The sequence below is a fragment of the Cricetulus griseus genome (assembly GCF_003668045.3).
Source record: "Cricetulus griseus strain 17A/GY chromosome 1 unlocalized genomic scaffold, alternate assembly CriGri-PICRH-1.0 chr1_1, whole genome shotgun sequence".
Lineage (NCBI taxonomy): Eukaryota > Metazoa > Chordata > Mammalia > Rodentia > Cricetidae > Cricetulus > Cricetulus griseus.
The window spans coordinates 129,670,729-129,909,842 of record NW_023276807.1 but is presented as its reverse complement, the minus strand read 5'-3'; the positions used below and the strand labels follow the sequence as shown (position 1 = coordinate 129,909,842).

At 37.7% G+C, this 239,114-nt stretch overlaps 1 protein-coding gene and 1 pseudogene across 2 annotated transcripts; one reads left to right on the top strand and one right to left on the bottom strand.

The window, feature by feature from the left end:
• Positions 1-6,346: 6,346 nt before the first annotated feature.
• LOC103162582 lies at positions 6,347-6,937 on the bottom strand (annotated as a pseudogene).
• Positions 6,938-54,770: 47,833 nt separating this feature from the next.
• Arap2 (ArfGAP with RhoGAP domain, ankyrin repeat and PH domain 2) lies at positions 54,771-200,036 on the top strand. 2 transcript variants are annotated; one of them, XM_035453443.1, is made up of 32 exons: positions 54,771-55,648; positions 64,186-64,244; positions 65,289-65,365; positions 66,225-66,316; positions 68,688-69,038; positions 83,218-83,287; positions 91,989-92,109; positions 100,881-101,059; positions 113,712-113,827; positions 115,833-116,032; positions 119,356-119,441; positions 120,112-120,294; positions 120,714-120,888; positions 121,314-121,448; positions 129,696-129,840; positions 130,748-130,850; positions 131,497-131,695; positions 131,870-131,933; positions 143,121-143,284; positions 147,370-147,582; positions 151,838-151,943; positions 155,095-155,242; positions 158,362-158,430; positions 160,797-160,871; positions 164,813-164,930; positions 170,643-170,771; positions 182,134-182,261; positions 187,810-187,892; positions 188,818-188,853; positions 190,137-190,200; positions 194,606-194,740; positions 199,521-200,036. In XM_035453443.1, exons 1-32 carry the CDS (start codon positions 54,771-54,773, stop codon positions 199,902-199,904), a joined length of 5,085 nt encoding a protein of 1,694 aa, XP_035309334.1. In that variant the 3' UTR covers positions 199,905-200,036. The 2 variants fall into 2 exon arrangements, with proteins under 2 accessions (XP_035309334.1, XP_035309333.1); XM_035453442.1 differs by having other exon boundaries at positions 170,643-170,799; positions 182,141-182,261.
• Positions 200,037-239,114: the final 39,078 nt, after the last annotated feature.

Sequence of the window (239,114 nt, the reverse complement as noted above, 5' to 3'; positions counted from 1 at the left end):
AGACCTGTAGAAAGATCAAAGAAAAAAGCAGAGATTGACAGTATAGGTTAGAGAATTTAAGATTTAAAGAAGTAGTCCACTTAATATGAATTCCAGAAAGAGAAAACAAATATAACAGTGTTCCAGAATAATTATTTATTGGTAACCTCACATGTAATATAAAACAACGATGAAGCCAGGATAAAGTTAACTTTTGAGGAGGATGTGTACTTAAAGTCTACTGTGTAGCATGCTGTGACTAACATTTACAAAGTCAAAGTAATTAAAAGATTTATCATTGTTTCAAATAAATATTAAAAATCTGTTATTAAAATGGGTCCACGATGTGTATACCTGCTGAATAGGGGAGTATATGTGAGATCAAAAGAGTTTATTACTCAAAGAAGAAACTGCTTATTTTATAAAATTATAAATATGACAAAACACAAAAATTAATATTTAAGAATCTAGAGAGATTCTTAAATGAGCAAATGGCACAACAGTTACACTATGAGAACCAGAGTTAGGACCCCCAGGACCTACATAAATTCTAGGTGGGTTGATGGGACCCATAAGTGGGATTCCATTCCATCTTGCCAGGAGGTTAGAGAGCTCAAATCACTCCTACTGTCCTTAAGACATTAGCTTAATGGTTGCAGGCTGTCCTGGCCTTAGTGGTAAATGTCTCCTATCTAAATAACAATAGACAGGCCCAGGCAAGTTTACTCTCACCCTGAAGGCCAGGTGGTACCTGAAGGATTAAGGGAAGTATTGACTCTTTGCCCTTATAATACATGATAATAGAAGTCTTCTGCCTTTTATCATTCACTGTTGGTTGAATACATAAGATGGTGTATGAATAAAGTAAAGCCACATTGAGTATGGACTGAATCTGTCCTCCTGACAGTTATTCTGTGTCTCTGATTCTTAACTCTTTTTTTTTTTTTTTAACTTTATTTAAACCAGATCCCCTGGTACTGGAGTTACAGACAGGTGTGAGTTGCCATGTGGGTGCTGGGAATAGAACCCCGGTCCTCTGGAAGAGCAGTCACTGCTCTTAACCACTGAGCTCTTTTAGCTAGCCTTTCCCTAATCCACACCCCCACACACACTAAGGAATGGACCCAGGGCTGCTGGCTGGTCCTGACCACAGCCCCCAAAACACAACTCACAACAGTGGGTGTGTCAGCATGCCTGTGAATTCAGAATTTGGAAAATAAAGATGGAGATCTCTTGAGCAATCTGAATAATCAGACTGCCTGAATCATCCAGCTCTAAGTTTAATTGAGAGATCCTGCCTCTATGAATGAGGTGGAGAGCAATCAAGGAAGACACATGGGTTCAGTCTTGAGCCTCTATGCAAGTATGAACACACACACACACACACACACACACACACACACACACACAAACATACAACCACACATTCACTTTGGCTAACACACATGCAAACATACAAGCATCTCACATTCTTTAAAAAGGACTCTTCAATGTGATGGTCTCTCGAAAGAAAGCCACAGACAGAAAAGCAACTCCTGACTTCTTGAAACTGGTCTGGTGTTGCCTTGGTGTTTGCTAGGGATTGCTCTGGCCTTCACAGCTAGAAGTTGGCATTCTCACGTTGAAAATAAAAATTTTTATAGAACCTCAATATCATGTAGGAACAAGAGAAAATGGAGATTCCGAATATAATCACATGTAAACACAAGTAATATGTGATCATTGTCTAATCCATGAAATAGTACATATACCCTTCTCCAGCCTTTATGCTAGTTGCTTACAAACCATTGCATCTTCAGTCTTGCAGTCTGACCTTGCTACAGAGATTCAATGAGTAAAAGCATTCATCTAGCTTGCATCAGGCATTGGGTTCCATTCTTAGCACCCCATCCCCCCAAAAAATATTGAGATACTGATACATCTAGTAAAAAAAATTATCCCTTATTTTGCGCATCCCCCCATTAAAATTCAGAGTGGAACATAGTCTCAAAAGCATCCAATCAAAGTAGAAATCAGATCACCAGATGAGGTACTTCACAGCTCTCCATGGCAGGTTTTCCCTCACTGAAACATAGAATTGGTTAGTCTTACTTGATCAATTTCAGGTATTCATGGTAGTCTTTGGCAGGAAGACATTTATAGTGGGAAATTACCAATAGGAAGTCAGGTAGAAATATAAGGGTATTTAATAGGGAAAAGCCTTACTTACAGAGCGACCTAGCCAGCCGGTGGGTCAGCAGCCTATACCGCAAGTACCAAAGAGAAACCGAAACCGAAAACACAGTCACACTATGTCACTCTGACCATGCCCTCACAAGCCTGGTCAGGCACACCTGTAGCCAGCCCCTAAGAAGGCGGGGCTACAGCTTCCCCTACAGACATTGATAAATGTTTGGGGTAGAAGGAGCACAAGGTTGAGTGACCTATTGTTTTTCTTTAGAATTATTATACCATATGACTCTTAAAACAATGTGGCTATATTCCCTTTGCATAAGGTATATGCCTACATTATAGAAGAGCTTTACTCAAGTGTCATCATCCCTACAGATCTCTTGGCAATGTATTAAAGCCATCATAGTATATCAAATATGTGGATTTACTTCAAAGGAGTTAACATAGACTCTGGAGACTTTATAAAGAAAAAATTATCATCTGGAATTTAGTGTCACATGTTTAATAATAAGCAAAAAACTAATTAGCTGGACAAGACTTTCAGAGGTGGTGTGATCTCCAACTGAATGTGACCTGAAGTCAAGCACTTCATCTGAACAGGGTTCTAGGCACAGCCAAAGTCATCAGTTGTTTGGTGAGTCAGACAAAGAAGAACTCTCATAAACATCCCACATATTCTTTTAAAAATATTACCAACCTTTTATCCATCTTAAGAACAAAACAAAGTGTCTTTTAATGTCATAAATATCAGCAAATATTTTGAATTATTTCATAAATGTCACAGTCTTCTTATATGATTCCTAAAATTATATGCTAAGGTTTTTGAAGGTGATGAACTCCTTGTTAGTAGTTTCAAAACAACAGAAAACTCATGCCAAAAGAAATGGTAATGGAGCAGTTTAATGATAGATTTCAAATATCTTTCATTTTTTCATTCTGTACATGTTAATGAGGAACAGAAGTGAAAGAATTTGTTCAAACCAAGTCACCAGATTTGGAAATTAATAGCAGACATGTCAACAGAGATGCTTTCATTCCTTTGTATATAATCAAATCCATGAGTGTTTACCATGCAATTAAACAAATTCAGGAACATTTGCCATTCAATTATAACTGTGAGTGATTCTGAGATGGTTTCTTACATATAGAAGTTTAGTATTGAAACTTCATTGTTCTTGGGCGAGTTCTCAGTCATAACAAAAAGCAAATGGTTTATTCTATTCTACATGTCAGGAGCTATCCTTGACTTGACAAGCAATTATGTGTTCAAGGATTTGACTGGTAAATCTCCTTTTCAATAGCATTTGGCCTCCAAAGTGAATGCCAGTGCCTCACAGTATAGCCTTGCAACACTTCTCTGTTGAGTCATTGTTGTGTTTGTAAAGATTCTGACTCTTCATACAGTCATGGGCCTATCACATGAAACTAGTGGAGTAACTTTCCTGTGAACTAAAGACTAGACAGCTCTCCTCTCTGCCTAAGTTTTCTGAAATAATTTTTTACATGAGGGTGTGCCCAATGAATATCTTTTGCTGTCTCAGTGTTTCAAGTGCTTGCTTTGCCTTTCCTGTGGCTTGAAGTTTGTCAGGCTGTGATTATAGATTGAAGCAATAGACCCAGGAAAAGAAAGGCACAAATGAGTGAATAAAGGATATTTTCTCTGCCTTGAGGTAAACAGGAAAGCAATAGGATGCCCAATACCATGCTTGTCAGACATATTTGAACTTATTCAACTCTATTTGAATGAGCAGGGATCACTTCAATACCCCACAGTATTCATCACAATCAGGAGAGTCATGCTGAACATTCCTCAGTGCCCTTGTCTTTCAGAAACAAAGTTCATTGAGGGTGGAAAAATCTTAGGCTCCTCAGAGCTGCAATATATCCCCTGTTAAATGGGTGTTATCATCACATCTTTGGTCTGTCAGCTACTATCTTATTGTAATCTATATCTAATTATTGGCCATATTCAAAATAAAAAAGAACATGCTGTTAATCTTGGTTTTCATGTCACTCTTTTCCCTTGTTCTCACTACTTTGCTCAGTAGTAGTAGTAGGACCAGTTTGAAGATCTCAGTGAGGGGAGGATGAGCCATTTTGACCTTAGGCAAGACTTTTCTTACCCAAACTTATCATCACTGGTGTATCCTTTCCGGCCCTGCTTTCTACTTGCTTTTCCATTTCAACACATTTTCCATGTTGTTCTTTCCCTCATAGTCTGGCATCACCTGCCAAAATCACCTGCATAAACCTATTTGTACTAGAACCTTGGCAGGTCCACGATTCCTCAAAGGAATTATTTGAATTTAAGGAATGAACAGGTAAAGGCATCTCCTGAGGTTTCTATGGTATGCCTACCCTGGTACCTGTCACCCTGGGTTTTAGGTCTGCACAGTGATGTAGTATCCTAAGATAGTTCTCTTTTTGTGTGTGTGTGTGTGTGTGTGTGTATGTGTGTGTGTGTGTGTGTGTGTGTGTGTGTGTGTGTGTGTGTGTGTTTGAGAACTTTTAGAAATAACACAATTGCTTATCTACTGACTTCATATTTCTGAATTAGCTATAAAAATTTTAAGGAAACTACATTTAATTTAAATAATTCCTCTTTTAACTCCTCAGGATGAAAATGAGAACAAGAGTGAATTAATTTTATTCTCTGGAAGAAATGACTGTTTGGACATAGACAATACAGGACTTTTTAATGATATCTTTGCATTTAATGGTAGGCCCAGATAAAATTACCAGTGTAATCCCAGACTCCCATATTGAATTAAATCTGTTCTGGGTTATTTGGGTTGCAGACTGAAGAGTGTCCTCTCACTGTCATTTCTCTGTAAATAGTGGGTGGCTTTAGCTCTCCTCTATAATGTGCATTTATTTTTGGAACTCATTAAAGAGGTTAGTTAGTTTAAGTAGGTCTAGTGAGTAGACAGCAGCAGAAGCTAAGGTTGAAAATACTCTGTAGTATTATCTAACCACATAAGATGGGGTCGTTTTTAATTCCTGGATGTTATCTTCAAAAGATCAAAGAGACTCATTTGAAATTCAGGCCTTCAAATTAGGTCTACACTTCACATGGAAAAACTTTTCATTTATTTTCATGCATTCATTTCTAAATGGCAATAATTCTGCTTTAAAAGTAATCTCTGAAATGCTTCGTGAGCTTTATAAGAGCTGTGTCATTCAGATGTGAGTGAGAGTATGAAAATGTTTAAATCCTACAGTTCAATATCTCTTCTTCAGCTGATTTTTAGTCTTCCAATATCTAAAACTAATCCCAGAGAATTAGCAAGGTGTTTGTGAATTAATGATTAAACTACATTTCAGTAATGTGGGCATTAATATCCATTCAGTTCTACAGATTGGTATACAAGTTGGTACCTGTGTATAGGAAGTGGCTTTCTAAATCTTTGAAAGCCTTAATTCCTCATTTTTTCTGTAAGAGGGACCAATGGTACTAAGATACACATATGTACATACATACATACAGGCATACATACATATGTACATATGTGTGTCCATATGGGTGTGTGCATGTGAGTATGAATGTACGTGCACGTGTGTGCTCATGTATGTGTGTACACTTGAGTGCATCATATGTGTGTGCTTGTGTGTGTGTGTTCATGTGTATTTCTGGAAGAGAGAGTATGTGTGCATACACACCTGTGTGTATGAAGATTCAGTTCTAGAACCCTGTTGTTTATTTCTAATGCTCAGGAGAATTGTTATATTCACCCTTGGGGAAAACTGTCTCCTATGTTTCTTTACTTTTAAAATCACAATTGAGTTTAAGTCTTCTGAATTTGAATGACATAGTTTAACATTGTCCAACAGAATAATTTCTAAATAATTGATAATTACTAACCAATGAGTTAAAAAGTGTTGTGATATATTGTTTATTTCCTGAAGATGAGAATGCAAAGCTAGCCACAGCCATAGAAGCTGGACAGTGGTGGCTCACACCTTTAATCCCAGGATTCAGGAGACAGAGGAAGATGGATCTCTGTGAGTTCAAGGACACCCAGGGTTACATGAGAGTGAATCAGTCTAAAAGGGAAACAGAGCTCATGCCTTTAATCCCAGCACTGCAGTGGTAAATAAGATAGGAGTAGGGCATTCACTATCCAGTATTATGGCAGTTAGTCTCCAGTCACATTGAAGTCAGGTTCTCCACAACCCTGGTGGAGGTAAGAGCACTCTAGTAGCTTGACTGCTTTGCTTGTCTGATCTTCACTGTGTATATTAGATCATCAACCACAGTGGTGAAAACCTGGAGGGCTGGGTTAATGGAGAACTCCAGCTTGGTCTTCTTTTCATAATCAACAGAGAGCCCCTCCATCACCAGGGAGGTGAAAGCCAGTTCCCCTGCCAAAGCTGTATGAAACCAAGAAGTCCTGAAGACCTGTGCACTGGACAGCCAGTTTGCTAGTCCAAGACACTATCAATGATCTCTTTCACAATGGTGAAGTGGTCACCGGCCTTTATTGGCCACACCATCTTCCTTGCCTGTGATGAGCTGCTCAGGGTAGAAGAGCTGGCAGTTGGTACCAGTGCAAACTTCATCAATAACTGTCAGTTCCAGGTCTACAAACATTGCCCGGGGCAAATGCTCGGCAGTGCCTGTCTCACTGAAGAAAGTGTTGAAGGAGTTATCTCCTACCTCAATGGTCTTGTCACTTAGCATCTGGCCATCAAACTGGTTGCCATGTTCCAGGCAGTAGAACTCCCAGCAGACATTGCCGATCTGGACACCAACCTGGCCAACGTGGATGGAGATGCATTCGTGCATGGTAGCCACAAGTTAGAAGGTGAGGGTGATAGAGTCAGACACTGGTTCAGGAAAGCTTTATTAGATCATAAACAATATATCACCACAATAAAGTGCTATTGAATTTTTTTAAAGATACATTTGACATATTCACAATATTTTCATTAAGAAGATTGTTTTTAATTAATTTTATTTAAATTAAAAATAATCTTATCTTACATACCAATCCCAGTTCCCTCTCTCTCCAGTCTTCCCATTCCCCCTACCAACCTCCCATCCCCGCCCCCATCCATTTCCCAGGGAGGGTGAGGTCTCCCATGAGGGATCATCAAAGTCTGTCACAACATTTGGGGCAGGACCTTCTCCATGTATCTAGGCTGAGAGAATATCCCTCCCTAGGGAATGTGCTCCCAAAGCCCATTCGTGAATGAGGGATAAGTACTGGTTCCACTGCCAGAGGCCCCATAGACTGCCCAAGCCCCCCATCTGACACCTATGTTCAGGGGCCTTGTTCAGTCTTATGCTGTTTCCCCAACTGAGGACAGACTGGGTCCCTTATGGAATTAACTAAAAACCTGGCACTAAAAAATTGATATTTAAAGGGGGAAAATATATTCTGAAATACTCTGTGGCACTTCACACATTCTCACTTAAACAACACGTTCTAAACTTAATATCTGGAAAACAGTTTCAGCATTCATAGGGATTGATAGAGTGAAACACAAGAATATATATCAAGGAAAATGCCTGAGATGCAAAGTACATGTACTGAAATAGCTGATAAGCTTTTCTGAGAATCAATGACCCATGGGGAAGATCTTAAAATGGGAGTTGGAATCTTTATCTTTGTGCAAGGAAACAGAGTATGTTTCCATGACCTTGAAGACAGATACTTAAGAGTTACTACTTGATCCAACAGCTGTGTCAATGCCTCTTTGTATGATATACAAAGAAACAACACAGAATCAGACCAATGAGTTCCATGTGTCAGAGTGTGCTCCTCAGTCTCCTAACATGAGAGTCTCTTTGTTAGGACAATGGTGAGAATTCCCTGCAGTTTAGCTGTGAGATCTGGGCCAATGACAGATATTATAACTCATCTGAGAACAACTCAAAGCGGCATCATCTAAGAGCCCAAACAGGAAGATAAGATTATTGAGAATCATCAAGCCCAGAGAAAACAGGTGCTATCACCAAATTTCTGCTGTCAAAAACTAAGGAAACTGCCATGTACACCTATACATTTATATATATAAAAAAAAACAGGCCTCCTGAAGTGGGACATTTTGAGTGACTAAAATTGCAATATTTAAAGAAAAGAAGAAACCAAAATATTGGCATTCAAGAACAAAGAAATTAGTTTCATATTAGAGTTTTGAAGCAATATCTCTACTAGGTAAAGCAGGGACAGTAAAGGGGCACACTGATTGATAGGGACAACTGAGTACAGAAACAGATGTTGAAAATCAACAATCTAATGCATCCTCACAAGAACTTCAACCTGTGGCAAATTCCCAAAGGTATGGAAAGATCAGAGAAGCCACAGATGAAGCAACTATGTAACTCTGAGTAAAAGTCCTACAGTAAATCAGCTCCCACCCCCCTCCAACCCCTGGGATTCATCCACCATGAATGAACTGAGAAGGAACTGTGTCCCTCCTAATACATTACAGCTTGCCGGGCATTGGTGGCTCACGCCTTAAATCCCAGCACTCGGGAGGCAGAGGCAGGTGGATCTTAGAGAGTTTGAGGCCAGCCTGGTCTCCAGAGTGAGTGCCAGGATAGGCTCCAAAGCTACACAGAGAAACCCTGTCTCGAAAAACATATATATATATGTGTGTGTGTGTGTGTGTGTGTGTGTGTGTGTGTGTGTGTGTGTGTGTATGTTACAGCTTGTACTAAGCAAGCCCTGTTTTCATGGAAATCATAGCTGTGAGGCAGCCTCGTCTTAAACTTAAGAGAGAAAAGTCCTCCAGGTTATCTACCAATTTATTTTATGTTAATATTCTTCTGCTTGATCCTGAATCTCAGCTTGTTAGACATCATTCAGTTTTCTTGGTCCAGAAAAGGTTTCCTGGATATGAGTATGGACAAAATTCTCTTTCTTTGGGGGGGGGTGTGGTTCCAGACAGGGTTTCTCTGTGACTTTGGAGGCTGTCCTGTAACTAGCTCTTGTAGACCAGGCTGGTCTCAAACTCCCAGAGATCTGCCTTCCTCTGCCTTTGCCTCCCCAGTGCTGGGACTAAAGGTGTCCGCCACCACTGCCCAGCTAGACAAAATTCTTATCACATTTTCTGTGCTCTACAACATGTCAGAGACTGAGAGGGTTTTCCTTACTCATAACTGCTCCATCTGTTCAATCTACTAGAATTTCTATTCTCTCATATGTTAAGTTCCTATGTAACTTTTCTTCCAACTTTCACCCTTTGGTGATTTGGGGCTATACAGAATGCAAAACCAATATAATCAGATAATCACCTGCTTATCTTTTGAGACAAATTTTGAATCTCAAAGTATTGGGATATCTCATAAGCCTTCAGACAGGTACTGTGATTGTTTCGGTTACATAAACAGGTCTGGCGACTATATCTTTTATAAAAACTAAGCATCAAGGTACAATAGTTCATAACACTTCATAAGAGAGACCACCCCACCTCTGCCCATAACTGGAGGGACAGGTAAGTGTCTAAGATCCGGGCTGGAGAGCCCTGTTGTCTAGCCCCTAGCCCCCACTTCTCCCCCACTCATGATACCCTGAGTGACCAGGCAGCAGCACCTACTCCACCAACCATCCAGTGTCATCTCACCAGCCACACTGCTCCTCTGCCCCCACTTGAAAGTACGGTGACCACGAGAGCCATAGGCCCCACTGACCATCAGAACTACAGGCCCCCTGTGCTGACTGGAGGAAGAGATAGGTAGACAGCAGTGTAAAATTACATTCAGTAACACAAAGAGCAGTATGGTACCATCAGAAACTAGTGATCCTACATCAGCAAGTCCTGAACAGTCCAACACAAATAAAGCAAAAGGAAACAATCTTAAAAATAACTTTATGAAGATGAAAGGCACCCTTAAAGAAGAAATAAAAGGTTCCCTTAAAGAAATGGAGGGAAGGACAAACAAAAAATTGGAAGAAATCAATAAATCCCTTAAAGAAACCATGAGAAAACCAAGAAAAAAAAAAAAAAACGAACAATCAAACAAGTCTAAGATTTGAAAAATGAGGCAATAAAGAAAACACAAACCAAGGGAATTCTGGAAATGAAAAAGCTGGGTAAACAAAAAGAAATTACAGATGCAATCATAGCCAAAAGAATGCAAGAGATGGAAGAGAAAATCTCAGGTGTTGAAGATAAGATAGATAATGAAGATAAGATAGATAAAAGAAAGAGATTCATAGATCAAAGGAAATGTTCTAACACTTCATAAGTTCAGACACAATGAATTTCCCACAAGTAGAGCATTCCCTTTATAAAGCTTCAGATAAAGCATCAGTAACCACATCAAACAGTTGTACAGTACACCAGAAAAAGGAATTAAAATCCATGATCTAAATATGTGTGCATGTTTATGCAACATGCTCACGTGTACTCCATGTATTGTGGAAAGCCATCCTACTTTGATGAGTGCTGATAAATCTAACTTTTGACACTAAACTGCACAAAAGAACATAAGGCATTTTTATTCCTTTAACACACTTTACTGTGCGTTTGTCTTTTGTTTACATTGATTTAATTGTTTAGGCACTGGATAAAACCCCCATCCCTCATGTGTACTTCATTACGTGTGTCACGTATCCTGTTTGTGTTTAGTCTACAAGGAAGAGCCAGAGAGCTAACAATGAAAGACTGACTTAAACAGATTTCAAATGTTATATAAGCTTCCTGTGTGTGTGTGTGTGTGTGTGTGTGTGTGTGTGTGTGTGTGTGTGTGTGTGTGTGTTTACATACTTGACTTTAGAGTTCTTTTCATACTACTGGCAAATGGGTAGTTCTCAGCCTGTAGGGGCATGTATAAAGATAATCCCATATTTCACAACAAAGTTAATAGTGAATTCTTTCATCATGTGTAGTAGTTTTGTTTATCTTGACTGTTAGAATAGTCATTAACAATTATGCTTGAAACAGTGTAAATTACTATACAGTAACTCTTGTTAAATAGTTACTAAGACTGTTTTCTATTGTTATCAAGCTTACTATGGGTTTTCTACAGGACACAACAAAAAGCATAATTTTAAACTAGTAGAAGTGTCACTAAATTATTGTGATAATGAAGAAATAGTAGATATTCTTGGTCATGTTCTCCCATAATGAATTAGTTCTTTTAACTGCTTGAGAATTTATTTTCATAATACCAGATACTTGAGTGGAATTTGGGGTTCTTAGAACTCAAATTTTATTTTGTGAAATAATATTCTAATTTATTTTTAGAAGAAAATGCTTTAGTCCAGTCTATTTCCTGAGAATGACTTTGCAAATACATAGGATTTTTGAAACTCCCACATGACAAGGCCATCTCTTTTTGCCCTTCCTGACTATGTTCTCCTGGGATAATTGGGTGTTTAAATGACAAGATAAAAAAGCCTAAATTTAGAAGGAATTGCACAGTTTTAAAACTAGAAGTCCTTTATGGCTCCCTAGTGCAACTCCCTCCCTTGTTTTATGAATGATGGTGCTGAAGAAAAAATATTGTCTTATCTCAATGAGGACTTAGTACAGATCTCATCTTAGCCCACCAGTTTCATGTGTCTGTTCTAGTCAAAGAGGGGGTATAAATTGTTTAAAAAAAAAAACAAAAAACCTGTAATATAAACTCACAAGGTTAGTTAAACTAAAACTGTTGACTTCCAACTCCCTTGAGTTGTTTCCCTACATTTATATATTTGTTTATGGTGCTTAAGCTGGAACTCAGGACCTTATGATGACTGCTAGGAAGGGCTCTACCAATGAGCTCCAATCTCAGACAAGTGTTAAATATTTCTATAACATTTTTTAGTGGTGCATAATTGTGGTTTGTACAGAATAAACATTATTATAATGCACACATGTGATTTCCTTAAAAGTTTATAGCCTATCTCTTACCCTGCATTTCAAAACAGTCCAAACACTTAAGTATGCTTAAACTCACAAACATTCTGATTATTACAAATGAAATGACCAAGATCAGAAATCATTCAGAAAAAGAGAAGGAAAATACTGGGATTGAGATAGTGACACTTTCAGGCATGGAAACTGACCCTGAGATTTTGGCCAGTAAGGCAGAAGTTGTTAGTTTTTTTATGATAGTGATAATTTTACCTTCTAGATCTTTATCTAAAAATATTGATATAATGCAGGTCACCAACAGAAGGTACGAAAAGTATCACAATTTTTTTTTGTGTTCCTTGTATTGATTTAAGTGAAAATATTTGAGCTTTAAATTGTATTCCTGGGAAGAGAATTTCTAATCAAAAAACTAATAATTGAGATTACAATAATGTCAACTAATGCAGGGGCAGGGGTAATACAATTGAAAAATGAACATTAACTGATTCTCTACAGTCTTACTTAAATATTAGAAGATCTATGCCTGAAACCAGAATAGAACAGTTCTGGTCCATTCAATGTTCCCTTGAAAATAGTGAGTTGAGGTAATTTCTACCAAATTGAAATTTATTTTATTGAATTATTTATTTTATTATATTATTTATTTTATTAATTTATTTAGTTAAACATATTCAATTTAACTCACTTGAATATGGTTAATTTGACATGCCTCCCAGTAATATCATCACCCCAGAGATCCAGTGTGATGAGGAAGCTTGGAGGAGTTTTCTACAGGGCTCTATCAGCATAGGTTCCAAATAGCAGGATGTTCCTCTCCTAAGTATAGAACTCGCTGGCTAGACTGGCACCTGTGAGGGAGAACAGGATGTGTGAGCTATAAGTGTAAAATGCATTTTCAAAAGAAACATAATTTAAATTCTGCATAAAGAATGAAGGCTACAAACAAGAATTCTTTGTTGGTAGACTAAGGGTAATTTTATTAGTTTCATGTTTATTAAATTTCCCTTTAATAGTATTTTGCTTCTAGCCTTTGTATCTGGCCTTCTTTCCTTTTTCCTTTTTAGTTGGTTTTGTTTTTGAGATAAGATCTCAATTAGCCCAGGGTGACTTCTAATTATCTATGTAGCCAACGCTATCCTTGAAGTACTAATCCACTTGCCTCTACTTTTCACATGCTAGACTTAGAATTGTGTTCCACTGCCTCCTACTCTATCTTATTTTTTTATATGATGACAATTTCTTTAAGAATGCATTTATCTGTATACTTCTAGAAACAAATAACTATGTCAAATTAAATATATGAGTAAAACTACTGTTGGAGAATGGGAAGGGAGTGGGAAGAGCGCTGGCCTGACATTGGATGAAGGATACATGAGAAAATAGGAGGTTAAGGAACAAAGGCATAGAATCATGATATGCAGGTGATGCCAGAAATGTCTTCCTGAGGAGGACTAGTCAAAGTCTACACACCTCCCTTTAAGGTCATAATGACAAACCAAAGTTCAATTCCACCATTTTCACCCTGGGGAGTCAAAGAGTTTATTAGGCTGGCTTACAGAGCTTGGGTGACCCCAAAGCAGCCACAGTGAATAATTTTTATTCAGCATGGATGCTGATTCCTCAACGGCTGTATAAAATGAGCCCTCTTCTCAGATAATTTTCTCTAGTCTATGCACTGCAGTATCTCCTAGAAACTAAACAACCACATATAGTGAGGGCAGAATGGCATGCTATTGTTTGGGAATGAACTGGCTTGATACTCAAAGGGAGATCCAATTATACTCACTCCCCATTCGTTTATAAGAGAATATCAGCAGTCAAGATGCCTAGTTGTGATTTTTATAAGTAAACATTGCTGTTCTTTGCAAGAAGGCCATTGTTTGGCTTAGAGGTTAGTGCTATACAATAGTAGACCTTTTGATTTTAAGGAAATTTCCACATGACTATTTGTATTCAGGAATACATCCCTAATTTTCACCACTGTACCCAGACCTTGGCCTGAGGGCCATGTTGCAAAAAGGGTTCTGACACAATTAAGGCAGTTGGTTCCAGAGCTTAGGGACTGGGACCATTGGTTACTTTTTCTCCCAGCAATTAGAACTCTTAAGAGGTAACTTCTTGTGGCATGCACAGCAATGTACATATTATAGCCTTGATTTATCTTGAGCAGAATTAATCATGAAATTTCCCCCTTTAATGTGATATATATGCATACACATGCATATATTCTGTATAGCATACACTGTTCAAAAGCTTTACAAATATTTTATTATCTCATTCTGCCACTACTCCATTATTATCCACATCTTAAGTTTTACTTAGTCTAATTTCTCTCACAGTCTGTGACAGGCTACTAATTCAGCTAAGAATGGTAGTTTCTTTACATGTGGTTCATAGAAAAAAAAGAATGTCTGAGGCATTTGAAAATTGCAAATTTTATTAGTTATTTTTCTGTTGCTGTGAAAAACTGTGCTGACAAAAGCAACTTAATGAAGAAAGGGTTATCCTTATCATCAGAAAGGGATAGAGTCCATCATGGCAACAAAGGCATGGAAACAGTCAGGGAAAGCATAGCTTCAGGAGTGGAAAGCTGGCTGATCACATTTTCATACACACACACACACACATAGGAAACAACAAGTGATAAAACAAGAAGTTCAGCAAAGCTGAACCCATAGTCTACCCAAAGTGTTGTACTTCCTGCATCAAGGCTCTATCTTCTAAGGTTCTATAACTTTCCCAAACAGTACCACCAATTGGGGATCATGTGTTCAAATACATGTAGTTATCAGGAACATATCTCATCCAAAGTACCACCAAAGTGATGCTGCTGATAGTTATCTCTAAAAGTTGATTGGCAAGCACATGAAGTGATGGAAAGATGAAGTGTTACTCACTTGATTTCCACAATAACTTCATTCTCCCTCACTTGCATGTCAGCTCTTCTTCCAATCTATTGGTTATCATGGTCAATGGTAGTCTCAGAACTTCATCAAATATTTGACTCTACAAAGGGAACAAGTGCCCATGACTTCTTCTTTATGGACCCAATCTGGCACCTGGATTACTGTTTCTCTTAGATTAACTACTTTCTAACTTTTATGTATCCTCTCAAAGGTGTCCTTTTCCACTTGTGAGTCCTGTCTGTTCTGTTGTCTAAAGCACATAGTGACTCTTCTCCCCTGCCTAGTCTCTGACTGGGTACAATTATCTGGTGAATCAGACCAGTGTAGGTTGACTTCAGAGTTGAAAACCCCATTGTTTGCATTGAACCAAGCACAAAACTTAATATCAATTATGAGAAGAAAAACTTGCCAGTTGTTACTAAAATTTCAACCCTCTTTGATGTATAAAATGTCTCACTCATAATTTCTCAACAGATTGTTCTTTTTGCCATTTCATAGTGCATGATGCACACCAGAATTTGTCAAAAGACCATCATTCTATGTGTTGTAACTCTATGTTTTCATGCAAAGAAATGGGATGGCATCTTATTCTCAGTAAATTGTAGGAGTAAAGTCTATCAGTCAAGCATAACACTTCTGGATTTTTAGTGTAGATACTTAATATGTTAGTATATAAAACCAAGTATTGAAAAATATTTTCTTAAAAGATGGAATGGTTATCATTTGTGTAAATATTTTGAGAGTAATTGTATAACACATTTAAATCTTCTACTTTTATATTTAAATTTTGAATACATAAATATTATTTATGGTAGAAAAATATTACTATTGGCACCTGAGTGAAAAATTTTAGGGCCATCCTGGAGTTCATACACATAACTTATCTGTGACAACTCACTCTGTTTATATTTGAAGCCTTAGAACCATCCTCTGCGTGCCTCTGTGTGGTATGTTTGGTCATCTGATGTCCCATTGGGATTTCTATAAGGATACTGAAGAGTCTAGAGGATAGAGAAGGCATAAAAGTGATGTCCCAACTGATCTGTACTACACAGCACTGATTTTTTTCCCATTTTTTAATTTGAATTAGAAACAAGATTGTTTTGCATGTCAATCCCAGTTCTATCTCCTTCCCTTCTCCCCTGCCACCCCCCCCCCAACTAAAACGCTACCTATTGCATACCCTTTCTGCTCCCCAGGGAGGGTGAGGCCTTCCAAAGGGGGTCTTCAGAGTGTGTCATATCCTTTAGGATAGGGCCTAGGCCCACACCCATGTGTCTTGGCTCAGGGAGTATCCCTCTAGGTGGAATGGGCTCCCAAAGTGCATACCTGTGCTAGGGATAAGTACTGATTTACTACAAGAAGCCCCATGGATTTCCAAGGTTTCCTCACTGCGTGCGGAACTCACAAGGTTTATTACAGAAACCCATGTTCATGGGGTCTGGATCAGTCACATTCTGGTTTCCCAGTGATCAGTCTGGGAACCAAGAGCTTCCCCTTGTTCAGATCAGCTGTTTCACCAGTTTGGTCTGGAAGACTTTGCTCATCATTCCTTCTCTGCAACTGGATTCCAGTTCAGTTCAGTGTTTAGCTGTGGGTGGCTGCTTCTACTTTCACCATCTGCTGGATGAAGGCTATAAAATGCCATATAAGTCAGTCATCAATCTCATCATCAGGGAAGGGCATTTAAGGTAGCCTCTCCTCTGTTGCTTAGATTGTTATTTGGTATCATCTTTGTAGATCTCCAGACATTTCCCTGTGCCTGATTTCCCTTTAAACCTACAACGTCTCCCTCTATTATTGTATCTCTTATCTTGCTCTCCTCTATTCTCCCCCAACTCAACCTTCCTGCTCCCTCTTGTCCTCCTCACACCTCCTCTTCTCCCCTTCTCATTCTCCTAGCTCCCTCTCCCCTTCCCCCATGCTCCCAATTTGCTCAGGAGATCTTGTCCCTTACTCTTCTCCAGGGGACCATGTATGTCTCTCTTAGGGCCCTCCTTGTTTCCTAGCTTCTCTGGTGGTGTCGATTATAGGCTGGTAATCCTTTGCTCTATGTCTAAAATCCACATGAGTACATGCCATGTATGTCTTTTTGTGACCGGGTTACAGAATGGTTTCTTCTATTTCGATCCATTTGCCTGCGCATTTCAAGATTCCATTGTTTTTTTTTTTCCCCCACTGAGTATAATGTGTAAATGTACTGCATTTTCTCTATCCATTCTTCAGTTGAGGGCATCTAGGTTGCTTCCAGGTTCTGGCTATTACAAATAATGCCACAGCACTGATTTTTTTCCCCCACATCTTGAAAACGCTGTTTTTTGACTTAGTATGCATATTATTGCTATCATTTATTACAGAGAAGTGTCCTGTAGTAATTGAAATAGAGCATGATGCCATTAATCATGCAAAAAAAATGTTAAATTTAACCTGGACACACTGAGTTAAATACTCCTCAAACAATAAAGCAATTTGATTTTCACATTTGCAAAAGGCTAGATTTTTTCCCAGATTTTTTAAATTTGAATTAGAAACAAGATTGTTTTACATAACAATCCCAGTTCCCTTTTCCCTCCAGGCCTCCCCTACCACCCCACCTAACTAAAACCCTACCTATCCTTTCTGCTTCCCCTGGATGGTGAGGCCTTCCATAGGGTGTCATCAGAGTCTATCGTATTGCAAAAGGCTAGATCTTAAGATTGGGTGTAAGCAGCACTGAAAACACAAAAATGAGTTAAGTGTCTCTATAGCCAACTTTAGGTAAGGTGGGTTGCATTGTTTTATGGGCTGGATTTCCCCTCCCGTTGTGCACATACTGGGTGAAATGATTCTGAAATCATTCTCAGGCAGCCAGGAAAGAACCCACTCTCCCATTTGTCTGTTTCTCTATTCACCCTGAGAACTACTTAAAAATCTTTTATTTCCTCAGTTTTTCCTTCTTTTTTTATTGAAAATAGACTTTTTTCCTCATACACTCTCCTGATAACAGTTTCCCCTCCCTCTACTCCTCCCAGTTCCTCCTTCATGTTATTATATTTTATTTTGTCATGACTGGTTATTAGCTCTTAGAAGCCTGCTTTGTTTATAATGGAAGACAGAAAGGGAGTAGGACTAGAGGGGAAGCAAAGGGTGATGGCACTTTTACTCTAAGATTGCCTATTTATCCTCATTCACTATGTTATCTGCAGAACACATGAATTAGACAGCACTGAACACTCAAGCACCAGGAGGTGGGATGACACCTTTCCTTCCAGCTGCCCCTCTGGCAAGAGATGGCATCTCTTAATTTTTGTCTCCGCAGTCCTGGGGGAAAGTGGTGCTGCTCTTAGTCACTCTGTCTTTACTTGATTTTCACTCAGAGCCTCCAATACCTATTTCTCCATTTCTTCCATAAACTCTTCTCTGTTAAAGACCTCACTAGGGTAGTTTTCCTCTATACACCCTGTCCAATAGATTCAGCACCTTACAATTCTAGCACATGAAAAGAGTCTTAGATCTCTTTACACAATGCATCCTTTTTAGTGTTTCTGTGATGTGTTTAAATTGTCCTCAAGAAGCTTCCTTTCAGCTGTCAAGACCTAAAAAACCATGGAACTTCTGTGTGTGGCTTCTTCCTGCTGACTCTGCAGGTACTGTCGGAATTTCCTGGCGCTAGACATCAAAGATAATCCAGATGTTTCTATTGCTCATTTTGCTCTCCTCACTGTGCTCTGAAAGTACCCTATATGATACGATCTCTCCATCCTGGGCTGTTTTATTAGATATACCTTGAAAATTATGTTTCTGTTGAGATTTTGTATCATTCAGGCATGCAGAGAACATATTTCTCCTTTGAAATTCACTTAATTGATGGTCTTATTCTATTACAGAGACTGAGTCATGGGGCTAGCTAACCTAAAGATCAAACTAACCAATAGACCTAAGTGTTTTGTGTTACTCACACTACAAGAAGGGGATGGTCCCCAGTCTACTGTGTTCCAGTTCTGCTAGATTATCAATTTTATTTCATTTTCATTTTACCTGAAGACTTCATTTGAACAAAGAACCCTTCTGACACAAAATGTTTTCAAAACTATTAGCATGAATTCTCTTCCATATGTACATAGGTTTCCTCTGAATCCAAAGACAAAATATCTGCATTTTTAAGAAGTGACATTCTTTAAAAATATTTAAGATATTATATGACCTGTAACTCAGAATTCAGTACACTATTTTATTTGAGGTGTTATAATATTTTGAAAAGAAAATTATTTTCCCTCTATTTGTTTAAGAATATTGCTAGTTGCCTATAAAGTACACAGAAATTCAAAGCCTATATTCAATAAAATTGTACTTTTGGTTTCAAATAACTTATTAGGAAAGGTACATTCAGTGAAGCTTCACAACGCCACAGTACAAGACAAGCTCTCCACTATGAAAAATGATGTATTTAATTCCCTGGATTTCATTAGCAAATATAGACTAAAGTAAGAGACATATTGAGCTCCCAAGATTCTAAGTCATTAAATTCTACATTAATATGCATTAGTTCCAGGGAGTAAATGAAAATTTTATATGAAAGGATTTGGAAGTTATGAAGTATTAAAAGAAATGAAATGCATATATTTGAAATTCTTTTCTCAATAAAAATGAATATTGAGAAAAACATCTAGAAAAATGCAAGAAAGTGAATGACAATGTAGGAAATGTCACTGGAAGTGTCGGTAAATGGAAGCCATATAAAAACAGGACTCAAGTCACTTACCTGTCTCAAAGTGACAAATTGACAATATTTCTGTTCATTAGGTAAAATAAGCAAATGTAAATAATATTTCTCTTCAAGCATGTTACGAATGTAACATTTTCTCATAGTAATAGATGTTCCTTTTTCAAAAGTATAAATTTCCACAATATCCTTTATTATTTTATAATATTTCATTTATATTTTGGTAACTTAACACACCTTAATACATTAAACAATGTATTTTGTTTATATCCACTCCTCCCCTTAATTCCCCTTGGATCACCCCCAACTGCCACAACTTCTTGTCAACTTTATTTGTTCTTAGTATGTCTTAGTAAGTTCAATTAGTACACACTTATATGGGTCCATTGTAGTACAGGCAACCAAACATTGACCATACCACTACAGTAAAATAATTCTTACTCTTCCAGCAATCATCAACTACCAATAGCCCCTCAGTAAAGGGTGTGGCCTCTACCTCATCTTTGTTGGAATTCTGACTGCCTTGATCTTTTTAGGTTGTTACAAAGGTAACACCAGCTACTGTAAATTTATAAGTAAAATGTTCATGCCATTTCTGTAGGGCAGCATTTTCACAACATTCTTCCCAATCCTCTAGCTCCTATATAAAGATAAGTATTTCCGCCATCTGCCCGAGTTCCGCCCGCTACCACGTTCAGGTCCCAAGTAACACACAGAGACTTATACTAGGTACAATGCTGCTGGCCAATGACTAAGATTTCTTATTTGCTAGCTCTGTCTTAAGTATCACCCATAACTATTAATCTATATATTTTATAAACTTCTTGAGGATGCAGCGGAATGTGTCCTGTCTTCCTGGTGATCACATGGTGACTGCACAGACAGGAGGATGAAGAGGAAGAGAAAGACTTTCTACTTGTCCCTGCTAATATTCTGAGACTGCCTGCTATGTCACTTCCTGCCTGGATCACAAGACAGATTCTTTATTACTTTTCTCAGAATCCTCCTCAACTCCTAGTCCCACCTATCTTTCTGCCTCATTGGCCGAACCAATAAGATAAACACACACAGAAGGACATTCCCCATCACTCCTATATTGTTTTTCCCATCCCTTTCCGGAGTGTTTCCTGGGGAAATATGATATAGATGCCCAATAGACCTAAATGCTCAACAGTGCCCAATTCTCAGCTTTTTGACTTGTCTTTGCATTAACCATTTTCCACTGCAAAAAGTACTTTCTCAGAGCAAGGTTGAGAGCAATACAAATCTAAGGATATAAACATAAAATTTAGATGGCAATTTGGCAATGTGAATATTTGGAAAAATTTTAATAGTGATAGTAATGTGTTCTGTCCTAGGGTCCATGACTCTGTAGTCAGGAGCTTTTGAATAGATTTCTAGTACCAAGCTTGAATCTCCTCCTGTGGAGCAGGCTACAAACACAGTCAGAAAGCAGTTGATAACTCCTGTAACAGACTTGCCATTATTGCAACACAGTGTACATCTTGCCTAGCAGATTGGTATGTAGCATACCAGATCCAGTGCTATGTAAGATCATCAATAGCTTTTCTCACCCATCTAACTGAATAGCACATTCAGGCATTTTAAAAGCTACCCAGAAGGAAGGAATTTTCCCAATCAACTCAATAGGGATTTCCATTATGTTTTACTTTCAATGTGATTAGTGTCTTCAAAAACAGTCTTACCATCTAGTTACTGTGTGTAAGTAAAAGTGATGCCAATCTGTTGTACTGTATTGGTGGACTCGGGGCCTCCTTGACCAATAACTTGTAGAATGGTGTCCTAGGCCTGAGACTGAATTGTGTTTAATAACCCATGTCTTGTAAGAACAGCATTGTTCATCCCTTCAGGGTACCTCTGTTCAAAGTTATATTTCATTTTAAGCTGTATTTTAAATTATCTTACAAAACTGTGGGTTCCATATGGCTTTTTACATCTTAGTTTTAAGTAACCCACCTCTTATGTTCTCCTCTCCTCTCTGCCCTTGCTCCCATACTCACTTAATGTCATATGTGTTATGCACACCCTTTCAATTATACTTTTGAATTTGGTCATACAATGTTTGTTTCCATATGGCTTTTTTATACACCCATCATTTTTATTACCTTACCTCCTGCCTTCTTTTTTGCCCATTCACACATCCCCTATCTTCCCTCAGTATTCCCCTTCACTTTTATTTCATCTACATTCTACTATCTTTCCTGCCTTAATGAACCACCACCAATAGCTCATTTCTATTTTTCCCCTCCATGTACAATTTCATTAAATGCAAAATACAAAAGGCTGGAGCTAGGAACCCCATATGATAAAGAGAATGTGACCCTTGTTTTATTTTTGAAGCCCTAAATAAAATTCCATTGTGAATATATACATTTTTCTTATTCATTAATTAGTTGATAGATATATAGGTTAATTTTAGCTCCTAAATAATGGGAAAAGCATCTGTGAATATAGATGCAAGTATGCAAGTATATCTTTACAGAATCTTTTTGATGTGTTGTGTCTCCTTGGATTTAGGAATTAATTGTTCTACACAGATTTCTCTCACACATGTTGTTCAAAATGACAGGGCTGTCAAGAAGTTCAGAGAATCCTCTTAGCTTTATAGATAGACAACGATGGGTACATCTGTACGGGTTTGACTTAATGTAGATCTTTTTGATTAAATACAATCTACAATTTAAAATTCTTAAAGTAATACTGTTAGTATTCAGGCATCTGTACTGGCCGGTCTTTGGAGTTCTGACAGGATATGCCCTCAGCTGCAGCCACTAAGAGCACCACCTTTGCACATTCACTACATTCCTTTTTAAAAGGGCCCTGCCCACCTCCTGTTTTCTCCCCTTCCCTCTCCCCCTCCTCCTCCCACTCCTTCTCCCTTTTCCCCTCTTTCCTCTCTCCTGCTGTTCCTGACCCCAGAGGTCTATCTCCCTGTCCCTGTCACATAGCATCTTTCTCTCTAATGAACTGCTTGTCTTAAATTACAACCAATACCATGGATCTTTGTGATCTCTTTAAATGGATCACATGATATTTTCTAAGACTTTATAAGGTTTAGATTCTCTCCTATCCTTAGAAGGAACATATTTGTGTTGACCAAAACTTCATGCTCTTCCACCCAGCTAGTATTGATGTTATCTCTAACTTAACTCCTTTGAATCTGAATTAAAATATTTGCTATAAATTGCTGTAACTAATCTGTAGTTTATGCTTATGTAGTTATGCCTAGTTGCTGCACACGGAGAACCTCTTATAAGTAACGGAACCTGAGATGTTAACGTAAAATGTGAAGATCCAGAATTAATATCTCACTTTACAAAACAATTGAAGGTAGATGCAGCTTCTCCATTAAAAGTGACAGGCCACTTCTTGGTTTAGTCTATGGACCCATGGACTGCTACCTCTTTATTTTTCTTTCTGCCAGTGAGGATGTGGTAAGAGCAGCCACATTTGCTAGTGGGAGGTTTACTTCATGTTGATAAAGACAGGGACTTTGTTTGGGTTACTTGGTTACTATAAAAAGTTACCACAGCCTGGGGTGGGGGTGAGGCTACACAACAGAAATGTCTCATAATCTGGAGCTGGAAGTTTAAGGTCAGCATGGCAGCAGAGTTAACATCTGGTGATAAGACTCCCCATGATTGTTCACCCCAATCCTTAGATGGAAGAAACAGTGTTACTGAACTCCCTGGGCTCTTTTTGAGGAAGACAATAGTTCATAAGCTTTCTAGTCTTCTGATTTAATCACCTCAAAAGCAGGAGCTGTGGCACAGATTAAAGGTCATTCTTCCTACCTCAAAAAATCTGGATTAAAGGTAGACCTTCCCACTTTAAGGAATCCAGATTAAAGGTAGGCATTCCCACTTCAGATGATTTAATTAAGGAAAAATCCCTCACAGGTACCCAGTTGCTTAGGTTTTAGTTAATTACAGATATAGACAATTGACAAGCAAGAATAGCCATAACAAATCTACCTCTTGTCAAATTGACACAAACCATATCTCCTTATGATATGCTTAATTTCCAAATAAAACAATAAGCTGGTTATATTTATGACTAACATGATATAACTATCCCAAATACAATCATAGACAAATTGTATATTCAACCAGGTAGTAATTATACCTAACATGCTGTAACTAACCTCACACAACCACAAATACAATACCAATTTTAGAATAGGTGACAAGGGACATTCTTTTAGTATTCAAACTTAAATAGGATAATGAATGATACTATTTTAATTGATGTTACATTAATGATAAAGAAATCAAAGAAAGAAAATACAAATATTTATACAAACACATTCTTAACAAAACATGACAGAAACATGTCAATTATAATCATTATTTTATGAAATTGGTCATGTGGCTGTGGCGGGTTTTTATAGCTACCTCTCTTTACTACCCACTCTGTATTTCCTTCAAACTCAGCAGGTCATGGCTCTTTTCTTAGAGGAGTGACCCATACCCTAATTCCTGAAGAGTCTGTGCCCTTTGTCATCTTGCCTAGATTCAGTTGTTGTGCTTTCCCATTGACTTTAATCACAGGATATGGTAGCACCAAGATCCTAAAATATCTCCTGCACTCCAGATATAATCTTTCTTACTTCCATTGTGGAGATGCAATCCATTTTCCCCTGATAATCTGGACCAATCACCCCTCATAACATTGCTATTTCTTTCTTACTCTGTTTGTTTATGGGTCTTAGAAACCCGAAGTGAGCAGGTGGGAGTCTGAGCTTCCAGTTCAATGGAATGTTTATTGTAGTTGCTGGCAGGAGCACTCCTGTCTTGAACCAAAATTTCTAGGCCAGCAGAACTTAAGGGAATGGGAACAAGAAGTAAATTTTTCCTGGTGGGTCACTAGGGGTGATAGTGAGTGGAACTATTCCCTTTTCTGCCTTTGATTCCTGGACCCATGTGTCCTGGCTATGGCGGAAACAATATCATAAATTGGATGCTGGTTCAAAGCATAGACTACGTTCTGGAGAATCTTGCTCTAACCCATCAGGCTGCTGCCACCTAAATGGTGCTGTAACTCTGTCTTCAAAAGGCCATTGCATCTTTCTATCAGGCCTGCTGCTTCAGGATGGTGGGAAACATAGTAGACCAGTGGATCCCGTGATTGTGGGCTCACTGTTGCACTTCTCTGACTATGAAGTTAATTACTTGGTCAGAAGCAATATTGTATGGAAAACCATGACGGTGGATTTGACATTCTGTAAATCCACATATAGTGGTTTTGGCAGAAGCATTAAGTTCTAGAAATGCAAATCTATAACCAGAAAAAGTATCTACTCCAGTAAGGACAAAGTATGGTCCTTTCCAAGGAAGAACTGGTTCAATGTGGTCAATCTGCCACCTGGTTGTGAGGTGGTCAACCAGAGGAATGAGGCCATGTTTGGGGTTCAATGTTAGTCTCTGCTATTAGCAGATCTATCATTCAGTAGCCTTGGTGAGCAGAAATCTATATTGTTGAGTTCACCCATAACTTCCATTTCTTCCATTATGGCTACTTTTGTTCATGGGCCCCCTGGGCAATGGTAAGGATGCTTGTGGAAAGTGGCTAACTTTTAATAGAACAGATCTGATCTACTTAATTACTGAACTCCTCCTCTACTTATGAAGTTACCTTATGATCAGCATTTACATAAGACATCTATCTTTACATCCATCACCCATTTAAAATCAGCTTTTTAGGAGTGATATTGCTATAGAACTTCCTGGTATGTCTAAAGCCAACATCTGAAACAAATACAAATATTTATCTATTTTAAGTGAATGAGTGTTTTGCCTGAAGTAGGTATATACACGACATGCATATCTAGTACCTATGGGAGACAAAAGAGGGTGATAGATTCCCCTGCATCAAGAGATGTAGATGATTGTGAGGATCCATGTAGGCATTGGGAACTGATCCCTGAATCTCTGAAAAAGTGGTAAGTGTTCTTAAGAGAGTCAGCAGTTTTGAAAGTGTGGTTCAGTAATGTAAGTTTGGTGTCTTGATGAAATGACTCTAGGGAGTGCTAAATTAAGTGGCATTGCAGCAGATTGTTCTCTGCATGATTCCCTTGAAAACTTCCACACAGCATGTGCCATTAAATCTTCAGGAGAGAGTATTAATTGAAGTATTTTCCAGGATTATTTAACCAAGTAGCTATTCTCTTCCTAACGCCTCGCACACAGAATTGAAATGAGACTTGAGTTAGGAAATACTATTTTTACGTTGCCAGAGGAGTCAAGAGAAAGAGATCTGTGAGCCTCTGCTAACATATCTGTTTATTCACTTAATACATACAATGCTTTAGTGACTCAGTCTTTCTTGCTCCTTAAGCTTATCTCAATATTCTGTGTTAATAATAACAGCTATTACCCGGGGCTGTCCTCCAACCAAGTTCTCTTTTCTCTACTGGTACTGACATCCCTGTAGCCTGAGAGCTAAGAACCTTCATATGTTCAATGCCCTAGCATGCTATCTTGCTTACTTAGCAAGTATATTTACTTTGAAGTTACCACAATACCGATGTGGTTTGTGGATGACCTTCCTGGTAATGTAATTGACTCATTCTATTTTCTTTCTCATGAGCTAATATGAGTAATAATGTCATTCCTAATGCTCACAGGAAGGAATCTGTAAACTAGCCTTCAAAATTCATAGCTCGACTCTAAGAAATCATAGTTAAATAAAGTATCACTTTATTTAGTCATCAACAGGAATTTCAGTCAGGATGTGTTTGACTGTATTATTGATACAATATGTGAAAATGTGTGTAAAGTACTGGCAAGAATTCTTTGAAGACCAGAATACTTTGAAGACTTGGCTTTTGTCATTGTTTCATATCAGTTAATAAGAAGATTATAGTCATGTATAGGCCTGTACACAGGACAGGTCTCATTCAGTAGAAGATGTCTATCAATAACAGAGATCAAAGCTGCCGTTACAGTATGTTATCTGGGCAACACTGGTAATAGATGCAAAAAAAATTTTAATAGCCAGTTCCAGTAACTAGTTAAACTAATAACACTCTATCTATGGGAAGATAGGCTGATGTAGTAATTATAGTGAACTAGCTTCTGTATTCACAATGCTGTCCATATTCAGTTGGAGCTCTACTATTTAAAACTCAGGTGACTTTGCATAAGTTTTTTAAACTCTTGTATCTTTAGGAATCACCAGTGAGAAAATTATACCAATCATACAGTGCAGCCCCTAAGCTGAGGTTAAAGAAATAGTTTGTCTACTGGGTTTGGGACTGGACAAACTTTAAGAAATAAGACACCCTACAAGAACATGCATGCACACACTCCTAAATTAACAAAAGGCTTCCATTTTGGCAGAATGCTACGTTGCTATTCTAATTCACATACACCAAATAGTACATTTGGCTAAAAGATTTTTGTAGTTAGCATTTTCTTGGGGCTGCCGATCAGCTACCAAATAGACACACAGACTTATTTTTATGAATGCTGGGTCTTAGCTTAGGCTTGTCCCACTTGTGCGTTTAACTTAATTTAACCTGTTTCTATTCATCTACGTTTTGCTTGGGGCTTTTTTCTGTTCTTTCATTCTGTATGTCCTACTTTGCTGCTTCTTCCATGTTAACTGGCTAGCCTCTGGTATCTCCCTGTTGTCTCTTTTTCTTACTACCCCTAGCCTAAAAATTCCTCCTCCTACTTATTCTCCCTGCCCAGAAGTCCCACCTATACCTCTTCTCTCACTATTCACCCATTCAACTTTTTTTTAGACCAATCAGGTGCCCCAGGCAGGCAAGATAAAACAGTGACACATCTTTACTTAATTAAACAAATGCAATGCATCTTTACATAGTTAGACAAATATTGTGTAACATAAACAAATGCAACGCATCTTTACACAGTTAAACAAACTCAACACATCTTTGCATAGTTAAATAAATATTTTGCAACAGATCTTATTTGTTACTTTTAATCATGCTATCTATGGAGTTTTTAGGTAGTTTCAGGCTTACCTCCAAAGAAAGTAAGACAGTTTATCCTCCTAAAGTAAATACTAGTTGTGGTGATATTTTGTTTATGCTATAACAAATAAAGCTTGCCTGAAGACCAGAGTGCAGAACTAAGTCACTAGTTAGCCATAGAGAGCCATAGAGGCCAGGCAGAGGTGGCACACACTTTTAATCTCAACACTCGGGAGACGGAGGCAGATGGATCTCTGTGAGTTCCAGGCCACCCTGGGCTATACAAGATTGAATCTGTCTAAAAGAGAAACAGAGCTCCCACAAATGTGATCCCAGCACTTGGGATCACATGCCCTTAATCGAAGCACTAGGGAGGTGGTGACAAGAGTGATATGGCTGGGTAGAGAGAGTAATATAAGGTGAGAGGAGTCAGGAGCTCAGAGGCAGTCTGAGGATTTTAGGGACAGGATCTCCCCTTTGGTCTGAGCATTGGTAGAGGTAAGAACTCTAATGGCTGGCCGCTCTGCTTCTCTGATCCTTTAGCATTCACTCCTGCTAGCTGACTCTGAGTTTTTATTAACAAGACCAAAGAGAATTTGTGCTACAACCAGTTGCATATGTATAACTTTCCTAGGGCTGTGGAGAATGTGAAAGAAGCTTGGAAAGACCTCTGGAGACAGTAGATTTATTAAACAAAGAACATTTAAAAGGGCTTAAAAGGATTGTCAGTAGCTGCTGACAGTCTTCCTAACATGCCCAGGTGGAGTAGAAGGGTATGTGGGGGGAGATGGAATGGAGAATTGAAAGTGAAAGTACCAAAGAATCACAGCTGCACTCAGACCCCAAAACATTGCCTTGTTTCTCAGTCCCCCCTTGACCTGAGCAGAAGAATGGAAATGTGTTGCCTTTCCCATCTTACCCATTATCTTATGACTGGCTTCAGCCCTGATGCAGGTTTGTGGGAAAATGCGCTGAGAGAGGACCAATGAATTTCATGCAAAATTGACTGATGCTGGTCCTGTATGCTAGTTCATATTAAGTATTTCTATCACATAGGTTAGGTTCATCGTGGACACAAAATGGAATGTCAGGGAGACCCATCTGTCCTAACCAGGAACAGGGGTAAGTTCAAAAGCAAATTGGAAGTGGGAGTGGATAAAATACTGATAAAGCATCTGCCCATCTGGTGACATTTAAGATGCACTGCTCCTTTTTGGCAGGTGTCCTGTGTACTTCATGAAGACAATTGGATGAATTAAACCAGTGGTTTTAAAACATATTGCTTAGTAAAAATTGCATTTTTCCAGAGCATAGAAAGAAGAAACCAATTCCAATCTGTTTCATTTTGCTGTCCCCCTCCCCCTTAGGGATATCAATGAAAAACAAAAAATCTCTCTTTCTGGTGCCCTTGAAACTGCATTGAGAAAATTCAGGCATTTACACCTCAATGAATACATGAGCAATAGTTCCTTCTTGGGTAGAAGAAAGAACAGCTCAATCATGCATGGCTACCATGGTGTTCTTAAAAGACTTGCAAAACTTACTGGGCAGATGTTGTGTCTTGATTGCTAAACCAGATTGAAGCTACAGTAGTGGGGATGTGAGCAGTTCCACAGGAAAAAATACAAAACCATCACACCGGATGCTACGGAAACCATGTGGAGTGAAGGAAAAGCAAGCTTGTGAGATAGATCTTTGAAGGTCTGCACCTGCTGTCAGAGGACTTGAGATGGTGTGGCAGGCTTCTTTCACACAGGAGTGGTATCATAGAAAAATGTTCTTACATGGGATGGGTATGTATTTCCTAAAGTAAGAACACAGGGAAGGCTTGTGTGTGAGTAACAGCAACCGATGGACTAAGCTAGAGACTGAAGAACTCTTCAACCTGTGTGCCAATTTCTGGAAACCTTAGCTATAAAGAAATAACTGAGTTAGTATCTCTATTGTCAGATCAATGGAAACTTTCATTTCTAGCCTTTTTGTTGTTGTTATTTTGTTTTCTGTTTTTCCTTCTAAACTAATTTTAGGGACTAGGTGTGGGGATGGCAGTTGAATTTATTTCTGTAACACATGCCAAAAAAGCATCTCAGGCTTAATGAAACACATAAATATTTATTAGAATTTCACTGCAGAAACTGGAAGTATACACTACTGGAATCTCTACAGGGGTACCAAATACAGAATAGTCTTTTCAGAAAACTGAAGGGCACCTGTCTTCTTCATACATAAACCTTGTTTCTAAGGTATGAGCTGGGAATACACAAATGTCCTTCGATTTCTTTATAGACCTTGGGGTTCTTCTGTACACATGAAACAGCCTATGGACTCATGTCCCTATTGTAGCTACTAGTACATTTGCAATCAAACCTCCATGTATTGAAATTCATCCAGCTGAAATACTTTCTATCAGGAGCTGAAAAATATAAAAAATACAGAAACTAAAGTAACTATTTCTTCCCTCTTAAACCCCTCAGATAACTTTCCATTTTCTTCTTATAAAAATCTCACACCCTGTATGTGGCCTGCAGGAAACAGCTCTTCCAACTTGCTCTGTTTTGTATTCACTATACTATTTCACTGGGAGAGACTTTTTTTTCAGTTCCTGTGAGGTTTCTCCTTTCCTCCCTCTAAGGTTTTTGAAATGTTCTTCTGTGCCTGAAACATGTGTCTGCCTCCCCCATGCATGCACAGTACAAATCTCACACCCACTCCTTCACTTTTCAGCTTAAATGTCACTTGTTTAAAAAAAGACTTTTTTGAGTTACCAATCAAAACTGTTCCTTTTCCTGGCTATTCTCTAGCATAAAATATTGTTTGTTCAAATACCATAAATGGGGAACTTGGTTTGAAATGAATGGGCAGATTGCAAGGAATCAGGCAACATGATGACAAATACTACTTTTATTATTTTAGACAACATGTCAGACTTGGGAAATTGTGGACAGATTGAGATTTCCCAGGGTTTCTCAGCTAGGAAGAGCTGCTCAGCACTCGTATTCTTGAATGGAGGTTCACATAAAGACAAAGCAGATCAGGGCCCCTGGGCCCCATGACTCCTTCCAAGTACACCAGATAAATTACCCCATCACTGGGCAGACAGTGTGCCATGATGGGTGGGGTGGGGGCAGGAAAGTTATAATCTCCTACCGCATGAGCACACAAGATTGGGGCTAGCAGAAAAACATTTATTTTCCATTTCTAACTCAAATTTAATAATTAAGCTAGACACAATGAATGGCTATTTTACACTTTACAGTTATCATGTCTCAAATATAACAATGCATGTATATGTTATAAACAAAAGAAACACATCAATATGTATACATGAATATGCTGTGGAAGAAGTATCATATAATTATTAATATGTTATATGCATAGTATATGTGCCATATGTGCATAAAAATAGTACATATACAGATGCCATACACACACTTGTATTCATGTTAAATAACATTATTATCTGTGTATTGTCTGCCTCTGCAATCGTATTGTAGGCCCCCAGAGTATAATAAAGATTGTTTGCTTTCTTAGGTTCTGCAGTTGGGGTCCCTTACATCCCAAATATTTATTAAAATAAGTTAAATGTTTAAAATACTTACTGTGTGATTTGGCTAAAGACTCAATAAAGCTGAAGTGGATGAATTGTACTGCTGCTCGTGATAAAATGATTGCTTTAAAAATTATCATCTGGACCTTGTTTTTCTAAGATTTCTGCTTTAGAAATCCTCAAGCTTACCTCAGGGGAAGCTTATCTTTCACTGATAATTTCAGGACAAAAAAATCACATTTGCAATCGCCACAGCTCCTGAGTCATCAACTCAGGGAGGAACAGCCTTGTGGAGAAAACAGCAAAAGAAAGACCATCTTGACTACTAAGAGCAGTCAGTTTTGCAATGTAGACTTTTTTTTTTTTTTTCTTAAAGCAAGGTCAGCAGGCCTTTTGATTCTTCAAGACAAGTTAAAAAACAAACAAACAAACAAAACTATTTTCTTAGTGTAAAGCTCCATTTTGGAACTCATTAAAATTTGGTGAACTCTGTGGCCCAGCACATACTGTGGACGTCCTGCTTCCTTGATAACCCCAGGCGTCTACTTCATGCCCTCAGTCTTCATTAAAGATGTCTTGTGGTGCACTCTCTTATCAGTCTTTCTTGCATTTCATTACCACTTACACTGGTAATGTGAGAGCTCCCAAACGCTTTCTTAACAGTGCAGTTTCATTGCTTCATAAGGAGTCTATTTCTAGCCATGGATTTTGTGTCATACCCGTTATCTTTTCTTTTGCTAAAAATCTATTTTTTTTGATGCTTTCAAAGCTTTTATAAGTTTACTGATTAGCAAAAAGAGGGAAAAAATGGAGCCAAACCGTATTTCCAAGCTCTAGTACAGAAGACTAGATTAAAAAAAAATGTATCTGGTAAATTCGGCAGTGAAAATAAAGAGAATAGAGCTGATACATCAAAATGATGTAATAATTGTCTGACCAGTGGTTGTATGTCATCTACAAATCCTTGTGGCAACAGTTAGGTTTTGTGAAATTTTTCTTTGCAATGATTTTTCTTAAGAGATGCTATACCAGAAAACAGCCAAGTCAGATTTATTTTTGTTAGCAATTAAAAATAAGAGCATGTGAACAATTTTGAAATGTTGCCTTTTTTTCCCTATCTTCTACCCATTTTTCAGTTAAAATTACTAATCCTAAACTATGACACAAAGTTTTAACAGTTATTTAATCTTTTTTATTATATATAGGAAAACTTTTTTGAAGTTGTCTAGACATGGATGTTTAGCAGTATCTCACTGTCCTGTTCCTTGTTTTCTGTTGAAACCTACTGTAACTGCCTGAAAATGGCTTAACTGACAAGCTCCATATAAGTAGAACTATAGGTGTAAATAACTCACAGGAAATGCTGACAATTTATTTATCTATGGTCCAGTTCATTGGAATGTAAGCAATAGCAATTCCATTATGACTGTTGCCTGGCCAACAGCAATCCATTTTGAGATGAAGTTTCACTTCAGAAGCAGGAGAGTATAAAAATATGTATATCAGTATAAAACTCTCAGCTCTTGTGCCTAAATGAGTTTCTAAAGTATTGGCTTTCTGGGGGAAACATTTATTACCCATTTTCTTGGTAATATTTAATGGCTTTCTTTAAAATATGTTGTTTCCACAATAACATCACCTTTTGGTGAATAGTTGAGTTATTTGAACATTTTCGGTAGCTGCCACTTCTCTTGCGGTCTAGGGGTACCCACCACTTACTGTTTTCTTGTAGTGAGGAGTTAAATGACACTGTCAGAGCAACTTCCTTACAATAACTCAGGGCCACAAGGAGTCTGCTTAAGGTGTCAAAGTATTTCAAGTTAATAAACCAAACATTTACCTAAGGTCGCATGATGGGTACTTCAGGAGTTATGAACAGCGAGAAGAGGAGTGTTGCCATAGCCAAAGTGCACAGCTGACTGACAAGGATTTTCCACTTAATAAAAGCTACAGGGAGAATCATGAGAGAATATTGCCTACAACTCAGCACCAGGCAGATCATTTGTTCAAGAAAATATTAGCCTCAGAAAAGAAGTCTGTAGGGTCAAACTACTTTTTTAAAGTTTTTAAAAATTAGCATACAAACCAGTGGGTTTCATTAGGGTGTTTTCACACATAGTTTGCTTTGGTTCATCACCCCCTATTGCTCCCCTCTCCAGCTCTGCCCCACCCCTGCTTCCTTTCCCCCAGGGACTTTTTTTCAGCTTATGTGTCACATTTATTCTTCTTTCGCTTTCCTTATAAGCCCTCTTCATAATTTCCAGTTCTTCTCATTTTTCTGCAAATATTATGGTTTTACTTTGCTTTATGGCTGAATGCTTTTATAAGAACTTTCTTGCAGTGTGGATAATAAAAACCCAGAGACAGTTATTGGGGTTCAAGCTGAAGATCAGAAAAGCAAAGCATCCAGCCAGTATAGAGTTCTCACCTCTACCAAGGCTGGGATGATTGTGTTTCTGTGAGACTGCAGTCTAAATACAGACTGAGACCCTGAGCTCCCTGTCTTGTATTCCTCTCTAGTTTGAGGATTAAAGGCTGCCCAGCTTCTCTGGCTAACTAGTGTGGCTGCTGGGATTAAAGGTGTGTGCCACCACTGCCTGGCCTCTATGGCTGTGGCTAGCTTTGCACTCTGATCCTCAGGCAAGCTTTATTACATCATAAACAATATACCACCACACTTTTTGTATCATTACAGAATGTGATGTGCAAGGCACAGGCTTTGAAGCCATATCACATGTTTTTGCCTCCTAGCTCTGTTATTTACAGATTGTGCATTCTTAGCTGAGGTAACTTTCAGTTTCTAAAATATTAAAAAGGACATAATGACAGAAGGTATTCTCAGCCCAACTGAGAAGGATAAAAAAGTTAGGTTGGCAAAATACCTGGATCAAAACCATAAATATCCCACTGGGGGCCAGCACGGTGTCTTGGCCCAGGCTGATGCCAAGGGCCATGTCTGGGTCGGTGGTTTTGCTGCAGCTGGGGTCTATGTTGATGTCTGTGGCCTGTGTCACTTCATAGAATACTGGGAACCATGCTTGATGGAATCAGAGGGTCTTGCTGAGCAGGCCCTACCCTTTATTGGCCATAGGATAGCTGTCCCTGCTTCATGCTGTATGCTGCTGCAAGAGAGCTGGCACCCACCCTCATGGGACTGCTGGCTCCCAACACTCATAAGAACTGGCCTCACCCATTACCATGGGCAAAGGAGAGCTGACTGGGTACTGGGGAGGGGAGCCTGACTCAGCTCCTTGCCTAAGAAGGGTGGCCCCAGAGGCCTGGTCAGACCAGCTCAGCTACCACCCAGGCTTGCAGCTTGTCCTATGGTTGCCTCTGCCTAACATCTATTCTGCAGGAGCTCCTGGAGGGACTGGTCCTGTGGAACAATACCCCCGGGATCTCCATGACTCGGGGTGGCTGCAGGAGATCCAAGTGAAGTTTCAATAAGGATCCAGTGATGATGGTGAGCTAGAAACCAGAGGCCATGGAACCAGACCAGTGACTCATTGCAATGAACATTTGCAAGTTGATTGGGCAAAAGAGGACACTGTATGACACACTAAATGACTTCTGATGCCACCAGGACAAATGGAGAGCTATTGGAGAGGCTGGAAAGATGTAGCCTCAAATGTAATGTAGTTGGGCCCCAGCTAGGTTATGGTTTTGGGAGGTGTTAGATATTTGATCATCTACTGATAGCAGTAGACAGTGAATTAGAACAGCACCTTAGTGTGTTTTCCAGAGTGACCTTGAACTGCTGGAAGATACAAAGAACAACAATACTGCATGACCTTTCTTATTCAGGAGATCTTAAAAAAAAGTTGTAACTAGAGATGACATGGTGTCTGTCCAGTTTGAGAATCACTTGTGACCAGAAACAACCTGGGGAAGAAAGGGTTTATTTGGCTTATCCCTTCTGATCACAGTTGAGTTACTATTTCCTAGGTGCCTTAGATGAGTAATCACAGTGTGTGCCAACAGACATTGTTTTTACTGATGGAGAAACTGGGACCAAATGTTAGAATGTACTTAAACTGCCTCAGCCCACTTGGTACATTCAGCTCCATCTTGAGAGCAGCCACTTTAGGCCAAGTCCCATTGTCTTTACCCAAGACAATTCCTGGAGAAGACTGGCCTGAAACTATCCCCCCCCCCCCTATAGTCCTACATGATTGTATAAGTTACTCACCTCCCATTTTCTTTAGGTTTCTTATTTGTGGATAACACCACTATTTCCCCTTTCTTCAAAGAGCTGCTGACATCATTCCATGAGCTCCTACAAGTAAAGTGCTTGGTGCAGCAGCTGTCATACATGTGGTCTGTGGATGTGAGTGTGAGTGATTCTATGAGGTTAGATAAGGGGGATACTGAGAAGGTAAGAGAAAGAAGAGGGCTAGGAAGCAGGGGAGTTTCCATTCATCACCTCTTTCATGCCAGTGCAATAAAGGTAGTAAAGGGATCAGAGCAACAAAGGCAGAAAGAACAGGTTAAGCAGTTCCATTTGCTCTGATAACAAAAACTTAGGAAGTAGGGGTAGGGAGAGGTCACCTTGGAATAATTCCAACCTCAATGGAAAACACTGGGAAAGGATATATAGTTTAAGAGCTTGGCAGTCAACAGATCTCCATATCTTAATTCTTATAGAAAGTCAATTTCTTTGACTACTTTGTCCTCTTAATGCCTCACTTAAATAATTTATGTAGTGTTAATACTGCCTAGATGTGCTCAATTTATCTACTATCTACTACTTAGCCTCTTTCAGCTTCGATTAAGCCTGCATTTATAAAACTGGAAGAATTATTTCAACTCAGAGTTGTGGCATACATATAAAATATGTATCAGATGTTTGGCTAGAGACTGGTGATTAACAAGCAATTAATAAAAGGCAGCTTTTACCATCTTGCCTGCGCCATCTTTTCTTTCCCTCCCTATATGAGGATTCATCAGACTGGCTTAGTACTTAGAGGCCGTCAGTGGAGGAGTGGAGTTTTATTTGTCACTGCTGCTATGAAATCACTGGAGCACCTTGCAACACTGAAATTCTTCCCCGGGGACAGGGCAGCTTCTAGAGATTGTTTTGTAGTTGTTTACCATTGTATCTTCAGTGTTCAATGTTCAATTTACCAGACTGACCAATTTTAGAAAATTGTAAATAACTAAATAACAAAACCAAGGAACTGAGATATGGTAAGGAGCCCCCAAGCCCTAATTATTTAATAAAACCAACCAGGAAAAGTGAATTGAGGACAAGTTAAGCTTGACCTCCTGAGACACCATAACTGATGTAAGATCACTTGTATATTTATAACCTATCTTGTTCAGAGAAGGATTTAAGAAGGCTAATGAAGATTAGGAGAAAATATGTAAGAACTGTTGAGAAGGAGAGAGAGAGAGAGAGAGAGAGAGAGAGAGAGAGAGAGAGAGAGAGAGAGGAGAGACAGGGAGAGAGAGAGAGAGAGAGAGAGAGAGAGAGAGAGAGAGAGAGAGAGGAGAGAGAGAGAGGGAGAGAGGAAGAGAGGGAGGGGGAGAAGGAAAGAAGACCAAGAATGTAGAACTAAGATGAATCCAGAAAAGAGCCACATAAAGAAAATTTGTTTTAAACACTGTGGAAAGGAAAGCAAGAGCACAAAACAAACAAACAAAAGTAAATTCTGCAGGCTTTGGACAAAGTCAAGGAAATTTGTCTAGGAAATGGGGCTTTCTGTAAAACATTTAATGCAAAAGAAACTGAAGCTCTGGGGCCCCGGTTTGTTACCAGAACTGCCCTCATAAGTCTGAAGGCAGTTGGCAATGTGGATTGACAAGGCCTGGGCTCTACTCTGTGAGCTTCACCCATTATCTTATTTTTATAATAAGGTTGTACTTCACATAATTGCTTCACTTTCCTCAACAGATGCAGCACAAAGATAAGTACTTTCATGTTTTAAGGGAGAGAGAAATTCAGGTAGGTAATCTATTAAAAACAAACACTCCGGGCGTTGGTGGCACACACCTTTAATCCCAGCACTCTGGAGGCAGAGGCAGGCGGATCTCTGTGAGTTCAAGGCCACCCTGGTCATCAGAGCGAGTGCCAGGGTAGATTCCAAAGCTACACAGAGAAACCCTGTCTCGAAAAACAAACAAACAAAAAACCCCAAACAAACAAACACTAAAGACCCAAACAGTAGAATGAAGCAGGTTATGGGTGAGCCTATTTGCTATCAGGTAGGTTTCTGGGACCCTCTCTTTACATCTTATCACGAAGATCAGACAAGGACTGGTTCAAAGAGAAAGACCTTCCAGACTCCAAGGTCTGAGATCTGGTTAACCAGGGGATGCAGGTTCCTCTGGGCACTGACTTTAGGCTACTTCCTCAGATTCATACTGAAAAGGGGATCTTAGTATCTGGCCACAGCGGAGACCGGGGAGAATCTTACAGAAGGGTTGGTAAATACACTGATTCCTGGAACTTAGAAAAACCGGTGTCTTAGATGAGTGTGAAGTTTGGGAAACGCTGAGGTAACAGGGTAAGTTCTCCGCTGAGTGAGCTTCTGCAATCAGAGGCGGCGGCAAGGTCCCACCCCTTCGGCCACCAGTCCAGGTCAGCGCGCCCAACCCGGGGCACCAGACAGTAGGAGCCCGGCAAGGGTCCCTGTGGGAGGGTGGCAGATCGGACCCCACGCCCCTAGACGCGCCCTCCCCAGTTCCCACTGGGCGGACGCGCTCCAGGTGGCCTGGGCGGCAGGCGCGGCCGAGCGGCAGCAGGCTGACTCAGCCGCGCAGCAATGCTGCGGAACCGGGACGGCCTGCCCCGCCGCCCCCGTCGCTGAGCTCGGGCCGCCCCGCCGGCCGCGGATCCCCGCCCCGGGCCCGGGAGGAAGCACCCGGGCGCGGCGCCGAGCACCTGGGCGGCCCGGGCGGGCGCTGCTTCCGGGGCTGCGCGCTCGCCGAGCCCAGCCGCGCTCCCGCCTCCAGGTGCGGCGCGGTGTCCGCCCGCCAGTGACAGAGTCCCACGGGGACCAGCCGGCGCTGCGCTGCCCGGGCTCCGCGGCCGCGCTCGAGGCGAGTCCCCGGGGTGGGCTGGCCGCGGTGCAGTCCTGGGTGCGAGGACGGCTCGGCACGCCGCGCTTCGGGGCTCGCACAGCGCTCTGGCTCTGGGTTGTGCCGCTTGGATTGCGCTCCCGTGAGTGGGCGTCGGAAAAGAAGCCAGAGCCGGTAAGTGATCTGGAGGTTGCGCTTGCTTCTGGGATTTGACCCGCCCGGGTGACGATCCAGTCCACCAGACTCGGCCTCACCCCCCCCCCCGACCAAATGCTGCCTGGGCGAGTTCCAGGCACCGAGTTATTTTCTCGGTAGAGGTAATGACTTGGGGCTCCGTGCTCCCCCGCACCCTGCTGGTTACACACTTAAGACGGCAGCCCTGTTAATTAACTTTAATTACAATCATTCGGCCTCCACCTGCCTGAACCCAGCACTGTACCCGGGGACCTCTCCAGTGTGCGTTTATCAGGCAGCTCTTTCTCCTTTGGTGTGGGAAGCAGTTCTCGTGGGAGAATTGGTGTCCATCTATTAATTAAAGTAAGTTTTATTTTACTTTATTCTTTCTTTCTTTTTTAATCAGTCTTGGATTTCTTTGTGTCGATCTGGGGTTACTTTGGTTTGGAGAAGGTTTGTGAAATTAGCTTGTGAACCTTTGATAATTAGAGGAAAAATACTAAGGAAGTGATAAACCATGCTGTGTGGAAAACTGTCTCAGGCTTGTAAGTTGGTAGAGCGATACCAAGTTTGTCCTTGAAGTATAGGACACTTAGTGGCATATACTTTTTTTTTAAGTATTGAAATAAGCTATTTTTAAAAGTATATTTAATCGGATGTCATTGTTATTACCAATAATAGCTTTGCACTTAAAATCCCGGTATTGATTCTCCCCACTTAAGCGCTCTGCACCAGAAACGTATGGAGACTTGCCTGTATGCGTGCAATAAGTTTTTAAAGAAAAGGAGTATCTATATGATTGTTTTTTTAATGACTTTTATACAAGTGCAAGAGAAATGTGCAGGGCAAAGGCACTTGGTATTCCTCCATTTAACAATGTTTAAAAGAGAAAAAAAAAGTGGGTCGTGCAAGTAGGCTACATCCTAAAATGGAAATATCCCCTGGCTACCATCCAGGGAGTGATTGAACCCATATTTAAGGTGGGTCTTCACACCAGGAGAGCGGTATATTGACTTGATGTGTCAGAGTCAAAGATTTTTTTCTTTTAAATAAAATGTACCTAGAGGGTAAGTCAAATGGCTTGTTAAAATGTATTTATGTGGATCTGCTCTCCTGTATTTTTTCCTTCCTCTCCTTAGCCTGTCAGATGAGTTTTATGGGTTGTCTGTGAAAGGAGAGGCTGATGGTCTACTTCAAAACAAATTCTGGTTTTCCTGACATCTCAAGTTCCTGGCTACGAGGCTCCCAGGCACTCAATGAATGCTTTGCAGATTCAACTGCTTTAGTTATCATAGTTAAATAGAACTCAGGGTATAGTGAACTACAGTTTTGAAAACCTGCTTCTGGGGATTCTGTGTTATAGACTTCATGAAGTCCAAGAAGGAAGACTTTGTCTTTTGTTTTGTTACTTTTTAACACACTACCTTGCAACTAACTCAGTGTGGTGAAAGTGACCATAAAATTCAAAGTATGAATGACAGCCATGCCCCACCCCCTCTTCAGATTTGTTTATTGATTCACTTATTGGGCTTTGCTTTTGCACATGCTAGACAGTGGGGTGTTTTGAATTCTTTGTAAAACACTAATCAAATGGATTACTTCTCATTGGTGCTGGAAATATGTCTTAACTTTAACCCAACATCGTGAATACAAAAGTAGAGGTGTGAGATGCCATCTTAAATCATTTCTACCATATAGTTGATTATTTCAGATTTCAAAAACATTCTTGTCAGGGCCTGGGTAGATGGCTTAGCCAGTAAAGATGCTTTCCACCAAGCCTATTGGCATGAGTTTGATCCCCAAGACCCAGGGCCTCGTGGTGGAAGGAGATAATTGACTCTAGCAAGTTGTCCCCTATCTGCCATACAAATGCCATGTCACCCCTACACATGTACATCCATATATACATTCACACACAGGATAAATAAATGTAGATAAAATGTCAGCCAAATCAAATATGCAATAGTAGCAAAGTAATTTGGTTCATTTACTTTTTGTTTTCTTGAGTGAAATAACAATGATATTCTTGTCTAATTGTTCTGTCTGTGTGGACATTTTCTTGAAGTATTGACCCAGCATAGCAGACTTTTCTATCTATCCATGCTCAAATGAGAACAAAGATATACTGACATGGGCAAGGAAGGCATTTTTGTTGAGAGATACTTGTGAGAGGTGGAGAGAATTCTTTTCTGACCTGGGTGCATATATGTATGGAGAGTTGAGGGAATAATCTGAGATGGGCTGCTTAAATGACTTACCTTTCCTAAAGGTTCTCAAAAAATAGAATGCAAAACAAAAACAAACAAACCAAAAACCACCACTGGCTGTGCTGTGTAGCTGAGCATGGCACAGAGACTGGTCATTTCCTGGTTGTCAGATGACTTGAAGTACAGGGTGGAGATGGTCAGAGGGCTGTACAGAGCTTTTCACTGCATTCTGAAGAAGTGCAGACTCTTCACTTTTCCAGATCTTTGGCTGATGGACAACATCTGCCATTCTGACATCACTACTAGTTGAATTCTAGATCCGTTGCACCTGCTCGGCCTTCTTGCTGTGTGGCCTGAGGTTTATCTTCTCTAGGTGCACCTCCTTCATGGCCTTTGGTCTACTTTCAGGTGCTGGTGTCTCCACCTGTGGCCTTTCCTCTTGGAAACCCTGTTCAGGAGCCTTACTCTGATAGCAGCATTGGGAAAACTCTTTAACGATACTCCTCAAGTTGATGGGACACTTTTAAGAGTCCCCCATCCTTTCTAAAGGATGGTGCCAGATCTCTGTGACTTACATAAAGCATTATATTGCAAACACCATGAAAGTCAAGGACACACAATTTGAGTTTTTCTCATTGCTTCCAAGTGTTTTTCATTTTTTGTATGGCTATTTTTCATAGTCACATTCTTCTGAGGATGTTGTTCTGTCCCCCTAGTCCTTCTTCACTTGGACTGAGCAGTTTGTCTCAGGTCTGATTGTTTGTACCCATGCCATTTCCTTTGCTTATTGTCATGTCTAAGCCTGGTCTTTTTTTAAACTACTGGAGGGAAGACATAGTATCTTCACTTTGTAGCCCTTGACAGTTCACCAGTGAGATAAGGAGAACTGTTATCTTGAACTGAAAATATTTCCCACTATTCTCTTGGAGACAGCAATGTTCCTTAAATATTTATTGAAGGGATAAATGTAAACAAAGGGGCATGTAAGTTCAGAGACAGTTGAAGTCCTTGTCTTTTGGTAAGAACAAGAGGCTTTAAGAATCACAGAAACAAGAGGAAGCTCTTGAATTCAGTTGGAAAAGAGGTCAGGGTGCTATTTATAAATGCAGAGAGGAAACATTCACAGTAGGCTATTTTGAAACATCTGGTTGTTGGTCTAAAAGTGCTGCTCTTAAATTCAGAGAGATGGTGAATAGATATTTGTACTACAACACTGAGATGAATGCACATAAAAAGAGTGTTTATATCTTAACTCTACATTTAAAGGACTTGGTACTGAGCTGTTGTATTGTTTCCATTTTTTGCCTGGATTAACTGAACATTAAAGCGGTGTTTAAACCTGTATTCCTTTCAGTTGAAGATTTTGAAGGCATCAGGATCAGCTACAGATGTACTTCAGACTAGGCAGGACTGGGAAAGGGCCTCTTTTCAATGGAAGAAGATCTAGGTAATGGAGCACATGGGTGGACATCGCCTGCAGTGATGCTGGTTCCAGCTTGTCATTCCTCATGCAACCTGTGGGAGATAAACTCCTTCTTTGGTTGCTCCCTAATCATGGCTTTACTTGAAAGATTTCTCCATTAGAGTTTAGAAGCCATTTCAAACCTCAACTAATTAACTTAAATGTAGATGGGAACTTTGAGAGATACTGTGGCCAAGGAGATTATCATGAACTTAAGTATTAAGATGATATCTAAACACACAAACCTAGGCATTACGCATAGCCTAGTGCAATAACCCCTCATACTACATAAAGGAACTGGCTTTCCTGGCTTTGACAAAGATACTGAATTCTAGATTGCAGAGTTGTATTTTTCTGAATACTCAGTAAGTAAAATAAAAATATCTCAGAATAATCTTTTCCCTTGATCTAAAAGCCAAATGATTTTGCTGAGAATCTGGCTATTTTAAGATCAAGTTTCACTTATTTTGCATCTAGCAGCTAATGACTAAATATTTGCCATTTTCCAGAAACCATTCAAAGGGCCATGTGCATATTCAAGCATTTCTCCTTACAACAGCTCTGAGTTGTATGCATTGTTATCTTCCCTGCTTATCAGAAGACAATAGTGAGAAATAGTTGAAGTCCATAAAGGTTCCCTGCAGCAGAGCTGGGATCTTTGGTACTCATTGTGGTCCCAGTCTGAAGTCTACAGTCTTCCAGTCTCAAAACACTTATCATGTCTGTATCTCACCAGGTTAACAAAGCTCTGCTTACCACTTTTTAAGTGCTTTGAAGGTTTATTAGAAAAATAATTTACAGTTCTCCTTTAAAGAAAGTGATATTACTGTGTAGGCCAAACAGTAACACTCAAAGCCTGTGAATTTATATCATATGATATAATTAAGTGCAGTATTGATTACAATACATGAATTAGTAATAGTCAGCACTCATCATATGCTTGTAGTTAAAGTTAGGCCTGTGTGTGTGTGTGTGTGTGTGTGTGTGTGTGTGTGTGTGTGTGTATGTATGTACACATATGTGTGTGTGTGCAAGTATATATGTATATATATACATATATATTGTTCTTTGTACTTGTTTATTGGCAATTCTATAAGAGAAGAGATATAGTATCCTCATCTTAGAAGTAAGGACTCTTGAGTTTCAGAGAAGTTATTAATTTTATGAAGATACTCAGTGAAACTGTAGAGAAACCTAGGTCAGGGCAATAGCTCAGTGGTTCAATGCACTAGCCATGCAAGCATGATGACCTGAGTTCAATCCTAGGTACCTACATAAAAATGTTGAGGGCAGTGATGCCCAGTAATCCCAGAACACCTACTTCTATATGGGAGGGGAAGTACCAAGAATTCCCCACCCCCAGAAACTCATGGGCCTTCAAGCCTTGGAGAATATATATATATGCACAACACAGCAATAGAGAAACACAGGCACCTCTGAGATAAGGGGAGAGAAGGGAAGAGGAATGGAGGAGGGGAGGGAGAGGCAAGATAAATAAAACAAATAAAAAGTGGAGAAGCCTGGATTGGGATTCAGGCATTATGGTGTCTGGTGTGGGTGGAATTAATAAGGGATTAAGGGCAGATGGAATAGGAAAATTTCACAGACTGATAGTACTGCACTTTCAAGATTGAACTGTCAAAGGAGGGGGATAACATGTACACAGAGTTCATTCTGTTTCCTCTCTCCTCTCTGCTTTATCAAATTACCATCATAACCATTTTGTAAGTGTCTAGTTGTATAGTCATAAGCCTGTTTACATTGTTGTAGAACAGATTTCCTGAACTTTTTCCTGTTGCAAAAACTGAACCATTATGCCCATTAAACAACTCCCCACCTCTCTATCCCTCCTTGATGTTCACGAGTTTACCATTGCTTCCTATGAAACTGATCACTTAAGATAATTCTTATAAGTGTGTTGATATGGTCCTTTCCTTTCTATGACTGGCTTATGTTATTTGGCAGAAAGGTGTAAAGATTCAACACTTTGATATAATTTTCTTTCTCTGTGTGTGCATCTGTATGTGTTTGGCATCCATGTGTGTATACATGCTCTGGTGTGTGGGTGCACATGTATGTGGAGATCTGAGGGTATTCAGAGAGATTAAGTCACTTTTTGCATATGGGGGTCTTTCCTTTGAACTCAGAGATCACACCTTCTGCTACTCTAGCTAGCCAATACAACCTCTAGATCCCCTGTCTTGTCTACTGAGTGCTGAGATTATGGGAAGGCTGCCCCACCCACCTGGCATTTACATGGATTCTGGAGACCAGAATTTAGGTCCTTATGCTTGTACAGCATCTATTTTACTGACAGCCATCTCTCAGGCTTTCATTTCTTTCAAAATGACTCCCTGTCCCCCTACTCATATGTACATTTTGATTATCCCATTCATCTGCCTACATACGTTGGGTTGCTTCTTTTGTTCTCAATGTAAGTTGAATCTTCCGTGTCAACCCTTTCCGTATTCTTTTTTGGTTTTTCGAGGCAGGGTTTCTCTGTGGCTTTGGAGGCTGTCTTGGAACTAGCTCTTGTAGACCAGGCTGGTCTTGAACTCACAGAGATCCGCCTGCCTCTGGCTCCCAAGTGCTGGGATTAAAGGTGTTCACTACCACCGCCTGGCTCAGCTGTATTCTTATTTTCACCACTGCTTGTTCATTTAGTCAGTGGTTATGATTTTTGACTTTGGCTTAATATTTTCTGGGGGAATTTTACCACAGTTACACAAAAACTATCTTTCTGCAATCGCAGGTGCAAAATAAATGTTACTAAATCATGTATTACCATTGCTATATGAAATGACATCAAAGATGTTTCCCATTAACTTGTAATTGGCTATTAAATCTCAGGCAGTTAACATGGAAATGAACTGAGCCTTTTATATTTAACGACCTATATGGACACCCACACACATGACCAACCTAAGAGTTTTATAATATTTGAGTTTGTAAAGTATGTAAGATAGTTTAAGTAGCACTCTTTAGTACAGTGGTCTTCAGCCTGTGGGTCAAGATCCCTTTTGGGTTGCATATCAGATATTTACATTATGATTCATAATAGTAAAAAAATTACAGTTATGAAGTGGCGATGAAATAATTTTATGGTTGGGGTCACTACAACATGAGGAGTGTATTAAAAGGTCTCAGCACTAGTGACGTTGAGAACCCCTGCACTATTGAATCTTGAGTCTTCATGCACAGGACATAAATGAGGAGAATATGACACTATCACCTTTCTACCATTTGATTAACTGCACAACTATAATGAAGCCAACAGCATGAGTGGTGGAATCCCACCTCTAGAATTTTGGCTTCACTGTTATCTCCTATTTTGTCTTGGGTCTAGTACTTGCTTTCCAAGAAAGCTGCAAGATCAACAGGAGACCCTAAACAGACGAGTCACAACAATGGGCTGTTGTTAACAATATACAGCCTAGGAAAAAGGAAAGAGAATGTATGTGTCTGGAGAAATGGGGATGGACTAGTGGTTTAAATTAAAAACATGGGACTGAGAAGATTATACCCTGTAGGTTGGCCACATTTAAGAAAGATGACCAGGTTGAGGGACTTGTCTTTCTAGAAGGAGTTTAATTTTGCCACATGATAGGGTAGGTAAAGAAATGGCAGTGGAGAAGGATGTCAAGTAACCAACTTTTAACTTGTGGCTAAATATGTAAGATCTAAGGCTCTGACTTTAAGGGAGTTAGTTTAGACCTTCAGCTTTCTAGTTTGCTTTACACTATGGAATTGAGTCAAATGGAAAAAAAAATAACCACATTTTCTCAGCTTCACTTTCTCTTCTGCTTGCTTGTATGGAATAAGATTGTTGAATATGTTGTCTTTATGGATAAGTGAAGTTAATATCGCAGTATTAAGCAATGGATTTACTCTGTGTGCAAATAACATGATACCCATCTCTTGTGACTATATTCTTCACCAAGACAGAGGTGAACTTCTTTACACTCTGTAGCATAAACTAGTTGGTGCAGCATCCTATTGACATGATGCCTTTTAATCTTCCAAGGAATAAGCTGTGTCCTCTAAATGTTTTCTGGCAAGTTGAAGTCTGAAACATTTTTTTTTTTTCTATGACCATCTATAGTTCTCACAACATATGGGGAACTGATTTGTTGTAGGGAGTGAAAATTGGTACCATGGTAGGATATATTACATCACCTCTCTTGTCCGTGCTACTCAGTCATTGAGATGAGTAAAAACAGTTTCTAGTATCCTTTGGTTCTAACCCCAGGAGACAGTACCAATCTACTGGGAACTAAGTGTTCTGGAAGACAATAATCATCTATTGTTATTAGACTCTGTAAGACATGTATTGTAGGACATTGAGATATTAACATTAGTTACTTAGCAACCCCCTTATTGCTATTTTTGAAGGTTCCTCTTAATCATGTAACCTTATGATTATTAAGCTTATTATTTTGCTACAGTTGCAGCTTCTAACTCACCTAGAGTTAAGATGGTGTGTTTGCTTGATGGATTAAACATGTAATGAATGCTTTTTTTTTTCTTCCTATAAGGAATTAGAATCAACAAAGGTGATTCCATAACTTGTCTCACAGGGCATGCAGTGCCCTTATATTTAATGAAGTGCCTGAGGTTCAAACCAAAGTTGTCACTTGTTTTCTTTCCTGGTTCAAAGACATACACCAAGCGCCTCAGCGAAAGAGTTTAGACAGATGAAGAGGTGAAGAGGGGTTCAGTAGACTAATTTTTCTTACATGAGGAAGGAAGAGAGGTTGTAGGTGCCCAACAAATGATTTGGAATGACTCTCACTGGTTTTCTGTCATATTTGACACACGTCCTGAAGAATTCTTAGTGGTTTGGAGAATTCTTGTTGGATTGGAGAATTTGAATCTGCTCTCTCTCTGCTTCTTACTAGCTCACTGACTTAGAAACACTGAATTTTAAAACAACAAATACTTCCTACCAGTCATCCTGAATAGATAAGAGGTGTCAGGTAGTAAAAGAAAATGGATTGGGTAAAGTTAAGGCAAGAGTAGAGTGGAGAGAGCATCAAGCCATGCTTATCGGTGTGGTAGGTGGAGGAGGCCCTTCCTGAAAAAGTCATGTTTGATTAGGCCATGCAACTTATGGAGTGAGCTATTAGCCATGGGAATGTGGAGTACACAGTGGTGTAGTTGGTTTTGTTTTACTCTTTGGTCTTTGGGAGCCCACTACCCAACTCCCAAATAAATACATGGAGACTTACTTATAAACTCTCTGCCTTAGCTTGACTTGTTTCTAGACAGCTTTTCTTAACCTAGATTATCCTGTCTACCTCTTGCCTTTGGGATTTTTATCTTATTCTATTTTATATATCTTTATTTACTTCTTACTCCTTGGCTTGCTGTGTAGCTGTGTGCCTGGCCCTTCCATTAATTGCTCCCCATCTCTCTCCCCAGATTTCTCCTTCTATTTATTCTCTCTGCCCGCCAGCTCTGCCTGTCCTTTCTTCAGCTTAGCTATTGGCCATTCAGCTCTTTATAAACCATCAAGTATTTTAGATGGTAAAGTAACACAACTTCACAGTTAAACAATCCCAACATGAAAGAATGCAGCACATCTTTGCATCATTAAACAAATGTTCTACAGCATAATCAAACATAACACATCTTCAACTAACATTACGCAACACGTTGGAGATTGGAAGCGATGGAAATGAGAGATAAAATGTCTATGTTAGGATCTGGCTGAGGCTAGTTGAAAATTGTCAGTGGAGCCAGAAAGCCAGGGAAAGTGAATTTGGGAAGTTGTGGGGAGTTTTTATGATGTGGCTTATGTTATAAAATTAACCACAATGCTTCAGATATGGAGAATCTGGTATGTGCAGGGAGGGGGCCAAGATAGAGTTAGGGATATTGGTTCAGGGACCTATTGTCATGGTCTAAGGTAAATAAGACGGTAGATTGAGTGATGACAGCAGGGAATTGAGGAGATGTAGTTGGTTGAGGGTAGAGCTTGGTAAGATGATAAAACTATTTTTTAAGGGACACATAGGTCAGACTTATGTCATACAAGTCTAAGTGGTGTTCTGCTTCTGTGTGCTTCCTCACTGAAGTACATCAGAATAGTGTGGTCATGTACACAGTCATGTTTGTGGTGTTCATCATTTGTACTGTCCCTCAAGACATACTCTAGATGTTCGTAATAAAGTGTGTGGGGGAACTTGGTGGATTCCATGGCAGGTGAGGTTGACCTAGGTGGGGGACAAACACTCCAGGCAGACAGAGCTTAATGAGGAGTTATTTTAGAAAGGGAAGGGATGGGGGAAGGAAAAAGAAAGGAGGTAAAAAGACACAGAGACAGAGAGAGGACAGATGAGAAGAGGGAGATTGGAAAAGTCCTGTCTGCCCTAGGGGATTAGAAGGAAAGAGACAGGGAAAAGAGAGAGCAGAAAGAAAGCATAAGTGGGTGGGGGTCTGTATTTTAAAGGGGTCCTTTGCACCTGGGCTGACCACGGTACTGCCTGAGTGCATTCTGCCAGGTAACAGTGGCAGGCTGGCATAATGCCTGAATCCTTACAATAGGATGTTTGTAAACAAACACTTTGGTGTTTATTGGGAAGCTGTAGAAGGTGATCAACATCTTGACAGAATGTATTATGGTAATACATTCTGCTATGCTAAGCCATGACTTAGCATTCATTGTTGTCTTAGTTGGTGTTGTAAATGCTTCAAATGTATTAGTGCATTCACCTCTCACAGCAGTCCTATGGAGGAGGTATAGGAACCATTTATACCCATTTTCTTGCTGAGGAAACTGAGGGATAGAGACACTAAGTACCCATATGCACAAGGTTTGTAGGTGGAGACCGATTATTGGATCCAAGTCATTTTGGTTTAGACTTTCTACTTTTTATACTGAAGTAGCCCATGGAATGTGCAGAATATGGCTAAGACTATGGTCTGAATGTGCTCATCCTCTCAGATGATATGCAAATCCAGAACCCCCTAGAGTAACAATCTTTAACAGTGGGACCTTTGGGAGGTAGTTAAGCCAAAACTGTGGAGCATTCATGGATGAGATTACTGAGTTTATAAAATGGAAAGAATGAGCTTTTTATCTCTTTTGCTCTTCTGCCAAATGTGAGAGCATGTCTGGGAGGAACATACCCTCCCTAGACCCTAGACCTACAGGTGCTTTCCTCTAGGATTGATTGTTTTACAGGACTGTGAGCAATGCTTATCTATTGTTTGTAAGTTATCTAGTCTAAGGTATTTTGCTCCAACAGCCTAACTATTTTGAAACAACTCTGTAAGTCTTTGAGATCTAACAGAAACATGGCTTTCTTCTTTCTTTTCTCTACAGAACAACAACAAATAATTATCTCCTTTTCCATATCCCTTCAGTTACCCGTTAGGGGAGCAATTCTCAACCTGAGATTGAGACCCCCTTGGTTCAAAGACCCTTTCACAGTGGTTGCCCAAGACCAACATAAAACACAGATATTTACATTATGATTCATAATAGTAGCAAAATTACAGTTATGAGGTGGTAATAAGATAATTTTATAGTTTCGGGGTCATCACAACATGAGGAACTGTATTAAAGATTCTCAGTATTTGGAAGGTTGAGAACCACTGCTTTAGTGTTTTAAAAATCAGGATAACCTCTGAATGGAGACTGAAATGTTCCATTCTCCACATCCATCTATATCTAGCTCCCCAGAACTTTATCAATGATGTGGAACGTATTTAAAGAATGGAGAGAATTTGGTAGGGATGGGACAGATGGTTTCAAAGCTAGAATAAAAAAAGAAATAAGTGTGTGCATACAAACACACATGCCTGTGTTGTATTTTAATACCTAGTTTTTACCTTTCTTTATCATATGCATATATTCTTCTGGGTGGCTGAATCAAGGACAGGCAGTCCAAAGTCTACACTCAAAACTCTCTCTGCTGCAACTGAATATATTGAGTAGGGCTAAAGAGCCTGGTTCCTTTTCATGACGTGTGACAAGATCTGCATCTAAGGAACCTAAACTCCTTTCGTCACTATAACTGTGTCTCTGTCCTTTCTCTAAGAATAGAAAGGAAACAACAGTGGGAACTTATAAATACTGAAGATAAATCTTGTATTGGATCTGAATTTGTAATATGGGTGACCACTAGTCAGTATTTTAATGGAATGACTTCTGCCATTTGATCTCTACCAATGCTAGAGAACATCTGAGTGTTTGCATTTTACAGAAAATGAAACTGAATCACCTCATTGGACCTGTACTTGAGTTCTTGCTTCTAGGAAGTGAAGGAGGCAAGACATGAACACAGTTTGACCCCAGTTTTGTGTCAGTGTATTTCATGCAGTGTTAAAAAGGTTTGCCACTCAAGGGAAAAGAGTGATAAGGTACAACTTGAGTAGGTGGCTCTGCAGCAGTCTTGGGGACTGTAGAGGATTTGGAACTCTAATTACCACTTTCAGCACACAGCCCAGTCATGTCTGGAGGCTGTTAAGAGACATTCCTGGTTCCTGCTATCCATACTGGTTACTGTCTAGTAGATTCCCACACCAGTCCCTGGAAAACCACTGAGTCAGGCCATGACTTCCGATAACCCCACGGGAAGAGGACTGGTGTCATCTCATATTTAGGAGTATTCCCATGAAGGGACCAGCTTCCCTTTTGGCAGCCATAACGGCCGAACACATGCTTCTATGACCTTGTCCTAGACACTAGAAAGTCAGATGCCTGCCTCGTGACAAGGAACCAATCAGAAGTTAGCTGGTGGCACTATGCTTTACAACCCTGGGTGTGCTTTACGGACAAGCGAACAGCAATGACGTAGAGAGCATAGCAACCACCCTGGGGGGGCCTATGAGCCATAACAACCAGTTGACCAATCAACACAGGGCAAGCCCTCCAAGCCTGGAGGCACACCAATCGTGAGCCTGTGCATACCCTAGACACTCCCCTTACGCTGTCCTATAAGATCTCTTGGGAGGCCCTAGGAGCTGTCTTTTGCGAGCCATCCGCCATGGCGGATGGGTGAAAGACCCGAACTAACATGGGGTTAGCTCGTTAAATTACAATAAAGCCTCGTGCAGTTTGCAGCAAGCTCTGGAATCCGTCTGGTGATTGGGGTGACCTCAGACGTGGCCTGGGACCCCGGATACTTGAGTTTTCGGGGGGTCTAACACCCACAGCTTTGAATCTCATTGCTTTCTTTGGAGCTAAAGTCTCCCAGGAAAAGGTAGACATGTGAACACCATTGGTTGCTCAGTCTTTGAAGTCACACTGTTAAAAAGTCAGGTAATTGGAAGACAGACCTAGTATTAAAGTGTAAAGAGCTGCAAGGTCTATGGGTGGAGAGCCTCTTTCATGTCCTTAGAATTACCCATGTAGGCATAAATATCATGTTGAATGGTAGCAGAGATATGGTTTTGAATAGAACACTGATGTATCCTTGGATCACACACCCAGCAGGAAATAAAGTATATAGTGTGAAGGGAAAGATTTGGTGTGTGAGAACACAACCACACACACAGCAAACAAAACTAGCAATGTAAGACTTTTTACCACTTCTATCCCTGACAGTCCAGCTCCTTAACTCACATTCTCAGCACTAGTTACAGATTCATATGGAGAAAAGGGCATGCCATTCTATTTTAGGGAATCCAACTGTTACCTACATAAAGGAGGTAATACCTGCCTCCTCAGAACTATACATGGTGCATAAACAAGCAGATATAACATATGCTAAAGGGACAAAAATAAACATGCTTCCTGCCTCATAGGAAAAACAGTTAACAATGAGCTGAAGTGAGTGAGGGATGCTACTAGACGGTTTGAGATAGTTTGAATATAATAGTAGAGTTCTTAACAGGATTGACTTCTTACAAGGAAATATTTACAAGGTATGATACTTGGCATATGCTTGCTGCTTGTACCAGTAGAATATGCTGTTATTATTATTAGCAGCAGTAGTAGTTTTTATTAAACAGAAGCTAGTATATGGCATGGCACTATAAGAAACTTCAACTTGACAATTTTGAGACTATGATTTTTGATCATTGACTGATACAAGGAATGAGGGATTTATTCAGAAACAGTTGCAGTTTTTCAGATCCTGTGCCATAGCACAGGCAGGGAGAATGGAAGAATATGTGAGTAAGACCAATTGATAAAACAAAATACCACAGACTATGTGGTTTAAACAAAACCAACAGAAATGCATTTTTCAGTTCTAGAGGCTGAGTCAAGTTGCTGACTTTCAGATTCTGGTTCTATACTTGTGAGCAGCACCCTCTTCTTGCCTTGTCTTTACTTGGGTGGGGTTGTTATGACCTGGGCAGGGAAATTATAAACTCTGTGGTTTTTCATACAAGGATCTAATCCCATTGTATCAGAATAGCATCATTTAAGCAATTAGTTCCTGGAAATACCTGTCTTCAAATATAGTCCCATTGAAAACTAGGGCTAGTCTAGGAATTTTGGGTTGGAAGACACACTTAGTCTGTAGCAAAGAATAAAATCAGTGGTTTGCCTTTTCCTTGTTTGTATTTGCTGAGACAAGTGTGGGCTCGGGTTCTCAGATCTGGGTCGAAGATTTGGGTGACTGGGTGGATGATGGATACCACTTATGGAAAAATCTGAAATTTTCTTTGAATATGTTTATGTTTTGTTAAAATTGTTTTTTTCTAATAGGTTTTTGTGAGGGCTGGTAACCATGACTGTGGCATTTGGAATTTATTTTACCCAAAAGGACAGTGCTTCTGATCCTTTAAAAATTATTATGCAGTTCATTGTGTTTATAATTTATAACAAGCTGAATGCTAAACTCACTTGTTTTCTACATTGTAGCAGTTAGTTCCAGCCAGTCAGTGTCTTAAAAGAAAAAGGGAAGAAAATAAGCACAAGCAGCTACAAAGTAATGGGTGTTTTTGGTAGTATGGGTTAGTCCCTCCCCCACACACTCCCCAACAGACACATGCATTTCCTGCTTGCCTCTCAGGCATCTTGACTTCTCTGCTTCTGCTGTAAGACCGGATGAAGGTGGGTGTTCTCCTGAAGCCTTCCATTTGACAGTGTTTGCAGATCTTTTTAAATATCCAAGGCAAGTGCTTATACCATTTGTTCCCTTTAACATGCTGAGTCTATCCAGTGTCTTTTGGAGGGCTTATAGCAGTTGTGAATTCCAGACACCCTGCAGAAAGGAAATTGCTTAGCGAATTTTATCTTGTTTGTTTTATGTTACAACTTTTATGCAGTTACTTTCTTTTCCATGAAGCATGAGACATAGGTATCTGCACGTATTCAATACACCCATACATCAAGGACTGAAATAAGTTTGCTTTTTAAGAGACTGATGATGCTAGGCTCGTGGTACACAACTCTAATGATGAGCTACTCTTGGGAGAGTTTGGAGGTTCATAAATTTGGCTATAGAATCAGTTCAAGACCAGTTTAGTCAACATAATGAAGCCATTTTAGGCTTTATTAAAAAATAGAAAGGTCTAGGAGTGTAGTTCCAGGATAGAGTGCTCACACTGTATGAATAGGGTCCTCAACTCCATATTTACTACTGGAAAAAAAAAAGAAAGCAAGAAAGAAAAGAAAGAGTATACAAGTAAGGAAAAAACAAACTAAAAGCAAACAAAAAATCAAAAATCAAAGCTATAAACTTTTGGAGAAAAATGTACCTGCCACTGGATTCTACTGTGAACACATTGAAGCAAAACATGACCTTTAAACTTGTACAGTTCACCCTATATTTCCTGTTAACTGATGTACTTAGACATTACCTAATTATTATGCAGCTGGTGATATGTTGCATGTTGATATTGAGTGTTAACACATGAGGCAACCTGCTCTTTTGAAATGTAAGGAGCAGCTGGGCCTGCCTGCTACTTCAGGGTCAGGAACAGTACTAGGAGATACCTATACTGAGCAACTGTTAAGAAAAATTACCAGCAACTGAGACTTCAAGACTGTTGGTGCCTTGGAGGCGCTGATGTAACCTGTGAATATTAATATTAATTCTAAGTCTTGTATCTGACTGGCTGCTTACTATTTCACTATTTCACTTGAAGGCAAGTCTTGGGAAGTTGCCTAGTAGCACCTGAAATTTTATTCAGGGAGTTAATATCTTTAGATATTATTGTATTGCCTGATATGTAGAATATTAACCAGGTCTTTATCTTACCCAGGTGGTTTTTTTGTTTTGTTTTATTTTGTAAAACTATTCCACAAATGCTTTGAGAACCTGTCTGTCTTATCATTTTTGTTTCATTTATATCATTTTTATCATTTCATCAGGTAATGATATAAAAAACTAGTTGTCCATGCATGTTCCTATAGTTGTGAGATTCATTCTTTTTTGTTTGTAAAAAGTTTTGTTACTATCAAAGCATTTCTGTCCTATAACTTAGTGTGAAGTCTAGGGATTGTCTTTCAATGCCACCAAAGAGTCCAATATCTGCAGGTGGCAATTGTTGCCTCTTTTGTTTTTCACAGGGTAAGTTTAGTATAAAACAAGGTGTTACTAATTAAAGTATCCTAGGCTGAGAATGAAGCTTAGGGCTAAAGTGCTTGCTTCGCATGTCTGAAGATTTCTTTTGATGCCTAGCACCACTGAAAGAAACTACGTATATAGGTTTTTATATGTGTATTCTATTTCATAATAATAAAAACATTCTAATTGTTTTTTCAGGCTTGAGCATACAAACAGAAAATAGCATTCTGAAAACAACAAAAAATATTCTGAAAACAGTCTAAAGAGTGATAGAGGAAAAAAAACCATAAGAAGTAGATCCTTGTGTGTGTCTCATCGGGCTGCTTTTTAATACTCAGGTAGTAATGAAGCCACCATTATGTCCTCAGTCAGTGAAGTAAATGTGGACATCAGAGATTTCCTAATGAGCATCAATTTGGAGCAGTACCTGGTACATTTCCGGGAATTTGGTTTTTATACTCTGAAGGACTGTGCATCGATAAATGATAGTGTGCTACACCAAATTGGAATCTCACCGACAGGACACCGTAGGAGGATACTTAAACAGTTACAAATGATCTTTTCAAAAATGCAAGACATCCCAATATATGCAAATGTTCATAAAACAAAGAATGGCAACGCCTCAAAAGAGCATCAGAATCTTCCATCTTCTAGCAACACCACCTGTGTAGAATTTTCCGATTGCATTAGTGTTCATAGACCTGGCCTGACACCGGTGGAGAAAGTTACAATGAGTACCTTTGGTGTGGGAAATTGCCAGTCTCCTAAATCACATGATAAGCTATCACTTCCTTCAGAAGAAGAGCTACCCCAGAATGTAGATTCTTCACAAGATTCTTTATTTGGTAGTGCAAATGTTAAAATAGATTCTTTAATTACCCAGAAGGCAGTGGATTGTACAGATGGAGAAGAACAAACAGAAAAAGTCAACTTGATATCAGAAAATTCTAGAGTGGCTTTTAGCACAAACCCTGAAAGTCTTCCCTCTGTGGACTATCCAACATCAGAAACACATTCTGGAAGTGGTACTAATGGCTTATTAGAAAGCTCCCCAGCATCCCCATTCTTTCAGTTTCAAGGAGAGATGGTCGTGAATGATCTGTATGTTCCATCGTCACCAGTCCACACACCCATGAGAAGCAGGAGCAAGTTGGTTTCCAGACCTTCTCGATCATTTCTGCTGAGACATCGGCCTGTACCAGAGATCCCAGGGTCAACAAAAGCAATTTCTGGGAGGTATGAATTGTTAAGAAAACTTGTGTATTCAATATGGGAAACTTTATTCATGTTTAACAACAGTATTTTCAGTGTTCCTTTCTAAGGCTAACCTCTGTGTGTTTGACCTCTGTATATTCTAATCAGCTTTTCCATTTTTTTTTTCCCAGACTTTTTTTGGTTTTTCGAGACAGGGTTTTTTTTTTGTATTGCTTTGGAGGTTGTCCTGGAACTCTCTCTGTAGTCCAGGCTGGCCTCGAACTCACAGAGTTCTGTCTGCCTCTGCCTCCCAAGTGCTGGGATTAAAGGCATGGGACACTAATACCCAGCTTTTCCAGTCATTTTTACCCCCATATTATTTGTACTCCTTATAAGTCCCAGAATCGGTTTCAAGTTCATACATCGCTGCTAGAGACCATAGCCTTTCCCTGTTTCCCTGGGGGCAACATCCCTTCCCCTCACTCCCCCTGGATATTCCTTCCTTTATCTTCTTTCCTCATCTGGTATTGTGTTCCATTAGCATTCATTACATGTTTGAGTTGTTGACTCTTTCTCTCTACTTCATTATTTACTCTTTGGCAGGGAATGCACTTTTAATGGCAGTTTCTCATTGTCTGGCACAGTGCTTGGCATCAATTAATAATTCAACACAAATCTGTTGAACTTGGAAGTATGTGTGCTAGGCAGGGGGATATAGAAAACAAAAGGGTTGCAGTCTAGTTCAGAAGACAAGTGTAAAAAGATGGTGGAAGTCTGGGATGAAGCCATGTTCATGGATCACAGAACCCTGGAACTTCCATTGAGAGGGACCCTACTAAATACAAGTGAGTTGCAGTTCTTCTGAGGTAGCCAGGCAATGTCAGAGAAGCTGACTTCCAGCAGAGAGAACCTCTCCAGGAGTGGTTTGGGTATGACTGGCCCATCTTTCCACTGATAGCTAATTCATGTCTCTACTGGGCATTCAGATGTGACTCATGCTTGTGGCTACTGTAGAGCTTTTCAGGCTTCCTGCACACACTTCAGGCTGACAGGCTTTCTGCTGAGGTTCCTTTGCAGCCTGAATCTGTGGGTGCCACTTTTTCTTTTGCCCTGTGGCACCCTTAGTAAGTAATTGTACTTGTTAGAGAAGTAATTGTATTTGTAAGAGAAAAGGTAACAAGACATCATTGTAAAGTGTAGCAATTTATGACTTGTTTGAATTTAAGTATATTAGAACTTAATAGAACTCATATATTAGAACATAAAACCTTTGAGTTCAGAGACCCTAATCTATTTTTCTTTGTCATAATGGGCCTGATACCAATAGCAGTATCTGGTGTTTGTGGCAATCAGCTGTAAAAAATATCATCTATAAAATATGCAGGCCCTAGTTTGCTCCAAAATTTTCAGCCTGTTGTCCCTTCTTCACAGAGGCCCTAGAAGTAGGGAGGGATCACTCAGTGTTACTCATAAGGTAGCAATCAGAGGGTAATTTTCTCAAGATCTCAGGGTCAGGGAACTGAGACTTCATTCCAAAAAAGTGTCAATGCCACCAGACAGAAAGAAGCCTGATGTTTACCAGAAATCAGTGGTAATGTCACAAGCAAGTGCCTAGCTTGCTCTAAAATGTATAGAACACAACAGTTTTTTCTTCATATTTGCCATTCAGGATTTATTTTTAGAAATACTAGACAGCACACCCAATGTAACTTGAGTTTAGAAATTGCCATAACTGAATACATGAGGAACATGACTACTGCACAATAAAGAAAACAAACAGAGTGAACAGCACATTTCTCCTTACTTATAATTACTGGGATATTTTAACTGAAATTTTAGCATATGAAATATATCTTGAAGATAATAAAAGAAGATGTTAGTATATGGGTTAAAAATACCAATAAATTATAAAACAAAAATACAATATGATTATAGTATTAAATAATTGCAATACAGAGCTTGTTGGTTCCATGTTACACTGGTTGCACTCCCAGGTCTATTTGGGTGTTTGTACACCTGCCAGCCTCTTCCTTCAACCTCTTACTCTTTCCTATCATATATAAATCTATATTAAATCTTTTTCTTAACAAACTCTAACTTTGCTTCAAAAACAAATGACTTTATAAATTTTTTTATTCAATTCAGTAGCTGCTTATCACTGTTCTTTCTACCTTCTGTATATTTTGCTCTCAAAGTGTATAAAATAGTCTTCTACACAGGGAAGAAGTCTATTCTCCTTGTCTAATATAGGCTTGCACTATGTAGCCCAGGCTGGTTTGGAACCTTCAATTCTCCTACGTTTGCCTCCAGAGGGATGGGATTACAGACATGAACCAACATGTCAGAGCCAAGATTTCTAAGAAGTTCAAAGAGGGCTAGAGAGGGCAGGTTTTAGTTTTAACTGTTCTTGGGGCAGATGGATCTTCATCATTGTACAAGTGTGCACCAACCTCTTTCCAAGTCCTCCTTTTCCTCTTCTTTAAACAATCATAATAAGGTGCTTTATCCAAAAGTGAGGCTTCTGCAAGCTGTGCCAAGGGCCAAACAGTTGCATGAACAATGCATAAAATCCATTAAGGAGAGGAAAGGGAATGGAATATATTTCTTTAAATAATTTAAGACACACTGTCTTCCTCGACCGGAACTATCCTGCATGGGATCACAGGACACTCCCAGAATTCCTCAAGCAAACAGCAGGAGTCTAGTTACTTTCTGCTCTAGCACCACCTCAAAGTAGAGACAGTAAAGGAGGAAGCTAGCCTGCCATTCACTGCCCTCCCCCTCCATACTAGCCCTGCCGCCCAGAGAAAAAGAACAGGTGTGAATTCAGAACAAGTTAAGGCAAGGAGAGAAACAATCCATTGAACTAGACTGTCAACTGTGTCTGATAAGTTAGGAGAGGTGACAGAGGGAGGAGACAAGGAAATATCATTATCTGGTGCAAAAAATGTGTGCAGCATCTTTTGTAGTTGTTATTATTTGACCAGAGAGACACTTCCATTCTGTAACCCACAGATTTGAAGGGACATATGACAGCACCCTGAAACTGTGCATGTGTTATTTGTAATGCAGAGGACCAGAAGGAAAAACAAGACCGTGGCCTTCAGGAAGTATTTGCCTTTGCTTGTTTCTTTTATGGTCTGAGTACCTCCTGAGAGCTCAGATAACAACAGGCGTACACCACCACACCTGGTTTATTCAGTGCTCATAGTCATTTAATACAGGGCTTGCTGCATGCTAGGAAAACATGCCCAATTAGGCTATATCCCCAGCTTCCCCCATTCCTAATGCATGAGTGTATTTCTCTTTACTCCACAGTAGAAAAAACGTAAGATTTCAATGACCAAATCTAAAAACCATACAGTGAATGGTACACAGACAGCAAATACTAGATTATTTATAATTTATCTTGATGTTGTTTTACTTCTAAATGTTCTTAGTTTTAGTGTCAACAGACTTTCATGTGATACAGAAATTTTTTTCCGTCCAAAGGAATCAAAACTATATCACTCTGGCATGTGAACTATTTTAAATTAAAGGCACTTCATGCAGGTGTGTAGAAGCAGCAGGTGGGAGGGTATTGCTCTAACCTTGGCATTATTTCTTAAAAGCCGAAGATGAAATTTCCCAGAGAAAGGAATAGCATCCTTATCATCAAGGATAGAAATGGACCACTAGACCCAGAGTAATCTGTACAGACTTCATAATAAAAAGAAGCCTTAGCTTTTGTTTACACTTTCCATAGTTTCCTTTTATAACTGGTTACCCCTTAGCCCCATTCAATTTGTAAGGGTGATGACTGTTTCTTACCCTTTCCTTCTCTGTGAAGGTTCCTGTGCCAGCAATTCTTGTACTTGCTTGTGACGCTTTCTCCTCTTACTCCGACATCCATCCAATTCTAGACCTGTTAGGACTCTCAGAGGATGAGAGTGCAGCATCACAGGCCCAGTGCAGCTACAAATGAGCATCAATATTCTCTAAAACTTGCAAAAAAGTAGCACACGCCACATGATTTAAACCTAGTGCTTCTCATCTCGCAGTCATCTGCCAGAGTTACCATGGGATTCAGTTCTGCCATATGCACTCACTGTAGATCTCTCACACAGAGAATGCTTCTGACATAGGAAGACTTATAGGCCTTTCCTTTCACTTAAATGTTCAAATTTACTAAGTATTTTAAAGCTATATCTTGGAGTCAAATTCTTATATATGAGGTCAGCTTTTTTTTTTTTTTTTTAAATCATATTTAGAAGTTGGGTTCCACTACACCAGCATGCCCTAATAACCTTACGGGTACAGTGGAGGCATGCTGGTGGTAACCGACAGCTCTCTAATTAGACTTAAGACCCATTCATCAAGAGTGAAATCATATTGGTACTGGAAACCTAGCTAACTGCCCAGGGCTAGTGAAGTCATGGATCTTGAATGAAGACCTACAATTGCCGCTTTACTAAACCAGCATAATTCTTTAATACTACTATGTCTGCCCTTCTACTCAATCATGTGTAGTCCTCAATCCTTATCAAAGAAAACTCAACAGAGACAATTACAGAAAACCACAACCAATCAAAATGTAAAGTTGTGGAGCCAATCCCTGGATATATCTACAAAACAAATTTCACATCTAAGGATCAAGGAATCTTGCAGAAGAGGGGCCAGAAACTTTAGAAGAGCTGGGGGATCAGGGAGTTTGCTGTGAGACTTCATTCTAGTAATTTCAGAACCTACACCCCTAAAGTCTCACTAATATGACTGCCTAAACATGATCTGAACAAGGATGACAACAGTAAACATGATAAAGTCGACTGGAGAGGGAGGGGACTCCCTAAGGCCTTACCCTACACAAATAACTGTATAGACAACTAAGGAATACTGAGAGTAGAAGAAATAAGACTTCCCAAGAAAGGAGCACACCAATTTGTTATCCAAATGGTCACACACCTAAAGGTAAATGTGCAGACATTTCCGAGAGAGAATCTAGCCAGCCTCTCTCTCTCCCTCTCCCTCTCCCTCTCCCTCTCTCTCTCTCTCTCTCTCTCTCTCTCTCTCTCTTTGTATGTGTGTGTGTGTGTGTGTGTGTGTGTGTGTGTGTGTGTGTGTGTGTGTGGTGTGGTGTGTTTGTGTGTGTGCGCAAACACATATTCACATATTTTGTTTAATTGGTGCTGAGGACTGAGCCTAGGGCCCCCTGCAGGCTATGTGAATGCTCTACCATACAACCATCCTTTCTTTCTAATTTTTTAATTTGAGAAGATACCAAGTTGACCAGCCTGGCTTTGATCTCACTCTATAACATAGGAGTCCTTGAATTTCGGATCCCCTGCCTCAGCCTCCTGAGTAGCTGATCTAACAAGCTTGTGTGTAGCGCACTAGCCTCTGTGGTTGTTAAGCAAACCTTAATGGAGAGGGTATTGGAAAGGTAAGGGGGAGAAAAAACGGGAATTCCAGGAATGGGTCCAGACTTCCCCAGAATAGGTTATCCCCATTTTTGTCCTATATGAAATTTCCCAGATGTGTTGTGCCTTCACATACAGGGTGTAGACAGGCTAATGATAATGGAAGTGTCACTGCCCTAAAGGAAGGAAAGTTAGCAGTTATTTTTGGTAGGTCCTGTTTGTTGGTCCTAGGGGAGTGGAGGTTGTCTTTCTGCAGTACAACTCTGTGATTGTGTCAGTCTTCAGCCCCACATGATTTGTGATCCCAAGTCCTGTACTACCCCATGCTTATCTCAATCTACACTACTTCTTTTTCCTACTCAGAGATTTTCATATTAGGAAATTGAAAAGTGAAAGAGATGGATTTCCCATAACTCCTTCAGCTTTCCCCCCTAATAAATATAGTGACAATTGACTCATTTATGTTTTATACTCTTACATATCCAAACATAATGGTGAATGGACTCATGAAGTATGTATCTTTTAAAATTGCCCCTTTTTTACATCAGGAAATAAATAAGGGTGGAGATGGTCAGTCAGCAGAGGTCCTGGCTTCTGGAACCAAGAGAACTTATCTGTGAGAGCTGGAATAGCAAAGTACCACAGCTGACTTTACACATGCATATTTCTTATCACTTATTGTGTCTTTTTCATAAATTATATAATACTATATAGGGAATAGGGGACCCTGGTAAGATTTGGCTTACTCTCTGGTTTTGGACAAAGTGTAATACAGTCATCTTTTCATTTTATGTATCTTATCATTTTCTTTTGATATGAGCAGATAGCTAGAGGAGCCAGGCAGAGCCAGGCTTGAGGCTTGGCCAGGAGCTCTGATAACAATGAGTCACCACCCCTTGATGAGTGCAAGGCGGTAAGCACAATATGGAAATAAAAGGGTGAAGAAGAATTCATTACTTGTACAAGTCAGGTGAGCACTGGGGATAAGTCCCTAAGTGCCATCTCTCAGAACAAGGAAAGCAAAAGGCTTTTGTTATGGGATCTCTTAGTTCTTAGCTTCTAGATGGAACAAATTCCACTGAGACAGAAAGGATAAAGGTAAAGTTGATTTAGCAAAGCAAGCAAGCTCTCCAGTAGAAGACTAAAGCTTTCCTAAAGAAGGGCTATGAGTCCAGTAGCTTCTGTGTTATAGATTTTAAACATTTTATGAGCATTTATGAAGTGGGTGGTGTATTTGTTGGATAAGGTGACCATTTGTACTCCCAAATTAATGGTAGGCCTGATTTTACTTGTAGGGTGTTTCATCCTATAATCCTCCGGAAAAGCTCATATAGGTAGTGAGGTTGGTGGTGAATTCAAGACTGAGCTATGTAATAAAGCCCTGCTTAAATCAGCAACTGAATTTCCATAGTGGGTGTACTAGCTTGCACTCCCACCAGCAATGGAGGGGTGTACCCCTTGCTCCACATCCTTGTCATTATGAGCTGTCACTGTGTTTTTTATTTCAGCCATTCTGACAGACATATTAGAGAACAGAGGAGGAGTTGATCTTGAGGAGAGGGGAGATGGGGGAAAGGCTGCAAAGAGTAGAGGAGAGAAATTGCTCTCAGGATGTAATATGTGAGAGAAGAAGAAAAGTTCAAAACAAAACAAAACAAAAAACAGCAAGCAAACCAACAAAACATATACAGGATGATTTCTTTCCCTTTCACATCTGTAGGCTGCAGGCACTTAATATTATTTTGCTCATCTTGTTACTTAGGCTAAAGCTCCTGGAATACTGTGAATATGAAGGATGTGAGCAGATCTTCAGTCAGGGGAAAAACTTAGCCTTCAGTTACTGCTTTTAGTACCTCCTTTATAAAAGCCCTTTCTATGTTAAAGATTCTTACTTCTAGGTGTTGACAACTTTTATTATAAATAGTTGTGTCTTGTTATAGAAATGTATTTTTGCACTTTTGTTATGTTGTTTTTCCCACTGCCAAATAAACATTCATCTCTTTGCTATAAATTTTGCTTACTTATATTATTCCTTTTATGTATTGGTGGACTTGATTTACTACTATTTTTCATTAATGCCATGAGCAATATGTTTTTATTAATTAGTTACCATTCACATTGGGTTAGCAGGATAAGTTGAGGAAGAAAAATTTGTCATCTGTTTCCCAATATATATATGATTGATACTATTTCTTTAATTGTATTTTGGAATTTGCTCTTGAAATATTTGGTCCTGGAGGTTTTGTGAGTGGATGAAACATTACTAAGTTTAACTTTTTTTTGTAGAGATGGAAATATTTAGTTTTTCTTTAACCTTTGCAGATGTAATCACTTGAATACATGAATAATGCCCAGTTTGTTAATATTTTGGCCATAAGCCTTTCTTACTAATCTATCTCTCCAGTGTTCTCAGGTTTTGTAGTAAGGTCTTCTATTTTCACTTCTCATATTGTTCGTGTTTATCTTCTCTCTCTCTCCTATTTTCTTTCACTGAAATTTATCCATTTTGTTGATCCTATAGAAGCCCCGTTTTGTAACAGTATGTTTAAAATTTTGTCCATATTCTATTGCATTGATTTTTGTTCTTTTGTCATTTTTTGGCCTCTAACTCCTTGGGCAAATATTTATCTAAGAACAATTAAATATGCCTCTGTATTTCCCTTTAGGTTCTTAAACCAAACTTCCATCTAGCAGTTGATACTCTGTTCTTTCTTTTGTACACTGTCTGCCCCGTTGTTGCTATTTTCATGCTATTTTCTCATTGTATACATGTCATGACTGATGCACAGACTATGAGGCATTTGAAGAAGTATTTTAATATTATGTTTTTGAAACATATATTTTTGATAAAATGTGATAAAAGTAATGTTAAGATAGCTACATAAATACTCACGTCTATTACTTTGTTTCTGACAATTTTGAAACCAAGTGTATATGAACATGGACAAATACATTTTTAAAAAAAATATTTGAGTACGGCAGGGAGGGGATTTATGATATCCTATGAAATCTCTCCCTTGAATACCAACTAAATAAAAAAAAACAAATTGGTGGGCTATGTCCTTGATCTATTAATTCAAGTGAGATCTACATTTGAGAATTGGTGTTTCTACTTAAAGTCTAAGTCTTATACATCCTGTATTCAATATAGTATAATAACATAACTTTTCCTTTTGCTTTAAGCTATTTCCGTGACAGGAGAAGTGCTACTACCTCAGCTGGAAAATCTTTGACACTGAAAAGTGAGTCTCTGCATCTAACTCTCATAAATTAGTTTATGCTCAGGTGATCATCTTAAAGTAAAGTTGTTCTGTGGCAGTAGCCTGCCTGTGGTATAGGGAATAATTCAGATGACAATTCTCACTTCCATACAACTTTAGGACCTTAAAGATAGTGACTACCAAAGAAGTGAGCATTGGGGCTCCTAGAAATTTGCCCATGCTTACATCAAAATATGTTTTAAATGCACTCTTCATTTATCATTAGTCAAAGGTATCCAGCTAAATGAAAAGTTTGTGGTGGTCCGAGCTACAGAATAATTATGTCTAAAAGATATTTTGGTTCTGTGAAAAGTTTGACATCCTTTCTTTGGTGAAGTAATCATTTTTTGTATCTTTCTTTTTGCTATTTGAAAATCTGCTTAATACATGTTGCAGAACATTTTTTAAATATAAGTAGCAAATGACTGGGTACTGTACTTTTGGAAAAAGTTGTCCTAGAAGAAAAGCAAGTATTGCGGCTTCTGGCCTGTAGATCAATGCAGTTTGAAGATACAAGATACAAGGTGGTTTCTTGAAATTACTGCCCTATAAGTATGTTAGTAGCTGAGAGGGGTTATATCAATGAGGTCTAAGGTTTGAAATGATATCTAGATATTATATTATTGAACTGTTTACATATGTTTATTGAGTGTTAGAATTTAGATCCTTCCTTTTAAAATATTCTTTGTTTTCTGAACTGGCTTAAATGTCACTGTGCCAGTTTCTGTTATACACAGACAGGGTTCTTGGTTATATTCATGTGCATCTTGGAGGCTAGTAGGGCCATATGTAACTAGTTCTGACTTTGGAGTTAGTGACCTCATTGTCAAGTGAGTGATATGTATTAAGACTGTGGGAAGAGTTGACTTGGGAAGTAAGAATTGGGAATATCATTTTGGTCACTTGTAGAATAATCTTTAGGTTGTGATATTGCTATAAAATAATTAAACAATGCTTTTATATTTATTTTTGCACTCTCCCACCTTATTCATCTTTTCCATTGTCATTCTGTAATTCCCCCAAAAGATTCAAAGGAGGATAATTCAACTTCCATCTTTCCATATGGAGAGACATTTCTCTTCCAGAGACTAGAAAGTTCCAAGGTTAGTCCCATTCATTTTATTTTATGTTCCATAAGCTGTTATTTGTTCTGTAGCTTATCCATGCTTTTTCATTTTCCTATAAACTATTGTAATGATGCTATGAGATTTGCCAACAGTAAAATTTTAGCTTGGTCAATTATGATAATCTATGCCTTTAGCTATGTATCATGGAGACACATTTTCACACTGATTCCAGCAGTATAGAATAGTGCATTGAAGGACTTCACATGCAATGTAACTTACTACATTAAAATGATTAAACATCAATAAAGTGTAAAACTCCCTAAACTTTTCTTGGCCTTAGCTACAGAGACAGTCTTTGTGAGTCTGGAAGTTTGCATTTATGTATTTTATTCAGGTTAATGACTCGAGTTTTGTTTCTAGTACTTCCCCTCATTTATTATTTTATTTGTTAGACTTGATAAAAGAAACATGGGAGAAAAGTGCATATCAGAAACAGCTAAGGAAGTAGCTCAATGGCAAAGCACTTGTCTGGCATGCACAAGGTCTTGGGTCTGATTCATAGCTTCTCTCCATAGGATAAAACAGAAACAGCTAAAATCCACAACCAAACAAATCATACTGGGGAGTAAAAGTATGGAAGTTTTACTTTTAGTTAACATTGTTTATTCTTTTTTAATATAATGAATTAACTTAAATTAAATGCTGAAGACATCAGACATCAGAGATTGTTTGATGTTTTCTTTTAAAAAATTGTTTTCACCAGAAAAATGATCTGAGCAATTAAATTTGTTTAATAAAAATCTCAAATATTGTAGGTCTTGGTAGTGTGTGGTTATACCGTAGATAATTACCACAATCAACATGCAAAACAATGAATTTATTTATTTTTTAACAGAAGAGATCTATAAAGAATGAGTTTTGGGCCCATGAGGACACAGTCAAAGAGGATGCAGTCACTACAAAGAACTCTATCTCAACCAAGTCAAGGTATGCCTGTGACTGCTGATGAGTCTCTTTACAGAACAAAAGATTTTAATTCCAGCACTGGAGGCCCAGGCAGGGTGATCTCTGTGCATTCTAAGCCAGCCTGGTCTACAGATTGAGTTCCAGGACAGCCAGAGCTGTTAAACTGAGAAGCCTTGTCTTGAAAAACAAAACAGAACAAAACAAAACAAAGCAAGCAAACAAACAAACAAACAAGATGTAGATGACAGGGAAACCCACAGAGACAGCAGACCCAACTAGTGGGATCTCATGGACTCTGGACCAATGGCTGGGGAACCTGCAAGGCACCTAACTAGGCCCTCTGCATGTGGTCTGTTTTGGGGCCCTGGCAGTGGGACCAGGATCTATCCCTGGTGCATGAGCTGGCTCTTTGGAGCCCATTCTATATGGTGGGATGCCTTGCTCAGCATTTCTAAGAAAGGAGTTTATCTGGTCAAGTTCGAAGCTTCCCTTTCCTTCTGGATGTTTTCTAGACAGTGTTCATTTTAATACTTGACCTGTTTTATGTAAATGGAGTGACTGCTTTAATTCTAGAAGGTGAATGTTATTCCCTAGAGGGTTATTTTTTGTCTCCTTCTAACTGTACCCATTCATCCTTGCCCAATGAGGTGAGTATGTGGTGACTATATACACTTTTGTCCCCCCCCAAAATTGATTTGATATTTATTAAACACAGTTTCTTCAGCTCTGGTTGGGCATTATACAAATCTTCTTAAAGACACAGTAAGGTTTAAAGATTTATACAGATTAAAATAGGATATTTTATTTATAGAGATTGAAACAATATCTAAGTAGTTTTAACTGCAATGAATTTGCTTAAAAATACAAATTTAATGCATATTTGACTCTAAGGTTTCTGTAATCTGAGTTCCATCAAAAACGTATTATATACTTTGCAGATGTGGGACAATCTTTCAAATACATAATACTTTGTTCTCCATTAGGTCATTGTTCTCTAAGATGGACTATATTTTAGTACAAAGGAAAAAGAGGCAGTAGAAAATCACACTGAGCTTAGAATTATACAAATGTAATATGTCCTTTGTGTTAGAAATTCACTTTTGAGATGAGTTCATGATGACTCAGTTATTCTGGTAACACATAAAATAAGACCCAAACTTACATTTCGTATTTCTCTCAGTTTTAGTTGGACTTAGTGTGCTGGAATATTAGTCATATTCACTTTATTTTCTACCTTAATTTCCCAAAGTGAATACTGTTGTGGATTTACTTGAGTTAAAAATAAATAATGCATCCTAAGCAAGTGTTCAGAATCCTTTATGATACAAAATGGGCAATGACTAAGAATCAGTGTTTAGAGCATTTTATCATAAGGATTCGTATGACCTGTTTTCTGTCTCATTGATTAGCAAAAAATTTCTTCATAATGAGATTTATTTCATATAAATTATTGAACTTACTTTGTCATTTGTGAAATTTGTAGGAACATGCTTAGCAATTATAAGTGCATTCCTGTAAATATTACCCCTGACTCGGCTTTTACCTTGTGATATACACTACCCCTTGCTTGTTTGTTGGCCTAGCAATGTGGTGCAGTGTTTGTCCCCTAGCACTGTAACACAGTACTGAGCTGTCAGCCTTGTTCTCTGCTGTATTACCTTAGGGTGGAACATGGAGTCCTTCAAGTAGATTAGTTAGATAAGTAGACTGATGTCCTCAAATAGATGAGTTCATGGTTCACTATGTTGCCTGGAGACTAGAGATGGAGTAGGATATTGGTGCTTTTTATGATGTTTAAATTTTGATGGAAAAACTCATTGTTCCCCTGTATTATTACCTGCACTTAACCTCCTGAGGATAGAATCTTGTTTAAATTATACATAAGACACTTGGTGGTGTTCACATATGCCATAGGACAATAGAATGTTTCTATTCAATTTTTCTGAAAAAGGTGTGTGTGTGTGTGTGTGTGTGTGTGTGTGTGTGTGTGTGTGTGTGTCTGGAAGCTAGAAGTCAATGTTTCCTCAATTGCTCTCCACATTAATATTGTACTTTTAAAGACAGGGTCTCTTTATCATCTGATGTTCTCTGATTGACTAATTTGGCTGGCTAACAAGCCCATGGGATCCTCATGTCTCCAGTACTGGGATTATAGACATGTACTGTCATTTCTGGCATTTACATGGCTTCAATGGACCTAAACTCAGATCCTCTTAGTTGGGTGGCAAGTCCCTAAATAAGTTTTTAAAATTGCCAGATTGGCTAATTGAACAACAAGGAGTGTTTGGTTGTAACTTCCTGTGGTTGGCTGGTTTATAGGTTTTAAAGATTTAACTGACAGCTTAAATTAACCACAACATTTTGAATTTGATTACCATTCTTTCCTATTTAGCATTTTTGATAACAACAAGGAAAAAGTGAGTGAAGACAAAGTAGAAGACATTTGGATACCCCGAGAGGATAAAAATAACATTCCAAAGGACTCTGCTTCTGAGTCAGAATACTCAACAGTAGAGGAATGCTTCCACAGTTTAAGAAGAAAAAACTCAAAGGCATCCAAGTCTAGGACTCAAAAAGCCTTCTACTTGGACCCTTTTAATAGGCACAGTTATCCTTTAAGCTCCACAAGTGGAAATACTGATTCTTCGACTATCTCAAATGCCATCTCTCCTTATGCCTGCTTCTATGGGTCTTCTGCAGCAAAGGTCAAATCTGGATGGCTGGACAAACTGTCTCCTCAAGGGTATGCATTGATACATTTTATTTCCTTAGTGGCCATTTGATAAATTCCAGCTTATTCATTTATAAGTTTGCCAGTTTTCTGTACCCATTCCATACCCCCAAGTTAAATGCTTTTTTAAAAGAGATTTTCAGCATGTTTGCAAATGCTGTGTCCTAGGCCTGTGGGATGGATATATGAAGTGCAGGGCTGCAGTAAGGTTTGGGAATAACAGGACTTCAAATTACAAGTTCAAACCAGTTTCTTAAATTTATTTTCTAACTTGGTAATAAAATGTACTTTCCTGTGTCACCCTTCAGAGCAAAACAGAACAACACAGAGTTATCATTACTCATCCCTCACTGTTTGGATTTTGCTCATATCATAGCAGTGTGTTGTTTGAGAATACAGTGCTCATTGTAGTTAGGAAACAGAACATCATTGTTTAAAATTTAGGTCTGCTATTATTTATCTAGTATCCTGATTTTTTAAAATATGAATAAGTGATAAGTTAAGGATTTCTATTTTATTTAAAGTATTTTAATGAATATTTTATATTTGAACACATAATTAATATAGCTTTACTATGACATTTTCATATTTTGATTACACTGTTTTAGTTTTAATATGTTGCCCAGAAAGCCAGAATGTCAAATACAGTTTTAAAAACAAATTTATCATTTCAAATATTTAAAAATAAATTTCTTTCCCTTTCACATTTTATAGTACGGAAAAATTTTTGGGGATAAATGGCCTTTTTAATTAGAATTCCCAACGTTTTGATTTAAAAACATTTATTGGTACTGGTCTTTAAGAATTGTTACATTAGTGTGGGGTCAAATTTCTTACATGTAAGCAGCTAATATGAGTTCTGATGGTGTGCTGTTTTTGTCTACTGTTCCCCTGTGAGTTTTCTGCAAAGCCTTGCTTTAATCTAAAACAAGTTTAGGAGCAAATATCTGTTAGAAGAAAATCTGAAGCATAGTAAGAGTAGGGATCATATTTCTTAAAAAGTAAAGTTGAACATAAGTTGAATATTGGTCAGATAATTACTAGCCATGAGACACGTGTCCTTTGAGAAACAGACTTTGAATAGAATGCAGTAATGTGTGTCTCACTGTTATTTATGTTATTTTCTTTTGACATTGTGATGACAAACTAGTTTCCTGTGTGTATTTTTTCTTTCCTTGGCAGTCTTCAGCATTATTGGTAAATGCATATCTAAGTATCAAAAGCAAGGGCCATGTATTTGTATATAAATCCATATAATAAAGCAGTAGAAAGAAAAATGAGCTAGACTATTTTTCAGTGCTTCATGTCTGTAAAGTATAAATGGTTAGGGAGGTGTCAGTGTGATTGCAGGATTCTCTGTAGCTAAGGTTTCCTGGGTGGACCACAATGGTCTGTGACACTCTATAGGCTTGATACGTTTATGCTCTGGGCACATTGAGAAAGCTTGACCAGTTTTTTTGGACACCTCTGGGATAATTAGAACATTTTCCTTTTTATTTTTATCAAAACTGATTTTTTTTTTCTATTCCCTGCCTATAGGGAAATGTGATTTTAGACTTACATTTTTCCATTTTGGGAATCATTTTCACTTGGTTACCCGAATGAATAAAGATAAGAAAGTAATTTTTTTTTTCATACAGTACTTTAAAACTCTTGGACTTGGTAATATTTCTGTGACTTGAAAGAGATACTTGTAACTGGCCAGAAAACATGTAATCGAGTCTAAGTAGAATCTGAAACTTGCCCTTTCCTGTTTGGACTTTGTGGGATCTTCGAGGCTGTTCATGAGCCCTCTGATCTTATATGGTGACCTTCCTCATTTCTTAGGCAGAACTTGCTGAGCTTTGACTCATGACCAATTGACTCTGGACCAACTGACATGACATGGCATTCTGAATTCCGTAACAGCCACCAGCAAACTTCCATACAGGGCCAAATGGTCACTATTTGAAGCCCTGTTTCTGTATGCTTTCTTTTGCAACTGTGGCATTCAGTTGCTATAGCAGGAACACAGATATCATGAAGATGTAATGCAGTATACGAGGCTGTATTCCAACAAAGGTTATTTGCAAATTTAAATGGGGGGCAGGTTTCCTTCAAGACCCTTAAGTGCATAAACTACAGAGATGGTTGGCTTATATCTCATATAACCATTGTATTCTACTCACTGTATTCCAGATAGACAATAAAAGAATAAAAAGTCAAATAGCTAAGTAGGAAAGTAACTTCCCGTTTTACTGAAGATAAGAAATACTAAAAAGCAGGAGGATTCTTTGGGGGTCTCTCTTTTCTATCCAAAATGTTCTCTTGGAAAAGTGTCATGACCACACCCCTTTCTATGCCCTTTCTTTAATGTCTCCTTTGTATTTAATATTACAACAGGATTTCTTCCATCTTGACCTTGATCACTTAATTTCCCTCTGCAGGGTTCATGTACTATAATCCCTTAATTCCACATTACCACCTTTGCAAAAGCCATCTACATTACTTTGGGCTCACCACATTTCCTTCTCAGTAATTACTTCCCACCATATACATGCTTAGTATATGTCACTGAATGTGTCCCTAAAACGCTTGGTGTTAAGCATCATTTTCTTCTAATTTTTCTGGCAGGTATTTTTTAATACAATCAGATGAATTCAATGCTGGGTTAGTATTTGAAACTGTGCAGGTGGCCTTGAAAACAATGGGTATACATTAGCAGGGCAGTGACACCTTGGTCACTTCTGTGGCTGCCAGGAGGGAAAATGCTCTGAGGTGGGTGATGTGAGGTAATGCTACAGAGTGGGACAGGGCAGGAAGAAAATGCCCCAGGACTGGTGGGGAGAAGCTGTCAGAGAAATTAAACTTCCAGTTAAACAGGGCGTGGGGGGGGAGGGGTGAGTGGAAATGTAAAAAATCAGTGGACAGATACCAAGGAAAGGCCAGATCAAATAAGGCTTGGGTCAGACCAGGTGAGGCCAGACTGTGACTACTTGGGAGTTTAGAATTCTTGATGTTTGTTCCTTTGTCTGTGAATGATTTGTCAGCCAGTGTCCAGTCACTGGGGTGTTTTAGTAGGACAGTTCTCTACCCTGATGCAGGAATGTGGTTATCACAGAAGTCCTTGTAATGCAGTGAAAGGCAACTGTGGGAATCTGGCCCCTTTATTTTTCTGATCAAAATGTTAAGTAGCAACTACTTGGTTGAACTGAAATTTGGATCAAAATCCTTGATTACAATTATCTTTTTATACTGGTGAAACAGCTGTGCATTTTAACAAATCACTTATTACCTATAAAGGCTGTGACAAGAAAATAAAACACTTTATTTGCAGTCTGAAGGGGCAAATATTACTTTTAGTAATATTTTACTTTTACTTCCATTGAAGTAAACTGACTAATTCAGTCAGTCTGGCTACAGAAAAAATGCATAAGGCCATGGGAGCCAGACAAGCTAAATTAGAACTGCCAAGACTCCTTTCTTTCAAAATGTCACTCCAACCTGCATAGAACTTGGCACCTGCATTTCCCACATGCTTGTATAAGGTCAAGAACAAGATCAGTTTCATAGCATCCTTAGAGCTGACTCTTAATTGATGCTCAGTAAACTTCAGCCTTCTGTCCCTTCAGAACACTTTTATTGTGGATGACCTTTGAACCCATTACTGGCAGGGAGTCCCAGTCATTTTCTTTCCTTGGCAAATGTAAAGAAGTCATCTCTCCACCTTGAACTTTGAGAGCCCAGTCCCTCTGACTGCTCTGAGAGCACCTTATTTAAGTCAGAAAGTTTTCTAAACAAGCAAATACACAGGCATAAATGCATGGCAACTCTTCTTCCTCTACAGTTCATTTACAGGCCTCCTTCAACTTTTTCATGTATTTGTATCTTTAACTCCCTGTACTGAATTTTCTTGGCTTTGAAGAATTGATTGGATTTTCTCAACCTCAGGACTTTGCACATGTTGATCATGTGCTGATTCATTAGTTATAACTGTAGCCTAAGTTTTATACTGACACACAGAGGCGTAACAAATGAATTTAATGATAATATTCTTTATCCACACGTGTACATACTGGGATGCCAAGTCAGGTTAAAAATACCTGTAATCTCAAAATGTTACTCAGCAACTTTCCAGTAATTTGTTTTGACATTTGTTGCCCCCTCTGGTGTGTATGTTAGTAGTGCTGTGTTCTGATGTGCTTGGACTTCTTTTTGGTATTAGGAGTTAATTTTTGGTATGCCACTGAGAAAGATCTGTTTTATTTTATCACTGTCCTCTCCTCTAGCAATTGCTATCATTCTCTTAATATAGTACTCTAAAATTGTATCTGTAATTTAATTTGAATACTCTTGACTTATAAAAGTTATTTGTGTTTGAGTTATGTAATATATTGCCAGTATTTTTTATTACACATGAAACTGACATGATTTATTTGAAACAGGGTCTCATATTACAGACCCATTGTCAGTCTCTTGCCCCCCCCAATCCTTTTTGAGTTATAGTAGCCCTTCTTCCAACCACTGAGGATGCTATGACCCTCAGTGGATGCCCTAAACCTTGAAGAGAACAGAGCCCTATGTATTCTGTGTTTTTATTAAATATACATATGTCCATTGGATTGTCTGGGACCAGAACTATAGGCAGTTGTTAGCCTCCACGTGGGTGCTGGGAATTAAATGTGGGTACTTTGGAAGACCATGTAATGCTCTTCACTATTGGGCAATCACTCCATCCCCATTGTATATGTTGGGGTTCTATAAGGATGACTCCTGGAAGTAATGGGGATTTTTAACATAGATTTCCATATATTCTATCCCATAATACTAATCTCTGAAAATTGGAGTTTCATGGGTCTGGGAGAGTACCAATTGGTGTAGTGTTTATTGCATGAACTTGGGATGTAGTAAATACTGAAAACAAAACGTTTCTGGTTCACAAACTTGAGGACCTGAGTTCAGTCCCAATACCCACCCACATAAAAACTGTGGCAATGGTGTGTGCCTATTACACCAGGGCTTGAGAAAATAGACAGGAGGACTCCTGAAGCTTTCTGGCCAGTCTAGTTGAATTAATAGTTCATGTTCAGTGAGAGATCCTGTTCAAATAATAACATGGGATGAAACTGAGGAAAGAGTCCCTGACATTGACCTCTGGTCTACACAGGTGAACGCACAAGAATATGTACACGCACACACACACACACACACACACACACACACACACACACACACGCCCATACAATTTATGATTATGAAATTAGGACATTTGTGACAACATGGATATACCTGGAAGGTTCTGTGTGTAATGAAATAGCCCAACATTGCTAAGATGTGGAACCTAAAATTAATCTCACTGAAGCCGAGTGTAGAATAGTGGTTACCAGAGGGAGAGAGTAGGAGTTGTGGGTTAAGGTTATTCAAGAAGTACAGAGTTATACTTAGACCTTAGTAAGGCCTGGTGTTCCATGCCTCAGCATTATGAATTAAATCAGCAATGATATAGTTTGAAGAGAGGAATTTTAGGTACTCACCATAAAATTATACATGCCTAAGATGCTAGACATGCTAATCACCTTGAATTAGTTGCAGTGAAATATATACACAGATGAAAACATCCATTTTGTGTCTTATAAATATGTACAAATAATAATATACTGATAAAAATAAAGTTGAAAAAATAAGGTTTGGCCTTTCACCTTGACTTCTAAAACTCGTGAGTTCTTGAAATCTTTTGCTAAACACTTGTTTTGTCAGTATTATATAAAATATAAGAACTGGAGACCAGGCGTTGGTGGCGCACGCCTTTAATCCCAGCAGAGGCAGGTGGATTTCTGTGAGTTCGAGACCGACCTGGTCTACAGTGTGAGTGCCAGAATAGGCTCCAAAGCTACACAAAGAAAAACCTGTCTCGAAAAAAACAAAAAACAAACAAACAAAACAGCAACAACAAAAACAAAAACACAAAAAAACCTATAAGTTGAGTCTGAAGAGAAGTGTGTTTATTTTGCTACCCAAAGCATCTGGTGAGATACTCTTAGAACTGCTGCTTGGAGTTGCTTAAGAGTGAGGAAATGCACTGTGGAAAACTGCTGACATTTTATAGAAATACTGGAGAATAGTTTCGCATCTACTTCTGTTGAAATTACTTCATTGTTAATACTGAATCATAAAATCTTCATGCTTTGGAGAGGAGTTAGAGACAAATAGCAAACTAAGATGAGTAATTGGGTAAATAAAATGTAGATGTCTAGACTGTAGTGTTCTAGCCAGACTGAACTTGGATAGTGTCAGAGCAGTGACTAAGAAAGGACAGTGCATTCATTTTAGGATTATGCAAAGAAGGCGGATGACCTCAACAGCATGCTGATGATGTCTTTTTTTGTTTCATGTTATTTAGAATAAATATGTAATATATTCTGAGCATAAATACCATGACTAATAAAAAGCATACATTTGACAAGATGGTTTCAGGGTCATTCCTGTTGTGGATCTTAAAAGCAACAATTTGCTTCTTTACACTTTGTTACTGTTACTTGCTTAGTATGTTTATCAGGTGAAAACTTTCTTGAAGCTTAAAGATGTGATCTTTAAAAATTAAAACAAACCAGGTGTGGTTGCTTACACCTTTTGTCCCAGCTTTTGGGAGTCAGAGGCAGGTAGATCTTCATGAGTTCAGGCCAGCCTCCTCTATGTAGTGAGTTCTAGACCAACCACAGTTACATGGTGAGATCATGTATCCAAGTCAAAACACAACACAACACAGCATAATAAAACAAAACAAAACCACCAACTCTAACACCACCAACAGCAACAAAAGTCCCAAACCCTGCTGGCTCCTAAGAATGAATTTAAAGGAGAGTACCTCTGTGTGAGTCCTTCATAAATAGAGATTTAATTGCATGTATTTACACTGTTTTGAAAGAAAGCTTTCTAAGATATACATTCTGAGACAAAACCTGACAACAGGAGTTGAAACTGTTTTTATGAAAGCAATTGAAACTTCAAAACACCTGCCTTACCAGAGCTCAAGGGAAGAGTTTATGGAAAACTGTTTGCTGATACTTCACAAGCCTTATAAATTATTCTGAAAAGACTTCTTAAAGAAATGTTTCCTGTCAGAACACTAAAAATAAAAGAAGCTAAAACCCAGGCTAATATATCTCCTGTCTGTGTTACCTTTATTCCTGGAGGGACTCTGAAACAGTTTTCAAAATTGAACTTGAGTATAAACCATGTGGAGGTCAAACACTATTGCTTACTACTAACTATTGGCATGGCTACGCTGTGTGGCTGTTAGATGCCCTAGATACTGTTGTGGTTGGCTGTTAAGAAAGCAGTCTTCAGGAAGCATGTGTCTGTCTTGACAGTGTGATGGGGAGGGATTACATAACTGACCTGTGGTTCTTTGCCTAAGTCGGTAAGGTAAGACTAATACTATTTTCTCCTTTGGTTGTTTGGAGGATTAAACATGTTAATGTTTGGAAGTGGTTTGGCACAGTGCCTGGAACAAAGCATTTTTTGTGTTACTGACTGGAACTTTACTATTTCTTCCCTGTAATGCAATGGTGTGTCTGATTTAACTTGCATTGCATCACACCGTGTACACTGGATAATATGGTATTGCCTGTCATAATTCCTTTTTAATTGATTTTAGAATTTCATGTTGCAAATGAAGTTGCTGAATGCATAGTTTTGCTTGTGTATGTGTGTGTGGTATGCATGTGTATGTAGCATGTGTGTTTAGATGCACATACATGCTTGTGGGAGTTTATGGGGAAGCCGGGGATTGACAATGGGAACCTTCCTTGATTACTCTCTGTCTTTTATAATATTGAGGCAGGTTTTCGCCTGTGAACCCAGAGATCATTGATTTGGCTATTCTGATTGTCTATCTTGCTCTGGGAATACTCATGTGTCTCCTTCCCGAATGCAAGCAAGTATTACAGACAAACTTCCACATCAATGTGCTATTTAGCCATTTAAGTGGGTGCTGTAAATCTGACCCCCAGTATTCATGCATGAATTCCAGACACTTTATTCACAGAGCCATCTCTATAGTCGCTTTTAAGTGAAGTTCAAAATGCAGATGTTACCATCCAGAAAACCTTAAAGCAATTAAAATTAAAGATAAGAAACAGAGGGGGTGTGTCTTACTAGGCTGTCCTCCAACAGATAAATGTTCTGCCTCAGCATCCTCAGTGCTCTTACTTACCATGTGTTGTCATGCCCAGTCAAAATTAAATTAAATTTAAAAAAAAATTTATGTGGGAATTTATTAGAAAAATACTTCTCAAGATCTTCCTTTTATTATTTACTTGACATTTGAGTTTATAGGCTTATGATATTAAATTCAACTTTATATTTGTATGAAGTAGCGTAAAACTATTTTTTGTTTGTAATTACCTCTTATTATTTTGTCTTGTTTATATTATTACTAGAATTCAGCATTGGCATTTACATGTAGAAAATAGCTCCTTGGATATTGGCACATTTAATCAATAACATAGATTATTCAGTGTTAATAGACATCTTATAGATATATCTTAGATTGATTATTTTTATTTTAAATGAAAAATTTCAATAAATGACATATAACAAGCCATATTTGATTGTTTTCCTAGCTTTTAGGAAGCATAGTTGATAAACATGGTACATAATATACATAATGGGACAATTTGGTACATGTACACATTGTGAACCAGTCGCCACAATGAGCATCAATTACATGATGTCATCTCACACAATTCAGACCTGGTCTTTTATCCAGTTTTGACCTAATTTAACAGCTATTCTTCTATACAACTTTGTAAAAATGTATCATTAAATATACTCACTAATCTGTATGCTAGGTACCAAGAACTAATTCTTTTTAAAATTGCAAAGTTGTCAATTATGTGTGGAAACTAAAAAGTTGAATCCATGTAAGCAGAAAGTTATCAGCCTGTGGTTATCACAGGCTGAAGACAGGAAGTATGGGGAGATTTTGTTGATAGAAAATCTTTAATCCTAAACTGTACTTGTAGTTACCTCACATAAAGGATGAGATTTGAGAACTGTCTATGGGTGCTCATATTTTTCCTTCAATTACAGGATAGCTTTATAAAGATTATTTTTCATATAATAAAACTGATCTTTAGTATTAAAAAAAAACAAAAATATAAAAGTTACGGAGTCAAAAAAAGTTAAGGAGTCATGTTTCTGTACTAGTTTCTGCGTATAAAATACAAATTTGAGTATACTTTTTTTTCAGTGCAGTACACATTTACTCAAACATTTGATGAGTATATTTGGGTAGTAGGAAATCCAGTAATCACTGGATTTACATGGACAAATGAAACCAAAATGATTTTGTATGTAAGAATCTCAAATATATTATGTGAAATGAAGGATAAAAACAGTTTTTGCTGAGTGTTATTAGTAAATAGAAGAGGAGAACAGGGGGCCTGGAGGACCCCTGTGACCCCATGTTGATATTTAGCTAGAATGATTTTTAAGCTGGGAACTTGAGGACAAGAGAAATGAACCCTGTGAGGAACCAGGTGGAAACTTCTTAGCATTGAATATGTCTTACAGGAAGGTCAAGAGGCAAGGAAGGTTCTAGGGATAGACAAAGGTAGTAGGACTCAGAAGGAACTGTCCCCCCCAGTGTAAGTTCCCAGAGACTTACTGCTTGACAGAAGTGGCATTTTTTGTATTAAGAGAGCAAAATGGCTCACTTCTTCTCTAGAAGAGTGTTCTTTGGCCTACATACCTTATGATTCTCATTCAATTGTTTACAGACCAGTACTTAAAGTTTATTCCATATATTCTTAGAGAGATTTAGCAATCTTATTTTTCTCCATTTTTCTTTTATTTATATTAGAAACAAGATTGTTGCTGGGCGTTGGTGGCGCATGCCTTTAATCCCAGCACTTGGGAGGCAGAGGTAGGTGGATCTCTGTGAGTTCCAGGCCAGCCTGGTCTCCAGAGTGAGTGCCAGGATAAGCTCCAAAGCTGCACAGAGAAACCCTGTCTTGAAAAACCAAAAAAAAAAAAAAAAAAAAAAAAAAAAAAAAAAAAAAAAAAAAAAAAAAAGAAAAAAGAAACAAGATTGTTTTACATGTCAATCCCAGTTCTCTATCCCTCTGCTCCTCCCCTGGCCCTCACTAACACCATACCTATCCCATACCAATTCTGCTTGACAGGGAGAGTGAGGTCTTCTAGGGGGTGTCTTTCAGAGTCTGTCATATCCTTTGGGATAGGGCATAGGCCCTCCTCTGTGTGTCTAGGCTGTGGGAGTATCCTTCTATGTGAAATGGGCTCCCAAAGTCCATTCCTATGCTAGGGGTAAGTACTGATCTACTACAAGAGGCTCCATAGATTTCTGAGGCCTCCACACTGACATCCACATTCATGGGGTCTGGATCAGTTCCATGCTGGTTTCCCAGTGATCAGTCTGGGTGCCAAGATCTCCCCCTTGTTCAAGTCAGCTGTTTCTGTGGGTTTCACCAGCCTGGTCTTGACCTCTTTGCTCATCACTCCTCTGCAACTGGATTCCAGTTCAGTTCAGTGTTTAGCTCTGGCTGTCTGCTTTTTACTTACATCAGCTGCTGGATGAAGGCTCTAGGATGGCATATAGTCAGTCATCATTCTCATTATCAGGAGAGGGTATTCAAGGTAGCCTCTCCACTGTCTCTTAGATGGTTAGTTGGTGTCATCCTTGTAGATCTCTGTATATTTTGCTAGTCCCTGATTTCTCTTTAAACCTATACTGGCTCCCTCTCTGATGGTATCTCTTATTTTTCTCTCCTCTATTCTTCCCCCTACACAACCTTCCTGCTCCCTCATGTCCTCCTCCCCCTCCTCTTCTCCCCTTCCCATTCTCCTAGTTCCCTCTCCCCTCTTAAAAAAAATTGAGATTATAATATGATTACTTTTCTCGATTTAAGATCAATGAGCACATGACGTATTTACTGCAGTTGAGAGTGTTATACTTGCAGGTTGACTCACACATTAAGGCTGCTATAAGACTAAAGTTTTCTTTTTCTTTTCTCAAAGCAAATGCCTTAGCCTACTGGGTACTGAGCTGCCAGTCTTCTCACAACAGCCCGGCTGCCTTCCACACTTTCTCTTGCATTGATGCCTCTGCACTTCACACAGGAAGGCAAACCTGGCCTGCAGTGCAGTGGAGGTCAGCTGTGAATTCAGTCCTCCATAGAACCCTAAGCTGACTTTAAAATTAGGAATGTTTTTGCTGGGTTTGCTTGTTTGTTTGTTTGATTATTTTGTCTGTTTGCTTGTAACCCAAGGGCATTGTTCTTGAGCTTGAACTATACAGATGGCAGCATACATAGTCAAATAGTTGGACACTCCTGGCTTTTGACAGAATTCTGTAAGAGCTTGTGAATCTAGGCTGGGGAAGTGGCTTAGACTGTGAAGAGCTTGCCTGTAGACTCAAATAGCACCCAAGTGAAAAGTTGGACATGGCCACTGGCATCTGGAAGCCCTCATCTGGGTATGAAACTTTCAGATCCCAGGGGTTCCGTAGCCCACAGTCAAGCACATATGGCAAGATTCCAGCTCAGCCCAAGATCCTGTCTCAAAAAAAACAAACAAACAAAAAAAAAAACAAAAAAACAAAAAGCAAGCAAGCAAACAAACAAAAATCACAGTAAAGAGCAATAGAAGACTTCTGGGTTTTACAGGAATGGACATGTGTATAAATATGCACACATACACATGGGCACACTCGGGTAAACATTCTGTAATCTCCACACATAAAAGCAAAGAATGAAAGCTTATGGGTCCTAATAGCTGCAACTAAATGATCTGAGTTAAGATATATTAGCATAGTTTCTGAGCCTTTCTCACTTGCTGCTTTTGCAGGCTGTGATTTAATTCTCAGTTTTCAGAAGTTTAACTGCCCTTCTGCAACTGTTATTTTAAAGGAAGGTGATTACATATGAGTAGGGTGTGGATGTTTTCTTTTTCTGTCTTCCTGCTCTCTTGTAAAAGAACTGAGCTTAGTCATATTACTTGTTCCTTCCACCAATGTGATTGGTGTGTGTGTGTGTGTGTGTGTGTGTGTGTGTGTGTGAGAGAGAGAGAGAGAGAGAGAGAGAGAGAGAGAGAGAGAGAGAGAGAGAGAGAGAGAGAATTTCTTTATGTCTTAGTGTTCATAGTTGATCATAAGTTGAGAATGAAACATTTTTGGACTTTGTGCCTGTAAAGCAGAGGTGGGGTTTGGGAGCTTGGCATTAAGGAAGTGAACATGTACATAGAGAGATTGCATTAATGGCTGTAGGGGAAATAGGCCACTTTGGGAGTAAAACTCTCTGCTCAGCTTTGTACTAGCAGGGAAGGAATTTTTACACAGGTACCTTAGGGATAATTCTTAAGATTAGTAAGGGAAGAAAGAGAGAATTGAGAATGGCTTTAAGGACTTTTCTTCCCATGGATATTGATTGTTTATATTTTAATATGGAAAATTCCAAATTCAACTGAGCTCAGTTGAACATGAGGGGCCAGTGGGGCTCCACACAGACCTCTTAAGTCCCCTAATGTCTGTTGGGACTGTGAAGAAAGAAACTCATTTGCTTGCCTTGTAAGAATGGGAGAGAGGAAGAAAACAATGGGTGCAGAGAGGCTAGGTCATTCAAGGAGCAAGGAATATGTGTTTACTGACTGTTGCATTCTTTCTAATTTAGTGCTGGGAATCTGGGAACTCTGGGATTGTTGGCAGTGAAAAGCCAGATGGCCAACTCTGTAGACATTTCTATGAAAAGAGAAGAGCTAGGACAAGCCAAGAGACTTTAGGAAGGAGCTGATAAATGAGGGGATCAGTTAGAAAAAGGCTAGTAGTCATTGTGGTTGTATGAAGTTAAGGCCCTGGGTGTTATTAATCATTAATTCAGTGTTTATATGTGAAATTGTTGTATGCACTGGTGAGCTTCATTTTTTTTTCTTGTTTGGTTATTAGGGCTGGTTGGCTCTCCAGATGCATACATTTGTTAATGATTAATGTCGGAATTCTTCTATATTTTACACAAGTAATAGACCTTTGGCTGGGAAACAGTAAGAAGAACTCTCCCGGGGCCTGAAAGTTCTCTTTCTATCTTTAACTCTTCTGAAAGCCACAGGAAGTGATACCAACTTCTTATACATCTTTAAAAACTGCAAAGGAGGAGGCAGGGGAAATGCTTGATGCTGACCTGGTTCACTTTCTGAAATAGGAAGTTAGTTTTGGTGTCTACTAAAGCAGAGGATACCCAGATGACATCAGTCCAGGCCAATCATAGAGGACAGGTTACTAAAAATCTATGGACTTGAGTGAGGGGACAAAAGCAAAACTGAAACGAAGTATGTGCACAAAAGCTTCTTGAACAATTCCTCGTAAAGTCTGAGTCTTCTTTAAATGCCCAAATGGGATTTTTTTTATTTTCCCTTTGATTTTTATGTCAGAATTTTGAACTACATTTGCCTTTTATATGATCTTTCAACTGTATCTTGTATAAAGAGATTGTAAATGACTCTCTAATTTAGCAGGGAGTTTGCATTGTATTTACTTGAAATCAATAACTTATATGTATAAATTCAATTAATAAGGCCATATTAGCTCAGCAACATAGTATTTATTTGCCAAAGATAAAAGCAAATTAATATGCATACATATGCTTAATGAGGGATGAGAGCATTGTGTAGTATGTTCAGGGAAGGATTAGCTTGTTGATGTGGGTTCAGTGATGGTGCATGGACCCACATTTTGTTTAGCAGTGACTCTCACAGCTGTGTGTGATAGCAATGTTGACATTATTTTTTTTAAAGATTTTATTTATTTATTATGTATACAACATTCTGCTTCCATGTGTATCTGCACACCAGAAGAGGGCACCAGATCTCATAACAGATGGTTGTGAGCCACCATGTGGTTGCTGGGAATTGAACTCAGGACCTCTGGAAGTGCAGTCAGTGCTCTTAACCTTTGAGCCATCTCTCCAGCCTCGACATTATTTTTGAAATACAAACTTTATACAACAGGAATGTGTTATTATACACATTTTCCCTGTGTACCATGTTTAAAAAGCTAGACCTCAGCATTGTTGTAGCTTCTTGTTACCTCTTTTGTCTAACAGAGCAATGGAATGTATTCAACATAATGACACTACAAATACATTAAAAATCCGTGTTCACAGTACTGCAATGTAAAATAACAGTTTTGTGTATTTTTCAGAAAACGCATGTTTCAGAAGAGATGGGTGAAATTTGATGGCCTTAGCATTTCTTATTACAACAATGAAAGAGTAAGTACATTTACAGTCTTCAAAGGTTATTTTACATATACTAAGTACACTTTAGGAAACTTTATAGTTTAGCATTTTAATGAATAGAAAATACCAATGTGAAAAAGAAGTGGAATATGACAAAATAATTCTTTTAACAGACATGAAAGATCAATTTTTTTAGCTTATGCCTTTAATAGTTATTTATGGATCATCGTCTATAAACAATAGGAGATGCTATGAGCAATGTAAAGGTGAATACTAGATTGCTTTCATCCAGTAAAACATCAAGGGATGTAAACAAATCATATTGCAAATAGAAAATTAAGAAGCAAGGAGGATTTGCCTCATTCTCTGGGAGTGAGAAGTGTTTTGATGAAATTCTGTTTGCTATGATTTTGGAAGAAAAGAAGTTTGTATGTGCAGAAATGGGAGAGAATAAGAATTAATTACAGAAAGAATATGCAAGAAACTCACATGAGAAAGCATTGGCCATTTCACAAAACAGGTAGTGATTGCTGATTATTTTGTGACTGAGCTTTGTGAATGGGAGATGATGCTAAGAAAGCGGTGTAGTTAGAGCCTACAGAAAAGTCTTATCAGTGAAAGTAGCAGGGGGCTATTCCTTGGGCAATTGAATCTTAATGAATGGCAGAGTTCTAGGAATATCTTCTTAAGCTTTGATGATGTCCTTCTTCTAAGGAGATATAGAATGAAATATTTGTGGGGATCATGTAATTATATCTGAAAATAGTAAAAATATTACCTGTGCATACATTTACATCCACTGATATGTAAATGTGTTTGTATGCACACGCATAGTTAAAAATATCAAATTCTGTATTTCGTACCGTTATATGGTACATGGTCAGCCCCCTGTATCCTAGCTTGTGCATGGGTGTGAGCTGACACAACTATGTATCAGAAATATGAAAAACATGTTCCATCTATATGGGACATGTTCATCCCTTTTGCTTACCATTCTCTAAATGATACAGTAAAGCAAGAGTTTACATAGAATTTCCATATATAAGATACTATAAGTAATCAGGAGGTGATTAGGACTGTAGGAGGATGTGTGGAGATTATATGCAGGCATGATACCCTTTTAATTAATGGCTTGAGCATTTGCGGGTCTTGGTGTCTGAGGAGTTTCTGGAATAAATCCCCCTCAGATACTGAGGACATTGTGATCAGCTGTTAAACTTAGAAGTTACATGAGTAACCTCTGAATCTCCCTTTTGACTTTCGTTTGGTCATTTTCTCAGAGGAAAGGTAAAACTGGTCAATATACCATGTTTTAACTTACTAAAATGAGAGACACTTTTCCTCCTAATTATATTTTATCTTTAAAGTTTTAATATTAGGACATATCCACATTTTTATTTATATACCAACTTAACATTGTTTTCTCATTAGAAGTTTATGCTGTATAATATTTGTGATAAGATTTTTTGGCTTGAGGAGAAATGTCTCTTTACTGCTGTAAGGCAGAAAAGTATATATACTTATAGACAGACAATAAATAACCTGGCTGCAACGAATAATTGCAGCCATGCTGAGAACTGTAGAAGGCTTCAGGTTGTTTGATTTCATTTTTACAGTGACCTGTATAGAGTAACAAGTTGGTTTAAACAAACAGCTGCATGGTTAGCAAAGTTGTGGGATGAAGGTTGTTCATCATTATTTGCTACAGCAGCTATTTTTATTTGTTTATGTAACTGACCATCTTGATGTTTCACATGTGTCCATGATGTACAGAGTGAATTCAGTGTTGCTAGTTGTAAGGATTAGTCTTTCTGCCAAAGCCCGAGCCCTGCTGCCATGTGGGCATTTTCTACCAGGCGGCCCGAGTTCCACCCGCCACCACATTAAGGTCCCAAGTAACACACAGAGACTTATATTAGGTACAAATGCTGCTTGACCAACTGACTAGGATTTCTTACTTGCTAGCTCAGTCTTAAGTATCAACCATAAGACTTTCCTTTACATTTCCCAGAATCCTCCTTGACTCATAGTCCCACCTAACTTGCTTCTTCATTGGCTAACTGTACTTTATTCAACAACCAATAGGATAAACATACAGAGAAGAACCTTCCCCATCACCTAGTCCTGAAGACATCTTTTTTAGTGACCATTGTTTTTCTCTTTTATTATTATTTTCTCATACAATATGTGAATCATGTTTGTTTGCCCCTTTCCCAACTCCTCACAGATCATTCACACCTCCCTCCCACCTAACTTTGTGTTCATTCTCTCTCTTTCAGAAATAAGTTAAAGTGAGCTAAAAAAAGAAAAAAAAACCCAAAAGCACTAAGACAAAAAATATGACAAAATGAAACAAAAAAAGAAAATGTTTCAGCTGTTAAAAATTAGACCCATAATCAAAATGATGTCAGAGAAACTATTGCCAGTTTCACGCAATGTCTGGGTCTTCTCTTTGGTTTTGTTGACCTATAGAAGAAATGTATTTGGGGACAAGGAAAGCTTCATTGCCAGGTGGCTTTGTTGGCTGGGTTTCACTACTCCCATTTAAGAAGGAATTTCTACTTTGTTTCCAAGTGGACTGGTTTTCTCTGCATCATCTCAGAGCCCATCACAGCTGCAGTGGAGTGAGCCTGTTGTCACTTTAGATATTCATATCGCAAAAATTGTTATTAAAAGTTTATAGTCATGTGATTTCCTAGAAATCATTCAGCCAAGCATCATTCTTCAAAAATATTCCAGACATATTACTCTCCAAACATTTTATACACTTGCATCCAGATGGTTGATTTCATCTTACCACAAACCTTCTACCATTTGAGTGTTGTTTCTTAAAAGGAGGCAGTTTGTAACTGGGGGCCCTCTGAAAAGACTTGCACTTATGGATCCCAGCTAGTGCTCTGGTTGGCTGTGCAGTTTAGCAACTGTGTGGATAGCACATCTGAGACACTGATGTGCCCCTAAGTGTGTGGTTGGGCATCAGGAGGTGGTGTGCAGAGGTTCCCAGTTTCTGATTTTCTTCTGTGGTCCTTCCTCAGTGTTGCCCAATGATACCTCCGTGAGGACTTCTGCATTTTATTACAGAAACAGTGTCTACCACACAGCCCTCATATTTGATCCCCTGCTAGGAAATCTAACTCACCCTTATTCCCACTCATCTGTGGGAAGAATTGCCCTGTGGTTGTTTCATCATCTGAAATGGCAGCTAAATGACAGATTTGACCTAGATATCTGTGTGGTACAACCTCAAGGGGTGCTTTAAAATTTCTTTAAGTAACATTTCACACTTTGGGATACAGGCATTTTGAGCCTGCTATCCATTGAGGATTTTTTTTTCCTTTTTTCCTTTGTATTGTCTTTATATTGTTGCTACAAGAAAAATATAAAGTCAACCCTCCAGTGTTGAAAAAAAGAACCCACAAGCTTTGCTTTGAGATCTCATAATAGATTATAAATGAATCATTAGATAACCTATGGCTTCCTGAGGTGAAAGTGACAAAGTATTTAGATTAGAAAGTATATTTTGATCACTTCTTTGGTTTCCACATTTCTCTTCCTGAAGGCATTACCTGGTAAATGTAATATCATTGCTATTTATAGGCATTTGTTTTTTTCCCTATGTCTTTAGTGCTGTTTGTATTTTCTTCACTGACAAAAGGGTTACAGGTAGCACAGAATAAACTGTTAATTATCTCATTAGGGAGTTTTTTTTTTTTTCCTAAGCTGCTATAATTCTTAGTAAACTAAGTTTTAGAAAAGATTACCTAGGTAACAATGTGTAAATGATTTTAGGTATTTAAAAATTCCCACTGGCTGGTGTCAGCCAAGACATATGTATAAAAAAAATACATCCTAAACTTCCCATAAAGATACCCTTCTTCCACTTCTTTAGGTTGCCTAACAGTGGGAAGATATTCTCTCTCTCTTCACAGACTCTAGAGCATTTAGTGCTCTAGATTTGACCTCATATTTCCATTTTAGCTTACTTACTTTTCCACAGTTTGCTCTGGTAAACTAATTAAGTTATGCATTTATTTGTAATGGCGTCTATTAACATTTGCTTGCCTACTTTGGGCAACTTGAGCACCATTTCCCTGGCTTAGTTTCACTCTTCATATGTTCTTTCTTTTCTTCTGTTTCAACTTATTTAGCTATTGTTATCCACTGAAACTATTGTTAGCCATTGAATCCTACATGAGGACCTGCAGAATGACTCACCAGGTAAAGGCAATTGCACCCAAGTCTGAGGAACTGAGTTCAATTCCTGGAACCCACACAATAGAATGATAGAATGAACAAACTCCAGCAAGTTTTGCTCTGATCTGCATATTATACATGCCCACACACATACACATAAATAGATAATAATTAAATAATTTAAAATTTTAAACCATGTGTAAATTTCAACTTAGTGTTGTTGTCCTCCATAAACCTTTGTTTTATTTTCTCTGGTTTGATGATAGTTGGAAAACAGGTTGAAAGGAGGGAGGCAAAGTAGGAGATGATTGTAATAAATAAACCATTATGAATTAAGAAATTGTGTACTAATATTTAGGTTCAGTAGAAGTGATAAAAACAAATTTGAAAAATATTAAAAATGAGCAGTCAGAGTTTGATATAATTGTGATTAATTGGGCATGGGATTCAGTCATTCAGAAATATTTCTATAGCAATAATTTTAAAAAAGTTGGTAAGGGAAATAGATGGATCTCCTACCATCTTCATGAGAAGACTTCATTTCATTACACTTCTGATCATTATCTAAGTTCCAAAGTATAATTATTATAAAACAGATATACAAGTTGCGGTTAAATTGGAGTACTTGCAGTGATGACTGTCAGCACTCTGGAAGTGGTAGAACCTGCTAGAATGGAGCTGATGGACGAGGCAGACTAAAATCTCATGCAATAGCCTTTTGGAGCCTCAGACAATTTACACTCTGAGGATTAAGAAAGATCATGTGAGTAAAGTTCTTATGAGCTCAAGCTGTATACAATCAGAAGGACAAGCTACATATGGCAAAAACACGCTTTTCCATAGAAGCATATAAAGGGCAATTTAAACATTTAAATGAGTAACATATGCAAGCAGTGATAAGCAATTTGAAGGGAACTTGCTCCTTCTCGCTATACCTGGGAGGAGTGTGAAAACACAGGCCAAGAACAATTCTGTCTTTCAGAGAAACTGAGGCTGCATGACTCTTGTGTTGTATTTCCTTGGAGTGTTCTCATGAACGCTCAGAATTCTCCTCAACTGACTCCATATCTGAACCATGTTCCCACAATGAGGATCAAGGTCCCAGAGAAAAGTCCCAGCAGAAAAGATTTGTTCAGTAGAGTGTATTTATGCAGAGCTATGAGGGATTAACTATAAATGCAAAGACTATGCAGAGATGAGGGGTAGGAGCGGGAGCATGTTGACTCCATTGGGTAGGGAAAATTCATGTTTTGTTTGTGGGAAGTTTCCATTTGGGTCAAGGACTATTTGATGCCACTTCTGAGAGAAGTACTATAAAAGTGCTATTTTATTTTATCTTCCTTTACTTTTTATTATGTGTATGAGTATTTTGCCTGTATACATATCAGAGTACCATGTGCATTCAGTGCCTGTGGAAACCTAAGGAGGGCATTTGGTTCTCTGTAAATGGAGCTGCAGACAGTTAGGAGCTACCATTCAGATGCTAGGAATTGAACCAGGCTCCTCAAGAAGAATAGCCAGTGCTCTTAACCACTCAGCCATCTCTCCAGATCCTAGGAGAGTGATATCTCAGTGGACAAGTATGGAGTGAAGATAATTTTTCAACTGATGATGAATTAATTTTTAATGTTTGAGGAACCTAGGCAAAATTAGACATAATACCGATGACTCAAAATATGGGGGTTCTGACTGAGTGAAATGTATAGCTGAGGGTGGGACAGTGTGAGGGAAGGAAGGAGGGAGGGCAGGAAAAGTGAAAGAGAACAATTTTAGGTTTGTTCACACAAAGTGTGTAGCTGAAATGTAAGAAGGGATTTCACTTCTTAAGGAAGAAAGATGGAAACAAAGAAAAGCAAGAAGAAGAAAACCTCAGCTATTTTGTGAGTGCTTCTCTGATATTGGTCCCTGTTTGAGATTGTCCATTTCCTAAATTGCCTGTAAATGACATGATCATTGTTGGATGTAGGAAAGGCAGCATACGTGTGTGTGTGTGTGTGTGTGTGTGTGTGTGTGAGTGTGTGTGAGTGTGTGTGTATACTTAGAATGTTATTAGAGTGTGAATAGAATTTTGACAGATACATCAATTCAGGGATGAGAGGTTATATTAGTGGAGGAGAAATTGTTAATGGAAACAAAGAAGATGTCAGGTAGAAAGATGCAGGTGGACAAGCAGAGGGCCTGTCTTTCCTGAAGAGCCTGGTGTTGCTGACAGCTGTTTCTCATCTGTCTGTAAGGGCAGAAGGCTATTGATGGAAAATTGCTCCCTGCATTGAATGGTTTCGTGTATTCTCCTAAGCAGTTATTTTCGATATGAGTTTCTGCTCCTAACTGGAGTTCCTATAGGATGTTAATTTAGACTTTGTGTTTACATAGCAAAATATTTGACATAAATGGGATGAGATTTATTTTGGGGTGTGGTTTCAAAGTATTTGGCTGCACTGATTCTAAGCTAATGCAGACCAGTACAATGGAGGCATATATAGCAGAACCTACCTTGTGGCAGCCAACAAGCTGAGATCAAGAAAGGACTGAAGGGCAGATACAACCTTCAATATCCTATTCTCACACATGTAGAGGGCCAATGTTGGTCCTATTCAGGCTCCCTAGCTGTTAGTCCAGAGTCCATGTGTTCCTACAAGCTCAGGTCAGTTGTCTCTATGGGTTTCCTCTGTCATGACCTTGACACCCCCTGGCTCCTGCAATCCCTCCTCCCTCTCTTCAGGAGTACTTTCAGTGCTTGGCTGTGGATCTCTGCATCTGCTTCCATCATTTGCTGGGTAAAGCCCTGTGCATGGTGTGACAGTTGTGTAGATTTTGGTCTATTTGTAAGGCTCCTAGAAGGACTCTCATTGTGTTCTTTCCCCTAACGTGATCTCTGCTCCCACAACTGTGTTGCCAGCATCAAATCTGTCTGTAGTGCTTAACTGGCTTTTGGGAACCTGTTCCCCATGTGTATTCCCTTGTCCAGCCTTTATGCAAGAGGAGGGGTTCAGTCCTACCTCAACTTCATGGGCCATGATTTGTGTAAGTCCATGGGAGTCCTGTCCTTTTCTGAATGGAGACCTAGGAGGAGTGGATGGGACAGGGGTGGATGGGAGTGGAACACAGGAGGGGAAGAAACTTATCAGTATGTAAAATAAATGAAAAATGTTAATAAAATTAAAATAAACAATATCCTATTGATGACACCCACGTTCCTCAATTAGGCGCTACTTCCTAAAGTTCCTCCATCTTCTACATTAGTGTTGGGGTCCCACATGCTTGTCACATGACCTTGTGAGAAGACTTTCCTACTCATACCATAAAATGTAGATACTACCATGGAAGGGAATGGAAGAAAAAGCCACAAAGGGCCTTGGGAAACACTTCTGATATTCAGACCATCTGGGATGTGAGGATGTGTTTTTACAACCTCATATTTCTTGACAACTCTGCATTCTTTATTATTTACTGTTTATTTTTTTGGGGGGGTTCTATTTCTCATTATCCTGCCTCTATTATTTTTATTCAGTCTGTCTGATCATAATTCTGCCTTTCCAATTAGCATTTTGATAAAAGTTAAGTCTTCTAAAAGTCAGGATCAAATTTCACCATGTTTATTAAACACTTCTCAGCATTTTAAAAGAATTGAGGCCCTGCATCTTTTTACTTATGTGTCCTGAAGTTTGAATTCTGACCTTAAGTTGCCTGGTGTTTAAATTTACAATAGTTTGAAGTTTCTTTCTAACACAGGACACAAGAAGTATTTTACCCTCAATAAATCATTGAGGTCATTCTACCAAACAGTTTGGGAGTTCTAAGAAAAATGAAGATTGAGAGAAATCGGTTAGAGACTTGATACCATTGAATGCAAAATGATAATACGTGTGTGTATGCAGATTGCCGGCAGCAGAAGCACCTTTCTTCATTTGTTGTTGTTTTTCAGGGACATCTTATACTGTAGCTCAGGGTAACATCAAACCTCCCAGATTTGGGGATTAAAGCTGTGTAACTCCATGCCTGGCTTTTCTTTATCCATTATTCATTAGAAAATGAAAGTAAAAAGTGACTTGGCGTGAGATCAAAGTTCTCATCACCAGACCATTGAGAATGAGGTTAATTAAGGAATCTGACAGACTCCTTTGCTATGTTTTGTTCTCTCTATAATACAGCAGTACTTCGAGATGGGTCCCTGACAGTTCCTGTTGTGGCCAGCAGATGCCTGCAAACACCGTTGAATCATTGTGAGCAGACCAATTTAGAGACTGATTCTGGGTTTAGGAAGTGAATATTGCTGGTCTCTTAGTGTTATTTTTTTATTACATGGTGCTCTGCCCTTTAAATCCAGGTGACTAGAAAGTTGAAAAGGTGATTTCTCTTAGAAGCACAGGACACTTAATAGTTTTCTTTTACAGAATTGAAAATCGGTGTATTTGTTTATCACTTTAAATTTTCACATAGAAATCATGAAATTAAAACTGTTGTGAAACCTGAGCTGTTCTTACAAGATCTTCAGAATTTCATGTTCACCTGTCTTCATCTTCTTCTCTAATTGATACAGGAGATGTACTCGAAAGGAATAATCCCTCTCACTGCGATATCCACAGTACGAGCTCAAGGAGACAACAAATTTGAAATTGTCACAACACAAAGAACTTTTGTTTTTAGAGTAGAAAAAGAAGGTAAGATTATTTTCCACTAACTAGCCCCTTCTTCTCCCTCCTCTTTCTTCTAAGAATCTGACCATGTTACTCAGTCTCACACAGAACTCACTATTCAGACCACAGGACAGGCAGGCCTTGAACTCTTAATCCTTTGGCCTTATTTCCCCAAGCCCTGAGAATTCAGGCACGTGCTACCCATACCTGTGTCTAAGATAATTTCGTTGTTGCTATCAAGATATTTAGTGCTCCTCATTTCTTACAAATCAGGTTAATAAAACAGGTAAAGAAAACCACTTTTAACTCTATTACTTCCAAATATTTTACCTTTTAAAAAGAGGTTTTTTTTTTGCATGTACAATATTAAAACCTAAGTAAATTGACAAGTTACTCTGTGTGAGGTTACTGTTCCATATAAAAACCATTTTTTTCAAGAGCCATTAAGTATGGGATAATTCTTTAAGCTGTAGATATAACTGTGAAAATGGACTGAAAATAATTCTCTCACAGAGACCACTTTAATGTGTGATTTTGATAATGCAAAATAGGTATTCAAAGCTAAAAAGCAGCGGTCCTAATTATAAACGAGTTGATTTTAGGGAATCGTACACAAGGAAGTTCTTAGCTAAATGAACTGGCCAGTAATTTTTGGATTATAGATTTTGTACCAACTATAGTCACTGAGTTATTTTCATTGGAATCATTACTCTGGTTCTCCTGATGCAAGGATGACAGGTGGGGCAGAGAGATGTTCCAGCAGAGAAAGATCCTTGATGCTGAGAAAGATAACTTGAGTTTGTCCCTGGGGACCACATCTTGGGAGGAGAGAATTGCCTGCTGCAAGTTGTCTTCAGACTTCCATATGCACAAGACACATGTACCTTCACTCCTAAGTGCTTGTGTTTGTGAGCATGTGCTCTTGTGGTGAATTTGCATGCTCATATGCATGCATGCACACACACAATGTAAATGTGAACACAAAGTAGAACTGTGACCTGTGCTTTTCGGATTTAGTCTAAAAATATACAGAAGAGTATTTGGAGGTAATAGGATTCACAAGTTCTCTACTGTGCACTTGTTGGATTCTCATGATGTACTATGGCTATAACCCTTAATAGTTTTAAATCATACAGGTAAGGCTAGTTACTTGATGAAATTATTAGAGACTGACCTTATTTTAGAAACTATTTTGTGGTATATTTATACATGACCTGATTTTTAACAAAGTGTTTTCTTAGTGTACTATGTTTCAATAATAATTGCACAAGGAACTTACTGAATGCTGTGTATATACCAGACATTTTGCCAAATTCAGCATCATAACAATCTTTTAAGTCAGTTTGCATGAATATTGTCCTACTTTACACACAAGAACATCTAGCCTCAGATAGCAACTACTGTGATGCTAAGCACTGTACAACAACATTGCCCTTTAAACTACTCCATTCCTGAACACATGTTAGCCTATGGTACAAAGAAAGTGTTCAGTAAATATGTATTTCTAGAAAGTTCTCATTTTTACCGAAGGTAATCACTAGTGAGAATCACCCAGCTGCCTGTCAGGGAGCAGTGTTTTCCAGTCTTTGATTGCTGATGATTTATGAAATCAAACTAGAAGCTTATGTTGCTGCTGAAAACAAAAACGTCACACTAACCCTTCGGAAAATAGCATAAAAAAATGTCAAAGAACAGTGCTTAGAGGGCATATTGTACTGTGTAACAAATCTATGTAGATGTTGCATATGTCTAGTATAGAGAACATTTCATATTTCTACATATTGTAAAATACATTTTTTTTTAACTAAAAGGTCATCATAATACTTTCTCCCTTCTGTTTCCTCTGTCCAGGCCCTCCTAAATATTCACCATCAAACTCCTTTCATGTTTTCCCCTCAAACTCAAGATAGCCTCCTCTTCCCTAAATATTATTGACACACACACACACACACACACACACACACACACACACACACACACACACACACACATTCACACACACATGTATTCAGAAATACATAAATGCAACCTTCTGAGGTTTTGTTGTTAGTGTGTATATGGTTCCAATATGGTTCCAGAGATAATAACTTTGTATTGGATAGCCAATCAGGGTACTCCTCCCTGGAAGAGGCTAACATGCTCTTTCTCATCAATCACCAGTTGCCTGTAGTCCCTGTTCATGGGTGTGCACCTGTGAGAATTTCCCCCTTCTTTTTACATTTCTATTGTTCAGATCTTGTTTATGCTGACATTCTAGGGGAGGCAGGGTCACATCAGCAGGTTTCCTGGCTCTTAAAAATCTTCTCTACTGCATCTTTCATCATGTTACCCTCCCCATAGATTCAGGAGCTGTTATGTAGATGTATCCATTATGTCTGGGTTCTTCATCATCCACTGATCTCTGCACTGTTGTGTTTAGTTGAGGTTTTTTTGTTATGGTCTCCATTTACTGTAAAGAGAAGCTGCTTTGATGAAGTGTGGTAGCCACTTATGGGCGAGTATAAGAAAACAATTTAGAGTGTAATAAGGAATTCTGCTGGTGTTGCAAAGTGGCTATAGTAGATTCTCAGACCATGACTTCACCAGCCCTGGAAAGTTGGCTACCTTTCTAGTACCAAGCATCAGTCCCTCCTGTAGAGCGGATGTTGAGTCTGATTAGACCTCTTTGGTTGCTATCAACATGTGACGACCATTTACTATACCTCTATGGATATCTGACCAGTTTTGTCATTGTTGTGGTTCATAGATGTTACAGCTGTGTAGGATTATTAATTGCCTCCCTCCCTTGGCAGCTTGCATAGTATTTAATGGTATGATGGAAACTATACTGCAGGACAATGACACCCAAAACAATATAGACTGTGACTGTTACCCTTGGTTAACTCTCAGAATTTGAAGGTAAGCTCACGCTGCTGAATACACTGCACACATAGGACACAGATTATTTGAGTTGACTTGGCATTTACAAGAAAACAACACCAGCACAGAGACCATTAACCTGGCCTACAATCTAAATCTCACTACAGAAGTCTTGTTGGCCCTTCGTCACTCTAATTCATTTATGTATCAGCACCAGGTGTTTGCAAGCCTCTACCCTGGAGTGTTTTGTAGAGCATTGTGCATGAATAGCCACTTCTGCAAATTGTAACTAAAATACCTTTGCAGTTTGGCATCTTTCACATTTATACTATGTAGTTTTGATTAGACTGGGTTTCATAATAAAAATATTGTTATTTTCTTAATTAAAGGTGAATTATATTAAAATAGAATTACTTTGAAAATTGTCTTCCTCAGAGAGAAATCTCATATTGACTCCTCTTGTTTTAGGGCAGAAACACTGGAATGGGTGTGGAGTTCATGGCGTTATGATCCTCAGTGATAGCTGCAAATACAGAACTTTTCAGACAGGTGACACTGTGGGGATCTATTTCTCAGGGTTAGAGCAGAACTTAACAATTCTGATTGGGTTTGCCTGGCCAATACTGTTCTCAGAACCTGATTGTTAATGGTATATGCTATATTTCTGTCTATCTGAACACATTGCAGACCCTGGGAAATAGGCTAGTCAGACACTCAACTCTAGGTATTAGACAGTCCCATAATGTTGCTCTGACTCTGATACCCAAGGGGTTGTTAAATTAAAAACAGTTTATTAGACCTGGCATAAGAAGTATACTCCAGTTGTTTAGGGGAGTTACAACAGAGTCAGGTGCAAATTATGAAATGTTTCCTAACTTCATTATTCACTCTTCTTATTCTCATTATTGGTAACTATCTGCTTTGTTGATTACTCCATGGTATTATTGAAATCTCTTAAAGATGTTTTAGGACCATGCTAGGATTCCGAATTCCTTTTAAAAAATATTGTTTTCCAAATAATGTCTTTTGAAGAAATTGAACAAAGGAATGCATAAGTATATGTATCTACTTTTCACTTCCCTACCTGCTCCCCACCCCATCCACCCTCCACCATCCACCCTCCACTCCCCAGGCAAGGTAGGGCCTTCGATAGGGGCTCCCCAAAGTCCACCACATCATCCTGGGCTGGGCCTAGGCCCTCCCCCATGTGTCCAGGCCAAGAAAGCATCACTTCATATGGAATGGGCTTCAAAGTCCAAGGGTCTTTCTTTAGATCAGATCATATTAGAAGTAAAGTTCCTGGCTGGGTATGATGGTTTCTTGAAATTCTAGTACTCAGAAGGCAGAGGTAGGTGACTTCTACAAGTTAAAGTTTATCCTAGGCTACAGAGTGAAAGATTTGTCTAAAGAGAAAAAAAATGAAACAAAAATAAACCAAATAGTGAAGATTGAGTTACAGTTTGTGATTATGTTGCTATTGGTGGTTATCTGCATACCCCTGTGTTACATTCTCTGGTATCCTTTGTAACTAATGAGTTACTTATGCTAAATTTGAACTCAGAGAATACAATCTTTTTGTGACATTTTGAACTTTCCTGTTTCTTTGGTGTTTCTGAAAGTGCAAAAAAATAATTTAAGTTTGATTGAAGAGGCTGCCATTTTATTTTGTTTACATTATAACAAACCATTTTTTGTAATTTATATTTCCCCCTAATTTGGTTGGCTATCCATGTAGAAAAGCCATAATATGGAACATTCCAGAAGGAATGGTGCTTAGGAACATAATACATTGGTATACACTATCAAGTAACATATATGTACTACATTCTTTCCTATAAATGCATACATATGATAAAATTTAATCCTTAAATTAGAGACAGTAAAAGATGAACAGCAATAGCTTGTGAGAACATATTTTTGTAAAAGTTAAACTAATGAAATCATTCTGTCTAAAAATATTTCTGAGTATCCTTTTAGCTTTTTCACAGGAAGCACTATACAGATCTTCTTGGGCAACTTCTAAATTGCCATACATTATTGTGGCCACACTTCAACACCATTACTAAGCAGTATAAAATTTTAGGGAATATAGGTACTGCACAGCCATGGTTTTTTACTTGATATCTAAGATGCCTAGTGGAAAAACATCTCATACAGAATGGCTTGTATACACTGGGATAAGAGATGTGCCATGTCTTAAAGCAGAACAGAGTGGGATGGCTTAAAGCTTTAGCACACTACTAAGAATGGCATGTAATTTAAAGTTTACTAATTGTTTATTTATGGAATTTCACACATTGTTTTTAAACTGTAGTTCAGTGGCTCGGCTACATTAGCACCTAGCTCATCTCAAACCATTTATCAAATGGAAAATGATTATTTGGTTTGGAAATTGTCAAAGCATGTTTCCCTCATCTAAGGATGCACATACGCACAGCCTAAGACAAATGACCCTTACAATCTGTTTTATTCTGTTTATATTATCTCTTCATTGTTTCTCTCTGTTTAGTGAACTGGGTGTTCCTGTTATTTCTTGTTGTCTTTTTTATACATGGAATTTGTTTGTTGGCAATTTCATATATATTATTAACAAACAAATTTCATCAATAAAAATAACACACACAAACATTCCATTTTCTATACTCTCACTCCCCACTCTTTCTTTGTTTCCTTTCACCCCTGTTACCACATCCTCCTCCTAAAGGTTTATTTCCTATATCTGTGTCTTTGTATTGTTTTGTGACACCCTGATTTTTAACCACAATTATCTGTGTCTCCATCTGTATCCAAATATCTACTGGAGCCTGGTGGCTTAACAGTTTTGTGTACAACTGAAGATGACTGTCCCTCTCCAAGAGGGACAGGTTTGAAGAATTCATCAGTCAGGGGTAGGGGTCTGTGAGCCCATCCTAAATCTGTGATTGGCAATTAACAGTCTTGTTCAGGACCAATTCAGGTAAATACAAATGTAATGAAATCACAATGACTATTTTGTGTACAAGAAAGCATTGCAAGTCATTTACCTCCCTCCCCTTTTTGCTTCCTGGATTCTTATCATGTTTCTGAAATGTTCTCTGAACCTTATGAAACTGAGGGCTGCTCCATATTAAAGAACACTTGCCCAGTACTGTAAACCTGGTCCAAACCCCATGGCTGGGAAGGTCATAGACCCTCACTACTGTTTTGTAGTTTAATAGCCTTGGCACTAAACTATAATCTCAATATTTATGTTATTACCCATAGAAATGACTTATATCATTGGAGAAACTTCTCTTTGCAGTGAACAGGAGAGCATGTGGAGACAATAGAATCCTCAAGGGGCTTAGAATAAATGACAGATGAGTTCTCAGCTCCAAACAGGACATTCATTTCTTATTGTTTGTTTATTTCCTATTACTATTGAAAGACTCAGGAGCTAAATAATCCTAGGGAAAGATCCATTTTTCTCAGTACTGCTCTAATAAAAACACTCAAAAGATGCAATTGCCAATAATTATTTACTGAGAAACTGAGATATAGCTAACTGTGCTCTTAAAGCCACAAAGCTTTGATCTACTTCATTGCATTATATTTATGTTTGAAACTGTTTTATGAATGTTCAGCCAAGCAACCATCCTTTACATGACTTGGCAGAAATATCTTGTGTGTAACCAATGCACATAAGTAATAATCACATTAAGGTTATTATAGTACGTTTTCCCAGTGCAGCCTGAACCTGCTGCTGAAGATGTCACACTATGGAGCAATTGTTGCTTGTCGGCATTCACTAAGGATTCTGGAATACTTGCAGATGTATGAAAGCACTGGGGGTATTTGAAATGTACTTCATCTCAGATATGTAGGAAAACACCCAATTGCGGGGATTATGTAATACCACAAAAGCAATATTGACTTTGAGCATTGATAGAACTCTTTTTAGTACTTCAAAAGTTGTGATAATTTAGTAATTAAGATGTATTGTGAAGTAGTTTTGCATTCTTAATTCAATATGAGTGTATCTCAAAAGGAGACTAACTGTGATCCACAGTGAAGTTGTGGCTTCTCTGATAGGCGGTCCAGTCGGAAAACCTGTCCTATGTCCTCTGGTTTAACTCTGGTTACCCTTTCTTTGAGAAATTTTGCTACTTGGTATTCAGTCTGTTTTATTTTTTTCTTTTGTCCTGATAATCCCTTCCCTGTTCGGTTTGGGAAGCCACTGTTATCCTTGCAGATAAAGTTAGACTCCTGGTTTTTGCATGTTTTTCTCACTGTACATTTGACATTTATCCACATCTATGGGTCTTTTCTTGTAGAGGAGGTCTCTACAAGACCTCCTAGTCTGTTGCTAGTCTGTTGAGATATGCCAGTGTTCTGAAAATGGGCAGTGTTCTGTGAACTGGATCCTCCTGCCATTTTTCATAGCCATTTTATAACATTAAACTTCCTTTTATTCTGTGCTGTCTATTTTAGGTTAACATCCATGAATCAGCTATGTCTTATTCCCTTTAATATACCAACACTTTGAATGTTCATATGTACTTAATCTCTATTGTCTTGTTCCTGAACTCTATGTTCCCAGATTGGCCTACCAGCCATAAACATAGGCATCTCAATCCTGTCTCCTCCTTGCTAATTGTCCTGAAGTGCTCTTCCTTTGTTTCTGCAATCTAAACTAGCTAGTGGATGTTTTCTGTTCATATTTCTCATAATTCCCTGTGCATGCAAAATTATGCATATGTCTCTCTTTAAGTCCCTGAACCAGTGTTGGTTTCTGATGCTTTTTTTCTTGTGTTGTCCTTGCTCAGAATTCTGCTCTGCCTTTCAGGCTTCAGTTTAGTTTTTCACATTGTTTCTCATTTTCAAGATCTATCACAAGTCGCCCCCTCCCCACCACCACCTTTTATGCTGCCAAATTCAGTTGTGTAGGAGTTGACATAATTTTTATTATAATTTTAGCACTACCTTTCCCAATGACCTTCAGCAAATCACTTACCTCAGTTGAATGGACTCATATATTACTTGATACCATTTGTATGACATTTATTCTAGTCTGTGCTCCATTATCTGTTCAAATCTAACTTGACTTATTGTCTTGATTGCTCTTTGGAGACTATATCACATTTCTATGTCCATAATACAGTATGGTACATAATTGAAGGTCACTTGGCTTGTACAGAGAGAGTGTGAATACCATGTTTTACTTTGCCAGCTGAGTTATAAAGCTTTCTTTTATGGGTATTTCCCTGTTTCATCCTCCAGTTGAGTACTGATGCTACTTTCTTCTGTACTCGGTATTTTTACATGGCTCTGACCAAGCACCTGACAGGCACCTTAAGGGAAAAAAGTCTTAGATTGGCTCACAGTTTCAGAGCTCAGTACCTGGTCACTTAGCCTCTGGTTCTAGGGAAGAGTCAGCCAGTGGAGTATTTAAAATAGAAGCTTCCTCACCTACTTAGAGAGAAAAAGCAGAGAGGAAGAAAGACACTTGTCAATGGGTATAGCCTTCAAAAGAAGTACTCTTCGTATAGCTACTTCTTCCAGCTGTGACCCTCTATTCACTTTCCATTACTTTGCAAATTAGTACCACCAAATTGAGGGGGAGGGCAGCTCACAGAGGAAACCCAATCTCCTAAATGATCTAAAAGTGTTTCTCAGACATTAATAGGCTCCTCAGCCTCCTGGAGTTCTTTCTCAAATTCTGAGTGTTCTTTGGGGTTGGAATGGAGCCTGAGATATGGCCTTTCTTGTATGGTCCTAGAAGAAGCTCATTGTAGTGGCTCCAGGGCATCTATGTAGTCTTTTCTGTTCTGCTAAATTCGGACTCTTGCCTCTGCTGACAGTGGAATTTAGGCTGTGGTTGTGATAAAGAATTTGTATGTTACTTGCTTTAAAGCAAGCTAATCTCATGTTGATGTTTTCTGTCCACATGTCTTATATATACTCTCCTCTAATTTCAGAAGAGAGAAATGATTGGATCAGCATATTATTAAGTGCACTGAAGTCACCATCCCTTACTGCACAATTGCAAGCAGCTATGGCCCCCGAGAAATGTGGATATCTTGAACTGAGAGGCTATAAAGCCAAAATTTTCACTGTATTAAGAGGGAACAGTGTGTGGCTCTGCAAAAATGAGCAGGTAAGCTTTGTTACATTAATTGTAAATTACTATTCTTTGATGATAGCAACTGTGTTTAGCTTTTCTGTTTTTATTTATAGTTTTGCTGTTGCTTTTAAATACTGCACTAACAATAAGAAAGAAAATCTGGTTGAATGCATTGTTTCAGAAAGTATTTCCTTCAGACCTGGGGCTGCATGCCACCTTTTTAACAGACTGGGGAAATAGCATTGTTGAAAAGAATTGTTGAAATGTATGCTTTAGTTGAAGTAAATATAGCTGTCAGAGATTAATTGAGAATAAGTACAGATATTGTCAAATGGGACTAATTCTGTATCTGTGTGATAGAAGATTAGAAGACAAAACAAGTAACCAGGTATATTAGTTGCTTTTCTGTTGATGTAAAAAAAACCATGACCAAGGCAACCTATGGAAGAAGGAATTGATTTTAGCTTAAGGTTCTAGAATAAATAAGAATCCATCATGGCAGGGAGGCATGGTAGTGAGACTATTAAGCTGAGACCACACATCTTGAACCATAACCATGAGCACAAATCAGAGAGAGTGAACTGAAATGGACAAGGATGAAAGCTCCCAAAGCCCAACAGCAATGACATACTTCTTCCAGCAAGACCACATCTCTTACACCTCCCCCACCTTGGACTGCTAACTGAAGATCAAGTATTGAAAAATCTGAGCCGATGGGTGACATATCTTATTGAAACCACCATGCCAGGTTGTATTGTCCATATTTTTCTTTGAACAGATATTCTGTTTGTTATGAAACTGCTTTGGTAGTAGAGCCACATTAAAGAGAGGTGGGTATATATATATATATACCCACATATATATATATATATATATATATAATATATATATATATACAATCATATAGATACACACATCTACCTATATATGCATTTTACATATGCATAAGTATCTAATAGTTAAATTAGATTATTGAATTAAGTTAATAGGAAAACACTACATAGATTTTTTTTTTTTTTTTTTTTTTGGTTTTTCGAGACAGGGTTTCTCTGTGTAGCTTTGGAGCCTATCCTGGCAGTCACTCAGGAGACCAGGCTGGCCTTGAACTCACAGAGATCTGCCTGCCTCTGCCTCCCGAGTGTTGGTATTAAAGGCCTGTACCACCAATGCCCAGCAAGATAGTTATTTTTGTGGAGACTTGTGGATAAAGTGTTTTTTTTATGTCTTGTGATCTTTATACTTGATTTTGTAGTATAGACTTCCTTTACTCTACTATTTTAGACTTTCATATGTAAAAGAAAATTCTTCCTCATGAGGTGCTTGATTCCTATGTGAGGATGAAAGAGTGTTATTTTGAGTGTCTAACATAAGGTGAATTCATTCAATAATGGACTATGATAAGTATAGACATGGCCTCTTTTCCTGTCAAAGACAGCTATCAACTCAAAACAAGCAGTGGTTACAAACTGAAACTATAGATCTTAGGGAAGGGATTCTCAAACTTCAGCATGAATGTATTATTATTTTTTGGGGAGAGGGTGGATGTCTTAGCTGTGGAAGTCATCATTGAGTGACATGAGCAAACTATTAATGGGAATATTTAACATATTCCTAAAAATAGTGACATACATCTTAACAATGTATATGAACTGGGTGTGAATATTGTTTCTGAAGTCTCTGAAGGTAGGTGATTAAAGCCTTTCTTAGTAAAATTCAGGTTAAAAATTCATGATTTGCATGTATCTGTGTTGAAGTTACTCTGGCAAATTGAGGAATTAAATTTTTTTACTTGCACAGACCAAATATAATTCCTGTTATTCATTTCATGGTTCACATTAGCTAGATCATCTGTGTTTGTGTTATTTTCTAGAAATAGTATGTTTTTGAGCTTTATTAACCCTTTGGGAGAAAGAAGATTTTTATATGAAATCATTGCTCTAGTAACAGTATTTGAAAGCAAAATCTAAAATGCTTGTCCCTGGTGGAGTGCCAGGTTCTATGCTAATTCATTAATAAACACTCATTTAAAAAAATATTTCCTATAACTATAGGAAGAAGATCCTCTTGTGAGCATTAAAGATGAGGAAAATGAAGTTTACCTAGTTTGTACACGGCTGTTTCATCATGCCAAGCTTAATTTAAAACTAGAATTTTCTAACACTAATCTTGTTTCTTATTAAAGTCTTGGTTTAAATCTTTTCTGAGTTTCTATCCTTTAGAAATAGGTAAGAATTAGTTTTGCGACTAATTTCATTGCCTAGGGCTTTTAGGGCCTGCAATCGGTTAATGTTGTGTCAGGCTGTGCACTCTCAAAGGAGTGTGCTTATCTAGCAGGGCAGTTTTATCTGCAAGGGTGAAATGCCAGGCAAGAGCAGCTACAGGTAATAAGTTCAGTGCTTTTTGTTTGCTTTTCTTTTTTGAGACAAGATCTCTTGTTGCCAATGACCTTGAACCCTTTGGTCCTTCCGTCTCTACCTGTCAAATGTTAAGGTTACAGTCCTGTGCCATTATATCTCTCAGTGCTGGAATCCATGAGTAGGCATTATGGAGAGATCCACAATACTTGGCATTAAATAAATTTGAGAACTAGAAATACTTCCATTTATACTAGTAATGAATAAATCATTTAAAAACAAATCAGTTTGCTAATCTTTAGATTACTAAACATATTTTTAATGTATGTTTTCAGTCTTCTCCCCCCATACATTGAGGTACTTATATTTATATTTTACTTTTAAAGATATATTTGTGTGTGTGTGTGTGTGTGTGTGTGTGTGTGTGTGTGTGTGTGTGTGTGTGTGTGTGATGTTTGTATCATATTATATAGAATCAACTTGACTAATGGATAACTTGAGCAAGCCATGCATGTTTTGGCCCCGGCAGTACCGATCCAGCTTTTGATGCCTTTCTATTTTGGTGAATGCCTTATTCTCTGGAGGAAAGCTGTTTACTGCTGACCTCATAGGGTAGCAGGTGATGGCAACAATCTTGTGGCCTGCTGAGATAGGACAATCTTTCTCGACACACAGGGTTTCCTGAGGTCATTGGCCTGTTTTAAGAAAGCATGGAATGGTAAGGATTATATATTTGATGTAAAATCTAAATGTATGAGCCAGGTGATGGTGACATATACCTTTACTTCGGAGAGAGAGGCAGATGTATCTCTGAGTCTGAGGCCAGCCTGAGGTCTATAGAGTGAGTTTCATGACAGCCAGGGCTACACAGAGAAACCCTGTCTGGAAAAACAAACAAACAAACAAACAAAAAATCAAATTGTATCATTCGAATTTTGGAGAAAAGGGAAGCCATTAGAGATAGTTCATTTGCTCAATTCCCTGGGTTTCTTTCACTTTGTATGGGCAGAAGTTACTCTAGTTTGAATAGTTGTTGTTTCAGAGCTTTTCCTCCAGTCCCCAAAGATGCTTTCACAGTGCCAGCTGCCTGCAGGCACATCTTCAGTACTCTTTTTCTTTATTTTCTGAGCCTGTCTCTAGTACTGAGACAAGAGCATGCATTTTCTCACTTAAATCCACCATGAACTCACTTGTGCCACAACGTTTTTATGATTTTTGAAATTCCCTCTCATTGTTAAGAGCATTGGTGCAAGCCTGCTGGCAGTCTTGCTGTTTGTCTGTATTGTATTCTCCGACTGGTCCTCACTCCGTGAATAATAGACATCAGCCTGTGTTTAACAGGAGCTTCTGGGTTCCTGGCTGCTCAGTTCAGAGGCTTCCTTTCTCTCTTGCTTTGTGCACTTTACTTCATTAGTACACGGTTGGAGCTGAAACCCAGAGGGGCTCTCAGACTGCCTAGCAGAGAGACTGGAGGGGACTTACATTAAATACAGCCTGAGGTGTTTTTAGTCTTTTCTTTTTCCAGCTAGACTCTAAGGAGAAGTGAAGGGGAAAGAGATGAAGAATTAGAGAAGACTTTTGTTAGAGCAGCAAATAATATCTTGGGTACCAACACTAAGATTGTTTGCCTAATTACCCTGTTGCAAAGCAGTGCATTGCCCCCATCGGATAAGTTAAATGTTACCCCTCCCCTATTTAGTTCTGTCTAAAAGTCTTCCCTGTTTCAATTTTTGCACATTTTCTTCTGTTCCTTATACCTGCTTATGTTTTATATATTTGCAGTGTGTTAAAATAGTGATAGCATTTTCATATTATCATTTCAACTCTGTGTAAAAGGACTCCTGTAATTGGATGTGTATAGGATATACTATAGTCACTAAGTTTCTAGATCCATCTGTGTATTTAGGAAGTATTTATAGCATGTACTTTTCCATTTCTGACTGGTATGGAGGCATGCTTCCAGTGTGGAAATTTGACTGACCTCTGCTATCTGGAAATGTAATTTGTTGTGAGAATATTACTGCAACTTACCCCCAGGAAATTTCTGAGAATCTCTGTATAACAATGTTATCCTTCATTTTTTTTTCTCATGCATGTGATGTGTATGTGTTCATACATGTGTGGTGTTTGACAGTGTATGTGTGAGTGTTTGTGTGTGCATGCATGTGTGTGTAAAGGTACATGAATGAATTGGGGGACCAGAGGTTGAAATTGACATCAAGGGTCTTCATCATTCTTTTCTACCTTATGAACTGAGATAGGGTTTCTCAGCTGAGCCAAGATCTCACCAGAGTGGGTTGTCTCACATGCCAAGGTGCCTGGGGAGATTCTGTCTCTATATTCCAAGCACTAGCACCAAGATGACTGGCAGGCTAGCATTTGCATGTGTTCTGGAGTTCCTCAGGTTTTGAAAATGTTAGGTACATTAACCACTGAGCCATCTCCCCATTCTTACACTATCTTCAATCAATTCAAATCAATTTGTTCTCTTTCTCTCCCTCTCTCTGTCTCTCTCTATCTTCCCCTTGCTCTGTCTGCTCCTCCCCAAATGGGTAGTTGTAAATTCAGTATTTAATCCTACAGTCTTTTTAAAGATGGAGGAAATGAACCAATGAGCAGAAAAGCTTGGCAAGCAAGCAAGAAGACTAGAGTTTGAATCCATATAACACATGTAACAACAAAATAATTTACCTGGGCATCAGTATTCTTGTTTCCCTACAAGGCCATGGGACATGAACATAGGAGAATACTGAGAAACCTATGAGATAAGTTGCCTAGTGTGCTATGGAAGTGCAGCAAAGAGACCTCATCTCAAGCAAGGTAGAAGTGGAGGGCTGACAGCTGAGTTTGTCTCGTGCCTCCACATCTTCACTGTGGGGTGAACAGGCCTACATTCACAGACACACATGTATACAGATGATAGACATGGTGACAAACACACAGAATTCCTGGTGACACTTTTCATCAAGGGTCTTTTACATTTGGAATGCTGCCTACTGGGGTTTGAAAAGGTGTCTCAGCAGCAAGCAGGATTCTCCCAGAGGACCATGTGTGCTAGAGACTGAAATGGTTCACAACTCCAGCTCTGGCAGTACCCAATGCTGGCTGCATTCATGTGACACTCTTCTTCCACCCATTTGTCTACATCTGTCTTTCTGTCCCTCCCCACTTCTCTCCCCCACTCAAACATAAATAAAATAATTCTTTAGAAAATGAAATACTGTCTATAGTAGTGGTTCTCAGACTTCCTAATGTTATGACTTTTTAATGAAATTCCTGAATTTGTAGTGACCCCCAACCATAAAATATTTTGTTGCTACTTCATTATTGTAATTTTTCTACTTTTATGAATCATAATATAAATATTTTTGGAGATAGAGGTTTGCCAAATAGGTCATGGCCCACAGGTTGAAAACCTCTGATCTACAGGGTAATAGGTATCACTAACATTTTTTTTCTTAAATGATTTATTTATTTATCTACCTATTTGTGTGTGTGTGTGTGTGTGTGTGTGTGTGTGTGTGTGTGTGTGTGTGTATAAGTTTGCATACATATAACAGGGAAAAAGCCAGAGAGGATGTCGCATCTCCTGGAACTGGCGGTATAGACACTTGTGAGCTACACTGTGTGGATGCTGGGTACCAAACCTGAGTGGGTCCCCAGAAAGAACGCAAGTGCTCTTAGCCACTGAGCCATCTCTCTAGTCTCTTTACTTTTTAAGAGTTGCAAGTTTTTGTGTTGCTAAGAGCAATAGAATGCTTATTTTTTTTCATTGTCTCATTTCTCTGAGTTCAGGCAAGAAGCTTCTATTCCATTAACATGCAGCATCAACTTGTTGAATTAGAATCAAGTTACTGAGTTAATTGTCATTTATAGTTGTCTCCTTGTCTTGATAGTTTATTTTTTTTTCTTTTTTTTATTAAATTATTAATATTTTCACATGTACTTTCCCTCTCCCTCTCCCTCCCCCACCCCCATTCCTTCTCCCCCACCTCCAACCTACCCCCCACCCCATCCACCCGCCACTCCCCAGGCAGGGTAGGGCCCCCAACCAGGGCTCCACCAAGTCCACCAAATCTTCCTGTGCTGGGCCTAGGCCCCTCCCCATGTGTTCAGAGACAGAGCGAATCCCTTCAAGTGGGATGGGCTCTCGAAGTCCCTCCCACCCACCAGGGCAAAATGCCAGTCCACCTCCAGAGGCTCCCAGGAGTGCAGGGGCCTCCCCATTGGCATCCATGATCAGGGGGCTGGATTAGTCCTGTACTGTCCTCCCAAAGAGCATCTGGGGTCGATATGCTTTCCCTTTTTCAGGCCAACTGTTTCGATAGTTTATTTTTTTATGAAAAGTTTTTCTTTTAAAATTATATTTTGTTTCAATTAATTAATCTCATTGTTTTTTCTGTCTTTTTGGTATTATATTATCTTTATTTTTTCCAATTCCTTTGAGCCCTTTATATAGTTAAGAAATTAGATTTCATAAGATTTTTTTCTGATCATTTGGTTACATTTGTATATTTTGTTAATTTTATTTGAAATTTTGAAATTTTGTGCATAATGTAAAGTATTTTTACTGAGCTTACAGTACACAGGCCCTCTGTTTTCTTAATCAATTATTATTTTCTAAATTATCTTAATGACCAAAAAATATAGGCAACAAACCAGTATGTGTTAATGCCATACTTTTTTTCTGTCTGGGTGTATGGTCTTTTGAGACAAGGCCTCACTGATCAGTATTGATTGGCCTCAAGCTCATTGTATATCCCAGGCTGGCCTCAGACTTGTGGTAGTCCTTCTGCCTCAGCTTTCCATGTACCTGGAGGTATATATCACCACACCTAGTTCAATCATCAAGTATGGACATGCTTTGAAATATGTGCATTATATTTGTTTCTGGTATTTCTAGTTGGTTAGAGACTTTCGGCACATGGACATGAAACAGATTTAAGAAAACTGGCATTGACTTCCATTTGTTAGGATTTCCTGATAGTCTACCATCTCTTCCTGATGAGTTTTTAAAATATCATGCTAAATTTAGCCCATTCACTACAACCAGATGTCTTGCTTGGTGGGTTTGGGCATCCATTTGATGCTGACTGTGGCACTGGGGTTTTAACTACATAAGCCCATTTGATTAAATATCCTCAAATCACAGTAAAACAAGAGGCTCTTCCTCCTAATGTAAAGTCCCTTGATGCTTTGGCATGGGGATGGAGTACTAATAGAATTTAAATAGGTCTCTGAAGGCTTGGTTTGCATGGCACAGAATGAAGCCACAGGATGTAGGTGGTGACCTCACATTCTCTGGGTTCTCTCTCTGGCCAAGCTCTGCATCTGGTGCTTCCTAGAAGTCTGGTGCCAATGTCATACAATGCCACATCTGTTTTCAACAAATGTTTAAGCACTAAGTTCTTAAATTCCTGGCAGGGAAAACCTAGCAATGACTATTTCTAAAAATAGGTTTGAGATTTCAGCAAGTTTGGGGTTAACAAACTCTTTTTTAATTTCTCTCTTTAGGGATCAGCATTTCATTTTGCTCTTGCACCATATGGTTTTAGCAATTCAGAATTACTCTCATTGAATAAATTTGTATAAATGACACATTTCGGTATCTTGATCAATATTTGTGATAAATTCTTTCTAAATACTTAGTCCAGAGTCATTTTGTAATTGCAGATGCAATGGAATATTTTATGAATAACAAGTTCTGCCTGCGAAATTTTTTAAGTGAAGGAGTTGTCTGGACACATCAAGGTTTTAATTGATATGATTTCATTTAATACTTATAACAATACTTTAAGGTAGAGTTCCCTATTTACAAATGATGTGGTTAAGGTCTAGGTAGGTAGCTTGCTAGTGCTTTTGTAGCCAGGCTTCTTCCTTGAGTCTGTAAGTGTCAAAGCATTTACACAGTTGCAATGTCTCGTTCTGGTAAGCAACACATGTGATACTTGTTGCTAGGGGTAATTATCTGCTTTCTGAAAAATCTGTGTTAGTCACAGAATTTAAATTAGGGCATTTCTTACTCTACAAACCCTCCCTAGCCTTTTACCATTCATAATATATCACCCCTACCAGTTTTATACAGTTGGCAGCCTTTAAGGATTGAAAGTTTGACTTCTCTTGCTTTTCAATTATTTTTTTAGAATGAGAATAAAAAAACTCACAACCAGAATATAGTTACTGGGTAATTTAGTTTAACTTTTTTGAACATTTAACACTCTTATTATACTTTTAAAAGCATCATGTCAGCTTGTTACTTTGGAACATGTACTCTCTTTAGATTAACTTGAGAACAGGTAATGCATTCCATTGGTTGCAGAAGGAAGTAGTAGATAGAAGAGATGGGATTCATGATAAGTAACTAGACTTGTATGCCACTCAGTGTGATGGACATTCTTCTGAGCCTCTTTTACCTACATGAACTTGCTCCTCCCCAAATTGATGCCGAGGGAGCTTCTGTCATTATGGTTTTTGAACACGTGAACTGAAGCAGGAGATGTGTCTGAACAATAATTCTTCTTGGTGGTGTCATTTGACTGGTATCAGCTCTTACGGAAAAAAAAAACTTTTTATGAACACAAATAGCATACTTTCTGTCTGTCTATAAGTTGGTAAAGGTACTTAACTGAAAACTAAGTATTCTCATGTACTCAATGCTACAACTTGCTGTCATCTTTCCTTAGGCCATGTACTTTGGGTACTTTGTAGTCTGATCCTATTTAAGTCCTAGTATATAAATTCTAGTAAAATTTCTTGCATAATTCAGGTCCTAAATAAATACAGCCTTTTCAGGGTGAGTATCGCTGCTTTGATAAATAGTAGGATTCATGCTGCCAATTTCAGAGTTTTCTAGACAATCACAGTGAGCAGCCATTTGTAAACTCCTGAACACTAGAGAGTGATTTAAACATGCATGGCTGCAGCAAGATGGTTTTCCAGCCCTGCGCAGGATTCAGAGCCCAGGACAAATAGTAGCCAAATTCTATTGTGTCCTAATGCTTGTTTGCAACTAGTAGTCTTAATGGAATTTTGTATATTGTTCTCTGTATTTCACTCTACAGAAGGCAGAGGGAACTGTTTGGGTCCTAGTATCTAGGTATTCTAGACTCAATACTGTCCAAATTCTGTTAACATTTTCCCTTTGAGATTCAGTGTAACTATGAGGATCTTAGGTGAGAGTTTTAATTTTTTAAAATTATAGACTTTTATGCTTCTGCTCTTTTTCCCCCACGATGTTAATTCTCATGATGTGAAAGTGAGATGGACATAGATAATTTTGTTAAACACCCAGAAATGGGACATAGTCTGAACATGTTCTAGTAGTCTGAAAGGGAGCTAAATATCACCAAAGTATTCTTAATAAGAAATGCCAATGTTTCACATTTAATGGCTCTCAAGAGCACTGACATTTATTTTGTTACTCTGTTCTATATTTTACAGTCAATTGGTGCTTGTGAGCTGTGTGTATCCTCTAATTACTCAGAACCATATGGCCATGGCAGACAGTTGATAAATGGGTTACATTATTTTATGATAAGAAAATATCATCTTTGTCTTGCTGAGGAGAACTATGGAATGCTGAGCTGACCCCTACTTTACCAGGAATTACAGCTTTAGCTGTAGAGATTTTATGCCTAGTTTGTAGAGCTGAGGGGCCATCCATCCAGGCAGAAACCATGATGGGCATCATCAGTTTCTATAACAGGTTGTCATTCCCACCATCTGCTAGTCTGGTGGTCAAAGCATTATGAGCCTCTACCCTTAGTGTCACGCAATGCTTACAGGCCAGACACCTCACGGAATACTGTGGTGTGGCCTGATATCCATCTCTTGTCACCAGCCTCATTGTGGAAAATTGTCAGAAGGCCATTCAGCAAAGGCACACTGTTTTATCTAGACTTTATCCCTATATCAAGTTTAGACAGGTGACTCATTTTGCTGTCCTCACCCAAAGTCCTCATTTATAAAAGAAGGCTTAAGTTTCCAGGCACATACCATTGAGAGTTTATCCAGAAGTTGCATTATCCAAAAGGGACATTTATATAGATAATTAGGAATTGATATTTTAATTTACAAAGTAAATTCAGTACTGTGCTGATATGTGGAAAACTGTTAAAATCTGGCCGCACAGAATAGCTTCATGTCCCTTCTCACTTGGCTCAGATGCTACTTGTCATCTGAGGCTAATATACAAAGTGGAAATTATCATTCTCCCATTCTGATTAGTTCACAATAGTCAATATTTTATTGTGTTTTTGCTTTAACATTCTTTTTAATTTTTTGAGATAATATAATTTTATATTCTTTATTCTCTAATTCTGCCTTTCTACCCTAACAATGTGAGCCATTTATTATTCTATCAGAAAATGTAATAGCTTGTTGATTTGTTTTCTAAATAAATCATTTTTTTTCTGATTTTATCTAAAAACCTTCACATTGAAAAATAATAAATATTTATTTATCATCACACTGGTGAGATGACTCAGTGTGTAGAAGCATACTGTGCAAGCATGAAGATCTGTTTTAGGATCCTAAGACTCTTAGTCAGGCATGTCCACACATAAGCCTGTGACTCCAGCCAGGCATGTCTACATAGGTGCATGTAACTCTAGGTAGGCAAGTTCCCATATGTGATTGTAACCCCAGAACTATGGAGAATGGCAACAGGGAAATTGCTGGGGCTTCATTGACACCAGCTTGTTTACAGGTTCAGTGAGAGACCCTGTCTCAAGAGAAGGTATGGAGTGACAGAGCATATCACCTGGCATACTCCTCTGATCTCCTTCCATGCATCAAAACATGCATCCCCAAGACCAGAAATATATACGTATGAAAAATAAGTGAATGATAATATCAATTAATACATGGCTTTACACAATGTGTTACTTATGGCTCTTAGTACATAATACATGCATACATAATACATACATACATACATACATACATACATACATACATACATATGGGAAAATTGTTTATTGTAGTTTTATTAACTAAGAATGTATTAGTTGTAACCACAAAGAAAGACCTACAGGAAAGTTAAGACACAGGATTTCTATAGTGGAACTCTGGCGAAGGCATGGAAACACTGCTGTGGACAGGTACAGGGGTGTTCTCCACACTCATTTGTCCACAGATTTCTCAAGGACTACCATGTTCTAATATGACCTCTTTATTTCAAGATGACATTGCTAGACAATATGGAAAGTTAAGGGCTGAAAGCTTTCTTCTTATAATAGGTATTGGCATGTCCTTGTATGTTATATTTGATATCATATAAATCAAATGTGGGACATATAACCTTATGTGTAACAGAAATGCATAACACTCTCTCCTGTTCAACAGTTGCAATAGTTGTTTTCCAATTGAGTTGTTTTTCCTTCTGCTAAGTGTCCTTATTGAAAATGGAACAACATTTTTGTATTAACTTTAGTAGGGATGTGTTTTTCTTCTCACAATTTAGGAGCTCCAGGAACATTTAATCTGAATCTATTTGCACAGATCATCCCTTTCTGGAGGTGGTGATTTAGCAAACATTGAGCTAAATATTTATTGCTAAGTTAGCAAACCTGTATGATTAGGGAGTACATTGCCAACATTGTTGCTTTTAGATTGTGCTCTCCTATCTTCTAATTTTCCATAGGGCACTGTGAACTCAGTGCCTATCAGTGGTGAACAAAGGGTAGTTTTTATATCACAGTGGCACTGGAGGAGGTTTTTAAGGGTGTTGATCGGGAATATTAGGAATGTAAACTTGTATAATTGATAAAAGGGAGATGCCTTTCCATGTAAATGAAGAGGAACACATTTCCACAGAGGGCCAGTGTAATACAATTAAGCAAAAACCAACAGGTACCTATTTTGTTCCTTTCCATCATATAAAGCTAGATCCATGTCGCTTGTAACTCTCTTTGAGTCTCAGTTTGCAATCTTCTCATACTAAGGCTATTAATGCTGACTTCATAATACCCTTTGGCTTTCCTAACAAATAAGTGTTTGGCACATGGCAAAGGTTGCTGATTTGTTAGTTTCCTCTGTTGATTGGATACAGGTAAATATAGTGTCCACTGTTCAAAGCAAGACACATATATCTATGGCCTTGTCAACTTAGTTTTTATATGAAAGACATCGATTTTGAATGTAGCTTAGGCTAGTGGAGTGTTTGCATATGCTGGAAGGGACTGCCTCCTTTGAGAACTGATCTTTTCCTTTTCTAGTTGTGTCTGTTTATCTCCATATGTATATGTAGTAAAGTTCCTAGGAGTTTCTGAATCAAAAAGACTTTATGGTTGTATTTTCAAAAGCAGTTTTGTATTTTTGCCTCATGCTAGGATTTTAAGAGTGGACTTGGCATTACCATAATTCCGATGAATGTTGCAAATGTAAAACAAGTAGATCGAGCTGTGAAACAATCTTTTGAGATAATCACTCCCTACAGGAGTTTCAGGTAAGCTATTTTTAAACATTTTTGTGTGAGTATTTGTTTTATGACTACTAAAAGACCTGGGAAATTTAGTTGCTAATGCTGGAGGTGGTGTTACATTTTATGGAACAATTAACATAATCTTGTCCACATTGTCTAACTTACTAGGCATGTAGGAAGTCACAGTGAAAATGGCTTGGAGAACTGTACAACCGACAAAGATATTTTTTCAATGAGTCTTGAGTTGCCTCTTTCTTCAGCACTTGGTTTATAACCAGAGCATAGTGGATATGTTAATTCTTTTACATTTAGGAGCAATGTTAATAGTGTTGCATTGTCTTTGGGTTGTGTTTACTTTCTGTTAGCCTAATTGAGTGAATCCCACTTTAATACTGACTTTTAATTGCAGTTGCCCTTGTGATTTCTTCCAGGGACTCAGCTTAGAGTTATTCTGGGTTTGATCAAATATTTTAACACCTTGATGTATGTGTAAAATAAAATGTATTGTGGTATTCCAGTAATTGCATCACTATGACAATGAGCAATACTTAGAATGTACTTAGCATACTTTAGCTGGGTGTAATGATTCTATAAGTTCAATGTATAATATAGACATGGGCAACTTATTTAGTGCAACTACATTGATACATTTGTCCCAAATGACACAGGTCAGGTTGTTTGAGTCAGAGGTAATTGTTCTAGGTTTTTGAATGACTTAAATATTTCTGAGATACTCGAGTATCTCATACATTTTGTTTCTCAAAATATGTCTATGGGCTCCAATTTTGATTAAAAGGATTAAATAAAGAATAATAAGTTTTATATTCACACTTGTAGATCTGAAGCTTGGATCATGGCTAAGTGGCACTGTGTTTGCCTAGCATGCACAAGACCCCACCCTCAACACATTGCATAACAAACACACACACACACACACACACACACACACACACACACACACACACACACACAACATACACACACACACACACACACACAGGAGGGGAGGGAAGGTGAGAGGAGGAAGAGAGAGAGAGAGAGAGAGAGAGAGAGAGAGAGAGAGAGAGAGAGAGAGAGAGAGAGAGAATGATTTTAGCCTCAGCTAAATAGAAATGCTGGCTGTAACTAACCTCTAGGAGAACTTGAAATCAATAAAATTTGTTAATATTGTAGTAATGGTGTAATCATAAAGTTCTTCAGAAAATACATTCAGAAAATAAGCTACTTATTTTATGAACCCCTTTGAATATTCAGCTACTAATTATTTTCATTATATTTCAAGTCATTTTATTTCATAGAAAAATTTTTAATGTGGCAGATACTTACAGTGAGTTTTCTTTTAAGTCCTTTGTAACATGTGGATACTACCTATAATAACAGTCAATAAATCTTCTGTCTAAAATTTTATCCTTTCTGCGAGGCATCAAGCCAACACTAAGAAATGAGACTGTGTCAGAGATGGCTAAAATTGAGTTAGGAATCCTTTAAAATAGTAACCATTTAAAACTTTTGTTTCTCAGTCTCTTAATGCCATCTGGACAGTCTTCTAATTAAAAAATTCCATTTTTAAATCTGACAAAAATCACAATTTCTGGTGGGTGTTTTTTTTTTTGATAATTTTAATTTTAGACTATGATGGCATACTTCCTTGGCAAAACATTCCAGCAGTCATGAAACACTGCCAGCCTCTTTTTTTATTATTATATAACCCATTGCTTCAGAGACATGGCTCTCTCTGTTTTGACCTACCAAGGCAATTCCTGTATATCTTCATCAGAAATAATAAGTGTGTTAATTTTGGTTAAAGATGTGTGAACAGGGCCACAAACCGTATGGGAAATCAGAAGAAAAAGAAAATGATTTGTTGTATTAGATAATTTTTAATAGCAAAAGACAATCCAATACTGCCCAGCAGGCATAATTTTAGCTTCTATTTAATTTGTGGCTGAAATGAGTATGCAAACTGAACACCCTGCTTAATTGGCCTGTATAAGGCAGATCAATAATGCAGAAATGTTAATTGTTTTAGCTTTACAGCAGAATCTGAAAAAGAGAAGCAAGACTGGATTGAAGCTGTGCAGCAGTCGATAGCAGAAACTCTCTCTGATTATGAAGTAGCAGAGAAGATTTGGTTCAATGAATCCAACAGGATCTGTGCAGATTGTAAAGCTCCAGATCCTGACTGGGCATCCATCAATCTCTGCGTTGTCATTTGTAAGAAGTGTGCAGGTAATTAGTGATGAGCTATGCTCATCTCTGCTTGGTGGCAGATTGGCACTGGCTGTTCTTTGTCATTAGACCTAATGTATCCTAGGTAATGGTTGTGAAAAGTGAAATGAGATAAAACTTACTAAGTGAAGACCATTTACAAATATCATATAATCCTATATTCAGTTCTATGTGGATTTGATAAAAATTAATTTTTAAATATGTAATAATATTTTGGGTTTACTGATCCATGCACTTGTTTTTAAAATAACATGTTTTTTTTTTTTTGTTTTTAGAATATATTCAGAACAGGTTTGCATGCTTGCACGAATACTTTCAGTTATGGTCTAATTATTCCTTTAAGGTGTATTTCTTTATATTGAAGAAGTTCTGGGTCTATTCTAGTATGCTAGACTGACACCTCCTATAGTATTAATTTGAAGTGCAGTGCTTCCCAACAGGATTGATGGTTATAAAAAGAGCTGGTGCCCCAAATGCCTTCCTTCTTGTGAACTTACCCTGGTTTTCTGGCATCTCAGTGCATCTATGAGCCCTCATCCCTATCCAAGAGAGTGGCTAGAAGTGAACTCCAGCTTTATGAAATGCCTTAGGGAGGACCTGAAGAAACTTAGCCAACTTTAGTCTCCCAGGCTCTCCAGCCCCTTGTCTCCTAGTATACAGATACCCTGAGTCCAACACACAGACACAGAATTTACCTAGAATACTAGCTGCTCTGATGCTGGTCTACAGAAGTAAAAAGCTATATGACATAAAGTTCTTTCATCAAAAATCGTTATTAAAATAGAGGATGATAAGAGCAAGATTAGAGTAGACTACCATACCCAGAGACAGGACAGGACAGGACAGGACAGGACAGGACAGGACAGGACAGGACAGGACAGGACAGGACAGGACAGGAGCTTCTGACTCAGCCTGAGAAGAGATAGGTGCAACACAGCTCCAGGAGTTGTCTAGAACCTGTGGCACTTTCTGAAGCTCTGTCCCATACCGTGATAGCCTTCCTGACCACTTAACATAACTGGCAGGAAGCATCAGCCCTGCTATAATCCCCTGCATAGTGTTTTCTCCCTTTTCTCTTCTCTCTCATCTCACTAGGAGAGATTGTTTTGTTTCTACCTATACCTCTCTGCTCTATTTCATTCTGACCCCCTCCGAGTCAGTGTATCACTTACCTAGTCTCTTGAGTATTTAAACTAGTTTCTTGTTTCATCATTTATACTTCCATCAGTCTACACTTTTTATCATTTATTAATTCTTTTCAGTCCCTTCTTTGCATCGCTCTCTGCAAATTCCCCTTTCAAATTCGGGTGGCTTTCACTACTCTTCAGTGACCAGCACAGGTTTTCTTCATTTCTTTAACTTCATTTTCCTTCAGCATTTTGTAACAAGCCTTCTTTTCTCTCTACTCAGTACAAGAATTTTCATTATTTTTACTGGATTATTTTGCCTCTCAGTCTCCATTTGGTCCATTCTTATCTTGTTTGTTTTCTCTGGAATATTTGGGATCTGTGGCTAGTATATCTCTCTTTGATGTCAGTCCTCCTCAGCTTCAGTAAACCATGCTGTCTTGCTGTCTTAATGGTTGTCATCCATGCTTCCGTGACCTTACCACTTCATGCTTCTGAAGTACATGTGTGCCTTGGGCTCTGTTTTCAATTCTCATTCTTTGTATCAATGTTACTTTTCATTTGTATTGAGCACTCATTAAGAAGATGGTGTTCATGGCCTATGAGAATCTCAGATTAGTTTTTCCAAAGATACTAAAAAATAACTTGTCAGGAGTAGAGTCATAATTGTTGTCTCTAACCCAGTGTGTAAGCCTGCATATTTTCATCCCTGTCCTATACTGATGAGAAGTCGTACTGCCTACCTTATACTCTGGTCTAAAATGAAAGAGACACTCTTAAGCCCTATGCTTTCCTTAAAGCCCATGTCATCTCACTGGCATTTCCTTTTCTGTCCAATCCTCTTGCCTCCATTTAGAACTCATATATTCTATCTTAAAAAATTATTTTATCAGTATTGGTAGTTTGGCTGCATGCATGTCTGTGTCCATGTATGTGCCTGATACTAATGTAAGCCAGAAAAGGGCATAGGGTCCCTTGAAAACAGAGTTATAGATGGTTGTTAACTACCCTGTGGGTTCTGGGAATTGAACCCTGGTCTTTGGAAGAGCAGCCAGTTCTTGTGACTGCTGAGCCATCTCTCTGGTCCCCTAAGCTTATCTGTTTTTTACATAGGCTGCTGTAGCATCTCCTTCTGCAACTCATAGGCTTCTAGATCATAATTTAAAGCTCATTTTTACTGTAATTGTCATATTAGATTGATAGCTATATTTACATGCTGCATGAGATTTAACTGACCATAAAGATTTTCCTTGTTTGTAAAATTAGCTCAGAATTAGAATACTTCTAGCAGGTACAAAGGCCTAAGGTGATCCCCATACCACCAAGGGAAAAAATAAAAAGGTTTGGTGGTGGTTCCAGGATATTTACACACACACACACACACACACACACACACACACACACACACACACACACACACACGTAAATATGTATATACATGCATGCATATTATTATTATAGTTTTATTGTAATACATGATAGGGACAATTCTAATAATTGTTACCTATTTTGGTTGCCTATGCTGTTCGCTTTGTATAATCATCATATACAAGTGCTTTGGGCATTTAGGAGAGTAAGTAATGGGATGTTTTAAATTAATGTTATGATATGCACTCATACCTATACACATTGTGTGTGTGTGCATGTTTGTTTTAGCATGTGCACACATATATGCTACATACTGCACATGTGTATGCATTCATATGGAGGTTAGAGGACAGTCTTCAGTGTTGTTCCTCAGGTACCATATAAATTTATTTAGTCACTTATTTATTTAGTTTGTTGGCTAGTTAATTTTGTGAGAAAAGTTGTCTCACTAACCTAGAAATTACCTAGTAAACTAGAGTGGCTGACCACCAGGCCCAAAGGATTCACTACCTCTCCAGTGCTAGGATTATAAGCACACACCACCATGCTTAAATATTTTTTATGTGGTTTCTGGGGATTGTGTTTAAGTCTTTACATGCAAGGCAAGTTTTACTAACTGAAGTATCCCTCTATCGCTCACTTACACATATATGTGTATAGGCTAGGAAGGAAAAGGATTGCTGGGAATTGAACATAGGGTGTCACACATGAGGGCAAGCCCTTGACCACTAAACTATATTTCCAGCCCTCCTATACACATTTTAAAAAATAAGGCAAAATAAATTCACATTCAAATGAAAGTGGAAATGTAATTGTCTCTTTCTTCAGGACAACATAGATCATTGGGTCCAAAAGACTCTAAGGTTAGAAGTCTGAAAATGGATGCCAGTATTTGGAGTAATGAGCTCATTGAGGTAAGTCCTGGTCACTGGGCTGTGTGAGCGAATACTGGAGGAGACTAGCAGTAGGCAGCGATTCTTTTTCTAAAGAAGTTCTTAGATGAAATTCCCACTGTAGTATGAAAATGGCACATAGCTTCCCAAATTAGATAGTTACTTTTAAAATAAAGACTACAAAGAACTTTAATGATAATCAGGATATAAAGATGTACCAACTCTGAGGGAACTGAGAATTCTTGTTTCTTTTTTTAACACACATGGAAAAGTATTAGGAAAGGGATTGAACATATTTGGCAAAGTTTAGTATTCTTTATCTGGCCTGAGCTTTGTCATTCACCCACTGGTCCTATGTCACTGTTTCTGTCTCTGTTTCCTCTCCTCTTCCACCCCCTCTCCTTGAGACAGACTAGTAGTAGCTATTAAAATGAATCTGTCTCAATATGAGTTCAAAAAGTAAGGTTGTTTCTGTTACATTTGTGTAGCCTGTGCTTGGTTTCCAAGCTGATGCTGCATTAGAACTAGTAGTATCTGCTGTCCTCTCTCCTCATCTGCCTTGAGAGCACTGGCTTTCATGCTCTCTCCTAAATTTTTATATTAAATTGGGTTCTAGTTTAGGATGTAAATCAATTTTGAAGGTGCAAACACATTTAATGAAATTATACATTTTTTGCCTTTTCCATTTCAGCTATTTATTGTCATTGGAAACAAGAGAGCAAATGACTTTTGGGCTGGTAACCTTCAAAAAGATGAAGAATTGCACATGGATTCACCAGTCGAAAAGAGGAAAAACTTTATCACACAGAAGTACAAAGAAGGAAAATTCAGAAAGACTCTTTTAGCATCTCTGACAAAAGAAGAGTTAAATAAGGTGAAGTAAATATAACACTATGCACAGATCTTAATGCCATATAACATTATATATCAACACTCCTAGTGTAGATTAACAGACACTTTATTACATTTGAAATGTTTTAAATCTCTTCTCCCCAACCAAAACTGAATAATAGCAGAACAAGTCTTCCAGAGAATTCATGATGGCTTGGAAGGTTCAGAGGGAGAACATCCCAGGAACAAGACAGTGGACAGAGACTTTGAAGCCTTTACTTACTTCTTTACTCCACAAGGAGTAGCCCTTTGATTCCCACTGACTGATTCAGGTCATTGATTTTATTAGTATAGGAAAAAAGGAATACAGGCTTCATAAACACATTGTCCAATTTGCATTTCTTTTGAGAACTTGACTCACATTCCCTTCCCATGAATGGTGTATGTTCTTTTAATGGCCAGGCTCTGTGTGCTGCGGTAGTAAAGCCAGACGTCCTGGAGACCATGACCCTGCTGTTCAGTGGAGCGGATGTCATGTGTGCGACAGGAGACCCTGTGCACAGTACACCCTACCTGCTGGCCAAGAAAGCTGGGCAGAGTCTGCAGATGGAATTTCTCTACCATAACAAATTCTCAGGTTTGTCCCTCACCCCATAATATCTGCTATTTTCAGATATATCCCTGAAAAAAAGAAACACAAATACATTAACTTTTTGACCAAAAAAATTATGTAATTATTCAAGTACTGCTTTATGGTGGAAAAAGTATAGGATTTGTGTATCTTTTATGTTCTTCAGTCTTACAAATGGAAGATTAAAATAGTTAATCCCACATAATCATTTCTTTCATAGTTAAATCTTGTTTTCATATTTGAATGATAAGTATGGCTTAAGTGCTTATTTGCAAATTTTATACAAATTAAAATAAATCTCTCTGTATGTATTTGGTCATAAATCAGGTCCTATATTGCTTCTAGTTCCAAACTCCATCACAAATTCCTAAACAAAAGGGAGCTTTATCATATTTCACATTTAAGTGTAAAAATGTCTTTGCCTTTTCTAGACTTTCCCCAGCATGATGTACATTCTGAAGGTGGGTCAAGTCAGGAGGCTGCGCAGTCCACCTTCCTCTGTGACTTCCTATATCAGGCTCCTGCCACTGCTTCCCGGGTCTCTACAGAGAAAAAGCTTCTTGAAGGTATCATTTCTGCTCCTTTTAGATTTTGTTTCTGGAAAAACTCTTTTACCTGATGTTTGCTCATTTGTAGTGATTATTCACTGGAATTCTTTCCTGTATCCCTTATCAGAAATGCTCCCCACTAGAATTGTTTCAGATTTCAGGTTTATTTTGTTTTGCTTTGTTGTTCTTTGTTTTGGGGATATTTCATAGCCTTTACTAACTAAATGTTCCTAATACAAATAAAAAGATTATCAAATCTAAGAAATTATAAATTTATGGCTATTGAGTCTACACTGAATTTTTTTTTCCGGATGTTTGGAGCACTTTTAGTTTCAAATTTTGAATATGTGTGTTTAAGCTTTATTTTTTAAAATTATATATCTCAAGTAGAAATACATTAGGATAAGCTGTGCATCATTAGATATTTCTGAAAAATAAATTCTATCCTGTCAGCTGTCAGGCTCTATTTTAAGGATTTTGTGCCCAGTATTTGGTGGCTACATAAAGAGTCTAGACCAAGCAGATGTTAAGTAGTTTTCACAGGAAGGAGGGAGGAGCCTGTTGTGATGCAGTGATTCAATTGGCTGTTTCGTCTTGACTGTAATCTGATGGGGAATAGTAGGAAGAAATACTATTTTCTGCTTTAAGCCTATATGTGTACATATATATGTTTAAATATATATATATATATATATATTTAAACAATGCAATGATTTTTATTGTTGTCTTTAACTTGGCCTAAGGAATAATAAATGCCATGCTTTCCAAAAGGTTTGAGAGGGTAAACCACACATCAAATATAGCTATTACTAATAAATATTAGTATTACCATAAATAAAGTGCTTTCCAATACCTTTGCTGATTTAGAGTGTTCTATAGCCATTCTTCTGACTTTAATTTAGTGCAGATAGTCAAGAACTTGAAATTTCTTCAAATTTTTCAATATAGCAAATTATTATCTAGACTAATAGGCTCATCGGATCTCTTTAGTCTTTTTTCAAATATAATTTGAAAAAAGAACCCTGGAATTGAGTACTGCACATTTGATGCTATAAAAATTTATTACTGAGTCTGCTCTGTTAGATTTCATGAGTTAACTTTAAATATTTTTGGTACAGTTTACATCAAAACTAAAAGATGTTCTTTTTCTGTCCATGTGATTTAAGTTTTACCAAGTGTTGTGTTCAAGATCTTTGTAGATACTAAAATAACTGCTCATGCTCATGTCCCCTGCATAAAGTGGGGCAGTATTTGCATGTTACTTATCGTTCTTTCTCCCATATGTTTCTAATCATCTGTAGATTATTTTTATATTGCATGATAGGAATTCTCTGTAAAAAGTTACTGCCAAATATTGTTGGGAGATACTGACAAGAAAAAAAATTGTTTACATTTAGAAAATATGTAAAACATTTGGGGGTATTTTTCATAAGTTATTGGCTTAGATCTATAGGTCCAGTACCCATAGATATGTAGAGCTGGCTGACTATACATGAAAGTTAATTAGGAGGTTTTTTTTTTCCCCCATCTGGAATGTTTTTCTAAAAGTAATTTCAAGCAGATATCTAAGATTTAGTTACATAGTGCACTGGAAATTATTTCATTTATATATTATCTCCTGGTAAGATAGTCTTTGAGTGTCTTTTTCTATCCGATTAATTAGCACATTTTATAGAATCATGTTCAAAACAGAATCTGCTGACACCAGCCCAGCTCTGCTCATCATCCAGCCCTGCCTATGCTATTGTACTACCTCTTTGTCCACTTAGAGTTGCCTTAGCTTCCCTGCAAACTTAAAAAAAAAAAAAAACAAAGCAGACTTAATTACTTTCAGAATAGAATTGGGATCCTGTTCATCTGTTACTCAAGGGCAAACAGTAGGATCCCACTGCAGACCAATGACTGGTACTTGTGTTTAGGACCTGGAAGTTCTCTTTTGCTCCACTCTTTATTTGTGGGCATTCCTGGCTCCATAGCTTCATCTGTTCCTAAAAAGGCTGCATTCTTTCCTCCTGACCAGCTGGAAGTCCTATTTCCAAATTGATGCTATCTTTCTTTTCAAGGGTTGGTTCATTGCCACATCTCAAGGTCTGTCTGTCACCTTATTCAAATGTCCTCTACATTGTTAGATCATCATCAACTAAGGATGCTGTGCAGCTCCAATATGGCACTTACCAAGTCCAAGATAGCTCCTTCTTCATTTGTTTATTTCCCTTTCCCTGGGGAGTGAATACTCAGTCATGTATTGGTTCTCTCTGTTTTGTTCAGATTCATTAAATATTTAGTGTCCAAATCAATGTTAACACTTTGTTACTACATGATAAATATTTGTGGAATGAGACTGTACCTCATTGCTAAGAAAGTTGCTAGCAGCTTTAAATGATCAAAATAACTTGTTAGTAGATACTAACAAGTCTTTGATTGTATGTATGGTTTGATCGTTAGCCAGTTGTTTCCTCAGAGTTTGAATTATCAGTAGTTAATTAAGAATAAAAACCATTAAATGAATAAAATTCCAGAGAAATACATTAATTTAAACTAAGTATCCTATAGTTATATTATTATGTATTGATACGTTCCCACAATACATAATTTATAATTTAAACTTCAAGTATGCCTTGGAAAATCTTATATTTAGGGTTCAGTATTTTCTAGGTTTCAGGTAGAACTGAGAGTCTTGTCATGGGTATCCCTACTGCCATGCAGAAATGGGGAAAGTTTCACATCAAAAGATAAAGTTGCTGGCATAAAGCACATTTTGCTAAGAAAAAGCTACTCCAAGAAGCAGAAGCTAAACTCTGAATAAGCATGTGTTCCTGGGATCCTTATTGGCCCTCTCAAGATATGGTGGTGCTGCTAATATTGCTGAATTCCAGCTTTATAGGAAGGAAATGAATTTGTTTCCAAAGATGTAGAGATTAAAGTGTGGCTGTCACCTTTGCCTCTGAAAGGCAAGTGCTGGACAGTACCACTCCATCAGCCCTTGTCAGCACAGGCAGAAAAAAAAAATGATTCAACAGGAAAACAGGGAATGAAATGTATGCATTCTTCAGCGTTACAGAGGCTCCACATTGTCAGTACAGCTCTTCCAGATCTCAAGTTCTTGTAGCTCTTGCTTATGAAGACAGATCTGTATTTTGCCTTTTCTTTTCTCGGTTTAGTGTTCATGAAAAGAAAGATTGATAGCCTTGTTATACCTCAGCACAGAGCTGAATAATAGCATCCTGGTTTTGTTTTCTGTTTCTCTCCTGCAAGCCTGTGTGTTTCCCTTGGTATCTGGCTTTGATTAGTTTGTGCAGCCTTTGCTTTTTAAAAAGAAAGGGGTTGATAGGGTTTACTAGACTCCTATTTCATTCTGTTTATACTTAATTTCATACATTAAGGAGGAATTTTTAAAGTCCTTTATTCTAGGAAAAGCCTAAGTTGTTTACTTTTTTTTTTTTTAAATGTGTTTTCAATGCCAAAGCATATTGTTTTAAATGAAAAAAATTACTGGTGCGTATTCCTCTTACAAGTGAAAGCTGAATATCATCACTTTAGGAAATTTAGGAAATGACTTCATGGTTTTGGAAAATAATAACTTTGCCTTAACTACATTAGATTTATTGTGCACACACTTATTAGAATTTGGGATTTTTCTACCATGACACTTTAAAAGTGCTTATATTGTGTGATCATGTAATATGCACACAGGTGGTTTGCTCAGTGGTAAAGGGTAGCTTCCAGATGTTACTTGTTTGAATCCTCCTCCCCTCTTATACTAACTACTCATGTGACCTGGGGAAGCTTAGTTTCTCCATGCCTATAAAAAAGCTACAAGATGGGGCTCAGAGGTTAAGAGCACTGGCTTTTCTTCCAGAGGTCATGAGTTCAATTCCTAGAAACCACATGGTGGCTCATAACCATCTGTAATGAATTCTGGTGCCTTCTTCTGCATTGCAGTCATATGTGCAACCAGAACACTGTATGCATAATACATAAGCAAATCATTTTTAAAGGGTACAACAAGACAGTGGTTTGATGTCATTCTGCAGGCTCCATGGATTCATACATATAAGATGGGTAGAACTTGTATGGCCTGTGAACATGATCAAGACTGATGGAACTGTGCATGAAGAGAGGAACTGTTGAGGGCTCACTGTAAGGACAGCGGCTTTTGGAATACTGTCAGCTTCTTTGTTTAGGTGCCTTGTCCTCTGAACTTCATTTTACTACCCTAGGTCTAAACTAGAATATCCATATCACTCCATGGAATACTGTAATTGATTGCCTGTGGAATTGCACATAGGGTATGGATAGATCCTACATGAATGTTTGTCTTCCTTGTCCCAAAAATCCAACTGAAGAACAATTAAGAACCCATTCTTTGACTTTCACCTCACATACAGATTCTTCTCTGCTAACCAGATGAGTCCTGAGAGTCACCCATTATATGGCCCTGATTTCATTTTGGTGGACATTCTACAAAAACTGCCTTTGCTTTCTGTAACAGAGAAGGGTTCTTTGGGGGTATTGACAACACAATTTCACAGGTTTTTCATTGCGTCCCAAATCAACAGGAATGTCACGATTTCCTATCACACCTTTGTTATTCTAGATCTTTGAAGAGAACCATGCCTAGCTTGTCTGACCTCTGGCCCATTTCTAGAGCAAGTGATGTTACAGTCATGTCAAAGCTACAGGACTGGTTATCTTCAAGCCCACATTTGAATGGAGCTCCCTCTTTAAAGAGATCTGTCATTTGTTTCCCATTAGAAATCACCTAATTAGATTCAGCATTCACATTTCTTCTGTGTATAATTCCATTGGGTACTGTGTGTTTAAGGCCTTTAAGTGGTTCCCAATTGTCTTCCGAGAGAGGAACAAACTTGAAGGACTATGAGGGTCTTACCTCTGCTGAATGCAGTAGTTTTGTTTTCCATTTCCTGCCATCCTCTGTAACCTGAGATCATCTGGCCAGGTAGGGTATTCACAGTGTCCCTTTCTGTGGCTGCCTCCTCCTGTTGTTTCTCAGGAGCCTGGGTGATTTTCCCTTTGAATCCATGTGCTATTGTAGAAACCTGCTCTCCAACCCTAAAAGACTACATTGTAGAAGCTGTAGGAAGGATGGGATTTTCTCTCACTGTTCTCTTCTGGGGATGCTCTGCTCCTTCATTGCCCCTAATGGGGCTACCTGACTGTTATCATTCCACACACATTTCCCATTAAGGGGATTGTAAACAGCTGTGAGGATTTGGTGTGGAATAGTAATCTCCGGCACTGTGTGCCTTTGTGTCATTTTTGTTTTATTCTTTTATGAAGGTTATTCTCCTCATCTGTTTTTTCAAATTAGTGCACAGACTCCTTTTGTTAATATATAGGCTTTCTTTCTACAATATTTTAGGGAAATATTTTAGTTTAAAACTTACTGGTCTTCCAGGATTTTTTCTTCTGTAATGTTTCGACATACATACTGTGACTCAGAGTTTTGAATCCCTGGAATACCTCATTGCCTTCCTCTAAAAACTGATCATGCTTCTGTTAACTTCCCTTTCCTGTGGCTATGGAGGATTTAATCTGCTTGTTGTTCCTCAGTCACCTTTGCAGGTTCTCTTACTATGTCAGTCCTGCCTGCCTCAGGGTTTCTGGCTGTGGTTTGGTTAAATGTTGTATTGTCTTTTTCTCAGCTTCTCATGGCTGCTCTTCCCTAAGAGTCCAATGAAGGAATAAAACAAAATTCAAGAATCAAGCCAATGTATTTGTTCTTTCATAGTTTTGACTTAATTTGAGACTTACAGAAACTTAGAAGAATGTACAAAGAATTTCCATTTATGTATACATCTCATAGGATACAAATATTAGTGTTTTAATTTGCTTTATCCTCATATTTATATTTCTCCCTCCCTCCCCCCTTTCTATGTGTGTGTGTATGTGTCTTTCTCTCACTCATGCTTTTTATTTACTTGCTATTTTCAGATGTTTCCTTTATTCTAATTATCTCATTGTATATTGCTTTTCAAGAAGATTTGCAAGTGAAATAACCATAGTGAAAGAACCATACTACCAAATCAAATTTAGGAAGTCCTCTGATTTCTAGGCTTCTTTTTGTTGTTGTTGTTGTTGTTTTTCCAAAGTAGTTTGTATTGGATGCTTTCTGTCAAGTTTAACATTTTAAAAATAATATTATCATTTATTGATTATGTGATTATCATTCTGCTGTGAACTTAGAAGTTCACAACTTATCACCAAGTTGGTGTCATCAAGCAACAAAGATGTAGCCCTTCATACTCCTGGTGTCTGGGTTTGTCAGCATCACTGGGTTAAAATCAAGGTGTCTGCAAGGCTGTCCTGAGGGCTCTCAGAGAACTAAATGCTCCATGGTTTCTATTAAATGGTTGGAGTCAATTGGAAGGCTAAACCCGGTCTCTTGCAGAGTATTATATGAGTCTAGTTGAGTCCTGGCTCTTATCTTTTATTAAATGTGGCAAGATAATTGACAGATACTCTGTTTGGTGAGTGGGATGTCATGTATCCACTTTGTTCCTGTAGTAAGCTTTCCTGCTGCCTCAGGCAATGCTTGAGTCATAGTTTAGAATTTGACCTGTTGCTCTCTTCAGAGTAAGAGACCTAGTTTTCTTGTAGCTTAGGAGTGATGTTGCATAGCAACTTTGCATGGGGTGAGGGTAGGGGATGGGGTGGGGAGTAGAGGTGGGTGTTGGTGGTAAGATGTGGGTTGGGGTAGCCCTACCTGGACAAATACAAATTTAATTTCTCCTCTTCCCATTCTGTATTCATGAGGTGTGAGCCCACTGACCCATTCTGAAACCTTGTAGGACATTTCTTAATTTGTCATGATTGCTTTTATTTGAATGTACCGTCTGTTTTATTTCAGAAGAATCCATTTTGTTTTGTTTGCTTGTTTTGATTTTTATGAAGTCTCTCTCTCTCTCTCTCTCTCTCTCTCTCTCTCTCTCTCTCTCTCCCCCCTCTCTCTCTCTCTCTCTCTCTCTCTCTCTCTCTCTCTCTCTCTGTGTGTGTGTGTGTGTGTGTGTGTGTGTATGTGTGATTCCTTTGAAATTAGATCTTGTGTCCTACAGTAGCATTGGCTTAGGGGTTAGGGAATGGGAATTGATTCATCTTTGATATATTTCCTTCCTATCAAAATGCTTTTTTTTGTAAATAGCATTACAAAGTGTTTTATGAGGGGCACAGTGCAACCTTCCATCTGATAAAGGCATTCTATGAAGACAAAAACATGGAATAAAAAAATGAAATGAATTCTTAGTGCACACAGGCATATATGTTTTGGTCCTAAGAATGGTTCATCAACTGTTTTAATATTCTGGCTCAGGGTCTCTCTCAGGTCTGTAGTATCTATGCAGGTATTCCTTTTGTGGAGGTTTGGTCAACTGTCCTGAAATTGGTCACTCTCAGGTAGCAAGAAACATAAATAGGTTCCAGAGCAGTAAAGGCTTCCTTTATACTTTCCTGTTCACTTAATTTTCCCTGGTTTCCTTTTCTGCTTATCTTCATTCTCTGAAATACACTCATTAAAGTAATCAAAATGCACAAAATTCATACCTGCATATCTTCCACAGCTAAAACCATTTTTTTTGTGGCTTTCCCCCCATAGACCTAATCAAGAGTTAGCAGCCTTTTCCTCAAAGGATCTCATAGCAAAATTTTCAACTTCGTGGGTACGATTACTTCTGCCCTATTTTAGTTCAGTCCTTGTAGTGGCAAATGAGCCACAGGCTATCCACAAAGAACAGGTGTCACTGTGTGCCAATAAAGCTTTATTGTACCATGTGATGGTGGTTAAATTTCACCTCTATTCATGATGTGCTAACCCCTGTGAAAAAAAGAACTTGAAAACTCCTAAATAAGACCCTATGGACACTGCAGAAGCTGAACACTTCTTATGCATCCTTCAGAATCAATAGATGAGGCTTTAGTTTTGTTCTAAGTTTGTTCTCCCCATAATGTTCTGTGAAGACATCAGTCTTTGTGGTTCCAGAGCTGTTTTGCAGCTTTTCACTCTATGAATTTTTTTGCTTCTCTGGTCACCAATGTCATATTGCTTTTTGTCTGGTACATTCTTTACAGTGAGATGTTAGTTTCTTTGAAAGCAAATTGTATCAGCTTTATAGCCTATATGGTAGTCTGATGCTTGTTTTGTAAAAAAAAAGGATTTGTCTATTTCTTTATTTGAATGCAGTCATGGTTTATTCTAAAAAGTTTATGTTATAGGTCCATTTATTTATTTGCTTTATTTTCAATTCTTAGAGACAAATAAAAAGTGGTGTGTTTTGGAAGGCGGCTTCTTGAGTTACTATGAAAATGACAAGTGTACCACACCCAATGGCACCATTAACATCAGCGAAGTTATCTGCCTGGCTGTCCATAAAGAGGACTTCTATTTGAATACTGGGTATGTCTCCCCTTGAGCATCTATCTGGGAGGTGAAAGGGATTTGATAGTCCCTGTACCAGGTGATGAGGATTTAGTTATCTTTTATGTTCTTTCTTTGCCTCCTATTAAAAAAATTCTATGGTTTCTTCAAGCCAGTTCACTTGATCTGAAACTTCCACAGGAAATTCTCTAAAAATTAGTTAGTGCTATAATATTCCATTGTTGATCATTGATGTACTCTTGTTTCTGTGCTTAATGTTAATAGTGGACTAAAAGCAAAAATTGTGTATTTGTTGAAAGGGCATCATATATAAAGCAGATGAGAAAAGAGAAGGTTCTGTGAATATTGGTTTATGTTAAAATGAACAAAATATCAGATGAACACTACCACTGAGAAATATCCCCAACCCTTAGACATATTAAATATCACATTAAAAGATGAATTTTGAGATATATTTGGGTACTTTTGTGGTCTGAAAATGTTGAAATTAAAAGCTTAAGAATTATTTATATAATATATTTTACTTACTTAAAAACTTGGATGAAACCTCTGAGAGATTTTTAGAAACAGCCTGAGAGATACTAATGTGAGAGTTTGTTACTATGTTTGCTTTACAGTGTAGTTAATGAAAATGTATAAACATTAAAATAAAAAGCAATGGTTTTAGGAACAAAGACTTTAGTAATTTTTATTATGAAAGACTTTGTGATGATGTGATTTATATTAAATTACAAGAGCTCTATTGTCATTATTACATAATTACCAATATATCCTACTTGAGAGTCATTGAAGGTGCTATTTTTCTATTGAATAACTGTCAATGTTGTATAAACTGATATTAATTTGCTTTTCTTTTGATTTTTAAAGTTTTCAATTACATTAATTTATTCTGTGTGGTGTTGTCTTTTGATTGTGCTTGCTGTAGGCCGATCTTTGTCTTTGAGATCTACTTACCTTCAGAACGCGTCTTTTTGTTCGGAGCTGAAACATCTCAGATTCAAAGAAAATGGACAGAGACGATAGCCAAGGTATTTAAATTGTATATTTGCTAAGTCCAGGAAGGATAAAGAAGCTTGAAGTCTCTATTTGAGGTTCAAAGATCCATGAACATTTTAGCTACAATTCTATGAAGAAAGTTTTCATATTTTCAGAGCTGGTCATCATAGAAGGTTAAAAGAAGACTTCTAGGGCCCGAAAAGGACTAGCAATTCATGTAGAACATTGATAAAAATCATTCTTACAAGCTATTTCTGTATTTTTGATGATTTTGTTAGAGTCTTCATATTATAAAGTCAGTTGTTTTTCCTGTGCCTTCTCATGAGTATGCTACTTACCCCAATGTACATGAGGAAAAGAACAGATTTATCAACTGATATGAGTGGAGCACACATGGGAACCAGATCATTTCTATGATTCCACCAAACAAGAAAGACTATTTCCTATATACTAAGAAAACAAGGCATATTTTGCTGTTGTTTGAAAATATACATTACCTATTTTTTAAACTCCCATAGAAGTTCTTTTTTTTCTAATTAGCTTCAATTAGGTATTTACTTAGAAGTTTTAAAAATAAGAAACTGAAGATAAGTTTTCCGACTTTCCCTCTATCTGTAGTTAAGGAAGGGCTTTCCTATTTTCAATATCTTTCTTACTTTTCTGTATTTGTTTTAACAGCATTTTGTTCCCTTTGTTGCTGAAAACTTAACAGAAGCTGACTATGATTTGATTGGTCAACTCTTCTACAAAGATTGCCATGCTCTGGACCAGTGGAGAAAAGGCTGGTTTGCTATGGACAAGTCTAGTTTGTGTTTTTGCCTTCAAACACAAGAAACTCAGGAAGAGAGAATGCACCTAAGAAGACTACAGGAGCTAAGTAAGAGAACCTTGTTGTTGACCCTTATTGGGACATATCCTGATTGCATGTGTAATTGGAAGCTTCAAGTGGATTTGGAATCCTTAACCCCAAACTTGTGACTGAATTATAATAATTGTATCTCTAAGCACATTTTAACATTAAAAAGAAATATTCATTCTTTTATCTCTCCAGCAATCAGCACAATGGTTCAAAATGGAGAAAAATTAGATGTGTTACTCTTAGTAGAAAAAGGGAGGTAAGTATCTTCCCTCCCTCCTCCCCATTTCTCAGCTAGAAAGTAGGGTATTTTGGTAAAGTTCTTAAGGGATAACCACTATCTTAAAATTTTAGAAACTCATATTAATGTCAACTCTGGTAGGCTTTCATCACAGAGTATAGCAAAAAGGTACATTTTTTTTTCATATGTCTTATGACAAAGTAACATGATAGATTTTTTTTTATAGTTTTCTGTAGACCTGGGAGCTTCTCATTTAGGCATATGATAGGACTTTGGATGATTGTAGGTTTATTTTTAGGGTCAGGAACACTACGAATGGCCTGTTCATGTGAGGCATTTACAGCTAGAACTTGGTTTCTTGAATTCACTTGGATTTTCAAGAACTATTAATTAAGCATCTCCTATGCATCAGGATACTTGACTTGTGAGGGATAGCGTGATGTGAAAATGAACAACATAAATATGCCCTCATAAATCAATTATGGTAGTGGGGGATATGATACAAATCAACAACAGAACCCCAAAGCAGACACACAAACAAAAGCCTATTCTTTATCAGTGCCTATCAGTTATAAATCCTCTGAAGAAAAATGATCAAGTTAATGAAAGAGTGAATGAGAACAGTATTCTGTGTTAGTGATGATGAGAGCACAGATATTGTGATGAATAAATGTCCGCATAAAATGAATCGCCCTGTGATGTAACACATCTAGTACTGTGTCCCAGACATGCAGCCATTGATAGTCAAAGATTCTGTTAGATGTCTGCTTGTTATGCACAAGGGTGTTGTAGCTCATGGGGGAGGGTAAAAGTATGAGAAAACAGGAAGAAATTATTTCAGACATATCCCCAGGCCCTGATCATAAAGGACATTGCAAGTAACATTATGTAAAGAAAAATATTTTCTTTATTCTAAGTATGATGATAAGTGACTCAAACTGGATAGTTGAATTTATCTCATTTATATTTTAAAAAATCATTTTCTCTGACTCCTGATGGATAACTTTGGGGTACAGGAGTCAACTTCACTGTCCAGTTAGAGTTTTGTCACAGAGTCAAGCAAGAGTGGTTGGATGTATCAGTAAAGAAGATATGTTGATAGATGAGATCAGTGTTCTTCTCAAGCGAGGGTGGCTCCATTGTTTTGACTCCAACATTATCCAACTTATGGCACTGTTTTTGAACTAACTGTACATATATAATAAAATTGGATTTTAGTAAGATTGGAACAATTTATTAAGAACTCATCTTTGGAAATAGTAACGTGGAGATGTGTATTAGCAAGATGAAAAGTAAGAAATATGGAAGAATTAGAGTAAACAAAATATGGTGATGCACTCATTGCTAACTCATTTTCCTTGCCTCTCCCTGAGAAGTTACCATTTATAACACAGACCATTTAAGAGTAACTGCATTTATTACAGCTCACATCTTAGTAAGGACAATCTTTCAAAGATGTTTAGAGGATAATGAGATTAGAGATAGGATATTTGACCTAGGAATTCAATATGTGCACAGTTTCTTTTATGAGGGCTTGGACTTGAATAAATTCACAGGATAAAAAGAGACCAGAAAAGGGAGGGATTAGAGGTGTAAAGGGCCAAAGATAAAACAGTTATCCCCAGTTGAGACACACTGAAAGCTGTTGGATGATGTGGGACATTGAGCCCACTGGTGTTGCTTTGTGGACTGGACATAAGGGTGAGTCCTGGGCTTTTAGTCTGGGTGACTGCAGGAAGAGTGCACATATTCAGCTGTCTCAAACTTGGCTTGATAATTATTGCCATGACTGTTGAAAAGTTGTTTTAATGCTCTGCCAAAATAACAGAACTTTATCACATTATGTATTTTTTCTTTTCCTTTGGTTTGTTAGATCTTTGGTAAATAATGACTGTAAGCTTAAAATAGAGTTTGGATGGCTGATAAAATTGTTGCTTTGGAAATAAAACAACCTCCAATTACTCACATTGATGTAGAGATAGTGTAAATAAGTTAGGTTCAGGGAAACCAAGAAACTGCAAGTTTTAGCCTTTAGATTTTTATTTCTGTTGTTTGTTCTTTTGCTATTAACACCTTCAACCATAGACTTGAATCATAAATAAACTTAATGAATTAATTTCACATATTTCCCATCCCTGTCTAACTTTGTGTAAATCCATTAATATTTCTTAATGGCAAGATGGAAAAAGAATTCTCTGAGCTGAAAAACTTCATAAATTGATAATCACCTACAGCATATAGTCCCTATTTAAATATATATTTAAGCTTGATAATTATCTCTATATGTATATCATGAGTGTATTTAGAGAGAGGAATATTGCAATAAAATTTTCCACGCACAGAGCTATTTTTTTCCAAAAAGCTCTAAGCAGAAGGTAAACCAGATGGCCTCCGTTTAATGTGTATTCTTTGTGTTCTTAAAAAATTACTATTTTGGAAAATAAAGCTTTCATGATCAAACTTAAGGGTTTCTGATGTACAGGTTGGGGTTGTTCCTGGGATATATAATCTGTGTCCTTTACAATGTCCTCCTGGAATTTCGTTGTGAAAAAAAAATCATCATGGTTTGAGTAGATTTCATGTTAGTGAATATATAGACCAAGAGGTCAGAAGGCATTTTCCTAGACAGTTGATCTCCACTTGACTGCAATACTCAGCGGATTAAAACACCTTTTTCTCAAAATTAGAAACTGTCTGTGCTCCCTAACCCCCAGTCTCTGAGCATATCTTTCAAATAAGCTGCTTTCTTCGCTGCCTTTGTTTCCCAAGGCTCATGCATACTTGCCAAAGACATCTATCAATGAGCCTTTACTGAAAGGCTTTGGTTATATTGAACAAAGGGAATAACTCAACTGTGTTATCAAAACAGGAGTGAAAGTGGTGTGTTTTGTGTGTGTTTTTGTTTTCAGTCCCTTGGCTGACCTATAGGAAAGCACATTGTGCTTGATGGCTCCCAAGGCTGATTGCATTTCAGTTTTAATTGCAAATCCCAGGCAAAATGAATTGAACACTGGGGAATAAACACCATGTCAGTATGTTCCACATTTTGGAACAGAGAACTTTGCTCATTTTGGGAGATTAGTACCTTAACTTTAAGGTCCTTATTTTCTATTAAATTATTTTGTATGTGCTTTCTTTCCTCTTGGAATTGTGCTTTATGGGAGAGGTTATGTTAGTGATCCTCCTGAGGCTAAATTATCTTAAAGTGGTTTCTAAATTGTGCATGTAATTGCAAATTAAACAGTAGCCCATTGCCCACAATATCAGCTTGACTGCTTTTGCAAAATTTGTGGTTTAATTCTTAGCAATGAGTTCATCAGAATTTTGCTCAAAAAAAAAAGGATGAGAATTTTTTGCTTAACCACACCTACAGATTTTTTTTTGAAGCAAAGGACTAGTCTATTGTACATTTAAAATGATTTTATGGTAAAGGGAATTTAGATGAATGGAGCTTGTTTCTATAAAAGATGGATTTTAAGTATATTTGTTTCAAAATTTGTTTTCATGCAGAGGTATCTCAATACACTAGTGTGTAAGGTTATGGGGAAAATCTGTCTGTATTGGTTCATGGCTGTACTCTAAATACTAAAGGCTGAGGCAGGGAGATTATAGTGAATTTAAGGCCAGATGGAGCTACAGTGTAAGATACTATCTTACAAAGCATAAAATTAATTAATTAATTAATTAATAGTTGGGAAGAAAATTGTAGAAAATGTTTAGGCTCTCTTCCGTGGTATATGTGAGCAGGAAAATCTTCCTCACAAAGGAAAAGTACATTTTTTTACTAGATCTTAATGGCAGTAGAAATACAATGTTGCAACTAAGAGATCAAGGTTTTCAAGAGTTAGACAGTGTAGCCTTAGAGAATTTGTGTGGACTAGGAACAGATGCAGTCCAAGGAGGACTTAACCTTGAGAACTTGAAGACAAAATCTGAGCCAGTGGCTTGAGAAGATAAGTGGATGACATGTTGCACTTCCAGTTAAATTAATTCTGAAGAATTTCAGGACCTTTTTAAGAATGCAGAAAGCATCATAAAAGAACATTTTAAAAGTTATTGTTAAATGTGAGGATGTGGGTTCATTCTGCAGTCAGTGAAATATCAACAAAGCTTTGAGCAGACTTGCAACAATTTTTTTTTCTCACATTCCATGTGCCAGTGTTTGTCTGATAGTGTGAGTGATGAGAGTGGAAAACTAGCTCTATCCTCTTTGAGGAATCAGGGGGCTTTAGACTGTTTACTGGGCTCTAGGCTTGAAAAGATGCAATCTATTTATAATAATATTTTAATTCATTATTCTTGTTGATGCTACCTCTGCATCTGCATATTTTCTTAATAATTAGCATTTTTCTTACTAAAAATACATCTCTGTATCCCATTTTCTTACATGAAGGAGTAGAAAAAAGTGTCTAAAGTAAAATGTAGATATTAGGGTCACACTGCTAAATGCAGTGTGCCAGACACCAGTTTCTGGCACCATGGGATCACGCACATGGCACATGTTGTTCCTCTTTAAATAACTAGAAAGCTTGACAGAATAGAGGAAGCAACTGTTTTCAGGTTTTGTAACAGTTGGTTTTTCTGGCACGTGATTACAGAAGGAACAGAATCAAATGGGGTGAACCTTCAGGTGGTCTGCACTTTCTCATACACTTATTGCACAGAGAACGGGAAAGCCAGGCATAATGTGAGAGATTTCAGGGATAGGAGACCCGTGAGCCTGACTTCACAGGAGTGTCAAAGCAGAAGGAAATATGTACAGCTTTGATGCTTTTGTAGTAGTTTTCTTTGTGTCCTTTCCTCAGTACTTAGCTGTACACTTGCAGTGTGGATATCTAAGAGGTCAGGCACAAACACCTCCCACAATGTCACCAATGAAATAATGGTTAAGGCACAGATAATAGTGGAGTATGTTCACACTTCTTATCTACCTTGATGAGAATGATATTGGTACATATGTAGGACATTTAGTATTGATGTACAAAGGACAGCATCCTAGTATCTTGCCTGACACAGCCTTAGCCTAATGGGTGCTCTGTTTTTCCTTAAGCTGAAATAGGATCTTCAAAAGGACAGTGGCTCTACAAATACTTTAGTTCTCTGGGTTGAACAGGATAGTGATGTGAAAACCATCATTAATAGTCTTTGTGGGAAGGCATCAAAGTCGCTCTCAACAACTCAGTGTTCATGTGTTCAACATTAAGATAAACTTATTACTGCTGTAAAAAGCCATAACCAGTTAACAGGTGCATCAAAAACTGTATTACAAATATATTCTGAGATGTCAAAGAAAACATACCCATATTTACAAATATATCTAATTGAGGGAAAAACTAAATATTTTGAGGGTGGGGTTTCAATTTATCACAGTCCAGACTTACTGTTGCTATCCTCTTCCTTCTGAGTATTGAGATTTCAGGTATACAGGATGTTATATACACACATGGGTCAAATGCAGCTTTTCGAGCTCAAGAATACAATATTTGAAAAAATAATTTCAAAAGACATATCGAGTACAAATCTGGAATTACCTAACAGGTCAACAGTCATGTGCTTGATCTACCATACTGAACTGGGAAAAAAATCAGTAAACTATGAATTCTAAAAAGAAGGAAGGGCAGTAAATAAGCATTCCCAGAGGCAATGCTGAGAAGAAACTTAACTGTGGGTCATCTGCTCTTTCAAATGGAATTGTTATAAACAACTGTGAATAACTTTAACACTCAAGATACAATGGAACAATTCAGATACTTAAACTAGGCAATCATGTTCATATGTTTTATTCAGAATTTTATTTGTTTATCAGTATGATCAACAAACTTGATAAGAAACTTGATAAGTGAAATATAGTTGCAAATATTGGAACTCGAATTGAAAAATTAAATCTGTAATACCTTTTTCAAATTTTAGAAACTTTTAATTAGGGCTTGATGGCTGACCTCTCTTATTCAGCACCTCTGGAACTAAGGAAGGAATATTATGATTTAAAGGCCAGCCTAGGTTATATATTAAGTTCTAGCCAATCGTTGTCTCAACCCCACCAGTCCCCCAAGTTAGAAAGTTTGTTCTACATAACAAGCTCATTAAAAAAAGAGAAAAATATCAAATAGTTGGTAACTAGAAAAATTAATACAAAACAGCAGTGAGTGGATTGGCTAGATATTGTTATGATATAATCATTAAATTGAATAGTCAATTTAGAAAATAATATAGCCAGATTGTTTTTTGTGCATGCCTGTCTGTTATAAATGTGTACTTGATTGTATGTGAGTGGAACACATATACATGTGTTTGCTGGTGTGTGTAGAGGACAAAAGTTGGCTTTGGATGTCTTTCTTTATCCCTCTTGACTTTATTTACTGAGGCAGCTTCTCAGGTTGAGCCTGGAACTCTAAGATTTGGCTAGCCTATTTAACCAGTTTGCTAAAGGTTCCAACATATCAACCTCTTGGGAATCAGGTAGGCCACCACACCTACTGGCTTTTGAATGGCTGCTAAACTTGGTCCTCACACTTATGTGGCAAACAATTTATCCACTGAGTCATCTCCCCAGTGACATTAATTTTTAAAATAATGTTATAGTATACTTATTCTGTATTCCAGCGAATTAGCTTTAGTATATTTACTCAAAATACATCACAACATGTAGCCATAAAAGTGCAATGGTTCAAGTCTGCTCAGTTTCTAAACCAAGGAGTGGGAAGAGAATAGGTGTTCCCTAGTGAGTGAATGTATAAACAAAGCATGTTGTATACTTATGCATTGAATACTAATTAATTACTATTCTAAAGATAATCTGTATTAACAATATAGCTAAATTTTAAGAGTATTGTGATGATTAAATAAAACCACATGCCATAGGTAACAGCATGGTATTTCATTTATAGGAAATGATCATCTAGGAGTCCAATATATGGTGATAGAGAACTGACCAGTGTGTGTGTGTGTGTGTGTGTGTGTGTGTGTGTGTGTGTGTGTGTGTGTGTGTGTGTGTGTGTCTATGTTTGTATGTGTGTTCATGATGGATAGAAGAAAGGATTCCAAAGAATTACATGGGAGTTTTGTAAATGATGGAAATGTTTTATGTATTGATTTTGGTAGGAGTCACATGGGAATATGCATTTGTAAAAACATTTTGACCACACAATTAAAATGAGTGCATTGCAAATCTAATGAGCAAATGTCATTCATAGCAGTAAAATGTTTCATCTTTTCCCATTAGACACAAAAAGCCTGCTGTGGTGATTAATGTGCTTTTCTTTGAGAGTTTCTTAGGAGGTAGAAAGAAAACTACAATGGGCATTTCCAGATTTCTTAGAGCCATATCCTTTGTAGATGTGGAACACTTTGCAAGGCAGAATACACACTTCCTCTGTCTCTGTCTGCCTATCTCTCTCTCTCTCTCTCTCTCTCTCTCTCTCTCTCTCTCTCTCTCTCCTCTCTCTCTCTCTCTCTCTCTCTCTCTCTCTCTCTCTCTCTCACACACACACACACACACACACACACACACTTGAAGACATGATATTCTCTATGTAGATCAGGCCAACTTTGAACTCAGGGAGTTCTGGGATTAAAGGCTTACACAACCACACCCGGTTTTGATTATCCTTTAAATGAAGAGAAATAGATATTACTGTGTTCCATTAGATCAAGTTCCAGGCCCCTTCCAGTACTGTCTTTGATCCAGCTTCTTCAGAAAACCATGTTTTGTGATTCTGTCATAAGAAGACTAAGAAGAAGTGACATTAGTGCCTTTTCTCTAAAGAGCATGTCATGGAACTGAAGACCAAGAATTTAGATTTTCAATTCTCAAAGAGCATAGGATCATGAACTAGTGGAGTGTTGGCAGATTTAGAAAGGTGTTCTTGACTGTTAAGGGAGAAGGAGTTCGTTTTTCTGAGATGTGGGTCTTGAGAGGCGAATCATCTCCAGCAGATGGCTCTATATCCCTGCACATATGGGCAGCACTCAGTGGACTCAATGGGGTTTAAATGAAAGGCCACATGAGGTTGAGAGTGAAAAGTGGTGTGAGGGTGGGTAGAAGAGACATTTTAGGGGGAAAGGGGAGCCAATTTCATCAGAACAGATTCTATGCATGTATAAAATTCTCAAAAATGAAAATAAATAAATAAATAAATAAATAAATAAATAAATAAATAAATAAAAAACTAGCTTTCCAGCCCTTCCCTATCCTTGGGCATGAAGAGCTTGGCAGACAGATTTCCCTTTCTCTGGTTCAAAGTTCAGTGCAGAACACAGGTGACATGCTTCAGAAATCTGTCCCACATCTCTGGACTGCAAGTGATGAGTGAATACTTTGATTTATATCATTTGTTTCTTACAGTTTTTTAAAGCAGGGATATACAGGAAGAAAGGGACAAAATATTCATGAGTTTTCTAGCTAGAGACAGTTTGATGCTTCAGAAAATATGACAGAATTTATACATGGTTGTAATGACATATTCTCTGTTCTGTATATACATTATCCAGATGTGTAGGATAATGTATTCCAAGTCAGTTGACCTTTCCCAAATTTGGCAGATCTAAGCTTATGTACTTTTTCAGATGCTCTAGTAAATATGATTATTGCTAAGCACACATGCATGGCAGAGGGACAGAAACAGATTTTTGTCTTCACTTCAAATTATGGGCTTGTTGCAGAGTCTTGTGCTTGGAATTGTCAAAATATACATGTTAAGTTTGTTTGTACATATTGGCAAATGTCTTTTGAGAATATCCATGCTATCTATAAAATACTTTGTCTTGTTACATATTCTTTAGTTGCATTTTAAATGTTTGGAAAACTTCTGATATTGTTGTTAATATATATGATTGTTAGACTAGTTTATGCATATTCTCTCTTTGCATTTTTTACATGTATTATTTTTTAATGATTGATATTCATATTTTTGCTGAGGACATAAAGTTTTCATTTTTCTACAAATGCTTAGGCTATTCCCTTTTTAAGTTATATTTATGGTATATGGTATTTGCTTCTCAGCTTTAGGTATTTATGGATAAATTTGTCTTTTATACAGTCCGATTTATTGATTACTTATTTCAAGAAACTTCAGGTTAATTTGAGTTGAATAGACTCAAACCATTACAAACAATAATTCATGTATATATTGTAGAAAACTGCATATCAAACTTCCTTATTAATAATAAAATATCTTTATATGACCAAGATTTATTTTGGGAAATTGTCAATTATAATATATAAATCTGCTATGATCAGAGTTTACCAAAATAACTTTTTCAAATATTGAGCACACAGTTGAATTTTTACCTGAAATTCTTATTCAGAATATGAAATGGTAGTTTAGTAAAACTGGAATTTACAATGTTGGTCAGCATTTACATTGCAATGTCTTATGATGCTTTAATCAGTGTGTCTAGAGTTTAAATAAGTAACAGAATGGAAGGTTGTTGAACTCATGCAGTTAAATGTCAGCCATCCCATGGGCTGTAGTAGATAATATATTTAAGATTCACTGTTTGACAAGCTGACACAGGAGTTGACTTGTCATTGCTTGTTCTAGCCCTTGCTAGATCACAAGCAGACAGCTAACCTTCCATTGTGGGATTTCTTCTGACTAGAAGGAAAATTCAAAGTTTGAGATATTCACAGTTAGTGACAGGGTTATATTGGTCTTAAAGGACCACTTGTACATTTTGGATTTGTTTCACTGACTACTAGAATAATTACCCTTGGATTTTCAAGGATTTTAAGTCATACTGGCAAGTGAATAATGAAGTAAAATTTATTAAAATTAAAATCAGGAAAATATTATTATTATCTTTACTGAATTTAGAAAAACAATTTTAACTAGGTGTATATATGAAAGGCTTTCCTGTTTTTGAAGATAATTTGCTGTGCTATTTCATGTAGACACAAACTCAGAGGTTGGATGCTTTGGATGTTGTACAGTAAATGGAAAAGCTAAAGGACTAAAGAACCATTGGACCACTGTCAGAATTTTTCAAAGAGAAAATTGCAGAATCTGTGGGTCCAGGTAGTTGTGGTAGAGTGGAAAATGAAAACAATAGATGAAGATGTCAGAAAGCAAGAGCCAAGGATTACAAGCACAAGGGCTAGTAAAAAGCAATTCCAGCAACATCAGAATTGTGTTAGAATGCTGTTGTTGGCTTTGTCTTCCTGGAAGAGCATTGCAAGAAGAGAAAACTAAAATAAAATAAGAAAGGATAGTAGATTTCCTTTTTCTTTTAAAGTGACAGGCAGTGATGTTCAGAAATGTGAGCCATTTCATCCCTTCTCCCTGACTCCCCACAGAGCCCCAAGATTTCATCACCTGTTCTTCCCTTACTGTTGCTGAATCCAAAATATCCAAACCTTAGCTAAAAACCAAGATTGAGTAGTGTGTCTTTAGAGTAAATATACTTGAGATGCATTGGTATTTAATGCGTTAAGTTTTGTGCTAAGGATAAATGCCAGAGTCCAGTCTTTGGCAGAGACCAAAGCACCATTTTGCTTGCCTATAGAGACCTCAGAAAGTATCAGGGAGCCTCACTTGGGTGACATCATAGGCTGGGAGCAGGTATCTGTCCAGGCAAAGATGAGATGTTACAGAGTCACAGTGGAAAAAATAAACCAACTCATGAAGACCCTTCCATTCACAAAACAAAAGCTTTAAAGTCATGACAATTATCCCAAACTGCTGTCATTAGCCTCATCTTGTTGACATGATATTTTGGTCGTAGTGAGGAGTAGAGACTGAAAAGACAGAATCAGGAAAAGAATTGTACCAGGTGTTTTGGTGACCTCAAAGAGAGGGAAAGTTCTGAAGTAACATAGAAGAACTGCAGACAAAGTGAGTATTTCAGATAACAGGAACCAAAAAAAAAAAAAAAAAAAAAAAAAAAGGAAAAGAAAAGAAAAAGGTTCATATTTCTGTCATGGTACTCAGTGATTTTCATTGAGTTACTTAGAAATAGAATTGGAGAGCTAGGAAATTGGAAGAGGAAGACTAAGTTGGTATGGCTTCCTCTATGCTATGTGGCCTCAACAGATAATAGAGGAACAGAGAGACAACTGGTGGGTGGAAGGTAAAGGGTTTCTTGTTAGTTTGTTTGTATAATGTGTGAGACAACATCTCATTTATGTGGATTTTAGGGTAATCTGTGTTGGGGGTAAATTTAAGTAAAGCAAAATTATAATATGAAGTGCTTTTTAAAAATTCACAGAACGCTATACATCCATGGGCATACCAAGTTGGATTTCACAGTCTGGCATACTGCAATTGAAAAAGCAGCAGGTACAGATGGTAACGCATTACAAGATCAGCAGCTCTGCAAAAATGACGTGCCCATTATTGTGAACAGCTGCATAGCATTTGTTACACAGTATGGTACGTATCACAGGATGTTTATTCAACTCCTAGAACTTCGGGAGTCTGTCTTACGGTTTCCAAGTGCTACCTCCATTGGAACGAATCAGTGCCTTTTCCCTTTGTAAGGACACCAGTGAGAACTAAAAGCACAGTCGCTGCTCAGCTTCTCCCACTCCTCCCAGGAACACTCATTTTCACTGGGTAATGCTTTCACACAGCTACCTTGGTCCTTCATGTCTATGAATGTGCTATGTAACCCATTAAACAAAATGGCATAAAATACATATAAAAATAGTAAAGGCAGTTTTTATTGGTAAAAAACTTTGAGAACAAAGCCAAGAGTAATTCACTGTGCTTATGTGAGGTTTTTAGAAATAGTAAAAGACTTTGAAGATCCCCCATGGAAGTCCTCAACCTTCCTGGGGAGCAGAAAGGGGATGGGATGGGGGTGGATGGGGGGCAGGAGGGGAGGGGAGGGAGAGGGAACTGGGATTGACATGTAAAAGAAGCTTGTGTCTAATTTAAATTAAAAAGGGGGGGAACTATAGCATAATATGCAAATTGATGCCCTTTCTGTTAACAAGCAAAAACTATGTGTGTGTTTATTTCATTAACCATACGATAGTCAGAAGATTATATTAATGGTGATCATTCCTTTTAAAGATTGTCTCATTTGCTACAGATATTTTTATGAACAATTATCAGGCAAAAATGATTTTGTCTATGCCTACTTTGTCGAGTTTCATTTTAATTTCATGCGGTAGGGCATGTTTTCAAAATTTACCTAGAAAGTAATCTTTATCTTCATATTTATTTTCAAAATATTATGGATCCACAAATTATATATACATACATCATTCCTATGTCTTAAAGGAAGAATTTATTTAATTGTTTATTCATTCACTCATTTATTTATGTGGCTCTTGGTTCAAATCCAGGGCCTTGTGCAATCCAGACTAGTGCTGTACTGCTCATGTATTCCTTGGCATGCATTTTGATTATAATGTGTTTTTCACCTTTTCATGGATGGATAAATGTCCTTATGCAAAAAAAGATGCAGAAAAGAATAAAATGATAGTATTTCTTAAGTTGTATTAACTTTCTAGTCTCTTAATATTATAGGTTTCTGGGGTGTTTTAACTTGAAAAGGAGACATGAATAGTGAGAAAAATGTAGTAAAATATTATGTTGTTAAGCGTGCAGCCAGAGTGAGCAGTTCCCCTTGGATCTCTTCAGTATTGATTGTGTTTGTGCTGTATGTATACCAAGGCTATTCAAATAATCATATGTGTGGACCTTACAATGGGGTTTTTCTTTTTGCTACCATAGTGAGCTAACATGTTTCTTATCTGCTGTAGTCCTTTATTTGAGAACCGCAAATGGTTGTCTTCATGTACTGTGCTCAGCCATGTTAGCTTGGCTACATTTCACAGGACTATGAAGGGCACATACTGTGTTAGCAAGGATATAAGCTCACAGGGAACTTTCACTTCACATTAGTTTCATAGTGACATAGCATCTTTTTAAGCTGACAAATGACTACAATAACACAGGTAGTTCCAGTGTAACCAATTGAAAGTTTCTCTGGGGAAATCACAAGTTTCCCTGTGGTGTTTATTTGAATTTAAAATCATTAAGCACTAGGTTATTTCAACTATATCTGTTATATTTTAAGAGCTTTATAACTAACCCAAAGTGTATTAATTTCTACTTTAATGTAATGTAATAAGCCATGATTGTTTAAATTTTAGTAGAATGTAAGATAAAAACCTTTATGTTCTGTGCACTAGAATAAAGATTTGATAGGCTGCACAGCACTCACAGGATGCAAGTGTTTGCCTCAGAGTCTCTATAATAGCAATTATTTTAAATGTCTTAGGCTCTTGATTAAAATATAAAGGACAATTTTCTGTGCCCTTCATGTAATGTTTTGAATTTTACCAAGTTCAAAATGTATTATGGATTTAATCTTTGAATCAAGTATAGTAATTAATTCTTACTGGAAGTTAATTTCAATTTATATTAAGTGATATTCAATACTTTTAAACATCGGTGTGTGTGTGTGTGTGTGTGTGTGTGTGTGTATGTGTGTGTGTGTGTGTGTGTATCAATATCACGGCACATAGATGTATGAGTCAGATGACAGTTTGCAGGACTCTTCTCTTCTGCCTGTGGGTCCTTGGGATCAAATTCAAGGTTACAAGCTTGGAGCAAGAAGCTGCTGTAGTTGTTTAATTCCTTGGTGTTAGAAATACTCTCAGCATGGAATGTTGTGTCTCAGGCACTTAGCTGAAATTACTTTATTGAATTTATTTACCTTTGCAGTAGTAGTCATTCACCAAGTGTCTTTTGAGTTTTCCCATGTCCTGTTCCTGCCAGTTATAAAAAAAAATCAAATCCTTGACTTCTCGGGGCTCATAGATTGATGGTTCAGAAATAGGCACATGGGGAGATAGTTACATATTGGGGTCTAAGATTCTGTGGTAAAGAGGCTCAATGTTTTACACTGTGCATGGAAGTTTCCTCCAGAGTAGAGGGTGTAATAGATAGCTTTATGTTTGCCTCTTTAGGAAAATGTTTGTGTAGTTCAGTGTGCCCAGAGTGTAGTGTGCAAAGAAAGTACACATACAAAAGGCATGAGGTTAAACCAGCTCTGGTAGGTTTTTAGTACATCATTATAAAACTGTAATTTTTCTCTACAGGCATTAGGAAGATTGTGTCTAGATTTTAGGCTTCTGACATTAAGACTAACAGACCTATATTGTTTACCACATCATTAACATTGTAAGGACAAATTGACCTGCATAAAAACAGGAGCAGGGATCTATGTAATGGAATGAGGAACCAAGATATAGATAATAGCAGATTAACAGATATAAACAGAAAGAAGAGTGAATTTTTGACATATTTTTAATGAAGTGAGTTACAAAGATTCTGACTTGGCTTAAGGTAAGGAAAAAAATAAAACCATCTATTGAGATTAGGGAATTTAAAAATATGATTGGTAGGGGAGCTGATAAGTGGAGCAGAAAATCAATTCCTTTAAGTTTTTATGATTTCCTATAAGGTCATGACCGGTATATGTGTCTGTCTCTGTGTATATATAATGGTGTGTTGTTTGTGTGTTTGTGTGTGTGTGTTTCTGTGTGTGTATGTGAGTGTGAGTGTGATGAAATTTTAAGACTTAAAATCCCGGTAAAAAATGGGTACACTATAATATGGGATGATAAGAAAATTCTCACCCAGAGAATTTTCTGATGTGGCCAAAAGAGAATAGAAGTGAGGCTGGAAGAGCAAAATAAATAGAACACTGGGGAAATAATAGTCCTGGAGGGAGAGAAAAATGGACATAAGATCATGATACCATACAATGCCATGATATTAACATGTTGGGAGCAGGTTCTGAGGGCTGTCATATGCTTGCAGTGGTGTCATTATCCTAAAGCTGAAGGACATCTAGATAATACCATTGATTTGCTTAATGATAGTGCTACAAACCCAGGAAGTTCCCTGGGGAGATTGTATAGGAATATAAGCACATAGAAAAAGTACCATCAATTTATCTTGGTTTCACAAGGAGAATGATTTGAGGAGGAACCAAAGATTTTGTGTGTTTGTATCACCACCACCATCATTTTTCATCCCCATTCTGACACTAATCACTTCTTTGACTTTTATGGAGTACCTGATGAAACAATGAGTTGGAAACATTGGGCAACAGTATAGGTAGGCACAGCAAAAACAATAGACAAATATGTGTTGAGAATATGAGGAATATATACCCAAGTTTTGTACTATTCTGTCCAATTGTAGGCAAGCTTATTTTCTGAGAATATGGGGAAATTGACCTTGAGGTAAAAATACCTTTGAAAAGGATAATATGGAAAACTGGAGGGTGACTGGGGGGAGGTTAGCTGAGGCTGAGGATCTGATGGTCTATTCGCCAGGTTCAAACTTAAAATAGAGAGGTGCAAGGTCTTTAACCTCATGTCTTATGACTTATTTTGTTCATCATCCCCATGGAAGACTCTGTTCTGTTTCTAAGATATCAAATAGAATGGCTACAGATACTTCTCATATTACTTTCTACATTTTTATTACAGGGTTAGGATGCAAACACATTTATCAAAAGAATGGTGATCCTTCGCACATAAGTGAACTCCTGGAGAGTTTCAAAAAGGATGCAAGGAGTGTTAAGTTGAGAGCTGGAAAGCATCAACTTGAAGATGTGACAAGTGTGCTGAAGAGTTTTCTGTCTGACATTGATGATGCGCTTCTCACAAAGGAGCTCTATCCATACTGGGTCTCCACATTAGGTAACAAATGCCCTTGGGTCAGGACATCATGCCTGCCTTCTAATTTAATACTCAGGATTTTCTTTTAAGTCTTTGATCATTTGAGAATTACTGAACTGCATTTGTTTCTCTTGCCATTTACTCTACCTCTTATTAATGTAACTGACAAAATTTTTATTCATTTTCTAGGAAATCCACATAATCAGGTAAAGTTACACCACATGGAATCTTAGGGGATGAATATATTAATAGACCAATGGTTAATTAAATTCTTTATTAGGTCATGCTACTTCTACTAAAATTATTTTATATACATTAAATAAAACTAAAACCATGGCAGCGTTGACACACACCTTTAATCCCAGCACCTGGGAAGCAGAGTTAGGTGGATCTTTGTGAGCTTGAGGACAACCTGGTCTACAGGGTGAGTTCCAGGACAGCCAGGGCTACACAAAGAAATCCTGTCTTGAAAACCAAATGAAAAAATGGAAACTTTAATTAAAACTAGCTCCTTTGTTGAAGCCATACAAGAATAAGAACGTTGTAATCATTTTAATATTTTTACTTCTTTATTGTTTTAATTCCATACTTGTAAGCACTATGTGTATTTTTTAGTAATCCAATAACATTTTTCATGTGTGTAAAGTGTTTTCAAAATGCCTATTTTCAATCTTTATAGTTACAGTTTTTAACTTTTAGCCTTTTATATGCAATAATAACACAGATATTTCCTATATATATACTATATATGGAAATATATTTTGAAATCTATTTTGAAAAATTTTTGGAAAATGGCTCTTGGATTTGGCTATATTGTTCAACCTTAAACAACTAATACTTTTGAAGGGATTGATTTTGAAATCATATCACAAGATAATGATGATTTTTAATTTTCCACAATAGCCCTTAGTAATATTAGCAAGAAGACAATAGAATTGTCACTAAAATTGTAGTGTTTGTAATTTAACTACCTAATTCAGAAGGTAGTTTTTGATTTGCTTTCAAGTGTTTCTCTAGTCAAGAGGGCTAGCTATAATCCCAAGGACAGATAACAGTATAATTTCCTGGGATGGAAACTATGTCATTACTATGTCTCCATAAGGCCAGTTTTCCTATGATCCTCATTTTAAAGATACTTTTAGTATAAATAACTGTGGCAGTATATATAATTTATGAATAAATAAAATTTGTCTTCATTTAAAATTATTCATCAAAAAATAGATAGCCAATAAGTTTTTGCTAAAATTGTCTAGTGACAGAGAACTCTTTACTGTTGTCAGTTAACCCAGAAGAGGTGTTTATCAAGTGTCAAGATTTTTTCAGAAAGTAATGTTTTCATTTTTGACTTGTGGATGAATATTTAAAAAACCTTTAGGTCTTTTGCTTTTAGACACAATATGCCTCTCCCAGCCATTTCTGAATTCATAATTTTGGATCTCACCTTAAACCATGACTTTGTGTGACCTTACAGTGTCTGGCTCAATTGAAGCTAAGAATTCTTGTAGTAAGCCAGGCATGGTGGCTCATGCCTTTAATCCCAGTACTCTAGAGGCAGAGGAATATGAATCTCTATGACCTACAAGGAGAGTTACAGGACTGCAAGGACTACAAAGAGAAACCCTGTCTGGAAAAATAAACAACAGAAAAACCCAAATAATTCTTATAGTACTATATTAATTATTTATAAAATGCATGGATAGTCTAAGAACACTTAAAATATCTGAATTATTTTTATAATTATTTTTAAAAATTTTCTTGGTTTTTGTTTACTAATATAATACATATATTTCTCCATAAATGTTAAATATTGAATTTTGCATGTTTAATATAGTGGAGACTGTGGTACAAAATTATAATTTTAATCACATTTTTAGTGTGTATTCTACCTTGATTTCAGTATCAGGATCATCTAAAGTTTCCATAGTATTATGTTACCACATAGTATACAGGAGCTGGCAACTCTGCCAAATACTCTCATCCATGTGTTGATAGTCAACTTGGGTTTAGGTATTAAATAAGAATTGTAATCCCAAGGTTTTCCTACTATGGTATTGATAATTAAATGATTTAGATAGTACATTTTGATTATATTATTTTCCATCTCCCAATTCCTCCCTGGTCCTTTCTACCTCCCTGCCTACCCAACTTCATGTATTCTCTCTTTGGGTCTTTCTGTGTCTCAATAGAAACAACAATAGAACTGATACACAGAGAATTCACACAGACTGTGGACTGTGATAGCATGCATATAATTTACACAGGTTCAAAGAAGACAATTCCCAGCACTGAAATAGAGTAATACACATAAGGTCCTACCCCTAACCAAGAATTGTTTCTAATTGATACTATTTGGGAAAGGGAAAATCAACTTTCTCCAATAAAGTTCCACTCCCTATATCAAACAAATTCCAGGGCAAGTTTCGTTCCCAGGAATAGATAGCCAACACAAAATGGGCTCTGTATTTTTTTTTTTTTTTGCTTTTTTTTTGTTTTTTTGTTTTGGTGTGTGCATATGTGCGTAATTTGGTTGGTAAATTATCCCAATTCTGAACTAAATTGCTCACTGTATACCTTTCCCCATGAGTATATGTCTGTGTGCATGTGTGATGCATGCTTGCTTATACACATGTGTAGGGGGTGTACATACCAGAAGTTGGTGTCATGTCACTTTCCCAATAACTTTTCACCTTACTGTTTTGGGACATTGTCTCTCAGTGAACTCAAAGCTTTTGAATTGACTATATTGATTACCTAGAAAGCCCAACGTATCTTGTTACCTCTGGTTGCCCATGATTACATGGTTACACTGCCATGCCTGATATTTTACATGAGTGCTAAGAATCTAACTCAGGTTTTCATATTTGCATAACAAAGACATCACCTCTGTCCACTTACCATATTTTCTACATGACCTGAAATCTCAACTAAATTTTTCTAACTTTTTTTATTTTGAGAGTATCTATTTATTTTTATAAAGTAAATGAAATGCCTTCTACTACAATTAGATCTAAGTGTTATAATATGAGTTAGATTTTACTGAATGTATGAGATTGCTTCTAAAACCATGAACTAGATGACATGGGGGGAAATGTTTGTTTTATCTTAGAATAACAAATAACTCTAAACTTATTGGGTGACTTGGATATTTTCCCTTCCTGCTTTTCTGGAGTTATCTCTGTTCCTTTTATAGATCTCATGTGTGGTTTAAATGAGCACAAGAGACAACACTTGTGATTTTGAATAGGAATATACTTGGAAAGTATGTCACAGTTCCTGCATCCCTGGCGGATTTTAGGGAACTTTTCATGTGACTGTATACATTTAAAGAATCTTTGGAATGTCCCTGGCTTTTCTTAAGTAATAGCTAGGTAGGGCTAAGCAGGAAATGGAAACACCTTCCTTTCAAAGGCCACTGGATATTGAAACAGAAGAGTAATTGCAAAGTCAGCAAAAGTTGTTGCTCTGAACAATGGTTTGTACTTCCCATGTCAGCTAATAGTTTGGATTGAACTGCCATTATAATCCATCTCAATTCTACAATGTGGAAAGTCCCCAGGTCTCAGTTACTCTTGAGATTTGCCTTCTTGGGTTACAAGGAGAGAGGGCAATCCTTTTTCATTTGTCTTTTGATGGTCCAATTAATTTCTTTTCCTGACAAAGGCACAAGGCCCATTATCTTTTAAATCTGAATTATGGTATTAAGACTTGTTCATCACCTCTTTCACATTGTCTTTTTTCTTTATCTGAGATTTGAAGGTAACCTGGCCGGTAATAGGCCCCTTTTGTAGATCACACCAATAGTACAGTTCTGGGATGTCTCATAGCTTTGGAAAGATCTTTAGGATTTCATAAGTAAAAGAGGGTCAGAAATGTCATTTTCAAATATAATTGATGAAGTCCCTCTATAGCCAGATATACCTTTGGCTTAGCTTTTCAATGTATACTGAGATTTGAATAATTAGTTCACTGTATTCCTGTTAAGATGTAAAAGTACATAAAATAGGCTATATTAAAGGGGAAAAAATCCTGTTGCCCTCCCATTTTGAATGTGCTTAATTTTGAATTGCAGATTATAAGAACCATAAAATATCATCTTGTGATGATGTTTAAATAGATTGTATTTTAGAATTACAGGAAATTGTGTTAAAAGTTTGAATGTTTTCTCTTGAAACCTGATTTTATCATTTATATGCTTATAACTATCATTTAAAATAATATTGAAAGATGTGACTACAATATAAATGGTTAGTTTAAATGTAAAGAATTTTCTCCCTAGATATACAAGATGAAAAGGAAAGAACTGAAAAATACAGAGCATTCATCCGCACTCTTCCGGGGGTCAACAGAGCAACACTGGCAGCTATAATTGAACACCTTTACAGGTAGGTGGACTCCTGAAGCTTCTGAGCATTTTAAAGCATGACCCCTGTCAGTATGTCATTGTCTTTGAAACTTAAAGTTGTGTAGCTGGACTTCCATGTCTTACTTGAAGACTTATAGATCTTAAAATCTGTTACTTTACCCTATGTTTCTGTAATTAAGGTATATTTATAGTTGAGCATGTTGGAGATGTTCATATATAAGTAAATGATTGTATATGGCACCTTCTGTATGCTGTTAATAAGCAGGACATTTAAAACTCTTTTGAGTATGTAATTGGAGATGAAATTGATTTTCTTATGGCACCCTGTGAACATAGCATATATTATACAAACCTGTTTCTGATTATGTGATATGGTCACAAATGTTTAAATACAGAAGTTTATAACATGATGCATGGAACTACAGATGAGTGGCTGTGTGACTGCATACTGAAGGGCCAGAGTTCTGTAGTAGGAAGATCTCTGAGAATCCAGTGTTTTCATTTGTGAATTTTATATACTTGTGACATAGCTGGTTTTTTTTAAATAAAAGTAGCTGATTTGTAAATGAGTTTTAGAAATATCCCACAATGTTTTATCTTCACCAAATGGATATTCCCTTGTAACATGTAAACTGTTACCATAAAACTGCTTTTTAGGGTTTTTGTTTAGCTCCCAGTTTTGTTTTCCTTTTGTTAGTTGGGATTGTACACGTTAACTGTGATTCCATAGTGAGCTATAGACAAAAACCTATAAAACATATATTCATATTGTATCATACAGGTAACTATATGAGATGCTAGGACAAAATTGAATATATAATTTTAGAAGTAAGAGAAAATGGAATCAATATATGTTGATGTCTAAAAAAGTCCACAGTTCAGACAATTCTTCAGTGCTCAAGAGACAAAGTAGTCACAGTACTAGGAAGCTTGTAAAGAAGAAATGCTTGAGCCCAGCAGTTTGGGCACATCCTGAGTGCCATAGACATTGTCTAAAGAAGCATGTAAGCGAATGATGGAAGAGAAAGCCAATATGTGAGTGGAATGTATCATCTGAGACATAGGAGTACTAGATGAACAGAACAGTTGCATGACAGGAGGTTATGACAGGCTTTGTAAGTCGCGTAATTCTATCTGGATGTTATAAGAAATGACTGATATGATTTGACTTAGTATAGTATCTCCTGTTAAGGGAACACTTGGGAAGAGACAGAGAACCCTAATTCAGAAAGATTTCCCTGGGCTCGAGGAGAAGGGCAGAGTAAGACTATCAGAAGGCTGGTTATGAAATACTGGGAAGCAACAGCATCTTGGTACCAAGAAGTAAAGAAAGCAGTCTACAGTGTACACAGTTTATTCCAAAAATTAAGATAATCAGAAAAACTAAGTGTATTGACAGATAAAGAGGCCCACAGAGGGATGGCTCAAGAAATTCAGGAACTGGGTAATGTCATCAAAAGTGTGAGGAGTCACCTTGGATGCAGTCAGATTGATACAACTTCTAATCCAATACCTGTCCTGGGTAACAGCTCACTTCTGCCATCAGTAGCAGCCACTTAATTGCACTCACCATGTATTCATTATGCACTACAGCATGATTAAAGCAAGCCTCTTACTGAGATTCTGAGATTGTAGGAATAGAGACATTCACAGAGATAAATTTTCTAGATATTTACAGTCTAGTATGATAAAAGTGCAGAAGTGGTTTGGAGGAGTGCTTGCAATTGTTAACTCTTCCTTTATTAAATTCCAGTTCCTTTTCCATCTTGTAAATCATCCATGATGACTGCCATTTCTTTATCCAATCTCTGCTATGCAATTTTGCATTTTATTATGGATTTCTGACATTATCATATATATTACTACTATGTTTACTCCTTTTTTGCATGCATCTCATAGAGTCTATGTTCTATATACACAGGAGCACCTCTCTCAGTCAGGAATAGTTTGCTCTCTTTGTTGTGTGTGTGTGGTATTTCCAATGTAATTAATTCAAGAGTCATGTAGCTGCTCTATTTTCAGTTTGTGAAAACTCAATAGAGATCATGAACAGGCACTTGTGTTTGTATTTCTTCTTGACATTTTTATCCTTGTAAGCCCTCCTTGTGGATGTGACTGCTGTTGTGATGCACTTTTAACTTATATGGGTGAATGTTTAAAGTACCCTTTACAATACCCAAAGGTTAATAGAAGAATTAATTTACTTGTCAATATCTATTTATTTGAGAAAGGCAATTGGTGTTGTAAAGAGATAGCTCAGCAATTAGGATCACTTACTGATTGTTCAGGATCTCAAATTTCATTTTCAGCACATATATGGCAACTCAAAAATCATCTGTAACTTCAGTTTCTGGAGATTCAATATCCCTTTTGCTCTGTGTGAGCACCAGGTACATGTATGGTGCACATACATACATGTAGGCAAACACCCATACAATAAAATAAAACACATTAATAGATAATAAAATAAAGCCATTCTTAGTAGTGTCTAACTTGGGGATGGCAGCATTTTTAAACTGTTTTTTTTTCTTTTTGAGATGTAATGATAACCTGTTTTGAATGAGTAGATTAACACCTGTTGTGAAGGGACTTGTCATGAAGAACCATTTAGATTTTATTCTGTTAAAGGGAAAGTAGTTGTCTTATAAAGTCTGTTTTAGCATAGCAGTCCCTATGGTGGGATTCATTTGTTAGTCATAAATACCAGGTAACAGTTTCTTTAGCTCTGATGAGTAGCTAAAGAGTATATGTATCTAAATAATAGTGTACTCGATGGAAAATGCAGCCTCTGCCTGTGAACTGAAATCCACGAAGTCCCAGTAGAGCCTATATTATCTTGACTTTTTGCCCTTCCTCTTCTTTCATTATGATGCAGTTGTATACATCATTTCAAACCAGAGCTTATACATTTTTGTGCTCTGGGATTGGGTTGTCCATTGGTTGCAACTATTTGTGTGCAGTCAGTCTCCCCGGAGCACCAAATACTGCTCCTTTCAACAGTAGTTGAAAGACTGTAAGTGTCTTTAAATCCCTACTGAACCTTTTATTTTGAAGAAGTTCATACTGTGTGTGTTTAAAAGTGATAAATGATAACTTACGATTTTAGCTTGTATTTCTATGAAGTCCTTGGATACATGTATGTCATAATAAGATATACTTTCCCATAACAGGGTTCAGAAATGCTCAGAAATCAATCACATGAATGCTCATAACTTGGCATTGGTCTTTTCGTCTTGCTTATTTCAAACCAAGGGACAAACTAGTGAAGAAGTCAATGTAATTGAAGATCTAATTAATAATTACGTTGAAATATTTGAGGTAAGAATTGTAAATCTTCTTTTTCCAATGGATTAGTCACCACAGCTTGCAGAACACGGTGCCTATTTCAGGATGTTACTCAAGTCCTTATGAATAATTTAAAATAGAGACCACGAAGGATAGTTTGGTATGAAAATTTTAGATATAATTGGATTTTAAAACAGTAACCATTTATTTAAATGTAGCAGCTTTTAAATATTTTCACCATCTGTTGTCTGTTGGACAGCATACTATTTACAGGGCTTGTGTGTGTGTTTTCTCTTCACTGTGTATATGCATTAAGTATGTCTACTGAGAGGTGTGAAGTTATGAGTTTAACAAATTCAGTGATCAACAAAAGCCTGTTAAATGCTACTATTGAAATCACTCTTTTTTTTTTTTTTTAAACTGTGCTTCAATTGGAAGAGAATTATGAAGCATTATCTTATGGCTTTTACTGAGTCCTCACTTTTATTTATTTCACTTTTCAGTTTGTGGTTCTATGAAGTGAGTATTTTTATTTTTTTTATTAAACTATTAGAATTGTAATGGTTTCATTGTTTAAGGAAGATAAAGTATAGGATATAACTCCAGGCCTTACTAATTCTCGGTAAAAGTTCCTTCCTCTGTGTAAACAACTCTCACATCCCCTCTTTGGTCCAGAATGGTTCAGAGCTTGCTCAAGTGATAATTTCTTCTGTTCTGTGGGTACAGATATGCCAGATGAAACCAGATGAGTTGGGGGGCCATTTAATCATTTTGAGAATGACATTTTTTTTTGCTACTATTATTTTGTAATTAGTTTATTTATTCTTCTCTGACAAATTGCATCCTGACCACAGTTTCACCTCCCTCTGAAGGGAGACACCCTAGCCCCGCCCAATAGTCCTGGGACAGGTACCAGGTGGACCCGGGACTCACCCATAAGGGCGTGGTGAAGGAAAGCCGGGGTGACGTAAGGGAGCTTCTTAAGGGGCTGCAAGTGGGGACCCGGGCCCCTTTTGTTCTGGCCGCGCTTGCTGAGTTCTATAACCTAGCTCTGGCCTGTGTCTTGCCTTGGTGTCATCTGGAATAAAGAGACATTAATCCTACATCCCTCCTTCCCTCCCAGCCCCCTCTCTTCTCCATACCATCCCTCCTCCATTTCTCTTCAGAAAAGAGCAGGCCTCTCCCATTGATATCAATAAGACTAGGCACTTACCCTCCTATCAGTGCTGGATGAGGCAACACAGTAGGAGGAAAAGCATCCCAAATGGAGGCAAAAGAGTCAGAGATAACCCTATTTGCACAGTTGGGATTCCCATAAGAACAATAAGCTATACAACCATAAAATACATTTGGAGAACCTAGGTCAGACCCATACAGGCCCCCTGATTATCTCTTCAGTCTCTAGGAGACCTTATGGGTTCTGGTTAGTTGATTCTGTTAGCCATATACTTGTGGTGTTCTTGGCCCCTCTGACTCCTATAATCCTTCCTCCCCCTTCTGCAGGACCTCCCTACCCCAAGTTCAGTCTAATGTTTGGCTGTGTGTCTCTTCATCTGCCCCGTCAGTTTCTGGATGAAGCCCCTCTGATGATGATTATGCTAGGCTTTTTCTATGAGTATAGCAGAATATCATTAGGAATCATTTCATTGACTTTTTTTTTAACCCCACCAGTAGTGTTTGGTTCTATCCTATTTCTCAGGGTTATTCATCCTCTGGTTTCTAGCCCTCCAGGAAATGTCAGGTGTGGTTCAGTAGGGATTTAAAGACACTTACAGTCTAGTTAAGTTGGACAGGTCAGTGGTTGAGCACTCCAACAATTTCTGTGCCACCTTTACCCCTGAACATCCTGCAGGCAGGACAAATTGTAGGTTGAAGGTTTTGTAGGTATGTTGGTATGCCAGACGCTCTACTGGATCCCTTGCCTGTTCAAGAAAGGATCAGACTCCAAATCCCCCATTACTAGGTATTTTCCCTATGATCACCCTCGTAGATTCCAGGGAGTTTCCATTGCACTAGGTTTCAACTTTGCCCCCAAATGCTTCCTAATTACATTGTCTCTCCCTCTTTTCCTCCCCTGATACCTGATTCCTTCTGTTCCCATCCTTACCTGCCCCCTGTCTACCCAAGAAATCTATTAAAATCTACTCTATTTCCACTTCCCAGGAAGATTCATGAATTCCCCCTTGAACCCTCCTTGTTAGTTAGCCTCTCTGGTTGTGTGGGTTGTAGTATTAGTATACTTTACTTTACAGCTAGTATCCACTTATAAGTGAGTATATACCATGTTTGCACCATCCATTTACCTGTCTTTTTATTTTAACTGTTGAGTAATGCTCTGTGTGATATATGTACTGCATTCCCTTTATCCAATCTTTGGTACAGGGACATCTAGTTTTTTATTTTTCCCCCAATTTCTGGCTATTATGAATAAAGCTGCCATGAACATAGTTGTGCAAATGTCAATGTGGTATGACGAAGTGTCCTTTGGGTCTATGCCAAGGAGTGAGACAGTATTGCTTCTCATAGAAAAATGAATGATTTGAGTAATATAACAGTTTGTACTTTAATGTCTAGGAGAGTTCATACCAGAACTGCCTTTTCTTTGCACTTTGGTATCTTTCTCATTTCCTCCTGTTTGTCTAGTGTTTTCATTTTGATCAACAGCAGCTTCTTTGAAATGATTTGAGCTGAGATACACAAAAATAAATGTGGCTTTACATGTTCTCTTTACCATGTTAATAAAGCTAAATGGTTATGTTCATAGTGTTATTAAACTTAAGTTTTTACTAAAAGTTTAATAAGCCATTCAGGAATATTTATGTTTGAGTGGTGAGCCTTGCTTCTCACCTGTAAGCACTTTCAGAAACAGTCCGTGGGAACTTGTGCTTGTAAATCTCATGATTTTCCCTGAGTATCTCTGCAGTCTGATGGGACATTGTCAAAGCGTGTTCTGATCCCTATGAGGCTCTGTTCAGTAGGCCTCATGCTGCCCAAATTGTGGGGCTCATGTGATCAAGATGATCATAATAATGGCCATCCTGGTCTCTTTGCAGTTTGTTGTTATTTAAATTCCTGAGGAACTAGGTGAGAAAGAGCACCCTGGCTCTGTGTACTCTACATTATTAGAATATCCCAAATTATATTTTAAACAGGTTAAAGAAGACCAAGTCAAACAAATGGACATAGAAAATAGCTTTATAACCAAGTGGAAAGACACTCAAGTGAGTAGTAAGAGTTAGTCTCTAAAGACTTACAAACAAAATGTTCGTAAATAACATTTGTTGTGTGTGTTCAAGTTCCTATTCAAAACAAAGTAAAAGAAACTGGTGAAAAACTGGAGCAACTCTGAAACCTGATGCATATATGCAGAATGTATTAATATAACCTTAAATATTAAGGTAGCAATAACTAATATTTACCAAAAACCAAAACACTATTGGCTTTGCCAGTGGATTGCAAAGGAAGCATTTAAAGCCAAAGAAATAGTAGGCTAAATTGCAAAATTCCACAGCGTAATGATTTTCTCCCTTATGATTATGGAGATGTAAATGATTTCTTACATGCTTCTGCTCTGCACACTCTCAGATGATTGTACTAATGACACCGTTTCTAAGGTAACCTGTGTAATGCATACTAACTTTTGTCTTAAGTCAGCTTTTCTAAATCCTGTCTTGCTTTTCTAGTCACATTACACTGGATTTGTGTGTTCAGGAGGCACCATGCTTTTCCAGGCTGCCTTACCTTCTTTGATGAATTCACCGGAACATCTTAAGTTTGATCATTAATCATCTTCTAGTAGCTGGGAATGATAATGGATTCAGGGTTTCACTGTAAATAATAGAAATGGGTCAAATGTACTCTGTTCATAATTACACTCAGATAATGAAGCAAATTCCTGCTTATTAGTCAGACCCAAAGTTTGCTTCAGTGCTGAAACGTCTGCTGCTAATTAAAGGAATCATTGCAACTATCATTCTACATGAAGCAGATGAGCACATGCTTAGATTCCCCTCTTGAACTAATGCTATGATATTAATTACTTAACAAATGATTCCCTCCATTTTGACTGAAAGTAATTAATGCAACTTCCAGAGGAGTTAGCTATAACACTAAAGTAAAAACAATCTGGCTTGTTGTCAGTGCTTATAATTCATACTTGGTGTGAATGTAATTCAGTCCTGAAATGAGGGATTGTTATCCTGAAAGGAAGTCTTTGGCTGTCTAATCTATATTGTTATTGCTGCAGTATCTGCTTGCATTTTACAACAAAGAAAAAAGTCTTGGACACCTTGAATTTGCCATAAGTGAAACAGTTATATATAAAATAAATTAATTGAGAAAGACAATAAGAATACCATGTAAAATGGTTATTGCTGCATGAGTCTTGCTTCAGTCTGTTTAAAGCCCCGTTTTGGAGTATTTGCTGAGTGTTTCTCTTTGTCCTATTTTAATTCTCAACTATGTAATTACTTAACTACTGAGCTACTTGTTAGTCTACTCTATGTTTTGTGTGTTTCCTTTTTTAATTTTTAGAATGTTTTCTTCTTGCTGTGATGTTTATACAAAGAGTGAAAAGCAAAAATGTCTGCTTTTTCCTTAGACATCATATATAGAATCAAAACTGAGAAAGAAAAATTGGAAGTAAGCTCTTGTATGCATACGGTGGCAAAATAACTAAGAGTAGTTCTTCAGAGTACATTTTAAGCTCTCCCCCTCTGTACACGTTAATCTTTCTTACTCGTTAGATTTTAGACTTTTGTGCTAAAGAAAATTTAACATCAGAACAATTACATCTCAGAATCTCTTTAAATTATTTCTGATAGACGTTTTCAGTGGTTATGCAGGGCACTTCTGAAAAAAAAAAGGCTATACAAATGATGTTTTTATATCTTGATTTTATTCTTTGGCCTCTATTTTATTCTGTTGGTCTGTACTGCATTGTCTGTCATTTTCCATTTTCCTTGAAACTTTTCACTTTGTCTCTGGGCATGTAATGACCGAAATAAGCATTGTTAAATGCTTCAGTGAGGATAATAAAAACAAAAGCTCATCTTGCTTGTCTACCTTATCCTATTATTTTACTCTTACTTTTCTCCGTAAATGGTATTTCCTGTTTCTAATTTTAGTACAGCTTTGAGGTAAAGTTCCTCCCCATTCAGTGTTTGCATGTGTCAGCTGCATGAAAAATTACCAAGGTATATTTTTTCTTTTAAGATTATGTCCACATGGATTGAGAGCTTTACTTATTCTGTGGTTCCTAAACTGTTATCAAATGCAATCTACATTCTTCCTAGAGTCATTGTTTCAGTATTTGACGCTACTAAGGCCTTGACCTGGTATAAAAAAATCAGAGTATGAATGTTGTTGCTATCTGTACCACTTGTTTTATCTAAGCTTTAGACATTCTTGTCTGTAATCAAACATATTTTGAAATACATACCTAATAACAGTCAACAGAGGAACTGAGCTAATTTCATTGCTGTACATTTTTGAGAAGTGTGACAAGCATGTTGTAGCTCTCTTAGATGCGGTGTCTGTGATTTTGTGACATACTTACTTGTGCTGTCTTTATATCTGCCCTTCATAGGTGTCCCAGGCTGGAGACTTGTTAATTGAAGTATATGTAGAAAGGAAGGAACCTGACTGTAGTATTATAATTCGGGTGAGTCCTAAGGAACAATGTAAAGGGTACTGTTGGAATCCTAAGAGCTGGTGTTCACTGACATATTTTCCTAGCATATTTTGTATTTTAGGCTCTCTTCACTTCAGTCAGTGACTGACAACAATGTCGATCTTTCCTGGAAGTATCTTCTAGGAATTTAGTATTTTAATTATTTGGAAGATAACATCATCTGTGCATTAGTTAAGATTTTTGTATTTGCTGGAAAATAAACTGCACTCAAGTATGTGCTTCTTCCCTTCTTAAAATATTAACATGAGGCAAAATATTTACGCTGCTTTATCCTCCATTTTCTTAACTATAAAAATGATGAAAATTACACTGTTAATATTTTATCACTGATGAGATGACTCACCAATCTAAAAGTATGTAAGTACATAGCAATTTTTTTCTAAATTGCTGTTTAATAAGTATCTATTTTAGTATTATTAATGCCCAGTCTCATGTCTTATATTCTAACATTTAAACTTAAATATTAAGGTAACTCTTCCTTTTCTTTGAGCTAAATTAAAAAGAGATATTTTCCTTCATATTGTCTTCAATAATGAGTCCACTTTAGGGACAGTAGCAGTACTTGTTTGTGTTCTTTCTTGCTAGGGTGATTTTTTTTTCTATGGAAATAATGTACATTCTTCTGTGTAACAGAAATTCACTTTATTATCTCTTTTAAACTCTAAGATGTTAAATATATTGTGACTATTAACTTAGGTAATTCCAGTGGTCATTTATGATTACTCTATGTGATTAACTGCCTTGTTTAGAACATGTAGCTAGAACATGATCATCGAGTCTATGATCTGATCTCCTGGGGGGCATTTTCTCTTCAGCAGTCACATAATATTTCTTATGCTGAATGTGTGATTTTGTCATAATGGATATGAAAAACTATTACAAATTAAATTACAAGCTTGGTGTTGGTGGTGCACACCTTTAATCCTAGCACTCGGGAGGCAGAGGCAGGTTGATCTCTGTGAGTTTGAGTCCAACCTGGTCTACAGAGCTAGTTCCAGGACAGGCTTCAAATCAATACATAGAAACCCTGTCTCAATAAATAAACGAACAAACAAAAAATAAATTAAATTGCAGACTATATCACCCAGGAAATACCTATTGTTAATGCTAGAAGAGATAGAATACGTGATGTAATTCTGCGTGTGTATGTGTGTATATGTGTATATATATAACAAGAATATATATACCCTTTAAAAGCATGTTTTAATTTTGTCTTTCTAATGAAGTTGTATTAATATGCAAAGTTCTCATATTTTCTCACTATCTTAAAAGAAAAGACTCTGTAATTTTAAATGATACCAAAAAAGCAGAACACCAGTAAGAAACTATACAGCAATAATCAAATAATCTGCGTTTTGCACATAGCTTTAACAGTGAAAAATAAAGTTTCTATATTTAAACTGTTGATTTTGACCTTAAGCCCTGGAGGCATATGATATACCAAATTTTAGGGAATGAAAAATAGGAAGTAAGAGACATTAGGGACACACCACAGACCTGGGTCATCATACCCTGAACCTGATGTTCATTACACTGATGTTTGCATTCCATAAATAAATACTTTCCTGCATATGGAGTTCAAGGCACTTCCTGCTACCTACTTCACATATTTCCTTTTTTACTCACTTTTAGTCCTTTAAGAAAGGACAATATTTCTTTTTTTAAATGTCTTTCCAGGGCTGAAGAAATGGATCATCAGTAAGGAGACATGGCTGTTCTTCTAAATGACTTTAGTTTGATTCCTAGAACCCACATGGTGGCTCACACCCTCTGTTACTCCAGTTCTAGGAAATCTGAAACCCTCTTCTTACCTCAGTGGGCATCAGGCATTCAAGTGGAACACAAACATACATTCAAGAAAAACATCCAAACCCACAACATAGTAAAATAATAATATGAATAGAAATTAAGTATTATGTGATAAATAATAATAAAATAAATTTAAAAATATTTAGAGCAGTGCAGCTCTGAGGTATCATGGAATTATTCACTTGCTATTTCCACTGTTTTGTGTTCTCCAATTTTACTGGATGCTGAGATCCAATGAAAGTTTACAATTCCATATACTGCTCTAAATAGAAAAGGAATATACTTCATTGTATAATTAATGTATTTCATAAATTAAACTCCAAATTTCATGAAGGTTGAACAAGCCAGTCATCTATAATGGTACACACACACAAACACACACACACACACACACACACACACACACACACACACACACACACCCCAAAACAAAATATGGATTGATGAGCAATTTTAACAAATTTTTTTATTAGTTCAAATTAGGAACAAGCTCCCTCTCCCTCCACTCCCCAGGCAGGGTAGGGGCCTCAATGGGGGCTCCCCAAAGTCCACCACATCATCCTGGGCCTGGCCTAGGCCCTCCCCCATGAGTCCAGGCCAAGAGTGCATCCCTTCACGTGGGATGGGCTCTCAAAGTCCCTTCTTACACCAGGAAAAAATACTAATCCACTACCAGGGGCCCCCTAGAATGCAGAGGACTTCTAATTGACACCCATGTTCAGGGGTCTGGATCAGGCCTGTACTGGCCTCCCAGACAAGCAGTCTGGGATCCATGTTCTCCCCCTTGTACAGGCCAGCTGTTTCTGTGGGTTTCACCAGCCTGGTACTGACCTCTTTGATCTTCATTCCTCCTTCTCTGCAACTAAGTTCCAGAGTTCAGTTCAGTGTGTATCTGTGGATGTCTGCCTCTGCTTCCATCAGCCACTGGATGAGGGCTCTAGGATGGCATAAAAAGTAGTCATCAGTCTCATTATAGGGGAAGGGCATTTAGGTTATCCTCTCCACCATTACCTAGATTGTCAGTTCATGTCATCCTTGTAGGTCTCTGGAAATCTCCCTAGTGCCAGATCTCTCCTCAGACCTATAATGTCTCTCTCCAATATGGTATCTCTCATCCTGCTCTCCTCTATTCTTCCCCCAACTCAATATTTCTGCTCCTCCATTTCCTCCTCTCCTCTCCTCTTCTCCTGCTCTCATTCTGGCAGCTCCCTCTCTCCTACCCTCACACTCCCAAATAGCTCAGGATTTCCTGCCCCTTCCCATTCCTGGGGCCCATGCATTTTTCCCTTAGAGTCCTTTAAGTTAGGATAGTCATGCAAACTAAGTTACAGTTACAGTGTTCTAATTATTAATATGTCTGCTGTTTAACATTATCAATAAATTCTAGCTAAAGAAAATGCTTTCATTTTTGAATAATATACAGTCAAGATTGGCAAGACCCCAGAAACCCCAGAGTCCCTAAAAACATGATATGCTTATACAGTGGCCTCTGACTTCGAGATGCTTGTGGATCTGGGCCCCAGGCTGGCACTACATATTGTACTGAATCCCGAAATGCACTCTGTATTTTGGTATCCCACCATCTGTCACTTGGCATTGCAGTGAATACCACAGACACTAATTCCCGGGGCTCCTTGGCATGGCAGATACTATTTAATCATCTTCATATTATTTAGGGTCAATGCTGAATAAAAGAAGTGACTCTACACACTTGATTATAGAAAGGCAAATGACAAGTTTTGCTGTGAGTAAATTATCAGATTAATCTGATGGTGTGTGTGTGTGTGTGTGTGTGTGTGTGTGTGTGTGAGAGAGAGAGAGAGAGAGAGAGAGAGAGAGAGAGAGAGAGAGAGAGAGACTAGGTTTATCTTGTATGAAGGACCTAGTTGCTTATTAAGAAAAATAGTTCTCCCCAATGTTTCTATATTACAATATCTCTTTAACATCTCTTTAGCTAATTATTGCAATGCATTTTGTGGAGAAAAATCTCACTGTGATGTTTTCATTGTTTTTGAAGAATCATGAAATGGGGAACCTGATTGCCCTATCACAATACTGCTTCTGTGTCAGACATCATTGAAGAAATATTCCTTCTCTTACAGATATCTCCTGTAATGGAAGCAGAAGAGTTAACTAATGATATATTAGCAATAAAAAATATTGTTCCTAGTAAAGGTGATATTTGGGCTACATTTGAAGTCATTGAAAATGAAGAGCTAGGTGAGTGGCTTTTATGCTAGAGATTCTTTAATTCGTTATAGAAAGAAGTACACTCCATGACTAGTACTAACATTAGCTGTTTTCCAAGAGATTCCCATTTCATTATGAATTCCATTCTACCTCTGTGTCTGTCTTGGCATATGTTATCACCACTTGAGGTTTACATCCCATGATGTTGCTTATCAGAATAATTAATTCTTTCATTTATTATATAAATAAGTATGGATCCTTAGGTATACTTTTGCTGCCTCATTAAATAATGTTTGATTTATAATAATATCCTAAATGTCACCTCCCATCACTTTATCTCTGTATGGTCTTAGTAAGAACAAATGATAACTATTTAAAAGATTATGGCTCTCTCCAAACCAATAATTTTAGATCCAGCAGAAATCTCTCTTTTGGCTGTTTCATTTTCTTCTATCCTCAGTGTATCACGTTGTTTTCTTTTCTCCCAAATAAACTGAAGACTAAAGAGACCATTTCAAACACCTTGACTAGCCTGCTTCTGAAGTGCTGAATAAGCTTAACATTCTAATGACACCATTTGGTTTTAAAGACCTCTAGGAAAAAAATAAGATACAGAATTTCATTGTACCTTGACCATCTGTCTAGCTGATACCTCCTAAGGTCTTGGGACCCTTTCAAGTGTAGCTGTCAAACTGCCAAAAGGAAGACCTTGCCACCCACGAGCTCAAGATAAAAATTAAAATTCAATGTTGAGCTACCCCAGGATGCATTATTTGGAATATTGAAGTCAGAATTAGAATGGAAGGGGTTTAGTATGCACTCCTTCATCACTCCATCTCAATATTTTTATTCACTTGATTTTTTCATGCATAATTCCTTAAAAATTAATGGGACTTACAATATGATATTGTCAATATGTCTTGTCAAGATACAGTATCATTGGTGCTTGGGTGTCAATTCTCAGTATCTTCCTTCATTAGACTTGGTCCCCACTGGACAGAATTGTGCTGGCAAGTGACTCCTGTGACCTCCAACTGTGAAGCTCAGCAGCCCAGCTTTTAGCTTCCCTCTCCCTGACATTGTGCCATTGATTGTTAATGACCTTTCTTTTTTTCCTGTGCTGATATCCAGTCTATTTTCAGTACTGCCTCCATGTTCTTGATTTCTCAGTCGTTCTCTCAAATGTATACGTTCTTCCTCTCTATCCATTGTTAAAAACTATGTTCATTTTTTATGAAATTCCTTTTGTTATCTTTTTCTACTTTTACATATCGTTTGTGTTTTACTGGAGATGGCATTTTTTTTTTTATCTATATCTTTGTTCTTCCCCACCGTAACCCACTACTGGCCTCTTTTAAAGTCTGGAACCAAAGTGTCTCTGCAGTGACCTGCATTGGTGCTCATGCTACCTGCCTTAATAAATGTTTCATGGTAGAGTTAGTATATTTTTGGTTTAATTTGGTTTTGCCTCTAATTTCCAACGCTCTGCACTATAAATAAGAGCAATAAATTTAATATCTTGACTAAATAAAGCATAGTATATAACCCTATGATCTAGATTCTTTTGATTTTTTTCCCTAAAAGAAATCATTTTGATTCCCACCCTCACTGTATTTGTGGGTGGGAATTATTATTATCATTATTGCCAAGATTAACTATGTAAGTCACAAACCGGTTTACATTGTTCCATCATTAAGATCATCTTTTCATTGCTTCCTTATTCCATCATTTTGACCTTCCACAAAATTTCCAGACATGGATAATAATGCTCAAGTTTTTTGCGGGGGGAGGGGGGTTCAGGAAGAAATATTAATACTCTCTGTTGCAGATATCAATGGAGTCCTCATTTCTACCCTGAACTTACAACCTAAGGCTATGTTATCGACATTTCAATCCATATTCTAGGCTTCTGTGATAGAGACCATAAATGTTTATTAATTTCTGTTTATTCCATGCTAGGTCTCTATTACCCTTCTCCAGACATTACCAAACTCCTCCCACAGATCAATTAACAGCCTTCTGACTCATGTATAAACTGCGATCATATCTATGAACCATTATTTTTTTCTGTTGAATTTCTGTTCAACAGCTTTCTGTTCTTGTCACAAATAGCAGTGATAAACCATATAAAAGGGGGAGAGAGTTCTTTTGTCTCACCACTCAGATATTTCATTGTATGCTTTGTTGACCTTTGGTCCTGTGTGGGGCAAAACACCTTGGCCGGGAGTATGAAGCAGGAAAAAGCTGCAGGTCACTTGAGAGTGAGGAAGCAAAGAGACAAAGTCGGGGTCTCAATTTGTCCTTCAAGAGCATGCCCCAGTGAGCTGGCATCCTTCATTTAGAGAACACTAGACACAGGTTTCACTATACCCGAAGAGCACCATAGGCCCTGGCCAAATCTTCAACACATGACCTTTGGAGATCATTCAGAACCTAAGCTGTAGCAGAGAGGTTTGAATTTTGTTTGTTTGTTTTGTCTCCATCAGCAACTATTCTGCTCTAAGCAGTGCTGTGGTTTTAGTACTTAACCCCAACCTGATCTTACCCTACCTGTATGTACTCTACTTCTCAAAGAATTATCTGCTTGAGGAGCCTCCTTTAAGTAGACTTCACTGAGGATTTTGGGTTTGTTAAGAAAGTACTTATTGTTCAGCAATATGATAGCAAAACACTTCCTCTTCACTTGTAAATACTATGGTATGGAAGAACTACATGCTTTTTATTAATATTATTTCAAGCTCTTTCCCCTCACCTGTATGTAAAATAATAACAAAATGCCAGTTGGAATGAAGAGAGGATTTTGCCCTGAGTTTGGCTCAAAGAATTAGAAGTGGAAATGCCATAATCATTGTGGAAACCTGTGCTATCAATGGTAGATATTTATTGATAGCAGCTGTTATTTCCAATGAAAATTCACTAGCTTTCCTATTGAACTAAGTAGATGAGGTTAATTCTTTGCATATGATTTTTAACACTTAATGACATTATTTTTCTGAAACTGGAGAACTTTCTTCCTAACCTGTTCTCTCTTTACACTGAATTTTTGTCAGTATGCATGAAGTAGACAGTACAAAATGCTGATTCTAGATAATGTCCTGCACCCATATGATACATGCCCTATCCTATATAATCTGCCATGACACAAGGTGACATAAGGCTGCAAATAGCACCATCAACAAACATACAGTTATAACTATTTGTATTCTAACAGTGCTTGATACCTCAGTCTATTTTTCAACCCTTTCTTAAATTGGAAATTTGTGTCATTTAACACTTGTGTTTGATGGACGGCAGTATTGGTCTCTTCATTTTCAATCTCATTTTTTATCTAGGAAATTGAAATTGCAAGGTTCTCATCCTCCTCAATTATTTCATGCAGTGAACCTGATCAGAAAAAAAGTACATTTAAATTTTGTGACAAGAATTAATTATCTACCCATTAACAAGCCTCTGTGTCTACTCTAACACATTTCAGTATAGTGAGAACACAGTTCCAGCAATATAGAATCTGCTTATAATTGAGTGTGATAGTTATGCTTTTGGTATAGGTCTTCTGATAATTGGAAATCTCATTATCAATTCTATTGCATGGCTCATCCCCTACTCCAATATGAGTGTTATACCTGCCTTGTCAGACCTAATGCTCAATCATTTCCTTACATGTAATGTTGAAACTACTGCTACTGTTTCTTAACAATGAAAGGAAGAAGGTAAACTAATTTTTTTTTGCTCATATTAACTTATTTTGATTCAAAAACATCTTTGGCTCTTTTCCCTCCCAAATATCACATATCAGCAACCATTATGAGAGACTTATATTATTGACCAAAATAATCCTAAGAATTGAACTTAAAATATCAGGACTTAAAGTGCAGTAGGTTTAGGATTCAAAATCTGGTTCCTGCCATACTTGGTAGATGAGTAGACCAAAGGAGGAAGTTCTGTGAGAAGTCCTCTTATATATAAAGTAAGAAGATTAATGACTGGTACTGAAGAGTTGAGTTGTGAGAATGTAAGTAATTATTGATATATCATACATAATACATACAGTATCTGCGCAGTGCTTATCCTGGAAATTGACAGCCTCTACTGGGATCATTACTATCAGCCTGTATGTGGTTGATTCAACAGTTGTGTAATTACAGTTGTGTGATTAGACTTATATTTGGATGTATCTACTCCCAACTACCAGAGGATTTGTTTGTGAGTCCATCTCTTTAATCAGGAATTGAGTTAGACAATTAATTAGACAAATTATAAGCAATTTGGACCTTTGTCCAATTTTTCAGAAAAGATTTGTAAAAAGCAAAATTAATTTAACACAAACAATTGTCACTTTTCTGTCCTTTGGTTTTACAAAGACAATCTTTTGTTTATCTGATAAGTATTTTCTGTTAATTTATGGACTATGATATAAACTCATAATGGATTTGAGACCTGAGAATCTACTATGTAGTCAGCATTGTGTTCTGTTCATGTATATCCTTATGATGCATGGTTAATAGCTATTATGATAATAAGTAAGCATGTTTTAATGGGCACAGAAGGATGAACAACATTTCCATTTATGGATAAGAAGCCAAAATTTCAATCTCTCTTTTGAAGAACTCGTTTTACTGATGACTTCTCTTTTCTTAAATAATGTAGTCATAGCAGGAGATGAGGTGATGTATTTATTGTTCTCATGATTCTTTCAGCAGTTTTGGTGGGATTAGTCAACAGATAGGTACTCTTGGCATATTCTTTATTTGTTGTTAGCATTAGTACTTTAACTATAAACATAGTCTAGAATTGATGTGATGTACATTTTGTGAGTGAAATAATTTACTGATGCACAGCTGCAAATTTGGGAAAGAACAGTGGCATCTTTATATCAGAACTTTTGTTCTGTCTGCTTCTTTATTTCCTGCTATCTCACTATTAATAAGCTTGAATATCCCCAGAAAATGCTTTTATGTACACATTTTATTAACCAATTGACATATTTTAATCTACAAATATAACTCTTTCATGAAATTTTAATTATTGTTGAAAATGTTTTGTAAAACACCATGCTAAGAATGTATGATGCAGTTTTCTAAACCAAAATACAGATGGATTAAGAGTCATCAAAGAGATTTGCTTCAGACATCATTTAATTCCTTGCTTGTAGGCTTATTGTGTAGAGTTAATTTATAATATCATCACAAAGTTAATATATTTCTACTAATAGTTAAAGTGGAATAAGCAATGTACTATTATTTTCAAAGGTTCTCTGCAACCATTTTTTATGATTTGATATTGATTCACTATGAGAATACTATCTATAAACTATTCACTATTATTGATTGGAAATTATAAGATTATAATCTTATTGAGATAAACAAAGGTTTATTATTTTTGGACAAGATTAATCTACTAGTCCTCTTAAAGTTGTTTAATTGCATGTGCTAATAGGAATGTTAGCTAAATTAAAAACAGGCTAAGACACATGGTCATTGTTGTAAATGAGATTTTATCTTAAAGACAGCACATCTAAATTTTGAAATAATAGGTGCATAGATTAATTTATATAATAATTTGGACTGCCATGTGTTACCTGTGTGTATTTGGTTCTCTTGTTTACAATTCTAGTACTGTCACTGTGTAATGAAAAATGTTTATGCCACCACATACATATCTTTCCATGGGATTTTTAAAAACCTGTAATCATTAAATGTGTTTCTGCATCTGTTTCAGCTTAACTTGGGTTTGTGTTTGCAGAGCGTCCTCTTCACTACACAGAGAATGTGCTAGAGCAGGTGCTTCAGTGGAGTTCATTAGCTGAACCTGGTTCTGCTTATCTTGTGGTGAAGAGATTCTTAACTGTTGACACAATTAAACACTGCAGAGGTAGGTGCACTTCCTTCACATTGGAAAGGTGGTTAAAAGTTCAAGTAGCTGAAGAGTAGTTATTAAGACACAAGTGGTATCTGACAATGGGAAAAAGGAGTGGGAAAATACAGACTCTGATTCCATGGTATTGTGAGGAAGTTTAGTGTGTTTCACTGTGGTGGTAGCTGGCTCATGTGATGGTACCTGCTAATGTTCTGAAAGTAATGGATATTTTTTTCCCCTATGGGTAGTTTGTTTTTATACATGTTCTAGTTTTTATTTTGTGGGGTCATCTTGAATTATGTAGACATCAATTTCTTGCCATTTGAGATTGAGTGTGTGGTATAAGTCCCACTGTTATTTTGATGATGTTTACAAATAAAATAAACACAAATGCAGGGGCACAACATTTAACTGAAAGAAATGGAAATACCCTACAATGTTCAACAAGAAGTCAGCTAGCAGAGAAAACCACAGGCAATGGTCTCTCAACACATATGAGATGTCAAAGGCTTGATCTTGACACTTTTCTTCTATTGTGTAGTCATCAGTTGACAATTCAGATCAGCATTTCACCTGGGCTTATCCTTAACGCTAAGCATTAAGATCTGTTAATATAAAGTTGTGTATTACATCAATAAAGAAGGTCTACAATAACCATTACTACTTATTATTCATATACAATTAACCAAGCACTAGAGAGAGCATAGATCATTTAAAATTCTAACAGTATTTAATTTATTATTTAGAAATGAGTATCTTTGGCAAAAGTCCTTCTACTAATTCATCTCCTTCAATTTTTCCCCTTTGCCATTTACCACATATGGCGGTTTGAATGAGATTTTCTTTTGAATGCTTGGTCCCAGTTGTTGAACTGTTTGGAAAGGATTAAGAGGAGTAGCCTTGGAGGATGTGTGTTACTGGAAATTGGCTTTATGGTTTCAAAAGAGGATGTCATGCCAAGTCTCTCTCTGTCTGCTTCATATGGATCAGAATGTAGCTCTCAGATACTTCTCCAGCAACTTGCCTGCCTTCCTGATGTAATGTTCCCTCCCATGAAGGTTAATGGACTAAACCATTTAATGCTGTAAGCAATGTTTTACAAAACATTGTCTTTGTGAAACCAGACAAAGGAAAGAAAAGTTAAGATTGTTTGTATTGCCTTGACCATGGTGTCCCTTCATAGCAATCAAAAAGTAACTAAGACACTGCTTTTTCCTTCTAGGTTTAAATGTTCTTAATTTGTCTGTCTGTTGTGTCTCTCTCTTTTAATGCTCCATTTGGTGCCTTTGTAAATGTACATAGATATGGGAACATTTATTAGATCATAGGTAGCCTCTCAGGGCCTGCATCTCAGAAGAAAACCAACTCTCCTCTCCCAGCAGCCATGAATTGCCAATAGCTCCTTAGACAAAGGTGAGATTTAGTGAACTCCTCTCCAACCAGGTTTTGTCTGGTTTAATCTTGTGCAATTATTCTGCATGCAGTCCCAGGCATGTGAGCCTATGCGTGCAAGTATGTTGCCATGTCCAGAAAACACTGTTTTGCTGCAGACATCCACTTATTTTCTTTCTCCTCCAGTCTACTACTAATCCCCAAACTCTGAGAATAGGTAGTATGACATGGAACTCTTATGTAGAGCTACACACTCTGCAGTTCTTATTCTCTCTCTGTACAGGAACTTATTGCAGATCTTTGTTTTGATGGCTCTACTGCAAAATGAAGCTTCTCTGATGAGGGTTGAGAGATGTGCTAGTCTATGAAAATAAAGATAACTTAAGTGTCCATTTAACATTACAATAGTACTAGGTTCAGCCCTAGGGCCTTTAAAAAGCTTTTTTAGAAGTCTATCAATTTTCATATTGTTTTATTTTACAGCAGAAAATTAGAGAAAGTAATGTGATCCACATTCCACAGTTAGTAAATAGTAGTTATCAGACAATTTTTCTATTCTTTAATCATTTTAAGAATTAAAATTAGAAAAAAAATGCCAGGCAGTGGTGATGCACGCCTTTAATCCCAGCACTTGGGAGGCTGAGACTGGTGGATCTTTATGAGTTTGAGGCCAAGCCTCATGTAAAGAGTGAATTCTAAGACAGCCTAGACTACAAGAGAGAACTTTTCTTAAGAAAAAAAGGAAGAAAAAAATAGAATGGGTGGTGGTGGGAGAGCTATAAAATGTTGTGGATGTGTTCCATTGGACTGTAACCTCATACATGCTCATCAGTCAGTGAATTCTTAATTTCACCCAAGTTTAATATAATAGTTTCTGATTTCATAGTACTGTCTTTATAAATTATCAAATTATTTTTATCTAATGTGCTTTTTATTTTTAGTCATCTAAATAAAGAAATGCATACAATTTTAGTATAGAAACTTAGCCTTCCACAGTCTTTGTCTTACTTTAGATCTCTTTACTACCCCAATGTTCCTTCTAATGACATCCTTCTCATACCTGATCATGTGGATGCACCGTGTCATAGACCAGTGTTCTCAATAGGAGGAGGTTGTGACCCTCAGGAACATCTGGAGATGTCTATAGGTCTTTGTGAGCATCACAACATGGGAAGTGTGGTGAACCTGGGTTTCTGATATTTAGATGCCAGGTTCTGCTCATTGGTCTGGAAAGCACAGAGAAGTCTGTGGAGTTCAACTCAAATGGCACTGGTGCCAACTTAGACCATCTCTGGAGTGTCTTTTATCTATTTATGTGCTATTCTTCTTAAACCTGTCATAAAAAAATGTTAGGAAAAAAACACAGGAATTTTCAAGGCCATTGGTTCTATTTCCACTCTTCCCCCCAAAATTTAAATATCAAAGAATAATTATTTTCTTTATGGATTATCTCCTCTTAATATCATGGCATATATCTTATCACTTCCTGTTTAAAATCAAAATAAATTTTCTTTTGTATCCAGTGTTAACCTTTCAGTGATAATATTCTTCTAACGTTGTTGAATTGTCCACCTATCCAGTTGTTTAAAATTTACACCTACATGCAATATCTTGACTGTTGATTAACTACTAGTCCTGACAATATGGTTTAAAAAAATGTAAGAAATTGAAATGTTATTAGAGGAAGGAAGGTTTTGTGCACACAGGGATTGTGTATCCCCAACAGGAATACCCTTCATGGTTGTTCAATTGTCAAAAAAAAAAAAAAAAAAGCCAGGAATGCATAGATTTAGTTGATTAAGAGAAATAGGAGAAACTCTTCGTCATCTGCTCTTACAGCACTGATAACAAACTGGGTATTACCTTAGTGCCAAGATATTCCTCTATATAATCCTGATGGGTATGAGTCAGTGCTTATGTAAAGGTCTCTGTAAACATCCTCTGTAATTATTGCAGAACTCAAGCAGAGGAAAGAAACCATCCCTAAGGAACATTTGTAATTGTATATTTTATTACTTAAAACAATTTTTAATTTGAAATATATTTTGATCTTATTCTTCCATTCCCCTAAGTTCTTCAGATTCTTTCCCCTTCTCTACCCATGCAACTTTTAAGTTATATCTCTCAAAAACCCACCAAAACCCAATACAACAACTCCCCAAACCAATAAAACATAATAAAACAACACCTACCTCTGCCCTATAGAACCTACACCAAATTGTGACCAAATAAAAGCACACACAAAAGAACTGTGCTGTCCATTACATGTTGGTCAACTACTCCTGACAATGAGGTCTGTCCTGGAGTGGTTGATACAACCAAAGTTGTATCTGAAGAAAATAAAGTTGTACACTGAAGAAAATAGTTCCCCCCATTCCCATCAGCCGATGTATGTATACTTCAGTTGTTAACCTTTACCTTAGTAGCTAAGTTTTCATTAATCCATTCATTAATTGTTTTCAGACAATTGGATGATGCATTTTTTTTCAGCATATTATGTTAGCAAACATTGGTTTAGTCTTTTATTCCCTGCATTCCTCTTTACAACAATGGAGGCCATGAGAAAAATTTCTATTTCCATATTGTCCCTAGCTCATTTGTCAGTATATTTGCAGCTATCATTCCTTATACTGTGTGTAGCTCATTCTTCCAGGAATTAATATACATCCCTTAAAGTGAATGAGATCCTAGAAAAGTAACAGAAGTAAATGTTTTGGTTGAAGAATTTTCTGTTAGTAGTTGTTATTTGGGGCTCCAAATAGGAATTCCAGGCTGCTTAAAAGATTTTAACTCTTTATTCCATAAATTTCCCATTAATGTTTTAAAAGGGGGTTGATGGATACTCAAATTATTATAGCAAAATAACCTCTTTTGTTACAGTTATGTTTACATATGCTACAAGTTGGGATTATCTTTTTAAATTAGCTATAGACTTTTTAAATGTCAGTGTCTTGAATAATGATTTTCACCAATGAGTTTGTTTTTCTGTAATCTTAACTTTCTTATTGTCTTTTGTATATTGTGATAGATTTTGGATGTGCTAGGTATTCAGTCTTATTTGTGTCTGTTGGCAAATGATTCTGTAATCACACTGACTCCCTTTTCTAGATTAGTGTTCCACTTCTGACATCCATTACACCCTACAATTTGTATATAAAAATAATATAAGCATGGCTGATGTGATTTCCCTAACAATTTATTAGCAGAAAACTTTGCTTTAAGAAAAAGTCATTCTTAAAAAGCAGTGGATGAGTGATATTAAAGATCTTTTGCCCATATATTTAAGAATTCTTAGTGACAAAGTAGATATCAGTGCTTTGATAACAAGTTCAATTGGATGTAACCACATTTTGTATAAATAACAGACATCTAATGCTTTAACATCTCCTTAAAACAAATTTGGCACAGTACATGCTTAGCAAGTGTAAGTTCTCACTTCAATCTATAGCAATTTTAAGAAATTGCACTAAAACATCCTTTGCTGTCTCTTTTTTCCTAACTATTTGACCTATTTCATTGTCACTGGCTGTGTCTTCTGAAACTTTCATTCATTCCTTCGTTATGTATTTATATTTCATTTTATTGATTCTGTAAGATTTTCTCATTATATGGAATGAGCATATGAATCTGTTTGAAATTATGCTTCCATCACTTTCTAAGTTTGGAACTTTATTGTACAATATTTGCTCTGTTATAAGGATTTTAATTTCCTCAGGTGTCCTACTTCACCCAAACAATTTAAAATGTAGATATCATAAGGAGGAGTGGATTTTAGAATCACGAAGCACTTAATTGCTGCTCATTCATTTAATGTAATGAGATAATGTGGTTTACTTTTATACAAGTATATGGAGTAAATATTTCTTGTCATTACTTAAAACTCAGCCTGTTTTTTCAGGAGCAGCATTTCATGTCTGAGAATCATTTGGTGTCAAGGGCATTGTTGTTATGAGTTAATTAACTTGAAAAGAAAGATAATCATAGTCCTTAGGTTTCATTTTTCCCTTATGGACTACAAGTTGAAACACTGAGATAAAGAAAATGAAACTTCATTTAAGTTGCTATTTAGACTTTATCATAGCTATCATTCTAAGACTGTCTTTTATTCTATTTCATTTATACTGAGTCTCTACATCTATATTATGACAATGTTTAAATTTATCCTGCTGTAAACTTCCAGATTAAATAATTTTATATTGTTGAATCATATTTTAATAAAAAAACTTTTAAATTGCTCCATTAAAATTTTACATAGAGAATCAAAATCTTAGTGATATGAATAGTGAAGAAATACTTTAAACATGGAACATTGTCTGTCTGGTGTGTTTGTCCATTTATATTGCTGTATAAAGCAGATGCTTAAGCAGTCCAATTGTAATAGCTTTTGGAAAATTCACACTGGACATTTAAAATCTTTGCTGTTAGTAGACTTAAGAAAATCACAGCAGCAAATTGAGAGCATAGGGGGAGAGGAGTGGGAGCTAAGAGAATGAGAAGTGGAGAAGAGGAGGGGTGGGGAGGATTTGAGGGAGCAGGAAGGTTGAGGTGGAAGAATAGAGGAGAGGAAGATAAGGGATACCATAATAGAGGGAGCCATTATAGGTTTAAAGAGAACTCAGGCACTAGGGAAATGTCTGGAGATCTACAAGGATGACACCAACTAACAATCTAAGCAACAGAGGAGAGGCTATCTTAAATGCCCTGCCCTGATAATGAGATTGATGACTAACTTATATGCCATCCTATAGCCTTCATCCAGCAGCTGGTGGAAGTAGAAGCAGACACCCACAACTAATCACTGAACTGAACTGATCAAGACCAGGCTGGTGAAACCCACAGAAACAGCTGACCTGAACAAGAGGAAACTATTGGTTCCTACACTGATAGCTGGGAAACCAGCATGGGACTGATTGTAGGTGTCAGTGAGGAGACCTTGGAAATCTATGGGGTCTTTTGTAGTAGATCAGTATTTATCCCTAGCATAGGAATAGACTTTGGAAGCTCATTCCACATAGTGGGATACTCTCTGAGCCTAGACACAAGGGGGTGGGCCTAGGCCTTATCCCAAAGGATATGACAGACTCTGAAGACTTACTGAGGAGAAGAAAGGATATGGGATAGATTGGGTGTTAATTAGGGGGTTGGCAGGGGAGGAGAAGAGGTACAGGGAACTGGGATTCACGTGTAAAACAATCTTGTTTCTAATTTAAAATAAAAAATTGAGAAAAAAAGAAAATCACAGCAAAATTAGGAGTTTGAATCATAATCTAGTTGAAATGACTTGTATTCCACTCTGCGTGGAGTCTTGCTGAATTTACATATGTACACAAGTTTGAAGGTTCAATCTAGACCACTTCCAGGGGAAGTATTGTCTTGAAGAGGTATGATAATGATCCTTGGTAGTCACTGTAGGCTGTGAATGTTCTGATAGTTTCTGATAGACTGATTCTGTAGGAAGGAAACCAATTGGTGAGTTTTATTAGGTTTCTGTTTCATGTGGGAATCTATAACTGGAAATTTAAAGGATTGTTAAGCATCATCTTTATCCAGAGGGAAGAAAAAAATCTAAATGTCCAAAACCTATTTAATGTAGGACTACAAATATAGAATGCACTGAATGACTGTTGTGGGTCAAAATGATTATGCAGTGCTTTCAAGCACATAAAACTAGATTCACTGTATCACTGTTGACATCTACCCTAACAAGGAAGATACTAGGGAGAAAAATGTCATTCTTTGCCTAGTCTTGTCTCAGTATAGAAAATAGAATTCTGTGTTATATCTAAAGTATAATTGTAGGTTTATTTTTTTAATTTGTCAGAGAACCATAGTAAGCCACAGTTTCTACATTTATGTATCTACTCTCTATTTATTAATTTTTTCATTTATTTTACATCCAGTTCACAGTTTCTCCTTCATCCTCTCCTCTAGTTCCCAAGCCCCTGCCTCCCCATTCACTCCTCCTCTGTTTCTACTCAGAAATGGGCTTGAAACTCACAGGAGGGTTAGGGTTAGGACTATTTATACATTGTGTTTATTAAGAGTGTGGTGAAAACTGTACCCTGATTTAATATTTAAAAATTGCATCACTTGTCATGCTATGTATATTTTGGAAACAGTGTATTGTGATTCTGTGTAATAATAAACACAGCATAAAAAGTAATTATTTGTTTTCTGAAGTTATAGCTTCTAGTATAAATTGGAAAAATCTTTCTGTTACAAATAGCGTAGCCAGTTATGTTCCAGTACTATTTTATTTATGATTTAGCTATTTATATATAATCCAATTATAGAATGATACTATTTCCAAGCAAGTAACAGATAGGGGAATAGATTCTAGGCATGGCAGCATGTACCTGCAGCCACAGGTCTTTAAGACTTATGCAGGAGGATCATGGGTTTGAGAAATGACTAGAATTGTTAGGGAGACCTGTTTCAACAAAATCAAACTGGATGATATCTAGTATTCTAAGAAATGGTTTATTTTTGTGGAATATCAAAATACTTCATGCTACTTTTATTTTTTATTATATGCTAACATAAGTAAGAAAAAAAAACTCTCTTTTCTAGAGATAAGTAAGTCTTAATAAGGTAATGAAAAAGAATGAACGAGAGAGAGAAAGAAGGATATTACACAATTAGCTACTATACCCAGGTTTCTTCTCACTTTTAGAACTATATTTTAGTAAAATACACTTTGTGGGAATGCTATGCAATAAATGGAATAGATCACCATTTCCAATTTCTGTATATTATAAGAAACACACATGTACTCCGCAGCTGATATTCAACAAAGGGGAAATGAGTAAGTTTGAAGTTGGAAGATATTTTGGACATTACCTGCAAATGTTGCTCAAATGAGTTGGCTGTAGCTTATTTTCAGCGAGGGACAACTCATAGGTGGTGCCTGTTTATGTCGTTCAGCATTTAGTATGCATGGAAAGCTTCAGGAAGACATTTTTTTTTTTCAAATTATGTTCCAGCTTGAGGAAATGGCATTTTTCAATAAGAGCAGAGGCATATACTGGTTTTAATAATGTAATTACTCACAAATGATTTGCCCAGTGTAATTGGGAATATGCCAGTTTGTTTTCTTACAGACACAATTCATTTGCCACTTATAGGATCATATATATGGGATTGTGTGTCCTGACACTGTGTTTGCTATCTGCTAATGATGGGCTATGTTCTTTCCCTACTCTCCTTTCTCCATTTGAATTTGTGAATGATGTTCTTGGATGTAACATTTCATTTATTCCTCTGATGAGTTTGAGAGTTAGTCACTAGTAATAACTGGACTTTACCCATGGAGAAAGTAGAGCATGTAAACATTATGTAACTCCATAAGGGAATCTGCTGGTAAGTGGTGGAGCAAGCATTAGGATTAAGATTTGTCCTGACCCAGTCCAGCTTCTAGTCTGTCTTTAACCTTTGCAGCCTTGTGTGGTTATATATTGTTTATGATTTAATAAAGCTTGCGCAGGGATCAGAATGCAAAGCTAACCACATTAATTAGCCATAGATACCAGGCAGTGGTGGTACAGACCTTTAGCCCCAGGACTCAGGAGGCAGATGGAGCTCTGTGAGCCAAGGCCACCCAGCGCTACAGGAGAGTGAATCAGTCCAAAAAAGAAACAGAGCTCAAACCTTAAACCCAGCACTAGGGAGGTGGAGACTGGAGTGATATGGCTGGGCAGAGAGAGGAATATAAGGTGAGAGGAGTCAGGGATTCAGAGGCAGGATCTCTCCTTTCAGTCTGAAGATTTCTTAGAGGTTAAAGCTCCCTAGTGGCCAGCTGCTCTGCTTTTCTGTTTTTCAGTTTGAACCCCAATATCTGTCTCTGGGTTTTTATTATTCATGATACAGCCCTGAAATCAAGAATGGATCAGAACAGAGGGTTTTTAGTCCGAGGCACAATCTATACGCCATCAGAATGTCTTCCTCCTTACTACTGCTGCCATGCTATATAGAATGTATTTTACTAGTTTTAGGGAGCTTCAGTTAGGGAATTCATATTTTTCTATTAAAAACATGAATCAAATTGTTTGTGGATCATATGTTTGAAAGCAGACTCAGTTTTGTTTTTTTTTTGTTTGTTTGTTTGTTTGTTTGTTTTGGATTTTGGTTTTTCGAGACAGGGTTTCTCTGTGGCTTTGGAGGCTATCCTGGAACTAGCTCTTGTAGACCAGGCTGGTCTCAAACTCACAGAGATTCGACTGCCTCTGCCTCCTGAGTGCTTCAGACTCAGTTTTAGGACATCTTTTCTACTTGAGTATATCATCTTCTGTTATGTTATATGTGCACATTGTTTCTTTTTGCAGTAGTGAGCAACACTGCCTTCAGGGCAGAAAAGGTTTGCCTCTGTTTTTATACATGTGATTCTCACCCACACCCTTCCCCATCCCCCAAAAGTAACAGCCTAGACAGGAAACCATTGGAGAATACTCTTAAAAAGTTGTGATAAAGATGCTGAACTATAGCTTTCCACAATGAGGGCTTCTGACAGGGATGCAGGTAGGGAAGCACTCAGTTTTCTTTAAGGGACAGGCTACTGGGATTTTGACCATGCTCCTATGAGTGAGTATATAGGGAACACAATTTGGACTTGCAGTTTTTTTTTCTTTTTCTTCTTTTTTTGGGGGAGGGGTGGATTACAAGGGTGGGCAGTGTATCTTGGAGGACTGGGAAGTGTGTGTAATCAGGATGCATGATGGGAAATTCCCAAATAATCAGTAAAAAAATCTACATTGGGGAAAAAGTGTTTTTCTAATTGTAAAGTAGAATTAGGGGAAAGTCTTTTCTTATCTGAAGTGCTAACCAAACAAGTTTCACTAAGCTACAAGTAGACATGCTTGTGTGGCAGTGAAGGTAATCTGGCGTTGGGATTTGATTAGAGGAAAACAGATACTAAATGAAGTAGTGCCTGTTAGTATATGTCTGGATCATTCTCTGGGAGACTTAGTGCTTCGGAAAGTGCTTTGTCTCTTCAGATCTATTACACTAACAAAGGTGAGTTAGATGATTTCCCCACACTTATCACTAAGCAGTTTCCTCCATTGGAGCAATTTTGTGACATAGGTGCCCTTTCCCAGTAGAAAGTAGATATTCACACAGTACTTCCTTCCTTCCAAGTGACTTTTCCCTGTTCTTCCTTCATGCAACACTTTCTACACTTATAGCATCACGCCTAGTTTTTATATCCTTGACCACAGTATCTATGAAACCCAACTTCTGATTAAGTAACCAGAATCCAGTGAAAATTGAAAGTGTAAAGTGAGGGGTATGACTACCCTGATTGCCTATGCGTTATTACAAACTATTGTGCTATGAAAGAATATAAGCATCCCAGACCTCTAGAGAAGCCACACTGGAAAATATGAATAGGTGGATTTCATTTTACTATTATGTTAGTATATCTTATTTAACATCATGTATCCAAAATATAATTTTGTCAACATGCAGCCAACATTTAGAATTATGATCTTGAAGCTATTACAATGACTCAGGAACTAAAGGCTATTGACACCAAGCATGAGGGTCTGAGTTTGATCTCTCGAACTCACACAAAGGAGAGAACTGATTCTGCAAGTTTTCCTCTGACCTCCATGTGTGTTCCATATTCCCCGCTATCAATAAATGTAATTTTTTTAAAAAGAATGACATTTTTCCTCCTTTAAACAAAATCTTCAAGTTTCTTAAATATATGAGATAGGAGAAGTGGTTCCATGGTTGAGAGAACTTACTGCTTTCAGATTTCAGGTTTCAGTACTCACAGTGGTCAGCTGACAACCATCTCTAACTCAAGTTTTAAGGACCACAGCTGGCCTCCAATGGCACCCACAATCATATGGCATACATTCAAGCAGACACATGCATAAAAATAAATAAAAATAAATCTTTAAAGAGTGAAAATACAAATGGTTTATATTGTGTCCCCAGTAAGTGAAGATGGACCCAAGTTCCAGAAGTCTGTTCTGTTTTACAGAGAAAAGTGTAAAGGAAGGTGCCTTAAAACTCAAAGAAGAACCATCTAAAATACTGTCTGGGAATAAGTTTCAGGATCGATACATTGTGTTACGAGATGGACATCTCTTTCTTTACAAGGATCCAAAGGTAATTGGATAAGTGGGAATTGAGCATGCATATTATTATTTTGTGGAGGTATTTATGTCTTTATCTGACACTACTGACAGGCATCTCTCTTTAAAAAAATGCTTGAAGTAAGCTGATGTCTTCCTTAAGTCTCTGAGATGTATCACCAAAACATTCAGTATCTTAGTGCAGAACTTCCTGTGGCTTTTCTGTGAACTTCAGATTTTGTTGTTATTGTTGAAAGAAAATTACTTCATCACTGAAGAGACTTTAAGTGTGTTAACAGAAACTATCATATAAATCAGTATCATAGCCAATATTCATTAAGAGAGAGTGTGTTATATTCTAAAGGCAAAAAGAGTCTGAGTGAGCTAATGGAGATTTAATGAAGAGTGGAGTGAAAAAGACAAAACTCAAATTCTGTAATGAATGTTAACATCTTCCTATACATTTGAATAAATTTACCACCATATCATATTTATTGGCTTCTACAGATTATTCCTTATAAGTTTTGAATTTATTGAAGAAATAAATTCACTAAATATTTTAAACAAATGATGTAGCTATAAAATGCTGAGTTTGGCATCAAAAAATCTCATCTGTGCTAAGAGTTAGTGATGTGAATATGTAACTTGGCATCTCTGCCTCTATACGAATGTGATGATTACAATGTGAGTCCTAAAGAGCAATGGCATTAATGTTTAAACGAGAGTATGTATATAAGTATTTTTGACATGTGAAACATTTATAAATATATATTATCATAACAGTATGCTTATAAAGATGCCCCTAAGAGTAGGATTAGGTAAGTTGCAGAATGAGCAAATTTATTCAAAATGTCTATCAGAAAACAAATGTTTCATCCCAGGATATTATGAACCATTCCATATCAACAAAAAGACATCCCAGTAGACATCTGAGAATAGGATTGAGCGGATACTATATGAAGGAAGGTATGGAAATGACTTGTGAGTCACTAAAGCAAGTGTTCAATGTTAGTAGTCATCATTAGTATACCATTTTAAAAAACATTTGTTTTGATGAAAATTGTGAGTGACAACTCCAGTTTGAAGAGGGATTTAGGGTAACTGGAGGGCTCATAAACAGTTACTGGAAAGGTAAACTCACAGTATTATGTAGGGTTCCTTAACAGTTTCAAAATAAAGTTATTCATCCACCTGCCAATTATAACCCCCAAGCTCTTGTAAATGAATGTTTGTTGGCAACTTCGTTTACAGATGTGTCCATAAACAGGAGAATAATGTATGGATAGATAGAATATTACTTATGAGATTTCTAGTAGATGACACAATATAGATGAACAAAAGAAGCACAACAATCAACATAGAATCATATGCCAAACCATTCTGTTCACTCTATGGTGAAAGAACCCCAAAAGGGTTTACTTGGCCTGGGAAATAAAATAGCCACAAACTTCCCAGCAGGCAGAAAGGAGATGGAGTATTTGCTAGGGAGAAGCATTGACCATGTCCTCATTCTGCCTGACATACTCAAAAGGGAGACTGACTATCGCTCGTTTGCTGTTTGGTGTTGTGGTTCTGCTATCTCTGCTGAGGAAAACTACACTTTTTAGAAATAAGTTACCTTCACGTTTTGAGTTATATGTTTTTAACGTTTTTAAATCTAAGATCTGCATTTGTGAAAATTAAAGCTAGACTTTACAATTAGTTATTTTAGTGATGTAAAACATAACCTCATTTACCCTTCCTACTTTTCTGTAATGAGCCTCTACCCTTTTTCTGATTTACTTGATCATTGGTCTCCCATACTTATAACATGTTTTCAGTTAGATATCACCTAGGGCTTTTCATAATCAATTTGAGTATTTTTGTCTAATCAAGGCCCTGACTCTTTCTACTGTACACCAGAAGAAGGCCCATAAAACAACTAATCCTTTGGTATTAATTTCATGAAGGAATAGCCATGTAGCCACACTATTCCAAAATAACACTGGTGTGGCTATTGTATGGCAGCAAAAAGATGGTTGGACCTTTTCATCCAGATAGTACCATGTATGCTTAAATGTGCCCATACAGGGGTTGGAGAGATGGCTTAATAGTTAGAGCACTGACCACTTTTACATTGAACTTAAATTTTATTTCCACCACCAGCATTACAAGCATCAGTATCTCTAGTCCTAGGTAGTCATATGCCCTTATCTGATATAGGTGGGTGCCCTGCAGCACACACAGTAGACAGACAGACATGCAGGGTCATTTCCAATATTTCATAAGCACCCAGGATTTTAAACCATAGTGACCACAGTTATAGAATATAGTATGATTACTAAATGTTTAAAATCTATTTATCCCACCAAAATAATTCCATTCAGCTCATGCCTTACTCTGCAATCAAGGACAGCAGATGAGGATTTTTTCCTTTAAACTCAAACTGCTATTGTTTTCACCTTATGATTTTACTTTGCTCCTTATTTTTTTCATAGCACGGGTCTCTTAATATTGATTATTATGTCATTATGCACATTAAATAATCTATAGTAAAATCCTTTTATCTATATGATTATAGATTTGGCTTTAGAACAGTTTTCACTAATATATGTGCATTTTATACATTTAGAAAATTATTTCCTGAGAAGGAAGTAGAAATTATAAACTGAGAAGTATATTTAAAGCAACTGTTAATTAGAAATAATTTATGAATGTTCATTAACAACAAATTAGGGCAATACACAAGGGAAGATAGATTTTGTTTTCACAGGTTTTCCATGCACAGAAAATGTTAATTAAAATATGATCAGATGGATTTACATAAAAGGTGAAAGGTTTCAAAGAATATTGCCATTACACTGTTAATGGCGTGAAAAAATGGGTAAGCAAAGGTAAAAATGCAAATGAGTAAGTGGGGATATCTTTAGCAGTTGCTTGAACTAATAAGCAGATTCCTTTTAGCCCTAGGAATAATTTTGACACTCACTTATTTAATTGACTTACTTAATGACTTCACTTTGAAATATAGTAACTCAAGCAACACATTGTAGATTTCATAAAAGTTTAGTCTACTGAACTTTTGGAGGCATTCTCCAGAAATTAGACATACCAGAGAGGGGGGGGGTAGGTATGCCAATTGAGATTTACTTTTATAGAATTTTCCATTGGGACTTTTGCAGTTCCTTGTTATGTATGTTAAGTTTAAATGTTAAAACACACAAGAGATTTCTTTACCTCCCTATTTATGACATTAGGATGGTATAAAGTGATACGCTTGCATGCCAGGAGTGGCATTGGGAATTTCATTATTTTATACTCTTTATCTGCAGTCAGGAAGTCTTTAAAATTCAGGCAGTCTTGGACTTACCAATGTCCTAGATAAGTAAAGAGAAGCAACATTGGATATGGGCATTCTAAGACATGCAAATGCCCTCAATTCCAAGCCATTGGAATTGCTGCCTTCCACTCTACCTTGTAGCCAAGCATGGTATTGTGTACCAGGGATTAGCCAACTAAAATGCGGGATAAGAAGTTAGCCTAAGTTGTAGTTTGTTTTAACCTCTCACAAAGGTAACCTTATAGCACACAGGCATAGTGGCCAGCCCTGTCCTTCTTAAGTAGAGCCTATAGATGAGTCCTTATCTGCCATACCTCATGATCACACAAAAGACATTCAATGTTGTTAAATGTTTGTTCATTGAAATTCAACAGGTTAGCAAGTCATAAGACCAATATCAAAAATCAGTCCTCAGTTGCATTAAGAAGAGAAAATATGTCAAGGTCTTTTTAAAGGTCTTAAACAAGAAATAGAAGCTAAGATGGAAACTATAGAATGTCACTGATAAAAATTGATTTAACCTTACTGATATTGATTTCTAATTATATTGTAATTAGAATTGTAATTATATTGTCACAGGCCACTTGTCATCCAGGCATAAGTCCTCATTTCCTTCTTTGTTGCTTTTCCTGTTAAGTAATTCCTCTGAATTCTCCTGAAATAAACTTTTAACTTTATAAACATAGCTCCCACCTTTCAGTTTACAAGTTTGGTGGTAAAGAAATAACATCACAGTGACACTTTAGAATATAACACATAACGAACTAGATATTTGGGTTTTGATGCATTTTCCTGGCATCCTGGCAATTAGCTATATTGGAAAGTTGCACAAGGCTGTAATCTCTATGTTTACAGAAGTAGCTACTTCCTGTGAGCTCATTTTATGCCAATTACTAGACTAAGCTTCATAGGCATTTTTGTTGCTGTTGAACCATTACAATAACCTTTCACAATAACACTCTGGTTACACATTTACTTTTCTCAGTCCTCAATCCAGTTGATGAGTAATTTTATTTTCTCAATTTAAAAAGAGAAATAGTGAAAAATCACAAAATTACAAGAGGCAAACCAGATCTAAACTCGGTTTCTCTGATCTCAAACTCCTTGTTCTTATTTATGAATCATCTCTTCCTATCAGTTTAAAACCATTTCTTTGAAATTGTTTTAGGATATGGAGAATGATTCATGATAAATTATTTCTATGTTTATTACTTTTATAAAATGAATTATTGGTTTCCACAGATAAACAATAGGACATATGAATTTTTAAAAATCTAGTTTAAATTAGAACATGATGCAACCTTTAGGCCTGTAGGAAAAATGTCATGTTTTAAATATATACAAGCAGCTATGGGCCTTGGTTTTCATTTTGAAAATATCTATTTATTCAAAAATTTTATGTATTATGTTGATTCTTGACCCAGCTTCATGTTAATTCCTTACCAAATAGATAAAACAGAAATAACAACATACAAAAAATGTTCTAAATTAAACAGCAAAACATGCTTAAAAGCAGAGGAGGGGATAAAAATCACTATGGGGAAAAAAAAGAAAAAGGATATTTCATTGGAAAAAATGATACTTCCTTTCTCAGAAGGTATCAGTTGCAAATAGATTCTTTGCTAGAGGTTGAGCCCTATATCCACTTCGCTTTCTGAAGGCTAGACTTTTGTATGGTTTGTACCTATGCAGGTCCTGCTTGTGCTGTCACTGAGTTCATACATGAGTCAGTCCAGTTGTATCTAGAAGATGATGTTTCCTTCTGTCTCCCACTTACTCTTGCTATTATTTTCCTTCTGCAACATCCTTTGAACATTTACTGAATCACAGGGTGTGGAGAACATGAAAATGATCCAGAGAAACATAAATTCCTTTTAGAATGCATTTTAACAAATTATTCTTGATAATTTTCATCAATGTAAATACTTAGAATCATTTACTATGTGCCCCTGCGTGCACATAGTCTGTTTGCCCTAATCGTAAAATCCATAATTTATAAAGTTCCTTTTTTTATTCAATGATACAATCGAACCCAAAGCAACCTGACATCTAGACCCTGTATTTGTGTCAATTATGATGTAATACATTTTCTACTTAAATTTATTTATTTGTTCACATTATGATCAGGTCAGACTTTATTTGCTAGAACTTGTAGTATGATGAAAAACATGAAACAAAATAAAGAATTCCAAATGCATTCATTAATATTCTACAGAAATGTTAAAATCTACTTAATTCCATGTGATACTTTCTTCCCTTACAGAGCAGCAAACATGACAAGATGTTTTCTCTAAGCTTGATGAAGTTTTACCTTGGTGTGAAAAAGAAAATGAAGCCCCCAACCAGGTAACGGCTGAAAGGAAAGGGGTGAGAGAGAAACAAAACAAAACAGGAATGAAGTCTGCTGAGGGCTTAGGGATGGGTGGTGTTAGTTTAACATCTGTAAATCAAGAACACCTTCATCTGTACCTGGGATCCTTGGGTGGACTGAGTGGCTGTGTGAGTATATGAGAGGCATGATATTCCCACCGTGGAAAAGGTTAATCTACAGACTGCCCTCTGCCCTGTATGAGTAGGGAAATCCTAGGGAGACAGCAGCAACTTCCAGAACAGAATTCCTTGGCCTCCCAATATTTACAGGACACAGCAGTATCTGTGATGTAGGGATGAATGATCCAAGCACACTAAATAAAAGAAATCACACACTGCTCTCCAGCTTTCTGATGCTTCACTTTTAGAATGTTGATTCTGGCTTTTGAATTTTCTCTAAGAACATGGACCCTCTTAAGTAGTATGTCATTTAAATATTTGATGAACACAGCATTTAATTTATACCATAATTTGTTTTCACAGTCACTTTCATTAGCTAAATAATACTGTTATATTATTCTAGTAAACTCTATAATGACCTGTGGTTCTCAGATATGATTACTGATTTGTTCTTTTACTTTTATGTCCATATTTATTTTTTAAGCTTCAGACAGGTACGAGTATTACACAGGCACACATACATTCACCTGATTTCAGCTGTTTTATAGATATTTATCCCTAGTATATTCACCATATGTTTTGCAATAAAAAAATGCCCAAGACAAACTACTTAGGATAGTATAAAAGTTTATTAGTGCATCAAATAAAAACATTCATGATTAAGTTTCAGAGGCTCAATTCATTGGCTGAATTCTGTTAGGGGGCCTTCTCTAGCTGTCTCACATCATGAGGTACGACAATGGCAGGAATGTGTTTAACATATTGTGTTTCTTTGTTGCAGTTGGGGATTGACCGCATATTCTGAAAAACACCACTGGTAAGTTGACTGGCAGCTTTTAGATTTTCCATAATATTAACTAACCACTTTGAGTAAAGAGTGACATCATGGCACAGGCAGAACTACAGAGAAGAAAAAGAAAAAAAAAAAAAACTTGCATTAAGTTCAGTTAATTATAATCTCACATCCTTGTAAATGTCTCTTTCAAGAAACTACATCTTTCATAGAAAGTAGATAGTATTGGAATCCAGCTTTTAGGACACAAATAGGCAAAATTAAGGTTCAGGTTTTAAAAGGTAAGACCTGAGTTGAAACTTAAAAAAAAAAAAAAAAAAATCTATAGCCCTGTTTTTAAGCCCGTTTTCTCCTTGTATATTTTTTTAACTTTGTCTCCTTTCTGCCTGTCTCCCTGATGCCATCAAAAACCTGTTCCTCACTGACCTATTTGTAGCTAGTCCCCAGGTTATATTAGGTTGGACACTTCCTCATGCCTAGGGTCTAGGGATTTTTGTCTGCCTGGCTTAAGGAGAGTACAATGCTTCTTACAGTTGTGACTCTCCTTTAGTTTCCTACTGAGCTCTCTACCCAAATACCACTGACTTCTCTCCAGTGACCATAGAGGATGATTTCACATTTGCCTGGTGATGGAAAAAGACAATGTCTTAACAAAACTAATGAAAAAGAAAACAAGCTTCAGAAATGTTTAACCCCATTTCATTCTAACATCAGGTCCAACATTTACCTCTTTAGAAAGGGACCTCTTCTCAACCCCTCCAGACTCCCTGCACCTGCATCTACTCTTTTTTGTTTTTCTATAACATGTCCCTTGGTTTCTCTTACTGTGCTATTTCTTTGTTTGCATGGCCAGCTTTCTTATCATACTGTGCAAAGCTTGGGGGCAAGAGCTGCTTTATGTAGGGTTTTAGTAAAACATTAGTGGAGTGCCAACAGACATGTAGGAATGTTTATGTGATTAGACCATGCCTAAGCCCTTTGCTAAAACAGGTCTCCACCCCATGAATGTGCACATATGTCCCAATCAGAGTCTCTGGGGAAAAGACGCTTTACTACCACATGCCCGAAAATACCAAATGACACTGACTTCACCTTCCCAAAATGTTGTTGATCTTTGTCCTCCTGCCAACTGGAGATTTACTTCCCAGATGACTGGAACCACTTCTACTGACATAGTCTGAGTTTGATTTCATCAAACCACAAGTTTGGAAGAGTTCAGAAATATTTCTGACTATAAAATTACTAACCACTGTAGGGAAGAGCTATTGTTGTTTGCAAGTATTTATTATATAAACCTTGTTTTGTAGGCACCTGTGTTGTGACAGTTTACAAGCCCAGATGGAGTGGATGGCCAGTATCTTTATTGCCCAGGTATGATATGCATTGTGAGCATCTAATCTGCTGTAAGATGTGGTTAAAGGAAATGCTAATGTGCTTGTAATTTTCATTGAGTTTTTGTTTGTAGAGTATACAATTGACACACTTTCACTTGAACGTATTCTTAAATATACGAAAATCTGTATTTTCCATTGCTCTTTGAGAGAAGAGACTATTGTGACTGCCCACACTTCTTGTTCCTCCAATGCACTGTTCTTAAGTTTAGTGGGGGTGTGGTGCGAGAGCTATAAAATAGGTCCAGATAGTAGCCTTGTCTGAGCTCTCACTGCTCTGCAATGGCATACAGATCTTCATACAGAAGTATGCACTTTGCCTTCACCTCTCATCCTTTCTCCTTAGTGATTGCAGAAGCAAGGCTAGGAAAGTACATTTCTTTGATACCTGTTCTATGGTAAATACTTTGTCAGAATAAAGTTTTGTACCCCTTATGTTGCATACTAGAACCTGGGTTTTCTTGCAACTGTTCATTTAAATAGTGTACACCTCTCAGAGTTCACTGAGAGTCATAGACCCAGCTTCACACTTAGTCTTCCACTTGAAGAAACATTCTTTGACAAAGGCCTGTTAATTGAATTGGTTTCTTTTTTAACCTTTTCTAGCTGAATTAGCAACACTGCTTCTCACAGAGCCCTGGAATGCATGGCTAATGAATAAGGTGTCACTATTGCTGTTCAGATCTTTTCATATTTCTTACAATGAATACATTAGCTCACTCCCAAATTGAGTGCTTATTTGTTTTGAAAAGCATTTCTCTGTGATTTAATTTCCTAACTTTTTCATTGATGACTATAGATGCCGCTTTAACTTCTTTTGCTTTATCACCTATCTACTGCATTTGTAGGGGAAAAAGGGTGAATTGTTAACACGAGTCATTTCTTCAGTTTGAAAATTCAGATTATCTCTACTGTACTTAAAAACCAAAACTAAACATGAAGTATTTTGTTTAAAATTGGAAACATATAGTCAAAAGCTGATACAATTATCTGTTTACAGCACAATTAAACTGATGTTTTTGTTTTCAGACTTGGAGTCAATAGACCTTCATGTTGACAGTCGAGCACTAAATAGTACTTCCCCATTGTAGCACTAATTAAGAGCATATGTGTAATTAGTTGTTTTGTTTGTGCCTTTTCTGTTACAGTATAAACTTAGGAAGAACAACGCTTCCTTATTTGGCTCACATGTGTATCTGCTTCATGGAGCCTATTGTGCTTTCCAAAATATATACTTAGAGTTTACAAAATATGAAAACAATGACTAAAATAAGTAGGCAATTGATCAGATCTGAAATGAAAAGTGGGACAAAATGAAACAAACATCATGTATTGGGAAAGGAGGTGGTGTAAATAAGGCAGAGGTTGAGAGTAGGTCTCATGGAATGGATTTCTGCAAAGCTCATAGGTAAGATGAAGTTCATGTAAATGATCCGGGTATTGGATGGTGGTGTTCTGTGGAAGGGACCAACATCTCCAAGGCTTGAGGTGGCACCAGAGTCTGTTCATTTCACAAGTATCTTAAAACTCTCACTAAGGGAAGATATGAGACAAGGAAGGGGTGAGATCCCCGTTGAGAGCTTGAAACAAGGAAAGATATAATTGCAGTATTTTTAATTAGAAAAAAATTGTTGAGACAACACTATAGAGTCAAAGGTAGAAGCATATCTGTGTGGAAGATATCTACCCAGGCTTGGTGGAGGCAATGTGCAAAACATAAAGATTGATGAATATTTTTGAGATAAAATGAGGTTTTTTTTTCTTTAATTCCATGGGCTATTACATTTGAAAGTAGTAGAAATTAAAGAAGACCCTAATTTTGCATTTGCTTCTAAGAAGACTTTTATTTCTTCTCTTTAAGTAGGTTTTATTTTTTGTTGTTGTTCTTCTGTTTCCTGAGATGTCATGTTTTATACTAAAGATAAGCACTGTATATGGGGCACCATGTCCATGAAATTGGCATCTTCTTGCTGTACACCACTGCAAAGCCTCCTAGTGAGTCAGAATAGCTCAATCCTTAAGTACAAAATTAGTAAACTGTAACTTTGCTATTCTTTGAAGTTTGAATACTTCATGATTTTCAGTTTCAAAAATTATGGAAAATTTGCTGCATTTGGAATAATGCTATTATAATAGGTTCATATTTCTAAGTAAGTGAAATTTTATCACTTCATACAAAACTTAAGGGTGTAAATAAACACAAGAGTAGGTGTGCCTTTCACTGATAACCTGTTTTTCAATGTGTAGGTTTCTTGTGAGTTATCTCTCATTTTTTATCCTTTATTTAAGTAGACTTTAAGGACATAGACAATTGATGATTATAAAATGTTACCAGAGCTATAGACAGAAACCAAGAGTTCTGTTAGATCAAATGGAATTTATGATATCTGTGAGATATACAAGTGAGCATGCTGAGTTGCAAACCAGCCTTTAAAAATTTAGGCAAATGAGGTTGAAATGTATATGCGAGACAATTTGGCATTTGGATTGCATTGAAAGCTGTAAAAATGCATGGGATTTAAAAAAAAAAAGCACACAGGGAGAAACAGATAACTGTTTAGCAAACCCTATGGTGTTCCATATTTTGATGTAAAGCCGACTTGAAAAAAAAATAGAAGGTGTAAGAAGGAATGACAAGAAAAACACAGGTAGAGATAATGAGTTCACGACTAGTGTGAATAGATAGGGTATGAGGCCAATGCTATGATTTCAATTGAATTGACTGTAAGATGGGATAGGGTATATTTTTTCACATTTGCCAACAGAAATAACCCAGTAACTAGAAGAGTCATATCGGCCATGGAGAGACACAAGAAAGCACTGTTGTTCATCATTACTCAAAGTCATTATACATCAGAGAAAGTGGTAGTTTTTTTTTTTTTTTCCTCAGATGATAGGCAAGAAAGTTAGAAGCAGATGACCAGGGTACAATCCCCAGCTAGATAATGTTATGTGAATTCTGGAATCACTTAATAATATCTTACAATGTCAGATGAAAACTTTCACTTAGACAAGGAACAACTCCCCTATATACATAGCATATCCATTTACCTCAGGAATTTGCAGGCATAATTTACAAAATTATTGAGATTCTGCTCAGTCTAATTTCTGTCAGCTTTATTTGTTGAGAATATTCCAATTATAAAGCATCAAATGTATTTTAAACTTGTTTGGAGCCATGACATAAAAATAATATAATGAAGTTTGAAACTTTTTCAGTGATCTATCATTATAGCTTGTATGGATTGAGATAAATGCTTCCATAATTTTAAGGGATATTTATCAAGTCTGACAATAGGACTTTTGCTGTGGAATTCTTGAGGATTAAATGAATGTATGTATACTGGTAAAGACAAAATATGCCCCTCATTATGAATTAGCAGTACCATATAATGGACACACTGTCAGCATTTCTGGAAATGAATTATTTGCTAAAATCCTAAGTACTCATATAAAAATTTGCTGATGTATCTTAGAATTTGAATAATATAAAGAGTGGGGTTTTAGTCACATATAATTACCATTTTTATTTCATCAAATATCTCTGCACTCATTTTAGTTTGGTATTTACTGTTTGTTTCTTTAGTAGATTGCTGTCTGAAAATCAATTTGCCTTCCCCTATTTCTAATCTACCCTAGGAAATAGAACAATTTTTAAAATAATGTTTTATATGTGTATTTCAAGGATTAAGTACTCAGAGTTTACAGTTTTACCTGTGGGCACTTATTCCCCCATTGCAAAATTAAGTTTCTTCTGGGCATGGCTGTGATAGTTTAGTGAACTAGAATTCAGCCAATAATTTGAGGACAAATGCACCACTCTTTCTGTTATAGAGTGATTTTCACTATAAATGTGTGTGTAAAGGGTAACATTTCTTTGAAATTCAATTAGATGAAAAAGCACTATTTTTCAAAAGGTTACAAAATAGGGCCAATTTTTTTTTCAGATATCCATGCCTTACGTCAGTTTGGGATATATAAGATCAAATTATTTTCATATTAAAAATCATCTGTGATATAAGCAGGAAATAAATGTTTGTTACTTCGATTACAGAGGCTAGAAAATACAGACAAGTACATTATTTCTGTTTTACAAAGAGACTTGCCATTTTCCTCCCATATTTTCTACCATTTGGTTTGATAAGTAGTACCGAAGGCATATGTTTGAAACATAGAAATTGAACTGAGACCTCAAAGCTCAGTTCACTTAAGACTTTCACATCCTGGAGCCATGTGCCTGCCAGAGTCAATGTCGAAGTAATTACAAATGGCATTCTCACAGAAAGTAGATTATTTGGTGAGGATATGTTGGGGAGCCAAGTGACTAATGTGGAGTAGCACATAATGAAATCACACACCAATGGCACTAAACTGTGTTTCCACAGCATGAGAATGATATATGGCCACCAGCTGGAAAAGAAAGAAAACGTTCAATAACCAAAAATCCCAAGATTGGAGGCTTACCTCTGATTCCCATCCAACATGAGAGAAATGCAACCCAGGCCCGGAAGAACATTGAGGTTGGTTATAAGTTTGTTGTTCTTATTGTAACCTCCACCGTTTATTTTTCCTATGACTTAACATGACTGAGTAGATTAATTACCTCATTGGCTTCAGAAGCATAGCAGTAATCACTTTGCACAGCTCAATAATGTCCATAGTTCATGAAGAGAACTGTGTCGGTAATCCTCTGCCGCTTGTTTTAATACCATTGACTATGCATTACATATACATGGTACCACGGTCTCTCAAGTAGCCAAGCAATTTTATGTATTTATCTGGAAACCCTGGTTGCAAAGTCAGTCTCAAATCAATTTCACAAGATTACTTACAATAGCCTTTGAGTGAATACGGAGCAAAAAATGCCCATAACATGTCACAGATACCCAAGTCTAGTGTCACAATCACAAAACAGACTCGGAGACCTGGAATGTTTTAGAGGAACCACAAGATAACCTCTGAATATCAACATAAAGGATTTGACATTTTTCAGAAAAGGGACTGTTTTTTCCCCTTTGCCATCTAATGGCATGGAAGAACACAATTACTGTCAATTGGGACATGAAGTCATTTTGGGAATGACCCTGGCATAGTACCTGAACTGAATTTTTCAAAGACAACAATTAAGAAACAAATAAAAACAACCTATGTAAAAGGTGTTATAGATTATATATTCTTTGGACTTTAATTTGGGCTAAGCTGTTTGAATCATTCTTTGTAAACTCTGTGGTAACATATCTTATACATGTTTTGCTTGTGCCAGGGTGTACTTGAATGTTGGTCTGTGTGATCTTATATAACTCATGTAATAAGAGGAAAATTTGTCTCTAAGAAATGAGGACTGCTTTAATTTCTTTTCTTTTCTTTTCTGTTTTTTATTATTATTATTATTATTTCTTCCTTGACCCAGAAATGGGGCAATTTCATGTTGTTCAATTTCTATGAGTTTGTAGGTTTTCTGTAATTTGTAGATGTCAGTTTGGAGGTCTGGGCAATCTATAGGGCCTCTGGTAGTGGATCAGTATTTATCCCTAGTAAAGGAATGGACTTTGGGAGCCCATTCAACATAGAGAGATACTCTGTCAGCCTAGATACACAGGGAAGGGCCTAGGCCCTGATGCAAATGATATAACAGACTTTGAAGATTCCCCATAGAAGGCCTCACCTTCCCTGGGGAGTAGAAAGTAGAAAGGGATTGGGGGCTGGTGGAGCTCAGGGGAGGAGGGGAGGGTGAGGGAACTGGGATTGACATGCAAAACAAGCTTGTTTTTAATTTAAATATTTTTAAAAAAGAAACTAGGACTGCACCTCTGTCCATTCTGCACCTACACATTGAGAGTAGCCCACTTTGCAGGACTGTGGGCTCCTTAGCCAAACAAGAATCTTAATTCTAAAAGTTGCCTCACATAGGCACGTGGGCCAGAGAATCACAACTTGATCCAATGAAGCCTTTATACAATGGGTATTTGCCTTTCAGTGACCACAGCATCTCCTGACACTGTCCTGTGACCAGTAGAGGAACAAATAAAGAGTAAAATTTCAAGATAATAATACATTAATCAGTATCAGGTAGAGATAAATAAATCTACAACGTATTTCCTAATCTTCAAACCACAATTTTAAGTATGATTTTTTAACATGCCTAGGATTAAAAAAAAATGAAAAACCAGATGAACTAAAACTGGGAAGAAGTGTTAAAGGTTCTTATAATAATTCTATGAAATATTAATTGCTAAAAAATGTATTGAGTCATTAAAATAACCCAAAATTTTTGTAAATTTTCGGCAGAGATTTTTTTTAAATATTCCCATGCTTTAAAAACACTAAAACTTACTTTAAAGGATATAAAGGCAAGATTTATTAAAAACAAAATTTTTCTCATGAATCATTAAGAATTTTATTATAGAATTAGATAAATGTAGTTATATAAGAGAAATAATTATAAAATTCCTAAAGATTTCTTACATTTGTTTTTAAAATGGATATGATTTAAAATTACCATGTAGAGTGCATTTCTAAGAAATAATATAGTTATATCATGACACTTAGTCAAGGAATGTTGCTTTTCAATGTAGTTGTTGGCATTCTGGTATATGCTGACTTGATTTTTATACATTTTATTGGAAGGAAGTTGTATGAGTGCCTGATCTAGACAGGAAAGGCTTCCTGGAGATGACTAACATTAAATTGGTAAATTACCAGTAGGATAACTGAAGAAATCTGGAAATGAAAATTGTTGGCAGTGGAAACTTAATAGGAAGAGGCAAATGAAATACTTGAGATTTTATAATCTTGATAATCTTGATAATACCTGTGGCACACCCGCTTCCCATAAAATTTTTAACTACTTCCTAAACTCTGGGTCCTCAGTTCTTTTCCCCATATGGAACTAGTAGTCCCTTCTTTGCAGGATTATCAATGGTAACTAAGGATTTACTAGAATGATGTGTGCCTTGCAGCTAATACATGTTGAGTCATAAGGAGCATGGAGAACACAATGGGATAATTCATTCATTCCAATACCAATACTGTATACATAGTTGGGCAGGTAGTGTGGACCTGTATTTCAAGCTACTCAAAGTGTTGTGTAGGAGACTTGGGCCCAGAGTTATAGGCTAATGTGGGCAGCCTAGCAAGAGCTTGTCTCAAAAGAAAAAAGATCTTTAAGCACCTGTAAAATAAAAAGTATTGAAGAAAAATGACTCACTTAAAACAACAACAAAACAATGGCAAATTAGAATTCCAGTCTGTCTCCCTGTCTTCATCCTGTGGCCATTTGATGTGATGGAAAAGAACTCACAGGCCAGCCTAACATCCCGTTCTACCCACCTAAGTATTTCTGTGCAAACTGCTTGATTCTTGGGTTTTTGTTTGTGCACCTTATATTTCAGGACTTAAACTTCATGACTATCCATTTTATAACATGGAGATTATTCATTTATGCAGAAGTTCATCAAGAGAAGTCATTTAGGATTTTCCCACACTCATATTTGTATATGTTGGTCACATTATGTTTTGGCATCATTAGATGATGCCGGTAACCCCATGTCCGAATTCATGGGGAAATCTGTGAGAACCAGACTAAAGCATGTGAAGGATTTGCTCTGAGAAGTGTTCCCCATCTACTGCTCTGACTGTGACAGGGGGTGCTGCTATCTGAAACTGGGGGAAGAGCTCCATTTCTATTAAACCAAGGCAATGCAGAGAATGGGCCACATTCTCTCCTGGCTGCCTTTGCCACCTCCATCTCTCTTTTGAAATAATGACCTCATCATTTAACGCCAGCACGACACCACCCTTTTCCTCATGTCTTTCTTTCCTTGCAGCATGCAGGGCACACATGGCACATATCCTATGAGTTATGTAAAGTACATATGATCTCCTATTCTTACTTTCCCATTATTTCATTATTAACATGTTACTTCCACCACATGTTCCTGCCTTCAAACACAATTATATACCACTAATGCTATCTGTCATATTCCTTGAATACTTGACCCTTAAATTATGCATCAAGAAAGCCAAAGGAATTTTTGTTTGTTTGTTAGTTTGGTTTTGTTTGGTTTGGTGTTTTTGCTGTTTGATAGTTGAAAGATAGTAAGAATCATCACTGTGAGATAGATGATGGATGGGATGAATAGATAGATAATAGATGATATAGATAGAAAAAGATAGATGATAGATGAAGATAGATGATAGATAGATAGGCAGACAGACAGATAGATAAGTAGGTAGAAAGAGCTGTATCCTACACTTACTGGATTATAATACTCTGAGAACCTGAGGCAATTTCCCTCAGATATATATTTCCCAGCCAATACATATCACACATTCTACCTTTCAGAATCCACCCTTTATTCATTGCAGGTGATTGACAGTTTACTTCTTGGACCTGCCAATCCTTTCTGTATACTTAAGTAAATTTGCACTCTTACATACTGATACAAAAGTGGGTTTTAACACTCACAAGCACCATATTCCAGTAACTTTAAAAGTTGACTGGGAAATCAGAACAAGTGTTATATGGGGAAAACCTCCACTGATTAAACATGTTGAGGAAAAAGTAAACCAGGAAAACAAGTTGAACAAATTTCTGTGCAACACAGCTTCCCAATTTCTTTATTATGCTGACTTATATTGTGACTCTGAAATTAGGGACTATAGCTCTGAGACATGGGCATAAATCCAGACATCAAAGATCAGTAATAGAACTGTCATTTCTAGCTGCTGTAAGAGGGAAAAATCACTTTTCTTCAATGGAATGACACTGTGTATCTCAACCACTCTGTGGCAGAGTAGTTGGCCAACGAATGTCTAGTAGTAGTTGACCAACATACAATAAACTTCATAATTTATATATATATGTATATATATATATATGTGTGTGTGTGTGTTTATTTGATTATAGTATGATATTAGTTCTGTTTCATTTCTAGGTGTTGTATTTTGTTCTCTAGGTTTTAGGTGTTGGTTGTTATGTTGTTTTTTTGGTTTGCTTTTTGATAAAAAATAACATAAATTGGCTGGGAGGAGGAGAGGATCTGCATGAACGTGGGGAAGAAGAATATGAAGAAAATATATTTAAATTTAAAAACAGTTTTTTATAGTAAAATTTTTGAGAGAGTATTAAAAAGAAAAAAATGCAGTCTGCTTAGGGCAAAGTAAAATTAGAGAATGCATCATCAAAAAGCAATAACTATAGAACAGGAAGTATCAACTGTTTGCTTGGTGTATTTTCTAAATATCAGTTGTTTCAATTATTGTTTCACTGTGACATATTTGATTTTCCACTGCTTTTAGAGTGCAAGAGCAGAACTTGAAAAGCTGTGGCTGGGTGAAAAGCATGATCGAGACTTCATGGACCCTAGCTTGAGAGACAGAGCCTCCATCATAGCCCACTGCTTGGAGCACAAAGATGATAAACTTCAAAATCGTGCCAGGAAACATCGAAGTTTCAACTGCTTGGAGGACACAGAGGCAGAGGTCCCACACAGCCTACCTAAGGGCTATAAAGGCCTTAAGACACTGAAGAAGACTGAGGACAGGAACAGCAAGACTACTTTAGATGCCGATCATAAGCTTCCATCAAAAGTCATCGAGGAACTTAGTGTGGTTCTGCAGAGATCAAGAACCCTTCCAAAAGAGTTACTGGATGAACAGACATCACAGAAAGAAATAAAATAAATCATCACATGAGTTATTTTTTTAACATTGTGTACAACATGTGCAAACCAGAAATCAAACTGTAATTCTTGAATTCCTCTGTCTAGACATATTTGTCTGTATTTAAGAAATTTGTTTATCTAATTAAGCATTTAACGAACATTTTAAAATATGTATATATGTGGTTCGATATAAGATCAACTTTATTTTGCTCTGGAAACTTGTAAAGTTCAATTGTATTAACTGTGATAAGTCTTTGGATTACTGTAAGTGGCCAGATCTTTGAAAGTAGATGTGTAAGTGGGGATAATTTATGAGCAGAAATCTGTACTGTAGTGTATAAAATGCAGTGTGTACATGAAGCCTATGAAATTGTATCATATTTTGCACTTTGAGAAGGCTTGTATATTAAGTTGTCATGTGTTTTTAGGTTTACATAGAATCCATCTTAGGGAAGAGAAAGGGAAATGAGTTCAAAACGGGAAAGATATAGTGGCTGTTCAAAAAACATTGGGAAGAAAAGCAAGAAGTTAAAAAATATTCTCATACCCATAGAGGCGACCTAACATTTATTCTAATTCACCAAGAAACAAACATGTTAAGGAGACACTGCTAGTTATGAAAAAGAAATCTCAGTGTCTTGAGTGTTTTCAACAATAATATCTAGCCAGCCCTTGTCAGTGGCCACTGTCACTTATGGTGTCAGTAGACAAACCCCAAGAAATATTCCGCACACCAGAGCTGTTTGTCAGTATCTGCTCAGAAGAAGTGGCATTGTACTGAATAGTGTGTGCAAGGGCCCAGCACAGATGTCATTTGTACAGTTGCTGTATGCAGGCAATTCTTTAGGGCTCCCAACTGTATTTTTGGTACGAGCAAAATTCATCACCTTGGGAACTTTTGCTATTTTCCCTTTATTCTGTTTCTTATTGCTGCTGTTGTTTCATTTTTAAGGTAACATTATAATGCTTACTTCTGCATTCTCAGTATCAACTGGAAGTGTGCAATATGTGGCCATTAGAAAGAGCCAGTGGCTACACATTTGTAGGGAGGCATTTCACATTCCATTTAGTATTTCCTTTCTCCCCGCAAAAATGATGTAACCCTGTATTTCTGTTGATACATAATAATCAGGTACAGATTTGACAATTTTCATGAATCAGACTACACTATCATCAAAGACAGCATTTTTATCAATTTTTTCCAAGTTGAGTTGATGGGTCTTATAACTTCAGGTTATATAGCTGATCTTTATTCCCGGTGCTTCTCTGTCCTCTTCTGCATTTGGGTTCTTTTCAAATTAAGACATACCTATGTGCTTGTTTTAGTCACTCTCTTGTAGGTAAGCAACATGTTATGAAGTACAAGGTCTGTCTTCAACTCAGAAATGCTAACCTCTTACATTTGTTGAAGATAGCAGCGTTTACCAGGAGTAAGTGGTATTTATTTTTTAAATCCAAATAAAATGTAACAGAAAAATAATTAAAAGTGCATCACGCAGTTTTATGAGTTGGTGGCACTACAGAGGAACCTCCCTTTAAAGCAAGATATCATGTTGTTTGGGAAGGAAAATTAATTTAATAAACTTAATTTCTGATAAGTAATGATATTTATATTTTTTATGAAGTAAAGAGACATATGGAAATAACTATTATTGGCCTTATGGAAAAGTGTCATGCACTTAGACCTACCTTTCCAGAATTTCTCCTGAAGTTGGGCTTGAAACCTGATCACATCTGTTTTCTTTCTTTCCATGAATGATTGTCTCCATTTTTAAAATGTAACATAAGGGCTAATGGTTACATCTCACAGATCTTGAGTAAAAATTAAAATAGTTTTACAAGTCCACTAGAAAATGACTATTCTCTTTTTTCATTACTCTCAGAAGTAGCAAGTTATTCTGGTGAAATGAATCAAGTGCTTTTTCTTTTCTTTTTTTCTGTTTTAAGTATTTGAATCTAACTGTCCTCTGCCATTTTAAAAACACAATGTCGTTTTATTTTAAAGGCTGAATACATGCAGATATTTCCTAAAAGGACTGACAGCACTCACTTTCATTTCTGCTCTTGTAAATTCAGTTATCAGCCATGATCTATAATGACATCACTTGGTGGTTCATCAAAATGGCCCCAAGAACTGCAGGAGCAGTGGAGGCAAAGCTCTGAATCACATACAGATCTGCTGCTGACATGGCTCATATGACAAATTTTAATTCTAAAGTACTGGAAGAGTGCATATTGCAGAAGGTTGCTTTAGAAAATGGGGGTCTTTAACGTCTGATTAGCATGTACAAATATGACTCACACTCTTAGCAGCTATCAGAACTTCCTCCAAGACACATCACTCAACACAAGTGAGACTTAAGCTTAAAATGTGAACATTTTGCCATCATGTGCATCTATATTTATCTCTAACTGGAAACCACACACTAATAAGTCCTAAAGATTACTAAAGTATCTTTTTAAAGCATACAGTTATTTTGGTTTAGTAAACTTTAAAGTATTCACAGTTATATTGTCTTCACATTCTCTACCATAACTGTATATGTAAAATGTCAAATTTTAATAACTCATACTTTTTCCAAATTAAGGCTTCAAATTTTTTTGATTAAAATATATTTAAATCACAGTAATAACTACCTTATACATAGTTGTCTTGTGATTGCTATTGTATATGTATAAAATTCATGCATGTATAGACATGCATTATGAATCAGGTATATGAATCAGATATATTGATAAATATCAATAGAATGAGGATCAGTCAATATTAATGTGTTTCTATAGTTCTCATTTTATCTAAGTAGATATTTCTGGCTTTCAAAGTGCTTCTAGTGGTTTTCCTTTTATACTAAATTACAAACTAATGAAACCAATTTCCATATTGTATTGATTGAATTGTCCTAACAACAAACATTTAGTCTTAACCTTCAAAATCCCAAAAAGTGACTTACTTTGAGGTAGGTCCTTTCAAGAATTGTTTGCATTAACAAGAGACCATGACAGCAAGCTCTGTTCTGTTCTGAGAAGTTCCCTAGGAGGACATTAGTGCATGCAAAAGAAAAACTAGTGTGGATTCATGCCCAACTGGACCACTGTATCTCCCTCCCTAACATGCCTTGAAAGGTTCAGGCTTAAAGAGACAGACCCCCCCCCATACTCAGGGCACACACAGGAAAACGTGCTATGTCATCACCACGTCACCTGCCATGCATGAGTGGGCATGCATGGAATCTCAGTGCGTATGTGCAGTCTTCCCACTAAAAGCTCCAATTTCCTGCTTCACTCTCTCTCTGCTTCCTCTCTACTCTCTCTCTCTGCTTCCTCTCTCTCTGTTTCTTCTTGGCTCTCTCTCTTACCTACACACTCTCTCTGTCTCTCTATGGCGACCAGCCATGGTGGTCAGCATTACCCCTGTTCCTCTTCTCTCTTAGTCTCCCCTGGCTCTGCTCACCTTCTGCAATTAAAAACTTTCTTGAGCCCCTCTCCTGAGCTCATTCTCCTGCTTCTGACTGACCCATAGACAAACCTCCATCCTCCCCCTGTCCTTCAATTTCCATCCCTATGCCCCCTGACGAGACCCAAACTCCCCTGTCACATCTTACAGACAAACCTCCGTTAAAACCTCCCCTTAATCTCTATCCCTCTTTACAGGGCCTCGAGCCTCATTCCCGTAAAACCTTAAAAATTATCCTGTCTTTCGTTAAAACCCCAAACCAGAATTGGATCACCTAAGTCCCTCAGATGAGGAGGACCTAGAAGATGCAGTGGCCGCTTATCAAAACCCCAACTGGCCTCCCTAAAGGGCCTCCGTCCTATCCTTCGGCTCCCCTTCTCCCATCTTCCACAGATGCCTTAATTCAAACTAAAAAAACATCTCACCCAACAAATATCAGAACTTAAAGAGGTCTTACAATTACAACAGGAGTTTTCACAGCTCTCTTAAGACCTCACATCCCTCCAGACCACAGTTGGCTGATTGATCTTCGGATTCTCCACTCAGCCCATTACAGCCCCTAAAACCTCCCTTCCACCAGGCGCCAGGCCAAAAATCTCCAAATCCACTAAGCTGGCCTTTCCTGTCTTAACCCAACAGGGCTTCAAACATACACGATCCTCCTCTGATGAAGACCCTCCTCTACTCACACAATTAGGGAGGAGGATGAGGAGGAAAACTCACAGGAAGAAATTAATGAGAGGTGTCGCGACCGCCTCGATCAGCAAGGAAGACGCAACGCTGAGACTCTTCCTTAAGCAGTTTACTCAGGAAACTGAAACAATCTTTTAAGCCCACAGCTTAAAAGCACTATTGCCAGCCAACTCTAGAACGCCACGTGGCTAAGGTGGATAGGCTCGCATTTGCTGATGCAAGTTTGAATCTTAGACCAAGCCAAATAAGGAGTTGTTTATTCCAGAGAGCGCTCACCCTCGGGATGGTGGAAGGCAGAAACCGGCGCATCGCAGCTCTCCACAGTTCCCCCTTCTTTATTAAAAAACAGAGCAGGTAAAGATAGAGGCCCGATCCCCGGTGTGCAAACATGGGATAATATATTGGTGACACCCACAAACTACACCTGCGGTGACCCAAACCCATCCCGTACCTATTTTCCCAGGGGAAGGATCTTGGGTACAACCTTCATGCAATCGGGCTTGTCTTCTGGGGGCAGCCTAGCCGCATACAAGCAAACCCTCGTGCAGTGCTTAGCCTTGCATCCCGCTTAAGAGAGCATTTTAGTTCTTAATAGTGGCCAACCAGGCCTGGGGGGACTGCCCTGCCTCTATGGCAGTAAAGGCTTGAAGAATCATAGCTGCATTGCGCTTTTGCATAGCCCTAATCCTGCATATACACCACAAGCAGACCAGGGAGACCATAATCAAGAGGCCTGCTAACGCTCCCATGCCTGCCCACTCTTTCAAATGATCCATGGTGGAATTCAACCAGGAAGTCAGGCCGCTTGCAAGGGATAGGTCTATTCGGGTGGAATTCACATGCACGATAGCCATCCTGAGTTCTCTCATGGTGTCTTCAAACTCGGATGACCAATTCTGTAATAGAAAGTGAGATAATCTTTTAAACTTTGATTGGTGGTAAAAAGGCATGGGAAAACCCCTGAATTATACATCACTGGCATAGGTCTTGGGAACACTGACAGTATCCCCCATCTCAGCTCTGCCATCCCCAGTTGACTCATTATGGGAAGGAGCAGAAGCATCACCACGTTGACACTCATGGTGTTCCTCATATTGGATTTTCCTGATCAATCGTTCTGGAACCCACACCAGATCCTGTTGGTCCTGTGGAAAAACACAAACAGAACCTCGTGCCCATGTCAGCACGGGATCAGGCCCACGCCAGAGGCCTGTCAGAATATCCTTCCATTTAACCATCCCTTAGCAGGGCCATGTGGATCCTGATGTCTATCAGCCGCAGAACGGCCTTGAGCATCCAAATTTAAGAAATTAATAGTAAATAGGGCGAGAGATAGCCTCTCCTTAGGAGTATGGCTGTGGCCTATTCCTCCTTTTTGTTTTTGCAGACATTCCTTTAACGTGCGATGGGCACGTTCAACAATGCCTTGGCCTTGAGGATTATACGGCAATCCATGGAGAAGTTGCACCTCCATGCACTGACAGAATGAAGCAAAAGTCTGAGCCATATAAGCTGGCCTATTATCAGTTTTTAAACTGTTGGGGTTTACCCCAAGCAGCCCAAGCTTCCAGGCAATGAGTGACAACATTGCGTGCCTTTTCTCCTGTTAGAGGTGTGGCGTGCATGACGCCTGAACAGGTGTCCACAGACACATGTACATATTTTTGACTTCCAAATTCAGATATATGTGTCACATCCATTTGCCACACTCTCAAAGGGAGTAGACCTCTTGGAATCACTCCTACATTGGGTGGATGTTGAAAAATTATACATTGAGGGCAATCTAGAACCACTTGCCGAGCATCAGCTCGAGAGAGATGAAATTTCTGTTGTAGTGCCCTAGCGTTCACATGAAAGGTCCTATGAAAATCTCTTGCCTTTTCCAAGGTGGAGCTCAAAAATATACATTCCATTCTGGTCCACTGATCAACCTTATCATTACCTTCACTTAATGGTCCTGGCAGACCTGTATGAGCTCTTATATGTTGCACAAAGAAACAGGCTTTCCTTTGCCAAATTAAATTTTGAAGCTGTTGAAATAAAAGGCAAACTGGACTGGCACTCTTTATAGTCCCAGCCACTTCCAATGTCTTGACAGCGTTAACAACATAAGCTGAATCTGAGAGTAAATTAAAGGCAAAAGGACAGGCCTTAAAAACTTCTAATACTATTTTTAATTCCACAATCTGAGGAGAGCCAGGTTGAAATTGGTGTAACACAGGCTTATGCCCCTTAATCATATAGGCTCCACAACCTGTCTTAGAATCATCAGTAAACATATTTGGGGCTTCCACAATTGGTTGAGATGAGGTTATCCTTGGAAATATCACGGGATGTTCCCTAAAAAACCCCAATAATGGATGTTTAGGATAATGATTGTCTATATCTCCATCAAATCCACACTGCAGGATGACCCAATCATCAATTGTGGTGCAAAGAATATTAACTTGATGACTGGAATAAGGCACCACAATCATATTGGGGGCTATGACAAAATATTGTAAGCATTGCTGGACCCGATTAAGGCCAATTTTGCCATCGCAGTGGGATAATACCCAATGGATTTAGCAGGAGATATTTTAGGGTATATCCATAGCAGCAGCCCCTCTTGCCAAAGCAAGCCTGTAGGTTGATAATATGTAGGAAGAATACACATAGTGATGGCTTGTCCTTCTTTACACCTCTTTAAAAAGGCACTTTGTAATCTTTCCTCTACATTCTTTAGGGCATTTCTTGCTTTGGAAGTCAATTCTCTAGGGGAATCTAGAGCTGAGTCCCCATTCAACACTTTATATAAAGGTTTCAACTCATAATTCGGTAGCTTCAAATAACACCTAATCCAAATTTATATCTCCTAATAATTTTTGAAAATCATTTAGGGTCTTCAAATTGTCCTTCCTCAATTCTATCTTTTGTGGAATAATACGGTTCTCATTAATCTTTGTTCCCAAATAGTTTACAATTTTTTCTTTCTGAACCTTTTCAGGGGCAATAAATAGCCTTTTTCTTTCAAGCAGCTTTACTAATTTTACATAGGCCTTCTCTAACATCTTTTCTTCCTTAGCAGCCAATAATATGTCATCCATATGAAGACATCCTAAAATAGGAAATTCCTTTCTCAGTGGTCCAATAGCCTCCCCAACATAAAGTTGACACATAGTGGGGCTATTAGCCACTCCTTGTGGCAACACCACCCATTCAAGGCTCTTCATGATTACAAGATGGAATGGTGAAGGCAAATCTTTTACTATCCCTGCCACAAAGGGGAATAGAGAAAAAACAATCTTTTATATCAATCACAATAATATACCAGGATGCCAGCAAAGCAGACAATAATGGCAACCCCCGTTGTACTGGGCCCATAATCTGCATCTGATTGTTAATGGCTCTTAGGTCATATAGCAGGCGCCATTTTCCAGACCTTTTCTTAATCACAAAAATAGGGGTGTTCCATGGAGACACTGATGGCTTAATGTGTCCCAATGACAGTTGTTCAGCCACAAGGTCTTTGGCTGCGCTCAGCTTTTCAGAGGACAGTGGCCACAGAGGAACCAATACTGGCTCCTCTGTCTTCCAAGTAATGGGAATTCCTTCCTCCGCGGCCCCTAGGAAAAACCCAAACCTTGCCTAGGATTTCTTTGCTGCATTTGAACGGGATCCTTTCTTCCTTGTAAATATTTCCCTATTCCATAATTGGGATGGTATCCCATGTTCTTCATAATTTTTTGAGAAGTAGGGGAATATTCGTTGCTCAACTTAAAATCCATGTCTTTTAGAAGATCTCTTCCCCATAGAGAAACAGGAAGTTCCGAAACATAAGGCTGCATAACTTCAGAATGACCTTCCTCATCTTTCCACTGTAACTGTCTTGCACTCATGTCTGGAGCCTTTGCATAACCTAGCCCTTGTAGGGTTTGAGAAGAGACTTGTACAGGCCAGCCTGTAGGCCAGTCTTTCTTGACAATAATGCTTCTATCTGCCCCCATATCTAATAGGTCTAGGATCCTTTTTCCATCTATATTAAGTTCCAAAACTGGTCTTTGGTCCAAATCTAGGGACAGAAAAGTCAAATCTGTTCCTGTGGATCCGAAGCCGCTTTTCCCTCTTTCTTTGTCTTGTGCAGCAAAATGCTCATGCAGGCTAGGCAAAAGTATCAACTGAGCTATCCTATCTACAGGGGAGATGGCTGTAATGCCTCTAGGGGACTCTACCATGATCTTCACCATTCCAGTGTAATCTGGATCAATCACCCCTGGGTGGATTCTAAGGCCTCTTAAAGCTGTAAAAGAAGCTCCTAGAAGGAGCCCAACTGTGCCTGGTTGTAAGGGTCCCTGAAAGTCTTACTCTATCAATTGGACCCCCATCTGGGGAGTTAATACAAGTCTGGTGGTAGAACGGAGGTCCAATCCTGCTGAACCCGCAGTGGCTCTCCTTGGTCCCTTGGTGGCCGAAGGGATGGCCACTGAGTTTTGGTCCCACTGCTCTGATCCTCCATAGCCCCATATATTCGAGGGCCCTGGGGACGGGGGCCCCGTTGGCCGTTTTTCTGGCCTGGCACCATTGAATCCCACATCAAGCGGCTGGCCGTTGATATCTTTGACTGATAGGCATTCATTGGCCCAGTGCTTCCCCTTTTTACACTTAGGACATAGGCCAGGTTGCCTGTGGCCGAGGCCTCCTTCTGAATTTCCCCCATTTCCCCTTTCTGGGTTTGTTTCTTCATATGTCCTGTCTTGCCACATCTAAAGCAAGCACCAGGACTTCCCCTTTTGTTCTGGGTCAGCTGAACTACAGCAGAACTGCAAGGCCAGCGTTAGTGAGCAGTCCGCCGAGTTCCCTGCAGACCTTCATCCATGTCTCTATCCCTTTGTTTTTATAAAGGGTGATGGCAGTTTTACACTCTTTGGTACACTGTTCATATACTAGCTGCTTTATCAGCGGGATGGCAGCGTCGGAATTCCCAAACACCCTCCCAGCAGCCTCAACCATTCGAGCAACAAAATCAGCGAAAGGCTCCATGGGTCCTTGTATTATTTTTGTAAGGTTGCCCGAGACCTCACCATTATTAGGTATAGATTTCCAGGCTCTAATGGCAATCTAATTAATCTGATCATACAACTGAATTGGGTATCCTGTTTGTTGATTAACAAAACGCCCTTGGCCCAGCAGCATATCTTTGTCCCAGGCTGCCGCTGAACCCCCGGCAACCCGGTTTGCTGCCACTTGCTCGTCTGCAAACTCACTAAGGAACGCCTTCCATTCCAGGTACTGTCCTGGGCTGAGACAGGCATTGACTAAGTTGGTCCAGTCGGTGGGCGTCATACAAAGCCTGGCAAGGGACTCAATCAGAGCCACAGTGAAGGATACAGTAATGCCATTAAGTCCTCACCGACTCTGCTAGGGCCCTGATAGTTTTAAAGTCTAAAGGCTCGTGATACCTCTGCCCCTGTGGGTCTAAGAATACTGGGCAAGCGAGGCACAACTCTGAGCGAACTTCCTGCCAGACCTGAGGACAGTGTGAGACTCCTTCGCCACCGCCTCCACCATCTCATTTCGTCATATTGTAAGGAGGCGGTGGGACGGGGTTTCGGCTGGGGTTTCCCTTTCATTTTCAATCGCGAGGGACCTTTTGAACTCGGGCTTCTCCCGTTTCCCTTTTATCCTTTTTACTTTGGTTCTCTCTAGCTGCTTTATCAGTGCTTGGAGTTACTCTTCATCCTTAGTGTCCCCCTCAGAACTGGAGGACTCTGTCTCCTCCAATTCCTTAAGACTCGGGTAGATTTTCTCACTGTTAGCTTTCTTGGATCGCTCCTCCTGAAGGGAGTCAAGAGCGGCCTGTCCCTGTTCAACTGCCTCACTGCATCTCTTGTCCTCCAGGCAGCCTCTCACTAATTTCCAGATGTAATGGACCCCCAGGGCTTCAGCATCCCCTGTTCCCAAGCAAAATCTAGGTCCCTTCCCAATTTTTCCCATGAAGGTACTGTAAGCTGTCCAATGTTTGCAAACCAGGGTGCTATTATGTCCACCTGCTCTAAAAAATTATCTAGGGTGCTTCGTTTTAGTTTTAAGCTCTTCGAGCGAAGCAACTCATTTAGGGCCACAAAAATTGGGTGCGAGATCGACGTGCCCATATTTAGCACAGCACAAAAATTTTCCCCCCTTTTCTCTTTATCTACAGAAAAAGGAAAACTTTATCACCACTCTAATCGAGATCCGTAGATTTTTTTTCCTCCCTTTCTCTTTACCTACAGAGAAAGGAAAACTTTATCACGGCTCTAGTCATAGTCCATAGATTTTCCACCCTCTTCAGGGGCCCTTAATTTTATCCCTCTTACCTGGGACTTACCAGTGCACTGCCCTGGCTGCAGAAGGTTCTGAGTCTCTTCAGAGGAGGAATTCCTCCTAAGGGCCACCACTTGTCTCGACCGCCTCAACCAGCAAGGAAGACTCAACTCTGAGACTCTTCCTTAAGCAGTTTACTCAGGAAACTGAAACAATCTGCTGCCGACCCCGGGGAAAGGCTCCCCACAGCTTAAAAGCACTCTTGCTAGTCAACCCCAGAACGCCACGTGGCTAAGGCGGATAGGCTCACATTTGTTGATGCAAGTTTGAATCTTAGACCAAGCCAAATAAGGAGTTGTTTATTCCAGAGAGCTCTCACCCTTAGGATGGTGGCAGGCGGAAACCGGTGCCATCTTCTGGCACAGCGCATCGCAGCTCTCCACAGATAGGGATAAAAATGACTCTGAGTCAGATAAAGAGGGCAAAGATAAACAAACAGAAATAACTGAAAACACCTTTAAAAAATTAAAATTTAAAGCCCTTAAGGAACTTAACTCAGCAGTCAAAAATTACGGTCCCACTGCATCTTTCACCCTTAACTTGCTAGAGGCCCTCTTAGGAGAGGGATACCTCACCCCAGCCGAATGGCACCTTGTCGAACAGGCAGTCCTTAGCCTCGGGCAATACTTAACTTAGAAATCAGAATTCTATGACCATTGCCAAAACCTTGTTACCAAGAATCAACAAAGGCCCTCCACTCAAAAATGAACCTTTGATAAACTCACCAGTCAAGGAAAATTTGTCTCTGAAAATCTCCAGATTAAGCTTCCCATAGGTCTCTTAGGACAAACCTCTCAGGCTGCTACTGGTGCTTGACGAGCTCTCCCAGGCTGAGGGTCCATATTTACACCCCTTACTAGATGATTCAGGGAGCCAATGAACCTTATACAGAATTTGTAGGGAGACTTACAGAGGCTGCAGAATGGGTTTTGGGCACAGAAGAAACTGACAACAAACTCCTTAAACAACTAGGTTTCGAGAACGCCAACAGCGTTTGCCGCAATATCCTCAGAGGCACGTTTAGAAACAAGTCCCTTGAGGAAATGATTCAGGCCTGCAATGATGTTGACCCTTTTTCTCAAAAACTCTCACAGAGCATTTCCCAGGGGGTCACTATGGCTGTTGGTGCAGCTCTACAAACAACAGGTAACAACAGAGCTTGTTTTAAATGCCACCCACCTGGACATTTTGCTAAACAATGTTCCCAAAACATGACATCCCGACCTTCAGAGGGTGTCCTGACATCTCGATCCCAAAATGGCATCTCAACCCTTGCCCCTTCACCCCTGCTGAAAACTGTCTGTCCCAGGTGCAAAAGGAGTAAACATTGGCTCAGGGACTGTAGATCAAAAACTGATGTTCAAGGGAATCCCCTGCCTCCTCCTCAGGGAAACAGCTTGAGGGGCCAGCCCCAGGCCCCACAGCCAATCCCCTTCTTGCCAGCATGGGGCCAAGCCTGCAGGCACAATCCTAACAACCTGTGCCTCCAAGCTCTACAGAGCCACCCCCAGAAGCGCAGGACTGGACCTGTGTGCTCCTCTGACTCAATACTAAACCCTGAGGATGGTGTACAGATTGTTTCCACAGGGATTTCTGGCCCACCACCCCCAGATACTTGTTTCCTCATTCTTTGTCAAGCCTCCTCTACCCCCCAGGGCCAGGGAATCATTGAGATAGCTCACCAAACACTTAAAAACATGCTATTTAAACTATATTCAGGAGGAGGAATTCTATACCCCACTAAAGGCAATCATAAGAACCTACTCAATCATGCATTGTTTGTGCTAAATTTCCTCACATATGATGCTACAGGAAAATCAGCCACGGATTGCCTCTGGCATCCATCAATGGCTCAAAATTATGCTCAGGTCTTATGGAAAGATCCCCTAACTCACAAATGGCATGGACCAGACCCTGTCCTCATTTGTGAAAAGGACATGCATGTATTTTGGATACTCAGGCCAATAATGCTAGATGGTTGCCTGAACGCCTTTTAAAACTATATAATCCATCCAGGGAAGCCCCTGAGAAGTCTTCTAATTCTGCTTAATTTTAGATAAAAGATGCTGTCTTTTTGGCTACTTGTGTTTTTCTCACCTTCGATTGCCGTTGCCGCTGCAAGCCCCTATCAGATATACAACTACACCTGGATGATCATCAATCAAGCTGGTGATGTTGCCAATGCCTCTACATACATTGGACCTCAGCCCTCTTATTCCCCTCTGATAGTAGATCTTTGTGCCTTGGCTATGGGAGCCAACCCTCTCAGGGGAACTCCCTCCCATTTTATGCCACAACCTAGACCTGTTAATACCTCCACTCGGTATGCAACTAACCCTAATTGCTAAAATCAGTTCACTAGAACTTATCTTACAATGGCACCTATATACATCTGTCCTGGCTCTCACAGAGATCACGCTCTAGAGGCTCACTGTGGATTTGAGAATGATTACTTCTGTGACTCTTGGGGGTGTGAGACCACCAGAGATAAATACTTGGAACCCTTCTTCAGTTGGGACCTTATTACAGTTAAGAGACTAGACCCCCATCCCAACAACTTAATTCAGGGCCAACCTGCCTTAATTCCCACTGTGGCTCCCATTGGTATAACCCCCTACAAATTAACTTTACCGATAAGGGGAATCATCCTCCCTTTGGCAAGGCAGAGGTGCCCAATGGGGCCTTTGCCTCTACATTTCAGGCCGTGACATTGGCCTTACCTTTAAGATCCAGTTGCTAAAAACCTTCCTTTCACTGAGAAGGCAGCCATCGGACCCAACCCAGAGTTACATCCCAATAAGGGCACCAAGGACAAACTTCCTCCACAGATACCCCCTGCCCACACTAGCTCCATGGCCCATCTCTCTACTGTGTTTCAGCCGACCATCCCTCCGGGCCCTCCCTCTTCCACTGACCTTATTCTTTCACTAGTTAATTCTACTGTTCAGGCCGTCCACCAGGCCAACCAGTCCTTTATAGAGGACTGTTGGGTGTGCTATTCTTCCGCCCCTCCCTTTTATGAGGGCATTGCAGGTTTTTGGGACTCCCACTAATGATGCCTCTTCCCTCTGCTGGAATCCAACTGACAGCCAAGGACTAACACTCAGACAAGTGTCAGGTTTAGGCCTATGCCTTCTTGGGCCAAAAATGCTTCCCCCAGCCCCCCTTTCTCAAATTTGCAATCAAACCCTTATAGTTAACTCCTCTTCTTTACATCTCAACTTTTAATAATTCTTATCTTGCCTACTCCTCAGGATTAACCACTTACATTGTTACCTTGATATTTTTGTTTAAAAAGATTATTGTGTCCTGGTTCAATTATTGCCCCATCTAACCATCCATGATCCAGACACCTTTTTGAATTTCTGGGACTGAGGTGCTGCCCTCCAGTCCAGAGCCAAATGGGAGCCCATTACTGCTATCACCTTGGCCGATATCTTAGGCCTGGGGCCCATGGGAGCAGGAACAGGCATAGCTTCATTAGTCACCTCCAATAGACAATACACACAATTAAGTGCAGCAGTAGATAAATACTTACAAGAGCTACAGTGGGGACTAAAAAATCTCAAAGACTCTGTTGCCTCCCTCTCTGAGGTTGTATTACAAAACAGAAGAGGCCTAGACTTACTCTTCCTGCAACAAGGAGGTCTCTGTACGGCCCTCAAAGAAGAATGTTGTTTTTATGCAGATAAAGCAGGCCTAGTCGAAGATAGCCTAAAAAGAGTTCAGGATAGCCTAGAAAAATGTAAGAAACAAAGGGAACAACCCGAATCATGGTACAAAAATTGGTTTTCTACCTCTCCATGGCTTTCCACTGTTACCTTCCATCCTTGGTCCTATGGTTGGGCTTCTCTTATTAGTTTCCTTTGGGCCTTGGGCTTTTCAAAGATTATACCGAATTTTATAAAGTCTCAGATTGACACCTCCTCGGAAAACTGGTTTCGGTTCATTATCATTGCCTGGAGGCACGAGACCCTGAGCTGCCTGACCATAATGAAAACCCTGACAATCCTCCTAGAGCCTAGACTTGTTCGGGCCTTGAACATCGAACCTCTCGGTTCCCTTGGCCTGGGAGACGTCAATGATGGGATTATCATGATGCCGCAGGCCAGACGCCGACCCATCTCACAGGCTGTAGTGCTCCTCAATGACAGGATTAGTGTGAGGCCTCCACCCCAGGTGCCCACTCCAAGCACTCTCGAGTTGCTAGCCTTATGAAAGGTCCTCTGAGTGCTGGGGGGGGGATTCACCTCATGTAGCCTAAGACAGAGGTTCTACCCCTCACTGTCATATAAATGACAATATCATAAACATAGGGTCCTGGCTGCAGATACCCATCACGTAGCCCAAGACAAATGCTCACACATACAAGGAGGAGATGTTAGGAGACAGCCCTGGTCAGATATAAAAGTCTCCTTTACAAGAGTCTTGGCGACCTCCATGCTAAATGGCCAATTTAGTCAAGGACCTCACCCCTTAGGTTAGTGTTCTGAGATAAACACAAGAAAGTTCTGGGACACCTTCACAGGCCTGAGGGTATTTAACACCCATTCCTCCCCCTCCCTTACTTCCTCTTTCTTTACTTCCTCCTTTCTCTTTAAAAACTCCTTGCTTAAGTTTAATAAACAAACCTTGACAACCCATTCTTGGTCTCACTCTTTCTTTCTCACCCATTTATTTTCAGGCTTAGTCCCCCCTCTCGACCCACGAATTACCAGAACCCTGCAGGCCGAGGCATGTTTTATTGATAGAGATCCTTATATTCTTGTAAGTATGGTTTTGCAAAATGTATTGGTATAGTTTATACCTAACCATGAAAGTTGTGTATATTCATAAGCAAAGTATACATGCCTGATATGTAAAAAAGAAATTATCACAGATTTTTAAACCATTACATCTTATTAAGACTAGAACTTGATTGACTAAGGATCAGTGATGGAGGATATAGCTATGTCTACAGAAAGGTTCATTTATTTTAAAAATATTTTAAGATAGTTCAACTAATATAATTCAAATACTGGAAATGCCTCAATAATTGTTAGTATAGTTGACTATTCAAACAACAATCAAAACTAGTAGTTATTGAATATGTTAAAAGATGTGATTTACAATCAACTTAAAGAGTCAATTTCAAATTACTCCTGCAACCAAAGCAACTCCTGTAATCAATCATTTGAAATGAGTTACAGGCATCCTGCAGGCCTTCAAACTTTTTTTTTTTAATCTCAGGAAAAAGTACATTTTTCTTCTGTATCAGCATATGAACAACTAACCATTTTACACATAGTGAGATATTACTTCCATATTTTTATAAATGTTTGTTTATGTGTTGGTATGTGGCAATAGAATGATGTGGGATGATCTTCTGTATTCTCTGAATGTGTATTGCCTTTATTGGTTGATGAATAAAGGTGTTTTGACCTAGGTCAGGGCACCTAGTTTGGCTGGGTGAAAAAGCCAAACTGAATACAGGAAGAAAGAAGGTGGAGTCAAGGGAAGATGCCAGGAGCTACCAGAGAAGCAAGATGTGAGGTAATGCTACAGACACATGGTAATAAACAAATTAATAGAAATGGTTTAATCTAAATATGTTAGTAATAATCCTGAGCTATTGGCCAAACAATTATAATTAATATTAAGCTTCTCAGTGATTATTTTGTAAGTGGCTTCAGGACCAGGTTGGAGGCAGAAAAACACAGTTACAGTGGACTGATACTTCTGTTTAATGTTGTATGTGTTCTGATATTGTTTGGATGAGTCTTTGTTTCCCCATAATATTTAAGTGGAAGATTGGGAAAATCTCTCTTATTTTCTCTATACAGCTGTTATTTTATCTTGGATTCCAGATCTGGCATCTTTCCATTCAGATTACTACTCATTTTTTCAGCATGATTTTGGAGATTTTTTTCATAAATTCTACATGCCATTTCCAACATTTATTAAATGTAAATGCATTGAGTAAGCAGCAGTAGAAATACCTATATTTCACTTAGGAGTTGTGGTTGCCTTTCTACTTACCAGTGTTGGTAGAGAAAAATTATTCTGAAATAAAGTTGGAATATTTACAGTTGAGAACACATTGGGTACTAACTAACCAGCACACAGCAATGGTATGCAGTCATAAAATACATTTTAATGGCTTATTTTTAAATTTTACAGCTTTGTGCTTTTTTCTTATTTCATTCCTGCATTTAACATCAATAAAGTGACTTTAGTATAGACATTTTAATCATTATTTTTCTTTCTCATGTTCATACAAAAATATATCAAATTCTTATTACTGTCACCATATCCTATAAGTTTTAAATATTAAACTGATTTAGCTATAAATTGAGAAACTACTATAACAAAGAACCTACACCATAACAAAGAGACAACTCTGTTTTCATGCAGTGCTAACCCTTGGAGAATCATTGGGTCCATACTAATGATGGAGGAGACCACCAATTAGTAAAAAACACAAGTGTGTCACTAAATAACTTTAGAAAAACTTGCAAAACAATGGTTCCCCAAGATACCCTGCATATACCATCTTGATGAGCCAGTCAAGAACTGGCTGTTTACAAACAAAGTATAAATATTCTAGATATTAGGGAATATAAAATTTTCAGGTAAATGGGTGGAGCTTAAAAAAAAAGTCATCCTTGTGAGTTAACTCAGAACCCCAAAGACAAGTGTAGTATGCATTTACGTATATGTGGATGTTAACTGTCAATTCTTTATAAGCAGACTACAATTCATGTAATCACAGAGGTTAGATATAAAGTAAGGGACTAGTGGTGAGGGAAGGACCTCCTTAGGAGGGGAATTAGAAGAGATTGCTGTCCTGCGCGATCGTCTCGCCAGCAAGAACGACACAGGACACTCGGATCCTTCTGCAGTAAAGCTTTAATGCATCTTGAGAGGGAGAGCATAAGCTTACAGAGCAGAGACCCGGAACTCCCAAAAACCCATCCCTTATATAGGCTGGCAACTGCTGCCTTGGACGTGTTACCCCCTGACTGACTGCAGCTCATGAGACCATATGACGCCATGGGAGAGGCAGAGACCAAGGGATGGAAAGTTACCCAGTGCCTGTGCACTGACTTGTTTACCATTCGGTGCCTACTGGATGCAGGTGCCATCTTGTAATGGAGAATGCAGGGATGGCTCCCTACATCTCCCCCTTTTTTATTAATTAATGATAAGGCTTCATATTTTTACAAGCAAATAGGTCACCCATATGTTGAGGGATAGAGGCAGAGGTTGTACCTTCCCAATCAAACATTAAGACTGTATACGAGAGTTGCCATTAGGCTGTTAGCTTGACCCGAAGTGCTCTCAAACACCTGTCCTCTGCCATTTTTCTGGGAAAGGGAGACTAGGGCAGGCAACCCTTATGCAGGACAACATGCCTCCCAGAGAAGCCTGCATACTGGGCAACTCTCTGTGTGATGCCTTGCTCGACATCCCTCATGGGCTGCTCAAGCCAGACACTCTACCCTGTGCAATGAGCCTAGGCTCTGGGTGTGTAAGAGCTGTCTGGCCGGTGGCCTATTGCTTAAGCATAGTTAGCCAAATATCAGTGGACGCCCCTTGTTCCAAAGCTACAAGCGCTTGGGCAATAACCACCTTGTCTCTCTTAGTTTGAGCCCTGAGCCTACAGACCAGCCAGAGATGCAACACCAATCCGCAGCAAACGGCTGCACCAAACAATCCCACCCCCACCCATTCCTTAAAATAGGAGACAGCTGAAGCGATCCATGATGACAATCCCTCTGTCAAGGACAGGTCAAGGCATGTGGAGTTAATCTGGATAATAGCGGCTCTCAACTCCCAGGGAGAAGGTGGAGTTCCGACTTTTGAGGGTCCGAAGGGGCTCTTTTAGTCTGGACACTAGGGGAGGGCCTAGGCCCTGCCTGGGATGATATGACAGACTTTGGAGATACCCCATGGAGGGCCTTACACTCCCTGGGGAGTTGAGGAGGGGGTGGGGTGGGGGGCTTGGGGGGCTGTGGGATACATGGAGGGAGGGGAGAGAGAGGAAGCTGGGACTAACATGTGAAGCAAGCTTGTTAGTAATTTTAAATTAAAAAAGAAATAAAACAAAATTGATATAGGTTAATATTTTTCCTTCTTTCTTTTTTTTTTTTGTTTTTGTTTTTCAAGACAGGGTTTCTCTGTGTAGCTTTGGAGCCTATCCTGGCACTTGCTCTGGAGTCCAGGCTGGCCTCGAACTCACAGAGATCCGCCTGCCTCTGCCTTCCAAGTGCTGGGATTAAAGGCATGCGCCATCAATGCCCGGCGTTTAGGTTTATATTTCTAAATCCATATATTTAGATATAGATTTATAAATATTGATTTTCATTAACTCTCCAACAATCACTTCATTTAAAAGATGTTTCCAAGATTAACCGAGACAAGAAAGGAAAACAGAATGAAGGAAGAAGTGAAGGAAGAGAAAAGAAAGACAGATGGAATAAATGAATCCTAAGGATGGGAACTAAGAGAACAAGGAAAAAAACAAAACAAAACAAATTTACTTCTGATCACAAAATGTAAAGCCTTTGTGACTTCCTGCCACTTGAAAGCAATGATTTTCTGAAAAATATTCTCAAATGCCCACCTAAAATCAGACTCATCAAAATTATGTGAAGTTTTTATTTATTCATTTATTTATTCATTTATATATTTTAATTTGAGAGGCACTCATATTTACATATTTATCGGCCATTCCACCCCTTCCCATCTTCCCATATTCTCCACCAACCCCAAAACCCATCCCCCAACTCCACCCCAGGTATAGTGAGGGCCTTCATGAGGGAACATCAAAGTCCCTCATATCATTTGGGGGAGGGCATAGGCCCTCCTTGCTGTATCTAGGCTGGAATAGTATCCCTCCATAGGGAATGGGTTCCCAAAGTCCATTTGTGCTCTAGGGATAAAGACTGGCTCCAGTTAGAGATCCCATAGACTGTCATGCCCTGCTAGCTGGCACCCACATTCAGAGGGCTTGGTTCAGTCCAATGCTGTTTGCCCAGGTTTATAACAAGGGTCTCCAGGCACTCAGTAGGTCAGGACAACTGTTTCTGCAGGTTTCTCCAGCATCGTCTTGGCTCCTTTGCTCATCCATCCTCCCTCTCCACAGCTGGATTCCAGGAGTATGGTTCAGTGCTTAGATGTGGGTGCCTGTTTCTGCTTCGAGCAGCTACTGAATGAAGGCTCTAGGAATGGTACCCAAGGAAGTCATCAATCTCATTATAGGGGAAGGGATCAAAGGCAGCCTCTCCAACACTGCTTGGATTCTTATTTGGGGTCATCTCTGTGATTCCCCTAACATTTCCCCTGTGCCAGACCTCTCTCCAAACCTCTACTATCTCCCTCTATCAAGGCATCTCCTTTCTTGCCCTCCTCTATTCCTTCCCTGTCTCAGTCCTCTTGTTCTCCTTCTCCCTCCCCTTCTTTCTTTCCCACCTCCCCTCCCCACCCGCCCACCATGTGCTCCCACTTTGCTCAGTGATACTTGGCCCCCTACTCTTCTTTGAAGAACTATGCAATCCTCTCTTGGGGTCCTCCTTGTTTTCTAGCAGCTCTGGCAGTGTGGATTGTAGACTGGTAATACTTTGCTCTAAGTCTAAAAATCATATATGAGTGAGTACATACCATGTTTGTCTTTTTGTGACTGGGTTACCTCACTCAGGATGTCTAATTCCATCCATTTGCCTAAGGATTTCAAAACTCCACTTTTTTCCCCTCTGAGTAGTACTTCATTGTGTAAATGTACCACATTTTTTTCTATCCATTCTTCAGTTGAGGGGCATCTAGAGTGCTTCCACATTCTGGCTATTACAAATAGTGCTGCTATGAACTTAGTTGAACATATGTCCTTATTGTATGAATGAGCATTCTTTGGGTATATACCCAAGAGAGGATTACTGGATCTTGAGGTAGACTGATTGTCATTTTCCTGAGAAAATGCCATACTGATTTCCAAGGTGGTTGTACAAGTGTGCACTCCCATCAGCAATGGAGGAGTGTTCCTTTTTCTCCACATCCTCTCCAGCATAGACTGTCATTGATGCTTTTGATCTTAGCCATTCTGAAAGGAGTAAGATGGGATCTCAAATTGTTTTGAGTTGCATTTCCCCGATGGCCAAGGTTGTTGAGCACTTTCTCAAGTGATTCTCAGCCATTTTAGATTCCTCTGTTGAGAATTCTCTATTTAGTTCTGCACTCCACTTTTTAATTGAATTGTTTGGTGTTTCGGTGGCTATTTGAATTTGTTGTATATTTGGTAATCAGCCCTCTGGGGAGATCTTTTTCAATTCTGTGTTTGGTTAGCATTACCTCAAGATATTTTATGTTGTTTGCTACTATGAAGAATGGTGATGTGTCTCGGACTTCTTTCTCAGCACATTTATCATCTGTATATAGTAGGAATACCATTTTTTTTAGTTAATCTTGTATCCTGCCACTTTGCTGAAGGTATTTGTCAGCTGTAGGAGTTCCCTGGTAGAGTTTTTCTGGTCCTTTATGTAAACTATCATATCATCTGCAAAGAGTGAGAGTTTGACTTCTTCCTTTCCAATTTTTATCCCTTTGATTTTTTTTGTTGTTTTATTCCTCTAGCTAGAACTTCAAGTACAATATTGAAGAGACATAGAAAGAGTAGGCAGCCTTGTCTTATTCCTCATTGTAGAGGAATCACCTTGAGTGTCTCTCCATTTAATTTGATGTTGGCTGTTGGTTTGCTGTATATTGCTTTTTATCATGTTTAGGCATCTTCCTGTTATGCCTAACTAACCTCTCCAAGCTCTCCAAGACCTTTATCATGAAGGGATGTTGAATTTTGTCAAAGGCTTTTACAGCATCTAGTGAAATGATCATGTGGCTTTTCTTTTTCAGTTTGTTTATATGTTTGATAAATTGATGTATTTTCATATGTTTAACCATCCCTGCATTCCTGGGATGAAGCCTACTTGATCATGGTGGATGATTTCTCTGATGTGTTCTTGGATTCGATTTGTCAGTATTTTGTTGAATATTTATGCATCAATGTTCATGTGGGATATTGGTCTATAATTCACTTTTTTAGTTGTGTCTTTGTGTGTCTTGGTTACCAACGCTAATGATAGCCTTGAAAAAAGAGTTTGGCAATGTCCCTTCTGCTGCTATTATGTGAAACAATTTAAGGAGTACTGGTATAATATCTTCTTTGAATTTCTGGTAGAATTCTGCACTGAAACCATCTGACTCTGGGCATTTTATGGTTGGGAGCCTTTTGATGACTGCTTCTATTTCATTAGGGGTTGTAAGTCTGTTTAAATTGCCTCTCTGTTCTTGATTTAATTTTGGTAAATGATACCTATCCAGAAAATTGTCCATTTATGTTAGATTTTTGATTTTTGTGGAGTACCCATTTTCAAAGTAAGACCTGGTGATTCTCTGGATTTCCTCACTGTCTCTTCTTATGTCCCCTTTCATTTCTGATTTTATTAATTAGCATGTTCTCTTTCTGCCTTTTGGTTAGTTTGGATTGAGTTTGTCTATCTTGTTGATTTTCTCAAAGAACCAACCCTTTGTTTCATTGATTCTTTGTAATGATTTCCTAGTTTCTACTTTATTGATTTCAGCACTCAGTTTGATTATTTCCTAGTGTCTATTCCTCTGGATGAGTTTGCTTTCTTTTGTTCTAGAATTTTCAGTTGCATTGTTAATTCTCTAACGTGACTATTCTCCAGTTTCTTCATGTGGGCACTTAGTGCTATGAACTTTTTTCTTATCATTGCTTTCAAAGTGTCCCATAAGTTTGGGTATGTTGTGTCTTCAATCTCATTAAACTCTAGGAAGTCATTCATTTCTTTTTATATTTCTTCTTTGACCCAGGAATGGTGCAATTGTGCATTATTTAATTTCCAGGAGTTTGTAAGGGTTTCTGCAATTTGTGTTGTTGTTGAATTCTAACTTTAAAGCAAGGTGGTCTGATAAGATACAGGAGCTTATTCCAAATTTTTTGTATCTGTAGAGATTTGCTATGTTGCCAAGTATGTGGTCGATTTTAGAGAAGATTCCATGTGGCACTGAGAAGAAGGTACATTCTATTGTGTTTGGATGGAATGTTCTATAGGTGTCTGTTAATCTCAATTGGGTCATAACTTCCGTTAGTTCTTTTGTTTCTTTGTTAAGTTTCTGTCCTGTAGTCCTGTCTAGTGGTGGTGAGAGCAGGGTGTTGAAGTCTCCTAATATAAGTGTGTGAGGTTTTATGTGTGACTTGGGCTTCAGTAATGTTTCTTTTATGAATGTGGGTGCCTTTGTATTTGGGGCATAGATGTTCAGTATTAAGATTCATCTTGATGGAATTCTGTGATAAGTATGAACTGCCTTTCTTCATCTCTTTTGATTGATTTTAGTTTGAAGTCTAATTTGTTAGATATTATGATTCCTACACCAGCTTGTTTCTTGGGTCCATTTGATTGGAAAGTCTTTCCCCAACCCTTTACTCTGAGGAAACATCTGTATTTGACAAGATGTATTTCTTGTATGCAGCATAAGGATGAATTCTGTCTTCATATCCATTTTGTTAGCCCATATCTTTTAATGGCAAGTTAAGACCATTGACATTGAGGGATATTAATGACCATTGATTGCTGATTCTTGTTTGATTTGATTTGTTGTTGTTGGTGTTACCATGTGTAGATTTTCCCCCTTTTTCTTTTGGTGTTTGGTAAAGTGGGATTAACTATTGCCTATGGTTTTTTGAATGTAGTTATCTTCATTGGTTTGGAGTTTTCCTCCCAGTAATTTCTGTAGGGCTTGATTTGTGGATATGTATTGCATAAATCTAGTTTTGTGACAGAATATCTTATTTTCTCCATCTATAGTGATTGAGAGCTTTGCTAGATATAGTAGTCTGTGTTGACATCCATATTCCCTTATTATTTGTTGGACATCTATCCAGGAACTTCTGGCTTTCAAAGTTTTCATTAAGAAGTCGGCTATAATTTGGAGATGTCTGCCTTTACATGTTACTTGGCCCTTTCCTTTTCCGCTATTAATATTTTCTTTATTCTGTAAGTTTAGTATTTTGATTATTATGTGTTGAGGGGACTTCTTTTTGTGGTCCAATCTATTTGGTGTTCTGTAAGCTTCTTGTACTTTCTTAGGCATATCCCTCTTAGTTTGGGAAGGTTTTCTTGATTTTGTTGAATATGTTTTCTGTACCTTTGAGCTGAATTTCTTCACCTTCTTCTATACCTATTCTTAGGTTTGGCCTTTTCACGGTGTCCCATATTTCGTGAATATTTTGTGTTAGAGATTTGTTGGACTTGGGATTTTCTTTGGTGGATAACTGAATATCCTCTATTGAGTCTTCAACAGCTGAGATTCTCTCTTCCATCTCTTGTATTCTATTGTTATACTTTCATCTGTGGTTCCTGATCATTTACCCAGCTTTTCTATTTCCAGCATCCTCTTGTTCTGTATTTACTTTATTGTTTCTAATTCTGCTTTCAACTGGGAACTGTTTGAATTGTTTCCTTCATTTGTTTGATTTTTTTCTTGGCTTTCTTTAGCTTCTTTAAGAGATCTGTTTATTTCTAGAATTTTTTGTATTGTCCTTTCCACCATTTCATGTATTTTTTGGCTTGTATTTTTAAGGGATTTCTTGTTTCTTCTTTGATGGTCTCTATCTTCTTCATAAGATAGTCTTTAAGGTCCATCTCTTCTTCATTCTCTGCATTGGATTTTTCAGATCTTGCTGGTTTGGTGTCCCTAGATTCTGTTGGTGTCACATTGGTCTTTGTGTTATTGAGTGTGTTTTTATTCAGTTGTCTTCCCATCCCTTTTTCCAGGGGGTGCATGTGGGGTCTCTCCCTCTTTTCTAGTCTCCTCAAGCAAAGGGCAGAGGATGTAGTGGGTACAAAGGATGAGGTGTGTCAGGACTCAAGCTGGACCTTCTGGTTTGGTCATGTCCACTCTATTCCAGGGGCAGGCTCAGGAAGAAGCAAGGAGGGGTGATGAGGGAAGTTGGGGCCAGAACAGTGCCCAGACTCACCTCAGGCAGGAAGCAGAGGGCCAATTACTTGAAATTTTATTCATTAAATTTAATGACAAGAACAGCAATAGAGAAATTTCATATCTTATACTGCTGAAAATAAATTCTTCATGGTCAATGATAAATTTTAGAAACATGGGACAAATTTAGACTTATCTTCCATGTAAAATGTACCTTTAGTACCCTAAAGATAATATCAAAAATCAGGCAATTTTAACCAAATAAATAATACTTTCAAATTATTTTTGATTGATAGTCATGAAATTAAAAAAAGTAACCACAAAAGCTTATTCTTTCTCCAAATGTATAAGATTACTGGATTTCTTATAACCAAAAAGGCATTGCTGAAAAAAGTGTGGAAAGATGAATTTCTTTGCAGGAACTGTCATGTTCATCTGATGAGAATACTTAAGCAAGTCCCAATTTATGACTTGCACATCAGAGCTAGCTTGAAGGGATGCATAAAAATATTAGGAGACAGAAGATTTTCAAAAACTTCTTCAACAAAATCAGCATTGACTTGAGAACTGTTTAAATAGACCACTTTTGGGTTTCATTTTGAGGAGCTGACCATTAGGAGTATTTTGTTGTCATTTAGGGTCAGGGTTTCCCCAGATTTGCCCCATTAATGAAAGTCCTTCTTTCATGGGAGATAACAAAGGTTCTACTACAGAGTTACATAGCATAGACTGTACATCTATTATGATGCTGAAAGTCAAGCTTCAACTGTTGATGTGTCCAGAAATGAAGGTTCTGAGGTTTTGGTTTCAGCCCTTTTTCTAGATCCTGGCTGCAGTCATTATGAGAACATCAATTCTTTATTGAGAGCTCAAAGCCAGTGGTTGCATATGTACATCATAGTGGTTGATGATTTTATATTAAGGATCTCTAAACTACATCAAGATTTATTAGTATAAAAAAACTAAGTGTAAGAGACTTCTTCCTGTGTATATACAGGTTTACTTCTATACAGCTAGAAAAATTTCTATAGAGTTATCTGTTAAATATGCACTAAGTTACATTAATGCACAAATAATTCATAGATTCAAACACCTGCTCATTTTGCTATAGTTTTCTTTCCATTTATACTGTCTTAATAATGAATAACTTTAATAAGAACAATATAACAATATAACAATAATTATAACAATATAATAAGAACAATATAATAAGAACATAATTAAAATCAGGATATTTGTTCATATGTTTGTATACACTCAGATGAAATGTCACTTATTACATTCACTATTCTTTGGCTTTTGGTGTACTTTTATACAGCAGAGTTGTTTTTATTCCACATTCATTGAGTTCTTAATGTACAATATATTATATGTTAGTTTCATATATCTGTCACATTTTAATTAGATTAAATGCTTCAAACTGATTGTTTGGTCTGTCACTCTGTATGCTTATCTACCCTTTGTGGTGGAAATATTTAAAATTCATTATTATCAATTCAAAATAAAAAATGCATTGCTGTTGAAAATAGTCACTGTATTGTGCACAAAGTAGCTAGCATTTATACCTCTCACCAACTGAAACATAGCTTCCTGCTAACATTGCTAACATCTCTCTTTCCCTTATTCTCCCTCAGATGCCAGACTCTGCTAGCTAAAATCTGCTCCATATTTCTGTGACACATTTTTTTATACTCTGTATATAAGTGACATCTTGCATTATCTGTCTTTCTTTGCCTGGCTGACTTCAGTCAGTATTCTTTATCTTAATTTATGTAATGATTAAATAAATGGATATATATATATATATATATATATATATATATATATATATATATATACAAATGATGGGGCCATTTATATCACTTCCATATGTTGGCCAATGTCAAGTTGCTGCAATAACTATGAACATGCAAATTCCTCTTCAAAATATAGATTTCCATATTCTTTTGGGGGGTTTCTGGAACATGTTGTTATTTTATGTGCACTTTTCTGAGCAGTCAGTACACTCTTTCCCACTATGATATTAGTAGTTTCTGTTCTATTAGATAACAAGGAGCCCCTTTTTTCTATATTCTTCTCAATATCTTCCATATCTCATCTTTTACATAATACCTGTCAGAATTCCCAAGATGAAGAATCGTATTATGGATTTGATTTGCATTTCTGGAGTGATTGACAGTGGTCTTTTGTAGTGCTTTTTTCATGTAACAGTTGGTAGTTTCTATATCTTCTTTTGAGAAATGACTATTGGGTTTTTTGCCCATTAAAAAAATAGGATAGTTTGGCTTTTTTTCTGTTTCTTTTATTTATCATTTTTTAAATTTGAATTAGAAACAAGATTTATTTACATGACAGTCCCAGTTCCCTTCTTCCTTCCTTCCTCCCCTCACACCACCCCAACTAAAACCCTATCACATACCCTTTCTTCTATTCTTCACCCTACTCAACCTTTCTGCTCCATCATGACCTCTGCATCCTTCCTCTTCTTCCCTTCTCATTCTCTTAGCTACCTCTCCCCTCTTCCCATGCTCTCAATATCCTGAGGGGATCATGACCCTTTCCTCCTCTCCAGGGGACAATGTTTGTCTCTTTTAGGGTCCTCCTTGTTTACTAGTTTCTCTGGCAGTGTGGATTGTAGGCTGGTAATCCTTTACTCTATGTCTAAAATCCACATATGAGTGAGAAATATCATGTTTGTCTTTTTGTGACTGGGTTACCTCTCTCAGAATGGTTTCTTCTAGTTCCATCCATTTTCCTGCAAATTTCAAGATTCCATTGTTTTTTTTTCTGCTGAGTAGTACTCCATTGTGTAAATGTACCACATTTTCTCTATCTGTTCTTTGGTTGAGGGGCATCTAGGCTGCTTCCAGTTTCTGGCTATTACAAGTAGTGCTGCTATGAACATTGTAGAACAGATGTACTTGTTGTATGAATGTGCTTCTTTAGGGTATATGCCTAGGAGTGGAGATGCTGGATCTTGTGGTAGATTGATTCCCATTTTCTTGAGGAGTCGCCATACTGACTTCCACAGTGGCTGTACAAGTTGGCACTCACACCAGCAATGTAGAAATGTTCCCCTTTCTCCACATCCTCTCCATCATAAACTGTCATTGATGTATTTTATTTTAGCCATTCTAACAGGAGTAAGATGGTATCTCAGAGTTGTTTGGATTTCCCTCGTTAATGAAAGGCTAAGGATGTTGAACACTTTCTTATGTGTCTTTCAGTCATTTTAGATTCCTCTATTGAGAATTGTCTATTTAGTTCTGTACCCCACTTTTTAATTGGAATGTTTGGTGTTTTGGAGACTAGCTTCTTGAGTTCTTTGTATATTTTGGAGAACAGCCCTCTGTCAGATGTGGGGTTGGTGAATATCTTTTCCCAGTCTGTGGGCTGTCGCTTTGTCTTGCTGAATATGTCCTTTGCTTTAGAGAAACTTCTCAGCTTCAGGAGGTCCCATTTATTAATTGTTGAGCTCAGTGTTTGTGCTACTGGTGTTATGTTCAGGAAGCAGTCTCCTGTACCAATTAATTCAAGGGTTTTTCCCACTTTGTCTTCTAATAGGTTCAGTATGGCTGGGTTTATGTTGAAGTTTTTGATCCATTTAGACTTAAGTTTTGTGCAGGGTGAAAGGCTTAGGTGTACCTGTAGTCTACTACATGTCTGCAACCAGTTATGCCAGGACCATTTGTTGAAGATGTTCTCTTTGTTCCAGTGTATAAATTTGTATTGTTTGTCAAAAATCAGGTGTTCGTAAGTGTGTGGGTTAATATCAGGGTTTTCAATCAATTCCATTGGTCTACCTGTCTATTTTTGTGAGAGTACCAAGCTGTTTTCAGGACTATAGCTCTGTAATAGTGCTTGAAGTCAGGGATGTTGATGCCTCCAGCAGTTCCTCTATTGAACAGTGCTGTTTTGGCTATCCTGGGTCTTTTGTTTCTCCATATAAAGTTGAGAATTGTTCTTTCAAAGTCTGTGAAGAATTGTGTTGGGATTTTGATGGGTATTGCATTGGATCTGTAGATTGTTTTTGACAAGATTGCCATTTTTACTATGTTGATCCTATGTATCCAAGAGCATGGGAGATCTTTCCATTTTCTGGTGTCTTCTTTAATTTCTTTCTTTAGAGATCCAAAATTCTTATGGTACAGGTTTTCACTTTTTTGGTTAGTGTAATCCCAAGGTATTTTATGTTGTTTGTGGCAATTGTAAATGGTGATGTTTCTTTGATTTCTTTCTCCACCAATGTGTCATTGGTATATAGTAGGGCTACAGATTTTTTTTTTTTTGAGTTAATCTTGTATCCTGCCACTTTGCTGAAGGTGTTTATCAGTGTAAGAATTCCCTGGTAGAGTTTTTCAGGTCACTTATGTAGACTATCATATCATCTGCAAATAGTGAGTTTGACTTCTTCCTTTCTGATTTGTATCCCGTGATCTCCTTTTGTTGTCTTATTGATCTAGTTAGAACTTCAAGGACAATATTGAAGCGGTATGGAGAGAGTGGACAGCCTTGTCTTATCCCTGGTTTTAGATGAATTGCATTGAATTTCTCTCTATTTAATTTGATGTTGGCTGTTGGCTTGCTGTATATGGCTTTAATTATGTTGAGGTATGTTCCTGTGTTCTCTGATTTCTCCAAAACCTTTATCATGAAGGGGTGTTTGATTTTGTCAAAGGCTTTTTCAGCATGTAGTGAGATGTTCATGTGTTTTTTTTCCCTCAGTCTGTTTATATGGTGGATTACATTGATGGATTTTTGTATGTTGAATGGTCCTTGTATCCCTGGAATGAAACCTATGTAGTTGTGGCAGTTGATGTGCTCTTGGATTCGATTTGCCAGTATTTAACTGAGAATTTTTGCATCAATATTCATGAGGGATATTGGTCTGTAGTTCTCTTTCTTAATTGTGTCTTTCTGTGGCTTGGGTATCAATGTTATTGAAGCCTCATGAAAAGATTTTGGCAATGACCCTTCTGCTTCTATTGTGTGGAATACTTTGAGGAGAATTGGTATTAGCTGTACCTTGAATTTCTGGTAGAATTCTGCACTGAAGCCATCTGGCCCTGGGCTTTTTTTGTTTGGGAGACTTCTGATGATTGCTTCAATTTCATTAGGGGTTATAGGTCTATTTAAGTTGCTTATCTGTTATTGATTTAATTTTGGTAAGTGAAATCTGTCCAGAAAATTTACATTTCTTTTAGATTTTCGAATTTTGAGGAATATATATGTTCGAAGTATAACCTGATGATTCTCTGGATTTCCTGTGTCTGTTGTTATGTCCCCTTTTCATTCCAGATTTTATTAATTTGCATGTTCACTCTCTGCTGTTTGGTAAGTTTGGATAAAGATTTGTCTATCTTGTTGATTTTCTCGAAGAACCAACTCTTGGTTATATTGATTCTTTGTATTGATCTCCTAGTTTCCATTTTATTAATTTCAGCCCTTAATTTGATTGTTTCCTGGTCTCTGCTCCTCTGAGTGTATTGGCTTCTGTTTTTTTTTTCTAAAGCTTTCTGTTGTGATGTTAATTCTCTAGTGTGATTATTCTCTTGTTTCTTCATGTGGGCACTTAGCGCTATGAATTTTTCTCTTAGCACTGCTTTCAAAGTGTCCCATAGGTTTGGATATGTTGTGTCTGCATTCTCATTGAATTCTAGGAAATCTGTAATTTCTTTTTTTATTTCTTCCTAGACCAAGGAGTTGTGTAATTGGGTGTTACTTCATTTCCATGAGTTTGAACTTTTTCTGAAATTCATGTTGTTGTTGAATTCTAACTTTAAAGCTTGATGGTCTGATAAGATACAGGGGGCTATTTCAATTTTTTTGTACCTGCTGAGGTTTGCTATGCTGCCAAGTATGTGGTCAATTTAAGAGAAGGTTCCATATGGCGCTGAGAAGTAGGTAAATTGTTTTGTATTTGGATGGAATTTTCTATAGATACCTGTTCAGTCCAATTGCGCCATAACTTCTATTAGTTACTTTTTTTTTTAAGTTTCTGTCTGGTGTTCCTGTCTAGTGGTGACAGTGGGGTGTTGAAGTCTCCCACTCATTCCTATTTGAGTTTTAGGAATGTTTCTTTTACAAACGTGGATGCATTTTTATTTGGGGCATAACTGTTCAGAATTGAGACTTATCCTGATGAATTTCTCCTGTGATGAGTAGGAAGTGACCTCCTTCATCTCTTTTGATTGATTTCAGTTTAAAGTCCAATTTGTTGGATATTAGGATTTCTACCACTGCTTGTTTCTTGGGTTCATTTGATTGGAAAATCTTTCCCCAACCGTTAATTCTTAGGTACCATCTGTCTTTGATCCTGAGGTGTGTTTCTTGTATGCAGCAAAAGGAAGGATTCTGTCTTCTTATCCATTCTGCTAATCTGTGTCTTTTTATAGGTTAGTTAAGACCAATAATGTTGATGGATATTAATGACCATTGATTGTTCATTCTTGTTTGCTTTTGATTTGGTGATTGTGGCGAGATTATGTATGGGATTCTATCCCTTTTTCCTTGTGGCTGTAGGTAAAGTGAGGTTATCAATTGCCTATACTTTTCTGGTTGTAGTTAACTTACTTGGGTTGTAGTTTTCCTTCCAGAACTTTGTGTAGGGCTGGATTGGTGGACCCGTAATGTTTGAATCTTGTTTTGTCATGGAATATCTTGTTTTCTCCATCTATATTGATTGAAAGCTTTGCTGGGTATAGTAGTTTGGGCTGGCATCCATGGTCTCTTAGTGTAGGTAGAATATCTGTCCAGGACCTTCTGGCTTTCAGAGTTTCCACGGAAAAGACTGGTGTGATTCTGATAGGTTTGCCTTTATAGGTTACTTGATCTTTTTTCTTTGCTGCTGATAATATTTTCTCTTTATTCTGTATATTTGGTGTTTTGATTATTATGTGGCAAGGAGACCTTTTTTATTTTTTGGTTCAGTCTATTTGGTGTTCTGTAGGCTTCTTGTATTTTCATTGGCATGTCTTTCTTTAGGTTGGGAAACTTTTCTTCTATGATTTTGTTAAATATGTTTTCTGCGCCTTTGTGTCGGATTTTGTCACCTTCTATACCTATTATTCTTAGGTTTGTTCTTTTCATGGTATCCCATATTTCCTGGATATTTTGTGTTAGGGATTTTTTTGGTGTTAAGATTTTCTTTGGGTGATGAATCTATTTCTGCTATTGTGTCTTCTACTCCTGAGATTCTCTCTTCTGCCACTGAATTCAGATCTGGCAAGCAGATCACTGGCATCACATGACTCTGAGCAGTGCTGCCGTACCTAGTTTGGCTTTTTATTGAGAAGTTTTAATTCCTGATACATTCCTGATATTGGCAAATAATTTTATATTTGATTTGCAAATATTTTTTTTTCTCATAGGACCCTTGTATTTTCAAGCTATTAATTGTTTCTTATGTGGAGAACTTTCTAGTCTGCTAAAATCTCAATTATCTATTTTTGGTTTTGTTGCCTGTGACTTTGAAATCATTACCATGAAAAATTTATGTCTTTTCCTCATCAAGAAATTTTAGTTTTTAATGTTTATGCCATCTTTTATATGTACATTATAAAAAATTTCCATATAGTCTTCTGTATGATGACAATTAGTTGTCACCAATGTATGAATATGTTCTGGAAGCGTCTGTCTTTATAAACTAAAATGGTGGAAAAGAAAAAGTGCTCCATTGATACTTCATAGTCCTGTTTCCCCAAGGTAGCAATAGCAATGTCTTCAGAAATGTTGCTTTGTTGTACTTGTACCCTTTTTACTCTAACTTTCCCATGAATTCATTTCAATCAGATTTTCCACACACAAATTAAGCAGTGCTATGCAAGACCATGATCTACACAGCTCAGACAACAGATCGTCAATTTCACAATGTAACATATGATCACTTCCTTTCCAAACTCTGTCTCTCTGACTAAATGAGGCCTTCCTGATACTTAAATTAAACATTAACCAATAAATGCTTATTTGATTGCTATTCTATACTCTCCTATGAGTTTATATACATTTCTTGATTTATCTCATCCAGCATAAATACCTTAGCCATACTGCATATTTGCTAATTAGTCCATATATGTATCTACTTTGTTTCTCCAACTCCAAACATAATATGTATTTAGCTTGTAAGAACATTATACCTAACCAAATTTCAACTTTATAAGATCATTTATGTTAGTATAACCTCAAAGTCCAAGCATGCTGGCCTAAAGGGCTTTGTGAATTTATTGAGACATTGGCAAGTCAGATTCAATGAAAACCCATGAATAATATGCAAAAATGAAAGGTGGAATGAAATCAACATTTGCTGAGTGTTCTTTTACAATTTTTCATATTAGCAACAAGAAATGAACCACATTAATGATTATTTCATTGCTATACAGAAAACCCTTTGGGACATGTCAATATAATGGGGTTATGTATCTATGGGTCTGGATAGATTTCAAGATCAGACAGGAAATATCAGCAACTGGAAATATATAAAACATTGTGATCAAAAGGTTTCACTGAAAGCAGTGTATCCATGACTGCACATGTGAATGGGCAGTGCATTATAGATCAGGATAAACCCCAATAAGTAAGTAGCTGTCTGTTGAATCATATTGAAAAAGTATTCTAGCAAGAAGCACACAGTCCTTTTTCATTTTCTGGACTCTCACCAAACATCTAGCAAACAGAATGATTGTAAGAAGTGATAACAAGACATTGCAAAGCATTTAAGAGGACAGAATGAACTTAAAACAGTTACCAATACCCAATCTCTTAAGAAATTGAATCTAAGAGAGCAAAGCATATTGGAGAATTCCCATAATTGTGTAAAATCCCTCAAGATTAATGTCCAGTACATTAAGCATGTTATAATTGAACTGTTGAGATACAAATTAAAATTTTAATGATCTTTTCTCCCTTTGGAAGTAAATGTAGTTTCCTATTACCACTGCTACTAGAACACCAAATATCATAGTCTAAGCATCACATAATGACCCACTCTTAGGGCATCCAATTATGCATAATTAATATCCATGTAAGTAGGCCTTTAAGTGTTCTATTTTTATGTATTGTATATAAGCACCATTATTTGAAATTGCCCAAGATCTTGTTTACTGTTTTATTTTATTGATATGGGCAACATATGTGCTCTGTGACTGCACTGACAGATTTTCAAATTTTAATTATTTTCTCCTGTGTACCTAAATCCACACCCCATTCTGTTGTTCATTTATATCATTGAAAGGATAAACAAAGTAAACACAATGCAAATCTATTTTATGAGAATAACATGTTTTAACTTAAAAATGTTAAAAAATCACCAGTCTTACCTATATAACATAATTTTTTCTTTGTGCTTAGTAGTCACAGAAATATTGTACACACATAACACATATACATATATATTCTTCTTAACTTCCTTCTCAAATGAAACCCCTCTATGATCTGTAAGGTCCTTGAAGATGGCTTTCTCCTTAACCAGTTGCTAAACTATAAAACACAGAAAATTTCTTTATAATTTAGTTTTCTTTCCTGGCTTTCAATTCATGGCAGGATATTATGCCTCATACATAGACTTCTCGTGTTAAACTAGTAAATTATAGAATTTTAGGATGTAGTAGTCACCCTATGTTCTCTTCTGTCATTAGCTGTACTTAGACTTCCTGCCTTTCTTGAAGAAGATTCCACATATGATCTTGATGGTTTTCTTCATGGTCATGAGCTGCCAAGTCAAGCATGCTTGCAAAGACTAAGAATATCTTCAATCCACAGGCCCCAGGCAGAGATTCATTATACACTAGCTTAAGAAAAGGGAGCAAATGCTCAACATGAAGAGTCAGGATGAAGCAGGAAGAGAGTGTGTTGAAAGTCCAGCTTGGAAACATGAGACAGATCTTTTTTCAGGTTCAGCGTTCAGGTCAGGAATGACTTCCAAATGTCCAATCCAAACAGGACACACAAGCAGTAGAGGAGGACTGTGTAGACCACTGTTGAACCATTAGCCCAAATAAAAACTAGTTCTAGGCAGGGAATTGCCAATTCCATGGATCCAGCCCAGTGTAAGATGTGCCTACAAAGCAGGTGGCTGTGTTTTCCAGATGACTGCCACAGATGTATAGAATGTCGAGGCAATGTGTGGAGTTACACAAGCCCCACATGCCAGAAACTCCATAGCAGGACTTTATTCATTCTTGTCATTACCCCCACTATTTTTTTTTATAAGTGTGTGCCTTCCTGGGGAAGGTAGTGCTGTATATGGTAGTGAACTGTTTGCAACACTGAGTGAAGTCTGTAGAATTCTTTCTTCCTAATTTCTCTGCTCTTGACAAATGTCTCGAATCCCTCTTTTTCTTCTTTACTTGATTTTTCCTTTTCTGTAGCTCTACTGAAAAAGACAGAGCGATAATTATTTAAATAACATGACTATTTGTCAAAGGCATTTACACATAGTAATTTTCCTCTTTAATGAGGTAGGAGTGATATCAGGGAATTTTTACATTTATTTGGCATAAATGTTCTCAGAAAATTAAAATAAATGCAAAAGATGACATTTTACAAGATTACTTTCCATTCTTAACATAATGAACAATTCAGTCACTGTTGAATAGCCCAATCTACTTTATTTCTTTGAATAAATCCATTGTAAGAGCCAACATCATGCCTGTACTTCCAAAGCAGAATGTAATTATCATCACAATTAGCTTTGAAAATGATACACATTTTCCTTATAGTGTTGCTTCTCATCTTCACCTTCCTCTCTAATTTTTATTCATATCTTGAAAATGGCTGCAGTAAAAAGATTGCTCCTTATGCATCTCCTTATATTGTTCTGTCAAAAAACTCTGTAGAGATATTACAGTACAGCCATCTATTGCCCAAGTGAGTCATGGAAGACACAATTTAGCCAATATGTAAGGTCAAGACATGTTGTTATTTTTTTTAAGTTTCCAAAGAAACTTTAGAAATGTGGTGTTATTTTACACTAAGGGAGAATGTTCCAAGAAACTCCTCTTTGGCTATTTGCAGAAAACATGAAACTTTGAAAGTACTTCTCTGGTGCCATGAATCCTTGATCCTTCACAGTCTTCAGAAATAAATGCTTATAGTTAAAATGGAATATATCTTAGAAAAGATTGGAAGAAAATAAGAGTTTGGAGAGATGAGACCATATATCTTAGCTATAATAATTCGTAGGAAGGGAGGGTCCCATCTGAGACCTGAGTGGCTCCCTGTGGAATGTCAGGCCAACCAAAAGGTTAAGGTAATCCACTTGACTGCTATTATCCAAGGGTTTAGATGTCTTCCTTAAATGATAACAGAGAAAGAAGCAAGAAAGTTCATTGCAAGGATGGAGCATCTGAATATGATCACATTGTCACAAATTTCATTTACACTTGCCACATAAATTCACGGGGTGGTAAAGAGAAGCTATCTTAAAGTTTGGAAACCAGATTAATAAGATTATTCTCTAAAAGTTGAACTATAACGGCTTCCGATTCTTTAGAGTAAAATATTTGTGAATTCAAACAGGATGATTTGTAAGAATAGGAAACTGAGGATGATATAAAACAATGTGGAGGGAATGCAGCACAGACTATTAATTAGACAAGCAATGGGAGACTTATTTTCCTTTCCTTTAAGTCTTTGTCTGATTGACAAAGACTTAAAATCGAAATGGAATCAAATATTTAAATGCTGAACTAATTCTCCTTTTCCTAATTCTATGCTAACCATTCAATTTTATGAGGCTAATTTCAATCTTCTTGAGTAAGCTTTCCTTTGGGGAAATCAAACCAGGTAGGGAGCATGTAGGGCTAATCTTCCTTTCAAGCTTAGTTAGTCTGATTACACACCTGAAATACAGGTCTCTATTGCTGCCAAAGTCAAACCACAATACTGGAAATAATAAAGAATTACAGCAGTAAAATCAACAATGCAAACAAAGCTGCCCTCTGCTTACCCAGCACAGAGATGGTGATGATGGCAGCTCACCCTTTGTATTGGTTGGGGTAGAAAAACAAAATCTACCTGTAACTGACATGGCAGGTAGCACTCTGCTGAGCCTCAACTGCATGTGAAAATCTTGGTGCAAATTCAAGCTAAGTGATCTACTGCCTTAATAGCCAGAAATCCCTTTCAGTGAAATACAGGGAAAGAAACTGAATCCAAAGACAAGAGGTGGAAGTAAATAAGGACATAAGATTTGCCTTTATAATCTAAATACTTATCATATAGGATAAAATACAGATCAGTTGTATATGGGTATTAGTTAATAATAAAAGACAAAGTACAAGTTATACACAGAAATCTGTGAATTATTATTACTTTTCATTGCAGTGCTTCTTTTCAGTCTGTAAAAGAACAGATTAATTTTCTGGATTTTTATCATTCTAAACAAGCTATGTTCCAACCACTTGTTAAGGATATTGAAAAGATATGGTTAAGAATACTCAGATACCTAAACATAGATAATTTTCTTCTCACTTTAAAACCATGATTTATTAGGCTGAGTTCAGAGAATCTTGCTGAAGAGAGGGAGGAAGGATTGTAGGATCCAGAGAGGTCAAGGACATCACAAGAAAACCCACAAAATCAACTAACATGGGCTCATAGAAACTCAGAGAGACTGAACTTACAATCAGGGAGCCTGCATGGGACTAACCTATGTCCTCTGCATATATGTCCTTTGTAGCTTGGTCATATTATAGGACTCCTAATAGTGGAATGGCTGTCCATTACACTATTAGTAGAGTGGCTGTCCAGTAGAGTGGCTGTCTCTAACTCTTTTGCTGGTTTTAGTGAGCCTATCCCTCATACTGGGTTGTCTTGCCCAGCCTTAATACAAGACAAGTTTCCTAGTCATACTACAACTTGATATGCTATGTTTTGTTTACACCTATGGGAGGCCTGTCCTTTTCTGAATAGAAACTGGGGAGGAGTGGATCTATGGAGCAGGGAGGCAGGGGTAGGATGAGGCAAAGGACTGAGGGGGACTGAGGGATAACAAACTGATTTTGGAATGTAAAAAAAGAAATGAGTAATAAATTGAAAAATAAATAAAATTGTGTATTATACAATCTCACAATTACACACTTCTATACAACTGAAAGAATAAATTTTCAATAATTGGAATATTTAATGTATGACAATAGTTTTATGAATATTTTATTTGAACTGATGAATATGAATAAGCTGCAGCCATAACATCCAAAAACACCGCCAGATATCTGGGAATAAATATACAGGAAATATAACACCTCTACAGAGGAAACAATAAACTAGAAAATTAGAAGTGAAATAAGCAAAGAATATACCAGTTTCATAGATTGTAAAAGTCAAAATAGTGAGCATACAAATTTCCTCAAAGTTACTGAGAATCACTTGAATTGCATATCAAATCTCCTTATCTGATGATTAATTATGGACAAATGCCATGTATGTGGGAGGTCATGTTCATTTTTGGATTTTTGGAATCTCAAAAAGCAAAATTTAATAGTTTAATTTTAAAGATAATCCTAATGATGAAGGACATATAAAGATAGTGTGACTAAGGTAATGTGGTGTTCTGAGAAGAATAACAAACAAATGGAGGGGACATTTAAAATACAGACTTCCAAAGCTTTGTTTTTCCTTTTTTTTGATGTAATAAAGCCAATATATTGTAGTATTAGAAAAGGATGGTTGATAGCTGGCTTGAGTCTAACTGCCTACCCACATCCCCATGATTTTAGTAGGTCTCTGTAAACATGAATGAGTGATAAAAGTATATAATTAGGACAATATAATAATATAGAGAAAATAAAAAGTTAAACATGGAAATAATAATTGCTGTTTGTGAAAAATAAGTGAGTTGTACTCAATGTATGCTCAATAAAAACTTCCCAAAGTACTGTGCTATGATTCACACTGAGAGGAGGATGTTAGTGTGTGACAAGGCCAAACACATTTGATGTGATATGGTAAATAATTAAATAATGTGTCCATCATTATTGCTGTCCTGATGGTGTTAGGAGAGTGTGTATCTGCTATTTTCCCCCATAGCTAGGTTATTTATGTTATGGCATTTATCAAAAGGAGGATTGGGAAAGTCTGATTTTAGCTGTCAGAGGTTGAACTGTGGTTGGTATGTAAAATCGAAAAAAACACTTAAATAAGCAAAAAATTTTAAAAAATAAATAGAAAAACAAAATATTTTCAATAAATCTTGAAGTCTGAGTCCAATTAACCATGAAGGAGTTATCATTAGGATAGAGGAAATGGCAGATGAACAGGCATGGAGAGAGACTGTGGATTATCAGGAGCAAGCATGGAGGTTAGAAACATGAGTTGAGATGGGCTTGGGTTAGAGTCTCACATCAGGAAACACATAACCAAAACAAATCAACAAAAAACAACAAAACAAAACAAAAACCCCAACAAAAACAACAGTGTCTGATCCCAAAGATTGAATAGGTGGGTATGAAGACCCCATCACTTAGGAGTTAGAGACAAAAAAAAATTGTGTTATACTTGCCTACATAGTGAGGTTGAGGTTAGCCTGAAATAGAAGAGACTCTGCCTCAAGACAAAACTAATGAACAAACACAGCCAGATATAGTGAATCATTAAAAAGTTTGTGTATCTTTATTGGTGTTTCAGATTTCAGTTTTTTAAGATCTTGAAATATTTGACTAGACAGGAGCTACTTTGGGGATAGGACCAAAGTCTAGATATGAAGTTAGTTTATGTTTCATATATACATTAAACATGCATCATGAAAATAAT

What these genes read in the sequence shown, in the direction of transcription:
- Arap2 (XM_035453442.1), top strand. Translation starts at nt 54,771, where the DNA reads ATGTCCTCAGTCAGTGAAGTAAATGTGGACATCAGAGATTTCCTAATG. An exon ending in ACAAAAGCAATTTCTGGGAG is followed by an intron (nt 55,649 to 64,185) that starts GTATGAATTGTT and finishes TTTTGCTTTAAG; the next exon opens with CTATTTCCGTGACAGGAGAA. An exon ending in AAAATCTTTGACACTGAAAA is followed by an intron (nt 64,245 to 65,288) that starts GTGAGTCTCTGC and finishes TTCCCCCAAAAG; the next exon opens with ATTCAAAGGAGGATAATTCA.